Here is a 261,491-nt window from a genome sequence, read left to right as displayed (position 1 = left end):
GTTCTGATCTCCCAATAACTGGAGTTCCTCTGTTTTGCTGCCTTTCTCAGACCTTCCCTCCATGTCAGTTATTATGACCATTTGTGACTGCAAACTATTTTAATAAGATATCTGGATGGATGAATGGAATTGGTTTGTAAGGGCAGCATCTATTCTTCTTTGGTCTACAGGAATATCATCACGGCATCATTCCCCAAATTCATAGACCTTTAACAAGGCCTCTTTTCAAAACCCAGTGAGTTCATTTCTATACTATAGCTGCTAATTGGCACGTCAGCTTCCCTGACCAAGACAGGACAGAAAGAAAAGCAGTTAATTATTTCTGTTCATATCTGATGAATTTTTCTCTTTTTCTTCTCTCTTTCACAGGGAGTCATTAGTCTTACACTGAAGAATGTTCCATTATACCTGAACTTTTTTTAATGATCAAACCCTCCATTTTGGTCCACTTCTTTTATTTCCCTGCCTTTAATTTAACAACTTTATCATATTTTGAATTCAGCTTCATCCTACATGATTGTTGGAAGATAATGAACTCAGTCCACCACCTAACAAATCATTATCAGAAATACATACGTGTTCTAACAAAGCAATCCAATAGTTCACTAGGGGAACTTTTATACCACTCTCAGAGTATTGCAATAAAACCCCTAATGTTTCTATAGGAAAGACAATTTTATCTGCCCATATTAATATTTCCCTTTGTACTTGCACACTTCTAGATTAAAAGGGATTATTCTGCATCTGAATGTTTGTAAGTGTTGATCATATGGCCTTGTATCTTGAAATGAGTGGCAACAGACTATCTCAAGCTATTGCAAAGTAACCACAGTTAATTCTTATATTTACCGGTGCAATTACTATACCAAGAAACACCTATTTATCCTAATCCTCTCTTCCCCACTTCCCTAGTCCTCTTTACATTATTTTGCCACCTATTAGTAATTTATATCACCACTGAATTTGGCTCAGAGACTTTCCTGGCAGTTGCACATGCTTATATACTAGGCTGTATCCAACTGAATTTGGCTTTCTACCTTTCACGGTCACGCAAAGACCATATCTAAGGCAACTGCAGACAAGAGCTGTCAAACAAACATGAAACTAAAGTATAGGTTTGTTCAGGTCAACCAACATGGAGGGGTGTTCATAGGAGGCAGATGCCCCCCGTCCTGACCTGTCAAAGAGGCCCTGAGCTGCAGCTACTGCCACTACCAAAGTAGCAGAGTTGGCTGGAACGCCAGGCCTCTGTGAATTGCTGCAGCAGTGAAGCTCCAGCTGTGCATGACTGGGATGTAGTGGGGGGTAGGCAGCACAGAATCCCCTAGGCACTGCCCCTTCTGCCACTGACCCTGCCCTTTCTGTGGCATGGAGCCAGGCCCCCCTCCCACTTTTCCCTGAGGCACCTCTTGGCAGTGCTGGGTATTTTTTATCCTGTATTTGTATAACACCTAGTACAATAGGGTCCTTGGTTAGGGCTCCTTGGTGCTACCACAATATGGTGATTAATGTGATGCTAATGAGTTAGGCTTTTTAGAAGAGTGTAAAATGACATCTTCACACCATGAAAGCTTAGCACTTTGCAGCACGCTGGCCAAGCTATAATCAACCCAGTAGCACAGCTTCCACAGGTGAGACCAACAACGTCATGCAAAGATAATACAAAGATTTAAAAAAAAAAAAAAAAAGGAACACCAGACTACTTCTGAGCGGCACTGAGGCTAAACTGTGGCATTCTGGGGCATCTGTAAGCTAACTGAATTGTTTAATTTGACACGAGAAAAAAATTCAAAAATACAGAAGAAAATTGCTGTGTCTAGTTCTGTTTCTTCACATATTTTAAGTGGCATAGTCAAAGGAGGAAATTAAATGTTCTACAAAAGAGTCAGAAAGCGAAATGCGCATGCTAGATAAACCTGGCAGAACACTACGTAATGTGTGGGTAGCAGGAAGCAGACGGATTGCATGATGTAAGAAGCGATTTGCATTTCTGAATTCTAGGATTCACTGGCAAATGCTTCTGAATGGGCATTACTGTGCAGACGACATTCCAGCAGAGCTCAATATCCCTGGAGTTTAGGGATTTACTAACCTTTATGACTGAGGAAGCTTGAAAGTATTTGGATGAATATTGTTTATAGTATTTGCATATCTTCTGCAAAGAGAGGTATCATTGGCATGTGTTCCAGTTCAGTCCCACTCCTTGGCTACTATGCGATATTTACTCCTTTGGGGGAAACAATACTTCTAACTGGCACTACCACAAAATAAATAATGTCCTGAATTTCTGGCTGCTGAGCACTGTTGGCTATTTTATTTTAGATAGCGTGTCCTACACTGTACTGCTTACATTGTGTTGGATGAACAATGCAAAACAACAATATGCCTATAAATATTCACTCTTCACTTTTTAATGAGTTCTCTGTGGTGATACTCACTCTCCTTTTTTTCATTCACTGACCACAGACATCTGAGAGACTGAATTTCTTTGGCATGGATACTTGCAGAAAGTGATTTTCATAGCCAAATACAGTACTTTAAATTTGCAAGTCTGAGAAAGTATTTGAATCAAAAATGTTTATGACTTACTCCAGACAGAACACTGAATGCTCACAGTAAGATGCTCTAGATCAATACATAGTCAAACAAAATGCAAAATTTCATGGAATAAACTATAAACAACAAATGTGAGGAAACAGCCATCTGCTCGTGAATATTTCACATGCTAGAAAAGAGGCAAATTCATTGAATAGATTATTCTTTGCAATTTATTCATTCAGGTCCACAATGAAGCATGTTGCAGGTAGACCACCAACCTGATTTTCATACTGAGATGGATAAATTAGACCCTCCCCAAAATTTTGCAACTGGGAGCTCAAATTAGTATTTAGACACCTCAAATAGGTGTTTGAGCTCCTGAGTGACAACCTAAAAGTCCAGATGCAACAATTGGGTACTCATGTTTGAAGACTGGTGCCTTTGCTAGATATCTCTTTAAAGACATAGGTCTTATGAGGCTGATCCAGCAAGATAAGTATTCCAACATTTTGCTAAGTGAGATATTTGGTGGAAGTAATCCATTGGTCACCTCACACACTGAAAAGTACTGATAGGTGAAACAGAGTAGTGATAACAATAACCTCTGAATACTTTGAAAAATATTTAAAACAAGTCCAGGGGCCTTGACTTCCAACAGGACACCTAAGATCCAGTCCAAAGACCCATGAGTTGACTTCAAATCAAAATTCTAGAGTCCAATCCTACCAGATGCAGAGTACCTCCTGCAGGGCATTTTGTGCCCTCAACTCTCTGAAATAAACAAACAAACACAACTTTAAAAAGACAACCAAAGTAAAAGACACGAGCTACAGAAATGGAGCTCAAGAGACTGTGTCATCAAAACACAAATTAAAAAGGCTGAAGTAAATAAGTGGCCGCATCTACACTTCAGCAATCCTTTGAAATAAGTTCTTCTGCAAGATCTCTTCCGAAAAAGCTTTTCAAAAGATGATGGCCAGACAGAAAAGAGCAGATCGAAAGAGCCATCTCCTCTTTTGAAACAGAGCATCCACACCCGCCCTGCTCTTTCAAAAGAACAGGCCAGGGACTGACAAATCCAGTGCCATGAGGACTGCTCTTTCAAAAGAAGGGACCCCGGAGCCTCCACACATGCTTTTTTCCAGAAGAATCTTTTGGAAATGGGCATTCTTCCCCATCTGGGAGAGGAAGAGGGCCTCTGAAAGAAGTGCCACATTCTTTCAAATTCCTTTTGAAATAACTGATTTTGTGTATACATGAGCCATGGGATCTTTCGAACAAGCCCTGGCTAGTCCAAAAGATCTTGCTAGTGTAGCTGCAGCCAGTGTGTGTAAGCAGGTGAAACACCCCTCACCTGTTCACAACACAAGCACAATAAGGTTTTACTGCATTCTCATTTACTTTCAGCCTTGTTGCCTTCTTTACTGCCCCACCTCCTAATTTCTCCTTTCACTTCTTCCTGTTCTCTTTCTTCCTGAGGTTTTAATGTCATGTGAGTGAATCACACAGTCAAGCTCCTCTTGTTCCTTTTCCTCCTCTACCTTAAACCATTTGGACCACAATGAACATGGATGGACATTAGCGCATGGTTGAGTGCTTCGCTGAATCAGGGCCTTCAATCACAGAAAACCCTTGACATTTATTTTTTTCTTTACCTTTCTAAAATTAAACAAAACAGGCCAAAACCCTCATTGCTTTGGTGGCAAAAACATCTACCCAAAAGACTCATCCAAATGGGATCAGTGTACTAAAATCATAAATAGGACAACCAGCAACACACGTTATCATATAGGGTGCTACTGTACAGAAAGTCCACATGCAGTCACAACACAATTGTTCTTTGAGGTTTCTCAGGGTAGGTCTACACAACAAAGTTATTTCGAAATAACTATGCTAGCGTCTACACCATGCAACTGCCATTTTGAAATTATTTCGAAATAGCGGTAGGCTTACTTTGAAATTGGCAACCCTCACTGTATGTGGAACAGCACCTATTTAGAAACAGCTTCAGGGTGAGCCTCTCTCATCTGGCACCCTTGGGACCCGACCAGTACCAGACGAAAGATTTTGCCAGACAATGGGAGATCAAGAATTTCTAGCACATCACCAACACTCCCACTGCTTACTGGGCTCTTAGAAGATGTTTAGGGATAAAATACAGCTAAATAACAGCACAGAACACTGAGGGCCAGGGCTGGTGATTGTAAACAAACTATGGGACCATGGGAAAGTGACAAGCGACAAGTGATCGCCCGACTAACTAAAATCATGCTGGGATTACAAAATTTGCTGGACAGCAGAGTTCCAGATTAGAGACATTCAACCTGCATTTCAAAATAGGGGCTGTTTAGACAGGGAATATAGCCTATTTTGAATTGTCATACTGCAGCCAATGAGTCTATTTCAAAATAGGCTCTATGTTTTATAGGCACAGTATTTTGAAATACATCAGTCCTATTTCAAAATGCATTTTGTGTGTAGCAGCATTATTTCAAAATAAACTATTCTATAATAACTCTTCCAGAACAGCTTATTTCAAAAGAAGGCTGCTGTGTAGACATACCCACAGACTCACAATCTCTTTACTTGGGGAGAGAGTATGAAAGTGATAAGAAATTGTAAAAGAAAAAAAGGTGTCTTACCATTGCAGGGTGGCTGGAGTAGAGTGTGGTTTGGATGCTCTGTTATTTTCTTTTTCCTCATCTATTGAGAAATAAAAAAAATTTTATGTCGTTTCAATGGGAATTGCTTAGGCATTTCACAGCCTTCCAAAACCAGAGACTAAATTCTGGAATACATAAAACAGTCTCCCTAGACTAGTTCCTGTACCTGTTGCTTGAGCTATGTATATTTTCACTTGCAGCAGGCCCTGGCAGTGAGAGAGGAGTTGAGTACAGAGATCCCTGTTACGTCACATGTAACAATCTCCCCTCCCATCACCAGTCATTATAAGAGCCTGAATCTGGGACCTTCAGCACCACAGTTGACAACCACTCTACCAATTGAACTAATGGAACAGCTATTCCTTGAGTGCTGTTACTTCTTAAACAACAAGTCCTGTGGCACCTTATAGACTAACAGATACTTTGGAGCATAAGCTATCGTGGGCAAAGAACCGCTTATTAATACATTTAAAACAATTCCCGAGGAAATGTGACTTGCAAGGCTGCACATACTCAGAAGTATGAACTTGTATCAGAATCCCTCTCAGAAAGGATGTTTCTGGTAATGTGCAGTACAGTGTGGTATTGCCACCCTTACTTCTGTGTGGCTGCCTGCAGAGCTGGGCCCCAGTCAGCAGCTGCCACTGTCTGGCTACACATTTCTGAAGGCAGCGGTGCAGAAGTAAGGGTGGCATAGTGGTATTTCCACACTTCTGTGCTGTGGCTGGTGGGATGCTACCTTCAAAGCTGAGTGTACAGCTAACAGCCACCGATTTCCAGCTCCCCTGCTCTGAAGATAGTGCAGAAATAATGGTGGCAATACAGGAATACCCACTAAAATAACTTTGTGACCTCTCCAACAACTCCTTTTTGGGCCGGGAGTGACAGTTTGGATATACTCTTCTGCACCAGGAACTCTGTAGAGTATAGATTAAAAGCACACAAAATTCCTGATTTCACTGCTGGAAGGTATCCAGATTTGGAAGTCTGTGACTCATTTTTTGTGGTCAAGAATGTGGTAGGACCCTAGTAATAGCACCTGGACCATAAATCAGACAGCACATCTCCTCCATAAAAGCAAGATTGAGTACAGAATATTTACAATTCAACCCAACCTTTCAGTCAGGCCCGAAGGTCCTCACGTGCCGTAACGGTCCATATCGCTGCTGCTGTTTCTGTAACATATTTTGGTTTTGTACAGGGCAGGGTTGCTAGCCCTACGCCTAATCCCCAGCCTGGAGGACCAGAGCGTTTGTTCTGTCAGGACCCTCCCCCACAGACCAATCCAGCCTGATTGAACTTGCCAGGAGCATGAAGATTCTCCCATCAGAGACTCTGGGGATCCTTAAATATTGTCTAGAGATGATCAAAATACAACTCCACCACCAAACTCAAGACTGATCAGAGCTGCCAACTTTCCACGCTATTTTATATTGCAGAATGCTGGGGAGTGACAAAGTACTGCCCACCCGAACTGTCTCCGTTCTGTACAATCTGCCTCAGAAAAATCCTCCGTATCTTTAGCCTAAATAACTCCATACAAAATTTTTTCACACAGTGCAGCCAAAAGGGAAGTGGCACTGGAGATGGACTGGTAAAAGAAGCAGTTAGAAATTAAAAAAAAACATTGTTTAAAATTGGAAGCCATGTGTTTTTGGCCAAACAGGGAGCACCCATTCACACACAGGGCTGTTAGACCTGCTTCCTTTGAAGGGGCCAGCCACTCTGCTACATGTTTGGTATGTAAAGCCCTGGTCCTGAAAACTTTTGTGCACATGCCAGACTAGAGATGTTCAACCCGTACCTTACCCAATCTGATATCAGTCACATTGTATACACTCTGAAGAGTCCAAACGCATTCCTCCATAGCACTTAATTTTATTAACACAAAAATTAATGATAGGTCACAAATTCCATCTAAAACCTCGCCTTAAGGTTTGCCTGCTCCTGGATTTCTCCTTTCAGATTCTGCAGCCACACACCAAATCTTCCTTTATATCACTGTGAGGGTATGTGCTTAATGTTGCTCATTTTTTTCCATCAATAGTTTCTTTTTTAATTGAAAATTGGAGTCTCCAAAAACCCTAAAATTGTCACGAAAGTGCATCCTCAAAAAAAAAAAAAGTCACAAAAATGAAATTTTTCAATTTCTCTGGTTTTGGGCAAATATTTTTCATTGATAAAAAACAACATTTTTAGTTTGTTGGACAAAGGACCAGAATTTCCATCGAGAATAATTTGGTCATCAGCTTTAGCACTACTCATTTCACTTAGTTATTTTCATTTATGTGAAATTATCATGGATGTGGGATGATTAAAATAAAGAACTCCCCAGTTGGATCTCAGATGGTGAAATATGAGACAATTTTTGTTTGTAAATCAAAAGATGATTATTCATAATCATCACAGCGACAAATAAAGTGTTTGTGTATATTTTAAAGAAACCTTATTCCTGATGGGCAGAAAGAATAGCAAATATGACAGGCAAACTACTTGGCTTATCAGAGAATTCTTCAGTGAGCTAAAACACAAAAAGGAAGCTTACAAGAAAGAGAAACTTGGCTGGATGACTAGGGAGGAGTATAAAGACATTGTTCGCACATGCACAGGTGTAATCAGGAGGGCCAAAGCACAACTGGAGCTGCAGCTAGCAAGGGATGTGAAGGATAACAGGAAGTGTTTCTACAGTCATGCTAACAACAAGAAGGTATCAGGGAAAGTGCGAGACTTTTACTGAATGAGCAAGGCAACCTCGTGACACATGACATGGAACAGCTGAAGTACTCAGGGTTTTTGTTTGTTTGTTTGTTTGTTTGCCTGCCTGGGTCTTTCCAGAGATAGTCCATTCCCAGATTGCTGCATTGAGCAGTACACTATGGGGAAGAGCTGAGCACTCTCAGTAGTGAAAGAACAGGATAAGGATTCTTTAGACAAGCTGGACATGCACAAATCCATGGAGCCAGATCTAATGCATCTAAAGGTACTGAGAGTGTTGGCTGAAGAGATTGCAGAGCAACTGACCATTACCTGTGAAAACAATTGGCAATTGCAGGAGGTCCCAGGTGACTGGAAAAAGGCAAACACAATGCCCGTCTTCAAAGAGAGGAAGGAAGAGGATCCAGGCAGTTACAGACCAGACAGCCTCACCTGAGCCCTGGAAAAATCATGGAGCAGGGCCTCACAGAATCCATTTTTAAACACTTGGAGGAGATGAAGGTTATCAGAAACAGTCAACATGGATTCACCAAGGGCAGTTCATGCCTGACCAACCTCATTGCTTTTTGTGGTGATATAACTAGCTCTGTGGATACAGGGAAAGCAGTGGATGTGATATACCTTGAAGTTAGCAAAGCTTTTGATACTGTCTCCCACAGTATTCCTGCCAGCAAGTTAAAGAAGTATGAATGGACTATAAGGTGGATCAAAAGCCGGATAGATCGTCAGGCTCAATGAGCAGCGAACAACAGTGCCATGTCTAATTGGCAGTCAGTATGAAGCAAAATACGCCAGGAGCTGGTCTGAGGGTGGCTTTTGTTTAACAGCTTCATTAATGATCTGGATGATGGGTTGGTTTGCATCCTCAGGAAGTTCGTGGATGACACTAAGCTGGGGGAGAGATAGATATGATAACGCAGGGAGCTAGGGTCCAGAGTGAACTAGACAAATTGGAGAATTGGGACAAAAGAAATCTGATGAGGTTCAGCAAGGACAAATGGAGAGTCCTTCACTTAGGACAGAAGAATCCCAAGCAATGCTACAGGCTGGGGACTGACTGGCTATATAGCGGCTGTGCAGAAAAGGACCTGAGGATTACAGTGAATGAGAACACGGATATGAGTCAGCAGTGTGCCCTAGTTGCCAAGAAAGCTAATGGCATACTGGGGCACATTAGCAGGACCATTGCCAGCAGATCAAGGGAAGTGATTATTCCCCTCTATTTGACACGGGTTAGGCCACATCTGGAGCATTGTGTCCAGTTTTGGTCCCCTCACTACAGATAGCATGTGGACAAATTAGCAAAAGTCCAGTGGAGGGCAATGAAAATGATTGGGGGGCTTGGGCACATGACTTATGAGCAGGGGTTGAGGGAACTGGGCTTATTGAGTCTTCAGAAGGGAAGAGTAAAGAGGGATTTGATAACAGCCATCAAGTCCCTGAATGGGGGTTCCAAAGAGGATGGAGCTAGGCACTTTTCAGCGGTGGAAGATGACAGAACAAGGAGCAATGGTCTCAAGTTGTAGTGGGGGAGTTCTAGGTTGGATATTCAAAAAAGCGATTTCACTAGGAGGGAGGTGTAGCAACGGACTGGTTTGCCTATGCCGGGGATGGAATCTCCATCCATAGAGGTTTTTAAGACTAGGCTTGACAAAGCCCTGTCTGGAATGATTTAGTTGGGGTTGGTCCTGCTTTAAGAAGGGGGCTGGACTAGATGACCTCCTGAGGTCTCTTCTAGCCCTAATCTTCTATGATTCTATGAAGTGATTAACAGAAATGTGTATATTTATCCTTTTCAGAAGAAGAAATACAGCCATTTTTTTCTGTTTTGCAAAATTGATATGAAATTGGAGCTGGAACATTCTGTTTCAATCTTCCTTAGGTGAGGTTCCCCAACTATTCGTATACCTAGGGGATAATAATGGGTGCATCACTGCAGAACATTGCCCTACTAAGACAAATTACTGCTATTTAAATGAATGCTATGAAATCTGTAAAATAAAAATAAAAATGGGAACAAGTTCTGGCTCATGGTACCTCCAAAACAAGAATTCTTAACACCTCTATGGCTGCATTTGCAGGAAACCTCTTGAAGTCCTGCACGCTCTTCCAACCCTCTTTCATGTGTATATAGGCACACACCTACACGCACACACAACAGTTGCATAGCACTTTAAATGCATCTCACCCTGCAGGAGCTGAGCTAGTGAGTCTGCTCTCTCAGTGACAGATATCCAGCAAAAACAGTGCTGCCATATGACATTGGCTGAAGTGTGCCTTCAGGATAACTGAGAAGTGAATATGGCTTCCACGCTGAAACTAAGGCTGTGTATAGATTACATCAATTTGTTGACAGAATTTTTTGTCAGAAGATATCTTCCCACCTTGGGAAGCACTACAAAGCTGAGTTGCGCAGGCTTCAGCCCCAAATGGTGGGGTTCAGGGCCCCAGGCTGTAGTCTTATGTGACAGGACTTTGGCTTTTGTGGGCCCTAGCTAGTCTAATGTCAGCCACGCTCAGCAGAACCCCTGAAACTGGCTTGCACTCTCCCAAGGGGCTCAGACCTTCTGTTAACCACTGAGAGAGATGAAGGTAAGTAACTACCACATCTCTCATTGTTATGTAGCCCTGGGTGAGACTCTGACCCTCCAAGATAGATCTTCTATTCCTTGCACAGAAAATTGGGGTTTCCAAAACACCCACATGACTTAAGAGCACAAATACAATTGACTAGTGATGGTTAGGAAATGGGCTTCTTCCCTCCCCCATGAAACATTTGAATGAATTTTTCTCAAAATGTTCAGGGGACAATTCAGACTTTTCACTGAAAAGCTGAAAGCCAAAACCAGAAAAAAGTTTCAGTTTTTGGTAAATATGTTGATTTTTCTGACGAAACATGCAAAGAAAGCAAATACTTTCAGCAACATTTTTCATTGGGCCTAACACCCAATTTTCTGACAAAAATTTCCTTTTGCAAAGTCTTTTATCAGCCCTACCATCAGCTTACAATAGAAGCTGGACTGATAAGAAAGACAGCAGACCTGCATGCAGGAATTTTAGGTGCATGTGCTTTTCTGGTAATTGTAGACCACAATTTTTTTAAATATAAAGGAGTTCAAAATATTCGTGCAATGAGCGTGCATAAGAGGTTAATGAGAAATTTGAATGGAAACAAAGAATGGTAAAATGATTTTGTTATAACATAATAAAAAATTATAATAGAGTAATAACGACTTTACAGAAATTACCTTCTGGGATCTTGCTGTAGTATTGTAAGTGAAAAACAGTATTCCCTCACTCCCCTTTCTTTCCTGTTGCTAGTGGCCAAGGGCATGCTGGGAAATGTAGTCCCTTCCCTGCTCCAGGGCCAGCTCTCCAGGCAGGGAACTGACCAAGGAACTATAGCTCCCAGCACAACAGAAAGAAAGAGACAGAAACCAGATTTGGGGGAGGAGGGTGTTCACACCCTTTGCACAACCCTGTGTATAGGCCTGGACACAACGCCCCTGCCCTCACTTTTACTTCCGAACATCCCACTCTGTGGCAAAATACTCAGTGAAGCCAATGGGAACATTTTATGTGTCAATGAGAGATATAAATAACAATGAAATCAGAAAACTTTTGTCTGAACTTTAATTACTAATGGCTTTGAAGACACAGGGCTTTCTCCTTTGCTATGTGTGATTTCTCTATAAACTTGGTGTCATGCATTTGGTAAAATGGAATTATTCCTTCAACTATAATTCAGTGCCAGGAGATTGTCTAATTGTAATCTTCCTTACACAGCTAGTATAATAAAACAGCACACACTTAATGACAGATGTGGAAAAACAGTAGAACCCAGCGGAGAGTAACAAACACAATGAAAGGTTTAGAAAACCTGACCTATGAGGAAAGGCTGAAAAAACAGAGCATGTTTAGTATTGAGAAAAGAAGACTGGAGACACAGGGAATACATGATAAAAGTTATCAGTCTAATTTGAGGAAGTGGGTCTTACCCGTGAAAGCTCATGCCCTAATAAATAAATATGTTAGTCTTTAAGGTGCAACCAGACTGCTTGTTGTTTATGAAGCTACAGCCTAACATGGCTACCCCTATTTGGATGTTCTGAAATAGGTTAAGGACTGTCTTAAAGAGATCTGTGATCAGTTGTCCATGTTTATGGAGAGTAGATAAGAAGGAATGGATTTAATTTGCAGCAGGGGAGTTTAGGTTAAACTGGAGGAAAAAGTTTTCTGATGACAGGGTTAACAAAGTACTAGAACAGCTTCTCAGGGAGGCCGTAGAATCCTCATCACACGAGGATTTTAAGTTAGACAATCACCGGCCAGGGATGGTCAAGGTTTGCTTGTTCCTGTCTGAGGGCGCGGGGATGGACTTGATCATGTTTCAAAGTCCCTTCTAGCCCCACATTTCTATGATTCACAGAACATTAAAAGTGAAACCTTCAGGAAACCCTAAATTGTAATAACCCATCCCAAAATCTTGCTGTTCTGCAGAATATGCCAAAGCCCAGGGATCAATAAAAGTTGCTTTATTTCAGCTATTTGATCAGAAATTACACCATTCCCCCTTTAATAGAATTTTTGAACAAGGAAAATGCAGGAGTTAGTAAACCGGACAATGATAAGGCATAAACCAGAACATGCTAGGCCAAATCCTATGCGCCAGCTATGGGGCAAAAAAGGCCCTGCATGCAGGGTAACAAGGTAAAGGAGTAGGGGTGAGAAAGGTGGGGAATCTGTAGCTACACAAGTTATCTAGAGCTAGTTACAGAAGTCCTCCACGAAGAAGCATGCTTTGATTGGCAGGGGAATGGGAAGGGAGGGTGGATGTGGACCTCTCTCTGGGGAAAGGCCCATTTACTCAGACTCTGGTCTGGAACACGGATTTGGTTCTATGAGCACACTCTAACTACAGGAAAGATGAGGGTGAGGGAAAGGAACTCTACAGCTTTTTCCCAAAGCCTCACTAAAAGCAATATCCTGGAAATAATGGCTGGGGAACAACAATGCAAGGCAAACAGGATGCTCACGAGACCATTCTTTCACTTGAGATAGCAAAAGACATGTGCAGTTTCAGACAAAATAAGATACACTTGTGCACACTGTCCTCTCAGCTCTGGAGTATTCTCCAGCATTTGGGTTGGTGTCTTTCTGGATTTGCAAGTCCCCTCTCCAGCATAATGTTCTCTTCTTACTCATAGAGATGCCTGACCCAGACAAACAAAGCCCAGAGATGAAACTTGGAACCCTATAGAGACATTGCCCTACAACCTGAAGAATACTCCAGGATGGTGAGGGAGGCAATAGCATATGGATGTTTTATTGTTTTGGCTGGATCTGTATAATTTTTTTGCTGCCCAAAGTAAAGAGCGGCTGGCTTGGGAACCTTTGCATAGTCTCTGTGTTACATCTGTGTCTTGACCTCAAAGGGGTAAACTATAAGCCAGCATGCCCTCAAAGTTGGTGCTCTGGGAAGGGACTGTTTAAGCTACTGGAGAATCAGGTGAAGCTGTTCTAGTCACAGGGCTTAGGCTTCAGCTTTCCAAAGAGGGAGCTGGATAGAAGCTTTGCAACTCACGAGTGTGCCTAAAAACCAAAAACCAGAGGCAGGGCATTGGCTCTGCTCAGAGACATGGGAAGTTTAAAAACACATCAGCTCAGTTTCTGGTTGCAAAATGGCAGCCTGGTGTATTTCTGGCTGTGACAGCTTTACGAGGGGTTGTGACAAGACAATCAGCTGACAGAACTTGTTGCTACAGTTATTGCTAATGTAAAGAACTTCTCATAATTCAAAAAAGGCAACAAGGCATTTATCTGGACAAAAACCATCACGTCACATTAAATAGGGGAAAAAGGTTTGGAAGGGAATATCTCTCCTGCTTTGGGGCACAACCCAACCTTCCCCTAATTTGAAGTTAAGAAGAAGTTTCTCTCCTGGATGGATTATTTCATAATTGCCCACTTTGTCATTTTTTGTAAACTTCCTCTGAGATTTCCAATATGAGGTATCTGTTGAAGACATGATAGTGGATTAGATGGGAAGAGTGGGTTTAGTTAGCTATGGCAATTCCTTTCTATAGATTTTTTTTCAATTAGAAAAATGTAATAGCTGCTAATTTAGGTGTGTCAAGCCAATGTCCTTTTTTTGGCTGTGGGGTTTGCAGTCATGACTTCCGTGGGGTCTGTAGGCTTGGCACCACCAAAATTCCTATGAGATTCGGAAATCAATACCAAGTGACTGAGTATCCCTAAACTGCTGTGGGTGAGGTGAAATGCCTATAATTAGGTATGGATGCTGAGCCAATTACTTCACATACTTTGACATCAGCCCAACAAGCCCACACCATGGAGTTGTGAAAGACTGAATGATGGTCATATAAACTCCTATTGCATTTAAAGGCATATCAGGAAGCAGAATCAACACAGAGACTCTTGAAATATGGCACTTCTTTCCTTGATCCCATTTCTCAGAAGACACAGTACAATACACTGGTAAACCACACAAACAGAATTTTGTTGGCCCACTGATGAAGTGGACATTTTAGCCGCACAAGGAACATTGTGGAGTTAGAGAAGGTTTAATACTTTCCGTGAGGCAAAAGACCCATACCCAAAGTGACCTCAACACTAGTCAGTCTTTTCATTGCAGGTGGAGCTGTCCAACCAAAAAAGCCCAAATCTGCAGAGTACCAACATACTCTTTACAGACCCAGAACAGAAAACTCTGGAGTAAGAGTTACCCACACTCTAGGATCCTAATCATACATGACTTGATCCGAAGCCCAAAGTCAGAACAAAGACTTCCACGGGCCTGCTCCGTGGGCCTGATCCAAAGCTCACGAGCACCGACTTTGATGGGCTTTGGTCTGGGCGCACAGACATCATGAGGGTTTTAGAAAGTATGACTGCTCAGCATTGAGCTCTTCTGCTCTTATGAGTTAAGCCATGTCAGGCATCGCTTGAAAGATAGCTTTATTCAGCTTTAGAACACAGTCTGAACTTGATGTCATATGAGATTAATGATCTCCAGCTGCACAAAACATGGACAAACAAGTGGCTGCAGTGAATCTGCTAAAATTATTTACAGAGCAAGTCAATTAGAAGAACTTCTTTATTTCTGAAATAAAACCCACCAAATGAGTGGTTTTCAAATACAATCATCAGTTTGCTTCAATGAATTACAGCAAATGTTCTAATTTGGAGGGTACAGACAAGTATCAGGAGATTCCAACCATCCTTCTCTTCCCATATTCCTAAATTAGAGGTTGTCCCACCCAGACCCTTGAGAAGACAGGAGCAGAGTCCCTGAAAGGAACACTGAATTCATGTGTAATCATACCATCAATACCATAGCAACTGGACATCCTCAAAGCAATTCTCCATTAATGCAAAAATTAAAATGGACAGCTAGGAAGACTGTATGCAAAATATGGGTGAAGCCTTGTTGTGCTTTGTTTTTAAAATCATAGTAAAATTGACTTTTTAAAAAAAATTCAATTAATTAAGAATATTTCTGTTTAGAACTAAGCAATCTCCTGCAGGGTACAAAACACAAACACATACTGGAGCATGAGCTAACACAAAATGCAGAGATGGGACACAAATTGTGGGATTTATTTTCAATATCCAAACAGTGTAAACTTATAAGAAAAAGCCCAAATAGGGAAATGTAAATGGTAAATGTAAAAAACAAAACAAAAAAAACCCTTAAATTTTAAAAAGAAAACTTAAAATAATTTCTGCCTGATATTTAAACCTATTAGTAACAAGCAACAACTAAAATTTCTAAAACTGGAGATAGAAAAAATTATTTTTAATTGACTAGATTGCAAAGTGACACTGTCCCTTTAATAATCTCTGTTAGTATTAGCATAGGCAAGAGGATATTTAATATGTGATTGTAATCTGAGAGGGTCACTAATTCTTGAACACATTCTTGATCTTGAACACTAATTCTTGATCTACACTGGGAAGGATTTATTAAGTCACTGTTTATTGTTTTAGTTTGCATTTCAAATGTCTAGCGGTCACCTATTAAAAACACAACAGATGATTTTGTTCCTGATGTAATCTCGACAATTGCATTTCACTGGTCATAACTTCTTAGCCAGAGAGCCCCAGATCCTGCAACCTATTCCATGCAGGCAGAACCACATGCTACCCAGAGCCCTACTGAAGCCCTGACTCCCAACAAACACTGCCCCCTCTTCAACACATATTCAATGGGAAGCTTGCAAACATTCCAATTAAAACAGGTCTACAACTATCAGACATCACAGTAGCCTGGCTCTTTGGACCCCACAACTGAAATGCTCTCTTATTCTATCAACGACTGAATCTAGAAACTTGACTATACAATATTTTACATTGCTTAGCTTGTAAGCTGTTTGGAGCAGCTATCTGTCTGTACAACACCGGCCCGTGACTGGTGGCTGTAGTTGCTACTGCCACGCAGATAATAAACACCCATTTTAAATCCACTTTTGAATGGCATGTAAAGGGTGACAGCCTTTCAATGTTGCACAAGGTTCAAACCATTTATCAAATCATTGCCTTCAAAACAGCACAGTGTAAGTTTACATCTATGCTGCAACTCAAGGTGTGATTGCAGCACTGCTAAAAATAGCAGTGCAGATCTTGTAACTCAGACCAATGTTCCCTCGCATTTTTTCCATCCATGACTGGAATAATTTTGTTATGTGCACCACCAGGAGAAACGCATGCTGCAGGCTTGGGGCAGCTTTGCTAATCAGCTAGGCAGCAGCTGAATCTCTTCTGGGCAGCTGTCCAAATGCTCAGCTTGTAGGGAACATTGGCCCAGACTTTAGCAAGGGCTGTACAAACATGACCAAATTCAGGGTATGTACTTGCATTGCTGGCCCCTTTTAAATGCAGTGACCCCATGTCTGCACTGCTATGTTGAGCTCTGGTTAGCTTGGGCATTTCTACCTCAGCTGCAATCACCCCTTGGATTGTAATGTGAACATAACCTCACTGTGGCTACGTCTACACTAGCACACTACGTTGAAGTAGCCTATTTTGAAGTAAGAACATCGAAATAGGCTACTTCGACGCATATCGTCTACACATCCTCCAGGGCTGGTGCCGTCGACGTTCATCATCGAAGTAACGATGGGGAACGTCGAAAGGAGCCACCCCGGAAGGAAATGCAGAGCATCCACACACAGAAGCACTCTCCGTCGAAATAAGGGGCCAGCAAAGCCTGTGGACGGGATCACAGGTTGGACTAGCCCTTCTGGGGCAAGAGCAAGCTGCTCCCTTAAAGGGCCCCTCCCAGACACACTTGGCCTGCACAGCACGAGGTCCACAGAGCCGACAACCGGTTGCAGACCCCGTGCACGCAGCATGGACCCCCAGCTTCAGCAGCAGCAGCAGCAGCCAGAAGCCCTGGGTTACGGGCTGCTGCACGCGGCAACCATAGAGCCCTGCAGGAGCTGGACAGAGTGTCTCTCAACCCCTCAGCTGATGGCCGCCATGGAAGACCCCGCTATTTCAGTGTAGCGGTACACGGATCGTCTACACATACCCTACTTCGATGTTGAACGTCGAAGTAGGGCGCTATTCCCCTCTTCGGATAGGAATAGCAATTTCAACGTCTCACTGCCAAACGTTGATTTCAACATCGAAATAGTGCACGGCACATGTAGATGCGACACGTGCTATTTCAATGTTGTGCCAGCTACTTCGAAGTAGCCTGCTAGTGTAGATGTGCCCTGTAAGGCATGTAATTGTCTCTTTATGGCTACGTCTACACGTGAAGCCTACATCGAAGTAGCTTATTTCGATGTAGCGACATCAAAATAGGCTATTTCGATGAATAACGTCTACACGTCCTCCAGGGCTGGCAACGTCGACGTTCAACATCAACGTTGCGCAGCACCACATCGAAATAGGCGTTGTGAGGGAACGTCTACACGCCAAAGTAGCACACATCGAAATAAGGGTGCCAGGCACAGCTGCAGACAGGGTTACAGGGTGGACCCAACAGCAAGCCGCTCCCTTAAAGGGCCCCTCCCAGACACACTTGCACTAAACAGCACAAGATCCACAGAGCCGACAACTGGTTGCAGACCCTGTGCATGCAGCATGGATCCCCAGCTGCAGCAGCAGCAGCCAGAAGCCCTGGGCTAAGGGCTGCTGCACACGGAGACCATAGAGCCCCGCAGGGGCTGGAGAGAGAGCGTCTCTCAACCCCTCAGCTGATGGCCGCCATGGCGGACCCCGCTATTTCGATGTTGCGGGACGCGGATCGGCTACATGTGCCCTACTTCGATGTTCAACTTCAAAGTAGGGCACTATTCCCATCCCCTCATGGGGTTAGCGGCTTCGACGTCTCGCCGCCTAACGTCGATGTTAACATCGAAATAGCGCCCAACACGTGTAGCCATGACGGGCGCTATTTCGAAGTTAGTGCCGCTACGTCGAAGTAGCGTGCACGTGTAGACACAGCTTATATGTTCAATACCACAATGAAACAAAGATAGTTTCTGAATACAAACATCAGTGTTATACAGGCTCATTACCTTCTGCACTAGGGCAGTCCCAGATTCTCTTTTAAACTGAATGAAAAACTACTTACTTTCATCATTAGAAACATTCCCCAGAGAGGTGTGACTGGAATACCGTTTGTTTTCACTTTCACTGAGACACCTTTCAATCCAGCTCTCTGCAAAACAACAAAATTGCTTTTATGTCTTTTGTGTAAATACAAATCTTTTGAATGAGCTGAAGTCTACAATGCAATACAGCACCACAATTTTAGGTAGAACCCTTTCTGCCAGATTTCACTCATGACCTGCTTGGTCTATTGTACAAGAAGAATCCTCTTGCTGCCTTCCACTATCAGAGTTCTTTAAAAAGAAACTACCCAGGCAGAGTGAGATGTATCCACTCAGAGTAAGAATCTTTTTCCTGGAGGTCAATAATTTATCTGACAGATAATTTAATGTTACACATCAAGGGTTCTGTTCTGCCTTCAGAATTATGCAGGGAATTGAAACAAGTGCACTTTGCATATATTTCTAGGCCTCAATCTTACAAAGACTTATGTACGATTTCAATGAGACCCTTCATGTGTATTCAGGTGCAAGACTTGGCAGTATTAGAACCCACACACTAAAGTCCAATCCTGCAATCAGATTCACTCAGGTGGACACTTATGCCCTCAGGAATCCCTCCTCTCAACAACTATAAGGGTCTGGGCCTGGAGATGTGATTATAGGACTGATACCTTAGACGAAGGGTGGGAAACCTTTGTCTGAGTGCCACACATGATTCATCACCGTTAGCTGCTGGTGGGCCACGAGACTGTTTCCCCAACAGCTGCCGGTGGTTGCAGTTTGCCATTTCCAGACAATGGGAGCCACGGGAAGCAGTGGCCTGGCTTCCCCACATCCAGGAGTTGGCAACCAAAATAGCAAGAAGAGCTATTTTTTTTCAAATTTGGTAAAAAACAATCAATAATTCAAGAGCCACCATGAATGTGAATACAAGATGGCCTTTAATAAATAATGTCAAACTATACTTTTTTGTAAGCCCTAATTTAAGAACAGCGCGTGCACACACACACAGAGTGATTAGTAATGCAATACATGTTTACTGCAGGATGTTCACAAACTTTTTACATAATCTATTTCCTCACACTTTATATGTGTGTTTGTACTGCTGTCTTCCTGACTTTCACTCCTGAATTCACTTTATTTATGCCAATTTTACTTTAAGTTTAATTTTTCAGTTTTCTTTTTTAAAATGCGTGTTGCTTTTCACAGCAGGAATGCCACAAGCTTCCTTTTTGTTTTCAAAATCAAGACTTCATTAGCAACACGATTAAAACACAAATATAGGCTCATATCCCACAATGCACTACACATAAAGGCAGAGTTATCCATCGTTTCAAGATCACATATCAGGTGCATAGTTCATTTTGGGGCTTTTAGACATTCACCATTTATCAAAAATAATGAGAAGGGATTTTTTTACTTTGCAATTATAGTGCCGGGAGCCACAAAGAAGTCCTTAAAGAGTCACACGCAGATCCAGAGCCGCAGGTTGCAGGCCCCTGCCCATGCCAGCCTCAGGTAGCCAGCTCTTCTGGACAAGGACTGTTTATTTTCATGTGTTTGCTTATACAGCTCTTAGAACAGTGGAGCTTTGAGTCAGGCTGGGACCTTTGGATACTACTGCAAGAAGTGTAATTTTGCATCTGACAAAACTGGTATTAACGGTCAAGTGCACAGGCAGGAAGAGGTAGAGATTGGTGGAACCAACCACGGCCATAGGTGAGATGGGAAGAGCGAAAATCAAAGGCTGCAAAAGTGACCCCATACTTGCAACAGGTAGCAAGCCAGCTGAGAAAAAACAAGGAGTAAGTGAAGTTAGTCAGTCTGGTATACAGCAGATAACCAGGGCCAAGAGCAGCCAAAGGGTCATACCTGAATGACCACACACTCACTTTCTGTCACACAGCCTATATCAGAGACAAGGGCTGTCAAACACAGAAGGAAGACCTAAGGCATTTGCTTCAGGGTGCAGTGATGGGCTGAGGGCCAGGGGACGGGTGTCTGAAAGATTTATCATCCTGGTGGGTAACCACAAGCAATCTGGCATTGTGTGGGCATCTTGCTGTAGTGCTAAAGCGTGTACTGAGTTTTTAGAGTGGCAATGTGATTGCATCTTTTAAAATTATGAAAGCAGGATACATACAATTTTGGTGAAGAACTGAATTTGAATAAACAAAGACAAGAGCAATCACAGCAACATAACACCTGTGAGAATTGTCCCATGCACCCAGGTGCGTGCGTGTGTATGCATGCACATGCACATGCACACACACACCCCACACACACACACACGCACAAAAGAGGTGCCCGTATAGGAGAATTCAAGAAGGGCAACATGAAGAAGCATATCACATGTTGGCCAGGACCCTAACATAAATCTTCAGTTACAGGTGTGCGCATGCTGGTTAGCCACTGAGCCGCAGGTTGCGGCAGCTTCACTTTGCAACCTGTCTACGTGTCTTTCCATGGTGCATTCCTCAAAGCAATATGTTGCGGTGCCTCCTTTATTCTCTTAATTACATCTCTATTTGCATGCACCAACTTCCTTTTCTCAACTGTTTGCTGGCTCTGTGCACAGAGGCAATACATTCGCTGTTAGACAGCAAAGCACCCACAAAGCAGCAGACCAGTATTCTCTCATTTCTAGAATTTATTCCATTTTCAGATGAGGAGCAAAGATTTTTCCTCCCCTATCTGCTAGGCAGCTAAATCAAACAAACAGTGCAGCCACCCATGGTTTCTAGTGTGTTTATACAGAGACCCCTGCAAATCTATGAATGTCCACGAATGTCAATGCAGATATCCGGGGCTCACTTTTGCAGATGTGGATCTAAATTTTGTATCGAGAGCTCTGCAAATTTGTGGATATCTGCTTCATATCCATAGGTATCTACATCTGCACCATGTCAATGAGGATAGCCATGGCTTATATTTGCAGCTACGCTTTTGGATGCGGATACAATTTTGCATCCACATACAACTCTATTTATATACCCTTTCAGGAAAGCTGTTCCTCTGTCTATTATCTCCAGCACAGCCATACATCAGATCTCCCTGAGCCCATTGTCTTAAAACCTTACAGAAGAACCTTGGTGACTAATCCGTACTTCACCCAGGCCCAAGCCACAAGTCTGCACTGATATCCAGTTTCGTCGCTTTCACTGATGAAAAGATCCTGCTGAAGTCTCGCTGCAGGCTAATCAGCATACTGTCTCAGGGCCAAATGGCACATTATCTCTGCCTTGCATCTGGTGTTCCTGCCGCACCTTGAAATTTGGCCCTTCTCTCCTGCTCCTTCAGAGCTGTGGGGCAGATGGACAGCTCACAGCAGTAAAGAGGACCCAAACACTCAGGATTACAGCCGAGTGATGCCTGAGAGTAGGGTTGCCAACTTTGGTTGGACATATTCCTGGAGGTGTCATCCTATGACATAATCTTTAATTAAAAACTAATCCAGTTCCTGGAAACTCCCAGACAATCCTGAAGGGCTGCCAATCCTATCAGAGAGGCCGCTGAGAAAGGCTGCACCACCACTTTGATGGGGGCTTTTCACAATGCACCCTTTGAAGTTTAAATGCACCTGATGGCGCTGAGTCCAGCTGCGGGGCGTAAAAGCAAACATAGCTGCCCCAGCTCCGAGTGGAGAGACGGATTCCCTGAACTTCCCTTGCACTTTGTCCTTCTAAGGAGAACTGTTTCAATCATCTGAGCCACAGGCTGCTGGTGGAAGCCATCTGTATTTCTGTTCAGGGCCTCGAACTGGACATGGGGGCAAAACTCTTTGTTGTTTTATTGGAGGCCTTTACACATACCAAACCCGCTGTCTTTAATTAATACCATGACTTATATTGCCTCCTCTAGAAGACTGGCAAAGTATGTCACAAACTATGGTAGGCACAATCTCCCCAACACTTAATATAGTCAGACACCTATGGGACAAGACAAAGCTGTTAATTAACAATGTACAGCAACACTAAACAGTGTAGTGTTGAATCTCACACAACACTAGCTGCTACACTATGGTGGTCTCACAGTAGAAGTCTGTCCCAAACCTCTTCCAATATAAACACAAATTAGTAGACCTGCTGAACAGCAAAGAACAGAGGAACTAGCCCTGAGTCACGATGTGGAGGATATTTTTGTCAAATTTACCAAATTTCAGAGCATGGCTGAAAAAGGTCTACTGTGTTAACATATTTAACTGGTATGATGAGCTGAGTGACGGAAATCTGGCTATCACAGACAGTGCTAACTGGTGCAGTCCAACATTCAGCCAGGCATTTCCTGTGTATCTGGGTCAAGATTTCCAAAACTGGATCCCTGAAATAAGTCTCCTAGAACCATATTTTAGTGCCTGTAATCAGAAAGCTTTGCAAATGTGGTGAGCATCCTGCAGCTTTCTCTGAAATTGCAACTGTGGTTTGCAGTATTTTTGCTGGAAGTCAGCAAAGCTCTAGCTATGTGGATCTCACTCAGGCATGAGGAGACAGAGTTGCAAATGAGAGCACAATATGGTTTATACTGTTTCATAGAGACCACCTGGCTGGCTAGTTTTCACCTCAGACTGACTGTGGAGGAAACTATTTTTAACTGTTTTTTTTTTAAGTGCCTACAAAACCTAACATCCAACACTAGTAACAATATTTCCATGCATTTCTTAGAAGCACAAACATGTTTTTCCATAAATGTGAATATTGCTATGAGGGACTTGCAGATTCCAAATATGGCAGCATTGCTCTCATGAAAATAAAAAAGAGGGGAAAAAAACTGCTTAGAAACAAAAAGAAAGCTGATTAGACTTGTTTTCCACCTGAGGGGGGGAAAAACACTTAACAAAAATTAAAAAGTGAAAGTCGGATCTTTAAACTCTTTCACAGCTTTGTAACAGAGGACCTGGCCCTACAAAAACAACCCTATGGGCAGATGTCTGTATATGCACAGACTCTCTGCAGACTTCAGCAGAGCCCTAGGCAGGCCCTGGGTCTCACTGTATGGTTGTTTTTGCTGGCTTGAGTCCTAAATATTATTCTGTGAGCTTGAGGTCTACTTATTGGTTGGTAAACATAGTCGGTACAGTCCTTACAGTACCAGTGCAGGCATGAGCTCCGTTAAACAACAAAAGCACATCTCTTTATTACTGGAATATAGCACAAAGGCAGCTCCCTTCTTACTGCTAGGGGAGTTTCACTTTCTACCAGCTACAGCAGGGGTCAGCAACATTTCCAAAGCAGAGTGCCGAAATTTGCCCTTTTGACCTCTATGTATGGTCCAAGTGCTGGTGATACTTTTTAAAGTCACTAATACTCCTACTTACAACAGCGTCAATAATAAATGAAGATGCAGACCTTTACCGTTTAGGTGGTCGTTGGCAGCATTAGCTGGTCTTTTGTTACTCCACAGGCAGCATGGCTTTGAGCAAGTTCAGGGCTGCATGGGGGAGAAGGGGCAGGGCTGAGCTCATAGGCTCGTATGCCACTCTTGTCACGTATGCTGGGGAGGTAGCTGACTCCTAATCTACAGGAAGCACACGCACACACATCCCATACCCCTGAACTTCCTCTAAGAATTACATCCCAAGGCAGAAGTCCTTCCCAAGGGGGAGGATTCAGACCTTTTATGGGCTGTATTTGCCCAGTACCATTTAATGCAGTGACCACATGGGGACTCCGTACAGTGACTCAATAAAGTAACTCTGTTACGCTGTTAGTAAAGAACATAGGTAAGGATTTTTTTTTAAACACAGGTTTTGAGCGGACAGTGTCTCTTTAAATAAATAATATATATGTATTCTTGCTATGTATATGAAGCTGTACATTATAAATACTTCTGTAGGAAAGAAGGCAGTAGCTTCTTGAAACAAAGGTATTTTTTCATTCTTGATTTTCTCACTCACCACCCTGAGAACAGGGCAGTTAATTTCAGAGTGCTTTTACAAAGGCCCTCGGAAGGTGTTTCTTTAAAGCAGGGATGGCCAATAGTAGGTCAAGTGTAACGCCAACAGATGCAGGTTGCCGGCCCCAGTGATAGAACCTGTGAGCATAGGAGCTAAAGCCCTGCACTCTACCACATGAGCTAAAGACCAGCTGGTGCTCAGCCGAGGCTGTAGAGCAGAGACTTCACTCACCCCAGATGAGGTCTCAGTGCCTCTGGGTACTACACAAGGATCACCACACTTGTGATTGTCATCCTGCCATATTTGCCACAGGCCCCCCAACATTTCTAAATAAATGCCCTCCCCCTCCCCCAGAGCCAGACACTCTCCAGAACTTGGGACACCCAGACCCCATCCCCCTGCTCCAACTGAATGGCCTCCACCTGAGCCTGGTGGACCGAGAGACAGGCACCTCCAGCCGCTCCCCCACTGTAGCAGAATGCCCTCCCTCTTCCCTAGAGACAGGTACCCCCAGCCCCCTCCCGGCTCTACATGAATTCTGGTGACTCATCAGAGCCCCCATTGCTGGAGCTAGAGGCCGCTGGAGGGAGCTGCCGGAGTCATTGGAGCCGCTGACGCCACAATGGCTAGAGCTGTGCCAGGGCGCCTAAGCCATGGCCCCTAGAGCCGCACCGGGCTTGGAGCCACAGGGGTTGCCGTGACCTCTAGTGCCGTGGGGGAGCAGCTAGAGCCACAGAGGTCACTGCTCCTACCACCGCCACACGCTTGTCCCAGCAAGCAGTGGGGCGCAGGCATGGAGCAAGCAGAGGGCACTCCACGCATGTGGCTCCGAAGAGGCACATTTAAAGGCTCCAAGAGCCTGGAATCACCACCCCCCAGTGTCCTGTTTGCAACACGTGGGGAGCAGCGAACGCAGTGGACGCCACAGCTTTAAAGTAATACGCACATCCAAAACTGAATGAAATTTGCCAAGGCATTTATAAGTAAAGAAAGAGGCCAAAGACTAACGTGTTTATTAGCTCAAAATATTTGTGTGACTGTGCATGATGTCTCGCTGAACTCGGCGGGACTCATCTCCTCACATGTAGGACTGACCTCTAAATCTGGACTTCCCTTAGCGCCCGGGTTGGAGCTATCACAGCAAAAGCCAGGGGCAGCCCTGTGCTCAGCAGCTCCTCCTCTGCCCTCCCAGGGCTTCTGGGGTGCTGCAAATAGGTCACATTTGTAGCATTCAAGCTCAGGTAGGAAGGGGGAGTGAGGGGTGCACTTGAAGGAAGAGGCAGAGCGGCTACAGAGCTCTGTGACCAGAGGACTGGGAGCACAATGTAAGGCCCACTGGCCAGCGACCAAGAGTACAGCTTCATGGCTGGGGGCCAGGGCTGGGAGCACAGCCTGACAGCACTTGAACTCCATAGCACCCCGCCCTCTTTCCTGGGTGTCCCACTTGGTCAATGCCAGCCCTCTGCTACTGCTGGAGTGGAGTCCCACAACTGACAACAGCAGAGGGGCCAGCATTAATCTCCAATGGTCTGGAAAATGCCTTGGTTCAAGCCCAGTCAGATCCCAAAGGTGCCAGATTAGGGAGGTACAACCTGTATTTAACAGAAGGAGTATTTGTGTGTTTAAAGTTAAATATGTGTAGGGTGTCCCTGAAACTCAGGAAGGCTCTTCTCTTGAGAACAACTAGCACTTTTTCATTTACGCTGTGTTTCTAAACTGAACTGGGAAAGAGGGGCTGGCATTCCCTGAAGGAAACACCAATATATGTAGTCTTGGAAAGGCTGGATTTTTATTGGTAAATGTTGGTAACCACTGTATACACACAACCCAGTGAAAAAATATTTGCATTGATAATAATCAAAATTTACAAATAGGAAAATGCTACCTGAGAACTTTTCATGGTTTCATTTAAGGATATATAGTTTGTATCCTTTGACGTGCTGCTGACTATTTGTGTTTCCATGGTTATAAAGATTTAACTTTTTGAATCTCAACATTTAGTATCATGATGTAATTCTGGACTGACAACCCCATAATTTAAATTTTCACAGTTGCAGGAAATGTATAGTAATTTTTAAAATGTTTAAAACTTATAATTTTGTGCAACTGTGAAAATTTAAACAGATAAAAATTGGAGGGGGGGTTCAAGGAATTCCTAAAGACAAACATTGGTGGCCTTGAAATTCTAAAAATATAAAAATCAAACCCTGACACACCTAAATATATAACAGATTTTCTGAGGAGAAGAGCTTTGATGATCTGTAAGGAAAGAGGGAAGTTACTTAAAAGCATCTTTTTTTTTTAAATTCTCTCTCATGAAAGAGTGACAGAATAATTTTCTTTCCCTGTTTTTTTTTTTTGAATTCTTGGTCATGTAAATGCTGGGGGTTTTTCTGCTTCAACTGAAAGGACTTAGATCCTGAAGTGAAGGGGGATGTTGTAAAGGCCAAAACTATAAGAAGATTCAAAAAGGTATTAGATAAGTACATGGAGGATAAGTCCACCAATGACTGAGATGGTCAGGTCGCAACACCATGCTCCGGGCATCCCTAAATCTGACTGCCAGCTGCTGGCAGTGGATAATAAGGCATGGGTCACTGCATGATTGCCTGTTCTGTTCATTCCCTCTGAAACACTTGGACTGGCCACCTTTTGGAAGACGGAAGACTGAGCAAGGTGGACCACTGGTCTGACACAGTACAGCCCTTCTTGTGTTCTTATATGAACAACTGACAAGAAACGTGAAAAAATTCTCAGTACAAGAGCTAATCAGAACTAAGAGATTATAGTCATTAATGAAACTGAAAATTTGCATATTCGAAGACTAGCTAGTCAGATTGAGATATATAATTAGAGCCCCGTGTTGATACACAATTAGTATATTCATTTGCCAAAATGATCTGAAAGCAGATATCCACAAATTTGTAGGGTTCTAGATACAAAATTTGTACCCACATCCATATCCACAAAAATGAACTGCATATATCTGCACCCACATCCACAGATACTTGTGGCTATACTATGGAGATTTGCAGGGTTCTATATATAGTGTTTATGTAAATTGTTAGATTTTTAATGACTGTTAGCCAGAATAGATTGTAGCTGACATTATATATGTGAATAATTGTATGGAAGAAGAATTCAAGTCATAGATTTTTAAGGCCATGAGAGACCATTCTGAGCATTTGATCTGGCCTTCATTTTGCCTCAGCCAATCACAGTGCAAGCTATGTAATATTCTGCAATCCACCAGCTATGTAATATTCTGCAATCTGAATGCAATTGTGTAACATAACATACAGCATAACCATTGTATGGTTATTTCTCGCTATCCATAATGTCAGTGTACATATCTTTCCACACTATAAACCATCTGGTGTGATTGCCTTCTGTCCTCAGAATTTTCAAGTAGTTTCACAACAATAAATACGACCATTTACTTCAGATTTGCGCAGGGATCAGGATTCATGCTATATGGATTGCTTCAATTTGCTCTTCAGTGAAAGGGAGTCACCTCTGATGTGGGATACGGCTGCTGTTAGAGGTAGAAATTGGCCAAAGTTAAAATATTTGATTCAACCAGCCACAAACTTTGACGGTTTGGCAATCGAACCTGAATGTAATTCACTCCTAATTTTTGTTTATCACCTTAGGTACAACCACCCAACCACACTACAAATCAGATTTAAAAGTGGGTGCTAAGCAATTCAAGTAGAGGGAAAGTTATGACTACAGAAGACGAATGTTGAATGCAGAAACTGGCCTGCACACCATTATACTTGCAGTGAGTGCCATGCTATAGTTAACATCTAGACATACTCATGGAGGCTTCAGTTTACCTTTTTCCTATAAGTTGGCACTTCCTGCAACATGCTGGGATTTTGTCTGCACATGTTCAGAGGGAAGAGTGCCATCTACTGCATGAGTCACCACCACCTGTTCCTGCAGCCAGTCAAAGTACTGGTCCAGCCAGCCATGCTTAAGTATTCTTGTGACATCTCAAGCCAAGAGTGTGTGGCGTGGGACGACAAATATATTGGGTGTAAGGCGGGACTGTGCAGCTCAGGGGATTGCCCCTAGGACAAGGATCGGACGCGTCCAGCCTGTTGACTGCATCTGGTTCATCAGGATTAGCTGCTGGCGTGCCACAAGATGGTTTGTTTACCTGAGAGTCTTCTGGCATGGAGCCCTGCAGCTCCCATTGGCTGGAGATCACCATTCCCAGCCAATGGGAGCTGTGGGAGGCAGTGGCCTGACCTGCACCTCTTCCTGTAGCTCCCATTGGCCAGGAACAGTGAACTGTGGCCTGTGGATGCTCAGATAAACAAATGGTCTCATGGCCCACCAGCCACTAGCTCTAATGAACTGCATGCAGCTAGCATGCTGGAGGTTCCCCATCCCTGCCCTATCTGAATTGACAGGGTGACCAGACACCTGTTCCTGGTGGGCAAGTGTCCACACCAAGAAAAATATGATGCTAATAGGCACCTGTGGTGAAAGTCTCTGGAGAAATGCTACTAACTGTGTGGTTTATGGAAACTGAACTCTCTTCTCATCTCTGGAGGTAGCCTCTCTAGATTGAAGAGCATTAATTTAAAAGGCCCTTGGATTCCCACTGTCTATTGTGCAGATAGAGAACTTGAGTTTCCACAATTATGTATCAGGCCTGTCATATATTCTGTGTTTGTACAGGGATCATCAACCATGGGACCATAATTTTGGTGTGGGTCTTTGCATGCTATTGCAAATCAGTAATAATGATAGTAAAATGCAAAACAATAGTATATCTTATTCTAATAGTTATTTAATGTGAAAAGAAGTCCACACATTACTTTGTCACTACTTGGATCAGCCAACCATACTACCTCAAAGGACAAATCAGGGTTCAAATGCTGAAGCCCTATTCTCCTTAACAGAAGAAAAACACTGTTGGCCATTGATTGCAGTACAGCCTGACAAAGTATGCCAAACAAATCATTAATGGCCTAATCCAGCACCCACTGAAGTCAACATGTGTTTGTTCTTTGACTTCAGTGGATGCAGAAGCAGAGCCTAGAAGCTAAAACCAAAACACAAAAGTTCACATTATAGGATCTAATTGCTGAACATAACATTACTGCAATAGGGACCAAATAAAGCCTATTGAGGCTTCTATGGTCCATAAAGCAAGTACCTACATAACCTGAAAAGAATACTATAAGATGTGCTGTTGGAAGTGTCCTAGTACTGATTACAGCAAAGCACTGAAAGCTGTTGAAAGAGATCCTTTTTTAAAGGGTTAAAAATCATAATTGCTCTGAAACTGTCACCGAAACAAAGATTTATTTCCTAGGCCCAGCCACCTTCTGTGGTCCTGGGTTACAAACGATTACACACACAGTACATGGCAGGGGTCAGCTGCCCACAATTCTAGTGGCTGATGTCACATCTTTTTTTAAAAAAGCAAACAAATACAACTAACGTACTATCAACCAAAACCAACCACCAAAAATGAAACACAGAGAGACTTTCAGGACACCCGTTAGAGTACAAGACATCAACCCTCATGGCAAACAAAAGGATTTCTTCTGCCTCTTCTGAACCGTTAGTCAATAACAGGACTTCTCAAGCTCAGCAGCTTTCTGATCACATAACCACTTGTTCTCAGAATAGCTCTTGTTTGGCTGCTGAGGTGGATCTGCTGCTTGGAGCCTGGGTTTGCTGTTCTTTTCGTAATTTTGGTATTGTTGACTGGATGTGTATTATGCCAGGGGCACTGCTGGTATTCTCTTGGACAGTCTTAAGAAATTAAGGCAAAGTCCCCCTAGGTTTTGAGAAGCTGTCTTCCATTCCTCCTGCAGGACTGATCCTCAGGAATGGCTTATGTCACATAATCTTGGAGCAGTTGTATTATCTGGGCAAGTTGCCAGATACGGCCTCTTTAAAAATCTAACATTCTCTCTCACTGGCAACAGGGGTAAATGTCTAGCATTCTTATTGTAGTCATTTGTTTATGATCTAGTTTCAGGGGCTAATTATCTTTGGTCCAAGAAACATGTTAAAGGTCTTTATCTTTCCACCCATAAATCTCTGAACTGGTGATGCTAATGAAGAGTTGTTAAGCACTGTGTTGTGATATTCCAACAATGACAAGCAGGGAGTCTCCGATTCCAATGGGGCCCTTCTGTTTTGTTTATGCAGTTTTTTGCTCTTTGTATTGACTTTTCTGATAACCCATATGATAGTGCATGGTAAGGGCCTTTCCCATTTCTGCTGGAACCGATACAGCTAAGAGAGTGGTGAATTGTAGTCCAGTATTTGCTATTAACTCAGCCGGAATCCCATGGTGAACAAACTGTGCTGTCACCTTGTTACTCCACATGCTGGGCAACAGCTCAGTTTTAAAAATTTGGAGTCAAGTTCCACCAAGAGCAGAGGTGTGGGAACAGTGTTTGAAGTGGGGGTGCTGAACTGCAACCCCTTTTACTTCTGTCTGCGCTCCTCTCCACCACCTAGAGTTGGGGCAGGCAGCCAGCCTCTTGCATCTTGCAGGGTGGGTGGCTAGGACCCCAGGTCCAGCAGCTCAGTGGGACCAAAGGGCGAGGCCAATAGCTGAGCACCAGGGCCGGCAGTCAAGCCCCTGCACATTGGAACAGCAGCCAAGCAGGACCTGTGGCCAGAAGCAAAGCCCCAGGACATCAGCAGGCCTGGTGAGACCCTGGGCAACAGGGATGCAGGACTTGTGGATGGGAAATGCGTGTACACACACACACACACTCTCTCTCTCTCTCTCTCTTCTGGCCACAAACCTTGGACCAGGGACACTCAGGAATCTTAGGTGGCTGCAATGGTTCGTTGCATTCCGATTCCTGTAGTTCACTAGAGCACTGGTTTTTCATAGCAGACTTCAAGTGTGGCCAGATAGGAACTTCTCAAATTCTGTCCTTACTCTCCTCGGTAACTACACAGTGATATATGTTTGGTGTTTCTGACCTCAAGCTGTGTGTGAATTTGAGACAACATAGCCATTCTCCAAAATCTCATCATCTGCAGCAATTCCATCCCTATCTCTTCAGTCAGAGGTTTTTGCTCTGAGGGTGTTTTCACTTAGGAGCGTGCATTTTAAGGAGATACATTTATGTTTTTCCACTGATTGAGAACACATAACTGGGCAGTAACATGCACTCTTCTTTGCAATGTCAAGTCCATTTCTCACAGCAGCCTTGCTTTGACCTAGCGGTACCAGAAATAAACTGGCATCTAATTGATCCACTTGTTATCTGTTCAAATTCACCTGACTTAGAGTCATATCATAGCTCTGCAAGAAGATGTTAATCATCTCCACCCACACAACTCCTGGTTTCTTTTAAAAATATATATGTCTTTTCTAAGGGGTAATTGAGCATCCTGAAAGTATTCTTTTATTTATTTATTTGTTTTTTTGGATGACTGTCAGTTTGCAGCCAGCTTCATGGTCTCATTATTCTAATGTATTATGTGGCTCTCCATTGACTCTGGGCCTGCCACACAGAGCACAATGGAGGATTTTACCTCTCTAATTTCTCTGCAGCAACATTTCCTTCCAGGAAGATTTGAAAGATCACAATCACCTCCTCTTTTTCTGTGCCAGGTTCATTTCCAGGTTGAAGGAAAACCTCCTCGCCATGCTTTTGCCAAAAATTCCATTTACTTTGGATCCCATTCATTTAATGTGTGGCACACACAAGTGCTCATAAGAGACTGGTCTTTGTTTCTTGGTCCCAGTCACTTAGCAAGGATTAATATCTAGTGGTTGAAGATGGGGGAGCAGACAGGAAACCATCATGACAACCCTGAACTTTCAACCCGTTAGTGTATGTGAGGAGGCATAAAAGCCCCAGACCACTGATTCTGTCCCACAGAGGTACAAAGCTAAAGTAATTTGGCTGAACAGAGTATCTTTAAGGAGAAGAAAGTCTACATCAAGTGCCAATGTAATGCATTCTTCTCTGTATCAGCAGCAGCTCAATCCAACAGGAAGACAACTTGGCCTGGCACAGTGGTCAGTGCTGAAAGTGATCTGAAAAATGTGTAGGGTCTATAATAATTTGGAAGTAGCAATTCTGGTAAAACTGAGCTGAAAGTGTGTCCCCCAGAAACTCATTTCAATTTCTGCCCCCCAGGTCTGCAACCTTTTTTAACCTCTTCCCCTGCACACACATTTAATCTGAGGCAGTGATGCATCAGTAAGTCAGGCAAAGAGAATAAAGCAAGAAGACAAGTGGTGAGGGGGAAGATGCAAGGAAACAATGACAATGGCGAGGAAGGAGAAGACAGACAATTCAGAAGGAAAAAGAGAGGAGGAGGAGGAAATGAGAGAGGGAAAATAAGATGTAAAAGCAGGTAGCCAGGAAGAAAGGAGGATGGAGGGAGAGGAAAAAGAAAGCCAAAGAGAAGACAAAACTAGAGAAGATGCCAAACAAACAAAGAAGAGGGAGATCAGGAGAAAACTATACAAGACAGAGAAATCTGTTCCATCAAAAAGAGTGGCTCTTGATAGACCCATATAGATATCTCAATTCTTGAAAAAGTCCAGCTGGGCCATCCAGATTGGCAGCAGATATAAGTAAGGGCCGAAATCATTTGATTTAAGAAGGATACTAAAAAAATAAATAAATAAACACAGCAAAACAAAGCAATAGACATGAAGCTATAACTGATGGGTAAGAAGAGATGAGAACAGCATTTCTTTTAGCGTTTCAAAATGCACCCAAAGAACACCTCTTTTCCGAAATTAGAAGAGGTAGTAATTAATCAATAGAAGAACTAATAATGTGCTCCAGGCCATCGTATGTCTCAACAAAAACCAATGTCCCACACTGTTGACTGTGTGTATGTACATGAAGACATCTCAGAAGCTGAGAATGGGCAACGGGATGAATCCACGATCACCTTTTCTGCTCATTCCCTTTGAAGCATGGAGCATTGGCCGCTGCTGGAAGACAGGATACTGGTCTAGGTCAACCTTTGGGATGATCCATTGTGGCTGTTCTTAGGTTCTTGTCCCACAGAGCTTACTAGCTAAATACATTTCTGAGAGATTTCTCCACAGCTCTCTACTCAGCCCCCTCTACACACAAATTAGAGTTTCCAAAACCTACAGCAAATCCAGTTCCTTCCACTCCTTGTCCCTTCAGAAAGTAGCACATATTTCTCAAACTGTCAGGCTGACCTCCCTGAGCAGGCTCCACTCTACATGGTGAACAAGCAAGTCCAGGGAGCCTGGAAAGAAACCAAGGAAAGAAAAGGGAGCCTCTCCCTTTTTCGCTTATGGCACAACAAGGCAAGAATCTAGTCCTGAGTCTTCAGAGCTGAACGCTAGCTGCTCTGTAGAGGGGCCCCCGGTGGATCTCCAAGTAGAAATGATCCAGCAAGGAGGAGAAGTGAACAGGCTGCTCAGTCTGTGCCATTAAAATGCTCTCTTACTGCAGTCTCCTAGTCCACGAGCTCCCCCCACCCAGGAAAGCCCTTTGCTGCCCCTACCCAAAACCCATTAAAATGTTTATATTGTGGAGGGCAAGCATTGTCTCTGTCACTCTGTGTTTGGGAGAGGAATGCTGGCACCAAGTTGGGGAGACCCTGAGCTACAGAGTCAGCCAAAACATTGGGCTCTGTTATCATCACCATTGGCGAGAAAGGCAAGGCCAAGGAGCAGGTCTTTGGAAGACCTCAGCATTCGGCAGCCCTCGTTGTTTCAAGAGAAGGCAGCAGAGCCGGGGAGTAAATCTGAGGTGTAAGCATGTGCCTTACTTTGCTATATAGTTTGGAGGTCTCTTTAAGGCCTGGTCTACACTAGACTTTTCAGTCGATTGCAGACATGCAATTCTAGCTACTGCAATTGCGCAACTAGAATCGACTTACCTGCAATTGACTTAACTGGCTGTCTGCACAGAGGGAGGCTGACGGCAGAAACTCTCCCATCAACTTCCCTTCTTCCTCATGATATTGAGGAGTACAGGGGTCAACTGCCAACCGCAGATTGTTCAATTTTGCACGTCTCTACCAGATGCAAAATGGAACTCCAGAGGATTGACCCTGACCAGGTCGATCTTCCAGGTAATGTAGATATACTCCTGGACTCTGCCCTACCCATGCGTGTTGGAGTTCAGGGTCATCAATCTGCAAGGAGCTCTGGTGGGGCAATGAGGGTGGGTGCACAGGAGGGGACCCACTCATGCAGAACCCCTTAGAGGCCTTGGGCTTCCTTCACATGGCATAAAAGTATGTCCAGTGGTAGATTTTAGAAGCCCAGGAGAACAGGCTGCTCCAGAAGCTGGACGTATGTTATGTGGACTTCAGCCTCTCCCCGCAGCATTACCCTGACAACTTGATTCCATCACCAAGGGCACACATGCAACTTGTCTCTGTGCTGCATTTGTACTATTAACTAGTATGCCAAAATAAATACAACCCAAGCACAATGTGTTTTAGCCAGCTGTATCACTCCATGCAGCATATTGCTATTCACCTACACATTTTTTATCTACCACAATGAAAATCATTTCTCACTGTAATTCTCTTAGCCATTTTATTGCAAAGGGAACTTATACCACATTTACAGACATGGATAAACACACACACACACACACACACACACACAGGCTAAGTGTTTGTCTACACTGGATTTTGTTTTTGTTTTTTGCGGAAAACCCCCTTTTCTTCCTGTGGGGGGAAAAAAAACCCAAAACCCTTGCATCCACATTGCAAAGCTTGTTATTCTGGAATAACAGGGCATTTAAGTCAAAATAGTAACTCCACCAAAAGGAACAACTTTCACCAACCCCTTCTCTTTTCAATTTTGAAATTGACTCAGACTATGTCTACACGTGCTGCTTCTTCCAGAAGAAGCAGCATGCTAATGAGCAATGTAGAAGATGCTAATAAGGAGTGGATGCAAATTTTACACACCTCATTAGCATATTGGCATGTGGTTCGGAGTCTGGAAGACGTTTTTAGTTACTTTGTCATTAAGTACAGTATAGTGAAAGTAAATACAAATAAATACAGCAAATACACTATAAATTGACAATGTACAATACTACTGTTGGTAAATAAAGTACTCTGCATCCATTATTGTTTGTTTCTTACTATCTAATCTAGTTTTTCTTTAGTGTTGTGCATTGGTAGGGATACATCTCTATTATCCAGAATGTTTGAATATCCAGCAACCTCCCAGTCCTGAGGCTGCCGATTATGAAGGAATTTCCTGTATTTTGATGTTAGAACATTGAAATAATTTATTTCTGTAAAACCCTGCAGTGTAGATATAGTCTTAGGGTGGAATGCAGTGCCTGTTGGCTTCAGTGGAGAGACTCCCAGGGAATGACACCCTTAGGCTCTGGTTCAGGCCCTGTAAATCTGTGCAGCAACCTAAATTTCACAACATCTGTACATGAATGTATTGCTTACTCAGGACCTAATCCCACAACCTCCTACTCGGGTATTTACTTGTTACTCCTGCAGGCAGCCACATCTAATGTCCTGGGAAGGCTCACATGAGTACAGGTGGGTGGCATCAGGTCCTAACCTTATCCGCATCCCCTGAAAGAAAGCTAGTGAGAGAAGGCCAATTAGCATTATTCTGATCAAAGCAGAACTTTACAAAAACTTTAGAAGTGAGAAGTGATTTGGGGGAAAAAATATAAAAAGCAGCGGAACTTCGCTCCTGATGTGTCTGAGGACATTTCTCCTTAATCCACAGAAATCTCTAATGGTCTGCTCTTCCCAGCCTGACTTCCAGCAAAACTCCTATTTCTTGTAACACAGACTATCAACTTTGCAGTTCAATTAACACCCTCTAAAGAGGAGGGATTACAATGGAGGTGCTGACATAATGTAAAGTACTGCAGAGTTGGCTCTGAGTCACCCAAAAGTCCCATTATCTTTCAATAGCAGTTTTGTCCACCTAATGGCTGCAGGATTGGGCCGGGAACAGAAGAGAAAAAGCCATGAAATCAAAGTGCATATTGGTAGCTGAATGCTTGGGAATGAATATCTCTCTTACTTAATGCTGTGGGGTTTCATTGGGACTGCTTCTCTGAAAGACACCTGCCTATCCCACTATCCTGGTTTTTCTGTAATTGCTCCTCGTCATACTAGAGGAGCTTTGATTTAGGAAACGCAATGTGAATTTGTTAATTGTGAACTCTGCTGTGCGAGCTTTGAGAACTGGCTATTTCACTCACATTACAAAGACCATTTTAAAAAATAATTTCACTTTCCACACGTCCCCTACCCCAAAACACACTTAACTGCACTCAGGGGAAAAGAAACAAGATGTTCCTGATCCCAGCATTTTGTCCTTCCTTGGACTGATTGTGGGCTCTTTAAACTGCCAGGGAGCCTTTTCTCAGATCCTAAAGCCAGTGGGCCCCAGCCTCTTGCCAAAAACATCTAACATGATCAATTATACTTGAGGGGGTGAAACCTTGGCCCCATTTGAAACCAATGCCATTTTGCCATTGAGTCGGCTTCTAACAGGTTATACCTGTTAGGTGATATACTTAAAGAGCAGATCTTCATGCAAATCTCTAAGAGAATAAACAGGAAGAGGGTGAAGCCACAACTGCCCCACTTGCACACGTGACAAGGGCACAAAAAATTACATACTCAAAGCATTATAGAAACTTAGTGTAAAACTGATGCACCCAAGCCCCCTGTATGAGGCGCTCCCTTTGGCTTCAACAGGAGGTTTCTATGGAAGTGATGGGCAGGTGGAAATTGCAGGATTGGGCGCACTAGCAAATAAAAAAAATTACACTATATGCACACATTTGCATATCAGTACAAATGAGACATGCTCAAACACACATACATGTGCATACATGTACACAAATGTTTGACTACATACATATTAACTTTCCACGTGCCTGATTCCTTACTACTGTGATGTGTAGGATCCCTTGGTAGCAAAACCCATTAGACCACCCATCATCCTAGGTAGAATGTCGGCAGTTAGTTTACTCGGCTGCTACGAGTTTCGCGCTCCATATTGATCAAGTCTTAGGATATTTGTTTTTATCACCACTGGAACAAATACAAACTTCAGCACGGATCTATGGCAATAGATATGGGGCGGAGGGAATCTTACTTCAATATTCATGCAGTAGCAAGATAATTATTTTATGGCTGGGTAATGTCAAATACCACTCAAAGTGCAGACGTTACATCTGTGCTAGGTACATGAAAGCTCAGCACTGCTTCAAAGGTGCTATTACAATTGTGATTTACTCACGCCCACCTCTTTGAGTCTTGACCTGAACAGGGATGTGTGCTCAGACACTACCCAAAGTTTAGCAATCCCAGGATTGCACCTTAATGACATGATTTTCTTGGGGCTCTCTCCACACCATGAGCCCCTTGATGTTCACTCCAGTCCCTCTCTTCCATCTTTAAAAACAAAACAGAAAGCCTGGTGTTTTACATTCCGACTTTGCTGCCCCACTCAGTCTGTGCCACACTCCCCCAGACTATCCTTACTTTTACTGAACTCCTCTTCCCCACAGATTGATTATTTGTGGGGGGAGAGGGGCAGAATAATAAGGGTGGGGTCAAATAATGTTTCATTATATTTTCATAATATTGTAATTTAGCACAGAAGCCTCGTATCCCAAAAACAAAAGAGGCATCATCTTATAAACAGATTAAAGATTCCACCTAGAACTTTAACTCAATAGACAAAACAAAGCAAGCAGTCCTGTAGTACCTTAAAGACTAACAGTTTTATTTATTAGGTAATAGTCTGTACCTTCGCAAAACCTGCTTGTGTTGTTTTGCGAAGATACCAACTAACACAGCTACCCCGAGGCTACTCAGTAGACGAGAACAAGTGCAATAAAGCAGTTACTGCACTGTTCCATATATCAGATGAGAGCAAGGGGAGGGGAGCTCACAAAGATCCAGTGTCCACTGTAAGCAACCTTGCACTCATGCACATTGCGCACAGTTCTGAAGTCCTTTCTTTAGTGAGAGTTTTGCCCAAGGAAAATATCCAGGACTGGGTCCTCTGCTGCAAAATTCTCACTCTATGTTTGCAATCAGCTGTCAGACTATTCATATGCACATTTTTGTTTTTAAAATGACCGTTTATAAACAGCAGGGAAATAGTTCACCTTCACTCCTTTTACACACACAGCTGAGAAAACTACCACTTTCCCCTTGATTATTTAGAAATAATTCAATAGCAATTGAAGAAAATGTGAACGGTTATTTTCCCAGACTAGAACTTTGAAAGTCAGTGTCTAATCTTGAGCTAAATTTCTCCAAAAAATTCTCTGAAAAGTATAATTTAATGTAAACACCTAGATATAATGCAAAGGCTTCATCCTAGTACCCTCCCCTGTTCTCATGGAGAGTTGTGCCAGTGTAACACCCAACATAATGCCAGCAGCACCACAGCAATAAACAGGAAAAAAGATTTCGACCTCTTTCACTGGTGCATTTCTACAAAATCATATCACATGACTAACAAGGTTTAGACCATATAGGACTCAATGCAATTTTCTTTGTATATCCATACCTCATCAAGGCACAAGAGGAATGCAGGATCGTCCCCATAAACATAATGCAATATGTGTATAGCAGTATACAGTCTAACAAGCATGTTCCTACCACAGTATAAGCTATCAAAAAATATAACAAACTCTTCAGTTTGTCTCCTAGAATCTATGACCTGGTTAACCAGGCAAATCATTTTGGAAATAGCCTATGAAAAGGTAGGCAGTTTTAAAATAAACCTGTAATTTGAAGTTAAAAAATCTTGAGATATAAGGATAAATACTGTATTACTCTTCAAATGTTTTTATAATCAGTCCCTTTGCCAGCTAGGACACTGACATTTGTTAAAATTAAAAGTGATTTATCTTCATATCAAATTTCATTAACAGAATCGGTGTATGAAAGCATGTATTACTTTTGTGAATGAATGTTTATATTCTAGATTTTTTGAAAAAAAAATTAAATGAACAAACTAAAATGTTACTAAAACATATCAGGTTATTTTAAAAATATGCATCTATAATGCCATCTTCATTCACAGAGAATCATCATAATCCTCATGCAGTGATGAGACTATATCCTCAAACTAGACTAAAGCTAAAAGACTTCCATATTTCATGTGCCAAACATTTTAGGGTTCACACTAAAAGTGTTTTAAGCGCTCTTTGAAACCAACGCAAGCCTTTTTGAGTGATTTTAATGGGCTGAGGATCAAGCCCTACGTATCAGCTTTAGGTCGCACTGCCTCAAAAGGACCTAATTTCTCTGTCACTGAACTGGAACTTTTACCATTGATTTCATTTGGCGCAACACTGGGCCCAGAAATCTATAGCAACAAGTGTCTCTCTACTTTAAACATCTGTCCAGCAGCGAAGTTCTATGCCAAAACTATAATCTTTCCATTAGCCCTAAGCCCTGAAGCCTGTGGTGCAGAGCATTTTCAGAAGGTTTTATGATCCAGAGCAGGGTAGCAACACTAGCAAAGTCTTCGGTCCCATTCCTAGGAAGGACATGCTACCCTTCTGGAACCTAAAAGGATGGGAAGGGTTTGCGCTCTGGAGCATGGCTGAAGGTATGTGGAGGTAAAGATACGTATCAAGCAAAAAGGAGAGCACACACATACATACACACAACTGCCTCACAAATAATAAATGCATCGCCACCATCAAAATAAAGCTCCTGTTCTGAGGAAAGGGGTTAAATTCTGACAGGCCACATGGGGAACAACTGTTCCTTGCAGAACAGTGTTTCTTGTGGCACCTCTGTTAATGTGAGGCCTGTTTTGTGTCTGTATGACTAAGCAGTATGAAGTGTCTATCACACAACATTAACATGGCCAGAGATTTCCTTTGTGCATGGGTATCGCCTTGTCCTGAAACTGTAAAAGCTATATTAGATAAAACTATAGTGCTTATTCAACAGGTAGTAGAGAGTCATTTCAAATCTCAGCTCACCCACTGGCTTTTCTCCTTTGCCTGTGTGTGGCTGGCTCTCTCTGGTACCTCTGTGATGCACCCAGAGGACTAAGTCACCAAAGGTGCCCTGCAAACTCCATCTGCCTTGTGGGAGCAGAGGCCGAGGCGAGTACGTACTCCTCATTGGGCTGGCAGGAAGAGTGCACTTCGAGGTGGCCGAAGAGCTGATGGTGCTAGATGCAGGTCCCTCCCCAGTTTGTTTGGACAGGGCCCTTAATGAGTGATTAAGAATGATTTGTTGGAGCTGTTTGGCAGGGCTTTATTTCACAGCAAGCTGCAGGGGCTCCTGCATTGTATGAGGGGGCACATGCTCCATTGGATCCTTGCTCCTTCCACTCTCTCACTCCCCCTTTGTTGCGGGCTTTCTGCTGCTTTCTCATTCCCAGTTTTAAAGCACCAAACCCCCAGCAAATTTATATTTTGATACCCTCTCACCCCCACCCCACCAGCTCCCTGCAGTCACCATGGTGATGTCCCTGGGAGGAACTGCGCCTATGGAAACCTGTTATTAGAACTTACTCTGCCTTGCAAACTTCTCTCTCTCTCTGTGCAGGAAGGTGCAAGGCTGTCCTGCGGGTTCCCAGGGGTTGGGCTCTGCTCGCACAAGGCTCTGCTCTGCCTGCGCAAGGCTCACTGCAACTAAGCCCCATCCTCCTCACGGTATTGCTCAGCCATCCCCGGATTTCAGTGGGACTTGCCCCCACCACCCCCGGGGAGAGGTGCAGGGTGGGAAAGGCCGCAGAAGCTGCGGGGAAGGGATGGGCTATTTTAGGCAGCAAGAGCCAACTCACCTGGCCCCTTCAATGGGGCTGCCTGGCGGAGGGCGGGCTATGGCAAGGCTGGGGAGCACTTCCCGGCCCCCAAGTGAGAGTGCCCCATAGAAGAGCTCGGAGCATCTGGCTCACCCAGCAGCAGTGGAGCTCCTCAACGGGGTCCCCTGCCCACCTTGTCTCTAGGGGCCCACGGTGCACCGCGTGGTTCCAGGCCTGGCCCTGGGCCATGAAGGGGGGCGTCGGGGGTGGGGCGCTCAGGACTGCAGGGCCCGACCCTTGGACGGCAGGTGCAGCCCTTCCCCGTCTCCGGCTACCTCCTGCCTGGGGCTGCCGGCCTCACTGTGGCACCTAGGCCCTGGCCAAGGGCCCCGGGGAGCGGCTCCCTCTCTGCCCCCTCCCCAAGAAAGAGCCCGGCTCGTGGCACGGGGGGCGGAGAGGGGCGCGGGGGAAATCCGACTTCCCCTTTGGCTGGGGGGCATAGGGGTGTGGGTGCGAGGCTGGTCCTGAGCCTGCCTCCGTCCCGCCAGAGCCACCGGCAGGCTGGGTGCTCGGGGGCGTTGTACTGGCTGAGCCGGGGGGTGGGACCCTCTGGTGCTGGCCCTACCCCAGCCCCTGTGCGCAGCGCTGCCTGCCCCCCGCCCGGCTAAGCCCAAGGGCAGGAGGCGCTGCCAGCGGGCCCGGAGCGCCCCGCGCCTTGCAGCAGACGACAGGCCCGGCCGCAGCCTGCTGCCTTCAGCCACCGCCCCAGCCGGCCCAGCTCCTCCGGGAGTCCGGGCGCGGAAGGGCCCGGGCCGCTTCTCACCCTCCGGCCCCCAGCAGCGGCAATGGCCCTCCAGGGTCCGGCCGCAGCCTCCCGCATCCCCGCGGTCCTTGCCCACCCTAGCGGGGCATCAACCGAGAGGGAAATGGGGAATCTCCGCGGTGGGGCGGGGGGTGGGCTTTGCTTCCAAGCCAGCAAAACCCCGCCGCTGAGCCCGAGCTCCTGACGCACATGGGGGGCGGGGGGGGGCGCGTTGCGGTTGGTTTGTTGTTGAAATGCACTAAAAAGCCGCGAGCCGAGGCTGCAGGCAGAGCGGGGAGGGTTTGCAAGGCTTCCAGCCGGGTTTCAGACAGGGTTAGGGGCCGGAACTTTACCAATGGGTTATAGCACAGCGAGCAGCCTGGGAGATGGAAACAGTCACACGCCTGGCGGGGGGTGGGGGTGGGGTCCTCGCTTTTGAAAGGTCAGATCTGGTAACCCCGTTTAAAAATAGAAGGGAGCAGTGAGGGAGGCGTCAGGCACCCAGGGGCGCCGGCCCAGGGTTGTTGCTGAGGCTGATGTTGGTTTAACAATGACCGATTTCCCAGCCTCCAAAAACTAAGCCGCTCCGTACTGGATAGGGAAGGATGGAAGGAAATAGGGGGAGAGGCGTCAGACACCGACCGGGGCTGAGCCTATGGTTATTGATGATGATGATGATGATGATGATTTCCCACGCACTCTGTCCTCTTCGGGACTGGCGAGCTTGGCGAGATCATGGACCGACGGAGTTTGGAGCATCAGCTTTCCTGGGGAAAGACCCGCTTGGTCAGATACAAAGTGGAAGTGGGTCCTCAGTAGCGGGTCTTTGCCCCTGAAAGCTGATGCTCCAAAAAAATCTCTTAGTCCGTAAGGCGCCCCAGGAGTGCCCGTTGGTTTTGTCGATACAGACTAACAGGGCTATTTACCCTTCTGGTCCTAGCCTGGACTGAAGCAGAGAACATTTTGGTTTAGCTGCCAGTACCTTGCCACTAAAAGTTACCGGGGCCTGGCGGGGGGAGGGGAGGTTAAGTGTTTGTGTTTTAAGTGAAACCGAGGGAGAGACCCGAGACCCCGGCTGGGGTTTCCCGACGAAGCTATATTTCTTCCGAATGCAAAAGGGACTTTACATAACAAGTGAGACTCGGGAGAAAAGCTAATTGGATTAAGACCCCTGAAAGGGAGGGGACGGTGTCTGAATGAGACAACGCAAAGCGCCACTTTTCTTGCCATCTGGTTGGCAAGCCCAAAGCCCTTTCCGATTAATATGATCTTCCTTGGCCCCGCCGCCCTTCAGCATAACCCTGCCGCCTTTCAAGAGCGGCAGCCCGCAGAGGCGGGCGGCCAGCCCCGCACTGCTTCGGCTCTTGGGACTGAGTGTAGCCGGTTACGCCGATCCGTCCCCTCCAGCGGCCGGCAGTAAGTCTGGCTTTGGTCCCTGCGAAGGAGCAGCTTTTAAGGACGCGTCACTGAAAGCTACGCGCGGTCGCCGGGGCTGCCTGAGAGCCAAGTCGCGAGTGCAGCGAGTCATTCATTTCCACACGTTTTTATCACGAGACACCCCCCCGCTTTTACATTGATAAAGGGTCACATCTTCGTCAACGGGCCCCGGCAGAGTCTCCCCCCACAGCCCCCCGAAAGCTGTTGCTCTGACTTCCCTGGGCAAGCCCACAGCGGCAGCGGCAGCTGCAAAAGCCTGCACACGCGCCGTCTTTCCTTCAACAGCAACAACAACAAACCCTTCTAGGAACAATTTGGATATCTGCCCTTTGCGTGGCCGGGGGGGCGCGGGACAGCAGCTCACAGTCAGGCGTGGACGCGTTTTGCTCGTTCAACTTAACACGATCCGTTAGTAGACTTCAGCTTTTCTTCCTATCTACAGCCCCTTCCAAAGCCCGGCCTCGATTCTTGTCCGAAACGGTGATCTCACCCACACAGACACACACGCGCGCACACCCACCCACATACAGAGATACACATACGGCCTTCTGAAATATGACAATACTTTTACACGCGCGCAAGCACAGGGCGTTCTGAAATGTTACCATGTTTACACACACACACACACACACACACACACAAACACACACAGGCACATACACACACAGAGGGCGTTCTGAAATATTACAATTTTTACACGCACACGCACAGGGCGTTCTGAAATGTTACAGTTCACACACACACACACGCGCGTCTGGGCAAGGGGTTCTAATGCCAGGGGAAATTGACCTCCCCTGCCTCCCTTCCGGCAGGACTGGCTGCAGCTACCGAGCTGGGGACGGCAGATTCTTCGCCGCTGCGTGAAACTCACCCCCGGGAACATTCCCAGTGGAAAATGCAGCCCGGCCAGGGAGCCGGAGCCAACCTCGAGGGACGTTGTCGTTCCCTCAGGGTGGATCTTGCAGATCCCCCCGCGGATAAAAACCTCTGCGGCGAGTCACTGGGCGGTTTGGACGCCCGGGGATGCCAGAATCTGGCCCCCCTAATTACCCGCTGCTCAGCAGGACGGGCGCGATCCTGCACCAGGGGACGTCGATGGGTAAACTCTCGCCTTCGCTGGCGGAAGGATCGGGCCCCACGAGTTGCTCAGCGCCGCGACGTATACACGGCCAGTGAGCACGCCTGGCTGGAAACCCGTCCCGCCGGGGCAGCCAAGCCCTGCAGCGGGGCCAGAGCCGCGAGGGGTTTCCTCACGCCAAACATGGAAATGGCTCTTCCACCTTGGGCTTAGCTGGAAAGAGGAGCCGAGGGGGAGCCGGGCTGGGCTGGAGCGTCACAAAGCCGAGCCCTCCAGGAGCACCTTAAAGCCTAAGCCCGGTATTCCTTAGGCAAGGAGCTTGCGTGGGCTTGACCCACGCGAGCTCCTCGCCTAAGGCATAACAACAGGCTTGGGCTTTACGGTGCTCGAGCTCCGCGTGGGGCGGGAGGCAGCTCTTTGGGGAGTGATTTTTCCCCCCTTCCCAGACAACCCCCCCGCTCACGGGTGGATCGGGGGACCCGCTTGGGCGCGGGGGTTGCTCTCCTCGGCGTGACGCGGGGTGAGCCGAGGAGCCGGCGGCCGAACGCAGCCTGCCCCTGCGCGTGTCCCAGCGTTCGCCCTCCAGCTCGGTGCAGAGCAGCACGCCGGGCCGCCTCCCCCTGCCCTCTGCTTTCCCCAGAGCCCGCCTGGCAGCGCCCGCCGCGGCCAAGCAGGCTTCAGGGATGGCCCGTGCTCTGCACCCATCGCCCCTACCGCCCTCTCCCGCCCAGCTCGGTCCCGCCACCTAACTCCGGCCTGAAACAGACCAACTTCCACCCCAGCGCCAGGGACTCGCCCGGGCTCTAGCTTCCCCACCAGGCGCCGCTGGGCTGAGGCCATTCACCAAACTCCCTTCCTGGGCCAGACCCTCAGTTCCTTTTCCAGGAAAGGCCCCGCTCGCCTCTGGTCGGCGCCCAAGCGGGAAAGCGGAGAGGAAATGCGTGTGGTGGGAGCCCGAGGGGGGGAAAAAACCCGCCTGCACCGCATCTGGAAGTGTAAACCCGGCCAAGAAGGGGATTTCAACACAGCTCACCTCCCTGGACACACACACACACACACACACCCATTGGGCAACGGATCACACCCACACGCGCACACCCCCCCCGTGCAATGAAACACACACACACATGCACACCCATTGGGCCACGGATCGGTCACGATCACACACGCGCGCACACACGCACGTCGGAGCACGTCTGTTTGGAAGCCAGGCGACTGCGAGTCTGGTCCCTTTCCTCCGCGCTCGCTGTCAAAGTTGCAGCGGCTCCCCTGGGCCGCCTGTCTCGAGGGTTGGACTAACCTGTGGAATCCATGTCAGGTTCCTCCAGTAACCCACAATGCATGCTCTTCCCATGGACAGTGCGGGAGCCCCAAAGTCCCGGGGGCCGGAGATGCCCTGGCTCGGAGGAGAGGGAGAGCGCGAGCGAGCGAGGGGAGCTGGCGGGGGGAGGGGAGAGGAGAGAGAGAGGGACACTCAGTAATCCAGCAGGGCAAAGCCAGCCCCGTCAAAATGTTTGCGGATGTTTCATGGGAAAAAGCATCATTTTATAGGAGCCCTGATGGGAGAAATGTCATTGATAGGCCAGCCAGCCTGATGAATGGCTGCTAGTCAGATGGGGCTGGGGCAAGGCTCAATGTGAAGCCCATTGTGATGCTGCTTTGAATAAGAAAAGCTTCCCTCCCCAAAGGGGGGCCTTAGAGCTACGCAATCCCCCCAGTCCGGCTTCCCCCCGCGCCTCCAGCGCTGGAAACCTTTGGCTGATTTAAAGTTCCAGCGGCCTTTCCACCCCCGCCCCCTCCAGCCTTTCCCTCCCTGCAGCCGGAGCTGGAATGGGGCTCAGCTCTCCAGCCACGCGGGGGGAGTTGGAGGCGGTGGGTGTCAAGACCCGCACGGCCTCCCCCAGCCCGGGTTTTATGTTGGGCTCGTTCTCAGATGCCCAGGGAGGGGAAGGTGGGGTGCTGCCCCCCCCCACGTCGGCCAAGCCCCCTGGGCAGGGGAGAAAGTGGCCCTGGCTGAGGTTCCAGTGCCAGGTCAGTGGATTCACTAGCAGCCCCTGGCCTGGTGGCTCTGCAGGTGGTGGAGAACAGGGTGGCAGGGCTGTGCAAGGGGCACGCACAGGCTGGGCGAGGAGGGGAAGGGTGTGCTCTGCAGCAGCCCTGGAAAGAATAATCAAGCAAATGTTACCTGCCACTTTTAGGGCAACGGTGCAGGGTCCTTTTTAGGGAGCCGGGCTGCCAACAAAGTTGCTTTTTTTCAGCAGGCGGTTGTGAGTGCTGGAAGTGGAAGTAAAAGTGCAAAGCCGGGGCTCAGCGAAAGTGGCTGGTTTGGGGAAGGGAAAGCTGTGATTAGAATATGAATGGAGCTCCAGGAGAGGAAGAGAAAGGGGGATTACAGCTGAATTACTTTGACCATGGACAGAGCCAACGTTTTCTCCTCTCTCCCTCACACCCAGACTTTTCCCCCTCCCTCCTCGTGGAAAGAAAAAAAAAAAAACAACCCCCCAGCAAAACAAGCAGGGCTGCTGCTAAACAGGAAGGAGGATGGTTCATGGTACCTTCAGATCCATAGGAAAAGGACACAAAAGCCTGGCTGCTAGTCTGCTGCCACTGGAGCCTATTCGGATTCTGAACACTCACACAAGGAGGCTCTGTGCAGAGAAGGGAGATGCTGACTCCCTGGTTGTGTTTTCCTGAAAGACAACAACTAGGGCAAAGATGGGTGGTTTGGGCAAAGGAGGGATGAGCAAAATCTGGAGAACTAAGGGGGGTTTTGCTGGGACTGAATAAGAGGTTGCAAAAGGCTGTGACAAAAAAGCAGCAGGAGTTAGATGGAAAAGTCCTTTAGGGGAGGTACAGAAATTGGCCCCTTCAACTTCCCAAATGTTTCCTCCTGCAAAACCATTCCCAAATGTGAACAAGGAGCAAGGCCCAGAGCAGGCTGCAGCAGCTGCTGCAGAGGAGCCGGGCAAAGGTTGGCTATTTCAGGCTGGGATGAGGCACCCTTTAAACAAACAGCTGACCCCTTGGGTTACTGAGTTCCAGGGAGGAGAGGATAATGAGGAGATGGGAGGCTCATTGCAGCCAGGCTGGGAAAGTCCTAAACAGAAATCCCAACGTTGTAGGCTCAGCCAGTCCTGTCCCGCTGGCATAGTGTAAAACCAGCAGGTGGCCACCATGGTTGTTGGTGTAAATAAGAACTACCAGCCTGGCTGTAGTGGGGACAAAGATGGAATTGCAATCGCAATATTTTGCGAAGAGAAAGCAAACTTCCCTCCTCTGGGAACCCTGGGAATTCTCTCTCTAGCTCGCTCCAGAGTGGCCAATTTCCTGCCCCCGCCCCGCCTTTCTCCCTGAAAGAAGACGTGAACGCACAAGTGTTTGGGGATGTCCAATTTCAAGCCATTGAGAGACAGCTGCTTTTTGTTGCCCTCCTTTGAAAGAATGCCGTTTTCCTTCTCTTCTGGTTGAATTATGATTTAGACACTGACCATTTCTTTTGATCAGGGTGAAGGGGGATGGGGCACAGGGCAGGGCCAGAGTGACCCAAAGGTTTGCAGCAGCCGAATTTGGAAGGACACCTTTTGTCCTTGCCCGAGTGTGCAGAGACTAGGAAACAGAAGATGGGTGAAAGTGGGATCAGGCTGCAATAAACAGCAGAGGCCATTCATTGCATTGGCCCCCTCTCCTGCTGGTGTCTGTTTGGGAATGAGGGTTTGGGGCTCACAGGCCCTAAGCCCAGGACTCCGTCCTACAGACAGCAGTGCCGGGTGTGCATGAGAAACCGGGAGCCAAGATTTCTCCTTTTTAAGATGATCAAAATGTCACATGGGTGGCCTGGCTCTACTGCTGCCTGTAAGTGACTGCGGGGCTTTTGAGGGGTAGCTGCCTGTGTGAAGGCCACAGGGAGCTGGAGCTTGGGCAGGAGTAGAGTTTGCTCTCCTCTCCCCCTCCCTGGGGGCTTGTTGCTCCTCAAACCTCACAGAGCAAGCCCCACCTTAGCCATAGTCTGGACACCCTCCCATGGTTCCCCAGGAGAGCCATCTCCTAATGCAAAGTGCTGTGTGAACCTAGTTCTCCCCTAGGGCCTGCCCTGTCCTCTTGGCATCCAGAGCCTGGCTTACTTTATTGGCAAAGGAAGCCTGCCCCACCTCTGGCTGTTAAGGGCAGCACACGTGGGAGGAAGGGAGGGAGCTGGGGGTGGGCTCTATTCCTCTCATGCAGCCACAGCCTCGTTAATTCAGGCTTAGTTTGCACCACCTGGGTAAGCCAACATCCACAGCTAGATTGACCCAAGGTGGTGAGAGTGACATCCCTAACGTTTGGATCCTGCTGCCATTAGCTCATGGCTACCGCTTCAGTAATTCCACCTCCCTGACTGACACAGTTAACTCTTGCTGTAGTTAAATCAATGTAGCATCAATATCAAAATCATGCCCATTACCTTCACTGTTACTGGCTTTCAGGAGCTATCCCTCACTGTGCCCCATGCTGACAGTACAGCCCATACAAGCACTCCTGGGAGGACACATACCACAGCCTGAAGGAGCCACATGTGCGTGCACACAAGAAACGTAACAAGACTAGCACGGCTTACTCTCTGTTACTAAAAGCATTACCTGTTTGCCAACGTAAGCTCTTGAGGCAGTGGTATAATGTAGAGATGGCCTCAGTTCCGAGCACTGGGCCAGTCATTAAACTCACCACTAAGACAGTTGTTCTAGAGCAGGGTTTAGGCCAGGGCTCTTACTTGGATGTTCCCTGAGCCACTAGCTGCAAGGTGACACCAGGGGTCCATAACTAGCTGCTCCTTTTCTCTCAGCTTCAGAGTTCAGCTTGCCTTGCATAATGACTAGAATACTAGAAATTGTGCATTAGGCTTAACAAAACAAAATAAAGTTCCCTCTCTGAATGCTTGGGCCTGCTGAAGCCCTAGAAGCCCCGTGAGCAATTTTTGGAGCCTGCCTATGCATGATGCTCTGTAAACCTTGTGCCTTGAGTGGGGCTGTGCACGCTGGGCGTATGAATTTGGGGTGGGGTAGCTGGAAGCCTGTGATGCTTCTTATGGGAGGGAGCTTAAGTAAGGCTGAACCTCAAAATAGGAAAGGCTAAATGCAATGAAACTTCCAGAGGTGGGTTTGTATGTGCAGAAGTTACCTGGTAACAGAAACTGCTCACTCAGAAATTACTCAGACGCATGGGCAGAAGGAAGGCTGGGTGTTATATAAAAGCATGTGGCAGTGGGGCTGAATAACATCCTGTGAGCCTGTCCAAGCAGAGGCATGTGTTGTAACAGTAGGGCCTGGCCTTCTACTGATATCACATCACAGGCAGAAGAGCAATAAAATATGTGGGCCTGAGTTGAAGAAGTGCTGAGCCCCCAGCACGCCCTATGAAGTCAGTGGGCTCTGCTTGTACGCAGCACCTCTGAAAACCAGGCCCAAGCTTCCTACATCTTCAGGGAACCATCCCTGTGATGTTCCAGAATTCAATAGTGTGTTGGAGAGCAATAGAGCAATGACCGTAAATGGGGTTGTGAGATGGATACCATTCACAAGTAATTATCTGCAGATTCGAGCAGCCAAAGCACAACCCTACAGAGCCAAAAGCAGATCACGGTGGCCCTCTCTTAATTTAAACCAGAGGTTTGCCTCTGCAGAGATACGCCCACGCATTACTTTCCATCTGAGCACTGTATGCTTCCTCCTACGGGCAGAACTTCCAGCTCAACAATAAAAGGGAGTGCTAAAAGGGAGATAAACAGGTATTTGTTTTGGTTCAATCCAGGTTCACCTTCAGTTACATTCAGTGTGTTTGGGCTCAGTTCCAGGCCACGTCATCAACAACACCCTTCCTCCTCCCCAAAAGCAGTTTGGCTACCAGTGTGAACTGGTTCAAAACAAATTCCAGTCTGAGCAGAAGTAAATTAAAAAAAAATGAAAAAATTAAACTATTTTGACTTTTGGCCATTTATTACTTAACTTTCATGAGTTTTCCTCGAGTTTTAGTGTTATCAAACAATTTTTTTAAATGAACAATTGGTTTGAGTGAACTAAAATAACATCTAGTATTTAGTTTATCATATTGGACCTCTGTAATGAAAGGATACATCTGAGTCTTGAAAATGTTCTTTCAAAAACTCACTTTTGTTGCTGTGGCTACCAATACAGTTGTTGCCAGCTGATACAGCTGAGAGGAACCCAGTAGTTCAATGTGTCTTGTTTCTTAGTAAGATGCAGCTCTGCAAATTAATCAAGAATTGGACCAATTCTTTTTGGGCTTTCCTTCGGCCATATATTGCTTTTGTTTTGGGGATTTCATGAGCTTTAAGAAATTCCAGTTTATTTTCTGGGATTTCAGGTTCAGATATGTCTGATGTTGATTCTATGATGTCATTAATTTAGGCTTCTACCCGAGGCATGCCCATTTTCATCCATGTTTTGGTGAAATGAAGTTTTGCCTGTATTTCTGCCATAAGAAGTCGATATCCAGAATCATGATGCATATATGTGAGACATTGTTTTCAAAACTAGATTTTTTTTTTTTTTTTACTTCCATATAAACCAGCGAGGCTTTTATAAATGAAGAGCATTTTGGTATTTCCAGTTACCATTTTAAGCAAGCACCGTACAAGTCTCCCAGGGTCAATTTTTCATACTAAAGAATCTTTGTCGTCACTTTAGTAGGCTTCACACTATTGGGATGCCTTCAATGGCACACTCTTCTGCTTCTGTCAAATGAAGCTAATGGGTTGAGGTAGCCATATTGTGGCGGAACTCCTTGAATGCCAAGTGTGACTCAAATATGACAGAGTGTCAGCTGTGAGGACAATCTAAGACTGGGCTGTTAAATTTTAATTTTCTAAAGACGGCCAATATTACTTGGTTTCTCTTTTTTTTTTTTAAACAGACATATCAAGTGCTATAAATGATGTCAGAGATTGTACATTTCTTCAATGAGGCTCTCTCTACACAACAGAGATCTTTTGAAAGAAACTCTTCCAGAAGATCTCTTCCAAAAGAGCTTCTTTCAAAAGAGCATGTCCACACACAAAAAAGCAGATCCAAGGAGTGATCTGCTCTTTCAAAAGAGAGCATTGACGAAGCCCCTTCTCTTTCGAAAGAACAGGCCTGAGATTGAAAATAAAGATGGTTCTTTTGAAAGAGGGGCCCTATGGAGCATCTACATGCATTTTCTCTCAAAAGAAGCTTTCGAAAGGGGGCATTCTTCCTGAAACAGGAAAGGAAGAGTGATTTTGAAAGGAGTGCCACATTCTTTGTTTACTTTCAAAAGAACACTTTTTGTGTATAGATGCTCCATGGACTCTTTCAAAAAAGCCCCTTTCTTTTGAAAAATTTTTTGAAAGAACTTGCTAGTGTAGCTGCAGCCTGAGTGGTTAGTGGCAAGCTGCAGTACAGAGGCAGGACAGTGAATTCACTTCAGTGCAACACCCATGGCCTCAGCAGATAGACTAGGTCCAGCTTTTTCAGCCCTGTGTATCAAACCAGTCTGATTTGGGTCCATATTTCTTTCTTGAGCATCTTCCCAGAAAACAAATTTCTCTTTTCCCTTAATTGCAACTTTGTTGTTCTGCTTTGTAAAATTCCTGGTTGCCAATCATTCATTTTACTGCTTTCGCCATGTTTATTCCATAACCCAGCGGTTCTCAAACTTTCTGGCCCACTAACCTTTCTGCAGACCACCTGCCAAACACCCAGGGTAAGCAAATGCATTTTGTCATCTCTAAATACCTTAAATATTCAATTATTCATACTAGTCTACTGGAGCATAAAAATGTAGGTGTAAAATAAGAAGGGCACAGGGCTGGACACCCAAAGTTGGGCTCCCCATGTTGGGGAGAGGGAGATCAAGGCCTGAGCTGGTGGTCCACCTCAGAGATGGTTGAAGACTACTAGTGGCCCACGAACCGTGCTTTGGAGAACCACTGCCATAACCTGGTGTACTTCTACATATACATGCCAAGAATGGTTCCATGCATTCCAATATCTGTAAGAAGAACAAATGTTAAATATTCAGGGGTGTGTCTTTTCTTGCTATCCTTCAATGCTCACGTCCAAAGAGAAATCTGCAACAATACACTGAATGTTAATTCCTAAAAGGAGTTGGGCAAATTGTGAGGCACAAGCTGCTCTCAGTGAAATTAATCTTCCCTTGAATTATGTTTTAAATCCCCTTCTAGTCACTTCTACAGTGGCAACTTTGTCTTGTACATTTTCAGCATTCAAGTTAAGTTTCCCCTCCAGTCGTTCCAAAAATGGGGTCAACAACTGTGCAAAATCCCGAATCCTCCATTAGCTTAAATTGTCTTCCATGTACAGTGACTAATTCTAGGCAAGCCTCCTGTAAGGTAGCTTCACACATTATCTGAGTTCCCATAATGGGGAACGTGTAATCCATTGTAGCTTGTATTGTAGTTGACCTCTTGGATGGGGGTTCATCAGGATAACATATAGATTGTGGTGATTTATTATTTTTATTCTGGAATTTCTCTGCCCCGCAAAATGCAGCACACTCCTCATGGTGAAGTTATTGAATGGTCTGGTGTAGGTTAGTTGCATGATTCTCTGACGTGACACACTTGGTTCCTGCCCCTTGACAAGTAGGGTTTTTTTTTGTGTGTGTTTATTTTTTTAAGCTCTGCCAAATTTGAATAGCTCTTTACTGGATTTTGTTGGAGTCTCACTGTGAAGAATTCAAAAAGTAATAAATATACGAGACATAATATTTATAAATAAACCCAAGGCACTAACACATCCCAGTTGCGTATTTCCAGATTCTAATTGTGTATCATTGTGTTTTAGCAAAATAGAAGCCATTCAGAGGACAGGTGATCTCTTCAGTCATTACTGAGCTGTATGATTTCATTTAATTTACAAACTTTTGCAGAGAGCCTTCTGACTCTAGACTCTTTGCAAAGGCCAACCTGCTTCTCAGACTCCTGGCAAGAGCCACCAATTTGCTAACATACTAGCAGCATTGTAATGCAGAGGAGCCAGCAGCGATTTCTTCTAGACAAGAAGCTGAAGGGCCTAGAGTAGCCAGCCAAGGAAAAAGGAGCTATCATTTTCTAGCCTTAGGTGTGATGTTGAAAAGGGGGAGATGATGATCCCTACTCCCTCTTCAACCTCACCTTCCCAGGCCAAGAGAAAGAGATAGCCCCACCCTACAAAACCTTTGGAGGCAAGAAATGTGGGAACAGCTGTATCCGTACTCCAGAGGTGCAGAAATGATGGTCTACTGTCCAGCTCCAGGTATGAAGTGTTACGGGCCCAGTGCCTGCTCCCCTTTGTTCTGCCTTCACCCTAGTTCCTCTTAGGACAAGTGCCACTCATCATACCACTCCTGGACCTTTCCTCTCCCCTTCAAGGAACTGTGCCCATGCTCCACTCCACCCCAGGCTGATTGAGGAAGTGGATTGGATGGCACTAGCTCCAATGGGAGGAACTGTACCATACTCTCAAACAGTGGTTCCCAACACTTTCTACTCCAGAGACCACCAGTCTGCCAGTTATGTAGTGCCACACATCACCTTCATCATGATCCATCTTGTTCAACCTCTTTCTGCGCATCCCAGCCTTTTCACTCTCTCCGTCACCACCCTTTGCCCCTCGACTCTGTGCTGTTCCGATCCGAGAGTTGCCCTCAATTTCGCTGTATCCTTTTGGAGTCAAGGGAAGAGGACTTGAACACGTCATTTGGTATGATTAGAAAGATGGTAGTCCAGGCCACACAGTGCAACAAGTAATAACTAAATAGAAACCCAGGTTGCTTTATGTCTGAGCAACTATATTTCAGCAAAAATAATAATTACCCTGAGAATAAAGAGTTTACATTTTAAATAGTACCAAGGCAGCTACTTTACCTGCAACATCCAGGGTTGCTACTGGAGTCAGGGTCTGGTGCCAGATGGGAAGAGGCGGTAGGTTGCCTTTCTGATGCCTCTGAGTGCAAGCAGTGGGAAGTGCGAGCCTGCTGCCAGGGAAACCCCTAGGATTTCAGTAGTCACTGCATTGGCCAGTGGGCTGGTGGCCAGGTGCTGGCAGGAGGGCTGGCACTGAAGTCTGATTTGTATGCTGGATACTGGTATGTTTTGGGTGTAGGGGAGTCCTCTTCAGACTCCAGAGTGGATTTTTCCCTTGGAGGAGACAATTATGGTGCAGTACCCACTTCTGCCTGCAGGTAATGGCTGGGGAACTGCTGTCTTGATAGTAAGGAGGGCTTGCCCCACATGGTGCCACAGTGGAACTTGCCATATCTTGCTCCTTTCTTTCCCTGATTGCTGTGGCTGATGAAGGGCCTGCAGGGGTCAAGTGGGATCAGGAGAGACAACAGGTCCTTTGCTGCTTGGAAAGCCTCCAGGGTCAAAGTGGCAAATATGATCCTGACCCATGGCTGCTTCCAGGAGACAGTGGTGGCTCCTGTATCGGACTCAGAACCCTATGAGGAGTTAGCAGTGCCATCAGAAGCCCAGGGAGGATGGAGGCCTCATACAGGTCTTGGTACACTATTTGCTCCACTGTGCCTCCTCTGCGCTGGAGAACGCCCCTCTTTCAGTGTTTTATTTCTTATGCCTCTCCCGTGGTACCAGGGATGCAGAGCAGTGCTGTGGGAGTGCTCTGCAAGGATGCTGTGTTCGTTGCCAATTCAGAGCAGCACCGAGGCTGGTTGGAGGGTCAGCTCCACAAGAATGGTCTTCAGCTGAGTCACTTTTCTTTCTCATGTGAAGTTGCAAGTCCCTGAGGATCCGGCACTTCTCTGTAACATGAGACTCCATCAGAGTCTGAGTCTCTTGCTGACACTGGCTTGCCCCATGAGACATAAAACTTGATTGCCAGGGACTAGAACATGTAGAATTAAATAAGGAGGACATGAGCTGTGCACTTTCCCCTCACTCCCTGAAAATCAGGGGAAAGTGAAGAACAGCAGCATTTGGGTGGTATACTTGGTGCAGCCCCCTCCATCTCCCCTGCCAAAATGGCACCCTTGAAACTCAGCTCCAATTACGGCTCCAAGTCCAGGATTTTACAAACAAATTGCAGTGAAAAACAGCTTTCACTGCCCTCCCTAGTTAATTCTACATTTTAATACCCTGGGGAATCCTTGTATTCTCAAAATAAGTGGGATGATTTAAAATAATGCAGAAGGTAGATATCCCATCTAGCAGCAAAATAGGCCTTTGCTTGAAAGTGGGTTGTGTTCAACATTCCCACAAGGTAATACTAGTGACCTTCATGTTGAATAGTACTGCTGGTAAAAAGCTTCTCCTGGATAGCAAGCCGGAGCAAATAAAGAAGCTGGAATGGAATGAAAAGTTTACAGCACAGTTTCTTAACCGCAGTACCCTTTACGCAAGCCTGAAGATCAAGCATTTGTTTAGAAACATCTCCTCTAGTGATCAGACAAAAAGTCATGACACAGATGTTTTGAGGAAATCCAGTCAGAGCACTGGAGTCATCAGTTGGCATTAGAACTGTGTGTGATAGCGTTTCACTCTACAAAGGAAAGATCGACAAGCAGAACGTGGATAGATTCAGCATTTCAAATTTGGCTTTGAATGCTGCAAGCTAGTTCCACAGAGCTGCAAGGCGGGAGATTCTCAGTTGAAAATAAAGTAGCAACTTGAGGGGCTTATTTCAAAGTGCAGTTTTGTTTTTTTTTCTGAGGGCAGTGGACTGGGATCCTTTACCTCTGCATGTCTACACTGACAGGCATATCCGTGGCATTACTCTATCAACCGTTCTCCCATTGTTTTTTTTATATTTGCTGTGCAGGGCAGATATCATGCAACACCATGTACCAATCAAAAGTGACTTACTAGGTCATTAAAACGTAGGTGATTATTCTTAACACGTGGGCTAGGCCTAGCTCAAAATGAGTTACACGATTTGCATTGTGCAAATTGTATAACTTATTCCGAGGCATCTTATTTCGAACCCAGTGCAGGCTACACTGCACTGGAGTTCAAAGTAAGTGCTTATTTCAAACTTCCCAGTAACCTGAGGGTTACTGGGAACAAAGCGCTGTGCTCAAAATAAACCTGCTATATCAAGCACAGTGTTTGGCCATGAAGTGTTTGTCTACTTAGTGTCTAAGTTCAAATGTATCCTGAAATAGAAACCCTAGCCATGGTGTGAACACAGATAGTAATAGTAAAAGTAGTGAATTATGCTGGATTCTGCAATCTTATTACTCTCTCACTGTATGAGAGGCAGATCTGGATGAAGGAAACCTGGATTTGGCTTTACCTAGGGAAGACAATAGAAGTTGCTTATTGTTGGGGAACTCTTTTACTGGAATTGGTGGAGGCAGTATCCATACAGACTACAGAGAGAGACACCTGTCCATTGCCACAACACTTCTACTGAATACACCAGTGGGAGACATTCCGATAGTTATTGAATAAGAGAAGGCAGTCCACGCCCCACTTTAGGCTCCCTATCTTTCCTCTCTGGCACAGGCCTCACAATTGTTATCCCATGTCTTTGCTATCTCCGAGCTCAGCTTCACCCTTTAGGGCTACCCTTCAAAGTTGCACGGAAGCCAGTTTTTTCAATAGAGCAATCTGTTATGAGCACATTCCTTTGCTCCTTCTTCTATGTCTGCACATCAGCAGGTAGCCAGAATAATTTTAGATGTTGCTCATAATCTTCAGGGCTCAGAAGGGCCTGTCATTCACCCCAGTCCTGTCACAAGAGTAGGCAGCATGAACACCCATTTTCCAGGACCCAGGTCAGAGCTCTCTCGGTGGAAGGCCTTAGCATTTGAAACTCACTCCCTCTGGTGGTCCACCAGGGCCTCAGTATGGCAGTCCCTGGGAACCATATAGGTGCACTTATCTCACCAGGGCTTTTACTTAATTTCCCGCCCTCTCATCACAGCCTGGCAGCCAGAAGGTAATTAGGGTAGAGCAGTGGCTCTTAAGTTACTGTTTTGGGGTGGCGATGTTGGGGGAGGGGAAGATATATAATTCAGTATATGCCTTAACTTTTTGTTAATATCACCTTGTTGTTCAGGTCACACTGTCGGTGACTAAATGACCCTTTCCAGGTCCAACTAGCCTTCTCTGAATTATCTATATTGTTATTACACTGGCAGCAAAAAGAGGAAGAGAGCCACCCCTCATTTCAGAGTCTTATTGCTCAGACTTGGTTCATTAACTTAGACACAACGCTACTCATCTCAATGTTTGGGAAGCAGACAGAAATGGTGAGTCACCTCAGTAACATCTTGTCAGAAAATCTGCATGCCTGGCACTTGCCACTTGGCCTCTCCTTCCAAAGACAGAGACATTTATGCAAGAAAATAAATCAGCCAAATTTATTGAAACTACTTGGCTATTTAGGATGCTGAGGTGTCTCTCCAGATCTCAAGCAAGCAGGCAGTGTTTTACTTTATTGCTTGTGATCAAGACTAACTAGCTAGTTCTCTCCGATGCACCTTCAAACCCTATCCAAGAACGTGCATGCTTAATTTTGGCATCAGTGGAACTATTTTGTGCTTAAAATTAAGATGTACTTGTGCCCTTTGCTAAATCTGGGCCCAGTTGACCTGAGAGTGTTAATTCCACCCACGCTAGGCCCTATATCCCATTAATAGAAGCACGGCTTTTTCTCTAAAAGTTTCTCTAAATCTTCCTAAGTCACTCAGGTCCATCTCTCTGCCAGTGTAAGACTGTTTTATTTTTTATTTAATTTTATTTATTTATTTTTTTTAACAGCACAACTTCTAAAACTCTGAGTTTAATTTTCAAATTCAATATTCCTTTGAAACAAGTACCAGGAGACTCTCTCTTATCATATCCCTTCTTTTCAGGCCTTTACCCTTGGAAGGTAAGATGCTATGTACTCAAATATTGTACTCAATAAAAATCAAAATATTAGCCTGTCTCCACAAACCAAATTCTGTGCTCAGATGTATGCAGGCAGTTTACTCTCAAATGTCACTGGGTTTTGCACATGCTTAATTGAAGGCAGCATTTGACCATATACTTGTATTGTACCTCGTACACTTGCATCTTTATTTGCTAAGGAAAATATGGTCCAGAAAGTGGGGAGGGATAGCTCAGTGGTTTAAGCACTGCCCTTTTAAACCCAGGGTTGTGAGCTCAATCTTTCAGGGGGCCATTTAGGGATCTGGGGCAAACAGATTAAAAAAATAAATCTGTTAGGGATGGTGATAGAGTGCAGTCCCCTTCCCTCACAGCAGGACCTATGACCACTCAAAGTCCCCTCCAGCTCTATGAGATTGATATATCTCCATATTGGAAGGTTTTCAGAAAATGAATTCAGACTCTCCAAACAGTCTAAAAATTACATCTAGGTGGTTCAGTATCAGCAAGGTAATTTAGCAATTTTGACCCTTCAAAGTACCTACCATAGCATCTTTTACAAGATTAACACGGAGTCATGAAAACAAAAGACAGACAATATACATGAAAACAAGTTTATTTAGTCTTTTATACCCTGTCAGGAAAATTAAACTAATATTTAAGCAATATGGATAAGCCACTGAGTTAAATTAAACCCAGGCCCTGAACCCACAAAGCACCTGCATCCTGAGTGCACGACTATCACAGTGCTTTGCTGGATCAGGGCCTCATTACACAATTTCTACACACCTCATCCACTCAGGCTGCTTGAGTCCCCACCATTGCTCTTGATGTCCTCTACAGCACAATTTCCTAATTAACTTAAAATGTCAGGAGGGAAACAAATAAGGAAATCATCAGCATCTTTCCCCTCTCCACTCGGCTTTAACATTCACTCCTTTCCATGGAAATTCCTTCCAGTTCTGCACATTTGTTTCTTCTTAAATCTTGATTTTTGCTTGCTCATTCATTGTACTTAGCCAATTTTAGCCTAGGTATAATGTTCATAGATTGAAGTTCTTGAAATAATAGTTTACAGGCATATGGAATGCGCAGGGATGACACATGGCATGATGACTTGCAGTAATGGCACCTAGAGAAACAAACAAAGTCATTGCTAGTTTATACATGAACCTCTGCTACAATTATCAAATACACTCATCCCTTGCTATATGAGCGCAATTGGTTCCCAAATTTCTGCTCATAGGCAACACTAAATTCCCATTAAAATACATGTAAAAGTCTCCAATTTGTTCCAAGTGCTTGTAACTTGACATAAACCAGTTGAATTTAGGCACTTTTCTGATGTATTTGAATAGTTTGGCACCAGAAATAGGATGTAGCGTATGTATGAACAGCAGGGATTCCCAACCTATGGGTCAGGACCCAAACATGGGTCACCATTAGCTTTGGGCTGCAGTGGGGGCGGGGGGAACAGAGGGGGGAGAATCTAAGGCTGGGAGCAGTTTGGGGCTGCTTGGTGGTGGGGGGAGGTGGTGCAGGTTTCCCTGCTTCCTGGCCAGGGTCCCCATGGCTTGCTTATAGAAGTGGGGGAAGTTCACTAAATGAGTGAATATAGGTAGGTATATGGGTCCCTCATTTTAGCGAGTACTCATAAGTAAAGTACTCTTTAAACAAGGGATAGGTGTAGCTCTTGTATGTCACTGCACTTAAAAAATACATTTTTCTTGGCCATGGTCTTAGAATGTGCCTAGCACTCTGGCCTTTTTCCAATATTTAGGGATGTACATCTCTGAAAGTCCCTGAACAATCTCATTGAAGCCAACAGAATTACTCGTGCTTAAAATTAAGCCTTTACTTTGCTGGATTGGACCTGAGTGATCAGCAATTCGCAGGACTATGTATTATATCCCCATAGCATACCAGGAATACTGGCCCTCAATAGACAGCATTACATAAAGAATGGTCAAGAGGATGAAAAAAATCGAACTACTTAAAAGTCCAGCTTATTGTTCAGTTTCCATTTTACTCATTTTAAAAACTGATAGTGTAGGGAGAAGTTCACCCTTAGTTCTCTCTCTCAGATTTCTCCCTCTACCAAAAAGCGTCCCAAATGCATTCATACAATGTAGGACTATGTTGAATATTTTCTTTCCTTTGGCCTCCACAAACATATAAGCAGCCAAAGCAGTGCAGGGAAATTAGTGAAGCGGCCTTTACATTTTCCCATCACTAATCAGTCAGGGTAACAGATCATTATGATAATTTAGGGAGTTGTTTCCTTTGTTTGCTGTATAATTATTTTTATTTATTAAATTTGTGAAACTAGCACATCAAATAAATTAGAATGAAAATACCTTTTGTTCAATAGCATATCAGCTTATCAAACAGTCTACAGATTATCTTACATGGAGATAGGTACCAGCAATATAAAAATTTAGTATTTACTCCCTCTCTCTCTGACCTTACACAATGTATCAAGAATTGGAAACTCTTCCTCGGTTATTCCATCCTACTTTCCCATTCTTCGATCATTTGTTCTGCATAATACTTTATAAAGTCTGAAAAGCAACCCACTGAGGAAATTCAATGATTCAGGAGTCTGGAATGGGCCATCAATCTCTTCACCCTCTAGATCCAGGTTCAAATCCTGCCTGAGATCCTGAAGGACTAAATTTCCTGTTTGATGGCTGTTTGCTTGTAGACTCATTCCAAAGTCAATGGGAATTTTGCCAGTGTCCATAATGGTAAGAATCAATACTTACTGAGACCTTGATTCTGCTGTCTAAGGGCCTGATCTAAAACCCACTCAAGTCAACAAAATCAGGCCCGGTGAAGTCAACTGAGGTTTCAAAAATCACAGCCTCAATGGGAGATGGATGAAGTCAATGAGTGGTTGGACAAATCCAGGCTACCAGACACTTTGAATGGCCCATGAAATCTTTTTATTTATAAATTATCATAATTAGTCACTTTTATTATAATTTTCTCTAAAGCCTGGACCTTGAGTACACTTTGACCAAAAAATATGGACCTTGACAAAAGTAATTGGCTACCCATAGACTTTAAATTAAATTTAGTGATTTTGTATTAAACTATGATGGATTCCACCACTGCTGTTATAGTTTCAAGTTCAGAGTGAAAAATCTAAAATCCCACATCTTAAATTTAGCACGTTGATTATTTATGAAATGGCATAGGAGTTGAACACAGCACTTCATAATACAATGACAAATGGATGATCAAATGAACTAATTTGGTACAAGACCCTTGATTGTGAGAGCCACACGATAGCCTGCTGTAATTATTCCATCAGCCCATGCCACTGCCTTCCTTCCCTGAGCTACTGACAGAAAATTATCTTGTTCAGAAGCTACAGATTTTTTCAAGAAACTCAGGGTTGCCTGACCCACAAGGGATCCCTTCATTACCAACTGATTTGTCCCCTGAAGACAGAGCAATGTAAATCACAGAACATCATTTCAGGGTGAAGAACGGATTCCATCCAACACCATTTGTGAGCTGAACAAAAACAGGACCAGTACTTTCTAGATTTGTCTGAAGACAATAATAAGTTAAACAGAAAACAAGTTTTTCCCAGAGATGCCTGTTTCAACTGGGCATTACTCCGCCTGAACCAATAGGCACTACTGGATTGTCAAGTCTGCCCCCCGCCCGGCCCCAATAACTCTTAATGAAGAAGACAGTTCTGAAAGAGAAGATTATTTTCTGATGTTGACAATCACAGAAAATAGAGGCAGTCATATGTGCAGCCAGGCTGTAACACTTCAGACCCTTGCCCAGTCTGGGATCAGGGTCAGAGGCAGTACAGTGATTAAACAGGATCCTTCTCTGAACTACATGGATAATGTACCTCATAGTACAGTGGGGGCAGGATAAATTGAGACTGGTAAACAAACATGTTATTGTGGAGAGGAGTATGGGGTATGTCATGACTGGTCACATGTACTTATCTACCCCAGCACTGGCACAGTACAATCCCATGCTGACAGAGGTCTGCCGACAAAGCCCTAGATGGAAAACATGCATGCTTAGAGATATGCAGTGAACGACGCAAGGTATGTGCACTTACAGGACCAAATTCAGCAACTGGGTAAATATACAGCTATTCAGTGCAATGCAAATTACTCTCACACAAAGGCTGAATTTAATCCATTGGCCAACATTTTCTCTGTCCATAAGTTTTCAAATACCCAAAATATTGCACCTGTGCAATCTCCCAAAATATTTATGGTCTCCTATGTGTCATGAACATGCTCAGCATAAGGCTCAAGCCCCGTCTGCTATATTCATCGAAGCCCTCTCTTCAGCTCACTGTGACTGTATGGAAGATGAAGATGGGTGGGACCTAGCACTAAATTGTTGGCCTATAGTGAACTTTTTTTAAAACCATCACTGGGAGACTCAGCTGCAATGGTCTCCCTTGCCCACTGACAGGGGAGCCAACAGCCTCTGCAGGTCTGTGAGCAAGGGGTGTGTGAGGGTGGCTCCATTCTCCCAGAAGGGCAGGCTGAGGGGGAAAGGGACTGCTTTGACAGCGAGTTAAAGGGCCTGGGGATTCCATCACCCCCACTGTTACTATGGCAGCGGCAGCAGCCATGGGCCTCTTTGAATTGCTGGACCCCAGAGCATTTGCCCACAGAAGAACCAATCTGGCATGGAGGCCAATATGCTGTTACTTCCCTTAGGAAAGTAGAATGCCGATAAATCACCTTAGACTGGAAATGTGTGTTGGAGGAACATCTTTATGTAATCATTTTTTCTGGTGACTACTGACCTTACTGTTATCTACAGAACAAGGGGATGCTATGAGCTTTCCCACAACAGTGCCTCACAATGCTGGAATCTCTTTCAAAGGCTAGGTGAGAGGTTCAGAGCTGCCCCGATTACCTAGAGGTTCTATTGTGTTGCACATTACAGGTCACTTCCTGCTGCAGAAGGATATGGCTTATTTAATAACTGAAACCACCCATAAATGATGATTCTGCCCCACCAGGGAGCTCTTCACAGAATTAGATTGCTTTAAAGGGTTGAGTCTCTCTCTGGGAGAAACTTCTTCCACAGTTTACAAACTTTAAAGCCTTACAATAAAATGAAATAAAAAGGGGTTGATTGTTTAACGAATCCCTGGTTTAAAGGGCTGAAAACTTATTTTTTTGGGCCTTGCAAGTAGAATGATCCAGGAGTCACTTTATGGAGCCTTTCTGATTCCCTCCTCCCCAAGCTCCTGCACCTCCTTCAAGGACCCATATTACAGCTGTCATTTCTGTTGACAAGGACTGGCCATATCTCCCTTTGAAACTTTACAGAGAGTGCCTTACACAACTGGAAGAAACTGCCGTTGAAACATAGAAGGCATTCTCCCTGCCTTCGGAAGGGGATTATATTCTTGGCCTATCTTTGCCTGTGGAGCAAGAGCCTGGAACTGACAAAAGAACCATGATTTCACGCTGGAGAAGGCACACACACTCACTAGTCTCACCCAAATCTGTATTTTTGGTATCAAGACGGAAGTTCAAAGAGCACACTTAGAACTCATGGGCAGAGTAGCACCTGGATACACAGCTGCTTAACTGTACATTGTGGGAGACATATAGCTCACAATAAACGGCTTACTCTGCTCTCATAGAGTTCTGTATGACACTAAAATTTAGCAAATAAAAAGTACCAAGCAAACCAAATATTGCCTTCTCCTAAGGCTGGACATCTTCAGTATCTCCTGACTGCATCATATGACAAAAGCACAGCTAGGAATCCAAACAGTTCCATTAGCATTAACAGTAAGGAAACCAACAGATGGTGTTCTGCTGCTAGGTGGCTGTGCCGTTATTTATTTGTGTTGCAGCAGCACTGAGAGGCCTGAACCAGGGATCAAAATTTCTTGTATTTTACACACATGCATTTGGGCATAATTCATTCATATCAAATGATAAAAAGACATTTTCACCCTGAGACCAAAAAGTGTCCCACCTCTTTCATGCAAAAGAGCACAACTTACTTTTATCTACTTTCTTACCCACAACATACTATGAAAAATAGGCAGACAAGCTTCCAGCAACAAAGATGTGTTTCAGGCAACCTACAGTATAGCCTTGTACACAGTATACCAAAATTGTAGCAGAGGATTAAGGCAACTGGGATCCACATCCCCACCATTAGAGGTGCTGCCCTCCAAATAGTTTTGCCCTCAAACTCCACATTTGCAGTCCTTGAGGAAAATGCAGTTAGCCTGCATATGATAAATCTTGTGCTAGGCTGAAATCCAGGAGAACAGTGACATCATACTCTAACCGATAAAGAAAAAAAATTTGTTGTAAGAACAAAGTATTTGGTTAGAGGAAGACCAACTGGTGGTCAAGTTCCAATCACGAAGCTCCATCCCTGCCGGCCTAGTTGTGCTCTGCCCTTCTCCAGCAATCAGTGTGTCTTTCTAATGTCTCCAATGGGCGTACCTGGTCTTGTACTACGATCGTGAAAGTAAGTACCTATTGGAGCCCTTGGTACAGGAAACAGCGGGGCAAGGCACTGCACAAATGGTGGCCATGTGGAAAATTCCATCATCTGGAGGAGATTGCACATCCAGAGAAATACAGAAAAACAGAGGATGCTGGATCATTTCCCCCATATCCCCACCTCTCTCCTCCGCTCTGCAAGTCTGTGCCTAACCTGATCTCAACTATTCAGTAATCTATGGGTGGTATTTGGGGCATGGGGGGAAGGGGAGAGTTCAAGAACATTGATACAGCTGGTTCTCCCTTTTCTAAAATAGCTGTGATAAATCATTCACTTATAATACAGATGTGCAATCAGGTCTCTATTTCTGTTCCTGTAATGAGCTGAAGAGCTTTTTTTTTTTTGTCTGAAGTTTAGGCTTGGAGGATTTTCTAAGAGGGGCTGGAAGTTCTCCAGAGAAGAAAGTAGTTTTCCTGTGCCAAGTATAGGGGAGAGACTAGCTCCCCTTTAAATGATTTCTGTCCAGCAAAGAAGTAATCCATCAGCTTTATAGGCACTACAAAAACCTCAAAGAAAAGCCTTAGCCAGCAGGGCTCAGATAGTCTGAAAACATTTGCATTACGCCCCCCTCCCTGAAACAAACAAAACACACATACAGATCTCTCTGTTGTATTAAGATAAATCTCTTGTTCAGAGCACAGAGGACATGGGGTTTGATTTTTTCAAAGCAGGATACAACTCCATGGCTACACCGACACTAGAATCATCTGTTGATAGAAGTTACTGTCGGCAGAGATATCCCAACAAAACCTGTCAACAGATCACATCTACACACAAAAGCGGCTCAGAAAAGCCATCTGCTCTGTCGACAGAGAGGTCCACACGGTCAGGATGCTCTGTCAATAGATCAAGACCTGGAAGCCTGCAGATGGGGGTTGCATGGCTGGCAAGCCCTTACGGGATTGCCAGCCCCGTGGGTCCTTAAAGGGCCTCTCCCCAACAGCTGTTCCCTACAGTCCAGTGTCAGTGCAGCCCCAGGAGGGACAGCACAAGTAGGACCAGCCTCAGCACGTGGCCTGAGGCAGTCCCCCTCTCTGAGCACACAACCATGGAACTGGACCAGGCTCCAGACATGCCCTGGATCCTGGAGGAGCTGGAGTGATGGACGCTGGCAGCAGCAATTGCCCTAATGTTCAGACACCTTGCGTAGCTTTCCCACCCCCCAACCCCCCTGCCGTCAGGGGCCCCAAGCTCGGTGCATCAGTAGTGCCGCCCTCCCCCCAATCACTGTGTGGGTATGGTGGTACCTGACCAGCGCCAACTGGTGGGACGAGGTCATCAGGGGAGAATGTGACACTAGCGCTAGGTCCAGAACTTCCATATGTGCAAAGCCACATTCCTGCAACTCTGCACCTGGCATGTCCCTCCAAGTGTTCAAGGAGAAAGAGGAACACAGTGAGTCCCTCCTGCCACACGGTCCCCAAGAGCACGCCCTATTGCCCACCATGAGCAGTAGCCCCCAGCGCTGGGACATGTATAGTATGCTCTGCTGCACAGGAACGCACCAACCCTCCCTGGCTCTCCCACACAGTGGGCCTGTGGCCCAGAGCGTGTACAACCCCCGAGGGGTCCCAGTTTAGGTGGTGGGTGAGCAGGCCACATGGTAGCCCTTTCCCCACCAAACATGTGGCCCACGGCACTGTCTAGGGGTGAAGATGGTGCCCCTGTGAGTGACCTGTGCACACCCATGACATGGCCTCTCACCTGCCTGTCCCCCACACCCAGGATCAGTTCCCATGCGGTACTTCCCTAATCCCCCAAACACATCTGGGGATGCCCTAGACGTTGCCTTCTGGAGGGACCAGATTCCAGGGCAATTACCAGTGCCCTTCGATTGAGTCCTCCGAGAGTCCCAGGCAGTGGGCACCTGATGGGACTCTGGGTTTGGCTCCTGCTCCCTCTGGGCTGGTGGGATACACCTCGCGTGTGTCCAGGGTGCCCTCACAGGGGGAGCTGTCATTCTTCCCCCCCACCTGAAGACAGTCAAGCTCCTCATAAAAGGGGCACGTCATTGCGGCTGTCCCTGACTGCCGCCTTGTGGCCCAGATCCTCATATGACCCTGGTGGAGCTCTTTCACCTTTGCCCACACTTGTTCCAAAGTGTGGGCAGGGTGGCCACACTCCGTCAGGGCTTCAGTGACGCAGGCATAGCCTGGTACATTGTGTCACCTCACTGCAGTGTCCAGCAGCAGGGCCTTGTCTCCCCACAGGGCCAGGAAGTCCTTGAGTTCTGCCCTGAGCCATCAGGCACCCTTGTTTTGTTTGGCTTGGGGTGGGTCCTGTGACCCCTCAGTGGGGTTTCTGAAGAGTCCTGGGGCGGAGGGGCGGTGTCTCTGGGTGCCTGGGCCACCGCTCCAACTGCTGCTCTCAGGTGCTGGGCTGTGCCTGAGAACAACATGGAGGCTGGGCAGCTTCCATGCTGTCTACTTCCTGGAAAGGGGCTCCCAGTGCCTTTAAGGACCATCACAGGCACAGACCATAGAGCCCTGTTTCTGGAGCAGAGGGCGCTCTCCTGACCCTGGCTACCTGGTGCCATGGAGGACCTCTCTCTGCTGACGGAGGGACCCGGAGCGTCTATACAGCACTTTTGTCAACATAAGCTTTATTCCTCAATGCGGTGAGGGGTAACACTGTCAGGGACAGTGTTCTGTTTTGTCAAAACTCTGCTGACAAAACACCTTGAGTGTAGATGCTCCCTGATTTTTGTTGAAAAATGTCCAGTTTTGTCGACAAAACTCAGTAGTGTAGACATGGCCCACCTGTTTTAAAAAAAAAGGGTTGCTTTCATCCAAGAGCAAGAGAATAGAGCCCCTTGATTGGTACTACTTATACATTCCTGTGTGCTCTTCACTGTCATTTCCTGTCCACCGCTGGTTCTGGAATGGCCAGAGGGGCAATTATTAATACAGCTGTGCTCCTGGAGTTTACTCTTCTTCCAGAAAAAACTATTGGCCCACAGACACTGGGAGAGTGGTAAACTCTGTTCCCCGGCAAGGGCAGGCACTTGGCAATGGCACACTAATGCTATGATAACAACTCCCACATTTCTATATTGTAGGTTGTACCTTGCGGGGGGGGGGAAAGTAAGCTATTGAAGATTTTTTTTCTCTTTCATAGTAAAATTAAGTATGAAAGGCCACTACACACTTCTAAAAATCTCACTGAAAGAGAATGGCAAAGTCCTACAACAATATTTATGACCACATTAGAAACATAGGGTCCTAAATACATTTTAAAAAAAACCAACCAAACAAAAAAACATATCCATCCCTTAATTGAATTGACTTTTTTTCTTAAATATCATGCAGTGTGCTCTACTGATAACTTTTTGGGCTGATGGAGGACATTAGTTTTCAAAGCTAGTTATAGAATAAGTTCAGTGAGTTATAGTACAAAGTTCCCAACAGGACTCTGCAAAGGAGTTTATCTACAAAGCAAAGCACACTAGAGGGGTGTGATCTGCAGAGAGTAACATGCGGTGCTCTAGCTGCCCCATGTAGACTCAGCTGGTGTAGTTTATAAAGGTTCATACTGATGTGGCCCCATTTCAAACAGGAGGACGGAAATGTGAAATAGGTACCACCAAAACATCCCAGCAGGGTCTACACAGGTTGGCTAGGGTGCAACATGTTAAAGCTATGCAGATCACACCCTTCAGTGAACTTTGACAAGCTGGACACACAAGCTCTCAGATACAATTAACTAAGCCCTGGTCCGCATTCTAATTCACTCCAGTGTAACTAAAGGTGTGATTTTAAATCAGTTTAGATAAAGCCACCCCACTGCGTGTGACGGCAATTAAATCAGTTTTAACTACCTTATGCCAGTGAATCTTAAACTGGTTTGTAAATACCTAAGCCAATGTGATTTAAAAAATAAAACTGTTGAAGAAAGTCTGTCTACACTAGGATTGTTGCAACACCTGAATGAAATCACTTTAAACTGACACAAACTCTACGCAGACAAGCCTGAAGAGAATAAGTGAGAGGACAGCACAGTTTCCATGTTAATGCCAAATTTGTTCTTTCTCTCGGACTGCCAAAGGCTGCAAACAGTGACCAAGAGTTGGGACATAGATATTTATTCCCTCTTTGGACAACAGAGCACATAGGCCAGACTTTGTTTTACGTTAAATCCTTGGAAACCCAAACGTCAGTTAGGACAGAATTTGGCCCCGAGACTACAAACTCATTTCCCAATTTGTGTGACAGCTGCACCATCTGAGTCAGAAGGAATCACTGCCCTCACAATGAGGAGCGCTATATCCTGCCACCCATCCTGAGCCACTCAGACTGCATCCCCTTCCTACATACCCAGTCACTGATGTCAATTAATTAAAACATAGGGAAACGTGAACTAATGTTCGCAAAGCCCTTTGAAGATGAAAAGCACCACACAAGTGTGGTTTTGGAGATGTATTTACTGTGTTAATCAGTTTGCTTCACATAACTGAAGATCTCAATGGCTCTCTTTAAAGTGGATCTATAGAACTTAATACTGCATATGCAAAGTAAGGAGGAGGGAGATCAGGATGCAAACTCCCTAACAGGAAAACAACAACATTAGTCAGCTTACCAGCCAGAATATCCCAGCAAGCCACACTGTCCACAGACATCCACTTCAAAGGCATCACTTGAAATCATCAGTCTCTCTAGCAAAAGCATGCTGGCTCCATAACCTATTAAACAATCTCGTTCCATTTCTCCAAGACGTAAACCACCATCACGTGATCGACCTTCTGTGGGTTGCCTTTGAAATAAGGAATTTAAAAAACACAATAAATATTTCTGGAACATATGTCCTCAAATGTGAGGAATGTATTCTCTGAAGAATTGGACTAACAGGCTTAAGTTAAAGGTCTGTTACTACACAGCAAATTGTGGAAATTTTTATTCACGCACATAGCCCTTACTCACAGGTGAGTAATATGTAGTAGTTACAGGAGTAAGAACTGCAATATCTGGACCAGAATTCTTTATATTTCAGTTTTGGTCAAATAAATGCAACCCCCTCCCTCCCATGCGTTCATTAGCTACAAATAGTTACAACATGCACAGCTGCATGGTTAGTAAACGTCATAGTTAGAGCACTCAAAAACACTGAAGTTTCATTATTCAGCTAGATAAAAACAGGAATCAAAACAGAAAATGAACCCTCAAAATACTGTATTTTCAATTAGACATATGTTCCAGTTAATGGAATTCAGAAAAAAATAGTCAGACCTCCGATTAAAATTTTAATTAATAATTTGACATGTAGAAATGAAATTACTGGAAAAATAAGATGCTATTTTTAATTTGACATTTTAAAAAAACTAAGTGACCTTTTACAGTTTTAAAATTTATTTTCACTTTGAACCACACATTAAAAGGGAGCATGTATACTTTGGGGTCCCCCTGACAGTTTTTAAAAGTCCAATTATACAAACAGATACTCCAGGAATCCCCCTTTGCTCAGTCTTTAATCTGGCTCATGACACAACAGCTAGAAACGTTTCTGATCTCCCTCAAGAGTTCTTGTGGGCTCTCTCAGATATTGCAAAACTCATGTGTTCCACCTATGTCCTGAACAAACAAACATCAATAATCTAGGATTATTTAGGACCCAAGTTCTAAGTAATTAAAGATAGTATTTTTTAAAGTAAAATGCAGTCTCATTTCTGAATACTTTATCTTGACTGGAGAATAGACATTAGCCTGCTAGTGTTCCACTCCGTGAAGAAAACTCTCTCGCATGCAGCTTTAATATTGTCTTGTTTGCCCTGGATAATTTGCTAATCAGAAAGTAGTTGCCAGAATATGCCACATGAAGTATTTAAAAGAAGATAAAAGGATTTTAAAGGTTTAGGGCTGGATACAAAATGATTTCTATGAGCCATGGATCAGGCCCTTGAATAGCAAGGAGAAAGACTGGGTTTACCTGGCTCACAGATCTGGATTCTTTGCATTACTGGAGTAACATACCACAGCCATTGGGTACCGGCAAATCAGGCCTGCAACTTTTGTAATACACCTATTTTGCGTGTACTAATTCAAACTATTTTATTTTTGTAGTAAAGCTGTAATTTTAGAGGGGAAAAAAGGTTCCAAAATATATTGCCTTTACATCTAGTTATCCTGCTCAATAAAAAAAATGTATAGAAGTTAAAAACGAATCTCAGCAAGGTTTACATTTTATTTACTTTTCGAAGAAGTCTTTCCTTTTCCCTCTCATCACTTAGGGAATGTAAAGCTAATCTGCTTGCAATTCAAATTTATCCTTCCATTCACATAACTGGTTTCATCTTCTTCATTGTTGTAACAATGGGAAGAATGTTTACAGTTTAACTTCCTAGTTCTCACCCACATAGATGCCGGCATCTTCATTGCTCAGATGCTGCTTCAATGACTGATCCTGCGGTGTATGGCCAGATCCAGCAAGGCTGTGAGGGCTAAATCTTGAAATATGTTTGAATTGAGAAGCATATAAAGAGCCACGTAGGCACTTAAATACTTTGGAAATCTCATTAGGAACTTAGTGCATCTTTTAGGTGTTGAACTACCTTTGAAAAATCTGTCCGTGTATCCACACCTCCTAATTAACAGGGGAGTCTGGATTTTGAGGGGAGGGGGAGAACCTTTCTGCATTTTCCTTCTCAGTCCTTAGAAAGCGATGGTCTTTAACGATGCAGAGTAAAACTTGTAAGTCCCTCATTTCAAAAGTGGCAGAGATGTCTAAGGTTACGTCTGCACTACACAGCTTTCAGCAACAAGATAGTGTTGACACAGCTCTGTTGCTAAAAATTGATGTGTGTAAATGCTGTTTGCCAGCACTTTCACTGATAAAAGCTCACCTATGCAGGAGACAGAGCTTTCTCAGGGACCACTCAGACTATGGAAAGAACTCCCACCAGAACTAAGGGCCTCTGTCTTCTGCTCCAAATGTACAGCGCACTTCCTTGAGCTTGTCGTCTCTATAGCAAAGAAAGTTCTCTCTATCTCCATTCAGTGAAAAAAAAAATCTAAGATACTCCTCTGTAGTCATTTCTCCCACAAGGAAAGGAGAAGAGGACAAACATGTGACAAAGGTTAGGCACATTGCTTAATGTACTGCTGGAAGACCATCCAGTACTACAGTAATTAGCATGATTAAAACCCTTCTAGAATAGAATAGTAGATTAAACTGAGATTCAAGGTAATGAACATTGGAAGAAATAAACATGACTACCCATCAGTACTGATAGATTCTAACTTAACTAACTACTCTTTGGGGAAAAAAAGGCTTGGTATCAAGGAGAAAAATGAACACATCTGCTCAGTGCATAGCAACAGTAAAAAAGCAAAACCTGATGATTAAAGCAATGAGGCTGGACAGATGTCTGTGAGCTTCACTTAATCTGCAGAATCTTTAGTACCGGTGATGTTTAAGAAAGAAAGAACCCAGCTTTGGCTCTCAGATCCCAGGTGGAGTTTTCAACAGATGTAAAGAGATAGTTTTACAAAGCAAAAGTGAGCACATTTGATTTAGAAATGATTGAGACAACATCCAGCGAACCCAACAATGAAATGTCACTTTTATAGGGTTACTGTTCAAAGCACAGAGCCACATTTGAAGATACAGTTAGTCCATTCTGTCCTCGTAAAAAGCAGTGGATGAAGAAATGGACATGAAAGTCTGGAATTCGTTCTCTTAGCAGAGGTGATGGTAATAAGAAAAGATGAATTAGTGGGAAGGACAATTTCTAAGACTAGTCCTGAGGCAGCTTAAATAGAGCATTAAAAGGCTTAAACAAGCCTTCTCAAAGCCAAGTAAAGAGCTTAACGTAAAGAGTACGACGTTAACGATTGGTAAAGGTGGAAACAGCTTGTACAAAGGAATCAGAAAATGCTAAGAAAAACCACATCATAACACAGGTGTCAGACAATGGTATTACTCTGAGACGTAGCCTAAACCCCAGCTCATAATGTTGTAGTACCTTTAGCAGGCAATGAAAAAATTGGGGGAAGTAATGCAAAACCAGACCGTGAGAGATGGATAAGAAAACGATTCCATTAATAAAGCTGGAGTTTTCCTAGCTATTGGCGTACAAGTTTCCATTATGAATATGGGTACTGAGTATGCATTGCACTGTCCTAAAAAAAGAACAAGGCAGACAGATCACCAGTGACGGCACCATACTGTCACTAACGGCAACACCACACTTGCCTATTGCTCACATTGGCAAGAGATGGGCGATGGTGGTTGTGCTTACTCTCTTCTCTCGCTGCTGCAGGTTAGAAAGAAAAAAAAGGAAGGAGTTGGAAAACTGTCATCATACTTCTTATCGTTTCCCTCCCTCGTTCGAGTAGTGGGACTTTTGACTTCCTTTCAAAAAAAATGAGACACAACTTGCATGCTTTAGCTAAGATAGAAGAAGTCACAGGAAAAATAAATGCACATGAAGGTATGCAGTGAAGAACAGGAAACAGAGAACATACTTGTGCATCAGGTAAACTGGAGATAGCTCCACTTCCCTCACAGAGCCTCTTCTTCACTCAGAACAACTAAACCAAGAGAACTCCTGGAGGCTGGCATTACGGAAAAGTCAGACTTTTCAGCTGTGTTGGAGGAATGAAAGGAATAGATGGAGTAGTCTTACACCCAAGTTTAATAGGCTTGGGAAAGTAAGATGCAAGGAAAGGTTAAGAGTATAGATCATGTTTGTTCCAGAGGAACACCAGACGAAATCCGATGTAACCTATCTTACACACACCTGCATATTAGTCAATAAGGGGGACAGTGATCAATCTCTGTCACTTGTTAACAATACTGAACCAAAAAGTAATGGGGCTAAGATTTAGATGCACACACAGTAATAGCCCAAGAACAAACACCTGCTTCCAATTCTGTTTTTTACAGTACATAAACCCTTAATATAATGAACCCCGTTTTATCAGACAGACATAAGAACGGACATCCACTAGCCTCCCCTCAAAAAGAAAGTAGAGTACAGAACTGTACTGTACAGAGCTGTGAATGGAAACTCACCAGAGATGCTGCTGGTGCCCCCCGACGGCTAAGACCGGCACACCTGCGGGGTCCCTGCCCACGGCTGGGATTGCTGCAGTCACAGAGTCCCTGGCAGCGGCTTGGAGGGGTGCCACTGCTGTGTCCCCTATAACCCCTGCGGCTGAGACTGCTGCAGCTGGTGGGACCCCTGCAGAAGTGGAGTCCCTCACCATGGCTTGGAGAGCCGCTGCTGTGCTCTCCAGCCCTGCAGCTGAGACCGGCGGTGGTGATCCCAGCTGCGGCCAGGGACCCCACGGCGGCAGTGACCTTGCCATGCGGAGCCAGAAACACGGTGATGGCTCAGAGCCAGAGGAGCCACCGCGCTTAGGGCAGAGCATGGGTGGCTCAGAACCAGAGGAGCTGGGAAGGTCAGTGAGCAAACCCTCAGATATAACAGACTTTCAGTTTTAACACACACCCCTCCCTACATGAGCCTGTTAGGTCAAGGGTTTACTGTACTAATACAATAAACAGCTTGAGGGAGATGGGAAAGTGATCAGTGCTGCTGTGCCTGGCTCTGGGCTCCTCACTGCTCATGGTAGCAGACAGCCAGGCACAGCCACAACTGGGGGACACAACGCAGCTGGGCCCCTCCCTCCACCTGGTCCTGACTTTCGCAAAAACATCACTCATTTATTCATAATGTCTGTATTTCCCCAGACACAATGGAACGAGTTAAGAACACAGCCAAAGACTCAACTTGAATTGTATGAAGCATTCTTTGCAAACTAGCTTTCTCCTATCATGGTTTCACAAGAATTTTGCCTTTTCACAATATTAAACAAAAACATAAAATATGTTAAACACCAAGGCTACGTCTACACTAGCCCAAATCTTTGAAATGGCCATGCAAATGGCTATTTCGAAGATTACTAATGAGGGGCTGAAATGCATATTCAGCACCTCATTAGCATGCAGCTGGCTGCAGCTCTTCGAAATTGCCGCGTTTTGTTCCCGCGTGGCTCGTCCAGACGGGGGTCCTTTTCGAAAGGACCCCGCCAACTTCAAAATCCCCTTATTCCTATTCTGCTGATAGGAATAAGGGGATTTTGAAGTTGGCGGGGTCCTTTCAAAAAGGACCCCCCGCCTGAATGAGCCACGTGGGAGCAAAATGCGGCAATTTCGAAGAGCTGCGGCTGGCTGCATGCTAATGAGGTGCTGAATATGCATTTCAGCCCCTCATTAGTAATCTTCGAAATGGCCATTTGCATGGCCATTTTGAAGATTTGGGCTAGTGTAGACATGGCCCAAGAGACAAACCACTTTACTTTTTATCTCGTTAGTGACTTTAGCACATCTCTGATTATACAAAAAGTACTTAACACATATGCTTCAGCAATACCTGGTAAGCACAGCTCTAGGTCCTCGAGCTCTGGCATGCATCTTATCCAAAACCATATGCTTTAGTTTCTGATAATATACAGGACCAAAATAGATATATGCTTCCAATGGTTCTCTAAAGGAATAAAAACAAACTCAATATAATTGGTCAGCTCATTTTTACCCAAAGATATGAAATTATCTAATAGATAGGAACACTGACAAAATCATTTGAAATAACCTAGAAGTCATGAACTATTAAAAAAAATGCATTTGGCCTTCTAGGAGACTCTGCAATGAAGTCATGAATAGGCTTCTGGAGAATACCTTGGTAGTGTTTCCCTAAAGCAATACAGTGTATAGCAGTACATTCATGCGGAGAATAAGACTTCTGGACCTGCAACGGATAGCATGGGGGGCAGACTGCTGCACCGAACCCATTGAACTTCAGTGAAATTTTGGGGGGTGCATTTCATCCACAGCGATCAGTTGCAAGTTAATACAGTATTCACAGTTTGATATGAACAATATCTTAAATCACAGTTCCATATCTCTCCATTTGTCCCATTCATATAGCTTATGTTATCAATAATAAAGGAATGCATACAGAATGTACACTTAATTTAGGGATTAAGGATTAAATAGGTCACTGATATCTATCTTGAACTCATTTATATTCTAATGGCCTGGAGAACTAACTTATTCCATATGTTGATTATCCTTTCCATGGAATAAATATGATTTTTTTTTTGGTGGAGTGGAAGGAGGAATAGTGAAAAAGCAGGAAAGTGGGATTAAGATACCTTTTGAAAAGGACAAGCATGTTGGGCCATATGGCTTTTTCCTATTCCTAAACTATCTCATGTTCTTTGAACTCCATGTCTCTGAAGACTGTATGATCAATACAGCAGGAAGTTACAGATGAGACAACTATGTAAGATTGAATCACTGTATAAGCAGCAATAAAGCAGACACTGAGTTAGCCCAAGAAACAGACACTGCCTCACTCCATATTTTACAGTACTACTGTAGTAAATGTGACATAACAGATATTATTGTAAAAGCAAATAATAATTTCTGCCACTTTTTAAAAGAAAATGACTTACACACGTACAAGAAAAACTTGATTTTTCACACAAGTCACGGTCAGCCTGTGGAACTCTTTGCCAGAGGATGTTGTGAAGGGCAAAAAAAGAGCTAATTTCATGGAGGTTAGAGCCATCAATGGCTGTCAGACAGGATGGTCAGGGATGGTGTCTCTAGCCTGTTTGCCAGAGGCTGGGAATAGTAACAGGGCATGGACCATTTGATGATTACCTGTTCTGTTCACTCCCTCTGGGCTATCTGGTATTGGGCATGGTCAGAAGACAACATACTGGGCTAGACAGACTTTTGGTCTGACCCAAGTGTGGCTGTTTTTATATTCCCTTCACTTTGCAGAGGTGAGGCTTGAGTCTTTTTGTTATGTGTAGCAACAGTAATTCATGCTAAGGTCACAACATGCACACAATCATTTTAGGTTCAAAAGGTAAAACTTAGCAACAATGAAAAATACCACCGTTGAGCCTTCTCACATAGAAGAGGAATACTTCTCAGTCAGAGGTGTTCTGTAACTCAGACAAAAGTTTTCAGCTGTGCCTTAACAGAATACGTCTCTCTCACTCCTATTCTGAAATGCCTAAATTTTGCAGCAGCTTCTTACCCAGTAATGCCAGAGGTTACATAGTCCTTTCCTAAGTAGTTATATCCATGACGAATGAGATCTTCACACACATCCTTAACTTTACTACCTCCAAAAGCTGTTCCATAGTGAAACCTGCCGTCTAGGACACCAGCTTTCCCTGCCAAGAGCTCAATTAATTTTCCCACCTAAACAATGGAAAAAAAGGAGACCTTGTTAATGGAGCAATACTTCCTTGATATAAATTTTAAACCTCTGAAGCAACTTCTCAAGTTTTAGAATTTAGCATCTTAATACAGGACAGACATTTCATCGTAAGATGGAAGGCAAGACATGGAAATTCGCAGTCACCTGGCTAGTCTTCATCATTCACATTTGGCACGTGATCAGGTCCTACAATTTAGTCTTCACAGCTAGAGGACCAAGGAGGTTAGTGTCAGAAGAGAGCAGCAGGAGTTGAGAGGAGAAAAACAGTGGTGAGAGAAAAAGAAAATACATAAAAAGTAAAAACTAACAGGAGAAAGGGTGAATAAATTCAGGGCCAGAGAGCAGTCTATGTCTCAGTTACTTTCATCATTGGCAGTAACGTATATGGGGAATTACGCTCTGTAGACCCTTTAGTTCCTCCACTAAGATAGATAGAGTCTTGGCTCTGGCCCCCTGCATGTTTAGTGGCATAAGCATGCTGGCATATTAGGGAGAATATGCTGTCCCTGGCATGTACTCAAAGGTTACATCCTGCCTGGAACTCCAGGGAGACCGGATGTGAGACTGTGACTTCTGAGAGATTCCCTTCACAAGTCACAATCTCCCCTTCAGCTGCTCCTTATGCTGGGCAGACTAATGTCACAGTCTAGCTGAAAAGGAGCAACATCCTGAAGAAAAAGAGTACATATTACAGAAAGTAACTGAAAGTCAATGAATAAAGTAGAGAAGTACAGATACATAAGCTGGAAGGGATGCATCACAGTACTGAAGGGAGGGTAAACTGAACAGGAAAAGGGAAACAAGAAAAAATCAGATTATATTTTATAGGAAGTTGGCTTCCAATGCAGGATCTATTGTTTCATGGTGATTTTGCAATTTCTTGCCAAAATGAAATTAGAAAGCTGAGGTTTACTTTGTTTTCTTTTTCAAAAGTTGACCAGCAGGCCAACTCCTCCCCCGCCCCCACAAGCAACAGACACAAAATCTGATCTTTAAATGGCTAGTTTAATTTTCTTTTTTTTGTTAATGTAATGAAACCCATTTATTTTACAGAGTTTAGACAAATATTCAATTAGGTCTCAATCCAAATACTTTGGCACCCATTTAAACTTTACTGCATGAACAGTCTGCAGTATGCAAATGTTTAGAGTGGACTACAATAGTCTGAGTGAATCCAAGTTTACCAACTCATCAGTGAGACAGTCTAAACCAATAATGTTAACCTTTTCCAAAGTTCACACTTCTACAGCTAAAAAGTTCATAGTGTGAATTAAATTCATAATGTGAATTAAAATGCCCAGATTTTCACACTAAAAATGAAATGAAGAAAGTTGAGGAATAGCTTAGACAGCATGTGTTAAAGTGGTTTTGCTCTCCTACAAGTCTTCGGGGCTGCACCTACAATAGCAAGATCTTTCAGAAAATCAGGCCCTTCTTCGAAAGAACACATGGCGAGTCTCCATACAAATGCGCTCTTTTGATCTGAAGCTGAAAGACTGCGGCTTCACTCTTGAAATCAGGAAGAGCGCCTCCTTTCGAAAGCTTCTTTCAAAAACCAGTGTGTGTGTAGACGCTCCATGGGCCCTTCTTTTGAAAGGGCAGTCCTCATGGCGATGGATTTTTAGATCTCCAGCCCTTCCTTTGAAAGATCGGGGGCGGTGTGGACACTCTGTTGAAAGAGCAGATCGATCTTTCAATCCGCCTTTGTGTGTGTGGACATGCTCTTTCAAAAGAAGTTTTTTCGGAACAGATATTCCGGAAGAACTTCTTTTGAAAGATCGCTGTAGTTTAGATGTAGCCAGGGACAGCACCTATGCGTGTGATGTGCAGATATTTCATCTTCATTTATTTCATATAGCATATTTAGATGACATATACAATACAGCACAAAGAAGAATCCCAGAGCAGACATCATGTGACATGCCAATGGCTGGAGGAACACCTTAAATGCAATATTACATATTGTTACCCAACATTTAATTCTAGTTTACTGTGATTACACCATTCACTTTCCATTTTTGGGAGGGTGTCCCTTTAATCATAATGGCATCACTAACCGTCATACGCGATGGGAAACCATGTGGATTCATGATGATATCTGGACAGATTCCCGTATCACAAAATGGCATGTCCTCCTGAGGTACTATCAGCCCACATACCCCTAAAGGAGAGAAAATATTTCAATTCACAAAAACCAAGTCAACATAAGAACTCATGCTACTAACCTTTCTTAGTATTCAGCCCCTCCCCTCTATCTTAGAAAACTTTTAAAGAAGAATAAATTCCATTACAACACTGACAGTCCACAGCAATCAAGCCAGTTGTCCTTGCAGCAGGGCCAGCAAAATTAACATACACATCCATAATAACTTCAGCTGTAATAATTTGCTCATTTGTTCTGAGCAGGCATTGGAGAGGAAGACACTGGTTATGTTTTTCATAAGTGATCACAGATTCTGGGTACCTCACTCGTGATACCTTAAAGAAAGGTAATTATCAGAATAGGTGCCACATGCTTTCTGAAATTTAGACTCCTTTAAGATGTCTCATTGGGCACCAAAAACTACTAAGCATGTTTTTGGCCAATTTGCATGAATAAAACTTTTGACTGAAGTCAAGCCTTTGAGGAAACTGACCCAAATTGTGTATTTTCTGTAGATACTTAGTTAAAGAATGCAAGTCTTTGTACTTGGACCTTTCTGAAACCAATGAAGGCATGATGGAGTTACAGATACTTTACAGTTTGTTAGACAAATATGTATCCTTCCAAGTTTCAAAAAAAAAAAAAAAAAAAAAAAAAAATCCAAAATATCAGTCCTGATACCTTAAACGTCACAGGTGGAGTAAGAGGGTTACACATTTCAAAAGCTACTCAGAAGTGTGAAACCCATCCGAAGTGGTTTAAAATACTTCAGAAACCTATCCTCTCCAAACCTGAATTTTGTTTCAATACCTAATTCTATAGATGAAAAGACCAACATCGTACAGTGCAAACAGATGGATGGAAGCAAAATGAGGGCTCAAACTCCTATTGCTTTGAACCAAGCCTAGTGTGTCAGTCACTCTTTTCCAGAAGGCTTCAGAATCTGCACTCTATTTGAGAAAAGCCTGGTGCAATTGCCAGAGCAGACTTTGGTCAGAAAAGTCCTGTGGAGTGGAGGGGGCTGAGTGAAGACTGAGGGTGCTGGTTACATCTCTAAAAAGGAATCCCTCAACCAGCCACTTCACAGAGGGATATTGGCGTCTGCTCAGGAGGGAGCGCCTCATCCAGTATCCAAAACAAGACAGGGTTAGGTGCATGGGACAGTAGTTAATAGAATGAGAATGGTAAGTGTGGGGGAGGAAGAGACGGGAAAGAGAACTGGAACTTTTGTATTTTTATGTTTAGTGTGTAATCTAGTAGAGACTAATGTTCCCTGTCTTTTTGCAACAAATCTTCAACAATTTTTTTCCTCATGAAGATGTGATCATTTGGCAAAAGTAGATTGAAATACAGGCGTTTTTACAAAATCTGCTGCACATGCTGCCTGCACTCACAAATGTGTGTGTGTGTGTGCACGCGCGTGTATATGTTTTTGCCCCATTCCTTTCACTTTCTCTGAAAGCACTAGGTTGGATGTGGACTAAGGGCACCTGTAAGCTGAACATTCAATTTCATGTAACTTAAAATTACTTTAGGCTCTGAGAACCCTTTTATATGCCAAGACGGTTCCCATAGCAGACAGCAACTGTGCTGTTTGTTTTGTGTGAAAGTAAATGATAAAAGATCCATGAAATCGACACAGAAAGGCAGAACAGCAGAAAGAACTGAGGGCTCTCCATCATAGCGGCTTCTACCCTCTGCTGACTTGTATAACAATGGAATCTACACATCCAACTGCAGATCTAACACAGCTGTGCATTTCATTAGATGAAGAGCACTAGTGACACAAGTAAATAATTAACTTATTCTGGTCCGCTGACTGTGCTTATGAGACCAGTCATAGCTGACAGATTTTAATACACGTTAACACAAAGAGAGTATAATGAGCTTAGAAGTTAAAACAAAATATTTAGACAGAATCTGATGATCTCAAACCAAGCAGGCCATTTTTAAAGTCCCTATTTCAAAAAGGGGTAATAAATCTTAATTCTAAATCCAGGTTTTTTTTTTAAAGTTACAGAATTATATATAATATATATCAATACTTCCAGAACACAGCAAAAGATTTTTTCCTATCTCACAAATTACAATAAGATAGTTTTCCCATCTCACGCAACACTTTTCCATCTCTGGGAAATAGTCCCCAAAAACTTTTAATTAATTTTAAAAAAAAAATTTTTGATGGTCTGTGTATTGCACGCATGTAATAATGTTAAATGATGTGTTTAATTTAAAGCCAAATTTTCTCAGCATCTTGCAAAAGCCCAAAATGTCTAGTGGTGTAAAGCAAACACACATTGCAGGGTTAAATTCTTAAGGGAGGGGGAAGACAACCACCACCCACACACAAAACAGACAATTAGTTCTAGCCAGTCCTGCTTTTCGGCAATGAAAAATAAAATGAAATCACTCATCACAATAGCAACATCGCTTTGAAAATGGGTAATAGAGCATTACACCAAAAACACAGTATATAATCAGCCTTGGGATTTAAAGAGCTTTCCCTGTCCAAGTATGAACAGAAATTCCCAACTTTACCTACCCATTTTTCACCATGCCCATCTCTAGAAAAAGAACACACTCAAAACTAGGGTATAAACTTCTTCTGCGGCATTAAAAAGGGAATAAGGTAGTTTTGCCTGAATTCTCCACTCATCATACTCAGGGAGCTAACAGTTTTGCTCATCAACCCAATTTTTTTTCTTCGTTACGTGTATATTTTAACTTATTCCTTAGAGTTTCATGCAATGTTACTCCCTCCTTTAAATACCCGATATTTTGGGAGAGAGAGAGTCTGATTTTCTTAAAAATGCCATTATATTGCCGACCCCATTCTGTCCTCACCTACATATTTTTAGGTCAATGCTGTTCCCAATATGAGAACATCTATAAAAAGTTCAGGAGATAATTCTACAAGTGTTCTTCCAGACAGAGTGAAAAAAATATTTCAAAACCATGTGGACTTAGGTTACACTCATATATGTGAGCTGGAAGATTGTGACATGCTTTCCTGGTCTCTGCCTGTCCTCTCAACTTAAAAAAAACCAAAACAAAACAAAACAAAAAAAAAAACCACCACCACCACCACCCTTTTTAAGTCTAAGAACAAACTTTTGCAAGGAATTTATTTTTGAGATGATGCATGATATAATTAAATTAGTTAACATTCTAGAAAACTGATTTTTAAAAAAGATAAACTGTTTTATTACAAATATTTCAACATTGATTTTATAAACTGAACATACAGCATTTTAAAAAATCCAACTGATGAGTACTCCAGTGCTTTGCAAAACAGCCCCCAAATAAACCACATCTTTTCAGGCAATTCTTCTTCCAGACAGAACATAGCTAAGATACGTGACCATTTCCTGACTACATATGGGTTCCATCCTGCAATGGGATTCATATGGGCCTAAACATCCATCCATAGGGAATCCCATTCTGTCCATGGACAAGGGTCTGACCACATAGGCCTCCTTTCAGGATCAGGGTCTCTTCACTTTTGTTCATTAGTTCTTCATCTGCAGACACTCAAAATGCTAGAGTTTGTATCTCTCATCTTCTGCGATCCTTGCTTGCTAGCATGTGTGAATCTACCACTCTACAACACGCTGCTTAACAAATCAAAAATATTCAGCAGCTGAGCACTCTCACTCACCAGTCACCATACAGATACTTCCCTTAAATAAAACAGTCACAAATTTAAAAAAAAAAGGGAAAAGTCAGAACAACCCAGTAGGGAAAAGCCTAATTACTGCCAACAAGAGACATGCTGGAGAGCAAAGGGGACTAACTTAAGTGAATAGAAGTGGCAGCAGCATCAGTACTAATTTCTGCTGAAGAGGTGAATAGAAGCCCGCTACTGGGTGAATGTGTTTAGTTCTTTCATTACTCCATGCTTCAAAAAATAACCTTAGCCCCTTAATAGATACACAGTGGATTTTTCAGTTCAAGATGTGTCTAATTACAGAGAACATACTGCAAAAGAGTAAACTTCCAATAAACTAGGCTATTTTTCAAATATAATCACTGTTTTAGAGTTAAAGTATTTTGGGGAGAACCTGTTTGTAGACAAGTGTGTAAATCAGTGTTTGGTATGAAGTATGTTTACTGCAAATATCTCCAATTAGGCATCATGTTTATTACACAACTATACACAGAACACCAGAGAAAGTTCTAAATCATACTGGCTTCGTTCAACAGCTGAATCATTTACAGATCTACCATATCACTTGCTATATCCCATTTGACACAGGACAGAAAGAAGAACAGAATTAAAATTAACAGATAAATAATGCATAAGTAAAGTTGATTAGCTCGCTTATTAAAAACATCACTCTAAATGAGAGGAGGTGCTAGAAGACAATACAGTTTGTACACGGCTTTCCCATGAGCTGCTGAATGGCTTGATGCGATAAATTTGCATAGTCTGAAGCACACAAAGAGCTGATTAATTGAAACCCTTACAAAGCTTCTGGAAGCAGCTATTGTAAAACAATAACCATAGGAACTTTACAAAATACACATGGCTGAATGAGTCAAGAGCTTAATAAAATGTGTGTTCAGGATACACTATAACAGAATAAGAGATTTTTATTTTGTGCCATAAAATGCGAAACCAGCCTAATTTCAAAGGTTCAGTTGGGGATTTACTGAGAAGGTCAGAAGGTTACCTGTTTGCTAGTTGAGATTAAAAAAAAATGCTGTAATATAGTTCTTAGTAGAGCAAGTTAGGCAGAGGTTTGGTGAAATAATCAGGAGTTCAAACAGAAGTTCTGAGATTTCATTTTCATTCACTTAATTTTTGGATATAAAAAAAAGGGCAAACAAATCCTCCCATTCCTAATTAAGTGATATCCATCTCAAATCTTGGGAGCCATCATTTACAATTACACAGACATAGATATCAAGCCTATTTTTAAAATATAAATCTGTTTAATACCACTGCAATCATTTAATATGTATTAGAGCAGAAGAACTGTCACTAGATGTAATGCCTAATGTTATGAAAAAAATGAAGTATCAAATTAAGAGGTACACATGGAAAAATGCTATAAATTGCTACTTAAACCTATAATATTTCACTTCTTCTCTTACTGATACAGAACAAGTGTTCTGTAACGGATAAGCAGCATATTTTTGTATTTTGTCCATGTCAAAATATTTTAATAATTATCACTGTACGTATGGACAAAGTGACCACAGCAGCTGCTCTAACCAAATCAGAATTGAAAGAAAGTAAATCCCAAACAAGGCTATGCTAACTGATATGTGGTGTTCCAATAAAGTTTATATAGTTCACAACGCAGTGAATAGATTCAATTTTTGACACCAAAGAACATTGTTCATTTAGGAAAACAAAGATGGTCTTTCATGAATTTAAACTTGCTTCCTTGTCTTTAGAGAATTTTAAGTGTAGACACTTCAGAAAGGTTTAATCCTTTATCTTAGATCTTCAGCTATTAAAAAGCTTCTATTTGCCAGTTCAAACAATCTCTTGCTTAAATACAGTTTTTCCACTCCTCGGGAATACTGTTCAGTATTGCTGCTTAGTTCTCTGATCTACAGGATCTTTGTTGGAGGTGTTAATCCTTTTTTCACATGAGAGACTGAGAAATGTTCTTTCAGAGGAGTGATATATTGCTTTTTCACATCAAAGGAGTCTAACTTTTTTCCTCATTGTGGCTTGCAGGAAAGCAAGGGGAAATCTGGAAATATAATAATTTAGTTTTGTATGGAACTCTGATCAAGATTGTTTAGTCAAGTACTTGTTTGGCCTTCTTTATATCTAGAAATGATTTTGCTTTAAGAAATTAAGGAAAAAACGAGGAAGGTAGGAAATTTTCTTACTCTTCCTGGAACGAAACAAGCCATTATTCAGTTAAACCAAATGTCTTGTATAAATTGGACAGTAACCTCTCCCTGATGGGTATTCACTTACTAGTACTGGGTGCCAAGTACTTATTAGGCAAGAAAGAGAAGGTCACTGTCCCAAAGCCCTCATTGCAAAATTTAGATGAAAGCTGGAAAGTGGGATACAGCTAGAGATTGACTGGTTAGCTTCAGAAAGTTAGTTACATTAGTTTCCCATTTTGTGTCCATTTCTCTTTCCTCCTTGCTTGATATTCTTGACATGCTTGAAGAGAGGACTGGGATTTAGAGGCAGTTCAGAAGCAGCATGCTTACAGGAAGCACAGGCCAGAGTAAACTCAACAGGTGGTGATGTCCCAGATCAAGTAGGAGAAGGACATGAAGAAGGCAGCAAGGCAAAACCTGGCAGCATAAATCTAAATGAAGAGAAACATCCAGATGGGCTACCAGGCAAGCTTAATGGATGGCTCTTCTTGGAGCATACCTTTCACAAGATGATTAGAGAGATTTTACTCCACTTTTTCCTACCTGGTCCAGTTTTCTTAAGCCTTTATTTTCTTGCATTTGCAGTACTGCTTTCATTCTAGAAGAATGTAGAAAATACACGAAAATGTGGCTCTCCTGATCTCAATCTACTTATTTAGATCGTTAAAAACTATCATTACGAGTTGCCTCCATTTATTTTCACCTATACTTCAAGAGGTGAGCAAATAGCACTGCAGAGGTATAAACATGGTCCTTTTTACTGAAGCAAGAAAAATTGTTAATGAAAAGAAACAAAAATTTAAATTCACTTGCTACATGTCAATTAGAAGATAGTCTGTTTTGGAGATATTTATGAGGTAGGTAACTAGCTGTATTCAAAAAGGAAGCAGAGAAAATTACAGTTAATTGTTATAATCTAGCCACAAATTGAGAGATGTCCAGTCATAGGAGTCATACCTAAAAAATTTAGGCTACATCTACAGCAATCTTTCAAAAAAGTTCTTCCAGAAGATATCTTCCAAAAATGTGTCTTTCAAAAGAGCGAGTCCACACACAAAAAAGCAGATCAAAAGAGCAATCTGCTCTTTCGAAAGAGAGCATCCCCACAGCCCCTTCTCTTTTGAAAGAATGAGCCAGGCAGCAAAAACACCAGACATGATGAGGACTGCTCTTTTGAAAAAAAAGGGCCCATGGAGCACTTCTATGTTTTCTTTCAAAAGAAGCTTCAAAAGAGGGCACTTTTCCTGAAATGGGAGTGGAAGAGCACTTTCGAAAGGAGTGCCACGCTCTTTCAATTTAATTTTGAAAGAACACGTTTTGTGTGTAGAAGCTCTGCTGGATATTTCAAAAGAGAGACCTTTTGAAAGATTTTTTCAAAAGAACTGGCTGGTATAGATGTGGCCTTACTGTGAAAATTTACTGGATTTTCTTCCACTCTGACTGTTCCACCTCTATTTTTGATGTCAGGGAATCAGGATGTTGCCAAGTTTTTGAACAGCCGACGTAAAAAGAATTTTGCTCTCCTCAGCATGTCTGTCTCCAGTTACTGCTCAGTCACCATTTACGTCCAAGTATTAAGGCTTATGCCCAGTTATGCCTTTGCCTGCTTCAGGACACCAGCTTGCTCTGAGGTCTTCAATTTTTTTAGCTTTTGGATATCTACAAATACACGTTTTCTTCTGCCCCCACACTTGGTCTTTTTTTTCCCCCCTCCCATCCTTTAAAATTCCCACTCTTTATTAATGATAATTTCTTAAAAGGTAGATCAAGTAAAATTCAAAATTCAAGAACAGTAACAACATGCATCCTAAAAGTCTTCTTCGTTCCTTCAAAACTGTATTAAGACTTCACCTCTACAAAACACTGATAACAGATTTAGGAGATATATAAAATGAGCATATTCTGTAAAAAAAAAAAAATCTGAATACATGTAACATCATTAGAGAGGGAATTCTCCAGGTAAAGAAGCAGCAAATACAGGACTCTTAAGTAAGAGGCTGTCTGGGTGTGTGTTGTGTTTGGGGCTTTCTGGCTGTGGCGTTCTTCTGCTCTGTGTGTGTGTGTGTGTGTGTGTGTGTGTGTGTGTGTGTGTGTGTGTGTGTGTGTGTGTGTGTGTGTGTGTGTGTGTGTGTGTGTGTGTGTGTGTGTGTGTGTGTGTTTTTCTCCTGCCCTTCCCTCTCCCCCCCGCCCCCGGGAGGGTGGACTGGGACCAGAAGCTGGAAACTCTTGGCTTCTAAATAAGCTTGATATCTAGAAGCCTCTGCTGATTGGATGAGCCTCAGTAAGGGGAGGGACTTTGAAGCAGTCCAGGGCTTTATAAAGAAGGGTCCAGGTGAACAGGTGAGCTTGTGAACAGGAGACCGCAAACAGGGAGTTTAGAGAGGGAGTTTGGAAAGGGCCAGGGACCCTTGCCTTTCTTTTAAATCCCTGTTCTAGGATGGCAGGCATGGATAGTGACAGGTCTGCTGTTGTTACCTGCTCGGGATGTGCCATGTTTGTCTTCCTCCCCGAGGAAAGAAGGGATTTCGTCTGCACTAAGTGCAAGCGGGTCTCCATTTTAGAAGAAAAAATTAGAGGACTGGAGACTCAAGCGTCGACCCTATGCTCAAATCAGGGAGGATGAAGATTTCCTTGACAGAAGGGAGCGTTTAATCTTGCAAGCACAGCAGGTGGAAGAATCGGGGAGGGTAGTAAGGGATGAAGCAGAGAACTGGCAGCGTGTAACTTCTAGAAGAAAAAGGCGGCGGTACACAGGTCCGCCATCGATATAGAGATAAGTAATCACTTGCAGGCTCTCTCCACGGGTTCTCGGGTGGTGAATGCTTTGGAAGGAGCTGCACAGGGAAAAAAAATAGAAGGGAACTGCTTCTACTGCAAGACACGGGATGTGTAGTCCTAGTGGTGGAGGTTCAATGACCACCACCCCCATAAGAAAAAGACAGGTGGTGGTGACTCCCTCTTAAGAGGTACTGAACCATCCATCTGCCGACCACATCGGGAATCTCGTGAGGTGTGCTGTTTACCAGGAGCTCGAATTCAGGATGTGACTGAGAGCCTTACAAAAAACCACTCAAGCCTTCAGAATACTACCCCTTCCTACTTCTGCATGTGGGAACTAAACGATACGGCCAAGAATGACCTTGAGTGGGTTACTGCAGATTATGTGGTGCTGGGAAGAAGGGTTAAAGAATTTGGTGCATAAGTGGTGTTCTCGTCCATTCTTCCTGTTGAAGAGAAAGGGCTAGGTAGGGACCATTGAATTGAGGAAGTAAACGCATGGTTATGCAGGTGGTGTCGGAGAGAGGGATTTGGATTCTTTGATCATGGGACGCTGTTCTGGGCACAAGGATTATTGGGAAGAGATGGGGTCCACCTAACCAAGAGAGGAAGGAGCATTTTCACGAGCAGGCTTGCAAACTTAGTGAGGAGAGCTTTAAACTAGGCTTGCTAGGGGACGGTGACCAAAATCCTGTGGGGAGAAAGGAACTTGGAGGCTGGGAAGAAACGCAAAGAGGAATGTACAACAAAAGCGGACCCCTGGTTTGAGTAGTGAGGGCGGGGAGATCGAATGGTTATCTAAGGTGTTTGCACACCAATGCAAGAAGCCCGCGTAACAAGCAGGAAGAATTAGAAGCCCCGGCCCAGTCCAAGAACTATGACTTGATTGGGATAACAGAGACTTGGTGGGATGACTTGCATGACTGGAGCGCTGCCAAGAAAGGGTATAAACTGTTCAGGAAGAACAGGAGGAGGGGTTGCACTGTATGTAAGAGAGCGCTATGATTGCTTGGAACTCCAGTACATAGAGGGAGAAAAGCCTGTTGAGAATCTGTGGGTCAAGCTTAGTGGTGCAGGCAACACTGGATATGTGGTGGTTGGTGTCTGCTACAGGCCACCAAATCAGGATGATGAGGTAGATGAGGCTTTCTTTGGACAACTGAGAGAAGTTTCCGGATCGCAGGCTCTCATTATCATGGGGGACTTTAATTACCCTGACATCTGTTGGGAGACCAATACGGCGGTACACAAGCAGTCCAGGAAGTTTCTGGAGAATGTTGGGGATCACTTCTTGGTACAAGTGCCAAAGGTCCCGACCAGAGGTTGTGCGCGGCTTGACCTGCTGCTTACAAACAGGGTGGAACTAATAGGGAAGGCAGAGGTGGGTGACAACCTGGGATGCAGTGATCATGAGACGGTAGACTTCAGGATCCTGACCAAAGGAAGGAAAGAGAGGAGTAAATTACACACCTTGGGCTTCAGAAAAGCAGACTTTGACTCCTTCAGGAACCTGATGGGCCAAATCCCCTGAGATGCTACCATGAAGGGAAAAGGAGTCCAGGAAAACTGGCAGTATTTTAAGGAAGCCCTATTGAAGGCACAGAAAGAAACCGTCCCAATGAGCAGCAAGAGAAGTAAATACAGTAGGAGATCAGACTGGCTTACCGGGGAAATCCTTGGAAAACTTAGGCACAAAAAGGGAGCTTACAAAAAGTGGAAACTTGGACAGATGTCTAGGGAGGGATAATAAAGGTATAGCTCGAGAATGTAGGGCAGTTATCAGGAAGGTGCAAGCGCAACTGGAATTGCAACTCGCGATGAATGTGAAGGATAACAAAAGTTTCTACAGGCATGTTAGCAAGAAGAAGGTTATCAGAGAGGGCGTGGGGCCCCTACTGGATGAGGGAGGTAACCCAGTGACAGATGACGTAGGGAAAGCTGAAGTACTTAATGCTTTCTTTGCCTCTGTCTTCATGGACAAGGACAGCTCCCGGACTAACGTGAAAAGTGATGCACTGTGGGATGAAGGTGGACAGCCTCTGCTGGGGAACGAACAGGTTAGGAGCTATCTAAAAAAGCTAAATGTACATAAATCCATGGGACCAGACCTAATTCATCCGAGGGTTCTGAGGGAGTTGGCATATGTCGTTGACGAGCCCTTGGCCATTATCTTTGAAAAGTCGTGGAGATTGGGAGAGATCCCGGATGATTGGAAAAAGGCAACGTAGTGCCCATCTTTAAAAAAAGGGAAGAAGGACGATCCAGGGAACTACAGGCCAGTCTTACATCACTCCCTGGAAAAATCATGGAGGGGCTCCTCAAGGAAGTCATTTTGAGGCATTTGGAGGAGTGGAAAGTGATCAGGAATAGTCAGCATGGATTCATGAAGGGCAAGTCATGCCTGCCCAATCTGATTAATTTCTACGATGAGATAACTGGTTCTGTGGATTTGGGGGTGGGGGGTGGCAAATCAATGGATGTGATTTATCTTGACTTTAGCAAAGCTTTTGATACGGTCTCCCACAATATTCTTGTCAGCAAGTTAAAGGAATGTGGATTGGATAAATGGATGGTAAGACGGATAGAAAGCTGGTTAGAGGGTCAGGCCCAAAGGGTAGTGATCAACGGCTCGATGTCGGGATGGTGGTCGGTTTCTAGTGGAGTGCCCCCAGGTTCGGTTCTGGGTCCTGTTCTGTTCAACATATTTATCAATGACCTAAATGAGGGGTTGGATTGCACCCTTAGCAAGTTTGTGGATGACACTAAGATAGGGGGAGAGGTAGATATGCTGGAAGGTAGGGATAGGGTCCAGAGTGACTTAGACAAATTGGAAGACTGGGCTGCAAGAAATCTGATGAGGTTCAATAAGGACAAGTGCAGAGTCCTGCACTTGGGCCAGAAGAATCCCAAGCATTATTACAGGCTGGGGTTCAACTGGGTCAGTAGGAGTTCTTCAGAAAAAGGTTCTGGGAGTTGCAGTGGACAAGAAGCTGGACATGAGTCAACTGTCTGCCGCTGTAGCCAAGAAGGCTAATAGCATATTAGGTGGCATCAAGAGGAGCGTTGCCAGTAGATCTAGAGACGTGATTGTTTCTCTTTATTCGGCTTTGGTGAGGCCGCATCTGGAGTACTGTGTCCAGTTCTGGGCCCCTAATTATACAAAGGATGTGGATACACTGGAGAGGGTCCAGCGGAGGGTGACCAAAATAATTAGGGGGCTGGAGTATATGACCTATGAAAAAAGGTTGAGGGAATTGGGACTGTTTAGTCTGCAGAAGAGAAGACTGAGGGGGGACTTGATAACAGCTTTCAACTTACTGAAGGGAGGTTGCAAAGAGGCTGTTCACAGTGGTTACGGATGGCAGAACACAGAACAATGGTCTCCAGTTGCAGTTGGGAAGGTCCAAGTTGAACATTAGGAAAAACTTTTTCACTAGCAGGGTGGTGCAGCATTGGAACGGTCTACCCAGGGAAGTAGTGGAGTCTCCATCCCTGGAGGTGTAAGTCTTGCCTCAACAAAGCACTGGCTGGGCTGATCTGATGGGTTTGGTCCTGCCTCGGGCAGGGGGCTCGACTTGATGGCTTTTTTAGGTTTTTTCCAGCTCTATTCTATGATTCTATGAACAGACCATGGTTTCCCAAACTGGGGGGCATGAAGAAATTCCAGAGGAGACATGAGGCGACCCAGATCCCCCCCCACCCAGTCATTCCCTCCACTCAAAGAAAAAGCCAGTTTTTGCTTCCAGCTCTCAGCCCCAGCCATTTTACGTAGGCAACCCGGCGCAGTCACTATAAAAAGCAGACAGATGGCAAAGACTCACATGGAGCTAGCTGCCTCTTGCAAAGGGGAGTGAGTATGGGTTGGGGAGGGGTGGGAGAGGAGGAGAAGGATGGGGTTAGATTGGGGCTGGGGGTGCCTGGCTTGTGGGAGGAAGATGGAGTGAATTCGGGACTGGGGTGCCTGGCTTTGAGGGACAGAGATGCAGTGAGTGGGGGACTGGGAGTGCCTGGCTTTGGGGGAGGGGAGGGGCTTGTGGGGCATGGGTGGCTGGCCCTGGCATTGCAGGGCTCGGTCAGCTCAGGCTGGCAGGCAGGTGGCTGGCCTCAGCAGTGTAGGGCTCACTCAGGTGGCTCTAGTAGCACAGGGCTCAGGCGCGTGGGCAGCTGGTGCAGGCAGCTCTGGTGGCTGGCACAGGGCTCACGCAGCTGGCTAGCTGGGGCTTCACTAGGCACCCGCGAGGGGCAAATAAAAACTATTTGTCATTTTTAATTTCAAATCCATTTTTATATCAAGTTTTTGTGTTTATTTTAAATTATGAATTGAATTTTTTGTTAAAAGGGGGTTGTATGATGGTAAATAAGAGGTGGGGATCGTGAGGGGTTCTCAAAAATCAAAAGGGGTGTGTGATGCTGACAAGTTTGGGAATCACTGTAATAGACTAACAGGAATTGTTTTTAACACTTTTAATGTGGGTTGGAAACTTACAGTATGATTTAAACAACCCAGGGAAAAGGCAGTTAGTATAATTAAGTTTTAATCTTACCTTCTGTGTTATTACAGGTCTTAAAATGCAGACGTTTCGTGAATCAGTGATTCCACCTTTCAGCGGACAATTCTGAATGCTGCTTATAAAAATGTAGGAGAACTTCTACTCTACTACGAGGTTTCCAAAGGGTTTTAATTATTTTTAATTGGTGAGATAAATGCATTACAAGTATTAAACACTCTAGAAAACTGCATAGTACAGTACTTAACACACACACCTGCACTGTAAGCATTCCCTAGTGCTTTTCAATAACGAGTGCAAAGTCACTAACTGCACATATGACGCACTAAGAACAGGAGAGCCAGTAAAAGGTCTGCAGTTCTGACCTTAGCAAGTGCGATAAACTAATGCATAACTTACTAAGCATTTAGCTTCATTGCAAAGTAATTTTTTTCTCTGAAATCAGAGAATATAGACTACGTCTACACTAGAAACAGCTGTCTAGAGAAGTAACTGTCAGAAGAGATGTTCCAACAAAACCTCTGTCAACAAATCCTGTCTAAACATAAAAGCGGATCAATCTTTTGATCCGTTCTGTTGACAAAATTGCCCCCTGGAGTGTCTACAGTTTTTTTTGTTGACAGTTTGTCGATAAAATGTATTTTGTGTGCAGATGCTCTCTGAGTTTTGCCCACAAAACCCCAGTTTTGTCCACCAAACTCTCTAGTATAGACATAGCCATAGAGCTTTTAGAAACTCCTGCATGGAGAGGCAGAAGTGGTAAAAGGTATTGTATGGAACCAGAGAGAACCTGTATTTATGATCTGTAGGCTACGTCTACACGTGAAGCCAACATCGAAATAGCCTATTTCGATGAATAACGTCTACACATCCTCCAGGGCTGGCAACGTCGATGTACAACTTCGACGTTGCGCGGCACCACATCGAAATAGGCGCTGCGACGGTACGTCTACACGCCAAAGTAGCACACATGGAAATAAGGGTGCTAGGCACAGCTGCAGACAGGGTCACAGGGCGGACTCAACAGCAAGCCGCTCCCTTAAAGGGCCCCTCCCAGACACAGTTGCACTAAACAACACAAGGGCCACAGAGCCGACAACTGGTTGCAGACCCTGTGCATGCAGCATGGATCCCCAGCTGCCGCAGCAGCAGCCAGAAGCCCTGGGCTAAGGGCTGCTGCCCACGGTGACCATAGAGCCCCGCAGGGGCTGGAGAGAGAGCATCTCTCAACCCCCCAAGCTGATGGCCACCATGGAGGACCCGGCAATTTCGACGTTGCGGGACGCGGATCGTCTACACGGTCCCTACTTCGACGTTGAACGTCAAAGTAGGGTGCTATTCCGATCCCCTCATGAGGTTAGCGACTTCGACGTCTCACCGCTTAACGTCGAAGTTAACTTCGAAATAGCGCCCGACACGTGTAGCCGCGACGGGCACTATTTCAAAGTTAGTGCCGCTACTTTGAAGTAGCGTGCACGTGTAGACACAGCTGTAAAGAGCAATGAAATCAGTTCAGTGTAAATCAGATTCAAGTAAATGTTTCATTTCAGAAGATCACACATCAATTGGTCATGACAAAAAGTGTTACGATTTTGCCAGAAAATAAAATGTCTTCACCTGTTCTAAGCTTTTACATCTACATCTAGAAGCACCATGATAGATAAGCACCTAACGAAGATAGAACTACAATGTGCAAATTATACTTTTTTACACTAACTAGGCCATTTATCACACCAAACATTAAACAATAACATTGTTATTTAATATTTATCTCCAGCATTCAGAGGCCACACTGTGTTGGTCTGGAACAGCTTGCCCAGTGGGATACTTCCCCTGGTGTGTAGCACTGTGCATGGAAACAGTCAGTTCTGGTGAGTGCATGCAGCACTGACGCATGGAGCCAAATATTGCGTGTGCACAAGCAAAGCACTAACTGCAGCAGCTTTAATGCCAGTGTAACTTGTGGTAGCAGAAATTTGTAGTACTGATAGATGTGCTCTAAGTTTAAACGAAACAGAAGGATTCTTATGAGCACTGCTCTAATGGCCTTTTGCTGAGTTGTGATAAGTCTTCCCTGATGGACATAATTTTCAAGATGGCTTTTAATCCCAAAGTAGGAAGTTTCTGAATCTTCTCGATTCCCCTGTTAGCTTTCAATGGCAACTTCATTAGCATAGTTGGAAAACCGGTCACTGGACAGTTCAAGACTGGGAACCATTAGTACTGCTGGGTCCCTGAGCAAGTGGTGGGGAAGGGGCAGGATTGGTGACTAGCTTCCCCTCCCCAGCCCATCAGCATCACCTGGAACAAGTCATCCAGGGCTCCAGCAGTGATTTGAAGGCCCAGCGACTCCAGCTGCCACTGCTGTTGCAGTAGTGGAAGCAGAGGTTGGGCGGCAAAGGAGGTAAGCTTTATATTATTCAGCCTGTAGGCCCCTAAGAAAAGACAGTTACCTCTTCTGTAACTGGTGTTTTCAGAGATCTATTGCTAATACCCATTCCACGTTAAGTGTTTGTGCACTAGTTCTGGAAGTCTGTCCATTAGCTGTGATGGTGATCACTTGCTGCTGAATAAAACCATCTTCCATGGGAGCTGCGGCTCCTCAGGTGGCTTATAAGGCCTGTCCTTAAACAACAAGTTCTATTACAGCGAGGACACATTTCCAGGTTATGGCAGAAGGTTGCTGACCACAACTGGAAGCCAATCTCTCCTTCCTCCTGCACCGCCAGTCCTCCTCAGCTTGCCAGTGGGCAAGTTCAAAATGCAGAGGACCTTCGTGTTGCACTTTTCTCCATTTTGAGTGATCCTGGGTGAGTGTCTCTCAAGTGCCAATGCCATTTCTGCACTTCTTTAAATTATCTTTCAGCAAGCCCCTATAAAGCTTCAATTGTCCTTCTACATTATGCTACCCTGCTTTCAGCTGAGATAATAGGACTTGTTTTGAGAGGCTAAAGTCTGGCATCTGGACAACATGACCAGTCCAGCAGAGCAGAGCTGCTGACAGATGATCTTTGCCTCAATACAGGTTGTCTTTGCCTCTTCTAGAACACTAATGTTGGTGTGCTTGTCTTTCCATTTGCTCTTCAAGATCTTGCAGAGGAAGTGTTGGCAATGCCTGTGGAGGACTTTCAAGGGATTTCAGACCCAGACAATGTTGGGAGAATAACGACTTGATAAACAAGAAGTTTGTATCTGTTCAAATGTCGTGATCTTCAAAAACCTTGTGCCCTAAATGACGAGGATGTAAAGGAAGATTTTTACTCTCAGAAACTAATTTATTGGAGACCTTGAAAGATGAGCTCATGCTTCCGGAGGCCTTCGATACACATGTTGGATGACACTCAGACCTGTGGAAAGGAACAGCTGGGAAGGAAGGAGCTGGCAGAAGCAACTCAAATGGAATTTTGCTCTAGACCAAGTGTGCCGAACATGAACGTACCACAAACACCCTTTTTCCAACAAAAGACAAGTTCAAAGCATCTTGGAAACGGTCAGAGCACTGGCATCTTCTTGACTGTATTGCAGTTCACGTCCAAGATCACAATGACATACTTCTTACAATAGAAAAGCAGTCAAGTAGCACTTTAAAGACTAACAAAATAGTTTATTAGGTGAGCTTTCATGGAACAGACCCACTTCTTCAGACCATATTCATACCAGAACAGACTCAATATTTAAGGCACAGAGAACCAAAAACAGTAGTCAAGGAGGACAAATCAGAAAAAAAATGATCAAGGTGAGCAAATCAGAGAGTAGAGGGGTAGAAGGCAGGGGGAAGGTCAAGAATTAGATTAAGCCAAGTACGCAAATGAGCCCCTACAGTGACTCAGAAAATTCCCATCCCGATTCAAACCACGTGTTAATGTGCTGAATTTGAATACTGAATTTGAATATAAAAGACAGATGAGCTGCCTCCCTTTCAATAGTGCAGCTCATTTGCATACTTGGCTTACTCTAATTCTTGACCTTCCCCCCACCTTCTACCCCTCTACTCTCTGATTTGCTCACCTTGATCTTTTTTTTTCTCTGATTTGTCCTCCTTGACTACTGTTTTTGGTTCTCTGTGCCTTAAATATTGAGTCTGTTCTGGCACAGCTATGGTCTGAGGAAGTGGGTCTGTCCCATGAAAGCTCACCTAATAAATTATTTTGTTAGTCTTTAAAGTGCTACTTGACTGCTTTTTTTGTTTTGATTGTATATGGACTAGCACGGCTCCCTCTCCGTTACTATTCTTACAATAGCAATGACAAGTGCTAATGATTGCTGGACTGCTCATCACCTCGTTCAACCCACAATGAAAATTAAGATCGCTCCCAAATGGAGGCTGCAAAAGAAGCAGGTCAGATGCAAGCTGAAGATTCAAGATCTGAAGGACCCCATCAAGCCTGGCCACTTCCAGGTAGTCTTAGAAGAAAAGCTTCCATCAGAGTTTCCAGAAGAAATTGAGGAACACTGGAGCCAGCTGAAAGCAGTATTCATTAATGCCTGAGAGAAAACCATAGGCTACCAAATCAGAAAACATCAGGACTGGTTTGATGAGAATGATGCTGAAAATTGACCCATTAAGTAATGAAAATAGACGGGCATTTCAAGCTTAGCAGAATGACAAACTGTAATACAAAGAGAAGCCTGTGCCAAAGCAAGGGTAGAACTCCAATGTAAAACAGAGAACTCAAGAACAAATGGTGGACTTAGAAAGTGCAAGAACTCCAACATCTCACGGACATCCACAACACATAGTTTCTTCAGTGCCATTAAGACTGTCTATGGGAAAGCTTGCTATGGCATAAATCCTCTTTGCTCTAAGGATGGAGCCACACTTTTGAAGGACAATGAAGCCATAATTTTCACCGGAAAAGAACATTTTCAAGATCTTCTTAACTGTAACTCCATGGCAGCAGATGAAGTCCTTGAACAAACCCCTCACCAATCTCTTAGGGAAGAGCTTGGAGACCCTACCAATTTGCATAAGGTACACAATGCCAGTAAGCAGATGAAGAATAATAAGGCAGCAAGTCCTGATGAGATCCCCACTGAAATCTTTAAAGATGGTGGTCCAGAGCTAATTCATCAGCTCATTCTTAAAACTTGGACAAAGGAGGATACCCAGTGAAATCAGAACTGCCCTAATTGTCACCTTCTTCAAGAAAGGGGATAAAGCAGACTGTGGAAACGATCATTTTATCTTTCTCCTTTGCTGCTGCAGGCAAAGTTGTAGCACGGGTCCTTGCAACTTGCATTTTACCCTTCTCAGAAGAAATTTTACCAGGGTTCCTTAGGCATATTTATGTGCTGTGATTACCCCTACTATTATAGAGTCTAGAATCTTCCACTTGCCACTATGTCTCTTTTTAAACCCCTTTCTTCCTTCGTTCCAAATCTGTCAAAGAAAAATCCTAGCCTGGATAAGTTGTACATCTGTGCAGGTGGGTGGCTATGTATTTGAGGATGTGGTAGAGACACTACTGAGAGAAAGACAATTCAAAAGGACTGGAGTTCTGCCTTCAGTACTGTTTGGACTGAGTCCTCTGGTCATTCCTCTCTTGTGGGAGGGGATTCCCAAGCCTCTGTCTAAGCTTCTGTGAAAACTTCTTCTCATGTGATTATAAACCACAGTCTAACTGAACACCTCTGTCCAGAGGGGTCACAGGCAGGAAGGAAGAGGTGATGTCTCAGATAACTGCGTCTAATCCCACAAAGGGCTTTGAATAGGGAGAGAGCACTTGTACAAGACTGTCTTCAATAGGGAGCGAGTCCAGAAAGTGGAAGGCCTTCGGAGATGTGATCGTGGTACCCTGCACTTCCAGTAGTCAAACCTGGAGGTCATAAGTGTGTGGATGACTGCAATCCACGCCTGGTAGGAAGTGGGGCAGTGTTCTGAGCACAGAAAAAAAAATGTGCATTTTTTGCTCCCAAGACTGGTCAGGTAATCAAATAACACTGACAAGTATAAAAGATCCCTAGCCTCTAGACTACCTACCTGCTCTGAGGAAAAAAAAAAGTCATGAGTAGTGTGAAATTTACATAGGAGACAAGTTCTTTGAAATATTTTCTTTCTATTAGCATCACTTCAATCATGCCTGGATTTAGCTCTAGCCACTTGTTGATGCAGGCAGACATCAAGAAAGTAAAATAACTGGACGTTGTACACATTCAGCTGGCATGTCACCCCGCACCATCTCACTGGGTCTTCCAAAGGCTTTAAGCAGATGAAGAATAATATAGTCTGGAGAGATAGGGGGCTCATGGTGGTGCAACTGCATCTGTGAACATACTTTCCCTGTCTATGGATAGCGAAAGTTCATCCAGCAGAGCAAGAAGCACCATCTCCCTACCATCTTCTGGACTGAAGCCTGACTAAAAGGAATCTAATATACTGGCAAAGATAGGTCTCAGATTGTGAGACACCAATTCTTAATGCATGCCATAATTGGAACTGATCATGTAACTTTCACTGAAACTTGGACAACAAATATGAAAGTGTCTGATTCAACAGTTTCCTCCATTATTCACCCAGATGTAGTGATCACCACCTTCCTCCCTATTCCATTTTGCTCTAGATTTTAGTAGACACATGCTGAAGGAGTTTAGAGATTATTGCTTTACATCGTTTGAATGCTAGGGTTTCAATTTTTCAGACACCGATTTTTACTTCCAGTGATTCTTGAAACAGCAGCAGCTAAATTCATACAATAAGGGGTGAGAATGAGAACTGATCAGTGATTTTCAGGTCAAATATCTTTATACTCTGAAGCAAACTGGTTTGGTCAATTTGCTTCAGATTTTATAGACAAATACCCCCTGCCCTCCTGTGACAATGTCCATTCTGAACTGCAATTTGGACTTCATTTCCAACATTTTTCTGGGTAAACCATTACAAACTTATTAAACGTTACTAAAATCAAAACTTACAGGAGAACTCTTCCCATCTTCTCTTTCTTGGTCACCAATGGTGACCCCAATGTCCTTAAACTTCATAATGTTGTTATGCTTATTTATATCTATCTCCTTCCTCATTTCCTTCTGCATAGTTACTAAATTAGGCAAATTCAAAAGACTTTTTTTTTTTTTTTTTTTAGTAGTAACCCTTGTAAAACAGGCCTTGCAAATTGATTTAAAGAGAACTGAAAAGAGGAAACATGCAGAAGACTGAAAGCAATTTTTTTTTGACTAAGGGCAGTCTGTGATTAAAATGCTGCAGTGCTACAGCGAAGAAACTACTTCAACAGTTTCTAGGATTTGGATGTTGTCTTGTCCATAGGAAGGAGGTGGTAGTTACATCTATGGGAGACGTCTATACCAAGGATTAGGTCAGTATAATTTTCTGCTAGTTATAGAGATGCAAGTTTGCAGTGTAGAGCTGACCTAAGTCAGTCTCAGTCCATAAAAATTCAAACCATAATTTATTGCATAGAGTCATAGAATTCTAGGGCTGGAAGGGACCTCAGAAGGTCATGTATTCCAGTCCCCTGCCTAAAGCAGGATCAACCCCAACTAAATCATTCCAGCCATGACTATGTCAAGCCAAGACTTAAAAATCTCTAGGGATGGAGATTCCACCACCTCTCTTGGTAATGCATTCCAGTGCTTCACCACCCGCCTGGTGAAATAGTTTTTCCTAATATCCAACCTACACCTCTCCCTCTAACTTCAGACCATCGCTCCTTGTTCTGCCATCTGTCACCATTGAGAACAGTCTCTCTCCATCCTGTTTACAGCCCCCTTTCAGGAAGGTTGAAGACTGCTATCAAATCACCCCTCAGTCTTCTCCTCTGCAAACTAAAATAAGCACTCTCAGCCTCTCCTCATAGGTCATGTGCTCCAGCCCCCGATCATTTTTGTTGCCCTTCATTGAACCCTCTCCAATGTGTCCACTTTCTTCCTATTCTGGGGGGCACACAGCTGGACGCAATACTCCAGATATGGCCTCATCACTGCCAAGTAGAGGATAACAACAACTTCTCTAGTTTTGCCGGAATTGCTTCTCCTAATGCACCCCAGCATGCTGTTAGTCTTCTCAGGCTGCGTCTACACTATGAGATAAAAATCAACTTTATTCAAATTGATTTCTTAACGTTGGGTTTTATCCATTTGATTTGGGGCATCTTCACCTTCCTACACACTCCCCACAAAATTGACTTTCTGCTGCAAGCAGCTTAAAATCGAGTGCTGCTGCAGTGTATTGTGGGAACCTATCCCACAGTTTCCTAAGCCCCATTGCATTCTGGCTCCACAAGTAGATGTGTGTCTATGACACCATCTTCCCACATTTCATTTCCCTCCTTCCCCTGCCATGTTAAGTTTGTTTAAGTAGACCCAGGCACTACACTGGAACAGCTTGCCTAGGCTTTATTTTGGGCTTGGATACTGATTTACGCCCCCCCAGGAAACAGGACTCTTAGTAGACACAGGTGCTACAGTGAAACTAGAATGAATCATCAATAATGGCCCAGGGTGGCTAACAGACAGTACACTTTTGACAGCCACAAAAATTGTGACTGCCCACAGAGGTCCCTTCTGGATCTTGAATCTGGATTTAGGTGTCCTACCAAAAAAGACCCTTATGCTTAAGTAAACAGGGTCGCTACACTGAAACTTGAACGATTCATCAGGCTAAAAGACCCCAGGCTACAGCAGGATTTGCACCTGGAAAAAAAAGACCCCAAGGACAAGAATATTCCCCACTGCAAGCCTTACTTCAACAACTGTGGTAACTGTACAGCTAATACATTGCCTTCATTGAAACATGTATGGCTCAGGGCAGCTAAAAGACCCCAGGGCTGCAGCCAGCCCCTAAAATCGTGACCACCGAGGGAGACATCCCCTGGGCAGCTACAAGACCCCCGGCTACAGCCCGTCCCTGAAAATCATGACCTTCACCGCATGCAAACAACCTGGTGCCTTGCACAGCATGTCTTTTTATTGGTTCAGGGTCAAGCCACTTGAGGTGGTTGGATGTGGGAATGTTCCAGACTATGCGGCGCCTCTGGGGGGAGTGAAGGGAGGGGATGTGGGGGTCAGAACAACATGTAAACAGCTGAAGAGAAGTTTCTCATATACTAACAGACAAGCACAACAGCTACCCACAGCCTAGCTGACACATGGTACAGGGGGGCAGTTGTGGGTGCCAGGCAGCGCAGAAAAAAAGGCAGCTAGCAGGGATCTACACAGACCACAGAGCCCATAGCTGCACTCCTAGCAAAGAAAGAATATTTTTCATCCTCTCATGAGCCTACAGCCCTGGGCTAGCAGGTGATGAATTGTAATGGTTCTGTTGTCTAACTCCTCTGCAATTAAGAGCAGTGGAGATGTAAGAGGCCAGAACGGAGAATGGAGAACTGTGGTGCATTGTGGGGCATATACAGGACATCTGTGGAGGCTAATGAATTTGATTGAAAAACATGCTGCATCCTCACTACCCTTCACTCAGAATTTTAAATTCAAATTGAACACTATCCCCGTCAGGTTACTACAATTTTAGGATTTCGATATGTAGATTTTTGTGGTCCATAAATCTACCTAATGGAATTTACAATGAGCATAGGTACTTAGAAGAATCAGGCTAACTGACTGAAAATCAATTTTATCTCATAATGTAGATGCAGCCTTACTTTGCATACTTATACAATTTGAGGAGACGATATAAAAGCTTCTGTTATAGCCAATAGCCAAATATATTTAATAAAAAGGACTCTTACCTTTTTGTCCATGACGACTGCTAAATTTATCTCCAATTTCTGGACGTCTAGTTTGTCTCAACAACATTTTGATCAAAAAAGCATCCTCTGCATTTGAAGAGATCATTACTTTTTCAATATACGAGTCAGTTGCACCTTTGTATCTAAGAGGCAAAAACATCAGTTAAGTTTATACGCGCACAGAATCAAGTCCAAGTTACGAAGAAAAAATTATACATCAGCAGTTTCTGACTAAATGTGAAATTTCCCAGGGTTATGTATACTATATATAAAAATATATGCAGACATATAAATAGTGGTAGTTTTTTAAAGTGTTTTTACACAAATGCTAGGAGTCTGTCTAATAAGATGGGTGAACTGGAGTACCTCATATCAAAGGAGGAAGTTGACATAATAGGCATCTCAGAAACATGGTGGAATGAGGACAATCAGTGGGACACTATCATACCGGGATATAAATTATATCGGAAAGACAGAACAGGTCATGCGGGTGGCGGAGTGGTACTATATGTGAAGGATAATATAGAATCAAATGAAACAAAAATCCTAAAGGAATCAAAATGTTCAGTAGAATCATTATGGATAACAATTCATTCCTCTAATATGAATATGGCATTAGGAATATATTACCGACCACCTAACCAGGACAGTGATAGTGATGCTGAAATGTTAAGGGAGATTAAAGAGGCTATCACAATAAAAAACACAGTAATAATAGGCGATTTCAATTATCCCCATATTGATTGGGTACATGTCACCTCAGGACGGGATTCAGAGATTAAATTTCTTGATGCCTTAAATGACTGCTTCTGGGAGCAGCTAGTACAGGAACCCACAAGGGGAGAGTCAATTCTCGATCTAGTCCTGACTGGAACGCAGGATCTGGTCCAAGAGGTAACTGTTACTGGACTGCTTGGAAATAGTGACCACAATATAATAACTTTTAATATTCCTGTGTGTTGGGAAGAACACCGCAGTGGTAAAACACTCCGGCATTTAATTTCAAAAAGGGGAATTACACAAAAATGAGGAAGCTAGTTAAACAGAAACTAAAAGGTAGAGTAACTAGACTAAAATCCCTGGAAGCTGCATGGAAACTGTTTAAAGACACCATACTAGAGGCCCAACTTAAATGTATACCCCAAATAAAAAAACACAGTAAGAGACCTAACAAAGAACCACCATGGCTTAACAGCCATGTTAAAAAGGCAGTGAGAGAGAAAAGGGCAGCTTTTAAAAAGTGGAAGTCAAATCCTAGTGAGGAAAATAGGAAGAAACATAAACACTCCCAAATTAAGTGTCATAATGTAGTAAGAAAAGCCAAAAAAGACCTTGAGGAACAGCTAGCCAAAAATTCAAAAAATGAGAGTAAAATGTTTTTTAAATACATTAGAAGCAGGAAGCCCGCTAAAGAAGCAGTGGGGCCCTTGGACGATAAAGATATAAAAGGAGCGATCAAGGAAGACAGTGCCATTGCGGAGCGATTAAATGATTTCTTTGCTTCAGTCTTCTTGGCTGAGGATGTTACAGACGTTCCTAAATCTGAGCCAGCCTTTTTAGGTGACAAATCTGAGGAACTCTCCCAGATTGAAGTGACATTAGAGGAGGTTTTGGAGTTAATTGATAAGCTGAATAGCAACAAGTCTCCAGGACCAGACGGTATTCACCCAAGGGTTCTGAAAGAACTCAAATGTGAAATTGCGGCGTTATTAACAGTGGTATGTAACCTATCCTTTAAATCCGCTTCGGTACCCAATGACTGGAAGACGGCCAATATAACGCCAATTTTTAAAAAAGGCTCTAGAGGAGACCCTGGCAATTACAGACTGATAAGTCTAACATCAGTACCAGGCAAATTAGTAGAAACAATAGTAAAGAATAAAATTGCAAGGCACGTAGAAGAGCACGAATTGTTGGGCAAAAGTCAGCATGGTTTCTGCAGAGGGAAGTCGTGTCTAACTAATCTATTAGAATTATTTGAAGGGGTTAATAAACATGCGGACAAGGGGCACCCAGTGGACATAATATACCTAGATTTCCAGAAAGCCTTTGACACGGTCCCATACCAAAGGCTTTTATGTAAATTAGGCAGTCATGGGATAGGAGGAAAGATCCTTTCATGGATCGGGAATTGGTTAAAAGACAGAAAACAAAGGGTTGGAATAAATGGTAAATTTTCACAATGGAGGGGGGTAACTAGTGGTGTTCCCCAGGGGTCAGTCCTGGAACCGATCCTGTTCAACTTGTTCATCAATGATCTAGAAAATGAGGTAAGCAGTGAGGTGGCAAAGCTTGCAGATGACACCAAGTTGTTCAGGACAGTCAAAACCAAAAGGGATTGTGAAGAACTACAAAAAGATCTCAGCAAACTGAGTGATTGGGCAGCAAAATGGCAAATGAAATTTAATGTGGGTAAGTGTAAGGTAATGCACATTGGAAAAAATAACCCAAATTACATGTACAACATGATGGGGTCAAATTTAGCTATGACAGATCAGGAAGGGGATCTTGGAGTTAGTGGATAGTTCTCTGAAGACATCCACGCAGTGTGCAGCGGCAGTTAGTAAAGCAAATAGGATGTTAGGAATCATTAAAAAAGGGATAGATAATAAGACAAAAGATATCATACTTCCCCTATATAAAACTATGGTACGCCCACATCTTGAGTACTGTGTGCAGATGTGGTCTCCTCACCTCAAAAAAGATATATTGGCATTAGAGAAGGTACAGAAAAGGGCGACTAAGATGATTAGGGGTTTGGAACGGGTCCCATATGGGGAGAGGCTAGAGAGACTGGGACTTTTCAGTCTGGAAAAGAAGCGATTGAGGGGTGATATGATAGAGGTATATAAAATCATGAATGGTGTGGAGAAAGTGAACATAGAAAAATTATTTACCTTTTCCCATAATACAAGAACTAGGGGACACCAAATGAGATTGGTGGGTAGTGGGTTCAAAACTAATAAAAGGAAATTTTTCTTCACACAGCTCACAGTCAACCTGTGGAACTCCTTGCCGGAGGAGGCTGTGAAGGCCAGGACTCTATTAGGGTTTAAAAAAAGAGCTCGATAAATTTTTGCAGGTTAGGTCCATAAATGGCTATTAGCCAGGGGTGAAGTATGGTGCCCTAGCCTTCAGTACAAGGGCAGGAGATGGATGGCAGGAGATAAATCACTTGATCATTGTCTTCTGTTCTCCTTCTCTGGGGCACCTGGCATTGGCCACTGTCGGCAGATGGGATACTGGGCTGGATGGACCTTTGGTCTGACCCAGTATGGCCATTCTTATGTAAATCATATTTGCCAATCAAGCAAAATTATAATACAGAGTTCAAGAGACAGATGTATTTTTGGAGAACAAAGGAGTTAAAAAGAGATAGCAAAGGAAAAAGAAGGTGGAATTAAGGTCAAACCCGAAACAGACTATGCTTGCAGATGGCCTCTCCCTGATAGTAACTTCATATACAGTACATTGCTGGATTTTCCATAATAAATCGACAACTACCAAAATAAAATTTACAGGGTTATAACTGTAATAAAAAATTCAGAGAATAAACAGAGCAGAGAATAAAATTTAAGTCCCCTCCTGAAATGCCAACTATTTCAAATTGGTTTTGAAAATAAACAAATACATTTTTCCAGTGCTATGCCTAAGAAAAGCTGCATCAATTAACAGGTGCCAATCACAACGAAGTGGGTACAAATAAAAATTTGTGTGCACACCCATATACTAACAGAGAAGCCACTCTGGATGTAAGAGGCAGTGGGGAAGAATAACCCAAGGACACAGAGTTTGTTTCTACACATGCTAATAAACAGCCCGAAATATGCTAATGAGGCATGGATGCAAATTCCTGCCACCTCACATGCAAAAGGTCACGTTCTTCCGGACTCCAAAACAACATGTTGAAGCGCAGGCCCCTGGGGGGTCTTCCGGAAGGAAGTCCTCCTTCTGGGTGCCCCTTCTTCCCAAAAATTTTCAGAGGAAAGTGGCATGTGTAGAAACAGCCAGAAAGAGTGGTAGGGAGTGCAGAAAAAGATGAATCAAAGATTCACTTCAGTGAAAGCTTTAGGACGGACTGGGGTGAGAGAGAACAGTGAGAAGCTCCAATAATCATCTCTGAAGATAATTTGTTATTGTGGCAGACGAGATGGTGAAAACATAACACAGCTTTTAGATCCTGGAGGCACATCTTTCCTTCCTAAGACATCCACTTTCCCCACTGGATGACTTCTCTGCTGCCTCTTTTCTTTACAAAGGGCTTGATCCACCTGGCATTGGAATCACCAGGAAACCTCCCATTGACTCCTGACCAGGCCTAAGTGCTGCCCAGTTAATTTTTCCCTTCTGCTCCACCACTAGCCAGATGGGAATTCTTGTGAGCCAATCAAAGAATGACAGGTTTATTACCAGCAAACAAAGATCAAGAGATTCTGCAGCATGTTTAATGCTGCAATCTACTTATTACTACAAACTGGTCTACTAGGAAAGACTTTCAGTCAAGAGGGAGCCCAAGTACCATCTGAATCCTATAAACTAAGGTCAAGGATTGTTCAGCCATCTTGGGTATCAGACTCTTCTCTTATTGTATATGCACATAGCAGATGTGCCTGTTTACCTGAAGGCCGGGGCAACTAGAGACCTTCCTCTATTCACTCACCTCTTGGGGAAAGAGAACTAACCAGAACTGTGATACAGGCTGATAGGCAGCTCATTCTATCACTCTGTGAAGCAGGGAGAGCTCTGCCTCTCCACTCTCGGGTCAACACTAGTTAACACTCAGACCTACCCCCCGCTTTGCTCTCATAACTGGCTGTGAAGCAGATCTTTCCTGCTTGCATTGTATCTACTCTTTTGTGCCCTTTCCCTCCATGTACCTCCCTCCTCCCACCCCGACACCTTCATGTTCCTTTGCCACCCCAATACCCCAGCCTGGGTTTCTGGCTTTTGAGTGGGGGAGGTGGGCAAACTGTGAGGGCCCAGTTTCTCCTCTTATATCAGTGTTGTCTGGGAGTGGCCCTCATAATCTATCCTCCTCCTGTCTGCAGGGAGTTTCTAGCTGCCACCCCAACTCCAGTCTTCAGGGTGCCCAAACCAACATGGTGCAGGTATCTAGGAGCTTTTGAAAATCCTAGTAAATGCTTATCTGTACATATAGGTACCTAAAAATCTCTAAAAATTCTGACCTATAGTACTGAATCTAACTTCAAATGAAAATATATGCCCTTTACTTTTCCAGCATCTGCTACCTGCCTTCCTCTCCCTCCTTGTAGATTTTAAAAGTACGATATTATTGTGTGACCTACGTTACTGGCACATCTTTATACTGTGGCTGTTGATGCACATTACTTCCTTCCAGAGGAGTCTGGGTCACAGTGGGCATGGACTTGTTCACAAGCACTTGTTTGTTTTCTACCTTTTCACCTAACAGGAGAAAAAAAAAAAGGTAATTAAAAAAAAATCAAAGCGCCATGCAAACATTTTTGACCTTCTACATATATTCAGAAATACATTTTGTAACATTTAAAAGGACATGTACACTGGGAAAAAATGACTTGAGGTCTGTTATATTTGTAATGCATTGACTTAAGAGATGTATGCCTTAACAGAAGAATCAAACTACATTCTTAAAAAAAAAAGTGAGAGAGAAAGAAACTCAGGTTGATTTAGGGTAACCACTGAAAATATTAGGGGTAATAGGGACAAAAATACATATTTAAGATGAACTAGACCAGTGCTTCTCAACCAGGAGTACGTGTACCCTTAGGGGTACACTTGGGTCTTCCCGGAGGTACATCCACTCACCTAAATATTTGCCTAGTTTTATTAAACAGGCTACATAAAAAATACTAGTAAAATCAGTACAATCTAAAAGTTCATTCAGTGAGACTCATTTCTACTGCTTCATATGCCTTATGCTGAAATGTAAGTATAATATTTCTATTCCAATTCAGTTATTTGATAATAAGATGGCAGAAAATCAGCAAGTTTTCAGTAGTAGTCTTCTGTGATAGTTTTAAATGTTTTTATAAGTAAGTAGTTTTGAAGTGAGATGTGACTTGGTGGTATGCAAAACAAATCTCACTCCTGAGAATCGTCCAGTAATCTGGAAAAGTTGAATGGCACTTGTTTCAAGACCTCAGATTACCTTAGGACCATGTTTCTCAAAGAGTGGTAGGCAGATAGCTCAGGGGTTTGAGCATTAGCCTGCTAAACCCGCGGTTGTGAGCTCAATCCTTGAGGAGGCCATTTAGGGATTGGGGCAAATAGATGGCAGGGATGGTGCCTGGTCCTGCCAAGAGGGCAGGGGACTGTACTAGATGGCCTCCTGAGGTCCCTTCCAGTTCTAGATGTATATCTCCAATTATATATCTCCTTAGGGACAGAGGAGAAAAATCAGGGGATACTTATTATTTTTGAAAAAGAGGTACTATATATAAAAAAAGGTTGAGAAACACTGATCTAGAGTGAAGCCCTCTGTTAAAATACTGCAACTCTTGTACATCTTTTTTATATTTACAGGAATCAGATATATGTTTTGGTAGCTGTCCTCCAAAACTTGTATACTTGTGTAATTCTCTAATGAAAAATTACATATTGCAGCACGGTTACTTTCTCCCTTCCCACTCTGACTTTACCTGTCTTAAATGAAGTGACAGGGTGCAGGGAATGAGAACGGCCAAACTTCCAGCATGTCCATTGGCAAGCATCAATGTTTAAGCCCTCAACTGCACTGAAGCTCAATGTGTGTGTGTTGACTGTTATAGCTAAATTAGTTTAAACATGGTTTGTCTAGCCATTATAGACCAGGCTTTACATTTTGATCCAGCTACAATTCTCAATATCCCAATACTTTTAAGTTACTGGGGAAAGCAAGAATATTTTGAGAGCTTAAAAATATTCCAATGATCTTCAAGAACATAACTGGTACATATTCAGTACTTTTCCTTCAGGGATTCAGTGTTAAAATTAAATGTAGTGATTTTTACTACTGTTTACCACTGGATGCCCGCTGACTAACTTTTCTAGATCACTTCCTAACTAAAAGGCCCATAATATTGCCAGTACCATTCTTATAAAGGTATACATATTTATATCGTTAATTATAAAACGCTGTATCTTTTTCCCACTCTGTCTTGCCAAAATTATACTTTCAGAGAATTAAAAAGTGTTTCTTTTCACTCCCCAACTATTTTTATAATTGTTTAAAAATGTTGGTAGCTGTGAGATGATACATGCAAGAATCAAAGCGATGTCTTTTAAAGATATAGATCTAATGACAGAAGACAGACAAATTGTAAAAGTTCAATAGTATTACAGATGTGATGAACAGAAAAGTTGAGAAAATAAAACAAATTCTCTCACTAATAACAATATAGTTTCAAAATTTGCTGCAGTGTCAAGAGTAATTTTTATCAAAATTTACAGCTTCATTTTCTCATGCATATTAAAAGTCGTATGTACCAGATTATTTTCTGAACTATAGTTGTTTCTGCTTTCTAATATCCACTAAAAAGATACAATACTCCAAGAAATATAAAACAGCAAAAGGTGTAAGCATTTTAAGACAAATTTACAAGAAACATGAATACTCACTTCATCTGCTAATGACAAGTCAAAAAACTTTATACCAGTAACATTATATATACCTGGAGAGCAGATACCATCAGCATCTAAAATTTCGTGTCGCCAAATTGGTTTACGTGTAGCTGCATCCAACATTGGACCCATCACTTTGTCGAAAGTCTGATTTGTGTAGCGCTTGAGTGTACACTTGGCATTCTTATACACCAGACACCTTCCAAACCCTAAAACAGAACACAGAACCTCTTTCAGATAAATAAAGTTCAGAGGTTATTTTATAATCAAGCAGTTATCAAAAGAAAATTAAAAATGGTTAGTTTATCTAAAGACACAGAAAACAAATACATAACAGCTACTACTCCCAAATGTTTTGCATTATTTTTGGAGCACTTTCAGCAGGCAGAGCATTGTACAAAAGACTTTGGCCTCAAGAAACTGGCAATTTAAAATCAGATCACATACTATATTTTCAGATATATCAGAAGGCATTTGGCAATAACAGCCCAATTTTAAAGTCGTGCCGACTTCCTACCCAGCTCTTATCAATTCTTTTATCTGTAGAAGATCATCACTGAAAGTAGATGCATTTGAACACGGTTAAAAAGCAGAAGTTTGTCGCAACTTTTCCTTTTAGTGGTTCTCTGATAACTGAAGGTTTTACTGAAAACATTTGGAGGCAGTTGCTTGCTCAACGGAAAAATGTCTATTTAGTGTTGTTTCACACACTCCCATTTTCCTTCCTTTTTGTTTTACTCAAAAAGAAGTTTTAATTATACACGTCACCACAAAAATGATTTTCTAGATGAAAAACTGTGGGCTCTTTCAAAAAACCTCTTTCTAGGAGTAATTGCTGGTTCGCATATTTTGCCAGAGTCATTCCCATATTCAGAAATCCAGTCAGCTAGGAGCAAGAGCTTCAAGTAAACTTATATTTTGTCTGAAGGATAGCTATAGCCATTTACAGTACATCTATATCATTACATTACGTCAAGTAACTACTGACAAACCTCACATAGTCTTTAGATTTCCCTGTAAATGTTACCAGTCTTCCAGAAAGGAAAACATTCAGTTTTAAATCATGCCTGTTGTTGTTTCAGAAAGAAAAGGCATAAATTAAGTGTGGCAGACATTAATGCCAAAGATACATGTCTAGGAATACTATTATTGCTGCCTAGCAACAAGCAGGAGGCGTGTGAAGGAAGAGGTAGAAGGGAGACAGAATGAACTAATGGAAGAGTTTGGTTTTGCCCACCAGATACTAAAACTAACTCAATCATAAAGTGAAAATTATTCTTGATTCTAAACAGTGCTCAACAGTATGTGCAGTGTGAGTGACCGGTATTTAAAACAACAATTTTTTCACTTTACAATGTAGCAACTTCAGTCTATTTTAACAGAAAGTACATGTTTTTCCTCTACTTTGTTTGCTAGCATATAATTATTTTCCTCTCAGCATCAAGTCCATAATGACAGAAAACTACACATGCTCTCCATCTTCTTCTGAAAAACATTTGAAAGTCTAATATCATCTATCATTTTCAATACTGGGGAGATTAGACCTTCCCCCACCCTACATTAGGCTCAAACAAAGGCCCAGGTCACCATCTAAAAAGCAAGCCTCATGCTAACAGATTATCTAACACAAACTTTATGCAAGACAAATATTTTGAAAAAGGATGGTTTATCTTCTTGTTCAAGGTAAAAAGTCAAAACCATTTGCTTTCATAATATCTATATTTGCAGTCAACCATACACCCCTATAATGTTTATAGAAAACAAGCATTTTCCTAAATTGATTTCCTAGTTTTAATAAGTTTTAATCTTCATAATTTAGGCAAAAATTAATTAAACAAGAACACAGTGCTATAAAAACACAGGCTATTGTGTTTGCTTTGGACAAGTGTCAAAGAATAGGCTCATGTCTTACCTCTGTCCAAGGAGGCCTTGTTTAAGACAAGAGCATCTTCAATATCATAACCACTGTAGCTCATCACAGCAACTGTAGCATTCTGTCCAGCTGGCAGTTTTTCAAACTCTATCAGTTCAATGGTTTTTGTTTTGACCATTGGCTTTTGTGGATATGCTAACAGATACATAAGAGTATCAATTCTGTTCCGCTGATTGTATCCAATGGTACCTGTATTTAAAACAAAAGTAATACAGTGGAAACTTCTATTTTACTACTTGAAATATTTCAGATGTAAAATTACCAACATGTAAAATAACCAATGCGACATTCTACTAATGTAGATGACTTATCTGGTAATGCAAGGTCTTTAGAAGAAACAGGAAAAAACAAAAACAAGAAGTTTTGCAATTTGGATTGGAAATTGATCTGAAATATCCTCAAAGTAAAAAAAAAAAAAAAATTAACACAGCTTTATAAAATTTAAGCTTCCAATGAAAAGAACATCACAGGAAAATCCTGATTACGAAAAAAGCAAAGCAAAAACAAAGAAAGAAAGAAACACTCAAAACCAACCCCCCAAGGTATGTGCTAGCATTACTCTGAACTAGAACATTTTGGTAAATGTCCAACCCTGAATAAGTCAACAAAAATCAAAGTTCATTTTCATGCTTTTCTGTTAATTCTAAATAACTGCAGTGATTGAGAGCGGCTGTGGGCTTGATCCAGAGCCCATTTGGATCGGCCGCTGTGCTCTCTGCATCATATTTATTTCCTTTCCTGGGTGATAATTAGTTCAACGGTCTGTGTTAGAACGTCAAAAGGCCTGAATAAAGCATGCACTTAGCAGCAGCCAAGACAGATTTACTTTCTGAAATCATTAGAGGAGTCACTGCCGGTAGGACTACAGTAGTAGTTCACTCTCCACCTATTTGTCTTTCTACATGAAATTACTTTTAAATTTACAGTTCAGAATTCCACACTTTGTATGGACCTCCCAGCTTGATACTGAGATTCTGGCCATTTCCCACCAGACTGCCAAAGTGTCTTCTAAAATATGTGAAGAAAAAATCATTAATACCCAGCAGGGGAACGTAAACTGTTGTGTAGCAGAACAATAGTGAAATACTACTGTTAGCTGTGCAAGGCCCTATGCTATGTCTCTAAGTAATTTATAAATTGTGATGTTAAAGAAGTAAATACAAGTAGGTTTACAAACATTGAGCATTTAGGACCCCCTAAGCTAGTTTTTCAAAATGTTTTCATTGGATGAAGTTATTTCAAGGGGACTGGCTGCCACAGGAAGAAGAAATGCAACACAAAGATTTTGGGCTGCCGAACAACACAAAAACCACAATAATTCTATTATTAGTACAAATACACTTTTTCTACACAAAGCTTGCACTGGATTTCCAAGTGTATCTGAGAAAATACTAAAAAGAAACAAAACAAAACAAAAACAAAAAACAACCCAACCCACTCATAAAACCAATACCTAAAACGGCAACCATCATAGCCAACTCCCCAGATTTGGCCTCCCCTCAGTGCTATATTGGCGATCAGAAAACACTTTCAACATAATCCCTTTCCAAGGACAGATGGGCAGAGAAATCGTATAGCAGGAGATGGCATCCTTCTTTGCTGCGTCCCACAAACTCTTCTGATTTTTTGCACTTTCCTAGAGTGTGCAAAATGGCAATGTAGCTCTGGGATGCCAATACTGAAGAGAGTCCCAGAATGTAGGTGGGGCCTTGGCACTGGCGATAAATAGCTTCACTGGCATCTAATTGGTGACCAATTTATTTTCTTCTTGGGGGAAAGGAGTGATTCACTATTTGTTGGGGGAGATTGGAAGAGGCTGTTCCTCCCTCAATCAGCTTGCAATGGGATGGGAAGAACACAATCAAGGACACCGCTGATGCAGCAAAAAAAAATCGATCTGCAGAAGGTCAACAGCAACACATTGGACCCCCCCATAAGTATAGACATTAGATAACAAAAGGCTTGGCCTTCTAACGATTCAAGGATCCTTAGTTGATCGTGAAAACATTGCCCAGTATTCCACTTAAAATAAAGGAAAAAAAAGTGAGAATCCTGAGTGATGTGCTCCAAAGGTCTGAATGGACCACTGCTTTTTAACTTACTCATAAATGATCTTGAAAAAAAAGGGTGAAGAGTGAGGTGGCAAGATTGGCTGGTGATAAAAAAAATGACTCAAAATACGTATGTCCAAAACTAAGGCAAAAGAGTTAGAAAAGGATCTGACAAAACTGGTTGACTGGGCAACACAAGGGCAGACTGAATTCAGCATTGATAAAAGCCAAGTAATGCATTTGGAAAAAATATAATCCCAACTATAAAAACAAAAATGATGGGATCTAACATGGCTCCCACCACTCTAGAAACACATCTTGGAGTCATTGTGGACAGTTCCCTGAAAACACCTTCTCAATGTACAGCAGCAATCTAAAAATCTAGGAGAATACAGGTTGCATCTTCCAAAACTGGGATTCTCTGTTACTGGACCAGAGAACCCCAGGCCAGGAGGCTATTAGGACGAGGACTGGGGGCTAGGAGCCCAGCAACAGGGAGGCTGGCAGCCTTGTGCAGGGGAGCCCAGTGGTGATTGTTTCCCTGGGCCACAGTCTCAGCTCAGCCCAGACTGAAGCCAGCACCGCTGGGGCAAGAGTTGGGTCTGGCCACGCCTGAAGCCAGTGACCCTGAGTTTGTGGCTGAGTCTGGACATGTCTGGCAGCCTGGCCACATCTGGGAGTTGCTGGAGGCCAGGGAGGAGGAAGTGGAGCTGGTGGCAGGGAGGGGCAATAGGTTGGGGCGGGGGGCGGAGGCAGGGGACCGCCCTTTGTCCTACAAATTCCCTCATTTGGGACCGATTAGGTCCTGAGGGTGCTGGACAAAGGATGTGCAAATTGTAATGGGACTCATTAGGAAAAAATAGATAATCAAAACAGCAAATATCACTCAGATTGCCTAAGATCACGGCCTTCCTACATCCTCAATACTGCATGCATATCTGGTCACCCCATCTTTAAAAAAAAACAGATAGATTGGATTTGGAAAAGATACAGGAGGGGCAAGAGAAACGATAAGGGGTAATGAACAGCTTCCATATGAGGACAGATTAAAAGGATTGGGACTTTTCACCTCAGGGTGGGGGGAAAGACTCACACAATGAAATTTCTAGGCAGCAGATTTAAAACAAACAAAAGAAATCATTTCTTCACAGTCAACCTGTAGAATTCTTTCCTAGGGATGTTGGGAAGGCCAGACTACAACAGTGGTGCACTAGGAAGATATATCTGTCATTTACTACTAGCCAAAATGGGAAGGGGTGGTATTCCTAGCTTCTGTTTCCCAGAAGCTGGGAATGGACAACAGAGGATGGATCATTTGATTATTACCAGTTCCATTTATACCTTCTGAAGAACTTGGCATTAGTCACTGTTGGCAGACAGGATACCAGGTAGAAGGACCTTTGGTCTGTACAGTCTGATGTCCATATACAGAGCCCAGATGTATTTTCCACCTGCTGCAACCAACTAGATCCCATTACCCTTCCAAAGCTGAGACAGAGCCCAGGAGTCCTGACAGTCTCTCTCTCTCTGCAGAGAGTTAGTAAAAAGTAAGAATATATATTGAAGTTTTAATGCTAACCAGTGGCCCTTAAAGCTACGTCTACATGTGAAGCCTACATCAAAGTAGCTTATTTCGATGTAGCGACATCGAAATAGGCTATTTCAATGAGTAACGTCTACACGTCCTCCAGGGCTGGCAAGGTCGACGTTCAACATCGACGTTGCGCAGCACCACATCGAAATAGGCGCTGCGAGGGAACGTCTACACGCCAAAGTAGCACACATTGAAATAAGGGTGCCAGGCACAGCTGCAGACAGGGTCACAGGGCGGACTCAACAGCAAGCCGCTCCCTTAAAGGGCCCCTCCCAGACACAGTTGCACTAAACAACACAAGAGCCACAGAGCCGACAACTGGTTGCAGACCCTGTGCATGCAGCATGGATCCCCAGATGCCGCAGCAGCAGCCAGAAGCCCTGGGCTAAGGGCTGCTGCCCACGGTGACCATAGAGTCCCGCAGGGGCTGGAGAGAGCGTCTCTCAACCCCTCAGCTGATGGCCACCATGGCGGACCCCGCTATTTCGATGTTGCGGGACACGGATCGTCTACACGTGCCTTACTTCGACGTTCAACTTCGAAGTAGGGAGCTATTCCCATCCCCTCATGGGGTTAGCGGCTTTGACGTCTCGCTGCCTAACGTCGATGTTAACATCAAAATAGCGCCCAACACGTGTAGCCGTGACGGGAGCTATTTCGAAGTTAATGCCGCTACTTCGAAGTAGCGTGCACGTGTAGACACGGCTTAAGTGACCTGCCACAATATGTTCGAATGTTAACATTAGAACCGAAAGGGTCTAATATTTAATTTTCTTACTTTTTACAGAAATTAGATACTGTGCTCCTGTCAGTTCCCAGCTCTAGCTGAGTAAGTCTTTTTATCCTCCTCAAAGTGGGCTAAATCTGTGGTACTTATTACTCAAAGATTGCTTTTAGGATCACCTGAAAACTATTCCCAATTCTTCAGAAGAAGTTCCTCCTGCACGAGAAATGTACTTTTATCATGGCTGTGAAACAGATACAGATGGTTTTTCACCTCTACTTCCTACGGGAGTTATGCTCTCTTTTCATGTTATAGTATGTTGAAATGGTCAGCCAGGGAGGGCAAGAAAGAGGCCAAGAATTATGGTGTGCAACCACTCCCCGAACATCTTTCCTTTAAACCTTAGTACGTATCCATATTTACTAAAGTGGGGAAATTCTAATGGAAATTGACTGGATATGAATATTATGGTTTTCTTTTCATATGGATATCCCTTATCGTTAATGCTCATATTGTATCATACCATTAGGGTAATTCTAATTTCTGCTTTTTTTTTCTGCTTACTTTCTTTTGAATGGGCACGGATGTGCACCAGTACATACTGTTAGCTTTCCCAACCATTCATGTAATAATAAAACAAAAACAATCAGGGGGGAAAAAGCCACCTAGGGGTGAGGTATCCAAGTAGGAATTTAACGGATTAAAGGAAAACTCATTCAAGCATAAAGTGAAATGTAAGTGTGCAATGTATCAGCTGTAGCCACCCTTCAACCTAGTGTGAGTATATACACTGCAGTGTTTCTCAAGCCGGGGTACATGTACCCTTAGGGGAACACTGAGGTCTTCCAGGGAGTACATCAACTCATCTAGTTTTATAACAGGCTACATTAAAACACTAGTAAGGTAAGTACATCCTAAAAGCTCATTCGGACAATGACTTGTTTCTACTGCTTCATATGCCTTACACGGAAATGTAAGTACAATATTTCTATTCCAATTCATTTATTTGATAAGGTGATAGGAAGTCAGGAAATTTTCAGTAGTAGTCTTCTGTGATATTTTTGCATGTTTTTGTAAGTAGTTTTTAAGTGAAGTGTAATGTGGTAGTATAAAAAACAAATCTGACTCCTGAAAAGGGTCCAGTAATCTGAAAAGGCTGAATAGCACTTGTTTCAAGACCTCAGATTACCATAGGACCAGGTTTCTCAACTGGTGGTATGCATACCTTTTGGGGTACACGAGAGAAGTCTGGGGGTACTTTTTTTTTTTTTGTAAAAGGGGTACTTTATTAAATAAAAAGATTGAGAAACACTGGCATATTGCATTGTAGCTGCCGCAGCACAGGAACAACATCATAGCTTAGCTGAACTGCCTACAAACACACCTGAGCCCTGACTATGCTGTTGCTGCTACCAGGACTATGTTACTACTTATTCTTCTGCTCTCTCTCTCACTGAGCTAGCACAGTTATGTGTACACAAGTCATGACACATGCCCCTAGCTCACAGTGCAGACACTCGCAGAACGCCTTCCCTCCCCAGCCTGCCAAACCAGCAGCCGACTCCTGTGCAGTTATACCCCACCCAGAACTTAGAGGCGATGTCTAAATTCAAGGGTTTCGTTTTGTTAACAAAACCTGCCGACTGTCCAGGTTGCCAAGCACGTTCTGTTGACAGAACCCCGTGCTTCTGTTGACGGCCATACCCTGCTTGTCATGAGAAAGAACGCTGCTGTCGACTGAGATCTGTTGATAAATCACTGGTCTGGATTTTCTGGGAGGCCTTGGGTCAACAGACAAAGCCTCCAGAATGGCGCACAGATCAGTCCCCCGGCAGGCACCCTGTCCACAGCAAGCAGTGCTCTATGGTTCCTGCCTCTGGGCATTCTGAAAGCTGCAGGGAGCCAGGGAACCGTGTGGCAGGAAGCAGAGTGAGGGAGCAGCAGAACCACACACAGGTTGCTGTCCCCCACGCCCTCACAACCACACCGTGCCTGAGAACCGGACATGGCAGAGCAGCAGGGAGCCCAAGACCTCCCTTGGCCTGCCAAGGGACCCACCTGAGGGGTTCCAGGAGCCACCCCAGGAAGCAAGAGGTGGGCCCTCTCCTGGACCAGGGTGGAGGTCCAGGCCCTTCTGGACTTGTGGGGGGGAGGAGGAGGAGACCCTCCAGGACCCCAAAGTGAAGCAGCAGAACGCCCTGATTTATACCAGGATGGCCACCACCCTGGCTGAACGAGGCTATCCCCCTGCACCGTGCAGCAGGTCCAGGCAAGAGTCAAGAAGCTGAGGCAGGGCTATGGCCAGGCCTGGGATGCTCCAGAACAGGACCTGTCACTATTTCTACAGGGAGCTCAGTGCCGTCGGGGTGGGGGGTGGGGGGAAGGAGGCAACATATCCTCCCCACAACTGAGCACTGACATGGCACTTGAGGCCCTCCCACCACAGCAGCATCCCCTGCTGGCTGAGCAGGAGATATCTCAGCCCCTACCCCCACCAAAGCCGGAGTTGGATTCTGAAGACAGCAGCCTCATCATGGTGCTCGACCTGGTCCCTGGCAGCCCAGTCACATCCGAGGCATCCTCAAAGCTGGGCGAGGGTCTCTCCGGTGAGTACCCTGCATGTTACACACCAGGGGTGTGGGAGGTGGACGCACATGGGGCGTGCTGCAAGCATCGCTCAGCTGGCTTAGGCAGGACCTCACACTGCGGTCCCAGCACACGGAACCATGTGCAGCAGGAGTGTGCCCCACCCAGATCCAGCAGACAGCCCCTGGGTACGGGTGGCATCCTGCTGCCATCTTCACAGGGGGCTGGATGAGCCCCAGGCCCAGGGGTGGAGAGGCCCTCCCAGTACCCGTCACAGCTGGAAGCAGGCTAGCCACAGGGGCACCGGCCTGATCCCAGACACACTGAGTGTGGCACCCAGCAGGCGGGTATGCCTGAAGGCAAGAGGCGCACCCACCCCTGCAGGCAGCGCTGCAAGCCACAGGTGTGCAAATGGGCCCCAGGGAGGGTGAGGCTGCTCCCAGCTCACTCGCCCTCCATGAGGGGATCCCTCCATGGCTGGACAACCCCTTGCCTGCTAGTCCACCAAGCAGGCGGGGAGAGGGGAAGGGAGACCTGCTGCTGTCAGCATGGATATGCACCAACTGAGCCACTCCACCACGCCTCCAGGCTGAGCCTGAAGCCAGAGGGACCGGTGGAGGGTCTACATGGACCTGCAATGGGACCACAATGCTGCTTTGTGGGCTATGATGGGCATAATGGAGTGGCAGTTGAGGGCTGACATGGAGTAGTGGTCGCAGCCCTGGTTACCAACTCACGTCCCCCTTTGATGCTGTCAGTGGCGCCTGGCAAGACATGATGGTCCAGCCGCCCGTGGCCACCAGCCCTCCCCCAGGGCATCCTAGACCTGCTGCAATGGGCAATGGCCATGGCTGCCCCCACAACACTCCAGACCTTCCTACCCACCCTGACTCCATCATGGCCCCTGTTCCTCCCGCCCACCCTGATCCCGCTGTGGCCCCTATATGCAAGGAGCAGGGGGAAACATGGGAATCATTCCAGCTCTGACAGGGGACCCAAATTTGCAGGGGGTGGGAAGATCCCGAGGATCCTGCCACTCGCAGTCCCGCTCCCCCTCTAGTTTGCAGCCCGCCCCCGGTCTGAGGCTCCCAAGCCCCCACCCCTGTTCCAACCCTCCCCTCTGTAAATAGTTGCCTGCACTGTGCTGTTTGTAAATAGTTTGTTACTGCACCATTCCTTTTCGGCACATTTTTCCTTGTATCAGTAAAATAGTTATTTTTCACCATACCTGCTTCCCTCTTTATTGAGCAGGGGTGAAGGAGGGTTGAGGGGGGTGAAGGGAGGGGTCATGGTGGGGATGGGGTCGGGCTGTATGTCTGAGGCCGCCCATGGGGTTGCCCTGGGGAGGGGAACTGAGGGCTGTCAGAGATGCTCTCCCTCAGGGTCTCGCAGATCTGCACCCCATCCTGATGAGCCTGGAGGATGACAGCTGTGCTCAGCTGCTCATATGCCCAGCCCTCACAGCTGGTGTCTGTCCCACACTCTGGGACGAAAGTCTCCACCTTCTCCTCCACAATGTTGGGGGCACAACATACCACCACAACTTGATGGACATTGTATTCCCCAACATCCAGGCAGGTGAGCAAGCACCTCAAGTGTCCCCTGAGGTGGTCGAAGGCGCACTTGGCCTGCATCCTGGCCCAGCTGAAGTGGGCAGTCAACAGTTCCTGGCTGGGGTCCAACTGGCTGACATAGGATTTCATGAGCCAGGGCACAAGGAGTAGGCAGGGCTCCCTACAATACACAGTGGCATCTGAACATCCCCAACCACCAGCTCACGGAGGGGGCCGAACGTGCCCATCTCCAGCCTCCAGAACAGGCTGGAGTTGTGGAACACAAGGGGGTGGTGCACCCAGCCTGATCACCTGATATAAACATCTGAACTATCCATGGAGGTCCACCAGGGCCTGCAGCACCACCAAAAAGTAGCCCTTGCAGTTTATGTACTCGGCTGTGCTGTGCTCTGAGGCACATATCGGGATGAGGGTCCCATCGATGGCCTTGACTCAGTTTGGGAAGCCCAGCGAATCCAGCCAGGACTTCATCAACATCTCCCATATGGATGACCCTCTACAGCAGGCTTGTGTTTATGGCTGTTACAACCTACAGAGGCAGGGGACCAAACACACGTCAGAGATGGAGGGAGAGAGTCCCTGGAAGTTGGGGGCGGGGGGGGGGGGGGCTGTCTGCCTGAACTCTCCAAGAGCCCACCCATGAGACTGGCCCCCCAGCATCAGGGCTGTGCAAGGGTGGGGTGGTATGGTCCCTGGGGACAGAGCTTCTCCCCCATCCCAGTCCCACCCCTTGCACCCCTGACCCCACTTCACTACGGTCCCCCTTGGGCAGCACCCCCCTCCCCCCGATGTAGGGAGGGCAGCCTGAGAGTGCCTTACCTTCATAAAGAGGGCCCCAATGGCAGCCTTCTCCAAGCTGAACTGGTTGCCGTCTGAGTGGTAGGTGTTGGGGTGGCAACCTTCCAGAGTGACTGCGACCTGCTTCACCATGGAATGGTGGGCCACAGCCAGGTGTCCTGTCTGCAGGGCTAGCCAGGCGCAGAGCCCCAGGAAGATGGCCTTCTGCATTTGGAAGTTCTGGAGCCACTGCTGGTCATCCTGCTGCCCCATGACCGGCTAGTCCTACCATTCAGAACTGTTTTGGTGCCTCCACATCCACCCGTGCACCGAAGGTGGGTGGGGTGCAGGTGTGATTGTCCTGCAGCCATGGCAAGGTCATCGCAGGTGGTCTCAGAAGACTCTCCCTCCACGAGGAAGAGGAAGACATCCATCAGGAGGTTCAGAAGCTGCTGCAGCATCTCTGTGTGGGGCCAGCGCAAGCCTGGGGGCAGCTCCAGCAGCATGGGTCCCTGGAAATCAGCTGTGTCACCCACAAAACTGGAAGCTGTGCTGTCCCTCAAGGAGGTAGACACACCCACAGCAGAGGCAGGAAATGCATGTGGGTGGGGGGGGGGTGTCGCTTTAAAGGCTCATCTTGCCTGGGCTCCTGGAGGGAAATGGTGACCTGCAACCCTGTCTGGTGTGATTCCAGGTGGCTGTTTTGCAGGTAGGGCAGCTGGGCAGTCTGGCTGCTCTCTGTTGACCGAGCAGATTGCTCTTTCAAGCCACCTTGTGGTCTGGACGCAACCTGTTAACAGAAGTTTTGTCGCAAGATATCTTCTGACACAAGCTTCTGCTGGCAAATCCCTGTAGTCTAGACATAGTCAGAGAGAGCATTTTTTCCCCTCTTATCTCAGGTATTCTGTGTTTCAACAAGGCTTCCATGTAGGTGTTGTAAAGAAGGGAGCCACTCACATTTATTTCTACTTTCTTTCTAAAGGAACAGAGATTTCATTTACTTCCCTCAAAAAAGCCAAGTAAAACAAAATGAGATTCTACAAATGTACAAAAAATAAACGGATGTTTAACTATGAGCCAAAGGGACAATTTGTGTCGGTTAAGAAAAAGGAGATTGCTGGTATTTCAGTATTTCCATTTATTGGACATCCCACTCCTTCACTTCTGTACACACGTGGAACTAATACAACTCCTCCCCCCCCCCGCCCACACACCTCCAGAGGCTGCACTGACTGACTCCTCAGTGGCAGGGTGTTGCGGAGAGAGATGACTGAGGGAATTTTACAGGATAGGTGTTCCCTGGACAGGTTAACTACTATCTGAGAGAGTTCTTCAGGGGCAGGGAGGAAACAAATGTGTTCACTTATGGGTCATTTGGGACAGCACACAAAAGCCTGCCTCAGTTTAGGTACTTCTGTGCCTCCATTGGTAAATCAAAGAGTCAGTGAAAGAGAGCTGAGTATAAACAACATCTTTCAATGGCTGATGGCAGAACCCAAGAATAGGTTGCATAGACCAATAATGATCCCTATTGGTTTTGCTTTTGTTTATGTTTGTTTGCATTCTTCCCTCTCTCTAGCCTGCCAATAAACTGTCTGTATACAATTTTGAGATACTTTACTTCTCAATACATTGAGAAATACATCACAGATGTTATCGAAGAAATAAAGCTCTGTTCCCGGAGCTGTAATCTCCTTCCTCAGCCTATTTGTGAGAACTGGCACTGAATTTGCCTGTAACATACCAGTTACCAGGGACCTCCACAGTTCTCCAGGAGTGACTGACAATATATAGAGGGTATCTATTGACAGGTTTTTATTATGGCATTTGCAAGGCAGAAGGCAATAACTAAGGCTGTAAAATTGTTTCCTTTACAACTACCTACATTCTGACATTTGGACCAATACAACATGGAGTATCTTCAACGTAACAGCAGAATTATTAATATATACATCTTGCTTTCTATATCTGTAGACACACATAAAGGCATATAATGCAATTGAACTAGTAGCAAGCCCCCTTGCCCCCCCCCACAAAAAACACATAAGTTTTCCATTTCCTAAGTTCTGTGTTTGTACAGCACCAAGCACAACAGGGTCCTGGTCTATGACTAGGACTCCTAGCTGCTACTAAAAAATAAATACCAATAAGATTGATCTATCTCTATTTTTACAATAGTTTTGATCCTTTATAGTATCATTCTAGAAATATATGGAATTTCAATAATGGAGAATATCGAATTATAAACCTTAAACAGCCCTCCATTGCCTTAAATTTGAAATTATTTCCGTACTGAAACATGCACAAGCAATCAGAAGACCTTGCAACCTAAGCACAGCCAATACCCCACATCCTTGCATTGTGCTAAATGCATCGCTGTACTTTCTCTGTACTTTGCATGTTTCCTTCACTTGACTGAAGTCCGGACTGTTGCCTTCTACTGATTGTTCTAGCACATTAGCAAGAATATTCATTCTGTCCACGAAATATGTTTTTCAGTACTGTACATTTAATAAGCGTAACCCTGTAGAAATGCTGACAGAGATTTTAATAATCTACACAATGCTGGTTGTATCGCAGTACTTTCATCTCTAAACTGAATGATCCTGTCAATTTATCCATTTCACATCACTTCTCACGCATATCACCACTATGGGCTTGTCTCCACCATGCTGGGAATAGATGCTGCAGCTACTGATCCGCTGGCTATTGATTTATTGTGTCTGCTTAGAGGCCGGGGAGGGAGTGGTACCTCCACTCTGACTCACAGCAGCAGGCCAGCTCTCTTGACTGTGATGGTGGGCAGGGGGAGTCACACGCCTCAGCTCAAGAAGTTCGAGAGCAGCTCAGGGAGGTGGTAATTCAGGATGTAGAAAGAGGAGTAACCAGGGCCTACGTGTGGGCAGGGGGGAGCTCAGGGAGCAGGGGTGGGGAAGCATCTAAATGCTGTGTGCCAGGAGGGCTCCCCTGCAGCCCCTGTTCCCTGAGGATTCTGCCAGACGTGGAGGTCCTCTACATCTGTGGCTGTTACTGGCAGTGTGAGGAAAGGGGGCTGGGAGTTGAGAAGTAACTTCAACCCACTGCAGCAGCAGAAGAGGAGGGAACATGGGGCTGCCTGCACCACGACACCAGCCAGAGGAGCAGCTGCCCCTGGCTTCCCACCTCTGATTTGGTCCATGGATCTATCCCTGGAATTGCCCTGAACTTACACTGAAGTTTGGGGGGAAGGCAATATCCCCGGTGCACCCAGCTCTGCCCAAGGGCTCAGGGGGCTTCTGATGCCCAGGAAGGACCAATGGTCCAGGCCTGCTGCTCCCAGTGTTGGAGAGGAGGAAGGTGGAACTGAGACTTCAGTTCCTTAGTTCCTGCCTTCAGCCCCCTGAGGGCATCAGGGATTGGGCATTCCACCTGTAGCTCACAGCTTCAGGTTATGGGAGGGAGAACACCAGGGATCAGGGCTTCAAACCAGTGGTGGGAAGCGTCACAGATGATTTAGGCTTCAGCCCTGGGTGAGATGTCAGGGAGGGCACACCAGAAATCAAAGGTCAGCCCCATGGGGGACACTGGGATTCAGGCTCAAAAGGCTCGCAGAACCCTACTGAGAACCCATTTTAAGTGACATACGACCATAACGCCCCCCCCTCCCCGCCCCCCACACACGATGGGATGCCTTTCCACCCAGCCTGAGGCCAACAAGTCCTCTCCCTGACCGGACACTGCCTGTTGTCATTCACCCACTGGCCACAACAAGATGTGGCTGGAGCTGCTCTCACTGCTGATTGACCAGTGGGGAAGAAGAAAATATGGGACAATATGCACCCCCCATTTAAAAAAAAAGAAAAAAAAAAAAAGGACACAACAGCAAGAGGACTTGACTGTTAAAAGTGGGATGGATAGTCACCCTGCCTACAAGTTTCATTTTATCAGGCTAAATCTATAAGCATGTGTAATCTTTTCCACAGCTAGATACTACTTCCACAAAAAATAAAAACAAACCAAAAACAAAACACAAACCCAACAACAAGTATACACAATTTTTTTCAAAAAAGACTCAGGGTGGTTGCAGATATTTCAGCATACAAAGTAAAATACACCCAGGTCATGTGCCAACTTCTAAAATGTACTTTTATCTCACTGCTTATTCTTTGGAGTCAGGTGTTTTGTAATAACAAACAAAAACAAAGGCTTTTTTATTGCTAAAGATATTCAATGGCTTTTGTGTTCCTAGCGTCAGCAGTAACGTCAGAGGATTGTATCCAAGGAGCTAAATGTGCAAGACCTGGGGTCAAAGCAGCTGAATACACCAACCTCAGAAAACACAGACAATGAATTGCAAATGACACTCAAAACAAAACGAGAAAAAAAACCTTCACACAGAAAACTACAAAAGAACTCCACAGATACTGAATTGGCTTTCTGTACACACTGATCCTGCTTAACTGTGTGTGGTAACTAACCAAACGTTCTGAGACTAATAGTCATAAAATAGAGACTTGAGGGGGAGGGAGGGGGAGGGAACCTATAAAGGAAAAAAAAAAAAAAAGGCACAACTTTTTCCTTCCTTTTTTAAGGTGGTAATGCATCTCTTGCTATTTTAATTTTTGACGCATTAAAGTCGACCATTAGGTACAAGGCAGCCATTCTTCCATTAATTCTCCTAGAAGATTTTAACAGAAGATGTGCTGTTTAAGTTTAGGAGTCACATCACAAAACAAGTCATTTTATAAACCTAAGTGATAATTTTTTCATGATACCTGGCGTTCTTTTACCGTAATCTCAACTTGTCACAAACATGAGATGTAAAACTGATATTTACAGCTGAAGTCTGAACAAGCTATACTAATGCGCTGCCATTCAGGTTATCATTGGGACTGGCTGTAGCTTGACAAAAAGGTATATTAGTTAGGTGTGCAAGTTAAACAGGGAGATGTTAATGATGGTTTATCAAATGTCAATATTAGATCTCATTGAAACTATCTAACAGGGCAAATGCCTAAATATGGCTGTTAAAAGACTGCATACCAACTATTGCAAATTTTAAATTACACTTTCACCCATGATTAAAAGATAATTCCATTTCTTGTTTCACTAAAATTACATCTTCACTGACCACCAGTTCTTCCTTTCCCAGAATAAAGCCAAATTAAAAATATCATGATGTGAAGTTCCCTGAGGAAGTGATCTTTCTTACCAGAAAAGGCAGAAAATTCTTAGTGCCATGGAATTGAGTGCTAATGAATATATATAAAAATTACAGTTCTCTATTCTGAGCAAACACACTTCCCCATGCTTCCACTCTTCTCTTGCCCCCCCCCCCCCCCGCCCCCACCCAACCCCTTTTTTTCGGTTTGGAAACCCACAGCAAACTGCAGTATAAAAAGAAAGAAAAAAAATCCAGTCAATGCCAATCTTCCAGCTATGCTGAAAACTTGAAAGTAATGACTGCTACAAAAATAGGAACAATAGCATTATGGTTTCTTCAATTTTCTTCTCAGGTATGAAGACCCTCAGAACAGTGGACTTTATTTTACTGAACTATTTCTTAAACGACCAAATGAAAATTGAAACAAAGTCAATTTCTCCTGGCATCCAAGGCAATGCTCCTAAGAAATGTTCTCAATTCCTCTGAAACATGTTAAAATTATCTACTGAGCAAGAACATTTTTAGTATTTTAGGCTATGCAGGTTTTTTAAAAATCACAATATTCAAACCTGGAGGCAGAAAATCCTTACCCATGGCTTGTTTCCCCATAGCACACTGGTATGTGTTTCTTGGGGACTGGTTATGATGAGGATATGGAATAAGCCCAGCACAGACGCCAAGAAGTGTGAAAGGTTCAATCTCCAAATGTGTTGTATCTCTTTAAAAATAATAATAATCTGGTTATAATATACCTGCACACACTCACATGACACAATATTATTGAATTCATTTTAGTCAAGTCCAATATCTTCCAATTTAATTTGTTATCATTCAAAATAATTAAGTGAGTAAAACCTAAAAGCCTCAGTGACAAATTCAAATGTAATCTATGTTTTAATTTGGATTTACACTGAATCCAAATGCAGAGAGAGAGAGAAAGAACAGGGAGGGTACAAATTTACATAGACAAATAGAAGAAAACAAGTAGGAGTAAACACACTGACTACAGTATCCAACAAGATAGCAATAGATATTAATTTTATATTAAGCACTACTGGTATATAAGCTGCAAATTAAAAAAGTGGTCACATAAGAATGTCTGGAAAGAGAATGTTTAATTCCAGAGACTCGTCCTTGTAGTCCAGAATAGTGTCTTCTGACAGACACCAATGCTGGATACTTCAGAGGGAATTAACAGCAGGCAATTATTGAGTGATCCATCTCCTACTGTCCAGTCCCAGCTTTTGCAGTGAATGGTTTAGACTACAGAGTTGCGTCCTTGAGCATCTGGGATAATAGCCACTTATGGACGTATCCTTTATGAATTTATCTAACTTACCTTTCGTCACGGAATTTTTTGATATGGCGTTCCACAGGTGACAATGCATTGTGTAACTAAATACTTCCTTATGTTTGTTTTACACCTGCTACCTATTAATATATCCTGGTTCCTATGTCACATTAATGGCAAAAACAACACTGTCATTCACTTTCTCCACCTCATTCATGATTTTGCACACTTCTGTCATATCTCCCTTTACTCAACCTTTTTTAAGGCAAACAGCTCCAGTCTTTTTAATCTCTTTTCATATGAAAACCTATTCCATACCATTAATCACTTTTGTTGCCTTTCAGTACATATTTTTTGAGGTGGGACAACCAAAACAGCATGCAGTATTCAAGGTGTGGGCATACCATGGATTTATAGAGCAGCATTCTGATATTTTCTGTTTTATTATTTATCCATTTCCCACTGGTTCCTAACATTTTTAGCTTTTTGAATTGCTGCTGCACATTGAAGAGATGTCAGAACTATCCACAAGGATTCCAAGATCTCTTTCTTGAGTGATAACACTTAATTTTGTGTTTATAGTTGGGATTATTTTTAACAATGTGCATTACTTTGCACTTATCAACTTTTAATTACAACTACCATTTTGTTGCCCAGTCATTTGGTTTTACAAAATCCCTTTGTAAATCTTCACAATCTGCTTTAAATTACATGAAAATATGGAGATACACGTCTCATGGAACTGGAAGGGACCTTGAGAGGTCATTGAGTCCAGTCCCCTGACCTCCTGGCAGTGCCAAGCACCATCCTTGACGGGTTTTTTTTTTTTGTTTGTTAATTTAATCTATTTGCCCCAGACACTTAAATGGCCCCCCTCAAGGAATGATCTCACAACCCTGGATTTAGCAGGCCAATGCTCAAAACACTGAGCGCTCCCTCCCCACTGCTTTGGAGTTAATTACCCTGAGGCTATGTCTACACCAGACATAGCAGTTGACCAGTGATACACAATTTTAGTTACACCAATTGTGTAGCTGAGATTGACTTATCAGCAGTTGACTTCAATGTTTGTCCTTACGGAAGGTTGACGGGAGCGTTTCTCCCGTTGACTTCCCTTAATCCTCATCACTCACGAGGAGTTCCAGGGTCTACATTGACCCTGGAAAGCACCATTTCACACATGCGCAAAACAAAATCCCCAGAAGATTAACCTAGAGTGGGTCAATCTTCCAAAGCAGTATAGCTGTAAGCTCAGTTATTTTTTAATCATCTGAAAAATTTGCCACGCCATTCTTTACCCCTTTTTCCAGATCATTTATGAATACACTAAACCCTCAATTTTACAGACCCTAATATAGCGGACTTCAGGAACAACCAATCCTGTTGCTCCCAAAGTCTGCTTAACCAGGTCCCTAGAATACCTACCCACCTCCCCTGCATCCCACCCCACTGGACTTACTGCTGCAGAGCCAGAGCTGCTGCCTCTTCCCCCAGAGCCACCACGAGCTCCTCCCACCAGGGGTGGTATGTGTACGTGGGAAGATGGCACTTGTGTACGTGCGCCACTGCTGGTGGGAAGAGCACATGGCGGCAGCTCTTTCAGGTAATGGTGGCAGCAGCTCTTGCTACCGCGTGCAGCGGGGCCCCCAGCAGCAGCGGAGTCCCCAACCATGGTGGGAGGCTTGCTGCTGCGCACAGCAGGGCCCCCAGCTGTGGCAGCAGACTCCAGCGGGTCATCCTGTGGCGGTGAGTAGTGGGCATTAGGGGAGGGGGCTGGTGGAGCCTGATGGGGGTGGGTCATAGTAAACCCTCTGATTTAATGGACATCTGGGTTTAACAGACACCCCTCCCCCCAATTAATCTGTTAAATTGAGGTTTACTGTATATTGAACAGCACAGTTTCTCCTACAGATGCGTAAGAGACCCTGCTATTTCTCCGTCCCTTGCGAAAAGCTGACCATTTATTCTCACCCCACTCACTCCCCCCCTGCAGCTTTTAAACTAGGTACTGACCCAGAAGAGGGCCTTTCCTTTTATCCCAGGACTTGCTTAAGCACTCTTCACGTGAGACCACATCAAAGCTTTTTGAGTGTGCAAGTATCCTACAGCCACTAAATCAACCTTCCCCATTATATCATGCTCATCTGTGCGTCTGATAATTCTGTTCTTTACTATCATTTAAATGAATTTGCCCGGCACTGAAATTAGGCTTACGAGCCTGGAAATGCCTGGATTACCTCTGGAATCTTTTTGAAATATTACTTATCCTCCTGCGACCTGGTTAAGTGGCTGATTTAAGTAATAGGTTACATAGCAATCTGCCTTGTGAGGCTGTGGAAGCTTCTTCACTGAAGGTTTTCAAAAAGGCGGCTGGATAGTCATTTGTCTAGGATGGTTTAAACATAACAAATCCTGCATCTTGGCAGGGAGTTAGACTAGATGACTCTTGTAGTACCTTCTAAACCAAGTAGGTCCCAGGGGCAGGCAAGCCAGGCCGTCGCTCAGGAGCGCCAATTTCAAGGGGCAGCCAAAATGGACCAGCCCCTGTGGAGTTGGTGCCCGTGGATGATTGCTGCACAGGAACAGACAAGGGGCAGGGCTGCAGCTGAGCAGCCTGGTGGCCAGGGCACATTGCAGGTGGCCGGAGCGCAGCAGCTGGAAGGGTGCACCTGCCACCCCACCCCTGCCTGGCATCCCCATTTGCCCAGGGCTGCCAATTACTTAGGACCGTCCGTGCTTCTAACACCTACAATTCTAGCATAGTTTGTGATTCTCCAGTTCCATATCTGAGTTCTTTCAGAACTTTTGGGAGAATACCTCCTGGTCCTGGTATTTATCACTGTTTAATTTATCAATTTGTATCAAAACCAACTTTAAATGACAGTTCAATCTGGAACAATGCCTCAGATCTGTTACCTTTAAAAAATAGGTTAAGTATGGGAATCTCCCTTAGATCAACTGTAAAAAAGAATGATGAAGAGAACTTATTTAGCTTCTCAGCAACAGCCTTGCCTTCCCTGAGTGCTCCTTCAGCAACTTGACCAACCTGTGGCCTCACGGATTGTTTGGCAGGCTTCCTGCTTCTGTTGTACTTATTCTTCTTTTCTTAATTTTGCGTTTCTTTTGCTAGTTGCTCTTCAAATTCCTTGCTGACTTATCAAACCGATTTCCCAGAATTTATGCTTCTTTTGTTTTTAAGGACCCTTTTTTACCTCTAATCACTCCTTTCATACCACTGTTCAGCCACGATGGCATTGTTTTGGTCCTGATCATTATTTTGATTTTTTAAAAAAATTATTTGGTGTTTGCATTTCGTTTGAACCACTATTATGGTGTGAAAATTTCCATGCAGCTTGCAGGAATTTCACTAGTGTAACTATTCCTTTTAATTTCTATTTAAACTACCTTTCTCCCTTTATAAGTTAAATGCTACTGCGGTGGGTTTCTTTGGTATTTTCCTCCCTACATGTAATGGTTGCTATTACTGAGCCGTTCAGCTGTGTTCCCCTTTTGGGCCAGATTCCGTGTGCCACTTAGGACTAAATCAAGAAGTGCCTCTCCTCTAGTGTGTGCCAGGACTAGCTGCCCCAAGAAGCAGTCACTAACGGAGTCAGACATTTTATCTCTGCACCCCCTCCTAAGGTGACATGTATGCAAATCAATAAGGCAATAGTTAGAATCCTCCCTCATTTTGGGGTTTTCAGGTTTTGTAGTCTCCCGCATCCCTCAGAGCATTTTACAGTCACCATCCTGGTCTTGAAGTCAGTGGTATATGCCTTCTCCCATACTCTTATTAATAAAGCACTGAAATTCTGTCTAGAGATACAATGCTCTATGCTATAGTTTGATTTCAGATTTCTTATTTCACAGTTTCTTTCCCACATATAGTGCCACTCCCCCCCCAGCATGACTACACAGTCATTCCTATATATTGTGTACCCTAATATTAATTTGTCTCACTGATTACCTCTTTTCCACCAAGTTTTTGTAATGCCCATTTTAATCAATATCCTATCTTTTATATACTTGAAAACTGTTATTTCCCCCATCAGTCTTCTCTTCTCCAGACTAAACAAAGCCATTTTTTAAATCTTTCCTCACAGATCATGTATTCAAGACATTTGCATTCTCTCATCAGTTTGTACTAACAATAAAAATTCTTCTTATATTAAACTTGAGTAGCTTGGAAATCACACATTGATGAGTGAACATATACTACCTCTCTGCAGCTGACAAAAAAACAAAATAAAAAACCAACACCTATAGCTAGATCTATACTAGGGTAGAAAGTCCATTAGTTTAGTTAGAAATGACATATTGAGAATCAACTTTCTTACCTAGTGTAGTCCAAGACTATTCAGGCTCATGCCAACATCCCTTGCTCTACCCATTACTATGGAGTACAGGGCTGACGGCTGAGCCAAGAGAGGTTGATCTAACACATGGGGCAAAATCAAACTCCAGAAGATCGATCTTCCCATGGTTGATCGTCCAGCAAGTATAGATTAGCTCTATGTCTTAGGAAATAAGACTACAGGTTGAACCTTTCTCATCCAGCACCCTTGCGATCAGATCAGTGCCCAACGAGAGAATTTGCTAGATCACGGGAGGTCAATATCATCTAGCAGCATTACTAATACTTGCACTGCTTACTGGGCTCTTAGAAGATATTCAAGGGTGAACAATAGTATGGAACACCAAGAGCCAGCACTGCTGGCTGTAAACAAATTTTATGGGACCCCAGGAAAACCTGGCAACACCCATGATAAGTGGTTGTACATCTAACTAAAATCATGCCAGGTTATGGATGTTGCTGGACAAGAGAGTCCCAGATCAGACAGGTTTAACCTGCATGAAAATAATCAACTGCTGATGAGTAAATCCAGAAAAACAGATGCCTGGTCATTAAAACTATTAATAAATTTGAAGTATGGACATAGACCATCACAGCAAACATAGAACTGAAGCACTAAATTCCATGCACAACAGTGAGATTTAGTCAGACTTGATGTGGTAGATCGCTACTTCCTGATTTCACATGCATCAGTTTGCTCTCAAAAAATGTGAAAGCTTACAAAGAGCTCAAAACACATGTAAACATAGGCATGACTAAACAGAACATCAGGAGATTAGAATGCTTACCTCAAGATACTCCTGCCTCCCTTAATTTTTTCTAATTTATGGTTGCAATTCAGCAGAACGCTGTGCTATCAAGTGTGCGCAAGACACTCGTTTAAGAACAGCACTGAGTCCATTGGTGCTACCTGGATTAAATTTGCTGAGGACCTGGTTCACAATGTTTCTATCAGCAAGTCAAAACCTCATTGCCAAAACTGGACCCGGCAATGTGCACACACACACACGCCAGTTTATGAGGGGATTATAAAGCAATGGGACACCTTAAACAGGCACTCGAAACTCAAAAAAAACAAATCCCCAACTGGGAAGCAAAATATAAACAACATAGGCCACTACAGCTAAAAAGAGGAGACTGTGTGACGTCAGACAGGAGGAATGGCAACGCAATACCTCAGGGCTCTTGATCCGGTACTCTGATGATTTAGCAAGCATTAACTACATTGGTTGTACCAATATAAAGGACATTCTTAGTGATGTAAAGAAACTTAGGGATAATTGTAAACAAACTGCAATTACATCTTTCCTTCATCATTTATCTTTAGAAACAACTATTATAGAGCCTGGGTGTTACAAATACTTAACCCAAGTTAAGATGCTTTATGGATAATGTAATAATCTTCCATAGAATCATAGATCACTAGGACCGGAAGGGGCCTCGAGAGGCCATCGAGTCCAGTCCCCTGCCCCGACGGCAGGACCGACCACTATCTACACCATCCCTGATAGACATCTATCTAATCTGTTCTTAAATATCTCCAGCGAGGGAGATTCCACAACCTCCCTTGGCAACTTATTCCAGTACTTGACCACCCTGACAGTTAGGAACTTTTTCCTAATGTCCAACTTAAACTTTCCTTGCTGCAGTTTAAGTCCATTGCCTCTTGTTCTCTCTTCAGAGGCCAAGAAGAACAAGTTTTCTCCCTCCTCCTTATGACACCCTTTAAGATATCTCAAAACCGCTATCATGTCCCCCCTCAATCTTCTTTTTTCCAAGCTAAACAAGCCCAATTCTTTCAGCCTTTCTTCATAAGTCATGTTCTCCAGACCTTTTATCATTCTAGTTGCTCTTCTCTGGACCTTCTCTAATTTCTCCACCTCTTTCTTGAATTAGGGTGCTCAGAACTGGACACAATATTCCAGCTGAGGTCTAACCAGCGCAGAGTAGAGCGGTAGAATGATTTCTCGTGTCTTGTTCACAACACACCTGCTAATGCATCCCAGAATCATGTTTGCTTTTTTTGCAACAGCATCACACTGTTGACTCATATTTAACTTGTGATCTACTAGAACCCCTAGGTCCCTTTCTGCTGTACTCCTTCCGAGACAGTCTTTTCCCATTCTGTATGTGTGAAACAGATTATTCCTTCCTAAGTGCAGCACCTTACATTTATCTTTATTAAACTTCATCCTGTTTACTTCAGACCATTTCTCTAATTTATCTAGATCATTCTGAATTATGACCCTATCCTCCAAGGTAGTTGCAACCCTTCCCAGCTTGGTATCATCTGCAAACTTAATAAGCGTACTTTCTATGCCAATATCCAAATCATTAATGAAGATATTGAACAGAACTGGTCCCAAAACAGACCGCTGCGGAACCTCACTTGTTATGCTTTTCCAGCTGGATTGAGCACCATTAACAACTACTCTCTGGGTGCGATTAGCCAGCCAGTTATGCACCCACCTTATTGCAGTACGATTTAAGTTGGACTTGCCTAGTTTGTTGATAAGAATATTATGCGAGACAGTATCAAATGCTTTACTAACGTCTAGGTATACCACATCCACTGCTTCTCCCTTATCTACGAGTCTCGTTATTGTGTCAAAAAAAGCTATCAGGTTGGTTTGACATGATTTGTTTTTTACAAAACCATGCTGGCTGTTCCCTATCACTTTACTACCTTCCAAGTGCTTGCAGATGACTTCCTTAACTACCTGCTCCATTATCTTTCCTGGCACAGAAGTTAAGCTTACCGGCCTGTAATTTCCTGGGTTGTTCTTATTCCCCTTTTTGTAGATGGGCACTATATTTGCCCTCTTCCAGTCTTCTGGAATCTCTCCTGTCTCCCATGACTTTCCAAAAACAAGAGCTAACGGTTCAGCTACCTCTTCTATCAGCTCCTTGAGGATTCTAGGATGCATTTCATCAGGCCCTGGTGACTTGCAGACATCTAATTTTTCCAAATGGTTTTTAACTTGTTCTTTTTTTATTTCAAAAACTAACTCTACCCCTTTTCCACCAGCATTCACTATGTCAGGCATTCCTTCAGATTTCTCTGTGAAGACCGAAACAAAGAAGTCATTAAGCATCTCTGCCATTTCCAAGTTCCCCATTACTGTTTCTCCCTCCTCACTGAGCAATGGCCCTACCCTGTCCTTGGTCTTCCTCTTGTTTCTAATATATTTGTAAAAGGCCTTCTTGTTACCCTTTATGCCTATAGCTAGTTGGAGCTCATTTTGTGCCTTAGACCTTCTAATTTTACTCCTGCATTCCTGTGTTATTTGCCTGTGTTCATTCTTTGTAATTTGTCCCAGTTTCCATTTTTTATAGGATTCCTTTTTTAGTTTGAGATCATGCAGGATCTCCTTGTTAAGCCAAGGCGGTCTTTGCCCATATTTACTATCTTTCCTACATAGGGGAATAGCTTGTTTTTGGGCCCTTAATAATGTCTCTCCATACTTGTAACAGATAGTAGAACTAGAGATCCAAGATACATACTGACCCACTGACTTTTCCTTTGGGATTAGTAGAACTTCACATTGAGTTTTCAATAGCCTTTTTACAATGTGAGACCAGACTGTCCGAATGGGAGCCAAGGGCTGGAATGCCTAGCCGGGACTGTGTTTGGCTTCTGGTTAACCAGTGTGGTACTGTAGAAGCTCTTTTGTTACTAGCTTGGTGAATCTAATTAAAGAATAAAGCACCAGTTTTGGCGTCCTCTCTGCCCTGAGTATGGCATTCTTAGTGTAATCCATTCCAGACCTCCCTTGTCATGGGGGACACTAGGAACTCTGGAATATGGTTACTTGGTCTCATGTCTGAATTTGTTGTCTGGAAAGAAGCTTTGTTTTAAATTTTAGTTCTCTTTGGTCACAGAAAGTCACAGTTTAGAAACTCTGAAGTACGAAAACAAGGTACCTGGCTTTCAATGTGGCTGGATTAAAAAAAAAAGAAGAAGAAGAATAAAATAATAATACCGCAAACCAAAACCTTCTTAGAAAGCTCCCTAAAAGCATTCCTAAAGTAGACTACAACGACAGGATACAGAATGGCATGGTATAAAAATATTATCAGGAACTGCTTGGATGATCTGCATAACTCTCTGATGGTTTGGCCAACTATGAATAGAAGATAATATGAAAAACTCGCGCAGGTCTACACTAGACCTTAAAGCTGACCATAGATACATCAATTCCAGCTAATTGTTGTAGCCAGAATTTTTATCTATGATCAACTCAGCTGGCAGACCTCCCTTATGCCTCATGAGAATGAGGAGTACAGTGGTTCACTGTCAACCCTGATAGTCCAATTTTGCGCATCCCAAATAGGAGCACAAAATCAAACTCTGGAAGACTGACCCTATCACTGATAAGTACAACCATTGCACTATTACATATTCCATATTTTTGTGGGTTAGTCTATAACTTCAATTCCCCATCAAAATCTTAAAAAAAAAACAAAACCGAACTTATTTGTGACTATCTTACAAATTATTTGGGATGGGTGTAATCATAGATTGCACTCTAAGTTTCTATTATCTTCTACTTGTACATTCTTATGCATATTCATAGCCTTCTTTCTTTCTGTTCTCTGAAATGTAAGTTGACTATATTGTAATGTTGTTGTTTCCACAGCAAACCCTTGCTTATATTTCAGTCTACCAGCATTTAGCCAATGTACACTTACTTAGTAATCATATGTTCATACAGAGCAATGTTGCAGTCATTTTCCTCATTGACATCCAAATACTCAACTAGGCCTTCATGCAAAAAATCTTCAAAATTCCTGTAATTGCCAAAAAAAGATGTGCATTGATAGGGCCAAATCATTATTTGTGCGCAAAAATAAAGTTTACTGAATAAAGTTATTAGCACGAACTTACTTTTGTAAGGAAAGCAAACTCTACAAGTAGCTCTTATCTACATTTAGCACCATGCATCTTAGAGAATTCTCTCTAACTATGTAAAGCAGAAAAAACCAAAATCTTACTGACCCATTTGCCTTAGGAGATTTTTAAATAGCCTTAATATGTTAATCATATCATAACAGGCAGTACATTTTCTGGATGGACTAATACATTTCCACAATCATTTTCCAAGACAGATTACAAACTGACCTGGTGTACTAATACATGTAAATGTTACACACTTGCTCTCACCCATATGGACACACATTCTTTTAAGGGTGGCTAGTGATTCTTAATGCCCCATTTTTGAGAGCCCAAGATGACATTCCTGAAAAAGTACTTGATTTTTCAGCAGACAGATATTCAGCATTTACTGAAAAATTCTATAAGTTGGCTCAAAACAGGCACCAGAAGTCAGCAGTTGCTTTCAAAAATTAGATGATACAATTTTTCTATGTAACCATATATCGCAATCTCAGATCAATAGCAGCATAAGAGTTAGGCCTTTTTTGCATTTTTTTTTTTTTTTTTAAAACAGAACATACTTGCTATGCTAATTCTTCAGTTACTTGTAAGAGCAGACTTCGCCCATAAACATCTAACCAGCATTGTAATACAGGTTGAACCGCTCTGTTCTGGCATTCTTTCGTCTGGCAACATCTGTGGTCCAGCATGATTTCGGTTAGCCAGATGTCCACTTATCATGGGTGTGGCCAACTTTTCCATGATTCCAACAAGTTTGCTTACAGACACCAGTCCTGAGCTGTTATTTAGCTGTAATTTGCCCCAAGTGTCTTTTAAAGAGCCCAGTATGCAGTGTAACTGTTGGTAATGTTGCTAGGCAATACTGACCTCTCATGGTCCGACAAATTCCCTTGTTCAGCATTAGTCAGGTCCCAAGAGTGCTGGACTAAAGAGGTTCAACCTATATTACAACAGAACTCTTAATTCTGTTATAACATTTACAGAGGGAGAGGAGCTGGGGATAAACACAATCCGTCAAATAATTTACCTGTATCCCTGAGCAAGTTCCTCCATGTGTTTGTTTGTAACTGCAGGTTTTTGCTTCTTTACAATTATGTAGGGTCTAAATCAGAAAAAGGAACGTTGTAGTGGATACACGTAGTATTAACATACACTAAAGTAAGGTAACACTAATGCATACGAGAGCTGGTTTGTAAATCCACTTTTGAAACTAAGTGCAGATGTAGAAGTATTTGTCTTCTCAAACAAGGTACTCATCTCAAATAAGTAGAAGCCTTACTTGATTTATCAAGTTTATCTATTAGATTTAATTGATGCAGCTATAATTAGCCTAGCTAGCAGTATGGATTATTTTAAATCTGAGTTTTCTATTACCTGTTCAGGAAATGTACGCATTACCTCCAAAGTATAAACAAAGGCTACTTCAAAAAGATACAAGACATTCAGAATGAAGTTTTAAACTTCAAGTGGATACCTTTAACTTAAAAAAATTTTAAATAGGTTGCTTTGTAGTATCTAAATTTTCTCAGTAGTACCAGGATAAAAATACTCAAACTCCTTAAGATGGGGTCTGTTTACGTACCAGTATTTTGTTCAGTGCTGAGCACAATGTCAACACTCAAGAAATATATATTTAAGTTTCAATAGGGCACATTTTGGTACTAGCGGTTATCTAAAATAATATAAAATACACAGAGCATTCACTACATGCTGCAAGAATTAACCTATAATTTTTAGCAGCACATGAATCTCTGAAAGCTTCACCACCACAAGGAAACACTAACACAAAGAATGGTATGCAAGATCAAAACGTCAAGGGCTGTTGCTATTTGGATAAGTTGCTCTTGCAGAGTGTGGCAAACAAGTACAAGATACTTGTGTAGTCTGCCCTGAAGTCCAAATAACGGTTTGAGGGCTAATGAGCACTTTGTATGATTAAGAGGAGGATCCGAACAATTGGAAAAGAAAAAAAAAATCTGGCAGAAAAGTGAACTGGGTAAGTTTTCTTGGAAATCCACATTATTTCACTCCATGCTGCCTTTTATTAATTGGAACACAGCTCAAATATTTTGCTGAACCACCAACTCTGGAGTTTGGTCTGTACTAGCAGCGTTAGAGTTGGAGAGTTGATTTCTCTGCCTTTGAGTTCATTCCTTTCTGCGGTATTGCTCAACCAGCCCTGCCAGTTATGAGTTATCCCTGGCTCTCAAATATACTGATAATGGAATGATTTTTAAGCCTTTGGAAAGCCTCAAATTGCATCAAACCTCATTTTGATTCAAAAATAGAAAGAAAGTTAAACACTATTAGATAAGGTGATTGTTACTTATAGGTTTGAATACTGCTGCCAATTGACTTACCTGTGAACTGTGCACAACGGTTAGCCTATGCTAAACCATGCTTGTATTTAGAGGGGTAGTCATGTTAGTCAATAGCTTCACAAAAACAAGAACAGCAAAGCACCTTAAAGGTTAACATATGTTTAGTAGGTAATGAGCTTTTGTGGGTAAGACCCATGTCCTCAGATTTGGAGTACACAATTAGAATCCAGGGTTTATTATTATTACCCCAACCTCTCTCTGCCCTTCCTTCTTCTTTCTTCACTCCTCTACTGTGCCTTGTCTTTTAGACAGTAAACTCTTTTGGGATAGGAACAACTTTAATTATGTATGGAAGTGTCTAGCATAAAGGGGTGCTGATGTGACAGGAGACTTTAGGCCCCAGTGCTACATGAATAACAGCAGTCATTTTAGTTATACAAAACTATTCTCAAAACTAACAGTCTCAAAACATTGTTGCTCTCTCTTCCTGTCCCAGCTTGTTTTGGCAACCTATTTCTTTTCCCTCCTTAGCATATTGTAATGACTTATTCAAATGCTCTCTCTCAAATATAAATTGTCAGCCTCTTGGGGCAGGAACTTTTTTTTTTTTTTTAAAGTGTTTGTCAAATGTCACACCCTTCCATGGAAACTACAGAAATGTCAAAATTGTGCGATGCTTTCTTCTAAATGACAGCACACAGCTACAGCACCTCAACCTAGCCTCAGAGAAGACTGAGGCGATGTCTACGCTAGGCTAAGAAAGTCAACCATGGATATGCAATTCTAGCTACGGCAATTGTGTAGCTAAAAACTGATGTATCCGTGCTTGGTTAACTTGGCTGTCGATATACAGGAAGGTTGACAGGAGTGTTTCTCCCATTGACCTCCCTTACTCGTCGCAGCTCATGGTGAGTACAGGAGTTGTCAGCAACCCCTGGGAGGTTGGTTGCACACATTTCTACTAGATGCATGAAATCAAATCCCGGAAGATTGACCCTGAGCTGGTCCATCTTCTGGGGTAGTGGAGATTTACCCTGACTTATTTCAAAAGAACGAGTTACAATTAGGCAGTGTCTGCACTTGTATTCCTCTTTCAAAAGAGGAATGCAAATGAGGGAAATCGCAAACACAAATGAGACACTGATTTACATATCTTGTGCTTCATCTGCATAATCTCTTTTCAGAAGAGCTTCTTTTGAAAGAAAAAGAGCAGTATAAATGGGGCCCTTTCGAAAATAAACCCCATGTTTGAAAGAACGTAAGAATGGCCATACTGGGTCAGACCAAAGGTCCATCCAGCCCAGTATCCCGTCTGCCGACAGTGGCCAATGCCAGGTGCCCCAGAGAAGGAGAACAGAAGACAATGATCAAGTGATTTATCTCCTGCCATCCATCTCCTGCTCTTGTACTGAAGGCCAGGGCACCATACTTTACTCCTGGCTAATAGCCATTTATGGACGTAACCTGCAAAAATTTATCGAGCTCTTTTTTAAGCCCTAATAGAGTCCTGGCCTTCACAGCCTCCTCCGGCAAGGAGTTCCACAGATTGACTGTGCGCTGTGTGAAGAAAAATTTCCTTTTATTAGTTTTGAACCTACTACCCATCAATTTCATTTGGTGTCCCCTAGTTCTTGTATTATGGGAAAAGGTAAATAATTTTTCTATATTCACTTTCTCCACACCATTCATGATTTTATATACCTCTATCATACCGCCCCTCAATCGCCTCTTTTCCAGACTGAAAAATCCCAGTCTCTCTAGCCTCTCCCCATATGGGACCCATTCCAAACCCCTAATCAACTTAGTCGCCCTTTTCTGAACCTTTTGTAATGCCAATATATCTTTTTTGAGGTGAGGAGACCACATCTGCACGCAGTACTCAAGATGTAGGCGTACCATAGTTTTATATAGGGGAAGTATGATATCTTTTGTCTTGTTATCTATCCCTTTTTTAATAATTCCTAACATCCTATTTGCTTTACTAACTGCCGCTGCACACTGCATGGATGTCTTCAGAGAACTATCCACTAACTCCAAGATCCCCTTCCTGATCTGTCATAGCTAAATTTGACCCCATCATGCTGTACGTGTAATTTGGGTTATTTTTTCCAATGTGCATTACCTTACACTTACCCACATTAAATTTCATTTGCCATTTTGCTGCCCAATCACTCAGTTTGCTGAGATCTTTCTGTAGTTCTTCACAATCCCTTTTGGTTTTGACTGTCCTGAACAACTTGGTGTCATCTGCAAACTTTGCCACCTCACTGCTTACCTCATTTTCTAGATCATTGATGAACAAGTTGAACAGGATCAGTCCCAGGATTGACCCCTGGGGAACACCACTAGTTACCCCCCGTCCATTGTGAAAATTTACCATTTATTCCAACCCTTTGTTTTCTGTCTTTTAACCAATTCCCGACCCATGAAAGGATCTTTCCTCCTATCACATGACCGCCTAATTTACATAAAAGCCTTTGGTGTGGGACCGTGTCAAAGGCTTTCTGGAAATCTAGGTATATTATGTCCACTGGGTGCCCCTTGTCCGCATGTTTATTAACCCCTTCAAAGAATTCTAATAGATTAGTTAGACACGACTTCCCTCTGCAGAAACCATGCTGACTTTTGCCCAACAATTTGTGGTCTTCTACGTGCCTTGCAATTTTATTCTTTACTATCGTTTCTACTAATTTGCCTGGTACTGATGTTAGACTTATCGGTCTATAATTGCCAGGGTCTCCTCTAGAACCTTTTTTAAATATTGGCCGTCTTCCAGTCATTGGGTACCGAAGCGGATTTAAAGGATAGGTTACAAACCACTGTTAATAACTCCGCAATTTCACATTTGAGTTCTTTCAGAACCCTTGGATGAATACCATCTGGTCCTGGAGACTTGTTACTATTCAGCTTATCAATTAACTCCAAAACCTCCTCTAATGTCACTTCAATCTGGGAGAGTTCCTCAGATTTGTCACCTAAAAAGGCTGGCTCAGATTTAGGAACGTCTGTAACATCCTCAGCCAAGAAGACTGAAGCAAAGAAATCATTTAATCGCTCCGCAATGGCACTGTCTTCCTTGATCGCTCCTTTTATATCTTTATTGTCCAAGGGCCCCACTGCTTCTTTAGCAGGCTTCCTGCTTCTAATGTATTTAAAAAACATTTTACTATCATTTTTTGAATTTTTGGCTAGCTGTTCCTCAAGGTCTTTTTTGGCTTTTCTTACTACATTATGACACTTAATTTGGGAGTGTTTATGTTCCTTCCTATTTTCCTCACTAGGATTTGACTTCCACTTTTTAAAAGCTGCCCTTTTCTCTCTCACTGCCTTTTTAACATGGTTGTTAAGCCATGGTGGTTCTTTGTTAGGTCTCTTACTGTGTTTTTTTATTTGGGGTATACATTTAAGTTGGGCCTCTAGTATGGTGTCTTTAAACAGTTTCCATGCAGCTTCCAGGGATTTTAGTTTAGTTACTCTACCTTTTAGTTTCTGTTTAACTAGCTTCCTCATTTTTGTGTAATTCCCCTTTTTGAAATTAAATGCCGGAGTGTTTGACCGCTGCGGTGTTCTTCCCAACACACAGGAATATTAAAAGTTATTATATTGTGGTCACTATTTCCAAGCGGTCCAGCAACAGTTACCCCTTGGACCAGATCCTGCGTTCAGTCAGGACTAGATCGAGAATTGACTCTCCCCTTGTGGGTTCCTGTACTAGCTGCTCCCAGAAGCAGTCATTTAAGGCATCAAGAAATTTAATCTCTGAATTTAATCTCCTATTTTGTTTCAGGAAGAAGGGTTCTTTCGAAGATGGGGTTTATTTTTGGAAGAACCCCATCTACACTGCCTTTTTTTTTTTTTCTTTCAAAAGAATCTCTTCCAAAGAGACTATGCAAATGCAGCACAAGACATGTAAATCAGTGTCTCATTTGCATTTTTGATTTCCCTCATTTGCACTCCTCTTGCGAAAGAGGAATGCAAGTGTAGACAAGGCCTTAGAGTTCAGCCCTGATCCCACAATGTGTTGCTGAAGTCAATAGGCTGCCTTGTGGGTACTTGTGCATATTTTGCTTCAGGACTGTAACGTGTGTTTCTTATGACAATGCAAAATAAAAGAAAAAAAAAGAAAAAAGTGACAGCGTTTCAAACACGTGTACCAAGTTGCTAAGATTTTTAGTTCTTTGAGAGGTAGGAAGGGCATTTTTACTTTGTTTTCACTTCTGTTGAGAGTCATCTATTCAAACAGCAACTTGTTTCTTCACACTTCATTTACTAAGTTGCACACTTACCCTACATTAAGGCTGAGACTTTCAAAAGGAGCCAAGAGCTCCTTAAAGCTCTCTGAAATGGAATGGGGGTTGGGTACCTAAACCCCACAGGCAGCTTTGAAAACCTCATGCTAAAGGACACACAAATCTGCAATGGATAATTTCTTTAGAAGGATTTTTGAGATGATGTGACAGTCAGGATCCAGAGATCCCTAGGGGTGCACAGAAGGTTTAACCCCCAAAAATCCCCACAAGGAAGGGTGGGGGTGCTATTACTGAGGCAGTCCTCCAAATCAGGCAGAGGTGAGTAACCTCTGTTAAAGATCCGCACACAGGCAATTCCCAAGAGAGTATCGGGGAAGCAATTCAAAGCAACACCCCCTACAGACAACTATATGACTACTTTTACTCGTGTCATAGGGGGAGGATTTTTCCAAAAGCAGGTCTGATATACAGGGAAGACCCCGCAGGATGCAACAGTGAACCCCACAAACAGCTCGTGGGGCCTAGAAAGCACAGGGCAGTGTTAACATGTTTAGCCCATTATGATGCTCACTGGACATGTAAGAACAGAGGGGACATCCAAAAGGCTTCAGAAAAATTACCATTGGTCCATCATAAACCCATAAGTAAGTGAATATTGCAGGTTCTGTGACTTCTACCAAATGCAGAAAAAGCACATGGGTCTCTGCAATGCCTCATTGCAACCACTTCCCATCATTGCACAAGCATTCCAGAAGGTTGCCATGGAAGTTATTGATCCATTCCCTAAGCCATCCGAAAAGGGGAAACAATATCTATATCTTGGTGGCAGGTGATTTTGCCACCAGAGTGGTGGTCTAACGCAGATGCAGAAACAGTAGCAACAGCACTTCTTTCTATATCTAACAAGGCTGGGTTTTCCAAAAGAAATACTATCAGACCACAGGTCAAATTTCACATCCTACACATTTGCTGAATTGCAGAAGAAGTGTGGGGGAAGAAACAAGTAAAGCCTGCACCATGTCACCCAGAAACACACTAGTTAGTTGAAAGAGTCAATGGGACACTTAAAAAGGTATACTACTAATGTATGTAGACAAGAGAACAAGGGACTGGGATGTGCTACAGCCTTATCCATTATCTGCTTACAGGGAAGTAGCCTCAAGTATCTACAGCACGTGTGCCCCATTCAAAACTTTCTATACGGAAGAAAGGTCAAAAGTTCCTGGGATGCAGACAGAAATTTGTGGCAAGGTAACTGACTCAGAAGAGGAATTAGTGACTGAATTTGTCTCTACGTTCAAGGTAGAGCTAAAATCCAGAGATAAAATACAGAACTTACTAGATGGTACCTTTGAGGTGATAGAGGATATAGTAAAATATGATATGCTGTGCCGGTGAGGACCATAAAAGTATCATTTTCGTTAGTCTCAGTGTCTGAGAGTAAGGGCAAGATGCCTTTAGAGAGCATTAAATTAAGCAATAGCCCCAGCAGAAAAGAGATGTTGCAGCTGCGATACAAATTCAAAAAAGGCTTTTCCAACAAACACGGTCTCAATCCCCTGAGACCACCACACTGACACCAATGAGGCACACCCATGAATATTAGTTCTTACAGGACATCAGAGATAGTGGGGACACAAAAAAAAAGGCAGATGGAAAGCATGCTAGATACAGGAAACATAGAAGCCTTAGGTCTGGTTTATGCTCAAAACTTAGCTCTGACCTATGTGACACACTTATAGAACTATAAATGTTGCTCAGGGTTGTAAAGAGAATAGGAAAAAAACCCACCACATTAGAAAAGAGATTTTTCTAATATGGAAGAGTAGAGCCTGGCATTGCATCTTTATATTTCTGTTACTTGTACGTGTTTGCTCTCCCTTACTATTTGATCTTTGAATCCGCAGTTTTCCCATGAAAATGGTTTGTTGATTTTTACCCTAATCAGATTTCTGATGTGCAAATGGTATGGAGTGTGTACGCCAAAGTACGTTGGAATTGGGTAGGCAAGCGGGGTGGTTTCAAACCTTTGTGTGACAAATATGAGAGGAAAAGTTCAAATATCTTGCAATTAAGAACTCAGAGGACGAATATGGGAAACAGAACAGAACAGCTGGTATCACCCCTCAAGGAGTAAGTAAGCTGGAAAAAGCCAGGGTACAACCACATTGTGCTGTAGGGAGGGTACTTGTTAGGGGCCTGAGCCATAGCTACACAGCACAGACACACCCCAGGGTAGAGGGCAGGCAGTGACAGAATCCCTTACCAGTCTGTCTGGTCCCACAATCATCTTAGAAGTTTACCTGCACAATCTTCCCCCATCAGAGGAAATGTAGACACATCTGTCTGCAAGATTTGTGGAGATTGAAACAAATTCATTGATATAACCTGCTCGCCGCATAAGCCGAAACGTGTGGACTAGTTTCGGATGGTCTCGAATGACACCAAGGATGTTACCTGTTCAAGGAAATGGAGCATACAAACAGATTATAAAATGGTCAACATTTTCTTCTGTTCAGAGCTCCTTCCCTTGTTAAATGGGACAGGAAATACCTGTCAGATGAATTTACACTGGAACTGGGAATGAGTCTCCTAGGATGGGTAAAGGCAGACTGCATTTAATCTTGCTTGAGCTAGCTCACTAAAGACAGCAATATGGGCAGTGCAGCAAAGGAAGTAGATCAGGTTAGACACCTAAGCCTGGATCTAAGAGGAGGGCGGCCTTGGACTAAGGTAGCTAGCCTGAGGCACCCCCAGGGCACAAAGTCCAAACTGCTACCTTTAGCACGCTAGCTTGTGTAGAACAAGTGTGCATCTACCAGCATTTGGAGCATACACCCCACTGCACTATAGATATACCAGAAATTTTTCTGCTGTTTATCAAGTACCCAAAAAAATTTTAAGTCAAAACCGCAAAAATATTTTAGTTCCAGCTGAAAGTTTTAGTTTTTTCCTCCAATAATAAATACAAATCAGCTCCCCACCCGCCGGCCGACCCAAAGAACACAAACACCATCTACGAACATTTGCTTGTTCAAAAACAAAACAGAACAAAACACATTTTTCCATTGAACAAGCTACTGACAGAAGCCAAGTCCTGCTGCCTGGCCCAGGGGTGGTGGGAGGAGCCAGTAGTGCAATTCAGAGCTTGGCTCTGAGTGGCATCTTCCCTCCCTGTCATGGTCTCATAGTGGCTACTGCTCCCGGCTTCCCCCCTCACTCACGGCCAGAGTGGGCTCAGCTCAACTCTGCCTCCCTCAGCACCCCACCAGTGCCGCCCCCCACAACCTCCACCAAAACTTCCCAGGTGGCAGACAAATGCATTTGCGTGATGATGTCATGCTGTCACCCAGGAGGAAAAATTGCCAGGACTGGCCACATGGCTCCCTGACACCCCCTATCCCCCAAGAAGGGTGGGGCTGGATGCACAGCTCCCTCACCCCCAGCAGGAAGGGAGGGGAGTTGGCAAGCATAGTGAACAGGGAGTGCAGCCTCCTAATATGTTTTTAAAAATGCATGTTCATCCAATAACCAAAAATAGAAAGATGCTGCCCTTTTCTCCCATGTCAAATTTTGTAACTCTAGATAATGATGAAGGGAGTGGTGAAGGTGGTGGACTAGATGACCTCTTGAGGAACCTTCCAGCCCTTCATTTCTGATTCTAGGGGGGTAGTTCTCCCTCATGAAGATACAAGTATTTTTCAAGAGGATAGTAATGCTGACTTTATAACAAAAGAAGAAATAGGAAATCAAACCCTGAATAGTATTACATTCCAGAAAATGTTGCAATCTTTGTGGAATTTAAAGTGTATGCATGTATGGACTTTAGCAAAATGTGTACACATGCACTTTTCATACAATGCTATTGGGTACCTTTTAAGAACCATTATTTAACACAGCAGCCAATTCTGTGCCAGAATTTTTGCAAAAACAATTTTCTGTGCTCATAATTTTGCGTATAATCAACAATGTCAGATAAATAAATGCCATCATTTGGATTATAAACTCTATCTGTAGGAACAGTCAAGTAGATGTTAAAACATTTGCACCTGAAATTGGTGTATGAAAAACTGCATATGCACTTGACCATTTTCAAAAAGATACTGAACAGTTTTCAAATTTTGGGCCCCTTTAACTAGTGTCAAGATGGAGCAAGATAGGTTAAAAAAAGTGGCATACCATTAAGGAAGACAAGGAATACATTTGGATATGAAAGTTCTTCTCCACATAGTAAGTTTACATCTTCTACTCCAAGATTACTGGCTAATTTAATAATTGGGCCATCTTCCATATCAGTAGTAATGTGAGTCATCAGAGCTAGGTTTTTAACTAAACCACAAGCCTAAAAAACAAATATGAATGAGTTATTCTAAAGAAGATGTACTGATGTTACAAACTGCACTGTTTTTAATATAATTCTCTAAGTATGTGCAACGACTGTTAAAGATAAGCGATAGTTATGTGGGTGGATATAAAATAACTCCCTCTAGGAAAAAAGTGGCTTATAAAAGAATCTAAGAAGATAAAGCTATGAAGTATGTTCTTATCATCACACTGAAATTCCATATTCTATGATTCAAAATTGAAGGCTTTAAATTTAGAAAGTTTGACTGTGGAGCTCCAACTACTTTTCAAACTATTACAGGGTACTGATATTAAAATATGTATAATACAAGATATATGCAACTATTTTAATTCCTAACGAGATCAAATTTTATTTTTAAAAAAGGTGCTAAACCTATTTCTCTCTCCATGTAAAAGTTACTCAGAAACAGAATATTGCATAATTAAAAAAATTTTACTAGGAAAATGATACGACACCATTAAAGAATTTTTTAAAAAGAATCTGTTTCTTTAGTATGGTATTCTCAAAGCTGAAAATGCATCCATTGTGTTATCTAGATGTAAGGCTGTTTTTATGATTTAAGATTAGGATTTCACTGGTAAAATTAAAATTAAACAGATGTGACAATAATTTGTAAGGTCGCCAAATGTATGTTTATGTTATTCATAGTAAGAAATAAAACAAGCAAGGTGCTAAAATTGCAGCTTTTTAAGGGAGCCATAACAAAAGCTATTTTGTCCTCATGAAGGTATCAGACACCCCACATTCTATTATGTAAGCTTTAAGAAATACCTCAAATTATATAACACTAGAACATTTCAGCAAATTACTTCAACTAGAAATGTAAATAGTTCACCCTGCTTATCTACTGGTGTGGAGAAGTCCTCTGCTCCAATCGAGAATTGTATCAGAACAATCCAATCCCAGTATCATTTGGTGAGATAGTTATATGGTTTTGTTCCATTAAGAATTTGAAGAATTTCTTCTTAAAAATCAACCACAGCAGTTTCTATAATAGTTCCAAATCATTTACAGTAACGACTTCTCTGAAAGTCTATGGCTCAGTCTGACGTGGCAGTCACAATAGTGAGACACATTCATTTACAGCACAAAAGCGTAAGAGTTTAAGACTCTGCACCCTTCAGCTCTCCCTGACGGAGGGAGCAAGCTGCACGTCCACAAAGAAGGCAGTGCCTGGTGTCATTCTGTTGCAAATCCACATGACTAGCTCTATGAAGAGTCCCATCCAGCTCACTGCTGCCAAAAAGATGTCTGCAATAACAAGGAGTGTGGAATGCAAATAGAGAGGGCCAGTTTGGGAATCTGATGGCGCATTCTCCTGCCCCTGGTTACATCTACACTACCGCAATCTGTTGACCGACGTTGCTGTAGGAAGACCAACAAAACTTCTGTTGACAAATTGTAGCCATTCTTGAAAGCGGATTGCTCTGTCGATCCACTCTGACAGAGAGCGGGCAGACTGCCCGGCCGCGCTCTCAACAGAATGGCCAACCAGAAACAGCAGACAGGCCTGCTCGGTGCCCCAGAAACCCTGTCCGTCGACAGAGGGCCCCTGGAGCGTCCACAAGGCTTTTTTGTTGACAGATTCTGTGGAGAAAGATGTTCTGCCTTATAGCAGAGAGGGAAAAGGCTGTCAACAAAAGTGATTAGTATGTCGACAGAACGCGTTTTTAGTGTGGACGTGCCCAGAGTTTTGGTTGGCCAAACTTGAAGTGGAGGGACAATGCGGACTCTGAACATGCCTCCCCCTCAACATTTTTTTAATTTTTGTTTTAATTATGACAGTGGCACTTAGAGACAGCAGCCAAGATATTATTTGTGAATGCACCTAGAAAGAAACAGTCCCTTCTTCACAGAGATTAACACGTAAATACAAAAAGTGAAAATTATTCCCATTTTACAGGGTGGGAACCAACAGAGAAAGATTAAATCATTTGCTTCAGGTTTCACATGAAGGCCATGACAGAGGTGGGACTGATGCTTACTTGAGGTTCCAACTTGGTAATCTGATGGAGGAAAAGCTACCAGTCTCCGAGTGACAGCCTGCCAAATCTAGGCTGTTAAATAAGCAGGAAGCTGGAGGTTTGCCAAGCTGGGTACTCCTCCCCTAGTTCTATCTAGCTGAAGTAGCAGGAGCTAGAAAAGGGGCCCAGCTCACCATGAAAAGCACTAAGAAAGGGAGAAAACAGCTATCTGTCCCCCACTCCAGGAACAAATGCACTAGCCATTCCTCCACTATGGGTAAGAAAGAGGATAGACCTTGGGGAAAAGAAAGAAGAATAGAGATGATTTTGTGGAGCCAGAAAAAGTAGAGCAGTACAGCAAGAAACAGAACTTTGAGCATCAACCAGAGACTGCAGCAGATCCTAGACTGGATCAGGTAGATAAGACAGTGAACTAAGTGCTGATCTCGCAGACGGGTTAAGAGAACCTCCGATGCTACTGGGAGCTCCACGTGAGTTGTGATGTCAGCCCTGGGGAGTAATGAAGGGCAATCTCTCTTCTCTCTGACATTGTCAGCAAACCTGACCCTCTGATAAAAGGCTGTCCAGTTCAAAAGAAATCATGCCTGCCTCCCTAAGTGGTGGGGGTGGGAAAGCGAGGGAAAGAAAGTGCAAATTTCTTACCTCACCTTCAGGAGTGTCTGACGGGCAAAGCATACCCCACTGAGATGGCTGAAGAGATCGGGGACCACTCACTTTTCTTGTCTTTTCAAACTGAGAAGAGATTCTCGTCATCATTCCCAGAGCGGATATGTAAGACAAGCGGGACAATACTTGCGTCACACCTTGGCGGTCCATTTTGAATCTTTTCAGTGACCAGTTTCCCTATACAGCAAAGGAAACATATAGTCTTTCACAATGCTATCATCGTTTACTCCTTATCCTGATGAATCATATCTCCTTTAGAGCATTGACTCTCAGACCTCAGTGGGTCAGGATGCATATTAGCTATCAGTGTAACCCAAAACAGCCATACGAGTGTGAATCCATTGTATTTACTATTTGGATGTATATGTATTATTCTCACAGCAAACTGACAGACCAAGTATTATTACTTTATAATTGGCGATCTAAAGAGTAAAAAACCTTGATTAAATCACTCAGGCTACGTCTACACCTGCAGCCAACATCGAAATAGCTTATTTCGATGTTGCGACATCGAAATAGTCTATTTCGATGAATAACGTCTACATGTCCTCCAGGGCCGGCAACGTCGATGTTCAACTTCGACGTTGCTCAGCCCAACATCGAAATAGGCGCAGCGAGGGAACGTCTACACGCCCAAGTAGCACACATCGAAATAGGGATGCCAGGCACAGCTGCAGACAGGGTCACAGGGCGGACTCAACAGCAAGCCACTCCCTTAAAGGGCCCCTCCCAGACACAGTTGCACTAAACAACACAAGATACACAGAGCTGACAACTGGTTGCAGACCCTGTGCCTGCAGCATAGATCCCCAGCTGCCGCAGAAGCAGCCAGAAGCCCTGGGCTAAGGGCTGCTGCCCACGGTGACCATAGAGCCCCGCAGGGGCTGGAGAGAGAGCATCTCTCAACCCCCCAGCTGATGGCCGCCATGGAGGACCCGGCAATTTCGACGTTGCGGGACGCGGATCGTCTACACGGTCCCTACTTCGACGTTCAGCGTCGAAGTAGGGCGCTATTCCTATCTCCTCATGAGGTTAGCGACTTCGACGTCTCACTGCCTAACGTCGAAGTTAACTTCGAAATAGCGCCCGACGCGTGTAGACGCGACGGGCGCTATTTCGAAGTTGGTGCCGCTACTTCGAAGTAGCATGCACGTGTAGACGCAGCTTCAGTGTTTCAACATCCTGTGCTACAAAGAGCCAAAAAGAGACATATTAAAGAGATACTGAAAAGCTCTTGAACCTCAGTCTCCGTCTCATTGTTTTAGAGTATTTCAGACAAAACAATTGAGGATTGTGCATTTTACACATTTTCTTATTTGCATCTACAAATATTTCACAGGTTAGGGTTTAAAATGCATAACATTTTCAAACAAAACAGTTTAATACTGCTCTTTCAGACAGACTATATCCAAGTCACATGAGCAATCCACCTAAGAGGTAATGAAGTATTCCTACATGTCTAGAAAATGAGAATTATCTTTCTTTTCCATAAATTTCTTTCCTTCAGGATAGCATGTCCAACAGTCTCATACGCGTGCATCCTTCTCCTGAAATTTAGGGAGTCAGTTCAGAGTGGTCTACAGCAGCAGATTTCCTTGTCCCTCATGGAAACTTGAAAAATACTCTATCATTAAACAATGACTAACACAAGCATATTCCCGACTGTAGTGAAACAGAGCTAGTTTTAACATGATGACCCTAGAGTACCAGGACTCATCAAATGTCCCTGGTTTTTGTTTTCTAATATTTTGTTTTCAAATTGCATAGTAGCAATACAAAACATGTTGCTGTGTATGATGAAGTAGAAATTTTCAGAAACATTTCTTATGAATCTTCAGTTTCCCTACATCTTGCATGGTTACACATGGAGGATGATGGAGAAACAAAGGACTGTGTGCTCTCAGGGCAGGTTAAACATCAATACTGATGTTGTGTGACTCCAAATGGGTCACTAAAAGAAGACTGACTAAAGCCAGCCTCATATCAATGGAAAAGCTGAAAAGCAGACCAGCAAATCCAATTATCAGGACACTGACAATTAGCAACCAACAACCCAGAGAGAGGCAAATTTTTCTACTTCTCAAAAGGGAAAATCGGGAAAGATCCCTCAGCTTGAGAGCAGAAGACTGGAAAGGTATGATCTGGGGAATAAGAAATGGCTGGTAAGAAGGATTCTGGGATCTCTTTGGTCCATTTCCAGCTGAGATTAGACAGGGAGACAAATCTTGAAAAATGGGGTTCACTACAGCTTAGCAGGTCTCTGGACTAACTAGAATGGACTTGGCCTGGCCTTCAGCCTTCCTCTTTCTAGGACACTCTTAAAGGTTTCCTATGCTGTGGTCCAGTTGGCTAATAAATCTTATTGTTTTGCCAATGCTGTTTGAGTGTCACTGCAGATGCTGGTGAGATACATTAACCCCAGAACAGTGGCTATGTCTATCAGCTGGAAAGAGTTTATTCTATGAAGCAGGAGTGCCAAAGCCAAGAGATTCCATCATGGGGGTGGTGAGGTAGCATGACTTCATGTAGAGGAAGACTGGGACCCCCTGGAGATCTGTCACACTGAGGGGTTCCTCATAGAAACCATTCTGAAACTGGGGAGAACAGCACTAATCCTGAGGATATGTGATATTGTATGAAACAGAATTTGTTTCCTGTTTACCAGAAATGTTCCAGAAGAATGACTGTTCAGTGTGATTAAGTGCTTGAAATGAAGAGGAAAGTAAAGTGAGAGTAGACACCAAAGCTGTTCCTTCGCTCAACCAAATATAAACACCACTTGTTCCACAGTGTATGATAAACTCATTCAGAGCACTAAGATATGGGGAGTGTAGGCACAGAAGAAGAAAGAAATCCTCCACCTTGGCAAATAGGCCTGTGTTGCTCTTGGGATGGAAGATGACAAGACCACCACCAGGAAATTTTTTTAAGTGTACTTTTTCCCCTCTATAGGATTCTTGCAAACCCTTAAAAAGTAATAGTAATAGAAGAAAAAAAAAGTAATGTCCATTTTTAATTCTGAATATACAGCAAAGGTTACCATAACCATGTAGGAAAAATGTTACCACTAATTCAACTATATACAAGTTACTATTTCCTAAAGGAGACCAACGATCTAAAATTTGTAAACTCGGAGTTGCACCTCCCAGTTGCTGGGTAGTCATACCCTCACAGTTTGAGTGGGAAGGGACCCAGAGATCCAGCATGATTATGTGCAGTGGTGTCAAGTAGGACTTGGAAAGATCTATGTGGACAAGTGAACCACACTCCACAGTACGAGCAGCTTGTGTACAATGGATTCCCTTGTCCTCAGAGAAGGCAGAAGTGTCTTGTAGTGAGATTTTCTGTTGTAACAGAACCACAGGACTCTTAAGTATGATTTTCATATATGCTTTGTCAAGTCAACCAACACCAGGATTTCCTTAGCATTACCGAAGCTGTGAAGTAATGTCTTTGTGTAACTTCATACTTAATATTTTTCTGAGAAACGTCAAGCCCAATATTTTTCTGATTTCCTGGGGACAAGACAGATTACCAAGAGCCTACTCTGCTCTGTGGTTAGACAGACTCCAATCTATTCTTGACATTAGATAGTCTGTAGCACACAACACAGACTACAGCATTTGTGCAAATGCCTGGATTTTGAAGACCATGGCTACATCCAGACTAGCCTCCGCCTTTCAAAAGGGAAATGCTAATGAGACACTTTGGCAGATGCTAATGAGGCACTACCATAAATATGCAAAGCCTTATTAGAATAATGGCAGCTGCAGCTATTTGAAAGTGCTGCTTTCGAATCGTGTGCCACCCATGTAGACGCAGGCCTTTCCAAAGGGCCCCCATGTCTTCGAAAGCCCCTTAGTCCTATTTGGTTTTAGGAATAAAGGGCTTTCAAAGACTTGGGGGGGGGACTCCTTTCAAAAGGCCCTTGCCTACACAGGCAGCGCGTGATTTGAAAACGGCACTTTCGAATCACTGCAGCTGCCATTATGCTAACGAGGTGCTGCATATTCTTGGCAGTGCCTCATTAGCATCTGCCAAAGTATCTCATTAGCATCCCCTTTCCAAAGGTGGGGGCTAGTGTAGACATAGCCTACATGAACCCATTATTAAATTCAAAACACAAATTCCAGGGTATAGTCTCTGTGGGCAGTTTCCAGCATCCATCTGTTGAATATGGCATATTCCTATTCCATTTTGAAAAGGAATATTCCACCACTTATTAAGTAAGTCTGTTTGCCCTGGCTGTCAGTCTGCCTGGGATAAGACTAGCTGATCGGCTGCTGTTCATCCCTTCTGGGGCACTGACCTCTGTCAGAGGACAGGATGCTGCACAGGATGGACCTTTGGTCTGACCCAGTGTGGCTATTCTTATGTTCTTGTTTCCTTAGCTTTTGGCCATTTAGAATGTACGTATTACGTCCTCACTATGACAAAAAGGAAGACAAGTCCCATTGACAACTTCCGATTCTGCTCACTCTGACTACTCCAGCCACTACTGATTCTTCTCCAGGATCTCATTTGCATAGCCCAGTCTGTGTATTCTTGTGCTCTACCCTCACCTGAGCTGGAGGAGAAAAAATTTCTTGGCAGGCACTTAAGATGAAGGAGAATCAGCATTGTTTGAGACGTTGCATTGACCATTAGAAATAGCGCAAGCATAATACCATCCAGAAAAATGAGTGAATGAGTGGCTGGTGACAGTACGTAAATGTAGATAAAACAGTTCAGCATTAACATTCCAATAACAAATAGGAAAAGCGTGGTCTTTCAGAGTAAACAGACTTGTGGTTGAGATAGATCTTTTTTATTCATGGGACTCTGGAGACTAAGAGCTTGCAAGCATACAGACTTTGAAATGTTTCAAGTCCATACAATTACTGCCTGGTCCATTTACTCCCCCACCCCCACTTGCTTTTGGAAAACAAAATATGAGGTTTGTATTATCACTGAACACCATTTAGATGGCTAAGTCACAAATGCTATGGATTCTTCGACATGACTTTGGTATATTTATGAATTTGCTGAGGGAGTCCACGTTCTCTGGTACTTTTTTTTTTTTTTTAAAGAAACAAAAAACAAAAAAACTCTCTTTTGAGATTTGTTCTACTATAAACAGACTTAGAAACAGAACTTTAATTTTCTGAAGAGAATCCAGCATGATTGTTGGGAAATTATTTTCAATAGTTAAGAACAGATCACTTTTAATTGCTTGTGTATCTGTTTAAAAAAAAAAAAGTCTTAAGACAGTGGAATGAGGAAGAATTTATAGTGTACACTGAATAGATGGCAGATTTATCTCTGTCAGTCCAAATGGAAAAGCTGGCATCTGCTGGAAGAAGTCAGTAGGATTTAGAGGACAGAACTGTCAGTCTTTTTTAGTTATTTGCATTGTAAGATTTAAAATTAAACAAGATGAGCTTTATAAATGGGACCTGGTAGTTACAGATGAAGATGTATTTGCATGTGCTTCACAGTGCCAATTAGCTAAAAAACAAAACAAAAAACCTCAACCTGATGCTAAGCAGGGGAAAAAAAAAACCTCCAGTAATTCCAAAGCTTGTGCAATACACACTGGAAGATATTTTAATTGTTAACTGTTAGGTTAACTCAAAATAGTCTATTTTAAAAAACAGAACTAGTTAATCTCTGGGATCTCAAAATGCTTTTCTATCATTTGCTAAACTTGAGTTCTTAGAAGCCACCTCATTTTACAGCTGGGTAAACTGATATTCAGATCCTCATTTTACAGCTGGGTAAACTGAGGCTCAGCTCCAGTTTTGCATCATTGTGCTTTGACAAATAAAAAGCACGCCCTTGGATTTTGTTGAGATGAAAAACAAAACATGCTAAGAAACTTAAAGGATTGATCTTGTTAACAGCTTTCACCCAGTTACACTAAGCAACTCTGAGTTTCTCAGATTTACAACTTAGAAATTCTGAACAAAGTTTGCCTCTGCCCCAGGTCCTTGTAGCCAACAGGAAACAGATACACAATGAAAATTAATTAGTTCTCCAGTTCTTGGATTAATAGTATTACAAAAAGCACCTCCCACCCTGCCAAGTATTACATGGTAAGTCGACATCAGACAGAAATAGAACAAGAACTCATAGTCCCCTGGTACAACCAGTAAACTGCATCATTCCTCTGAATGCCAGTCACCAATGAACAAAAAGCAGCACGATCCCTTTAACAGGTCCAGTGCTTTGTTTTACTCAATTGATAAATTAGAGCTGGTTGAACATTAGTGTTTTTGAAATGGAGAGCGGAGGTGAGGGAGAAAAAAAATTATTCATTTTTTCTGCATTTTTCAAACCAGTTCTATCACAAATATTGTAGTTTGACATCAGCAAAATCTAGATGGCAAGTGCTCACATAAATCACTGAAATATAAAACCTGTTGACAATTTAAAATGTCTTAGTTCTCTCTCCTAGTTTCAGTGGGACTTCACTAATATACATGGATATCAATGCATTATGTTAAACATGACCTCCTTCTTCATGAGTTCTTAAGAGCTTTATTCATCGGAAAGTTTTATCACTTGACTCTACAAAAGAGTATTAATGGGGTTTTTTCCACCCCTACATGACCAACAAGGCTGGAAGCACCAGGACAAAAATAACTAACCCACTCATTCCAGCCACCTCCCTCCTGCCCCCTCAGGCTGATGAGAAACCCTACTAAGTAGCAATAAGACGTGGTACTTACAGTAGAGATGGCATTTACCATGCCATTGGTGATCTGATCTTGACGCATATGCTTCACTACATCAAACTGGGCTGCTCTCTGCTTTGGAATTACCTGATCAGCAATCTTTTTCATTTCAGAGTTAAATTTTTTGAACAAATCCTCAAAGAGAAGGGAAAGAAGCTGAAAACACAAAACAAGCGGATTTAGAGTAAATAATGAGCAACTCTTCTTTTCTTTTGACAGACCAGAAGTGATATTTTAGATTATTAATGCTTACTAATATCAGCTTACTTCCCTTCAGTGGCTAATAAAATGGAAGACCAGATTAGAAGTAATTTCAAATGAACAAATGACCTAGAATACCTACTCTTTTTGGATTTGTGCGGCTTGCTCCTTCACCGTGCTTCTCTTTTCGAAACTGGGAGTCTGCACTAGCAATTTACTGATCATTATTGATATCCATGCGCCCTTTTTAACCCAGTTACATTGCATCTCATTTGATCAACCACAACTACTTTTCAAGATTTAAAACAATGACTATACAAACATTGGACTGCCTTCACATCCAGCCCCAGGACTTCACTGCATGAGCAGGCATCCTCAGAGGAGGAGGAAACAGAAAGGCCCTTTAGTTATGCTTGCACAGACAAAAACCCCCATCTCTTCCCTCACCCCCCCAATGATGCCTGGGGAGCACTGCGGGAAGATGGTCTGAGTGACTGCTGTTGTGTGGAGCACTCTTTGAAAGAGCCCTAACAATATGGATTTGAGGACTTGCAAGATCAGACTGCAAGCCTTGCAAGGCCAGACTGAGGCAGGGATGGGTAGCAGTCAGTTACTACTGTACATCTCTACTCTGCAGAAGTGGACAGGTACCCTTTCTGCAACTCCTAGCCAGATGCCTGGAACTGCCCGCTTCCCCTCTACCTGCAGTTGGAAGTTCCTTTCCCTCATTTCTGACAAGCCTAGGGTTACCTTATAAAGAGGACACCCCTGCGAAGGAGCGTATTTGTATCTACCAACTCACATTGTATTAATGTGTTATAGTATACAACATGAGCTGGTAGAGACTGATACACTCCCTCTAAGGGGTGTCCCCTTTTCTGAAAGGTCAGATTGGTAACCCTACTGACAGCATCAATCTGAGACGATCTAGATTTGGTACACTCTCCTGCAAATGGAGCCTACTCTTATTCTAACAGTTACCTAGCCTTGCAACCCCAATTTATGCAAATCTCCATCTAATTCCATATTTATTGTCTACATTCAAGTAGCTCCTGCAATATGTTAAATGCAGTCCACCCAAAGGAGGATACAACACACTAAGATGAAGAGCCAACAGGCACGTACATAAGATACATACTAAGAGGACTGAGATAAAAACACCATGGCCATATCTACACTACCGCAATCTTTCAAAAGATGATCTTCTGGAAGATCTCTTCTGAAAGATCTTCTTTCAAGAGTGCATCCACATACAAAAAAGTGGATTGAAAGATCGATCTGCTCTTTTGATAGAAAGCATTCACAAAGCTGCCCTGCTCTTTCAAAAGAACAGGCCAGGGATCAAAAATCTGAGGCCGTGAGGACTGTTCTTTCAGAAGAGGGGCCTGTGGAGAATCTACACATTTTTTTTCCCCTTAAGAAGCTTTCGAAAGGAGGCACTTTTCCTGATCTGTGAGCAGAAGAGGGCTTCCAGAAGAAGAACTGCATTCTTTCAATTTCAGATAGAAAGAGCTCATTTTGTGTGTGGATGCACCGTGTGTTTTCAAAAGAGGGCCGAATTTTCTGAAAGACTTTGCTAGTATAGATGTGGCCCATGGTATAAAAATAGCTAGTCAATGCTGCTCCTATTTACTAGTCCTCAAACCTCTCTTCTTCATATATGCTTTCTACATATTTTCATATTATACAGTGATTTCTTCTACCTTTTGTCCACTAGGGAGATATCCTCCAAGATCTGAAATCTTTTCCTGCTCTGCTATTTACTTGTTTTCACAGCTTTCCCAACCTCCCCAGTAAACACTAGTGGTGTCACAAAACATCTAAATTTGCGTTGAGACACATTGTCAATGTCCACCATGATTAAGTTTTTCAGACACGCAGTATTAATTCTAGAAACTGGCAACCCTACCCAACTCAAATGTCAGACTAAAAATGCACTCAGTACTCAATGCCAAAAGTGGCAGTTCTCAGCAGAGAAAGCTTTGTAGTCTTTAACGAACTGGGTATTCAGCAAGCATACCTATGGCATTCTGGAGTCTACTGCATAATATAATTTCTGTACGTGGAGAATGGAAATGAATTATAATGGTCACCTTCGAACTGCACATAAAGCCACTGCCTCTTCTTCTTGCAAGCAAAGGCTTCTCACTTCTCTCCCAACCAGAAGGGCCACTCATTCTCAACTGCCATCTTTCCTACCTACATACCCTGGCTAGGCTTTCCAAAGCCTATGACCTATGCACAGTCAAAAGCCACTGGAAACTACTAACACCTGAAATTATCATCATCATTAAGGATGTAAATATTTTAAAAAGTGCCCATTTCAACTAATATAATTATATCATTTAACTGTTTAAACATTAACATGTTTAGTATCTACCCCGATCAGGGGTTAAAACCCTCCTGTCTCTCCTCAGAGGTGGAGTACAGTGAGCTGGTGGGCATGACTGGGTGTTGTGTGCCTTGCTCTGATCCTACCCTTTGTTCTTCCAGTTACTAGCCATTGCCATGTGTGGGTAGGACAGATGCAAGTTTTCCTGCAGATACCATGGTTCCTGGGCAGACCCACTGCTGCAGCCTGCTGCCGGAAAAAGAGAGCTAGGGGAAATGAGAGGTTACCAGGCTGCCCCCAGTGGCGCCTCTCCACTAGGCACAAGCTAATCCAGCAATACTCCAAGCTGCAAGCTTCAATGCCACCCAGGCATGGCCGCAGTGTTTTAATGTGCACATTGATAAAATAATTTCATCACATTATAATACCTAATCTGTTTTAAACATTAACTGAAATATATTAATAGTAAGACTAATACGTATCGGTTAACCGTTTAACTATTTAATATTTTACATCCCTAACTGTCAGGCTCTGCTTTGCTGACATCTCAGATGAATAACAAGTGAACAAACAAAAAAACCCAGCCCAAAGCATGAAAAGTTCAAAAAGTCATTTTAATTCATAACAGTGACATGGCCGAATTTATTGCCTCTTTATCAGTTCAACAAGGAGCACAAAGTAGCTTTCACAACAGCAGCCTGAGTGACTTGGCCAGGGATGTGCTTCAGGAGTACCAAGACATCTGTTTTGCTTAATAAATCTCTCAATCTGAGATCAATCTGAAGGTTTTTTGTTTGCTTGTTTCCAAATAAAAAAAATATTTTTCTGAAGCAGCTGGGTTCTCCCAGAGCACAACTCAAGCAGCTGAGGACAAGGTTTGTTACAAGCTTTAAGGTTCTTATGCCTTGCCCCATGGAAACATAGGGCAAGACTCACAGGGCTTTGAAGAGAGAAGGATTGGGTACCTGAGACTAAACTCACAGCACGGAGAACATTTTCTCATATCTATGAAACACTATACAAACCATGCATGTGAGGAAGTGGGTCTTTGCCCACAAAAGCTTATGCTCCAAAATATCTGTTAGTTTATAAGGTGCCACAGGACTTCTTGTTGTTTTTGAGGATACAGACTAACTCGGCTACCTCTCTGATACTATAAAAGCCAATGGTTCTAAATTAGTAACATTGTATGTTAAATGCAAAATCACAAATTCTTAACCTCAGAGCTGAGTTAGATCTAAATAACCTGAAGTAGTAAATAAAGTAAAGGTTTCTACACTACCCCATGATTACATCTCTCAGTAGGAAATGGGAGTGACAGCCAAGTTTCAAAATACACATGACATTTATTTAAAACTTCCTTTTGAATATTAAATTTCACTGTTTGATTTTGTGTTTCAGGGAAGCAACTTTCCTCCCATTTTCTTCAACGTATATTAAAAAAGTCTCAGATGGTATTATCTATACTATAATAAATGATCTGCATCATGGTCACAGCTGACTTGGCTTGTGGGGCTTAGTCACCTGGACTGGACTATACTGTAACTACAGTGTAGATGAGTAGCCCCATGTTCTGACATCCTACCTGGGGAGGAGTCTTAAGATCCAAGGCTCCAGCATGAGTAACAATACTGCAGTCATACAGCGACCATTCTATTTCATTTTAAAAGTTATGCAACATCATACTCTTAGGCCATGTCTACACTTACCCCCTCCTTTCGGAAGGGCGTGTTAACTAGGCAGTTCAGATGATGCTAATGAGGTGCTGACACGAATATGCAGCACCTCATTAGCATAATGGTGGCCTCACACAATTCAAAAGTGCCACTTTCGGAATGTGCGCTGCCCATGTAGACGGGGGCCTTTTGAAAGGACCCCTGACTTTGAAAAACCCTTGTTCCTCAAACTAAATAGGAAGAAGGGTCTTTTTAAGGCAGGGGGGTCCCTTTGAAAGGCCCCCATCTACACAGGAGATGTGCATTCCAAAAGCAACACTTTAGAATCGAGCACAGCTGCCATTATGCCAATGAGGTGCTGCATATTCATGTCACCGCCTCATTAGCATCTTCCAAACTGCCTCATTAATACATCCCTTCTGAAAGGAGGGGCAAATGTAGACACAGCCCTAGGGAGCTGGAGTCTTCACAGTTAAACCGCTTTAAGGAGAATGAAGCGGGAGTGGGAAGGAACAGTTTTGCAATTTGTCCCTTTGACAATATTGATGATCAAGGGGCTTGAGGCAACATCCATTGAAGTCAAGAGGAGTATTGCCACTGAGGTAAATTGACTTTTGATCACACCTTCAAATGAAGGGCTAGTAGAAGCAAATGTTTTAATTAGCCAACTAGAAAACTTTTTTGCATTGAACCTGCTGATTGTAAAATAACTACTACAATTCCACTAAAATCTTCCAGGGCCAGATACTATGGTGAATATAGACACAGATCAAATCTCCTTTTCTTTGCGCTAATAAGTTACATCTTAAGCACACAGACTTTAAATTTACCAGCCTAAAAACCTTACATGCTTTGCTAATTTTTCTTCTTTCACAGCCTCTCCATAAGAGCAGTGAGTATCTGCAAAATAAAGTCTCACAATAACCACATTATTTAGGTCAAGAGTAAGTGATTAAAAGAAAAGGGATGGCATGCAAGCGATAATATTCAATACATTTTAGAGTTAGTCCAAGGCCTTTCAGCCAGCTTAAGACAGGAGCACTAAAGAGCAAATTTTATTTAAAAAAAAATACTGACAGCTCATCAATTGATTGAAAATCCTAAGAAAAAATTAATAAAGAAGTTAAGCTGCTGAAATACAGTTTCACCAATTAGCTTAATGTCAGAGAATTCTAATTAGGCGCCTTGAGATTGCTATTTAGTGTTTAAGCCTTTAGAGTGCCAAATTCTCCTTTTCACACAAACTGGTTGCAAAATTAAAGACATTAGGCAGCCTTAATTATATTATCAGAACAGCTGGGATTAGGCAATCTCTGAAGTCAAGGCGGTATTCTTTTGTCACAGGGTAGAAATCCCTTGCTTTCCAGGGTGCCGGATTTTGGTGCTGTTCCATATCTCACCCATACAAAGCTAGCTGCATTAGAAACAAAAAAAATTTGAGGACAAAGAACAGAGTAATGCTCAGCAAATAATGAACACATTAAGGAAAGAGAAAAGGTAGGTGAAAAGATTAAGCCTGAAATCAGTAGGTTTTGCTAACACCTCTGCTGGCACCTGGCCTACCAAGCCTCTAGTGGCAGAGAAAGCACTGTAAACCAGCTTGGCTAGTGGTACAGCTCTGTTATCTAAAGCTAAAGCACATTTCATACTCCCTTGTCCCATGGGGTGTGAAATTAGCAGCTATTGTTTTCACACATTTTTATAAACACAATGCCTTTTTTGTCTGTACATTGTTCAGACCGCTATGTTTTTCTCTGCACCCAGGAATGCTCTTTTTTCATTTAAATCTTTAAGCAACAGGATTTTTATTCCAGAAACACAACTAGCATTTTAAAAATACCAACCTGTTTAGTTACACAAACTGCAGCTAATCATAAATATTTTAAAATGTCCAAAGGAAAAAGTGAAATCTCACCCTGTGCTTTAATTTACTGTTTTAGTCCTGTGCACAGGTAAATCAAGTTTACACGAATAATGTGCCATTGTGTGTGGGGGAGGGGCAAGGGCAGAAAGGGGAGTGAAATGCTCAGATTCCAAGATCATTTAGGAAATCCCAAAGAAACTGAAGCAACTAAATCAAATGGTACAAATATATGCAACCACTGCACAACTATCCAAGCTGAAAAGCCATCCAGGCATTGCCTTTGTTATATTTCATAATTTAAAAAAAATTCCTTCCCACTTAATTTAACCAACTTTGAAAAAGGTAAGATGGGAGAGGTAATTAACCTTTTCTTGGACCAACTCGTGCTTGTCGTCTCTCTAGTATCCTGGGACCATCATGGCTACAACACTTTCAAAAGACTATGGAATCTTTAACATTTGCAAACAATGTTTTTGTTTCAGCATTCCAGAAAAGTTGTATTCATGTTTTCTGCGATTTGTTTACACCAAGGCAAACCAATCAACCTTCAATCTATTTAATTAAAGATTTCTTTTACTTGTTACAAATTACTACAGAACTACATCAGTAATCTTACATGTTAAGGCTGCTGTAGCGCTTTTATTACAACATTAAAACAACATTACGGGAGGAAAGCTGGCTTTAGGCTGAAGTTGATCAATGCTTCTATAAAAATCTTAATATTTTAGGAAGGAAAGCTTGATAAATTGTTGTTTAGCAGTTTTTAAAAAGTACATTTTTTATATTAGTTGAAACTTTTGTTGTTCTAGTTGAGTTCTGGTAAGATAAATGGTGCCAAAATGGTTATATTAACTTTTCATTTCCTGATCATCTTACATTTGTTTGTGCTTTCATGCTAAACATCATGTAAGGGGTGAGGGAAGGAGGGATAACAGTAACTTTGAATTTTTCAGATGCAATTGTCATGTTCTGTATAGGCATAAGGAGTACAGAGCACTGCTTATGTGATTACAACTACAAATCCACAAGAAAATGCCTTTTTATTTTATGCTGCAGTTTCTCCAGTTTGCCTCATTACTTAAATTCGTGAATCATCTAAGAAGAAACACAGGCGGTGATACAACGTAACACCACATGTAATCCTCAAGTGCAATTTTATAACTAAATACAAAGTTTTAATTTGTACTGAGTCACCCAATGTAGTCCAGTCTCAATCTAACCTACTTCCTCATCATTATAACAAAACATAAAATAATGCAAGTTATATCAGGGTATTGATAACTAAAGTGGTCACTGCCCTTAAAGAGGCATGTTGATAACCAGCCCCTTTTATTAGAAATATGCAAAGAGACGCAGCAGAGAACTCATAGCTCAGCAGGAGGGAAGCTATGGTTGCTTTCAGCCATCTTCGGACCTTACCAATCTGGGCTGCTCCTGTGCCTGGAGAAACTCCTGACATAACTCCGTTCACCCACAGGCCTATCTGAATTACAGCAGCCTGTTAGAGCAGATCTGTGGGCTGCAGCACTGCCTCAAATCTCTGTAGGGCTGCAGTACTACTCTGACATGCCCTCCTAGCTTCAGGCCCAACCCCTACACTAAGGCTTGCAAGGAGATCCGCAAAAGACAGTTACTCTTCTGCAGTATGTATTTATACCACAAGAGTTTTCCTATAGCTAGCCTCTGGGTTGGTAGAGCCCCTTTATACTGCTCTGGCCCTATTCCCAGGTGTAATGGGGCAAAATGAGAGGGAGAATCTTACTTCAAGAGTTTTATACTGTTGGAAGACCAAGTCAGGGAAAGCATCTATGTGCACATAGAATCATAGAACAGTAGAACTGGAAGGGACCTCAAGAAGTCATTAAGTTCAGTCCCCCATCCTCACAGCAGGACCAAGCACGGTCTAGACAAGGGATGCATAAGGGGGCATGGAATTTTGTAAAGGGGCAGAGCACAATTGCTTAACCAATCACGGAGGCAGAAGATATCTGCCTGGAGGCCTTCTTCCCTCTGATTAGAGCAAGGGTGTGCAAAGTGAGGGGTGTGTGTACACCCTAACCCTATGAAATTTCATAAAAGGTGGGGGCGCTGTGATTGCCTGCACCCATGGCCTCTGCTTGCTTCCCCCCCCAGTCCCTGAAGCCTCCAAGTGAGATGGGGCTGGGGGGGTCCTGCCAACTGTAGTTGTGAAAAAGTGGGCCCAATGTAAAAAGTTTGCTCACCCCAGTCTAGACCATGCCTGATAGGTGTCTGTCTAACCTGTTCTTAAAATATCTCCAGTGATGGAGATTCCACAACCTTCTTGGGCAATTTATTCCAGTGTTTAACCACCATAACAGTTAGGAAGTTTTTCCTAATATTCAGCCTAAACCTATCTTGCTGCAGTTTAAGCCCATTGCTCCTTCTATCCTCCGAGGCCAATAAGAACAATTTTTCTCCCTCATCCTTATAACCTTCTTTTAGATACTTAAAAACCTCTATAAATGTCCCTTCTAAGTCTTGTCTTTTCTAAACTAAACAAGCCCATTTCTTTCAGTCTTCCCTCACAGCTCATGTTCTCTAGACCTCAAATTATTCTTGTTGTTCTTCTCTGGATCTTCTCCAGTTTCTCCGCATCTTTCTTGAAATGCGGTGCCGAGAACTGGACACAGGACTCCAACTGAAACCTAATCAGCACAGAGTGGAGCGGAAGAATTTCTTCTTCTGTCTTGCTCACAAACACTCCTGTTAATGCACCTAAGTTGGTTGGTTGATTGGTTGGTTTTTTGCAACAGCATCACACTGTTGACTCATACTTAGCTTGTGCCCCCTTGTGACTCATACATCCCTTTTTGCAGTACTCCTTTCTAGATAGTCACTTCACATTCTGTATGTATCAACCTGATTGTTCCTTCTTAAGTGGAGCACTTTTTATTTGCCCTTATTAAAATTCATCCTATTTACCTCAGATCATTTCTCCAGTTTGTCCAGAACATTTGAATTATGAGCCTATCCTTCAAAGCTGTTGCAACCCCTCCCAGCTTGTTATCATCTGCAAACTTAATAAACATATTCTCTATGCCAATATCTAAATTGATGAAGATACTAAACAGAACTAGTCCCAAAACAGACCCCCGCAGAACCCCACTTGTTATGCCCTTCCAGCATGACTGTGAACCATTAATAATTATTCTCTGGGAATGGTCATCCAGACAGTTATGCACCCACCTTACAGTAACCCCATCTAACTTGTATTTGCCTAGTTTATTAATTCATTGATAAGATCATACGAGCCCATATCAAATGCCTTACTAAAGTCTAGGTCAGGGGTCTGCAACCAAAATAGCGAGACAAGCCATTTTTAAAAATTCAGTTACAAAATCAATACTTCAAGAGCTGCAATGCATGTGAATAGAAGACAGTCCTTAATAAATAACATCAAGCCATACTTTTGTCACCCCTATTTTAAGAACAGCACACACAATGATTTGTATCAGAAAGTTAAGTTACCCCCACCTCCAGGCTTTAGCCACCTCAGCCTCCAAATCTGCTCCCTGTCCCCAAGCTTTAACCTCCACCCAGCAAACCCATCCCCAAGGCTTAGCCCCTTCTCAGCTCCAATATGACGCCCCTCCCATCCTCAGGTTTAACCCCTCTCAGCCCCAAACCCACCACATGACCCCCAGAATTAACCTGCCTGCTGACAGGCTCTGCACACTGCTGTTGATCCACCACAGCTTACCCTCCCACCACCACCCTGCTACTCCCCACCCCAGCCTTCTTCTTAGCACTGCTGTGTCACTGGCAGCGGCAGGTTCGGCCACCCGTCCCCACCAGCTCTCCTGCAGGCTTAGACTTCATGCACATGCAGTGCGGGTGGCACCTTGTCCTGCAGGCTCTCTCTTCCAAGGCTCCCTGCCATAGCTGACTGCTCACCAACTCTGGAGGTTACCGTTAAACAAAAAACACAAATTCAGTTGGTGTAACGGCAGGCAATCGAATTTAGGTTTTTTGTTTAAGTGCTGGCATCCTCCAGAGCCACAAGAGGAGTCAGCGGCAGCAGTGCTCAGAGCTGCAAATGGCTCCTTAAAGAGCCACAGGTTGCTGACCCCTGGTATAGGTATACCACATCCACAAGACTTGTTATCTTCTTATCAAAGAAAGCTATCAGATTGGTTTGATATGATTTGTTCATTACAAATTCATACTGGCTGTTGCCTCTCATCTTATTTTCTTCCAGATGTTTGCAGATCAATTCCTTAATTACTTGTTCCCTTATCTTTTCTGGCACAGAAGGTAACCTGACTGGTCTGTAGTTTCCTGGGTGATTCTTATTTCCTTTTTTATAGATAGGCACTATATGTGCCATTTTCCAGTCTTCCGGAATCTCCAGACTTCCAGGACTTTTCAAAGATGATAGCTAAGGGCCCAGGTAACCTCTCTGTAAGCTCCTTGAATATTCTAGGATGCATTTCATCAGGCCCTGGTGACTTGTAGACATCTAATTTTTTTAAGTAACTTTTAACTTGCTCTTTTTGTATTTTATCCTCTAAACCTATCCCCTTCCCACCAGCATGCACTATGTTAGGCATTTCTTCATCAGACTTCTTGGTGAAGACCATAACAAAAAAGTCATTAAACAGCTCTGCCATTTCCAAGTTTCCTGATATTGTTTCTCCCTCCTCACTGAGCAGTGGGCCTATGCTGTCCCTGGTCTTCCTCTTGCTTCTAATAAGTCGAGTACCCTTTATGTCTCTAGCTAGTCTGAGCTGGTTTTGTGCCTTTACCTTTCTAATTTTGCCACTGCAAAATGTTATATGTATACATAAATACATAAATGTATATACGTATTGTTTGTTTATATTCATCCTTTGTAATATGACCTAATTTCCACTTTTTATAGGCCTCCTTTTTAATTTTGAGAACATGCGAGAACTCCTGGTTAAGCTAAAGCAGTCTTTTCGCACACTTTCTATCTTTCCTATGCAGCAGCACAGCTTGCTTTTGGGCCCTTAATAATGTCACTTTGAAAAACTGCCAACTCTCTTCAGTTGTTTTAACTCAGTCTTGCTTCCCATGGGTCCTTACCTACCACATCTGAGTTTAGCAAAGCTTTGCCTTCCTGAAACACATTCTCTTTTTTGCTGTTTCCCCTTTCACCATTCCTTAGCACAGGGGTGAGCGCACTTTTTAAGCCAGGTCCCCTTTTTCATCCCTGCAATTAGCAGCTCCCCACCCAATCTCACTTGGAGGCCGCAGGGACGAGGTGGAACCAGCGAAGGTCGGGGTGGTGGGCAACTGCATAGACACCCCCTTATGAAATTTCATGCGCCACAAAGGGCCTGACCCTCCACTTTGCACATCCCTGTTCTAGGCAGAGAGAAGGCCAGCAGCCTCCCCCCCAGCCCCATCAGTCTGCCAGGGCCTCCTCTTCAAGCCCCAGTGCCAAATCACTGGAGGGTCAGCGCCCTTTTTGCTAACAAAAGTCGGTTTCACTCTTGCAGGTTGTAGAGAAAAGCCTGAGAAAGTGACCATGGGATGATGAGGCCACCCACTGTTTTTGTTACAGCACCTACTGGGGAGTGCTGGCCATGCTGCTTGGGGCACAAGGGGCCCATACCCAACAGACCCAGCCAAGCCCGCAGTTCAGGGGTTCCAGGTAGTTGGTGGCAGGTCAGAAGCCCAGTGGCAATGTACCAGCCCCTCCTACAGCCCAGTCAGTGCCCAGCCCAGCATGGGAGAGCCAGGCTGCTCTTGCAGCAAGCGGGACCCTGGCACTGAGTGAGGGGGAGGTGGAGCCTGGAGCAGACAGGCAGGCCTGGGAGTGGAGTTCCCCTGGGCACAGGCTGTACAGCTGAGGACACGAGTCTTTCCGAGGCAGGGGCTGGGCAGGAGAGGGTGGATGAAGTTTCCCTGTCACTCAGCAGCAACTGTTGAAAGCCGGGGGGAAGTGGGGAGGAGGAGGGAACAGTGCTGATACACCCCCAGCTTAACAGCAGGGGAGACGTTAGAGAGGCTGCTGGTGCTGCTGCCAGTAATGCCTCCACCTACCCCGTAAAACAACCAAGCAGGTGACACATGCAAGATCTCTTCTGCCTCCATGATTAAACGATTACACTGCACCCCCTTACAAAATTTCATGCCCCCACCAACTCTCACTTTGTGTATCCCTGCCTTAGAACCATGAGCTCTATGATGTCATGGTCACTTTCTCCCAAACTCTCTTCCACTTCCAAATTCTCAACCAGTTCCTCCTTATTTGTTAAAAAACAGATTTATAACTGCTTCCCCCCAGTAGCTTTTTCTACCTTCTGAAATAAAAAATGGTCTTCAATGCAGGTCAAGAACTTTCTAGATAGTCTGTGCCTTGCTGTGTTAAGTTTCCCAGCACATCTGGATAGTTGAAGTCCCCCATCACCACCAAATTCTGTACTTTGGATGATTTTGTTAGTTGTTTAGAAAAAGAAAGACTCCCCCACTTCTTCTACCTGGGTAGTAGTCTGTAGTAGATGACCTAATGTGACATCACCCTTGTTTTTTTACCCCTTTTAACCTGACCCAGAAATTCTCAAGGTGTCTGTCTCCTGCATCCATCTCTACCTCAGTCCAAGTGTGCACATTTTTTAAATACATAAGCAACACCTCCTCCCTGTTTGCCCTGCTTATCTTTCCTGAGCAAACTGTACCCATCTATACCAATATTCCAATCACATGTATTATCCTACCAAGTCTCTGTGATATCAATTATGTCATAGTTGTATTTATTTATTAGGACTTCAGGTTCTCCACTTATTATCCATATTTCTTGAATTTGTATGTAGGCATCAAATATATTGATTTGCTTTTGCCTCACGATTCTGCCAAGTCCCTCTTTTTTCCTCTGATATTATAGCCCATGATCCCCCACCATTTCCAACCCAACTGCCTTGTCTCCAGGCTTTTTACTTACCTGTGGGCTTTGGACACCTGTACCCATCGAACCTAGTTTAACAGTTTGATGTTTCCACTTGAAAAAAGTGGCTTTTCTATACTTTAGAAAAAACAAGGGGCAGAAAATCAAAATGACAAGTTCTTCCACACCTACATCTTTGTTAAAGCAAAAAACAATCAACCAAATTATACAGTCCCGAAGTGGGGACCCACCTGCCCAGCCAATTCCAATCGCTTGTTTCCATAATAGTCTCTGTCATCTACTTTGTTTTCTCCTTGGGCCAGAATTACCCTGCGGACCATCACTGCTGTGTAGATACACTTGGCACGGAAATTAAATTCTTTTACCTATAAATAAAAAGGTTTGAGAAAAATGTTGATATCACAGAACTAATCATGCAGTTCTATTCAAAGATGCCCACTTAAATCAAAAGAGGACTGAGCCTCTGTGAGGGGTGGGGGACTTGTTTTAAAGTATAAGGGCTACACAGAGAAACCTTAAATATATTAGGAGCATTTAAAGAGAATTATAAATTAAATTGGAATATGTAAGTTTGTCAAATATGTTCTTATGGGACTCCTCTGAACTGATATCTGGAAAAAAAAGTTTGTAGGAAATTGAATAATGCAATATTGTAGCATTTTGTGACCACAGTGAATTAACACAATCATTTTCCTTCTGTTTGAAGGTTATTTGCTTATTTCAAACATACTGGAAAATAACACATATTCTCTCTCTCTCTCTCTCTCTCACACACACCCACACCCACCCACCCCACTTGGCCTAGGCAAGTTTCTGTCCCGCCAGTAAACTCAATCCTGAGTGAAGAACCGTGAATTTTCCTCTTTGCTTCAGATCTATTTTCCATCATATCAGCGAATAACCTCCAAGGCTTCATGTTTCACTTTATATTGAGCTTCAAAGTTACAGTTTGGGAGGAAAGACCAAATCTTCATTACACCATTAGAAGAGGTGGTGAGACCTCATCTTATTTCTCACTCACTTATTCCAACCCCCATGACTTAGATCTTTCCCTTGAAATTCCTGCATAACACTATCTCCTGTATGGAAGTCTGGATGGAGCTCCATTCACAGTTTGAGAATGTTATTACTTGATTCCCCATTTGTGAAGCTTGAGGTTTTCCAAACTGCATCTTTCTTAATCCAACAGCCACAGAATCCTCATTTTGTTTTAATCTAAAGTGAAGCCATATGCAAATGAATATACTGCTAGAGAATTGTATCTCCTTCTGTACAATTACTCCACCTTTTTGCAAGTGAGAAGAAAGAGAAAGCTACTGAAACATTGTTCTACATTTTACTTAATGGAAAGGGATTTCTTCAAACACACGTTTCACTAGTGTAGGGAAAAAAAAACCTCAATGTATTGCTCTTAAAAGTGAGTTTCTGTATTCAAAGAGTGCCAGATGAATTATGGTTTTCTCCCACAAAGGGGCTATGTACAGCACACGCAGATGGCTCAAACCTCCCCTTTTGTATGTTACTTCTAAGGGTAAGAGGCCAGTGTCCTCTTCATTCTTGGCTTCACTCATGACTGCATTTAGTGCTAATTATGGTGACAGAAAGTCTTCCCCTATGAAGCTCTCCGTTATGAGGAGGCTACACAGCCACTTTTCTGTCAAGAAACCTGGAGTGTGGGAACATGGTGACTAAGGTCTTGAAATACAGACCTCTTTCCATCTGCGCATCTGGGTAATTATACCACTGTAATGGAAGTGGCACTTGAAATGGCATCTAGGGCTGCAGCTTAGTGCAGCAGGATCTCCACGTGGAAAAAAAGACAATGGTACGGAGATCATAGAAAAAGTCATTAAAACAAACCAACCCATCAGTTCAACAGTGGGCTTTTCTAGCAGTTCTGTTCAAACAGACCTCTATAGATTTATTTGGGTTTATTTTTGCAATATCTTTATTATGTCTCATATGAAACAGGAAAGTCCAGTCCCAACACTCTCTGGTCTATTCCATTCAAAGTGGCTCTCCAGAGACAATGTGGAGGACATCATCATAATATATCCAAGCACCCCTTCTCCAAAACCTACTTCTGCCATGACACCTACTAGGTATTCACCAGTATGTAATGGGCAATTAGGACAAGTTGATATTTACCTAATTACAAAACTAATTTAAAAACATAACATTGTGTATAAAAATTGTCATTTTATAGTCTTGCTCCTCCTACTCCTATGTTGCTCATCTACTTAGATTGTAAAATCTCTGGAGACAAGAACTGTCTCAACCTCTGTTTGCCCAGCTGCTAACACAGAGTCTTAATCCTAACTGGGACTTTGCAGAGCTTGTCTAATAGAATTATGCATATTTTTAGAAAAACTTGAAAATTGCATTCTTGGTGAAAACTTCTCCCAATCTCCAGACACAATTTCCCATCTTCACTTTTCATCATGCCACCTGTGTACTGGTTTGCAAACAGTAAAAATAAATATTTTTCTAAAAAGAATCATTGTTTAAATAGCGTGATATTAGATCTGTCATACAAGCAGGGTCCGTGGCCATTCATGTTAGAGTCATGCATAGAAGTCTTTCTCCTACAGTGTTTTGCAAGTTTCAGAGGGGATGCCATTAGGTGATTATGTGGTAAACAGAAGAGTTCTACTTAGTGAGCTCCGAAGCGTTTTAGTCCCCTGGGTACTTCATTGTTACTTTAAGGTTTTACTAGTCCACTACAAGATTCATTTAGAACTCAGCCAAGTCCTACAATAATTTCAGCAGGCTCTCTCCTAAATGGGGAAGTGCAACATGTCACTTATACACTTCCATTGTATTAGAAGTCTCAGTCTCTAACAGGATTCCTATTAGTGAAGAACTTGCTTCACCCCCAAAAGTAACACTTATTCAAGTTAAGACAGACACTACATACAGGAACATGGGTCAGGATAGTTGACGCTAGCAGCTCTCGTGCTTCATCCATCTTCGTTTTCTTAGGGCCTCCCCACATCCTCTGTCTTCGTACCTTATTTCCTATATACTTCAATGCCTGTGAAGCGAGTACCACATGTATGTTTAGTATCGAGAATGTCATCAAGACATGCACACATCACAATCATTGCAGTTTAGTTTTGTCAACGCCATAGCTACAAAGTCAAGCCACTGACATGAAAAACACCAGACATTTTTAAATAATGCCCATGAGTCGTGAGCATCACCCAAGATCAACTTAATGTGCATAACAGACAAATAAATAACATACTCTATATTTCAATATTATACATAGGTAACATCCGTGGATGAACAGGGAATGGTGAAAGGGTATAAATGATATAATGTATGGAAAATAAACCATGACTGGCATATGGAGCCCTGTTCCTCATGTCCCAAAGACATTCATTCCTTTGAATCACTTTTCATCTCCAACTCCTTCGTCAGTTTCATTCAGATTAACATGCAATTACTAAGTAGCCAAAGAAAACTACAAAGAAGATTTATTTCCTTTCCTGTAGTAAGCACATGTATTTATGTACACGACACTTAATATGGTAGCAGAAAAGAACCTCCTAATCCATTCATGGATTTTATTCTCATGGTACCTCTATTCGAAGGGATCTATCACCCCCATTTTTACAGAACTCGGGCACAGGGTAGATTTACTCAAGATTATATAAAGAAACTGAACCTACATCTCAAACCCCAGAACAGTTCCCGGTCCAGCCACCTTCTTCCCCAGACATAATTGCTTCTTTATTTGATTTACCTTCACTCCATTTGACATTCTTGCATGGAATGTTTTCTTCATAGGCTACGTCTACACTAGTAGTAGTAGTAGTAGTAGTATGTCTACACTAGACGGTTTTGTTGACAAAGCTGGCGTTCTCTTGACAAAACCCAGGGAGCCTCCACACTAAAAATATGTTCTGTCTATAGAACTCGGGACTTCTGTCAACAACCTTCTGCCTATCCCCCACAAGGCAGAACATCTTTCTCAACAGAATCTGTTGACAAAAAAGTCATGTGAATGCCCCGGAGAGCCCTCTGTCGACAGATAGAGATTCCGGATCACCAGGCAGCCCTGCCTGCTTCGCTTTGCTTCTGGTTGGCCGTTCTGTTGAGAGCATAGCTGGGCAGTCCAGCTGCTGTCAGCAGAGGGGATTGACAGAATGATTAGCTTTCACATGTGGCCGCAATTGATCAACAGAAGTTTTGTTGGCAGATTGCTGTAGTATAGGCATAGCCATCGAGTATTGTTTGCTCAGGTCTCCATGTTTCCTGTTGCTCCTGCAGCTTCCCTTGTATAGTTTTATTATTACACAGCCCTACTTAAAAGCACTTCTATGTCAGTCCCAACTGTGACAAATGCAAAAAGATGGAAAATAGAAAACAAGAGCTGCAATCTAAAAAAACCTCATGATAAATTATGGAAAGGTTTTATCATTCTTATAACGCAATAGCAGACATGAAACAAAGCTGCAAAAACTTAAGTAAACAAAAACAATGACATGAAACTACTGTGTCAACAACCCCCCTAGCAATAGCAAAACAAATATCCATCATCTTTAGATTTTGCAGCCCATGGCCAGATGAAAAGACACACCTGCATCTGTGTAAAAATCTGAGCTTTTTGGCATTCTTCCAAACTGGGAGCAAATGCAGCCATCACGTGCTCTTCTGTACCAATCATCTGCACAATCTCTTGGTCACTTTCAACACCCATAGCCTAGGAAAAGAAGAAGGAAAAAAAAAAAAAAAAGACAGAAATGGTGCTGGCTTTATGTTAACTCACTGACATTTGCTTATGCTAATTTGGTATTGTTTGTCAGTATTACTTCTAAGCAAAAGCTACTTCTCTCAGAAACTGTGCCATCTGGCACTGGCAGCCAATACTCAAGCTATGGAAGAACCTGAAATGGAAATCTTGATAAGCAGGATGAAAACAAATGCTCTAGAATATCTTTCATTTGTGTGTGAGCTATTCCCTATTTTCAGCAGTATACATTTAATATAAATTTCACAATAAAAATAAAAACTGGCTAACGATAACCTTACAAATGATCAAAGGAAGCCTATTCAAGAGCTACAGTAAATAAGAGAAAGGTGAAGTTAAAACGGTCATGCATAGTCTCCCTACTCCAAACAGTTCTGCAAGCTTAATGTTACTGCACATTCTATTTGAGTAACTTTTCCAATGTACCATCGTTGCAACTATTTGTATTTAGAAGATGACTTTACTGCAGAATGCCACTTGAAAGCAATTCTGTTTTGTCACTGTTCTTCAGATACCTTGTTATACTTTATTAGGCTTTTTCAACAGTATAAACTAAGAAAGTGCTTAACAGGTTTAGCAAAAAGTCTCATTTACAAATAAGTGTTTCAAGGTGGCGGCCAGCAGTGCAGGCCTTTGTGAATTCCAGATGGTGCTAAAGCTTTTCTCGTCACACATTTGTCTGGAATTCTGCCATTCAAGGAACAGGGAGTAATCTCACTCAAGCGCTGTTGGCAGAGCACTAGTATGCTTTTCAGAAGTTGGGAGCAAAGTTAGATTTTGCATTCATATTCTTCCCTAAGTTGTGCACAACAAAGACCAATGTAAGCAAGAAACTAGATACTCCTCATCTATTATAACAATCTACAAGTACAGCTATCCAGGACTTTGTAGATTAAGATCTTATTTTATCTTTTTTTTTTTAAAAAACATTTCATCATACTTCTGTACATCATCAATAAAAGCTTCCATATAAAGATATGAGAATGTGTCCTTGACTATTTATGTATTTTGCAATTTAAATGGTTGCAGGTTGCTTGAGAGAGAGATTTAAAATGCGATTAAAATTGTTCAAACACTTGCAAAGCAAGGTGGACAGAATGACTTAATGAAAAAAGCGAACTGTGAATTTCCTGCTAACTGGGCACACAAAATGGAGATTGACTGACGCTAGAAGAGTTTCATTAAATCAGTATCAAAATGTCATGACTTGTTACTTCAAATCACACATGGTGTTGCACAGTATAGTGGCTTATATGTACAGCTAAATCCAATATCTATGAAATACTAATAGAACATGCAAATTAAATGTGTGTGTGTGTGTTTTTATCTGGTGTGTTTAACAGCTTGATTATTCAAGTCTGCATTTATGCTCTCTTTTCAGTGATTTAGGCCCTGATGCTGCATCTGCCCAGACACAATGCACACAGAATCAGGGTGTTTAGCTTATAACACAGCTGGGATCCAGAACCCCCAAGACATCATATCACTATTATTCATATTATAATAAACACTCAGAACATGCTGGGTATTGTGGAGACATTAGAAAGCCTACAGGAAAGAAACAGAAAAGCAAAGTGTTCAGGGAATAGATTTGCATATGTCTTGTCAGGTTTTTTTGGTGAAGTGCCGCAGAAGGTTATATTATGGGACAGAGGTCGAGGAAAGGATAGTTTAACACGGATGGAGAAGTAAGGAGGAGGAAGGAAAGGAAGGCAGGTTGTTGAGGAGAGCGCCAGCCACGGACAGTGAAGTTGGAGCCAATAAGACATGGAGGTTAGTAGAAATCTGGATTGATGCAAACACCCAGAGGGTGAAGACCGTCCAGAGTCCACGACGTAGAATGCAGTCTGTCAACCCAACCAACGTCCAGGACTGTGGAAGTTGTTACTGCCTAGAGAAGCACGTGGGTAAAAGTGTGCTGCTGCTGCTTCTGGAGGCTGTATCCAGGCCTAGAAAGCCCAGCACTTCCTGCCCCTGCCCAAATTTTAATGACAATGACTATCACTTGCCATGGCAGGTCCCTAGAATGCAGTTCAGTAATCGGTTATGTTAAATCAGAGAATGCAGACTGGCAGGTGACTGGATTAAAAGACATTAGACAAAGTTAGAGGTTGACCTCATCACAGATTGAATAAGTTTGTGGCTTTTCACAGTTCAGAAATGACTGCTGAGATGTGGGAATCCGTAAATCCAGCAGGCCCACAGTGAGGGAAATATCATTATCGTTTTCTTTAACATTTCATACTACTAGCTTCCAATTATTGCAAAATTAAACCACTTCCTAATGACAACTGGAAACACTGCTCAATTCTTTCTTTGCAGATTCCAGAGTGTGCTCTTCATAGGCTTCAATACAGGCAGCACTTAGAAAGATTTCAGTGCAAAAGATGCTTTACTAAATAATCTGGGTCCTAAAAATCTGCCTTTCAAATTCCTTTAAACTCCCCACACTAAGGGCGCATCTACACTAGAGAGTTTTGTAGAAAAAGAACAGGGCTTTGTAGACAAAACTTGCAGAGCATCTACACACAAAATGCACTTTGTCGACAGAAACTGTTGACCAAAAAGCTATGTAGACACACCAAGAGTGCTTTTGTTGACAGAGCGGATTAAAAGATTGATCCGCTTTTATGTGTCAACAGATCCTGTCGACAAAAGTTTTGTCAGAACATCTCTTGCAACAGTAACTTCTGTTAGACAGACGCTTCTAGGGCAGATGTATTTTAATAGTTTTGGTATAGTGAATGATCTTCCATTATGTCCACTCCCAAATAATTCACCCAGATCTACATCTGACAACAGAACAAGAAAATAATAGGGTTTAGAGAGGCACTATATACATACAGACACACACCCTTCTTGCCACCAATAAGTAACCAGCATAGCACTGAAATTTACGAGCTAAAAATAAGTTTTTGGGTTGAAATCTGAACCAAGGAAATTTCTTATAAAGGTGGTTTTTATTCATATAGAGCTTAGTTTTAGATTGTTCAGGTGGAGCTGGGAATGAGGTCTGTAAGTTAAGGCTGCCCAACTGTTTCCATTAGAAAGCACTCAAGTTACTTATAAATGAAAACATTTACTGTTCAGACTAACTCTTTCCACACCAGGGTTGCATCTACACTAGCCCCTTCACGTAATGAACGAGTTAGGAAGATGTTAATAAGATGCTACCATGAATATGCAGCACCTCATTAGCATAATGGCAGCCACACACAATTTGAAAGCGCCGCTTCCGAATTGTGCGCCACCCACGTAGCTGGGGGCCTTGCAAAAGGACAAGCCCCCCTCCAGACTTTGAAAGCCCCTTCTTCCTAAAACCAAAAAAGAGGGCTTTCGAAGTGCAACGGGTCCTTTTGCAAGGCCTCGCATCTGCATGGGTGGCGCATGATTTGAAAGTGCTGCTTTTAAATCATGAGTGGCCATTATGCTAATGAGGTTCTGCATATTCACGGCAGCACCTCATTAGCATCTTCACAACTTGCTCCTTCCCATACTAATGTAGACATAGCCTCAGGCGGAAATTGTATGGATTATCTTTATGACAGTGTCAGCAAAAATACCACAGCCATTTCCAGAATGAGTTAGTCAAGAGTACCTATTTTCATTCATGTTAAAATAGGTTTTCAACTTTTTTTTTTTTTTTAAGTGATCTACTGCCTCCATGACTCAACATTTGGTGATATGAAAGGAGAAATGGGGAAGAAAATAATATCTTGCTGTTGCTGTCAAAATCCAATCAACTAAACTTTGATCAAATTATCCACCTAGGAAAATTAACATCTATACACGCTGAGTACAGCTTGCTGCTAAAAATCTACAAATTGTCCTGATTCCTAGGAAGCTGACCAAATGGCTCCATATGGTATGCTGGCAATGCAGCAGGAACAAAAAAAAACACACAACACATTTTGGCCTAAAAATCTGGATGTTACCAGCCTCAGTTCTGCTGAGTTCTAGTCTCAGCAGGAACATGCATGTTAGCTCCATGTCTCTTATTTCAAATAGATTTATAATAATTTATTTCTATAAACATTAAACTGCTGTGAAGCATTAACATTATGGTTTTCCAAATGGGGAAACTGAACTGAGGCAAAGTAGTTCAATGACTTGTCCAAATTGCACCAGGAGCAGAGCATAAAATACAGGATGCCTGACTACAAGTCAAACATTTTAACCACAAAATACTACTCTGTTTTGAGGAAAGACAGCGTAAGTAAATGTGTATTACATAGCATCTATAACAACATACCCCTATACAAACAATGACACTTTCATGGCACACTAAACTTCTTGCTGAAAAGGATCTTGCTGAAAAGTAATTGCAAGACTGTAGGGCATACTTTCAGGGCGTTAAATCAAATAATCCAACTATGGAAACAAACAAAAAAGTTAACAGGCATTTTCTAGTAGGCTATTTTACTCTAGTTGCTCAAGAGTTTTTCTAAGATTATAACCCGAGAAACTGGCACTTTGAAAACGAGGAAATCTTTGCAGACTTAAAACTATTAATGTTACTCTTCTCCACAAGTAGTACATGTTTTGTATAATTTGGTAGATGAACTTTACGGACTAGAAAATTGATTTAGTCACTTGAGCCAACAACAACAATGTATATCTTGGTTAGCCAGGAACAGCTGCAAAGAAAAATAGCTTTTTGTATTTCAAATCAAACTAAGTATTTTATTTTCTTAACTCCCATCTATACACTTAAAACACATATAAACCAGAATATGGCTCGCATCATTTTACAAAGTAACATATAAAATACTGTTAAGAAAACAGCACAGCCATTATGCACTCAACAGATCTCACACATTTTGGGTCATCATAAACTGTTTTCAGCAAGTGAAAGGAAAAGAGCTGATACCCGAGCTAAGACTCCTTCTTAATAAAGACTCTAATGGGATCCCTAATTTCAACCTGTATCACCACCAAATGTGGAGAGGAGGACCATAATTTAATATTTCACAGAAAAGATATTGCAAAGGTATGGAAAGCTACCACTCAGTAGGAAAAATGAAGTGGCAATATTGAAGATTAAATATACACAGATATTTGTTTATTTAGAGACATAGTAGAATGCTATGCCAGCTTATATAATATATTGCCAAATGCACTGCAGTGATTAGTTGTGATCACCTGTCCTACTGCAACACACTGGTGTAACAAACGTTCACTTAAGATTTACAAGAAGAATAGGCCGGTAAGGAAATCAATGATACTTTATGAGAATGTTGCCACAATATAACGAATGTATAACCACACTGTAGAAAGTTTCTATACCTAGCAGCACAGTGTAGTTGAAAGCCTCTGTGTAGATGGATATCTAGATATACAGATGAGTGACAAGGAACTGTGACCATTAAACTCTGTAAAAAATGAAATTCTTACTCCTTGAGCAGTCAAATCAAGACCTGCATAGCCACAGTAACATTAATCTGATTTTCTGGAACAAAAGGAATTGCGAGTCCATTGCTTCTTGCACTTCTACAGTACACATCTACCCACAAATCATTTCTGAATCCCCTTTAATTAAACACTTGCTGCTAAAACAGACAATATCCTCAAGCTATTTGAAGAGATCTGCAGAATCAAAAACAAGAGAAACAAGTCTTAAGTATCCCAAAATTTGATCTAAATATTATTCATCCCTTTGCCATTTGCAGAAGCAAAACCCACTCTCCCCCACTTACATATTACCAAAAATTCCAAAGTTGCCAACTGTCCCATAGCCACCTTTGAGGGGACGGTTCTGATGTTATGAGCAGGTGCTGCCCTCTTCTGGTAATTTATTTTTGATTTATGTAGTAAGTGAGTATCATAAATGTACCATTTATATTTTCACTGATTAGCAGCAGTGTCCAATAGAAACTCAAAGATAGCAACTTGTGTGGTTGTCATCTTTCCATATTTGCCACATTTGCCCCGACCCTCACTCAAAATAAATGCCTTGTCCCTCTCCCAGAGCCAGGCACCTACAGCCCAGGGGTCTGCAACCTTTCTGAGACAGAGCGCTGAAATTTGACCTTTTCACCTCTAGGTACGGTCCGAGTGCTGCTGATACTTTAAAAAGTCACTAATAGTCCTATTTGTAACAGCTTCATTAATAAATGAAGCTGGGCAAAGCACTCCCCAGCGAACCCCAGGCCTTGGGCAGCTGGGCAACATGGTCCCCCTCATGGCCTACATCCCCATTCCTTGACTTCTGCACTCTTCAAACCCCTGCCTTGGCCTCCCCATCCCTCTGCCCTGTATCCCTCATTACCAGCAGGGGCCCCGCAGCAGGGGCTTGGGCTCCAGCCCCAGCCCCACGCTCTGGGGGGCTCTGAAGCTGGGGCTTGGGATCCAGCCCTGGCCCCAAGCTCCAGGGGAGGCCTGTGGCAGGGGCACAGGCTCAGGCTCAAGCCCCAACATTGTGCTCCAGGAGCCTCATTTGCCACAATGCAGCCTCCTATTTGCCACATGTGGGGAGTGGAGATCGTATTGGACACCACAGGATTAGAGTAAGAATTTCACGGGCATGTCTGTGGACTTTACAGTTTCCTGTTCAGGGTGGGGCTCTTCAGTTCAATCCTGTTCATAATTTTGAAGTAATCACGTAAATTAAGATGTTGGTGAGCTTTGGAAGTCTCTGAAAAGTCAGTTAGACTCTGGGCAAGCAAAACAAAACATTAATACAGAACTGATTTACAGAGAAAGAAGAACATAGGAATAAAACGCCAGAAAAAAAAACTCTTAAAAACGTTAACCCTAAACATTAGCGGCCTTAATCTACCAAGGTACAGAAGACCTCCTGAAAAATCTCAATTGCTTTCAGCTCCTTTTGCTAGCTGCGGGAGTGGAAGAGACCCAGCATTTTGCACCTTCAGGACACTACAGCCTGATCTGAAAAGGTGCTGAGCACCCACAGTTACCCTGATTTCAATTGGAGTTTGGATGCTCAGCACTTCTGAAAAGTCAAGGCCTTATTGCTTTATTAGGGTAAAGATTCCAAAAGGGCCCAGACTGAAAGGAACTGGAAAGCCTACAACCTTCTCAAGTCTCAGGAAAGGAGGACAACACCAGAGGCACAAAGAACTCAAAGAAAAATAGGAAGGCAGCATTAAAGGGTTTTTAATTCAACAGAAATGCTGAGATTGGACTGGGAGGGAGGGAAGATGAGTAGAAAAACAAACACGTGTGGCTTTGGGGGAAAATGATGTTGCAGGGTTTTTCAGTCTGCTACTAGACTGCCTTGGGGCAAGAAGGTGTTGGGGAGATTTTTACAAGCCCTGGAGCAGTGGTGAAGTTGCTGTGAAGGCTTTAACTCTGACACAGGCCTCTACTTCAAGAGAGTCAGGAAATTATCAGTGCAAAAAGTGTTCTCACTATTCCCAATGACCTCTTTCCAGAACTAGCTTATTTGCTTCTGCTACTCCCACCACTCCTCAGGCTGTCCCAGTCAAAGGGGTGGGGCCTTTCAGCTAATCCTCTGTTTGGGCTCCTTGCTCCTCTTTCTCCTCCTCACCTCAAGGCTGAACTAACTCTTTTGGGTATCCAGAACTATGAGATTTTATGGGGCCCCCTAGGCCCTGGGATGGAGCAAAAAACAAGGGGTTCAGTGTGCAGGAGGGGGCTGCAGTTGAGGCAGGAGGTTGGGCGTGGGTGGGGGATGAAGGCTCTGGAGACCATGTGGGATTCAGGATGGGGCTCCAGGATGGAGCCAAGAGGTTCTGGAGTGCAGGAGCAGGCTCAGGGCAAGAGACTGAGGTGGAGGTGCACGGTCTGGGTCTGAGTGGGAGTTAGGGTGCAGAAAGGGATGCAGGGTCTGGCAAGAGCTAAGGCAGAGGGTTGGGATGAAGGGCATTTAACCTGCAGCAGCTCCCATTTGGAGGCGAGGAACAGGCATAGCACTGCACCCCCCACCTACACACCCCCCCCATCCCCACAGCAAATCCCACCGGCCATGATTTCCAGTCAATGGGAGATGTGGGGGCAGGGCCACCAGGATAGGGCTGTGCAGGGACAGAGCTTCCTGGTGCCCCCCATGACGTGGCTTCAGCTGCAGGGGCAGGAATAGCAGTGCATGAAGCTGCCTTCTCCCCATGGCCAGTAAGGTTGGCCCAGAACATGTTTTAGCAGTTGCAGTCCAGGACCCTGAGCCAAGGCTGCAGTTCCTAAAACCTCTTTCTTAATTCAGCCTTGCTCCAACCCATACACTGAAAAGATTGCCAGTTCTTCAGCCATTCCTTCACCCCTGGCTTTCCCCCTTCACTCCTGTGAAAAACATAGTGGTTCCAACCTCTTAGATCCCAATTCCCTTTCTCAAAAAGAACTAGCAGCATGGATGATGCTCTGCCCTGTCATCTGCTGTTACAAAAGGTTTTGGTCTTTGCAGGAAGAATTAAAAGGTTGAACATTTTTTCCTTGTAATCTCCATAATTTACTACCCTTTCACAAATAATATGCCGCAAACCCAGTTTTTGTTAAAGTATTAGTGCACAGAGTTCTTTTACAGAACACATTAAATCATGACTGCTATTACAGATCTTTGCTCTTGAACCAACATTTTTTTTTAAAGACAGGTAAAAGTACCTTAAATATAATAGCGATGGGAATATCTTCTGATAGAGTGTTATGCTTCAGGTAAAATCTTCCCTGTTTCACAACCATATTTGTTCTACTTTTCTTCTCATGAGTGGAACTGAAGTTAAAAATCAGAAATGAAAGATTATTACATTTAATACCTATCTTGCATTGATAATTCCTGTGCCTAACCATTTTAAAGTGCTTTATAAAGAAGATGTCACCTCACTCAGATCAATATATTCCACTGCCCTTTAAACAACAGCAGCAACAGATGCATAGACCAGAAATAACTGAAGGTTACTCTTGATGGGGAACATCAGTATGTAAATTTAGCAGGGCAAGGATTAATTGAATATTGGAATACATATGTGGGTAATAAACAGATACACTTGAATCAATTAGCTCTTTCTACACCTCCTGTTGTAGTCTTTTTGGTATCATATGTGTTGCTTGTGTAAGGGTACACTAGTAGGAATACATAATTGTCAGGAGCATCTACTAATAAGGCAAATAAGTGGGGAGGCTCATAGCACAGCAAGACGGGTTTTAAGATATTTTAACTAAAAAAGCGTAACACAAAAAGATTAAACAAAACAAAGCTGGTTGACTAAGAGTGAGAGGTTCAACCCATGAAACTATGTCTGCAGTTTTCAACTGTGCAGTACAAAAAACCACACCAAAAATATGCCCCCCACACTCAAAAAGAAAAATCAAAAACAAAAACCACAGCTATGGATTTTGGGTCCATACTGAGCTGACGTACCCAAAGATTAAGCTCCTCGCCCCTCCTGCTGCCCACTCAACAGATTAACTTCTTCCCTGAATTGAATTTGTGTAAACAAATCTAATTTGCATGACATCCATTTTCCCTCCCCCACTATGGAGATGCAGCCATTGGGTAGCCCTAGATCCACAGTCTTGTATAGGGCAGACTGCTTCATTATTAGTTAGGTGGTTCAAATCTGCTTCAATTTGCGTAACTGAATACTGCTACAGTCTGATGACCATTGAGCGGTCCAAGTGAAACGACCAGCATCAAAAAGGCAGGGAGCCACAACAAAAAACATTGCAGTAGACCCCTGACTTACATGGGGGTTGCGTTCTCACAAACCCCACACTTTAAATTTCCCATGCAACTCAGGGAGCCAGGAAACGGACAAGAACACCAGCTCTGGAGGGGAGCGGGGAGAATGCAAAGCTGGGAAACTGACCTGGGCAGTTGCCCTTGTCAGTTTGCCCACTCCTGTCAGTGGTGGCAGCTGACAGCCCAACTCTCAGCTGCTGCCACTGACAGGAGCAGCTGCTGCCACTGACAGGAGTGGGCAAACCTTTCCTGTCAGTAGTGGCAGTCCAGCCAGCTGTTGCCCTGACAGAAGCTGGGAAACTAAGCAGAGCAGCAGCACTGATCAGTTTCCCTGCCACTCAGTCATGTTAACCAGAGATACATGCAATTTGAATGCGTCTATATTGGGGGTCTACTGTATTACCCCAGCTGGTTGCTGGCAACATCAGCAGGGAGGTCTGAGCAGATATGGGAACATAGCTACCCTCCAAGTCTTAGAAGTGGTAAGCGGTCATGTGGAAGCGTACTGGAGAGGTGAAGGGCTGAAAACGTCACTATGCCTGCTGTACTTGACATAAGACTGAACATAGGATTCAGGCTTCATGTTGATGCAGATTCTGATAACTCTCATGAGCACCAAAATTATACTTCCAGAGCTCGAATAAGCCTCCTACACAGCCACATATAGATGACAGGTCAGTGTGTTTATATCTCAAGGTCTTAAGCAGAAGGCTTCCAGTGTTTATTAGAAACCAAAGATAGATCTTCCACTAAAGTCACCCGGAATTTGTTACTGATAAATGCACAAGACTGGATCAAATACCGTCACCTACAGGTGGCACATTTTCTGCATTTTTGCAGGAAAAAATTGCTCTATAAAACAAAAACTGGAAGTCTCTTCACTAATTTAGGGACAAATCTGGAGTCTTTAAGCAAGACACTCATTGACTTTGGTGAGAACTTTGGGCAAGTGGACTTCAGGACTGGGCTTTAAGCTGTTGGAAATAGGTTAGCAAGAGAGTGGTGCTAAGTAAGTTTTCAATATTATTTTGCACTAAACTAAAATAAATGAAAATTAATGCTAAAACAATGACATAAAACAATATACTTAAATTACTACCGTGCATTTGCTGTACCTGGTAACAGAAGCTCCAACTGTCCCTTTTCTATCAGCTTCCACAATGATCCTATTTTTCGATAACTGCTCCTGAATAAGGATGACTTTCTCTACACCTTTAACAATGAAGTAACCACCTTCCAAACAGAGAAGAAAAATGGGTTTGAACCTCATCGTCCACGGCTGCTATTCTCCTCTTACAAGATACCATCAAAATAGTTACAACGTATAAGCACAGAAGTAAACTAAACATTAAATTACATGAATAGGGGTAAAGAGAGAATAAAACACCAGCTCCACAAAATACTGATAGATATTTCTAATCCAATGGGAACCTCCTATAACTACGGAGAGGGGAAGAGAGAGATTAGAACATGTAGGAATCTTATTATGCTGATCTGTTTGGCATCATAAGATCTTGTTGGGAAGTACTTATCTGCAAACACACGTGTGCTAAAGAGAACCCTAGGGCAGAGAGAAGATGATATTTATCAAAAGGGTATTGTTGAACTTTGGCAAGCAATTTTTGGTTTAACTTGCAGTACCAGGACAGAATCTGATTAAGATATCATGATTAAAAGGACTATGAGACGTGCTCAGCAATTTATAGCATAGGGCCCCAAATTAAGGAGCTCTGCTTTCCACAGTGACTTTCTCCAGCAAAACATGAATTTTATATCAACTTTCTTTTTTTTTTTTTAAACTTATTTCAATTCTATTGTACTACTGAAGCAATGAAGAATCTGTATTTCTTGTTATTGTATTCTCATCAGGAATCTGATTCAGGACAGTCTTCAACCTGTGTAGCATTTCACACCATGGTATTTTGTAGTCATAATAAAAGTATGTAGGTAGTCTGTTGTGTCAGACAATGATGTCTTGAGCTTGCACAGGCTCATCAGTTGTGGACTCGCGTGCGGCTGAGGACTCCAAGCTTTGAGCGGCATGGGCGTTCACAGTGCGGGCAAGGGAATAGTCCTGGCTCTGTTGGTGCAGCTGCTGCTGTTGCTTTTTCCCTCTCACGAGCATCAATGAGGTGTACACGTCACTGCTCTTCAAAGTTGTCATACGCGTGCCGTACGAGAGCACGCCAGCCTGTTCAGTCTTTTGCATGCTGCTCTAGCTGATCTGGTTTTAAACCAGCATGAGCAGTTTTGGCCCTCACGCAGACTTTATATCTCTTGTGAGGCCTCCCTTGATTCCTTTTGCCCTGGCAGAGTTCACTGTAAAGGAGTTGCCTAGGGATTCTTGACTCCTCCATTTGTATGACGTGCCCTGTCCAGTGAAGCTGGGCTTTCAGAATCATGGCTTTGATGCTCATGGGTCCTGCTCTGTCCAGGACATCCAGGTTCATAACTCTGTCCTGCCATCAAATGCGCAGTATTGACCCCAGGCTGCATGTGTGGAATCACTCCAGCAGTTGTATATGTTTTCTGTACAAGGTCCAGGTTTCACAGCCATACAGGAGACTGGTCAGGACTACAGGCTTGTACATTTTCAGTTTAGTGGACTGTCGGATATTGCGCTGATTCAACACTCGTACTCTCAGATGTCCTAGCGCCCAGCTGGCCTGGCAGATTCTCGCATTGATTTCTTTGTCAAGGGAGGCATCATTGGCTATCACACTGCCAAGGTACTTGAACTCCTCTTCTGTTTTTAACTCTGTTCCTTCAGTAAAGATTGAAGCAGGGAGAACAGCAGATCCTGGAGAATGCTGAAACAGTACCTCGGTCTTTCCTAGGATGATGGTCAAACCAAAAAGGCGAGTGGCATCAGCAAACTTGTTGACCATGAGCTGGAGATCAGATTCCTTGTGTGCCATAAGTGCACAGTCATCAGCAAAAAGGGAATCTGATTCAGGACAGTCCTCAACTTGTATAGCATTTCACACCAAGGTATCTTGTAGTCATAACAAAAGACCACAGTGATAAAATGGAACAGGGGAAGGGCTTTATGAAAGCAGTTTGATAAATGATAGAAAAGCAAGGGGGAGGGGAGAAAGGAAGTAGTCAACACATTGATGAAAAACTAAAACCAAAAGAAATTAACAATAAGTTATGAAAATCTTGACAGCTATAACAAGCAGATATATGAATGCTAGGTAGGGATAATACCTTGTATGTTCCCAGCACTCTGGATTATACATACACCTATCTGTTGTTTCCTTATGGACCATTAATTTTTCTTAACTTGTACAAAAAACAGCTTATTGACCTCAGTAACTTTAATTTAAAATCCCTACTTATTTAAGAGTAACACAAGAGAGATGCTGTACTGTAGCATGCTCCCTTAAGCTAAAGTACACCTGACCAGTAGTGCAACATTTTATAGGTGGAGGAAAATCTCCCCCTCACTCTGAGAAGCCATCTGAGAAGCTAATTTTAAGTATTAGATTTGTCTCTAGCCTATGTACACTTATTTCCAAATGTTATTCACATATGCACATAGTTTAAGAAGTTTATTTTAATGGAGTGGGCCATTCTGTTAATGACTTAAGAGTTTGCATCTTATCGAAGAAGAATTTTCACACTGCTTTAGAAAGAGAAGCTGCTGAACTCTCTTTCATATTCAAATTCGCCACATTAACACGTAGTTTGAACCAGGATGCAAATTTTCTGGGACATTTTAGGGGCTCTTTGGCATACTTCGCTAAATCTAATTCTTGATTCCTGCCCCCCGCCCCTATGCTCTCAAGCATTTTTTTCCTGATTTGTCAACTTTGATTACTGTTTTTGGTTCTCTATGCCTTAAATATTGAGTCTGTTCTGGTATGGCTATGGTCTGAAGAAGTGGGTCTGTCCCACTAAAGCTCACCTAATAAATTATTTTGTTAGTCTTTAAAGTGCTATTTGACAGTTTAAGAAACTACTCAGCTATTTTGTATATCTTCCCTGAGCTGTGAATTCCACAGGCTAACCATACAATGCGAACAAGTATCTCCTGGCCTTTGAAAATTGCTTCTGTACATCCAACTCATGGGATAAATGTGCCCACACCAACACAGAACATATCTGAGGAAGCCATATATTAGGAGATACAGCTAGCCCTCTGGGAATACCAGTATTAGTCTGTAGTTTCACAAACAACAAAACAGTCCTTAAGCACCTTAAAGATTAAGTAATCCTTACCTTTTGTTAGCTGCAAAATTTCAAAAAACACTTTCAGTTTTAAATACTTTCATCTTTGGTCTTGCTCTACAGAATTAGGTGCTTGTACTGCTTCAGAACATATTGTACATTTTTAAATATGTACTTTTATCCTCTCAATTTATTGATCTTGGGAATGCTGAATCTTGACTCTCCCCTCACAAAATCAGCACTCATCTTAATCCTCTGAAAATGTTGAGATTTTAATTGCAGAAGATCTGTCTGAGCATACTATTTTCCATATTCTCATTACTTTGTCTCATCTATTATATGTATCAGTAAAATTACCATAATGGACAGTTACCGAAAATATGCAAATATTTAGAGAAGCAAATACGCCTTATATAAAAAATTGTCCATTATGATAATTAGCATTTCACTGATTTTAGGAAAATAACTAAATATATTCAAACATCACATGTGTTGGAAGAGAGATAATTTTTCTAAAAATCTTTTAGAGTAAAAAACAGTACCTGGATCTAAAGGGCACTCATTAAGTTTGGCAAACTCTGCTGGAGTTTTTCCAGTAAGAACACAATTGGAGCTGCGCAACATTATAGGCATTCTGTAAGAAAACCACAGTTATCCTTGTACTATATGTTTAAGAATAATGACAACATGAGAAGTCATGTACCTTACAACAGTTCATGATGACAAAACTGGAGAAAATGTCCTGATCATTTAAGACCCAGAAGACTTGGAATAATAGAGATCAGAATCAACATAACAAAAGAAAGGAAACAGAGTTAAAGTTCCTTTCCTTTAACTCAACCCCATTTTGTGTCATCAAATATTCTGACAAAATGTATTAACACCCTAAATGCTGTAATATGTAATCAAAGCAAAATATCAGAGATCCCAGGGAACTGTCCTTGAACTGTTTCATTTTTGCCCACATATATCTTGAATTTTTGATGGTGGTTAATAAGCTATGCTAGAGTTCTCATAGTAAGCATATTTCTCACTGTGCTTCTGTGGTAACTGAGGCCTGGTCTACACAAGGGAACAAACTCAATCCCAGATACATAATTCCAACTATGCTATTAGCGTAGCTAGAATCAACATATCAGGATCAACTTTGTTCTCTAGTATAGAAAAGACAAGTCCCCTTGGTTCCCTAGTGAAGATTGGGGATCTTTGGCTCTTCACAGACAACAAAAATCAAACTGCAGAGGATCAATCATGGCCCATCGAAAAACGGGTAAGCCTAGACTTACCCTAAGTCTGCAAGTGATGTCAATGTGTACACCTTTTTCTTTTTGTAAAATGCTTTCTCAGATTCTCAAGATGCTTTACCAAACCTTACATTTTTCATTGAAAAGGGTCTATAAGAAGTGAGGGTACTTTATTTCAAAAGAAAGGGAAACTGCATTTTGGACGTGGTAAAAAGTAATTTAGTCACATATTGTATTTGCTTAAACAGTCATGTGCCATCTCCCTACAGATGAGTAATTCATCATTATAGTGAATTTCACTCCTTTGTAGGCCCATGATCCATATAAGTCCTCCAAAAAAAAAAACAAAAAAACTTCTAGGGGACTAAAGCAATGCTTAGGTTTCATCCTGGTCCTCTGTAGTGAGACGGATTTCTTTCTAATGGGTTTAAGAGCTCTATGAGGCAGCAATGCAATAAATACCCATTTCATCAAACAGGACTCCTGAAAAATAAAGTTTTTCAGCTTTGTGGACTTCTTAGCCCAATTGTCCTAGTTGTGTGTAAATTTCTGTGTTTAATAAAGAAGAATCACTATACAGCTATCTTAACTGCTTCAGTTTTGTCTTCTTGGGACAGTGTGTAAGTTCACTCACTCGAACAAATAACTTCATATGCTCGTCATTATCCTAGATCACAACCATGAGCCTAATCACTTGGTTACTAATCTCAGGAATCATAACCACTTGTGAACTTATATGTGGGTGTGCAAATATTATGCAAACAAGGGCTGTGTCTACACTTGTGTTCCTCTTTCCTGTTTGAGGCTTTAGTAGTCATCTCTTTTACATATTTGCCTCTCTAAACAGGCAAAAAAAACCCAAACAAATTCTGAGGAAGAGATGAAAATTAAAAGCTTCCAAAAGCTCTGGGGAAAAAAAAATAAAAAAACAAACAGAAAAAATTTGCAAAGCAACCAACAGAAGCATATCTTCTAAGGCTATTCACCAAGCTCCACCTGTAAGCTTATTTTTAACTTTAAGGTAGAAAATGAACTTTCCCTTGTTTTTTTTTTACATAGTGATTAAGTTTCACACCAATGGAAATTATGGCATTTACAAAGACTGATACTGCTAACTTGATAATTGTATCTTACCTGCCAATGGGTAAAGCATTGCGAATAATCCTCTGGCTACCTCTAGTGTATTCAATATCCACTGTAATTGGAGCAGAGTAGGTCATGTCTCTCAAGCGACACTTAAAGAAAGGTAAAAATTTTTCACCTTACTTCAGAGTGGAGTTTCTCAAGATCTGCTGAGGACCCACTTTTGCCTGCCCTCCCACCAAGAGCTATGAAAGACAAAAGCCAAAAACCAAAAGCTAGGTGGAGTCTTTTCCCTGTCTTGAATTCCTTGGATTTTTTTTTTTTTGGGGGTGGGGGGGGGTGGAGGAAGAGAGGAGGGAAAAAAATGTTCCAAGGCTTCAATAGTAGCCAAGGTAAGTGCCTCTTCAGATGAAAACACTGGGGCTACATAAAGCAGTTTAAATTTTAAAGCAATGAAACCTTCCTCAAAACACAGATAGCACCATCTGCAAAAACTGAGATCAAGATTTCAAGACTCCTCACTTCCACCATTGTTCAGATCTGGTGTTTCGCCTCATATCTCCCACACAACAACAAAAAAAAGTCTCCTAAAGCAGCCATGTGTAAGATTAAAAGAGGACATTTAGATAGCTTTTTAATAGAATAATGGATGATCACATAGTGTTCCCTTACGAAAGAGGAAATTATAAAAGGTTGACATCTTAAATTGTCACTCTCTCTCTCTCTCAATGCCCTAAGGCCACGTCTACCCTTGGCCAATATTTTGAAAGGGCCATGCTAATGGCCGAATCAGAGAATACTAATAAGGCACTGAAATGACTATTCAGTGCCTCATTAGCATGCTGCCGGCCACGGCACTTCGAAAGCGCTGCATTTTGAGTGCATGCGGCTCATCTACAGAGATCCTTTTAGAAAGGACCCTGCAAACATCAAAATCCCCTTATTCCTATCAGCTGATACGAATAAGGGGATTTTGATGTTTGCAGGGTCCTTTCAAAAAGGATCCCCATGTAGACAAACCACGCATGAGCAAAACGCAGCACTTTTGAAGTGCCGCGGCTGGCAGCATGCTAATGAGGCGCTGAATATTTATTTCAGCACCTCATTAGTATTCTCTGATTTGGTCATTTGCGTGGCTATTTCGAAGTTTTCCCCTAGTGTAGACATAGCCTAAATTCCAACATCCAAGTTCCTCAGATGTCAGTAGCAGCATCACAAAAAGTGCCAGGGAATAAAACAGTCCAAGGCTTGGTCATTCTGCACACTCTCAATCTCACCAGTCTTCTCCCCACAATCTCATGCCAGCACTCTAATGTCAGAATAGTCATGCATAAAAAAAAAATTTATATATACACACATTTGCGACATTAATACAAGATTCATTTGTATTAACAAAAGACTTCAAGACTACATAGCGTATGTTATTTGTGATCTCACCCCTCAAGCATGTTATCTTAAGCATGTCAGTCTCAGGATTTTGACGCACTCATGGAAAATTTTGTACAGCTATGAACATACAATTGACAGTGTTCAAGTTAAATGTGCGTTTATTATGTCAGATAGTTTGCCCTATGGGTTGAGGACATGTCTATATGCAAGATGACCCCAAAAAGTTCCTGCATATTGGATATGTCTTTCTTCCCTGCTCAGGGTAAATAGCTTCTCCAGTCACAAACATGCATTTATATCCAGAGCCATTAAGCTTGCTGGAAACCTGGTGGCAGCTCCCCAACTATTTTCCACCTGCTAAACTGCATTAAGAACATCATATTAAACAATTCCCTAATACTACTTCTGGGTGTGAGCAATTGGAGGAATTACACAGGGGCCAAAAACCCCATGCAAATGGCCATTTCGAAGTTTACTAATGAAGCGCTGAAATACATATTCAGCGCCTCATTAGCATGCAGGCAGCCACGGCACTTCGAAATTGACGCGGCTCGTCCAGACGGGGCTCCTTTTCGAAAGGACCCTGGCTACTTCGAAGTGCCACGGCTGCCCGCATGCTAATGAAGCGCTGAATATGTATTTCAGCACTTCATTAGTAAACTTTGAAATGGCTATTTGCATGGCCATTTCAAAGTTTTTGGCTAGTGTAGACGTAGCCAGGAACAGTATGTGGTCATGAACTGAGAGGGAGGTTGTGATCCAAGAGATAGGGCATGTCTACACTTGTACAAAACTTCAAAATGGCTATGCAAATGGCCAAATCAAAGATTACTAATGAGGTGCTGAAATGCACATTCAGCGCCTCATTAGCATGCCGCTGGCCACGGCTCTTCGAAATTGCCACGTTTTGCTCCCGCGTGGCTCATCCAGATGCGGGTCTTTTTCAAAAGGACCCCGCCAACTTCGAAATCCCCTTATTCCTATGAACTGATAGGAATAAGGGAATTTCAAAGTTGGCGGGGTCCTTTTCAAAAGGACCCCCACTTGGATGAGCCGCATGGGAGCAAAACGCAGCAATTTCAAAGAGCCATGGCTGGCGGTATGCTAATGAGGCGCCAAATATGCATTTCAGTGCCTCAGTAGTAATCTTCGATTTGGCCATCTGCATAGCCATTTTGAAGTTTTGTACAAGTGTAGACACAGCCATAATGGCTTAAAAAGTCATTTGGATCATGAAAGAGCTTAAGAACACTTAACTATATTTTATCCCTTTTAGAAAATAAAATGATCACAAACCCCTATGAAGAGCAGAGAAGTGGAACAGAAGCCAGACTGGTACCTAAAATCTAAAGTCTCCATGTAGGCTCTTAAATAAGTAGTCTGATTTTCAAAAATGCTGAGGACGTAGCAACTCTCCAAGACATGCTCAAAATCTAGGAAATCACATGTGTGATTGGTCTTTTGGGGTTAAAGCACCGGATTGGAACCTAGAAACACTAGGTTATGGGTTCTAGTCTAGGCTTTGTCTGACACATCCAACATAACACAGGGAAAAACTACCATAGTGCATAGTGCACAAGAGACAGAATTAATATCACACAGACAACTTTAATTCTGGCACTACTCGACTGATGAATGGTTGATTTTGCTACCTTAATGTTATGTAAAAGGTATTTTTCTATAAAATATGAATATATATTAGCACATTCTATATTCATTTGGGTTTATCAGGAGGGCCTGCTGCTTGGAACCAGAAGAGGAGATTTTAAGAGTTTGGACAATTAGTTACTTATTTCACAAGCATTGGGGTGATGGTCTTACCATTCAAATCTTAACTAATGCTGCCTGCTTTCCCCAAACTAGATATATATACCTAGCCATTATGAGAATCTTTCCTCACAGCAAAGAGACACTGGGTAGGAAAAGCTACACACAACATCTACCCACCCACTCCCACAAGTAAACAAGAAATAAAATGCACACTTGGCTTCACTATTACCTCATGAGGAGACACAGGTCTGGTGACATTAAAGCTTTCCTCAACATCCGGAATTCCCACATAGATATTGAGGTATCTGTAATACAAACATTACCACTCTCAACCACTAAGACATTTGTGTGGTGGAATTGAAAGAAGCAGAGTCCATTTTTTCAAATTCAATTCATTTTGATAATCTAAAAATAATAAATAGAAACTGTCTTCCTAGCGCATGCTACAGCACTTAAGTTATGTGGGATCTGAAATTTTGAAATAAGTCTTGGAATCCAGGTACGAAAATAAAAAGCAAAAGCTATATTGGTCCCTCAGGTATGCAAATTCACTAAACTACTGAAAAACCATTACTATAAAATATTTCTGTTGCAAGGTTTACAATTTTGGTTCATGTGGTCACTCAAAGCTCTACAGTGATCTCTTATTTTGAGTAAGGTGAGGGAAACCACATACAGCAATTTCACACTAACTACACATACATTTTATAATCAATTAGAAACAGTTACGCAAGATGCTACTCATACTACCACCACCAATACAGAAATCAACCTTATGCTTACTTCAAATACCACATTGGGTCAGCATCACTTGTGACTTTTTCATTGGCTTTCATTATTTTCTTTATCTGCAAAAAAGAAAGTATAAACAATTGAGTCACATGAATTTTGTAAATTTAGGCCTATTCTCTTTCCACAAAGGAAGCATACCTCCACATTGATGAAATAGTTGAATGAATCTATATGCTGCTTCACAAGTCCTTTCACCTAAAGCAAAACATATATCGCAGAATTAGCCTCAGTAAAATTAGTCACAAAAGCAATGCAGAAATTAATATGTAGTTTTTTAGTTTTACTTACAAATGGCTTCTGGATCAACTAAGTTTCTTTTGCTGAAAAGGTTCTGAAAACCTACAGGATGAGCAGACTGATTCTACACTAGATGTCTCCAGGTTTAGACCAGCATAATTCCACCAACTTCAACAGAGCCTCAACTGAAATGTACTCATTTTGTAGCACAAACTGCACATATTAGCTGTGTCTACACGTGCACGCTACTTCGAAGTAGCGGCACTAACTTCGAAATAGCGCCCATCACGGCTACACGCGTCGGGCGCTATTTCGAAGTTAACTTCGACGTTAGGCGGCGAGACGTCGAAGTCGCTAACCCCATGAGGAGATAGGAATAGCGCCCTACTTCGACGTTCAACGTCGAAGTAGGGACAGTGTAGACGATCCGCGTCCCACAATGTCAAAATTGCCAGGTCCTCCATGGCGGCCATCAGCTGGGGGGGTTGAGAGACGCTCTCTCCAGCCCCTCAGCTCACTGGTGGCCACGTGGAGCGGCCCCTTAAAGGTCCCCTCCCCCTCCCTGCCTCTGCAGGAAGCTGAGGCAACGTGCAGGCTGCAGCCTGCACACGCGGCTAGCCTGCACAACCCTCAGCCACCCACCCAGCGGCGATGGCTAGCCAGGAGCCCCCCCAGCGGACCCCCCCCAAGGGGAGCCAGGGCAGCCAGCCCAGCCAGAGGGCCAGCCAGTCTGGGAAGCGGCAGCGGGGCCCCTCCTGGACGGAGGCCGAGATGCGGGACCTGCTGGGGCTCTGGAGCGAGGAGGAGGTGCTCCAGGTAATGGGGAGCAAGAGGCGGAACGCGGATGCGTTCGCTCGGCTGGCCGATGGCCTGGCTGCCCGGGGTCACCCTGCCCGCACTCCGGACCATGTCCGGAGTAAGGTCAAGGAGCTGCGGCAGGGTTATGCCCGGGCCCGGGATGCGGCCAGCCGATCTGGGGCCGCCCCCTGTCACTTACCCCTTTTACAGGGAGCTCAGGGACATCCTGGGCTCCCGGCACACCTCCTCCCCTCCGGCCACCCTTGACACCTCAGCTAACGAGCCCCAGCAGGCCCTGCAGCCGGAGTCTGCCCCGGAGGCAAGCCCTGCACCCCGGGGGCCCCCCCCCGGAGGCCATCCCCGGGACATCGCGGCAGGAGTAGGAGGAGGAGGACGAGGGGGGCTCCTCCTCCGCAGAATCCAGCCTGCAGATCCTCCTCCTGCCATCCCGGAGCAGCAGCAGGGCCTCCGACCCCCGGGGATCTCCGGACCGTGGGAGCGGACCGACAGGTAGGTACCCCTCTCTGGTGGACACCCCTGGGCTTGAGGGGCGGGGGTAACAGAGATGTGTCCAGGGCCCTCCACATGCTCACATGGCCATGGCCCCAAGGACACCAGGGCCATGGCCCTCACAGCACTGCAGCCATCAGCCCCTGCCCCCCGCCACCCTGCATGACAGTGCCATGCCCCATCCCCGGGCCAGGGGGGAACGGAACCTCGAGGGGCCCCCGGGCGGAGGGGGTGGGACACCCCGCAGCAGCAGCATGTGATGGAGTGGGGGGGAGTGCCAAAGGGAGACTCAGGCTACATATGAGCCACAAGAGCCGAAGAGCTCCCAGGGCCAAAGGAGGATCCTGGCGCTACAGCTGGCAGGTGACACCTCTGCCCTGAACAAACAGGAGGGAGGAGCTGAGCTGGCTTGGAATTGGGGGGCGAGGGCGGGGGCCACAGGTAGAGGCTAGGGGAAGGGAGAGCTGGTAGGCAGCCAGCCTGAGGAGGGGGAAAGCTGCATCCCAGAGGGGCCCCACTTGGGGTCTTCTCCCCACGACGGGTTGGAAGGACTGTCTCTTCCGACAGCTGGTGCTGTCACTCCTGCCAGAAACTGGCCATCTGTGGCCTAAGAAACCTCTCCTGCTCTCAGACCCTGCGGGGTGAAGTGAGAGTCGCTCCCACCAGGGGACGGGGTGCAGGGCAGGGGGACCCCTGAACCCCATCCATCACAGCAGCATCTCCCGGGGACAGGGATGCAGAACCTGCAGCACAGGGCGGGGGGGACAAAGGCCACGGCTCGGGGCCCACACTAACGCCTGTCTCCATTCTTCTTTCCCCCCTCCTCTCCTGTGTCCTGCACCTGCACCTGCACCATCAGAAGGACCGGAAGAGAGCGCCAGTGAGGCCTCAGCTGTCCCGGAGAGCCCTCCGGGACCATCGCTCCAGGGCAGCCCCTTGGCCAAGGAACGACCGACCCTGCAGAGGGCAAGACGGCGGACCCCACGCCTACTACCGCCGACGGTGACGGACCCCCAGCTGCTGGCCATCCTCCGCCGGCAGCTGGAGGTCTCGGAGCAGCACCTCCAGCTGCAGGAGCGGGCGCTGGCCTGGCGCCAGGAGGCATGGGGGGCCTATATGCAGACTTAACCGGCTCGTGGACTACCTGGCCCCCCATGCCGCGCCGGCCGACCCATCGCCCGCCCTGCCCACTCCTGCAGCCCCACCACCAGCTGCTCCGCCCGTCGCCGGCCCGTCCGCCGTCGCCCCACCACCCACCCGTGAGGGCCAGAGCGCCGAGGGACCCCTGGAGCCACCTGAGACTCGCCGGCCCCAATACCTTCCGGTCCAGCCCGCTCCCACCCAGCCGCGGACCAGACTGCAGGCGCGGCGGGGCTCCCGGCCGGGCACGCCCAGTGCCGGGCTATAGGGGCGAGGGGCCCGGGATGTGGCCCCCCCCTTGTATATAGTTGGACCCTGTTGTTTTGGTGCCCCCGTTTGCCCCGTCCCCCCCATGTAAATAGTTCTCCCCTTTCTCCTCCCTGGTTTTCTTTTTATTATGTATGCCACACAGTTGTTTCTTTGGATTGTTTTATTTTCGTACATATTGCTTTGGTTGAACGTTTGTACTTAGTTTTCTGTTTGTGGTTGACATATTTATTTACAACCCAAAAAAAAGGTTCGGCCAGAAAAAAAAAAATTACACTCAGCCACAAGTTCGTGCTGTCATTTGTCCAGGACAAGTGGGGGGGGGGGGCGGTGGGGTGCTCCATGGTGTGGGCGTTGGGGCAGGAGTGTGGTGGAGGAAGGGGCGGGCAGTAGGGGGCGTGGGCAGAGTTCACCCTGCGGCCTGTTGGTCGAAGTGGGCCCGCAGGGCCTCCCGGACCCGGGTCCCCTCGGGGTCCACCTGCCGACTGGGGGCAGCAGGTGGCTGGACGTGTGCCCTGCCGGCCTCCACGGCCCAGCCCTGAAGAAAGGTCTCCCCCTTGCTCTCCACGAGGTTGTGCAGGGCGCAGCAGGCACCCACAATCTGGGGGATGTTGTTGGGGCCCGCATCCAGGCGGGTCAGGAGACATCTCCAGCGTCCCTTGAGGCGGCCAAATGAGCGCTCCACCACCTGGCACGCACGGTTCAGGCGCTCGTTGAAGCACTCCTGGCTAGCGGAGAGATGGCCCATGTAGGGGTGCATGAGCCACGGCCGGAGGGGGTATGCCGCATCTGCGATGACGCAGAAGGGCATGGTGGTGTCCCCCAGAGGGATCTCCCGCTGGGGGATGTAGGTCCCCGCCTCCAGCCAGCGGCACAGGCCCGATTTCCGAAAAACCCGGGTGTCGTGGGTGCTGCCAGGCCAGCCCACGTAAATGTCCTGGAAACGTCCCCGGCTGTCCACCAAGGCCTGCAGGACGACAGAATGGTAGCCCTTCCGATTGAGGTATTGTCCTCCACTGTGATGCGGGGCGCGGATGGGGATGTGAGTCCCATCCAGAGCCCCGAAGCAGTTGGGGAAGCCCAGGGTGGCAAAGGCGGCGACGGTGGCATCTGGGTCCCCCAGCCTCACGAGCCTGTGCAGGAGCATGGCGTTGATGGCACGCACGACCTGCAGAGAAAGCACATGGGACAGCCCCAATGAGGGGTGAGCAGGGTGTGCGTGGCCCTGCCCTGCTCTGGCCCCCCTGCTCTGCTCTGGCCCCCCTGCCCTGGCCTGGCCCCCCTGCCCTGGGCCTGGCCTGCCCTGGCCCCCCTGCCCGGACCTGCCCTGGCCCCCCTGCCCGGACCTGGCCTCCCCCTGTGGGTTCTCTTACCTCCATGAAGACAGCCCCGACGGTGGCCTTTCCGACACCAAACTGCTGCCCCACGGATCGGTAGCTGTCCAGAGTGGCCAGCTTCCAGACAGCGATGCCGACCTGTTTCTCCACAGGGAGGGCACGCCGCATGGCAGTGTCCCGGTGCCTGAGTGCGGGGGTGAGCCACTGGCACAGCTCCAGGAATGTCTGCCGGCTCATCCTGAAGTTCCTGAGCCAGTGGTCGTCGTCCCACTCCCCAAGCACCAGCCGCTCCCACCAGTCGGTGCTGGTGGGGTAGCTCCACAGCCGCCGGCGTGTGAGGCGGGGGGTGGAGCGGGGTGCTGCAGGGGTAGGGGTTGAGCCCTGCTGCCCTGGGGGCATCTCCTCCCCTGGGGCAAGGAGGTACTCAGCTGCCTCCCACATGGCATGGGCCAGGGCAAGCCCTGCTCCTGCCGGGAGGGCTGGGTGGACCTCTAGCTGCTGCTGCTGCTGCTGGGGGTCCATGACTGCGGCGCCCGGGGTCTGTGTGCCTATGGCTCCTCAGACCGCGTGCTGTGCAGGCTGAGTGGATGTGGGAGGGGCCTTTAAGGGAGCTGTTGCCCCGGAAGCGCTAGTTCGCCCGTTGACCCTGTCTGCAGCTGTGCCTGGCATCCCTATTTCGATGTGTGCTACTTTGACGTGTAGACGTTCCCTCGCTGCGCCTATTTCGATGTTGGGCTGAGCAACATCGAAGTTGAACATCGACGTTGCTGGCCCTGGAGGACGTGTAGACGCTATTCATCGAAATAGGCAATTTCGATGTCGCAACATCGAAATAAGCTACTTCGATGTAGGCTTCACGTGTAGACGTAGCCATAAACTGCTACCAACCTTCTGCTCTGGGGGAACCCAAGCTGCTGCCTGGCAGCAGCACCAGCCACCACTGCTGTTCCTAAGGAAAGGGGTGACTGTACTACTCCAGCCCCAGGAGTGCTCACCCAAACCACACTGCTGCTTCTGGCCTAGGGCCACCTCTCTGGTGGCCCTGGGGCTGACAGCTGCTGCAGAGTTGCCCCAGAAGCAGTCACGGGGATCCTGGAAAGTTACAGATTCCATGCCATAATCATAGCCTTAGCAATATGCAAGCGCCAGGAGTCACAGTTTGCCACAGACATGAAACAAGTAGCGTCCAGGTGTGTCTCAGTGGAGCATCTTTAACAAATCCAGACAGAGCCTCTCATCTGCTTGCCAAGCAGGAAGCATCATCCTATGAGCACTGAAACCACCCATAGCTTTTTGATAGTTTAGAAGTAGGACCCACCACAGATCAAGATGTAGAAAACCAATGGTCAGCATTAAGTTTAACCAAAGCAGGCACTAGAACAGTCTTACTGTAATAAAAACATGGAAGGTAAATATAATACAGTACGCTGAATTTTTTTCAATATGATCATTAAAGGAAACAGGCTCTGAAATACCCATTGCAAAGAAAAGGAGGCTTCTACAGGGGAGGGTTAATCCAGTCGTTAGGTCCCTAAGCAGAGATCTCCAGAGTTCTTGGCTGGTGCTCTAACAAATTCATAGCCAAGACAAACATGTCATGGAGGGTGAAATCTGGTTCCTTTCCCCATCAAATCTGATCAGATCTCATGGGACAGACCAGTGTTTCTCAAAACTGGGAGTCATAAGACCATAAGAACAGCCATACTGGGTCAGACCAAAGGTCCATCCAGCCCAGTAGCCTGTCTGCTGACAGCGGCCACTGCCAGGTGACCCAGAGGGGGTGGACCAAAGACCCGATCAAGCAATTTGCCTCCTGCCATCCACCCCCAGCCGCTGACAATCAGAGGCCAGGGACACCATTGCTACCCTTGGCTAATAGCATTTTATGGACCTAACCTCCATGAATTTATCTAGCTCTTTCTTAAATTCTTTTACAGTCCTAGCCTTCACAGTCTCCTCTGGCAAGGAGTTCCACAGGTTAACCATGCACTGAGTGAAAAAGAACTTTTTTTTTTTTATTAGTTTCAATCCTGCTACTCATTAATTTCATTGGGTGTCCTCTAGTTCTTGTATTATGGGCACAAGTAAATAAACTTCTCCTTATTCATCCTCTCCACACCTGTCATAATTTTATATACCTCTATCATGTCCCCCCTCAGCCTCCTCTTTTCTAAATGAAAAGTCCCAATCTTTTTAGCTTCTCCTCACACAGGACCTGTTCCAAGCCCCTAATCATTCTAATTGCCCTTTTCTGAACCTTTTCCAGTGCCAAGATATCTTTTTTTGGGTGAGGAGACCACATCTGTACACACTATTCAAGATATGGGCATATACCACAGATTTATATAGGGGCAGTAAGATAATCCCTTGTCTTATTTTCTATCCCTTTTTTAAATAATACCTAACATCCTATTTGCCTTTGTGACTGCCTCTGCACACTGCGTGGATGTTTTCAAGGAACTATCCACAATAACTCCAAGATCTCTTTCCTGATTAGTTATAGCTAAATTAGCCCCTATCATATTCTAAGTATAGTTGGGGTTATTTTGTCCAATGTGCATTACCTTACTCTTATCCACATCAAATTTCATTTGTCATTTTGTTGCCCAATCACCCAGTTTGATGAGACCTTTCTGAAGTTCTTCACAGTCTGCCTTTGTCTTGACTCTCTTGAACAGTTTAGTGTCATCTGCAAACTTTGCCACCTCACTGCTCACCCCTTCTCCAGATCATTTATGAATAAATTGAACAGGACTGGTCCTAGGACTGGCCCTTGGGGGACACCACTAGTTACCCCTCTCCATTTGGAAAATTTACCATTTATGCCTAACCTCTATTTCCTGTCCCTTAACCAGTGCTCAGTCCATGAAAGGACCTTCCCTCTTATCGCATGACAACTTACTTTACATAAGAGCCTTTGATGAGGTACCTTGTCAAAGGCCTTCTGGAAATCTAAGTATACTATATCCACTGGATCTCCCCTGTCTGCATATTTGTTAACCCTTTCAAAGAACTCTAACAGAGTAGTAAGACATGATTTCCCTCTGCAGAAACCACGTTGACTTTTGCCCACCAAATTCTATTCTTTACTATTGTTTCAACTCGTTTGCCCGGAACCGACATAAAACTTGCTGGTCTGTAATTGCCAGGGTCACTTCTAGAGCCCTTTTTAAATATTGGTGTCACATTAGCTATCTTCCAGACATTAGGTGCGGAAGCTGATCCAAAGGATGGGTTACAAACTAGCGTTCATAGCTCTGCAATTTCCCATTTGAGTTCTTTCAGAACCCTTGGATGAATGCCATCTGGTCCCAGTGATTTGTTAACATTATCTATTTGTTCCAAAACCTCCTCTAATGACACTTCAATCTGGGACAGTTCCTCAGTTTCATTTCCTACAAAAGGCAGTGCAGGTTTGGGAATCTCCCCAACATCTCAGCCATGATGACTGAAGCAAAGACATCGTTTAGTCTTTGCACAATGGCTTTATCATCCTTGATTGCTCCTTTTGTATTTGTATCGTCTAAGCGACCCACTGGTTTCTTAGCAGGCTTCCTGCTTCTAATGTATTTAAAAAACATTTTGTTATTACTTTTTGAGCTTTTGACTAGCTGTTCCTCAAAATCTTTTTTTGGCTTTCCTTATTACACTTTTACACTTAATTTGGTAGTGTTTATGTTCCTTTCTATTTACCTCATTAGGATTTGCCTTCCACCTTTTGAAAGATGCCTTTTGATCCCTCATTGCTTGTTTTACATGGGTGTTAACCCATGGCAGCTCTTTTTTCAGTCTCTTAGTGGCCATGTCTACACTAGCCAAAAACTTCGAAAAGGCCATGCAAATGGCCATTTCAAAGTTTAATAATGAAGCACTGAAATACATATTCAGCGCCTCATTAGCATACGGGCAGCCGTGGCACTTCGAAATTGACGCGGCTCACCGCCACGCAGCTCGTCCAGATAGCACTCCTTTTTGAAAGGACCCCGGCTACTTTGAAGTCCCCTTATTCCTATGACCAGATGGGAATAAGGGGACTTCGAAGTAGCCGGGGGCCTTTCGGAAAGGAGCCCCGTCTGGACAAGCTGCACGGCTGCAAGCTGCATCAATTCTGAAGTGCCGCGGCTGCCCGCATGCTAATGAGGCGCTGAATATGTATTTCAGCGCTTCATTAGTAAACTTTGAAATGGCCATTTCGAAGTTTTGGGCTAGTGTAGACACAGCCCAAATATATGGGGGTATATGAGCCAGCCTGAGAAGTCCCACACCAAACTCAACATTAAAAAAATAATCTGATCACATCTTACTAAATATTTTCCTCTACTTACATATCTGTATGCCCAGATTTTGTTCAGCCCTGGATGTTTACTGAATATCTTAAGCCTGCTCAGGCTTAAACCATCTCTGTCTCTCTCTCCTCCAGGCACTCAGAAAAAAAACCCTCCTCCACAGATAACTGCTTGAATTAAAAAAAATCCCCTGCTCTCTTCCCATTGGCTCACTTGGCTGCTTGCCAACAAAGAACCCACTCTTTCTAGATTTAACCCTTTACAGGCATTTTATTCATGACACCTCCTATTTTGCGTGATTTACATTTTCATTCATTGTTCATATGCTGAATTGTTTTGTAAAATTGTATGTATTGATATAATACTAGTTAATGGTTTTCAGTTTAAGAGCTAGAATATTCATGTACAAGTGAAAAAAACAAAGCAACACTGACCTTTAGAAAAGCTGGAAGAAGCCTCCATTTCTCCTAAAAAATAAAAAATACAATTTGAAATAGATGCAAGAGTACACTTCATTAAAAAAAAAAATATCAAAAAAGCCTAAGCACTATTCTTCCACCTAGAAGGCAGCGTGTACAATTTTCAATGGGAAAGTCTGGTTGAAAAGGGGATCTGATAGCGTCCAGTTGGACCTACTGACTAGACACTCAAAGGCCACTCATTTCAGGCAAGCGAGGTGGGAAGGTGCTGAGTTAGCATCCATGCCAGCCCCTGCTCCACCAGGGCCATCTTTGACCTGCCTCTGGAGGGTGCAGCTTCCAGCCACAAATCTGCAGGTGAGTTCCTCCCAACCTGCGCACATGTGCGTGTGTGAAGGGCGGGAACGATAAGCAGTGAGAGATGGAGGGAGGGTGAAAGAGGAGCAAATGGGGGTGAGAGGACAGTTGAGGGGGGGAGCCTCAAGGGAGGTTCCACACTCCTGAGAGTGTGTCCAGTTTTTATATATGTTACAAAGTTGGAAACTTACTTCTACCATTATTTAATGTCAAGTCAATGTAGAGGAGAGGGACCATAACAAGTGAAACAAAATTAGTAATATAAACAAGCAAATGACTATTTAAGTAATACAATAATTCATGCGTGCACCCACAAACACTAATACACATAGCCAAACACAATACTTTCAAATGTACAAAAAAGACTTTTCCTTTTAGTTCCTTTCAGCAGCACAGGAATTTCAAGTGTTGCTGCAGTTAAGGAGTAGGTTCAAAACCAGTGATGGGCAACAAGTGGCCCACTGGGGCTTCACCTGTGGCCGGCAGACTCCCCGTCTGCCCCCTTTCCATACATGCCTCTCATGCATGGGACCCCACAATTCCTTTTCCTTCCCTCCTCCCCCAGCATTTTTGGAGCACTTCAAATCTCATGATCTCCACTCTGTCCCTGTTTCTCCATCCAAGCGCTGGAACACCACAAATTAGCTGTTCACAGAAATTCAGGCTCTGGGAAGGAGGGGGCAGAGTGGGAATGGAGCACGAAGATGGCGATTCGTGGTGCTCCAAAAGCATGGCGAGGGACAGGAGGAGTAGGAAGTGCAGGGCCCCAGTGCATGAGAGACCAGTAGAGGAGGCAGCCAGACAGGGAAGCTGCTGGGCTATAGGTAGAACCCCGGAGGGCCATGGGCTGCTGCAGCCCACTGAGATAAACGATGGCCACTCATGTGGCCTACTCACTATTCTTGGTTGTCCATTGCTGTTCAAAACAGTCACACAAATGTGACTTGCACATTGGCAGTATGTCTAAATGTATAGGTACTGAAAAATTCACCGACAGCTCAGATTCCAAACATTTAATCATCTATTTAACCGGTCTGTGTAATTCTAAATTGAACTTGTTACTGATATGTCCTATACTGGAGTCCCAGCTATGTTGTTTGTATCATTTGGTTTCAAAGACACGAAATTTCATTCATTTCTATTCAATTTTAGCCTAATATTTGTTTTTCTTATTTCAATAGGAAGAAAGTAAAAACAACAAACAAAATCACCATAAAATAAAGGGAGTGTTTTAATGTTTAAATTTCAAACCTAGTGAGGAAGAAATGACTGCAAATCAAGTTCAATTTTTCCTTCACTGTTTCAAAGTAAATCTTCCCACACCACAACGAAGTATTATGCAAACTAGTATATACCATAAACATGAACATGGAGGAAGGTGGGTTCAATAAAGTGATTACAACTTGGTATGGTTTTCCCTGTAGGATGAACTCTTGTATATTACAAGTAACAGAGGGAAAGCCGTGCTAGTCTATATACTGTTCTCTGTGCCTTAAATATTGAGTCTGTTCTGGTCTGGCTATGGTCTGAAGAAGTGGGTCTGTCCCACGAAAGCTCCCCTAATAAATTATTTTGTTAGTCTTTAAAGTGCTACTTTACTGCTTTTTTGTTTTTACAAGTAACACTGACACACTAGTTTCAGGGCAGCTACAGGACCATGCAGATAAAATCATGATGGGCCTAATGTGCAAGTGGCAGCCTCAAACCTCTTGCATCTACTGCATGCAGGCTTGGTTCCATGAAGCACCAAGAACCCCCAATTCTCTGAGCTCAGTAGAAACTAAGAATAGCAGGCTCCAGATTCTAACCTGGCCAGGCACAGAGCCTCTGGGGGAAGAGGAGGAGGAGCAAGGAGAGGCCAAAGAAGGGTGCAGCTCTTTCATATATCCTCTTTCTGCACTTAGAAAATCCCACTTTCAGGATGAGGCTCAAAGGCAGCACATAAACCTTGCAGTGGTATACACTACTGGGCTCTTTGCATTATGCTAGTAGAAGCTCCTGATGCAGATACTATCAGCACAGCAATATGTATCAGAAGATGATTCATCCACTTAAAGGCTACATCTAGTGATGACTCATCCATTTAAAGGCTACATTTCTGACCTTCCTCTTCTATCCACTAAATCCTGTCCAAAGAAAAAAGGGATGGGGGATTAAAATCAACAAATGTTAAACCCATGCAGTGCTTTTATGCCGAAAAAGAAGAAGAGCCACACACAACAAAGTCCAGGAGGAGCACTGCTATCGCTGTCAATTTTACATGGCAGGGGCTCAAGTACTAGACTGACAGTGAGCTGTGAAAACCGGTTGACCAGATGTCCCCATCTTTAAGGGCAGTTTGAAAATTTCAGGCTTTAGACAGGCATATATTACCCTCAACCCCATACCAAGTTTTCACACTTACTGTCTGGTCACTCTAACTATAAAGATAGCTACAGAGCTGGATAAATAGATTTCCCTAGGGCTAGAGAAGAACCAGGCTCTTTGTCTGTCACCCTCTAAGACAGATTCTTAAACTATGTTCTGTGGAACCCTGGCATTCTACGAACAACTTGTAGGTGTGTTAGGAGCATCAGACTTCTTTGATATCATATATGGGGGGGTCCCCGTTATACGTCATGGTTAGGGACCATGAAGTCGCGATGTAAAGTGAAACAACACATAAAGAGGAATTTTCCCCCACAAGAATACCTGTGAATACAGGGGGATAGGGACATCACATGCTGTAACAGCGCCATTGCCGCAGTATCACTCTCTGAACCCACTGGCCTGACCCATGTTCTCAGTGAGCTGCCACTCTGCCGCATGCCCCTGGGGCTGCGCCCAAGCTCACTGGGTGACTTGTTGACCTTGCCAGATACCAGCAGAAGCGGGGACACCAGCGGCTTCCAGTCCAGTAAGGTGCTGAGCAGGAGTTGGAAGCCCTGCAGAGCTGAGAAGGAAGTGGCTGCTGCCCACCCTCCCTGAGCCCTGGGCCTCAGCAGCCTCCAGCACTCCCGGAAGCCCCAGGGAAGCAGCAGGAACAGGGCACTCACGGCGCTTCCCCCCTAGTGCTCCCTGAGCCACAGCAGACCCCAGCACTCCCGGGAGCCCCGAGGAAACAGCAGAGATGGGGCAGCCACAGCACTTCCCTGCCCCCTCCCCGACCCCAAGAGCCACAGCAGGCCCCAGTGATCCTGGGAGACCCAAAGAAGCAGCAGGGACATGAGAGCCATGGCACTTTCCCCTCCCTCCCTGCCCTCCTCAAGCCCCACGCTGCAGCAGCCCCCAGTGCTCCTGGGAACCCCGAGGAAGTAGCAGGGAGGGGACAGACACAGAACTTCTCCCCCACCTTCCCTGAGCCTCAGTGGCAGGGACAGGACAGCCACAATGCTTCCCACCCCCACCGTCCCCAAGACCCAAGGAAGCAGCAGGGATGTGGCAGCTGCTCATGCTCCCCCACGCTTCCCAAGCCCTGGGGAACCTGGCGGCTCCTGGTTCTCCAGCCAGCAGCTGCGGAAGCCGTACAGCTTGAGCTGCCAGATGAAGCTGCTAAATTGGAGGTCTTGAAGAGCTTGACCAAAGCAGCCGCAGTGCTCAGCAGCTCAGCCTCAAAGAGCACAGTGGGCACAAGACGCACACATGACGACGTACAAGCAGGGAACTTTTACGCCTTTGCCCTCAATATGTCCAAGACGTAGAGTGTGAACCAATGTACATCGGGGTGACGTATAAAGGGGATCCCCCATACTAATAGTTTATACTTGCAGTTATTAAACCAGATACAATGTTACTTCTCCATTGCTGTAATACCTGATTGAATTGCTTTATTTTGTTTTTGCTGTTGCTGTTCAGTTTTGGGTTTCCTCCCCTGCCCATCACTTTTTGGTCTGACAATTTTTTTAAGAAAATTTTCATAGATGTTCTGCATAAAGTAGTATTACTGTTTGGTGTTCCATGAGCTCAAAAAGTTTAAGAAACACTAATCTAAGATACTTTAGGGACTAACAGATTTATTCGGGCATAAGCTTTTGGGGGTAAAGCTCACTTCATCAGATGCACTGGAGTTGAAATACAGAGGCAAAGAAGGGAGATACAGGTACCTCCCTTCTTTTGCTATACTAGCACTGCATCTTTGTGTTTCTCCCTACCAGTTTTCCATTCCAATGCAACTGATGAAGTGGGATTCAGCCATACAAGCTCGTGCCTAAGAAATCTATTCATCTGTAGGGGGTCACAGAACTCCCGGCTGTTTTTTGGGGCTACAAACGAACAGGGCTGCCCCCTCTGAGACCCTCCTAAGATGTCACGGACACGGAACGCCCGCTGTAGACAAGGCTGGCCGGTGTCACTACTGGGGCTGGCCAACACTGCGCCCACCTGCCCTGGCCCAGGCTGAGCGAGTCCCTCCAGCCGAGGCCCCGGAAGGTGAAAGCCCTCCCCCGTTTCAGTGGTTGTGACGTCACTGGCACAGGGGCACCCGGGCAGAACAGCCAGCCCGGAGCTCAGGGAACAGGCGCAATGTGCAACACCGGCGGCGCCCCGCGCATGCGCCACAACCGACTCGGGACGTCGCCACTGGGAGTCAAGAAAGCCAACTGGCGAAGGGAATTAGGGGCGACGCGCGTGCGCAGCGATGGGTGTTACGGAAAGTGACAGGGCTCACGCACCTCTCTGCACGCGCAATAGGGGGGCTCGGCGGACAGCTGGGGAGGGGAAATAGGGCTCCGCCGCTTGTTGCGCTACTCCTCTTAGGGCACCTTTATTCCCGTCCCATCGCTCACCTCCACCGTGTTCACAGGAGCCGCTGCCTGCTCCGGAGTCAGAGTCCCCAGCTCCGCCGCTAACGCGTCCATAGCGAGTGCTGCAGAGACGCGAGCCGGGAGGCACTCGCCAGTCGGCGGACGTTCCGCGCGAGGGACCGGCTGTGTGTCAACGAAACCTGCCCCCGGTGTAAGAGGAGCGCTGTGGAAACGTTCCGCTTCTTTTAACGGCCCAGCGTGGGGCGGCTGCCGTTTTAGAAGCTGCGTGAGAGAGAATGTCCCATGGGAACACCATGTGCGCGGAGGAGGGCCAGCAGCCCCCCCCCGCCCCAACACCCAAGAGTTCCACCCCCCGCAGGCACCCCGAGCCAGCCTAGTGGGGATTTCAGTGTGACCTGGAAGTGAAGTTGTCTTCTGCTGGTGAATATTTAGAGGTAGCTGTGTTAGTCTGTGTCTTCACAAAACAAAAAGCAACTCTGTAGCACTTTAAAGACTAACAAAATGATTTATTAGGTGATGAGCTTCATAGGACAGACCCACATCTTCAGCTCTGGAAATTCAGTGTCACACATACAGAATGGGGAGAGACTGTCTAGGAACGACTACAGCAGAAAGGGATCTAGGGACAATAGTGGACCACAAGCTAAATATGAGTCAACAGTGTAATGCTGTTGCAAAAAAAGCAAACATGATTCTGGGATGCATTAACAGGTGTGTTGTGAACAAGACACGAGAAGTCATTCTTCCGCTCTACTCTGTGCTGGTTAGGCCTCAGCTGGAGTATTGTGTCCAGTTCTGGGCACCGCAGTTCAAAAAAGATGTGGAGAAACTAGAGAAGGTCCAGAGAAGAGTGACAAGAATGATTAAAGGTCTAGAGAATGTGACCAATGAAAAAAGGTTGAAAGAATTGGGCTTGTTTAGTTTGGAAAAAAGAAGACAGAGGGGAGACATGATAGCGGTTTTCAGGTATCTAAAAGGGGCCGTGTCTACACTAGCCCCAAACTTCAAAATGGCCACACAAATGGCCATTTCGAAGTTTACTAATGAAGCGCTGAAATGCATATTCAGTGCATTAGCACGCGGGCGGCCACGGCACTTCAAAATTGACACGCCTCGCCGCCGTGCGGCTCATCCCAACGGGGCTCCTTTTCGAAAGGACCCCACCTACTTCGAAGTCCCCTTATTCCCATCAGCTCATGGGAATAAGGGGACTTCGAAGTAGGCGGGGTCCTTTCGAAAAGGAGCCCCGTCGGGACGAGCCGCGTCAATTTTGAAGTGCCGCGGCCACCCGCATACTAATGAAGCGCTGAATATGCATTTCAGCGCTTCATTAGTAAACTTCAAAATGGCCATTTGCATGGCCATTTCGAAGTCTGGGGCTAGCGTAGACATAGCCAGGGAGTCATGAGGAGGAAGGAGAAAGCTTGTTCTTCTTGGCCTCTGAGGACAGAACAAGAAGCAATGGACTTAAATGGCAGCAAGGGAGGTTTAGGTTTGATATTAGGAAAAAGTTCCTAACTGTCAGGGCGGTCAAACAGTGGAATAAATTGCCAGGGGAGGTTGTGGAATCTCCATCGCTGGAGATATTTAAGAACAGGTTAGATAGATGTCTATCAGGGATGGTATAGATAGTACCTGGTCCTGCCATTGGGGCAGGGGGCTGGACTCGATGGCCTCTCGAGGTCCCTTCCAGTCCTAGTGTTCTATGATTCTGTGATAGGCAGCACCTCATCAGCATGTCAGCCAGTCGCTTTTCAAAAGTGCTACTTTTGAAATGCAGACCTGCTGTATAAATGCAGGCTACAGGTAGCTGTGTTATTTTGAAATAAACTATTTCAGAATAGCGATGCCAGAATTGATTATTCTGAAATAACACTGTTGTGTTAGATGTAGCCCTAATGACCAGCTGGAAGGCTATGCATATACTTACATTCCTTTGCTGAAAGAGGCATGCAAATAAGATGCATATTTATATATCTGCTGCATCATTTGCATATTTTCAAAAGAAGAAAAGCAGTGTAGACACAGCTGTTTAGAAAGTAAACCCCATCTTCAAAAGAACCCTTCTTCCTTTTTTGCCAGACTGCACTGCCCTCTGGTGACAGAAACCAGAATGGCAGCTGTGCAAACGGGACTGCCTGGCAACCGGAAGCCGATAGATGGGTCTACACTGTACTTCTAGGTTATGTCTACACTAGAAGCATCTGTTGACAGATTGCTGCTTCACACAGCTTGCTGTGTTGACACAGAACTGCCAGACTGCACTGGTCTCTGGTGACAGCGGAATGGCAGCTATGCAAACAGAGCTGCCCGGCAACTGGAAGCCCTGACTGTTGACAGCAACGTCTACACTGTATTTCTGTCAACATTTATTCTATCGACTCTATTGAGCCAAAAGCAGAATTCTGTTGAGATGCTGCTGACAAAATGCTTTATGAGTTTAGATGATCCCTGAGTTCTGTTGCCAGAACTCTCCAGTGTAGGTACAGCTGTCGACAGAGCGCTATTCCTCAAATTTGAGGGAATAACACTGTCGAGGCAAATGCAGAGCTCGGTTGAGACTCTGGCTGCATCCACACTACAAGAAAATCAATTTTAAGTCAGTTAGCCTGATTCTTCCAAGTGCCTGTCCTCACTGTAAATTCCATTAGCTCAATTTATGGAGCACTAGAAGCAACATAATGGCTATGTCTACACTTTGGAAAACCTTCAAATGGCTATGTTAAACGGCCAAATAGAAGAATACCAAAGAGACGCTGGAATGAATATTCAGCATTTCATTAGCATGCCACCAGGTACAGAACTTTTTCAAAGGATCCTGCAAACATTGAAATCCCCTTATTCCTATCAGCTGAGGAAGAGGGCAATCAGCTGATAGGAATAAGGGGATTTCCGTGTTTGTAGGTCCTTTCAAAAAAGCCCCCCCCCCAATAGATGAGCTGCATGCAAGCAAAATATGGCACTTTTGAAGTGCTAGGGTCAGGGGCATGCTAATGAGGCTCTGAATATTCATTTCTGTGCCTCATTAGTATTCTTCAATTTGGCCATTAGCGTGGCCATTTCCAAGTTTCTCCTAAGTGTAGACATGGCCAATATCAAAATCCTAAAATTGCAGTAGTCTGACAGGTGTAGTGTTTAGTTCAAATTTAAAATTCCAAATGAAGGGTAGTGAGGATGTGCCATGTCTTTAAATCAAATTCATTAGCCTCCACAGATGTCCCATATGTGCCCCACAGTTCTCGACTCTGGCCTCTTCTATCCCTACTGCTCTCAGGTGCAGAGGAATTAGGCAACAGGAAGACGGCTATAATTTGGCACCTGGAAGCCCATAGCCGTAGAATCATGAGAGGCTGAAAAAAATCTTTTTTTTCTTTGCTACTAGCACAGCTGTGAGGTCTGTGGTTCTGTCTATACCCCTGCTAGCTGCCTTTTTTAGGGTGCTGGCTGGCATGAGCCATTGCCCCCCCATCCATGTGTCAGATAGGCTGTGGGTAGGGGTCATGCTTGGCTGGTAGGATGAGAAACTTCTCTTCAGCTGTTTACATATTGTCCTGACCCCCCCATCCCCTCCTCTCCCTCCCCTAGAGGCACCACACAGTCTGGAACATTCCACACCCAGCCACATCACCTGGCTTGACCCCAAACCAATAAAAGACATGCTGCACAAGGTGCCAGGCAGCTTGTGCGGACTCAGGGTCATGATTTTCAGTGACTTGGTGGAGTTGGGGGTCTTTTAGCCACCCTGCACCATACATGTCTCAACAAAGGCAATGTAGTAGCTATACAATTACCACAGTTCTCAAAGTAAGGCTTACACCAGGGACTATTCTTGTCTTAAGGGTCTTCTTTTCCAGGTCCAAACCTGGCTGTAGGCTGTGGTCTTTTAGGCACACTGAGCTGTAACTGTGAATGATTCATTTGAGTTTCAGTGTAGCACCTGTGTCTACTTAAACATACTTAATAGGGCAGGGGAAGGAGGGGAATGAGATGTGGGAAGATATCATATACCCCGCCCTCTAGATGGGAGGGAAGAATGCAACAGGGCTAAGGGAACTGTGGAATAAGTTCCCCCAAAACACTGCTGCAACATTCAATTTAAGCTACTTGTTTGTGGCAGCAGTAAGTCATTTTGTACGGAGCATAGGGGAAGGTAAAGATGCTCAAAATCAAATAAATAAAACCCACTGTTAAGATATCAATTTTAATAAAAATCGCTTTTCTCATAGTTTAGACACAGCCTCTATCGACAGAACACTTTAGCTGTGTCTACATGAGCCCCCTCCTTTCGGAAGGGGCATGTTAATGAGGGAGTTTGAAAGATGCTAATGAGGTGCTTCTATGAATATGCAGCACCTCATTAGCTAACAGTGGCTGCGGCGATTGGAAAGTGCCACTTCTGAATCGCGTGCCATCGGTGTAGCCGGAGGCCTTTCAAAACAACCCCCCAGTCTTTGAAATCCTCTTCTTCCCAAAACAGATGGGAAGAAGGGGCTTTCAAAGTCCTGGGGGTCAATTCAAAAGGCCCCCGGCTACACAGATGGCACGCAATTCGAAAGTGGCACTTTTGAATAGCCATGGCTGCCATTATGCTAAAGAGGCACTGTATATTCATGGTAGTGCCTCATTAGCATCTTTCAAACTCCCTCATTAACTTGCCGCTTCCAAAAGGAGGGGGCTTGTGTAGACACAGCCTTTGTGTGTAGACAGTCGGTGTTATGGCTGCAGAAGGCCCCTTCTGTTGATAAAGCTCTCTAGTGTACACACAGCCAATTGGAAAACAGCATTTAGTCAGAAGGTACTATTTTAAACTACTTCTACAACTGCTCTCAAAACCCATCTTCTGTTTAACTTAATTATACATTGAAAAGTTACAGAAGTGTCATTTTGCAATAGCTTATTAAATAATCAGCTGACTGCATGACAGTTAAAACAGAGAAGCAGTTTGCATGAAAGACTTCTCACGAAAGTTTTACTACAAACTTTTAATGCATACAAAAACAAAACAAATACACACCACAAAAATTCATTTGTTACTTCAACTCAAAGCTACAGCTACATAATTTTCTCTTTTCAGGAAATAAAATATAGACTGGAGGTAAATACTTGAACCACGGAACATGCAACAGACAAACATCTACATCCAAAGCACTATTAAAATGTATGCTGATTGTAATGTTTAAGTGATCTTCAACATATACTGTGCTATAAAATGCCCTTTAAAAGTCACAAACGCAAACAGAGTATTGTATACTCATTTTCTAATGGTAATTTATAGTGACAATTTCCCAGATTAGAAACCACTGGCCTAACACATGCTCCAGCTGGTCTCACCACAGCAAATTTTCTGTTTAGAAAATTTTCCTACGAACTTTAGAAAGATAAAAATCACTATAAGAAAATTAATGCAATTTTTGTACATGTTAAAAATAAAATCTTTTCTTTAGGCCCAAAGCACAAAAAGTTTAGAGTAGTTAGACTTCCCATGGTTAGGGAATTACTATTAAAACTCCCTCTTTCAGCTTTTGGGATATATTCTTTAGATACATGTGCGTAAGTCCCATATTCATGAAGACAAGAATGTACCAATTCAGTGGCACACTTGTTACATTATAAGTGCTCCTTTCAATTTTGAGTTTCTCAGACTGGAGGGGAAAAAAAACCCACCACACTATACTTATTTGGTGCAACACTTTTAACAAGTCAGAAAAAGGAAATGGAGTGAGAAGCCATTGAGAAGTGTTACAATGAGACCTTTCAGGCCTTCTCCACCCCCACATCTATATGGATAGAACTTCAGTAGTAGCTTTGGCATGAGTCCAGAAGAGTGTGCACTTAATGTGGGTCTGCCATTGCTTAGTCCCACATGGAAACTAGCCAAAAAAAGTTAAAAATCCAGTTTTGTTTTTCCTGAAAGGTGAGCCTCAGTTTGAGAAACTCTTGTCTAAAAAGTATATTTCCCCTGCTAAACAAAAACAAAAAGCCAAACAAACAAAACCAAACCCACAAGCCACAAAAATCTAAATTCTCTAAAAGGAGAGTGGATTGTAACCCACAGTGATACTAATGCCCAGCCATTTTAGATCTTTGTGAGATTCACTAGTATTTATAGATTGTATGTGGCATGTTAATCCCATATGGGCAAAGTTTATCTGTAAATAAAAATATACTGTATATATAAAAAGATTAGGAAGATACTTGGAAACCTGTGCCAGCCAAAGTTTATATTTTCTGACATTTAAAAATAGGACTACTTCACAATTTAATAAAATTACAAGTACTATAGTTATATATTTGATTAATTCTGATAGAGATGGGAACACTTTACTATTGAATATTTCAGCACTCAGATCCAATGAGATATGCAAAATAATTTGTCTATTGTGTAAACTTTTAAAAGTTTATTCCATTTCAAAAGGTCCAATCCAACAGTTTCCACAAAACCACAGTGATTTTATAGGGCCTGCTTCAAAGCCCATTCACGACAGTGTGAGTAAGGTCTAAAATGGCTTTAGTTCAGGCAACCTCCAGGCTGCAGTATTGACCTAACACACACAGAGTAAATAGCTTTTTGCTTAAAATTTTCAAAAATGATTAGTGATTTTGGATGCTGAACTTAAGACCCAAAACAACCCCCTAGAGTCAGGGAATAAAACCACTACTCACTTTCAAAATTTAAGCTGCACTCCAGTAACATTAAAATATGTGCTTATCTTTAAGCACAATTTGTTCCATTGTGGTCTGTAAGGCTACTCTCATGCTTCGACACTTAAGTCTTTTGATCTTGAAAATCCTAATTCAGAGATGCCACAGCATCTCTGAAAATCAAATGTGCCACTGTTGTATGTATTTAAAAAAAATTAAATCTCCAGATGTTTCATTAAAAGACAATATGATCTCTCAGAGGTAACCTTTAGAACCATTTGCTTGTGTATGGAAATTGAAGTCAGCACCCAAGGTAGTTTTCCCATGAATAAAAGAATTTAGACTTTCATCTTTAATTGCTATATTACATTAATTTTGAAAGGTTTCTATTTTGCAAGAGATGTTCATTCTATCACTGGTACATTTAACACCATTATAGTGATGCTGGCATGCGCTAGTAAAATATCGGCCAAAATTCTGATCCCAATAAAACTATCACCAGGATTTGACCTAAATTTGATTCTTCACTTTGTTACAAGTTCAAATACACTATATTTTTCTCTTTTAAGTCTTTCAAGAAGCAATCCATAATCAGTTATGTAGTGTGTCATGAATAAAACACTGGAAGTAAAGTGTATCTGAACCAAAATTATCATGTCATTGCACCAGTATACGTAATGTATTTTTTTAATACGAGTTTCATTGATTTTAAACTGCAATAGTGGCAAAACCAGGTGGTGCTTCTCCAAATCTAAGCTAAGTCAAAAATACTTGCTTAGGAAGAAGAAGACACTTACAGTGATAAGTGATCAAGTACAAGGAGTATTAAAATCCATTAAACAGATTTAGTCCATGAAAATATATTAGTTGCCTTCCAATGAATTTTGGAAGCTTTACCTGTACACACCTTATAGGATTTATTCTCCTTTGGATACACCTCTGTCTGTCCTGTCTCAGTAACAATCATTGGAGTAAACTATGCACACTGAAGGAACAGAGTTCACAATATTTTTATAATAAATACTGTGACAGGGAAAGGGCTGGATGCATAACCTGATCGTTTTTTCTCCTCAATTAGTAGGAGCATCCATTTCTCCTTTCCCTGTTGCTGCCTCATTAAAAAGCAGTTTTCGAAGAATATTTGCATAGAATGGTCCATACACTTGTTTATTAAAATTCACAATGCCGGCATACTGAGATCCAATGGCCTCGATTTCTGCCTGAATCACAGCAAGGCCCCCTGGAATCACAGGCATGCATTTCTGAATGCCTGGAAGAGTAAGCAGGCTTTTTAAATATTGCTGAATCCGTTTATCTGAAACAGAGAAGATAACTCAGTTCATGATAGACTAGATCACAAATGTAAATCCAAAAAGCATCATGCTACAGTTAGCTTAGAAATACTTCACACACAGCTCAAATGCTACCTTTCCCTATCTTCCTCCCTTCAGCTCCAAGTCATTTTTTCCCATTGTAGAAAGAACCTTCAGACTGAGCAGTAGGACTTCTGTTGTGAAACAGATGCCCAGGTATAATAAAGACTGAGCTAAAAACAGGAGTTCTGGACGGCTAGATCCTATACTTCTGCACACAACTCAAAACTAAAAAAGTTAAATTCCCCTTGGAAATCCTGGCACTTCTAGGTTCACAGAGGACATGCCAGAATCACAGAGCACTTGGTTCATATTTCTGGACTTTTTCTAGCTTTGTTGTCCCCACCAATTCAATCTTTCAGAAGACTATTTTAATATAAGCCATAGAAACAGCATAAACCTGTATGCTTTTTTCTGACTCATTATTCACTTTAAGTTACTTTTGTTTTAACCTTTTCACAGTAAAAAGGAAATGTTTAACTTTAGTGAATTAATTTAATTTGTGAAGTATGGATAACCAATTAGCCTTCATTTACTTAAAGTTATGCATACAACCAGAGAACCACATAAATTATACTAACCTATCAGGGAGCGGATGGGATTATCTTCTTCAACAATGCTACAGATCTGACCCACGAGGCTGTTTTGAATTTCCATACTGAGCATGGGAAATTCTCTCTCAGCCAAGGACTTGTTCATTTCACTGCAAACCTGAACACCAATAGCAGTCAGAGCCTCCTTCAAATCAAATGTTCTGAAAAGAAAAAAAGTTAGTTAAATGCTCAAGCAGTCCTTGTAATATCTGATAGCTACTCACACCCTGTCCCATTTTCATTATTTTTAAAAATTAATATCACCAATAAAATAAGAGGTAGATTTCTGCAAACTTTGTCTGCTTTTCCAGATATGAAACATCTTCAGGATAAGAGTAGACTCCATTGGCAGGAACGTGAGGGAGGAAGAAGAGGAAAAAAAAAAAAAAGGACTGCTCATATAATTACATTATAGTGGCATCCATGAGAACACACATGCTAAAAGTTCAACATGCACTTAAGGTATTTTCTTGGACTGGGACCACAGCATTTACGTATACTTATCTGAACTTGGACGGGGACACACACACATACACACACACTATTAATTAGTGGCAGTCACAGACAAAATAATGTGAAAGACTGAAGTTTAAGTTTACACTGCCACTGTCTGTGCTGACCAGCATAGTGCAGAAGTGAAGGCATTCAACATTATGCACTGAATTTGGTGAAAGATTTTCCAAACAAATTGTAAAAAAGGATTAAATTATATGCATGGATTAGGCAACTATTTTCACTAGTAACCGTGTGAATCTAAGAGGGACACATAATAAATAGATTATCATCAATTATACAGGTTACACCTCCCAAAACCAGGACTTTCTTGTAGACCACAGATGTTGCTAGACCAGACAGCCCCAGGCTTGGAAGCCCAGTGGCAGAAAGGCTAGCAGCTTGGACTCCTGTGGCAGGGGGTAGGCAGCCCTGCCGGGACCACCAGCAGCCATGGAGCTGGTGGTGTCTATAGGCCTAGGGCCAGCAGCAAGACCATCAGCCAACAGTAGTGGCAGGTCAGCCAGGGCCCGCTGTCCAGCTGGACCAAAGGCTGGAAGGGGAGGCATTGGCAGGGAGGGGTGACAAGATGAAGGGCCAGTGGGCAAGGGACCACCCCTGGTCCAGCAATTTCCTTCATTTGGGACTGGTTAAGTCCTGAGGGTGCTGGACCAGGGGAGACCCAACCTGCAATAATATCAGTAACAAGGTGCACAGGCTACAAAACAAAAACATTATTTATTTCTTCTTTAAAAATAAAGTTTGTAAGTGCCACATGGTGGTCTTCTTTAAAGGAGAGAAAAAAGAAGTGAGGAGGAACTTACTCTTTGTTCATCCCTTCCAGCAGGGCAGCTGAAACCCTTTTTAAATTGTCAGCAAAATCAGATAATCCAGCAATAGCTGTGCCCACCATATTGCTAGTTATCAGAGAAACACAGGCTATAATCTGTATTTCATTCAGCTTCTCTTTTAATTTCTGAAGACGAACTTCATCTGTGACCAATGTCTAGAATTAGAACAACATTGTTTACTAGAAATGATTCCAAGTCAAGACTTGAACTAATGTTGAACAAATAATTTGAGGGGAACAGAAGGGAAGCTATTTTTGTGCCACGTTAAATTTTCAGCTGAATTTGAAAGTCATAAAATTCACAGTAATCACAGCCAACCCTCTACATACGGGCTACGTCTACACTAGCAGGTTCTTTCAAAATATTTTTCAAAAAAATCCAGCAAAGTGTCTACACAAAGTGTTCTTTCAAAATTAAAATCAAAAGAATGCAGTGCTCCTTTTGAAAGTGCTCTTGCACTCCCATTTCAGGAAGAGCACCTTCTTTCAAAAGCTTCATTTAAAAGAAAATGGGTGTAGACACTCTGCAGGCCCTACCAGCCCCCTTCCCCCCAAAGAGTTGTCCTCATGGTGCCAGATTTTTTGATTCGTGGCCCATTCTTTTGAAAAGAGTGGGGGCTGTGTGGATGCTCTTTTGATCTGCCTTTTTTTTTTTTTTTTTGGCATGAGGATGCACTCTTTTGAAAGAGTTTTTTTTCAGACAATATCTTCCAGAAGGACTTCTTTTGAAAGATTGCGGTAGTGTAGACAGCCATGTTGTATTAGTTTCTCTGAAAATACAAGCCTTAATCTATTTAAAAAGTTTAAAAAGAAAAACCACAAGAAAAAAAATTATGGATGAGTCCTACCATCTACTCTTGCCACTTTATAGGAAGTAAGGGAGGGCCAGAGTGGCATAAGATGTCCTAGAACTCCTGACCACAGTCCAGGCAGGATTCCTTCAGTTCAGAAAATGCAGAAGATTGACCTAAGCGTGCCTTCATAAGCCTTCTTTGTGAGGGCAAGTGAGTGGTGGGGATGGGGCTGTAGGTTACAAGGTGCAAGACAGTCCTTAAGCCCCTGGAAAAGGATAATACTAATTGTTTCCTAAGTGAATTCACCCACACTGAGTAGAATGGCACATCAAACAGAGAGAGAGAACTAGGTTTCAAAAAGTAAGTCTTAAGAGTTTCAGTGGGGTTGGGTCATCAAAAATTCAACATATTTTGACCAGCTTCAAGTAGTACTAACTAGCCACAAAACATCTGCTGAAGATGGACAATTTAATGTTAGTAACAGGACACTTCGGCAGATTTTAAGATGCATCTACTCTTTTGGCATTTTGCAATGGAAAAATAACCCCTAGAACAGTGGTTCTCAAACTATTGTATTGGTGACCCTTTCACATATCAAGTCTAAGTGCAACTCCCCACTCCTTATAAATTAACATCATCTTTTAAAATACATAACACTACTATAAATGCAGGGGGTGAAGCAGGGCTTGGGGATAGAGGTTGACAGCTCACAACTCCCTCCACATAATAATGCCACAACTAGTGCGGAGCACTTGGGCAGCTGCTCAGAGAAAAGACTCAAATGTCACCCCACTGATTAGCTGTGGGCCCTCTGCTAGATTTTGTTACTACTGGTGGTGCACATCTGCAGATGCCTCAAGGTACATAGAGAAATTTATTCTGCATATGAATAGAAACAAATTGCACATGGATGGGAAAGATTAGATGGAACATTGGTCATGACTCCCCAGGAAGAATCATAACATCCAGTTTGATGACCACTGCCTTATGATATATTACAATACAAATCTTCATCGAGGTGCTTACATGGAGCTTTAATCACTGTAGCATCAAAGTGCCTCTCCACTAATTAAAACCCCCAATCCTGAAGATACCTAGGCACAGATATCCTTAGATATGTTTGTACTCCCATTTACCTCACTGAGGCTGCACACATTATTTAAATACTTTGCTGGATGGGGGCCTACATGTTCAGACATATTTCTCTTCACTCCAGTAAAGAAATGCTGGATTCCTCCTGGACTCTTATCCCTCACCTTAAAGATAGTCATCCCATAATAATGCACTATAACTACATCAAACTAGCAGGTTGGTCATTTTCTATGACAGTTCTGAGGTCCTTAGTCAGCAGCATTCTGAACTCTTGCACAGAATTCCAGGTTAGCAGCCCACATCATCTCTGAACTGTGTTATCTGGTTTAAAAAGGTTTCACCATTCAGGATAACAGTACCATTGTTGCAGTCGAACGTAGCTGTCAAATGAGACTGTGATCAAAACAGGCTGATGTGGTTATATAGGGAAATTAGGCCAATGCCTTACCTGAAGGTGGAAACTAAAGCCTTGCTTGTGACCCACTGTGGAACAGAGAGCCAGTCACAGAGCAGAACAGAGTTCACATTCTTAAGTGCAGGATACTAGAAAGCACAACTGGATGCAGTGTTCCAACCTAAACTTTTACTTTCCAAAACCTAGTCTACAATTTTCATTCACAGGAAGAGAATTAAGACAAAAATCAAGCCTAGCTCTCCTACCTATGTGGAACTTGACAAGTAAAGAAAAAAATCTGACCAGAAGAGGAGAGTCTTCTTGATGGCCTTAGATGGAAGAGTTTTACGCAGCTTGAAAGCCTGCCTGTCTCACCAACAACAGTTGGTCCACTAAAATGTATGTCCTCCTCCACCTTGTCTTTAGCTGGAAGAGCACATCTTTTACTGCTCTGCGCATAAGGGTAGTCAAATTGTAAACTGTTCGTGGATGCTGCAAACGCTTTAGAAATCTAACAGCAAATGTTCTTCAAAGTGAGGTTACTGAGTTTGCAAGTGCTTATTTCTCCACTCCAGTACCACTTCAGTGGTTTTGGGTTTAATGAATACCAACTGGTCCTCAATCATTGTTGTTCGCAGTTAAGTAGGTAGATAGCCAGCAGACAGGTTAAAAACACCACCAGTAACTGTAAAATTAACTGACCGAGGCATCATTTGTTTATTGCTGGCATTGGTCCTGCTGCTTTACCATTTTTCTGTTGCACGTTCATACAGCCGAACTGGATCAATCCCTGGGCACTCTCCAGATGGCACAGCAGGTGCCAATTGTGATTCTATATCTGGCCTAAGGGGAATCCTTATAAAGCAGGAACTTGATAATACTTGCTATTTCTGGCAACACAGCAGGATTCCATAGTCAAAGGTCTTAAATGCTACAGAGAAAACCAATGTTCTCTGAACATATTCGCTGATTTTGTCCATGGCAAGGAGATTATGTGTAATGTGAACTGATGAGCTGCTGTCCTTTTAATTCAACCTTGGAGAAAATTCTGTAATCATAAAATATTAGTTTGCTCTTATCACAGAGAAGATAATGGCTGTTATAGAGGCTAGAGCACGTACACAAGTGCATACTCACACATGGTATCAGCAGAAGTAGAATACTGTAATCCAGAGAACAAAACAGACAACTGATACTTATCAGGAATGTACTCCTTGATTACGGAGCATGCTACTATGAAACCAGGAGATTTGTGGAATTATTTAGCAAGTAGTCGTCCTACAGGAGAGTTCCATGACATCTAGTGTCATTACTAGCAAAACTGTTGAGCCAGCATTTTCATGCAGTTAGAATTAAGGGTAAATTTTAAGGCACTGGGATGATTTAAGAAGAGTCATGAGAATTCACTTCTTACCTCTGGCACGGCTTTTTTCTGATAATCCCATTGCAACAGTTTCAAGTAGCCATTGTTTAGTACCAGAGTAGGACTGAGATTTGGTTTTGAGCTACCATTAGCACCAGGGGATGAAGTGGGTTCATAAGAAACAGACAATTCATCTTTTATGGATTCCTTTATCCACTCTGTTGTTAGATCCAGAGCACCTAAATGATAGAGTTCCACAAAGGTTTATTGTACAACTTCTATGTCAGTTTATAAGTATATTGGCAAAGAAAGGAAGTAAAACAACTCCATTTCTGATCTGTAAATAGACTGTTACATCTGCTCCATCAGCGCCCCCCTCATCCTTCCCCTCTCCTCCCCCCAACTTTTTTCACTTTGCCAACAATTGTGACCAGCTGAAGCTTGTGGGCAGGTTATAAAAACCCTACGGCAGACTTACTGCACTGGACACACAAACAAGGTTTAAATACCTTTACGTGAACGTTTAGCAAGTCTAACACATTAGCCATCAGTATCACCAGTTTCCCTCCCTCTTCCAAAATTCTTAACAAAAGTTTAACTGCATTAGCTTTACTGTCACAAGACTCATTTGTACCTTCACAACCTCTCCACTGAAAATAAGTGTTTAGAATATTTGATATATTACGCTTCAGCAAAGAGGCACCATGGCTTAGCTGGCTAAAGCACCTGCCTTGTAAACAGGAGATCCTGGGTTCACCTCCCAGTGGTGCCTTGGTGTAAGTCTACCTTCACATCTTCCTATGTCTGTCTGGGAAACAGAGGAGACCTCCCTTGGCAATCACAGTACTTGCTGGGGAAGGAAAAGGCTGATGGGAGAGTAGGATTTGACAGATTCTGGTCACGGCCTGGAGCTCAAAAAGAGGCAGCTGTGACCAGGGTTGGGAAGGTGGCTGCTCTGGCTGCAACAAGAGAGTTTGTGCCTCGCAGCCCTGTGGGTATCTGGGCAGAGAGAAGGTGACAGTGCAATCTCTGCAGGTGAGGCAGGGCAGCAACAGGAGAATTAGTCCCCTCTCACATCCCTTTGTAGTGGGGAGGGATAGCTGAGTAGTTTGAGCATTGGCCTGCTAAAACCAGGGTTGTGAGCTCAATCCTTGAGGAGGCCATTCAGGGATTGGGGCAAATAGATGTCAGGGATGGTGCTTGGTCCTGCCAAGAGGGATGGGGACTGCACTAGATGACCTCCCAAGGTCCCTTCCAGTTCTAGGAGATGTGTATCTCCAATTATATCTAAAAAAAAGAGACAATCCTACCTCTGCCTACCATCAAATTACACACCATGCAATAGCATGTATTCTGGAAAAGCTAGTTACTGTGCCTGTGCATAAAACAGTAGTGAATTTTCAGAAACACAAGCTAGTTGCTCCATACATTGCCAGAAAAAGAACTGAGCCCTACCTATACAGAACTGTTTTAATCAGATATCAAATGCTTTTATTACAGGAACAAGTGCCTCACAAACTATCATTTTGGTATTGTCTTATGTATTTACAACAGCAGCAATCAATAAAGTCAGTACTTCACAGCTGTTTGTGACCACATCATACCTTTGTATGACAGCATTTGACCCCCAGGTGCCCTGCTCAACTGATGTCTATGGAAACCATTAAAGCCAAGGTTTGGTTCTGTTACAAATCTATCATAATACATACTTGGTGTTTCTTCAAGAATTTCCTGGAATTTTGTTCTTTCGTAGTCCACCAAGTTTCGCTGAAGTTGTGGTCTAAGGTTTTGAATTGTATAATTAACCATATCCATCTTCATGAGATCCAGAACATGGAATATTTGTCTGAAAGCAAGGACAATATTACATACAGTGCAACATCACAGATTAAATTAAAGCTGAAGTTTCAAGATGAACTTGTATGCTCTTGAACAGCAGTCCGATGTACCACTCACATACTTGACTTGTTTTGTTGTCCTTTCACCTTAGAGAACAGGCTCCAAGTACATGTTGAACCTCTCTCATGCGGCACCCTTGGGAACTGACCGGTGCTGGATGAGAGAATTTGTCAGACCATAGGAGGTCAACATTGTCTGGCACATCACCAACACTTCCGATGCTTACCTGGCTCATAGTAGACATTCAGGGGTAAATTACATCTAAATAACACCACAAAACACTGACAGCCAGGACTGGTGGCTGGAAACAAACTTTCTGAGACCACAGAAAACTTGGCAACACCCACGATAACTGGTCATTCAGCTAACTAAAATCACGGCAGATTACAGACGAGAGAGTTCCAGGTGACCAGTTCAACCTGTAACTAAACAGAAAGTGGTAGGCCTGCATGCCAGTGATGGAGGTGGCTGGGAGGGGAAGGGGCAGTTGCCCCAGAGCCCAGCAATTCAATGGGCCTGGGGCTTCCAACTGCTATGGAAGAAGTGACCAGAGCCCCATGTGTGCAATCCAGGTAGCACTGAGGGCTCTCTGGGGTAGACATAGCACACTCCAGGCAGCACAGGGGCCGGGTGGGGGAAGCTAGTCCTAGATGTACCCCTCCTTCCATGGGCAGCAACCAGTCCGCAGAGACCTGGCAAGTCTGTCAGCACTAAAATGACTTGCATGGTAGTTTACACCACAAAGCATTTTGGAGAACTAAGTATACTGAAATATTTGGTGTAAGTTATAGAAAGTAGGACAAAGATATTCTATGATCAAGAAATTAGTGTCACAGGCCAATAACAGAAAAAATTTAAGGAATACTGAAGTCAAACAGAGCCAAAATAGTTGCTGAAAGTTAAAATTTTCTAGCAAGCCTGACTATGCAGAAATCCATCCCTGCGCTACTCAACCACTTTGTTCCTTGTAAATATGCCTTAGTGAGAGCAAAAAACGTAATAAAAATTCTCTCTTTAATTTTACATAACTAATACATCTGAGATTAAAGCAGATTTGTTAGTGAAACTTTAATAGGGAAGTCTTTATTAAAAGGAATGTTACAACTGGAAAGAATGGAGCTTCACTTTCATATTCCAAATAGAGTGTACATGCCTCCATCCTCCCCACGACCACCAGTTCTAAACTGGAACAGTCACATTTTAAACTTTTAATAATAAGTAAGTTTGATATGGAAGCATATATTAGACACATGAACACTATGAGATTTGTTTTTCTTTTTAACAGTTAAAATGTTCCCATATACTGAAAAACATATTTGTAAAAAACACCAAACAACTATTAGAGCTCTTAGATTAAGTACTCTGTTACCCAGCTCTACTACTGAGTTAAACCAACACCTCTTTCAAATGAAAATATTTATGCAGTTTCTCATCTTAGCCTAATATTCCAATTTAATGGTAATTTTGAGTTACCCCCCTTCTCCACCCAAACACCTCAGCTACATCTACACTACAGCGATCTTTTGAAAGAAGTTCTTCCAGAAGATCTCTTCAGAAAAAACCTTCCAAAAGAAGCGCTTCCACAAAAAAGCTGATCAAAAGACCTATTCACTCTTTCAACAGAGAGCATCCACACAGCCCCCACTCTTTCGGAAGAACAGCTAGGGATCAAAAAAAAAATCCAGTGCCATGAGGACTGCTCTTTTGAAAGAGGGCCCACAGATCATATGCACACACTTTTTATTAAAAAAGAAAATTTTGAAAGAAGTCACTCTTCATGATACGGGAGCAGAAGAGGGCTTACAGAAGAAGAGTTCTTTTGATTTCAGATTGAAAGAGCGCATTGTGTGTAGATGCTCTGCACGTTCTTCTGAACAAGGGCCCAATTTTCTGAAACAACTTGCTAGTGTGAATGCAGCCCTTGTCTTTCAAAAATTAAATATTTTCTAAACAAAAAAAATCTGAAAAGTAGCCAGACACCAACCTCAATAGCTCTACAATATTGCCAGTTGCTTTTAATTGTTTTATATCATCATCTCTTATTGGAGCACATAATTTCCCCATAGTGTTGATGACATAGTTAGCTAGCCCAAGAACATCAACAGCATCATGCTCGACCTGCTGTCTTAAAAGATCTGCATCCAGAACTTCACAGATTTGGTTTCGAATCCTGTTTGCTCCAGGAGTCAAAAAGGACAGAAGAGTCTGAATTAAAAAAACAAAACAAAATACAACAACAAATCAATGTGTGCCACAACACAATACCAGAAAGCACTTTATAAGAGTGATGAAGCTTTTTGAAGAAATGAAGGATATATAGTAGAGTCACTGCATATCAATAATTTATGTTCTATCAATAATGACTGTTCTACTCACCAGGAGGGGAGAAAGGAACAGCAGGAAGATCCATGAAGCTGGTAAAGAGGAGTTTACTAGCTCAACTGCTAAGACCTTTGAAACCTTCAAAAAGCCACACACCACACCATATATAAGTGGAATACATGTAAGTCTTTTCTGAAAGGTTAATGCATTGGTATCAGGATGTCCTATAATAAGGGAACATCTTGAGCCTATTTTGAAAGTCGATTTCTAAGTTTTTATTATAGGTATACTACAGTACTGTATCACAGCCTCATCCTGTGATTGACGTGCACAAGCATCTCACCAACCGCAAGGGGGACCCACACATGGAATCATCTGCAGGACTGGGGTGTAAGAGGTCAACACAGGACTGGTAATATGAAGACCAACTTGCCTCCTTAATTTCTTCAAAGAGCTTGATAGCATGATCATATTCTGGAGGATCCTCATTCAGTTCACACTCCAAAAGATCCCAGAATGCTTTATGTACAATTTGTTTCACTCTGCCCTCCAAACTGCAGGAAAAAGTGAGTGTGCACAAAAATTTAAAAAAGGAAACAGAGATGGTGAACATCCCCAGCCCCCCACTCCACTCATGCATACAAAATCTTAACAGTCTATGAACAGGGTAGAGAATCATCGTCTTTTCTGAGAATTGGAAGATCTGTACCTGCAACTATATCACATTTGGCCCAGAAGTAATCCCCATCCATAAACTAAGCAGAATTAAGAAGTAAAATGAGAGGTTGCGAGAAAACCTGATTTTGCAGAAGGTGATATTGGCAATTCAGTATTTTTAAAGACCTCTCCTCCCATCTCAATTCTACTAGCCTAATGCTAATGAATGATGTACTTGTGGAGTAGCATTTTTGTTCTACATATATATATATATATATATATATATATATATATATATATATATATATATATATACACACACACACACACACACACACACACAAAACAAAGACCCTAACCTGTTATCAATAATGATTCTACTATATTTTTGTAAACATTGGTTCAGTAGCCTAGCCGGATTCTGTTTTACTCTCTCAACATTCTCACAATAATACAAAAGGAATATGAAAAGTATTTCCTCCGTTCTCTAACTTCTCAGAAGTTTTTAGCAAGCAGAGCATCAGGGAGTACTGTGTTCATTACTCTGAGAAGCAGTTTATACACCACATTGGAGCCACAGAATAAGCAGTAATCATAAAAACCATACATACCATGCACTGCAGTAATACAATGTTACCCCCACTACACCCCTCCCAGAGATCTTCTACTGGCAAGAAATATTAAAAAGTGGACTCCAAAAGTGGAGTGCAAATCACTTTGCTTACATATTCCCACTTACAGATAAGTCATATCATCATAATTTCCAGGAAAAGTGTGTTAACCCAACTAAAATGAAGCACCTATGTCACAATGTTGAAGACTTGACAGTTCCCTGTAAATTGTGGAACACCTTGGCACATTGTGTTCCATCAGAACTGATTCCCAGTTACACACACCCCTTATCAGTCAGTGAAAATACATCCAGACTCTCACTTACCTGTTCTGTGGGAGGTCTACATGTTCCATGTGAAAATTTTCATTGACCGCAATTTCATGAGCTAGTGTCAAATCTGACAAGTTTCTTGCAGCAGCCATGAGTTCATCAAATGTGACAGTTTTTGGAGGGCTTGCTGCTATAATTAAAGAAAGGAAAGGAGAATCATAAGGCAATGGTAGGTAAGTGAATTTTAAAAGAGGGACTGGAGTGCAGACAGCAGACATGCAAATAGTTAGGCATGGTACTTGATTTTTTTTGTTAACTGGGCACTGATTTATGAGAAGTTAACTAGACTGGGAATTATTTAGATCTCTTTAAAACAATTTGGTAAGTGAATGTCTGACCAGCTCATCCTTGAAAGGTAGAAGACTTTCATGGCATGTTCTGAAGATCAGCAATCTACTTTGGATAGCTTGGCTAATTTATCCCTTTGACTTTAATAGTAAATTCGACACATTAACATGTGGTTTGAACCTGCATACAAATTTTCTGGGACATTATAGGGCTCTTTGGCATACTTGGCTTAATCTAATTCTTGACTCCCCCCCGCCCCTCTGCTCTCTGATTTGCTCACCTTGATAATTTTTTTCTGGTTTGTCAACTTTGATTACCATTTTTGGTCCTCTATGCCTTAAATATTGAGTCTGTTCTGGTATAGCTATGGTCTGAAGAAGTGGGTCTGTCCCATGAAAGCTCAAATTATTTTGCTAATAAGTTATTTTGTTAGTCTTTAAAGTGCTACTTGACTGCTTTTTTGCTTTGACTTTAAACCCAGGATCCAATACAAAAAGATTACCCAGAGTTTTTGGGCTAGGAGGTTTCACATAAATCAAAATAAATAAGCATAAACAAACAACATGCAGCTTGTATGCATTACTGAATAAACTGATGATTATGGAGAGAAATGCATTGTAACCACATTGCATTACCTTGAGATAGATTGCTTCTGTTCCATAGCATGTGTCACAGCGTGTTTGCCCCACTAATTATATATCTTATTGAAGAGCTTTGTTGTGGATGACAGTACAAGACAATTATATACACGCTTATTTGAAAGAAGGCCTCCTCACTCAAAGTATACAAAGTTTCTAAAGTAAATTTCTGTAGTTTACTTTTCATAGTTGGGGAGTGGGCTTTTGAGAAGCAGGATATAGGGCAGACAGTAGTATTTAAAACAGTAATATTTAATCACATATACCATTGAAAACAACTTGCTTCTTCACATGTCTATCTTGCATTCTGACTTCTTACTGGTCAGTGATATAAATGTCACAGAACTATTTATTTAATTGAATAATTCTGGAGCGTAAAGATTACATGGAGGCAATCCTGTCCTTTGTGCATGAAGCAATTTTTGGTGGAAGGACAGATTGGTACTATTGTGACCTATAAACCAAAGCCAGAATAATCCCAGACAAGGCGGCTATGCCAAGTAAACTTTGGTTTTCTTTTAGAAGAAAGTTCTAACAATTGTTGTGTGTACCCTGAGGATCTGCTTGTGCTTCACAACGTAAAAATCAACTCCCTTGGATCTGTGCTGCTTTAAATATGCTGTGCCTTTTCCCAACACACTGACATACCAATCACAAATCACACACCATGCATGAAACAGACAAGAAAATACACTAATATAGCTTATACATTGTCCAGGTTAAATCTTCTTACAAGCTGGGGAGCTGGGTTTACTTGAAGAGTCACTAGTAAAACTCTGCCTTGAATATTCAGAGTCACTGGAAGAAGCTGTGCTTTCAGATATCCTTGAAGAATCAAAATCACTGTTCTGGTCATCGAGGGGCATTCTGAGTCACTTCAATTGGTACAGTACACAGAACCTGGAAAGAGAATTTCACATGATCAATATTGTCTAGCACTTATTTTCAAACGAATTAATTACATGTTACCTACTTTAAAGTGATGTTATCAAGTTTAGTGGCTTTTTGAAATGTTACGGTATATAGGAGTGAACAAGTCTTAAGAATTAAACTTGAATTGTGCGAGAAAATATAGGGGGTCCTTGCTATAAGGTCAGGGATAGGGACCATAAAGTTGCAATTTAGGGCAAAACAACATATGAGGAATGTTCTCCCCATAAGAAATAGGAAGGGATAGGGACTGCAAAAGTGTAAATGTGACTATTTAAAACCTAAAGGAACCACACATCTAAAGCGACATTTAAAGAAATGATCCTAATCTAAAATACATTTCAAACCACCCCAGAGTGCTTTAAACAAATTTTTTCTCCCCACCCGCCCTATGTCTTTGGCATTCTTCACGCTCATACGCACACTTGATATTGGACATCACAAGGGGCTTCCTCCAACAGCAGGCCGTTCACCATTTTTGCTATATCTTATCACTTCAAGTTTAATATCTAGAGTAATGCTCCTGTTCACCGCCTGCAGTACCACTGGAACTTTTTTTGAACTCACTGTTGCACAGATGCAGAAGATATAGAACTCATATAAAATGATAAAGGCATTGATGTACACACAAAGCACCAGCTATGTGCCATGCCAGGTCAATGAATGAGACAGAGGAGTGTCACAGAGGATGCTGGGAGGGTACACTAATTTTCTGTTTTCTAAGGCTACGTCTACACGTGCCCCAAACTTCGAAATGGCCATGCAAATGGCCATTTCGAAGTTTACTAATGAAGCGCTGAAATGCATATTCAGCGCTTCATTAGCATGCGGGCGGCAGCGGCGCTTCGAAATTGACGAGCCTTGCTGCCGCGTGGCGCATCCAGACGGGGCTCCTTTTCGAAAGGACGCCACCTTCTTCGAAGTCCCCTTATTCCCATGAGCTCATGGGAATAAGGGGACTTCGAAGTAGGCGGGGCCCTTTCGAAAAGGAGCCCCGTCTGGACGCGCCGCGCGGCGGCAAGGCTCGTCAATTTCGAAGCGCCGCTGCCGCCCGCATGCTAATGAAGCGTTGAATATGCATTTCAGCGCTTCATTAGTAAACTTCGAAATGGCCATTTGCATGGCCATTTCGAAGTTTGGGGCACGTGTAGACACAGCCTAAATGATGTAAGTGCAAGGAATTTTTACAGTGGGTTCCTCAAAGTTTCAGTTGTGTAAGTGCAAAACAAATATTGGAGTGACATTAAGGACTGACTGTACGAGGTTTTGGTTTGGTACAACAGCAAAAACACCTTCTGAGAAATACACTATAAAGAAGCTAAATATCAGCAGCACCAGTTTCTAATTTCTTTCACACAAAGTGAATTGTGCTGCTAAGAGCATCAGAAGCAAAGCTCTGAAACTCTTCACAGTACTACCCCATTGATGAATTTAGATGTGGAACCACACTTAAGGCACTTTTGTTTCTGCACTTGGTTGGAACAGGATACCACATAACCCCTTTCTCCCATAAGCAGGCCACTGACAGGGGGTAGAGGCACAAAAGGTATAGTTGCCCCACAGTACAAAGTGGCAGTGGCTGGAGCCCAGGGCCCTTCGAATCCCCAATAACTGAACGCTGCGTGGTGCTGAAATGCTGACTGTAAGAGGCTAACACACAGCCCTACCCAGCTCTCCCCGCACCCCAACTCGACCAGGGCCCAGTTAAGTCGGTCAGCCACCCTGCCCACAAAGTGACTGCTATTACAGTAACAAAATAAAGCAGCAGCAATGTAGCACTTTAACAAAGTGATTTGTTCAGCGATGAGCTTTTGTGGGACAGATTCACAGGAAGTTTGAGGAGAACAGGTAAGAGGACAGAACAGCCAACGTGAGAGTAGGCAAGAAGGGGAAGAACCACTCCATGTGTCAGAAGACAAACAATGCACTGCTACAGAAAGATATTAGGCTTCCCCAAAGGGTTGACCCCAATCCAATAAACATGGTGAGGAAATTGAAGCATACCTGTATAACCACCTAGTAAACTCAAACCTGGGACCTCTACAGCTTCAGCAACAAATTTGAAGGTCCACATTTATGGAATGAGCACTGAATCCATTTTCTACACTCATTCAATCCTTGGAGTCTGCTGATATTGACTGCCAAGGGTCTTGAATATATTTAGTGATGTACACACCTGTGTACCACAAAGTAATTCAAGACTAACCCTGGTTTCTTCAGACAAAGCACATATATGCATGCCACTAAGAAGACTATTTTCCTTATGTAATTGTTCACAAGTTTTTAATTATGAACTCTAGCTGCCCAACATAAGAGGGCACAGAAAGAGAGTACCATGACCTTTGCCAGCACAGGTTTATTCCTTGGAGAAGTTCTCGGGCAGCAGGGGAGAGGGGTGGGTGAATGAATTCTTTACAGGTCTTAATATAGTGGGTCCAGACATTAGTGGTACATTGTCACTATAGGAGATGCACCAGACAATAACTTTATCCCTACCCCCCACCCAAACGCATATTTTCCATGGCACAATAAGCAAGTATTGGAAATATGACATCCAGTACTTTTTAAAATAGTTTACACAACAGAAACTGTGTGAAGAGGTAATGAAGACCCCTTAAGTAAGTACAAATTGCTCAAGTGATGGCTTTGCATTTTAAAAACAAGTCTGATGTATTTACACCCTGCATCCACTAGCATTAGTGGATACTCTTGATGCAGAGGTCAGACACTGTTCAGCATGAATGTTTATCAGTAATATTGTATCCTTTCTTCTAAGTGGTGCAGTTTTCCTCACTGATTATTATTGCTGATAAATCCAGGAAAGCTCATTTGCCCTCATATTATGGAGATGGGGGGGGGGGGGGGAACCACACACACAGCACACCACTCTCTTTCTAAAGTTTCCCTTCTTGAGTTTGAGAGTGTTTTGTAACCACTTCTACCCCAGAACGTGGCCACCAATTGTGTTGCTGGCAAGAATCAAACTTAGCTTTGTACAGTCGGCATAGCAAGATAGTCTGTCCACGTGATAGTTCTGTCCAGTGATCTTCAGTAATCTGGCTTATTTGTATTCAGCTGCTTTTATGTGTTGGCCCATTACAGAGTGGGTTTTGTTTTTTTTTTAAATAAGAAGGTACAGATCAGCTTACTTGTCCAGATGTTGTTGTTGAGCATAATGAATCACAATATATGGGTGCGGATGTTTTTAAATAACTCCCCAAAGCTGGAAATGGAAAAGATTTGTTGTGTTGTCTGACATTATACTTGAAGTAGGAAAGCCACAGCTCTGTTCTGCAGTCATCGTTATGGGTGCAGAGTGGGAGGGAAATGTACATGTATAGCATTAGTAGTTTGCAGACTTTTTGCAGTCGGTCCTCAAAGTATAGTTAACTGCTAAAAATTTGGCTCCAGACTGTACTACTGCTTAACAAAGCAGATCTGATCTGAAGGGGGTCTCTCCTGCAAAAGCTCATCACCTAATAAATCATTTTATTAGTCTTTAAAGTACTGCATGACTGCTGTTTTGTTACAGTACAGACTAACAGGGCTACCTCTGTTATTCTACTTAATAGACTGTGTTGAATTATAGCGTTATTTTGGAAATAGTTTTCCTAGAGGGCTGAATTAGTCCAGTAGTTTGTGTAAATTGGGAGAGAGGAGTTTTTGGGGCAGTGCTTTTATAGGCAGTATAAACTCCGTGAAACTTAAAGGGTCAAGTACATATGCCATTCACAACAAGGTCAGTTTTCATTTCTCTGTAACAGCAATTTATTTTCATTTCAAAAGCCTAAAAACAGTTCTCCAGTTTCACTTAATGGGCCATACAGGCTGCAATCTAGTCAAGACAATAGTACAACTGCACAGATGGGATTCCCACTGTGTAACTGGGAGCAAAAACTGAAGACCGGTCTACACAATTGCTGACAGTGATCTAACTTGCATCACTCAGGGAGGGCACTCTCCTGTTTGCTCAGAGGAAGGGTTCCCAACCTATGTGTCGGGACCCAAACAGGGGTTGCAATTAGATTTTTTTTTTAAAGTTCACTAGCAGCTTGGAGCTGCATGTGGCTCTTAAAGAAGCCATTTGCAACTCCACAATGCTGCCACATTCAGCAGCTCTGTCAACAGAGAAGCAATTACAAAGACAGCTTCTCCAGCTTTGATATTCGTAACCATCTCTGGCAAATCACCTAATAGACTCTTGCAGTAAGTATTTTTTGCTCCACCCTTCCCTGCTCTTGCCCCCCTTCTGTTCCATGTAGCTGATTTGTTAGTTTTCATTTTTTAATTTGTATCTAATTTGCCCCTGAGTCTGACTCACACAACCTGTGTGACTCCCCCAGCCCCTTAGAATGATCCCCCCAGCCCCTGAGTGTGGGTTTTAAGCTGGGGGAGCGGTTTGGGGATCAGGGTCCTTCCCCCACCACAACTCAGGTCAACTACAATAAAACTACAGTAAAGTGTTCTTGTTTTATTATTAATAATATTTTTCCCTTTTCTATGAAATAAAAACTATGAATATATGAACATGAAGGGACAATTTTATATTCTTGCCTCAGATGTAAAGTTAGATAGTTATGGCACTGCTTCCCCCACCCCCATTGTTGAATTTGCCTTGGGTCACCAAATCTTCCTGAATTGTCAAAATGGGTCCCCATCCGGAAAGGTAGGGAACTGCTGATAGTCTCTTCATGAGAGACATGCAGCAGTGGCACCAATATAGTGCATCAAGTATTTGACTATTTATCAGTCTTACTGGAACAGTCACTAACATATTAAAAGGTTCAACCTGAGGAGTATAACAGGGTGTAACCTCCCCCCGCCCTCCATGGCGGACTTTGGCGACATGCTCATTTTATCCTGTACTATGTGCATTACACATGAATGCTACTTAGGGTATGTGATTTTCTACCAGTTCTATTCTGCAGAAATTTAAAGTTTATTCCTGGACACTAGACTGAGTCAACAACTATTTATAGATCTACAAAGCCTGTAAAAAGCCAAGGAGAATATTTGCATGTTTCCTCTGAGAACACAGGATACCCAGAAGATAGCTAAAAGCCCTTGGACAGAGAATGATCAACAACTTAATTCCTTTGGCACACTGAAACATGAAGCAACAAAAGTAAAGTTTATCTTAGTGAAAGACAACACTCTCTGGGAGTGGTCTCAAACCACAGAATAAACTCCATCAGCAAGTAAGCACTCAGCAGCACTTTTTGCTCCAAGTGCAAAACACATTGCTTTGACCTTGATTTCTCAAATATACACACACACACAGAAACAAGACTTTATATCTACAAAAATCAACAAGTAGTCCTGTGGCACCTTATAGACCAACAGATATTTTGGAGCAAATCAGCTTTTGATGAAGTGGGTCTTTACCCATGAAAGCTTATGCTCTAAAATATCTGTTAGTCTACAAAGATTCCACAAGATCTCTTGTTGTTTTTGAGGATACAGACTAACATGGCTACCTCTTTGATATATATCTACAAAACAATCCACATATTTCTCCTGCTGGGGAAGAAATGAGAGAACAAACAAGTGACAGAAGCATGGTCACATTGCTTTACATATTATAGGAAGGGGTGCAAATATGACTGTTTCACTAGTTTGAAATCCTATAGAATATATGACAAAAAAAAAGATAGGGTCATTGTTTCTCACAAGAATGCAATTTTGACCATCACACATTTATACCTTTAGTCAGATTTTGTGTTCTGTAAAAGGAAGACACCCCCTAATATGCTGCCGCTGACACAGATATCACTATAGTTGTTTGAGCTGCAGGAATAGGACCATATATTAGTACACTATTGGGTAAAACAATTTTTGAATGGCTGCCTGGGTAGATCAGGTACCTTGTCTGGTATTATCTGGGCCGTGTACCTTCCTCCTAGTTTAAGTTTCTTGAAGGATTTCCTTTAGATCTTGTAATATACAAGGGCTCTGGAAGGAAGATTGTTTTCTTTAATAAGAGTCAAGTTCATTTTATTAAATGATGCTGCTTTGTTCAAGAAAGATTTCCATGTTGACCCCTTCCTATAGGGCCTTGAAAGGGTTCAAAGCAAGTTTTACTAGCCTGGATTGATGAGTCTTGTTTCTTTTCATGCGCTTTGAGTGCCTTCAGCGGTGTCCATTACTTCTTCAGTTTGGTTAATTTTTCCCTTCAGCGGCTCAGATTCATGCTGTAGTATTATGTACTTTTAAAACTTAACTTCCCTCACACACTCCAAAAGTCAAATTAAATTCCCCTCACTTTCCTTCTTAGTTTACAGCAGTTTGTAACAAGTTTTTACTTTTTTTTTGGCTCAATAGTAATTATTTTGCTGAAGGACTTACTCAAGACTGTGCAGAAACGTACAGTTTTCTTGAGCAAGGTTTCAGGGCTTCCTCAGTTTCCTTTCAAACCTTTAGTCTTTCTTCAGGTCTGTCCTGTGTTTATTATTAGTATGTGAACTTACATGAAGGACCAATTAGCTATAGTCTGAAGTGTGATGATGATTCACATACAAGCACATTTATGTCTCTCAAGTCTACTCCTAGTACAGGAGTCTGTTGTACTTCCTAAGTACTGTATGAAGGAAACGCTGCCTCGAGCCCCCTCTTGCTTTTCTAGGGAGAATATACAGCCAGGGTTTGTTTGTTTGTTTTTTTAAAGCAAGACACGTGCTCGGTGCCTACAAAATCATTAGCAGGAGCAGTAAGAAATGTGTGAATTTCAACAGAGCTTGGCTAATCATTGATTTTCTTCATCCCTCCCCCTCACCATTTGCAGCACCCTAGAAAAATCTTCCAGTGGAGATGCCTTTGGAAAGTTTAGACAACCCTCTCCCAGGGCCACAAGCTGAAAACCAATCTGCTAAGGTACCTCACCGTCGGATGTGCTCTGTCTGCCCATCCGAAGGCTTCTCTGCCAGGTGAGCACGGACAAAGCTTCCTACTGCGGAACAGCCGCTAGTTTCGGAAGTCATCCTGCTCAGGCAGGGGGCAAGCTAGGCGGTCAGGAAGCCGCCACCAGAGGGCACAGGGTGCGGGGCGGTGCGCTGCAGGGATGCGCTCGCCCGTGGGCACGCTGACTTTCCCGAGCGGGGAGGCTGTCACCCCCTAGTCACGGACTCAGGCGGGCACCGGGAAAGAGCCGCTTGACCCCACGCCACAGCAATGGGCCGGCAGCGCTGCTGCCCGCCTCACCCCACCAACCCCGAGACCCGCGGCTCCTCCCGCCAGGGCCAGACGCCTCCCCTCCGCGTTTGGCAGCTCCTCGGGCAGGAGCTTTGGCAGCCGCCCAGCAAAACAAACAGCGCTACCAAGGGAACCCCCCGGCATCCCCTCCCCCAGCGCCACAGCTCTGCCAGCGCCCCCAGGCCCCCCCACGGGGACCAACGACCCCCTACCGCCTCCATGGGGCAGCGCCTGCCCAGACCCGCTCCCCTACTGGGGGGGGGGGGGGGCAAAGCCGGGGTCCTCTCCCCCAGGGCCCAGACATCCCGCCACGCGCGCCCCCCCCGACAGTCCCGGGCTGTGGAGTGAGGGGCTCACCCTGCGGCCCGAGCTGCCCGACGCTGCTGCTCAGCTGTCCGCGGCCGGAGCTTTAAACCCCCTCCCCGCTCTGCACCGACCCGAGCAGCTGAGGAGCTCCTCGAGCGCTTCCATCCCTCCACTAGCGGAGGGGGGGGGTGAGTTTTAACTCTTTGTAGACCGCTCAGCCCTCCCCCTACCACCCTCATGAAGGCTGGCGGGTGGTCAGGCTCAGTCTGAAGGACCAATGAGCAGAGAGAGGGAGGATCCCTGCCTTGCCGTGTCGCCAGCCCGCGGGTTCTCTGCCGTAAGGGGTTGTCCCCCACCCCCCTGCGCGGAATGGAACCGTCCAGCGGGAGGGGGAGGGGCTGGATGGTGTTTACGGAAGGGCGGTGGCCTCGGTGCGCCCTCCCCGGATCGGGCCCACTCGGGCGCCGGGGCAGGAGGCGGGCGGGCCCAAGGGGCAGATCACTCTGCTACTCTCTTGCTGACCTCCCCATCCTCAGCCCGGCGCTGGATTCCCCCATCCCCTCCACGGGAAATCCCAAGCGTCCCCCTCACCTCATGCCCTCCCTTCCAACCCCCCGCAGGGAGCCCCCCCAGCCAACTGCTTCCCCCCAACAGGGAACTCCCCACCCTTCCGCTTCGCCTCATGCCCTACCTTGCCCCCCCGCTCCACAGGGAATCCCCCAACCATCCGCTTCCCACCCTCCGCGAACCCCATCCATCCTCCTCCCACCCCATCCGACCTCCGCTCACAATCTGCCACCCTGATAGTCTTCTTCATCCATCCCCCATATCCACTGTCCCGATTTCCCCACCTGTGATCCCCTCACCCATCTTCACCCTGGCATGGAATCGTCCCAGCCATCCTCCGCCCTTCTATTCACTCCCTTGCCCTGATATCCTCCCCCCAGCCCCATACTGAATCCCCCCATTCATCCTCCCATCTGCCTCCACCGCACAGCACCCCTATCCTTTCTGCTCCCACATCATCACAGATACCCTTCCCCATCAGGTCTCCTCTTGCAATCTCGCCATCCCTCCCTTCCATCCATGGGTGTGGGAGCGAAGCATGTTGGGGCACTGCTGAACCCCCGGCTTGAAATGATTTCTGTTATAGTCAAGGCATCCAGTTTGGTTCAATGGCTCTCAACACCCCAACTCCACCCACTGCGTCCCCACCGCCGCTGTCCTGCCTCATCCTTTCCACAATCTCCCCTTGCCTCCCCTCATCCACTGCCCTGTTGTCCCTCATAATATCCTCCCCCATCATCCCCACTCATGAATCCTCTCACCCTTCCTTCCCCTCCATCTACTCTCCTCAACCCCAATACTCTCCCCACTCCTGGAGTATACATATATATTTCCATCATATACAGAATTTAGTTCTGTTGACTGGTTTTCAGCACCCCCATTTCCTCCCTTCCATTATAAAAATTATTATAATATCACTATCCCTTTTGTCCCCACAGGCACTGAATCCCCCATCCCTTCTCCCCAACATCCACTGCCCTGATTCACCAAAAAAAAAGAAATCACACCAAGGAAAATAGGAACATTTTTACATTTGCAAGTTTTGTTTTGAGTGCTGCTGTAGGCTCTGCTACTCCTGCCATTCATCTCATACTTTACATTGTTACAACCTGGCTAATGTGCACATTGAGACATTTGCACCTCTGCCATTTTTTTTTTGTTTATGGTCCTAGCCCAGGCACTCTCAGCCTCTCTGCCTCAGTTTACTCATGGGCCTGCTGTGGTGTTGAAGGGGGTGGTCAGTCCTTTGAGCTCTGCTAATGGACTGTGCAAAGGAAATGCAGACTGTCATTACAGCAGCTATTCCTACAGCTGTACTAACTTTAGTCAATGAATCACAATCACTGCAAGGTTCAATTATTGATTAGTAACAGTGTATGTCATGGTCATCATGCTGCTTGCTTAAAATTCCTGAGCCACATGCAGTGTGATCTCCACACGCCAGGAAGCAATAATGCTAGTGGTTATGTTACTGCACTGAGTAGCTCTTGGTGATAAATCATACCTTGCTTGTCTTTATATGCAGCTCTTCTTCCCCATTTATGAAATAATTCCCATTAGCATTAGCACACCTGACAAGTAGGGATGTAACAGTATATCCAAGACTACACGACTAACCAATAAGCATCTGCTTATCCATTAGTGCTACTAGTTAATCGCAGTCCCTGTCCCCAGGTAAATAGGGAGTGGCTGGCACAGCCTCAATCCCTGCTTGTGCCAGGCTCAGGCAGATTCCCTCATTACTATTCTGCATTTAAAGGGCTGTGTGTTGGCTCAGCTTCTGTCACCACCTCCCCACCTCTGCCATTCTGCATTTAAAAGGCCGAGCCACACACAGGCAGACTCAGCTTCTGTCCCCACCATGAGGATTTGACTCTTCCTCCCTTCCCTGCTGCTCTGCACTTAACATTTAAATGCAACTTTTTAAATGCAGAGCAGCAAGGGTGGAGAAAGGGAGATAGAGCCTGATCCCAATGATGGGGACAGAAGCTGAGCCAACTTGTGGGCCATCTCAGCCTTTTAAATGCAGAGCAACAAGGTGTGTGTGTTGGGAAATGGGACGTTAACTGAGTAACCAACAGAAATTTTGGCAGTTACTTGGTTACCGGATTACTCACTCTTTTACATCCCTTGTGACAAGTAGTACATGTGATGAAGTTTGTATTATCGTCTATTAAATGACAAGCTCTTTCCAGGCAGGGCTGTCTTTTTATTCTGTGTTTGTGCAGCTATCAAAACACAAATGCATGCTGTGGCTCCCAGGCATTACCATAATGCAAACAACAAATAAAAACAACAGTCCTCATGCTGAAAAGTACCATTAACACAAGCTCTGCTAAAGAAAACTGACGAGTAAGAGCTGAGTATGTGAGAAGGAGGTCATGCATGCAGTGACTGCTAGCCCCCAGTTGAAAAAATGCTAATTTTTCCAAGAGCTGCATCCCACCAGTCAATATTGCCTTTGGGGTCCGTCACATAAAAACATTACATGGGATTACATTCATAGCCTACTTTGATGGCTTCCACAAGGAAGAGTACATTTCTAGTGCATGCTTGTTTATTTAGCTTGTCCTAGTTTTGCATCTAATTGGGATACAACAACATCAAGAACACTCTCTGCTTGTGAAAGAAGCCGGAGAGAAGCCCATTTGTAATGCTAGCCTTTTGAGAACTCACAGTTTTCACCTTCCAGGGATTTCATTTACTTCTATTAAATTAGCTTTAGTTAAAATTATGCTGGCCACTGTATTCCTATATAATGAGATAGAATGTTTTCCCTAAAAACCCTCTCATTTAAATCTGGACCATGGATTCTGTTGCAGAAAAGAAGGAGGAATTAGGGCCAGGGATAACTCAGTTATTACATATATTGAATTTTGGTTTACATTTCAGAATTTGACACGTGAATAATCTTTACTCATGCTAAATTATTCAGCTGCAAGGGAGAACGGAGGGTCCTGGAAATCTGACAAAAGGGTGGGAATGAAGATACTTAGGAACCTGATCCTCCTACCTAGGTACCTAGGTCTCTGTTTTAGGCTCTAGTGTGATTTATTCCTGGAGGTGGGGGCTCCCTCAATCTCTTCTGTTAAAGCTGTGCCACTGTGGATAAATATTGAAAGAGTGATTGCAGAGTGGGGACTGGACCCTGGGTCTCACACATGGATGTCCCTTCCACTGGATTACAGTTGCTCTCTCTTAGCCAATGAGTGTTGTGGCTAAATACTTAAACAACCAATGGATCACACTGAGCCAGACACGTTGTCCTTAAGTTGAACAGATGGATGTTAAGGCACCAAGAGTTTTGATAACAGACTCAGCAAGCAGTGGCACAAATTCCACAAAGCTGGTGTAGGGATGTGGAAGATACACACCTCCTGCATCCACTACATTTCTTGCAACCTGTGAGGAATTCAGACAGAACCCAACCCCTCATCCTCAGCCTAGAGCATGCATACCTGCATCCCAACCCTCCGTCCCAGCTCTGAGCCACTTGCATACCACGAACCCTTCATCCTATGCCCCACCCAAGTCAGAGTCCTTATTCCACCACACTCTTAAAAGGCAGATGTGGGGGACGGGATTTGTACCCTCTCTGAGCACCACCAAACATTATATGAATCTGCTGCCTCTGCAGATGGTTGCAGACGTTTCTGCCTCTTCCTTTTGTTGGGTGACTTCCTGCCCCATTGTGCAGCTTTAAGTCCCGCCAAGGCTCCCTACTAGGATGGCTGCATGTGAGATCCTCTGAAGGAAAATTGTGCATCAGTGAACTTCCTGAGCATCCCCCCTGTGCAGTTCAGCCGTCCCAGCCCCTTCTTTGCTTATCCTGCTTGCAAACCAGCAATGATGTTGCAGCATATTTGTGCCACAGCACCTCATCTCCCAGTCAGCACTGGCACCGTGTTTCTCTGTCAGCATTCCGACCAGTACAAAATGAGAGTGCAATTTGGCACAGCCTGTCACGAGGCAAGGTGAAGCTATCAAAATGATCCCCTGTAACTCCTGAAAAAATAGTCTGGGCGCATGGGAGCTGGGTGACCCCACAGCCTGGGAAGGCAATCCTCCCAGTCCCCACCCTTCCACTGCAGACCTTGCCCCCTCTCACTGCAGCCAAGGGCCTCTGCCCAACTGTGATGGGGTTCTGGGGTCCCCCAAGTTCTGCACCCCGGCCGTAGGCAGAAGAGTCTCTCACTTAGCAGGAGAACAGCGGGTTTATTAGCCGACAGGACACAGCATCGTACAGAGGAGTCAGTGCAGCAGGCAGAGACAGCCAGTCCAATCCATGTTGGGGAGAGGAGGCCCCGAGGGGCCCCCAGAGCTGGGGCCTTGCCCCCTCCTTTGTCTTTCTCTCCCTCAGCCCAGACTAACTGCTTCCAACTCCCAGTTCCAATTCAAACCCCTCAGGCTCCACCTCCTCCTTTGTCTGCAGTACAAAGGTGTTACCTGGTCGTCAAGGTTACCCTCAGCAGGAGCCCCACACCCTCTGTGAGCCACTCACACACACACATGTATCCCCCACTTCATCACATCTCTCCCCCCTTCCAGACCGAACTGAGCGGGGTCACTCAACTGGTGACCTGGGGAAGTTCGGGGCTCTCCCCTTGTGACAGGGCATTGGCTGTACCCTCTGTTCTCCCCTCGATGTGCACCACCTCCACATCATAGTCCTGCTGGGGGAGGCTCCAAGTCAGGAGCTTGGTCTTGGCCCTTTTCATGTGATGCAGCCGGGCAAGTTCCTTTAGTTCCCTTGGGTTGGTTGGTCTCGCTGCAGCACCAACAGATCAAACAGGTCTTTTGTGGTCTGGGTCCTGCCCCATCTGACCACCAGTCCATACAGCTGCTCCAGCCAATGTCTGGAATTCAGTTACAGTCCAGTAACGGAAGGTACAAATGCTTCCATCCTTGGCATTTAGCCAGACCACCACAATGGCTGTGTGCCTCAGTTTCCCCTTCCATGCCACACAATAGGTTTGGAATGTTCCTTCTCATGTCAGAGGTTGCAAGACTAGTTACAGGGAACAATGGTGACATTTCAGAGTTACAGACTCCTTTAGCATACAATTTATGCTTCTACATCAATGTCATCATGTCACATGGCTCTTTTTAAACATTCAGTGCATGGTACAATTCTACAGCTTTTGGTAGCAGCACCCCTTGGTTACAGCAGTCAGCGTGAGTAACAGAACAAACCCATTGCAACTGTACATTTACGTTGCTCTTTGGTAGACCACAACTTTTGTGTAACCTCCTTGAGAATCTGGTATTTTGGGGATAAATGGCTGAGGCCTATCTTAGCACCATCAAGTTCTAATCTTCTCTCTTGCCCCCTGGGGTGGAAATTTGATCTCTCTGGCTGTGCCCTCTCTTCTAACAAGAGCTGGGCCATTGATGATCTCAGGGAGATGGCCCCCCCCACCAGTCTGGAAATTTGCAAACCAAACTGCTTTCTGAGAGTTGTTTTGTGAGTCCCAGACGCAGAATCCACATGAAGGAATCCCTGTTTATCCCTTACTGGCCCACCAGGCCCAAAGCTCCTTTGTCCTTCCACCTCCAACTACTGCCTCCCCATGGAATCAGAAGTGGAGTCCAGTATAAGAATATAAGTGTTTCCACCATCTGGAGATGGGGAATTGCTGGTGCTCTCCTGCATCCTACAGAGACTGACTGTGCAGCTGTTTTATTTGGTTCTCGCAGGGCTGCTCACATTCCCTGATAGTTTTCACTTTACTTGCACCAACTTCCAATTCCTGAGAAACTTTTACACTGCCTGCTTTGGACCCTTCCAGAGCACAGCCAGTGGTTTCATACTCAGGCAGGTCCTGGCCATCAGGAGCTGAAACAAACTTCTCCCCAGGCAAAGGGTTGCTCTGGTGCTTACAGACAAGCACCTTTCCTGTTCACTCTCCTCCACCTCACTCCCATTTTCTGCAGTCCCCACAGACGGGTCAGGAAAAGTTTCAGGGAAATTCTCTTCCTTAAGAGCTCCCCCAAACAATAACTTACCCCTGTCTGGCTCCACAGGGGCACTGCTCCCTTGAGCCACAACCAGCTCCTGGGTTTCACCTAAACCCAGGATCACTTCTGGCCCATCAGGCAGATTCCCACGTAATCCCCCTTCAGGCAGACAGCCAGTACCACCGGACAGACGGTTAGGGTCCCTTTCCTCCCTTCTGCTACCAGCTCCTTTATCTTCATCAGTTAGCGTAACTCCATTGCCTGTCTGTTCTTGTGTCCTGGCGAGAGGATGACTCTGGTAGGACAGAGTCCTCTCACCCCCTCCCAGTAACACCTCAGCATCAGGCAAAGAACAAGTACCAGAATCGTCTGGTCTCTGGGATTCCCTGATGATACTAACTGGATTAGACCACGTTAAAGCATCATCCCCCCTGAGAGACACAGAGGCAGGCCCACTTCCCATCTGGGCTTCAGCTGCCCTCAGATCCAGCTCTGGGATCTTGGCTCCATCTCGAGCCCCCACAGGCTCAGGCAAAGGATTCACTTCCCCAGAAGCAAAAGCACTTTTCTTGCACCAAGGACCAGTGTCCTTATCAGGGACACCACTGCCCATCCCAGAGCCATTCCCTCTGCTCCAGCCCCCATGGCTGGATTCAGAGACACACCTGGAATGCTCTTTTCTGGTGGTTCCTTCTCCAGCCACCCCAGGCTGGGGAATCTTCCTCAGACAATGGGCTAGTTTCCTCATTGGCATCTTTTCCAAATGCAGGCTCTGCTCTCTCCCCAGGCTGCTGCTGCTGTTCAACACAGACAGACAATGGGAGACACTCTCTTCTTTGTCCCAGCCCCCCGGCTGGTCTCCACACACACACAGAAGGTGAAGCAGCTTCTCTCACAGACAACTTGCCATTCCCAGTGGATCAGCTGCTTTCCTGCACAGACACACAGGCACCTTCCTCGGCCCAGGCCTGGAAAACTCTTCGCAGGTCTGTCTTGGCCACTAGTAGATAATGGGTTGGAATCGCTCCTTCCCTCCTTGAGCTGTGGCAGGCCACTCGGTTCAGAGCTCCAGGCAGTCCAGGGTTCCCTGCCCCAATCCGGGCTCACCTCTGCAGGATTCTCCCCAGCCCTCAGCTCCGCCACTGCACATCCACGCTGCCTTGTCCAGCTTCTTTAATCTCGATTCGGTTTTCAGGTGCTGCCACTTCACAGCGGAGTTGCTGAGCGTGGCTGCAGGCTCTCAGGCTGATGCCCTCTGCACCCCACGATTCCTGGAAGAATCCCTTCAGTGTGCCAGGCTTCTTGCAGGTCACAAGCTGCCCGGGGTTAGGCTGTAGGCCCCTCCGCCCTCTGGGACCGACTCCAACAGACTCCCAGCGGAACCCCTTCTTCAGTGCGACACCCGCTCTCAGGGACCATGAGCACACTGTCTTGGGAAGAACTCATTCAGCGTCAGCCTCCTCAGGGGTCACTTGTTCCTGGGGGTTGGGCTCTCGGCCCCTCCACCTTCTGGGACCGACTCCAACAGATTCCCAGGAGTAACCCCTCCTCGGGTGTGACACCCCCTCTCGAGGACCACGACCGCAGTTGCTTGGGTTCGGCCGCAGGCCCCTCCGCCTTGGGGAACTGCACCTCACTGCCCTTCAGCACACCTGGGTCTCGCAGGCCCCACTTCTTCCGGGGCCCCGGTCACTTACTGCTGGATGCTCCATCCTCGGGGTGCAGAACATCCCACTCCTGACACCAGTGTGATGGGGTTCTGGGGTCCCCCAAGCTCTGCACCCCGGCCGTAGGCAGGAGAGTCTCTCACTTAGCAGGAGAACAGCGGGTTTATTAGCCGACAGGACACAGCATCGTACAGAGGAGTCAGTGCAGCAGGCAGAGACAGCCAGTCCAATCCATGTTGGGGAGAGGAGGCCCCGAGGGGCCCCCAGAGCTGGGGCCTTGCCCCCTCCTTTGTCTTTCTCTCCCTCAGCCCAGACTAACTGCTTCCAACTCCCAGTTCCAATTCAAACCCCTCAGGCTCCACCTCCTCCTTTGTCTGCAGTACAAAGGTGTTACCTGGTCGTCAAGGTTACCCTCAGCAGGAGCCCCACACCCTCTGTGAGCCACTCACACACACACATGTATCCCCCACTTCATCACACCAACCGCCACCCCTAAATATACACAATGGTGGCCCCAGAGCTCCAGGCAGCTGGTGGATGAGAGCAGGCTGGGGGAGGGAGCCTAGGGGCCTCTGGCAGAGTATGGACAGAGTCAGCTCAGGCAGTTTGGGAAGGCATTGTCTTCCCCCACCTACACCACCTGCTGCCCATGTCTGCAAGTCTGCAACAGACCATAGGAAGAGCCTCAATGAGAGATCACACAGAATGATTTCAGGGAAGTCAGCATGCCACCACCAGAAAACAAACCTTTGTTGGTTGATATTTGCTTTGTGCGGTTTATTAAAAGCAACAGAGTACAAGCTCTCTCTTTAAATCCTGGCCTTGCTTGCAGGTTAGGAGGGGCTCTATAGAGCATCAAGCTATCTAGATTTAGCAGAGTAGGTTTGCAGACAGATAGTAATGCTCACAGTACCTTTCCCAGCCTGAAAGAGAAGCCTGTACGACTTGAAAGCTTTTCTCTCGTCCAACAAAAAAGATGAAAGTAAGCTGACAAGAGAGTGGCTGGCTGGGGGCACAGCTTTGGATGCTGCTGGCCACCACACATGGGTAAAGTTCCTGTGCCAGTGCTGGTCATGTTTGGCCCATCCCTTCTCTTCTGCCTCCCTAAATGTCCTCTCCGCCACAAGCCCCAAACACCCCCCCAAAACCACCCGCTTCTGTGCCATACTTAAATTTCTGTTACTTTTGTATCACAGCCCCTCAACCCGTCCTAAGCCCTGGGCAGAGGGCTCCAATACAACAGTACCTGTAAGAAATGTAAGTTTCTTTCACCTCTGTTTTACCTCACCCACCTTCTCAGCCCATGGTAAGGTGAGGTGAGGTGAGATCTGCCTCACTGCCTTAGGGAGCATCCTGTTTTCTCTCTCTCTGTTTCTTGTGTGTTCTGATTTCTAAGAAATAAAGTAGTGTTACAGTGGAACCCTCCTGCAAGAGAATTTATGTTTCTATCAAATTTCTCTCTGGGCACATGGTGAAACGTAACAGTTTCCTGCCCCCTTCAGAAGCATTTCTTGCAGGAAAGTGATTCTTCCATCCCTGCAAACAAAGCCACCCCATCCATAGGATGAATCAGGGTGGTCACCTCAGGCCCTTCACCTTTGGGGGCCCCACAGCAGCCACTCCATCATCATATGGATGGGAGGGACCTGGGGGATTATGGAGACTGGCAGTGGGGTGACAGCTGGGGTCACTCTCAACGCTCACATGTGCAGAGGGAGCTGGAGTGGCCTGGCAGCCTGCTCTGCCCCACATGCACCATCCTTTCCCAGCCTGGTATGCCCTGCTTCTCAGCGGTGGCAGAAAGCAGAGCACTCTGGCCCCCGGCACTCTGCTTCCCACTAGGCTGGGAGATGGCAGGAAACGGTGGAGCAGACTGCAGGGCCACTCCATCTTCTGCCGCCCACATGGTTAGTGGGGTTGTATGACCCCTACTGTTGCCCTAGGCTGTGTTGCTTGGGGGAGGGAACAAGGGGGCAGAGCAGGGACAGGGCTTGTGGAAGGGGAGGAGTGGGAGGGTTGCCCCAGGCCCCCACCTTCCTTGAGATGGCTCTGCCTGCAAAAACATTTTCCCTGTCATGTCCCTAATAAAGAAGGAAATAAGTAGAATCTCTATTATCTCCTTCATACAAGAAACAGATTCACACCCCCAGAGGCTTAACAGTGAAAATTCCCTTGATTATTTTGACTTAAGCATCATTTCCTGTGATGCTAACATGTCTGAGGTTGTGTTATTAATTTTTTTGAAGAAAGTCTCATAACAAATTAGAATCATAGAACTTTAGAAGGGCTTTATATAGGTCATCAAGTCCAGTCTCCTGTACCCATGGTAGGATCAAGCACCGTCTAGACCATTCTTGACAAGTATTTGTCTAATCTGCTCTTAAAAATCTCCAGTGATGGAGATTCCACAAACTCCCTAGGCAATTTACTCCAGTGTTTAACCAAACTGACAATAAGTTTTTCCTAAAGTCCAACCTCAACCTCCCTTGCTGCAATTTAAGGCCATTGCTTCTTGTCCTACCATCAAGAATTAAGGAGAACTATTTTTCTCCCTTCCCTGGTAGCAACCTTTGAGATACTTGAACACTGTTACCTTGTCTGCCCTCAGTCTGATGTCATATTTTCTAGAGCTTTAATCATTCTTGTTGCTCTTCTCTGGACCTTCTCCAATGTGTCTACATCTTCCCCAAAACGTGATACCCAGAACTGGACACAATACTCCAGTTGTGACCTAATCAGTGTGGAGTACATTGGAAAAATTACTTCTCATTTCTTGCTTATGACACACCTGCTAATGCATCCCAAAATTATGCTTGCTTTTTTTTTTGTTAAACTGTCACACTGTTGGCTCATATTTAACTTGTGTTCCACTACGACTTCTAGATCTTATTCCATGGTACTCCTTCCTAGGCAGTCATTTCCCCTTTTTTATGCGTGTAATGGAGTGTTTTATCTTAAGTGGAGTATTTTGCATTTGTCCTTATTGAATTTCATCCTCCTTACCTCAGACCTTTTCTCCAGTTTGCCCAGACCATTTTGAATTATGACCTTATTCTCCAAAGCACTTGCTACCCCACCCAGCTTGATATCATCCACAAACTTTATAAGTGTACGCTGTATACCATTATCGAAATTGTTGACGAAGATATTGAACAAAACCAGACCCAGAACAGATCCTTGAGGAACCCCGCTCATTGTGCCTTTCCAGCATGACTGGTTTTAGCATGCTGGAACAAATTCGTTTGTTGCTTTTTCTAGGGCCTCCCCAAGTCCTCTGCCAGCCCACAGCATAAGAAAGATAATTTAGACAAAGATGGGAAGTCAACATGCCACTTGCTCATCTATTTTATTTATAAAATTGCACAGATTCCTCCATTTCCCCTCTCACCATTATCCTTCTGTCTTCTATTGCAATGATGTTCTGGCTGCAGAGGACTGGCCCGAGGCAAGTAAAAATAATTCTATTTCTATTAATTTGAAGAAATGTGATTGTATCATTCCCCTAACGCTTAAGGAAGTATACGAAAATACTGGAGAATTATTACATTAGCCAAAACTTCTAAAACAAGCTGTCATTCTTACAAGCTTACAACTGTGAGGGTCCTCCTGTTAGAAAACAGGGCAGACACCTCAAAACAATAGTATATTCTATAATTAGATTTCACTAAGCCACTAAAAAATATGAACTCTTGTATCATGATACCAACTCTACCATGGAATCAAAGGCACTGCCTCAGATTCTCCAGTCTATCCAGCCACCTAGGCAACCTAACTTTGTGATAAAAGGCTCTTTAACCCAAAAATCACTCCACATCAGGTAGCTCCTAGTCCTAAGAGACCCATCACTTATTCCAGATCAGTTGGTATTCTAGGTCAGGGCCAGCAACTTTTCCCAGGCAGAGTGCCAGAATTTTACTTTTTTACCTCTAGTATGGGCCAAGTTCCAGTGACACTTTTTAAAGTCACTAATAGTCCTACTTACAACAGCTGTGCTAAGATGGAAGGTCTAACACCATACAGCACAGGCCTGGTGTGAGGCCTAACACCTAGCAATGGAAAGGGAGTGGTCTGAAAGCAGGAACAGTTATGCTCCGCAGTAACCACTGGGGACAGTGAGTGCCAGGGGTCCAGTTATACTTCTGAGTGACCACAGGGGGGTTGTTACACCAGGAAGAGAGTGGCCAGCTAGAGCCAGGGCTCTCCATATTTCTGGCCATGGGTATGTGTCCCCCCAGCCCCAAAAGCCTCCTCCTCCCCCTAGGCTGCAGCACTGGGTTGGGGGGAAGCCAACCTGCCAGTGGCCCCAGTGTCATGCCTCTCCTAGGTGTCCCTGCCCCCTCCTCCAGGCAGTAGCAGGCTGGGGGCAGTCCTGGGCAGCACAGCCTTGGCCTCCACAGGAAGAACTGCTGGTCAGGGCTGGATAGCTCAACTCCAGTACCATCCCCAGAGGAGCAGCACATCCCCAGCCACCCCGTCAAGAAGAGCAGCTTGGCCCTGGGTGTCCCAGGGAGCCACCATTGCTAGCACCATCCTTGCCACTGTGGGTTGCCCCAGTGAACCTCCCCCCACACCTCTCAGGCTGTATCCCTGACTCCTGCACCCCCAACCCTCTTCCCTGAGTCCCCAGAAGGACTTAAGCAATGCAGGCTAAATCCTCTAGTACCCTGGTAACTGAATAACCCACCAAAGAAATCTTGTGAAATGCAAATGAAGGACTTAAGAACCTTAAGGGAAAACGCTAATTTCACAGCATGTGGTAATTATGAAAGATGGTCAGAGATCAGAAGATTAAATACATTTCCTTTCATCGTCGTCATCAATCATCATCATCATCATCATCATCACCAAAGGAAACGCCCACATGGGTACAGATACTGTCACCTTGTCTTCTGTTAGAAGAATACGTACAAATGAATTCAAAGTCAGATCTTTCATCTCTGAGCTGTTTAGACTTACAGGAAAGTATATAAGACATAAAGAAAAGATCCCCAAAGACAAGCAGGATACACTAAAAGGCATTTATGAAACTGGCAGTTTATCACATTATTGCTACCATTTGAAATTACTATCAAAACAAAAAAGCAGTCATGTAGCACTTCAAAGACTAACACAAGAATTCATTAGGTGATGAGCTTTCGTGGGACAGACCCACTTCTTCAGATCGTAGCCATACCAGAACAGACTCAACATATGAAGCACAGACATCCAAAAATTGTTATCAAGGTTGGCAAATCAGATAGAAGAGCAGAAAGAGGAGGGCGTGGAGTGGGAGACTTACATGTTAGATCACACATCAAAGTATGTGAAAGAGTCCTTATAATGGGTCAGGTAATTGCTGTTCCTGTTCAAACCATGTGTTAGTGTGTTGAATTTGAATATGAATGTTAGTTCCGAACATTCTCTCTGCAGACAGTTGTTAAAGTCTCTTTTCTGCAGAACACAAACTCTCAGGGCTTTAACAGAATGGCCCACTCCACTAAAGTGCTGCCTGACAGGTTCGCGTATTTGGACATATTTGATGTCTGCTCTATGTCCATTCATTCTTTGTCAAAGAGTGTTTGCAGTCTGCCCTATATACAAAGTGTGTGGGCGTTGCTGGCACATGATGGCATATATGGCATTAGTTGAGGAACAGGAGAACGTGCCCCTGATTCTGTAATTAACTTGGTTAGGTCGAGTGATGGTACCTCCAGAATAGATATGTGGACAAAGTTGGCAATGGGGCTTGTTGCAAGCAAATGTTCCAGTATTAGTATTATTGTGGTATAGCCTGTGGTTGCTAATATGAATCCTCATAAGGTTAGGAGGTTTTCCATATGAGAGAACAGGCCTGTCACCTAGGCCTTCTGGAGTGTGGCATCATGATTTAGGATAGGTTCAGAAGGTGGTAAGTGGTAACCTGATACATCAGCAGTGAGATGTGCTCTGTTTGCACCTGTATATAATGTGAAGTCTTTGGTGGACATTGCAGCACGTGTTAGGTATGGAAAACAATTGAATTCCAGGCACTTCCCATTTTCCTGGCACAACCAGCCTCTGACTTTGCTTTAAGTTAGGAGAAACAGAAGCTACATACCAAATTTGGAGGTCCTAGCTCTTATTGTTTTGGAGAAGTTCTTGAACAAATGTGACCTCACAGACAGACACACAAGCTCTCTAATACACACACACACACACATAACTACACAATGTAAATGTTTGCCGTTACATTTTAACAGGAACGGACAAGCACGAACAATACAAAAAACATGGCACCAGTTTTCATGAAGTTCAAACACCTTAATGCACTCTTACATTTGCACTTATTTGATCTATTCTAACAAACAGGGAAATTGGCCTATGGCATGGATCCGATGTGGTCTGCAAGTATCACATAAGCCAAGAAAGATTAACACAAAAATCACATCCTTACAGGGAAGCCGAAAAGAATTGATAAACAGGCAAAGGAAAAAGTAAGATTCAGCTGGAAAAGTGTAATACAATGTAGTTCTTCTAAAACATCCAAAGTAAAGGATAATACATAATCATTGTCTCTTTAGGATTGTATTTTTGCATGCATACCTATGAAATGAACCTTGGTTCATGGCATGCCTCTCCATAATGAAACATAGCTAAAACACGTATTGAGAAAAACTACATACTAGTTAAGATGTAAAGGAAAATCTTCACCAAACAATAAGTGGACACAGAGCAGACATCAAGAAACTCAATACACATAAGCCAGTGAGTGAACACTCCAGTGGAGTGGGCCATTCTGTTAAAGACCTGATAATTTGTGTCCTAGATCAAAAAGAATTTAAAAACAGATTATAATAAGAAATTTGTGACACGTTAACGCATGGTATGAATAGAGACATCATTTACCTCATGCACTACAAGGACTGCTTCCTTTCCTTTGATGCTTGTAATTATCTCAGGCAGGACAATTAACATCCCCTGCCCCTCATTCCGCTCCTTCAGTCCTATGTATTTGATTTGTCAGCTTTTATTCCATTTTTTTTTGGTTCTCTGTACTTAATAAATGTCAGTCTGTATTGGAAATCAGATTGATCTGATGAAGTGGGTCTATCCCACAAAAGTTCATCATTGAATAAATCATTTTGTTAGTCTTTAAAGTGTTACATGTCTGCTGTTCTGTTAAGATGTAAAGGAGTACCTTAAATTTTCTTTAAAAATACAATAGCTTCAGACTATTTAAAGTGCAGCTGCATAAAGCATCCTACTATAAGTCCAGCCTGGTGCAGCTGGCTGCTTCCAGAATAAACTGACAAAGGCTGATTAATTGGTAAGCATACTGGTAAGTCGCATGCTTACCGCTTAACCAATAACATCCCTACATAGACTGAATTAATTTTCTATGTGAGCAATTTAGCAGGTGGGTTCAAACAGTTAAAAATATTGAGTGGCAGGATAATCATAATGAGGATGTAACATCATCACTTTTTTCTATTTTCCAAGAAACTTGAAAACATGATGGCTGTCATTTGTTGTTTAGAAACCAACTTGCTGTTAATGGCTGATTCATTGTGGTGTTTGACACTGTTCATTTATTCACTCCAGAGCAGGACATAAAATGAATGTAAAAAGCTACTCAGTAAAATTAGAAGAATTTTACTTTCACTCTGCACAGGAGGCAATGATAGCACACGATACAGGGCAATGGGGAATCAGGCCAAATTATGCATTATTTTGTATTGAAGTTAGAAACAGCCTTGAAAATGCTTAGAAGACTTCACCTTACATCATTGGGTACCCACATGTAAATTGGTGAAGGAGGTGGTGAGAAATTATATTTTAGACAGAAGCTAGGCACCACTCATGCTGAATACTGGCACCAAACTATTCATAGAAGCAGTGCCTTCTTTGTGCTGGTGCATGCTGTTATCGACTACCTGAAACTTTTTCACAGTACACCAGCCAGGGATCCTGCGTCTGGGGCTTCCAGTGGGACTTCGCGCCCCAGTTGGCTCCCAGCTGCGGGGCTGCAGGGTCCCTTGCACCAGCCGGGGGGTGAGTACTGGCAACTCTTTCTTTTCTTCTTTTTTTTTTTTTAAACAAAAAAAGCACTGTGTAGAAGTTTCTGCAAAATCCAGCAGACTCCACCATTTCTCTCTCCATTATCCTTGGGCCTTCTGTCACAACTAAAAATTGGTGGATCCAGGTTCAGCTGCAGCCTGTTGACACTGCTCAGAGCAGCAGTCACTTGCTTAAGGCAACATGAATTCAATTTAGATTTTGCCAGTTGAATTCCCTGTGGGGTTGGACAAGACACACAACTTCTTCATCTCTTATTTAACCCTTCTGCTAGAAGGAGTCGGCAGCAACCAGGGCCAGGTTCAATATCTAGGGGTTCCTTTTCATCCATCTCACACAGAACTGTCTCAAGCCCCCACCCAGTAGCCTGGGAAATTCACACACCCTGGGCGCCTCGGAGAGGCCATGCTTCCCCACTCGCAAGCACAGAGTCTGAGTGTACAAAAGGAACATTTAATGAAAAAGGCATAAGCTTGGGAAAATATCACACCCAGAGTTCAAAACCAATCCTCAAGTACCTGTCCCAGCTCAAATGGATTGAGCAGTGTCCTTTGCCTCTCAGGCTCACCAGTCCAATACTGTAACCAGCCAATTCACACACCAAAACTTTCTTCATACCCCACTTTTGAATGCCCCACTTATAACTCAGTCCAGTCTGTGCAGACCCTGACACATCAACCTGATGCATTCCCTCGGTGAACCTGAGGCAATGTCACCTTTACGCTGGTCTGGCGTTCCACTTGCTCCCTGCCAGCTGCCCCACTGGCCATCTGCCGGTCGTGCCTGCCAGCTGCTCGTTGCTCCTCCTACCGGCCATCCGCCAGTCGTGCCTGCCAGCCGTCCGCTGCTCCTCCTACCGGCCATCTGCCAGTCGTGCCTGCCAGCCATCCGCTGCTCCTCCTACCGGCCATCCGCCAGTCGTGCCTGCCAGCCATCCGCCAGTCATGCCTGCCAGCCGTCTGCTGCTCCTCCTACTGGCCATCCACCCACTGCTGTCTTGTGGGTTTTGCTGTAGGCAAAACCCTGTGACTCCAGCTCTCAGTGATTTCAGTTCATAGTGGCATTAAGCTCTGGGCCTAGCCACAGCATCCCAGTATCCAAAGTGGATTCTCACAGAATAACTATACACTCATCTTTAGGTCTACCTGTGAACAGTGGGGGAAGAACTAGTTAAACCAGTCTTACAGCTGTATGGCCAAAATGCTTCCAGTCAGCTGGTTCAACCACTTTGCCTCCCCTCTTCCCCCCTCATAATGCTTTGTGGGGGGGAAGCCCTCAGCAATCCATATCTTACACAGTAACGATGACTGTCCTGTACCCCCACAAAACTTCAAGCATTGTTGAGACACCACAATTTTTACATTGGGTGACAGCATAAATTACTTCATTGCTTTGCCTGCTCCCATCAGGCTTTGTGTACAAGGCATTACATATGCAAACCTTTATATTTTCATGAAAATGGTCTCTGCAGAACACATTCCCCAACTCCTTCAGCAGTATTGAGCTCCTGCTGGCACATTCCTTACATCTTCCCCCCTGCTGAGTATTTGTTGTCCTGGCAAATCACACTTCTGATTACACCATCCATGTAAATTCCCTTCTAAGGATCTGACAAAACCCACTATGGCTTCCACAAGTCTGTGCACCAGGTGTATTACATCCTCCACAACCATGCCAGGTGCCTCATAAGTTAGTCTATTTATGGGCTTTATAACTCTATCTCGCCTACTGAGCGTGGGTATAACAGGGGATGTGGGAGCCTCTTCTGAGGACAGGAGTAAGGGGGGGCCCTCCCAAGGATTCCCTTTGTATTGGCATAGGCCCTTGTATCTCTTGCTCACAGACAGGGATGTCTTGGGCATCAGTGACACCTTCAACTTGCATATCATCTCCATCTGCTAATTGAGGTGTATCTACCCATGCTGGGTTCTACTCCAGACTATCGGTAAATGGGACAAATTCTTAACTCGAGTCCAGTCTTGTTGTGGGAGGAGGGTTTCCAGCCACAGGCCTAAACACTTCTGCCCTGGAATTTAGCACTGAAGATGTTGAACTTTCCCCATGTTCACTTGATAGGATCCAGCGGGATCTGGTTCCCATTCTAAGATGTTCCATGGGAGCCTCATCCTCTTCAGATTCACTCTCAAAAGTGCTGGGTATGGGTAGATTAGCCCCACAGCACCCACTGCCTGTGTTGGATAGTGGATGTGGCCTTGCACTTTCTTCTATCCCGGGTCCCAAGTCATAGTCCCCCTCAGAAGGGGCACCAACCAATTCTCCCACGGGCAGTAGGAGATTTCTCTGTGCTGTCTTCATTGGCCCTGATCTACTCTCAGGTTTAACCCTGCAGACAGGCAGGTCCCTAAGTCTTTCCACCACCAGGTAGGGTGTTGCCTTCGATCTATCAGCAATCTTGTGTTTGCCAGCAACACCTACATTTCGCAGCAGAACTCTATCTCCAGGCTGGAGCTCCTGCAGGTGCACTCTTGCATCATACCGGAGTTTGTTACGATCTGTGTTCTTAGTCGGGAAATATACTGCAGATTCATCTCATAGCTTTCCCCATCCTCTGACACCCCAAAGCATAGGTCTATGGGTAGTCTGGGCTCTTGTCCAAACATCAGCAAACACGAGGTGGATCTGGTAGCATCAGTCTTGGTGGCATTGTAGGCATGCACCAAAAATGCAAGATGTTGACTCCAGGATGCCTTCTGCTCAGGGCACAATGTCTCCAGCATATCCAATAGAGTTTAGTTAAGTTGTTCTGGCTGAGGGTCACCTTGTGGGTGGTAAGGAGTTGTCCTGGACTTTTTTATTCCTGCCACCTTTAGCACCTCCTTCAGGAGATGGCTCTCAAAGTCTTGCCCCTGGTCAGAGTGTATCCGAGTTGGGAGTCCAAACACTGACAAATACTTTTCCCACAATACTCGTGCTACAGTGGTGGCTTTCTGGTCATGTGTGCGGTAGGCCTGAGTGTACCAGGTAAGTGGTCGGTCACTGCTAAGATGTTTCCAATATTCTTCCTATCCAGTTCTAGAGACAAAAAATCAATGCATACCAGCTCCAAGGGTTTGCTGGTCGTGATGTTCTGCAGATAGGCTGCTCTAGTGGGCAGAGTTTTCTGTCAAACACATTGAGCAGAAATCTCACATTTCCTGTGTACATCCTCGGCCAATAGAACCTACTGCGGATAAGTTCAGGGTTCTTTCCACACCCAAATGCCCAAAGTCATTGTACAGAGCCCTCATGACCAGGGCTCTGCACTCTGTTGGTAGTACCAATTGTGTTCGTCGGTTTTGCAATGGAGCTATTAAGACCCGGTGGAGCACGCCTTGTATCAATCTCAGTTTGTTCCACTCCCTCAATAGTAGCTCACTACCAGGAGTGGAGGGAACAATGGTCATAGCGTTTTGCCCCTCTCTTATTTGCAAGTACGGTATCATGGATGTCAGCATCTTGCAATTGGGCTTTTTGCCAGTCCACAGCTTTGAGCCTGGGCAATGGAGATTGGTCCAGCACAATACAGTACACAGAGGCCAATTGCACATTTTCGGGTGGTAAACCCAGTTTCAGCAATACAACTCTCAGGAGCCTCAAACTTGTGATAACTTCCATTGCAAATGGCTCTCATTCCATCTAAAGGAATCTCAGCAATTTCTGATGGCTGTGGGCACCATGACAATGCATCTGCATCGATGTTGCTTCTCACAGATCGGTACTGTATGCTGAACTCATAGTTGGCCAAGCAGCGAGCCATCTCTGCCCAGTAACATCCAGCTTAGCACCTGCCAATACATACTTCAATGGATTGTTGTCTGTCCATACTTAGAACTTAGCACCACACAGGTAGACACAAAACTTCTCAGTGATGGCCCACTTCAAGGCCAAGAACTCCAGCTTGTGGATGGGGTAACGAGTCTCACTGTCAGACAATCCTCGGCTGGCAAAGGCCACAGGTCTATGTTTGGCAGCTACTTCTTGGTATAAAACCGCCCCTAAACCTTCCCAACTGGCATCAATATGTAAAATAAAGGGTTTGTTTGGGTCAGCAAACACTAGGACTGGAGCATGACTTAGGCAGTTAATGATCTCTCAAAAAGCCTTTTAACAGCTCTCATCCCATTGTGATTCAAAAGGCTCTAGAGGACCACAGCGCTTCTGCTCTGGAAGCCTTGAGGGCCTCCACTTACCCCGGTCTTAGTCTTGCTCTTGCTGAGTGGGTATCCACAGGTAGGATCATTCAAAGGCTTGACAATGGTAGCATAATTCTTCACAAATCGATGGTAGTATCCACTAAACCCTAGAAAGGTTTAAGCTCGCTGTAATTGTTGGGATGTGGCCATATGACAAGTGCCTCTATTTTATCTGGGTCAATACTCACACCTTCCTGGGACACAATAGCCGTGTCTACACTAGCCCCAAACTTTGAAATGGCCACGCAAATGGCCATTTCGAAGTTTACTAATGAAGCACTGAAATGCATATTCAGCGCTTCATTAGCATGCGGGCGGCCACAGCACTTCGAAATTGATGTGCCTCGCCGCCGCGTGGCTCGTCCCGACGGGGCTCCTTTTCAAAAGGACCCTGCCTACTTCGAAGTCCCGTTATTCCCATGAGCTGATGGGAATAAGGGGACTTCAAAGTAGGCAGGGTCCTTTCGAAAAGGAGCCCAGTCGGGACGAGCCGCACGGCAGCGAGGCGCGTCAATTTCGAAGTGCCGCGGCCGCCCGCATGCTAATGAAGCGCTGAATATGCATTTCAGCGCTTCATTAGTAAACTTCGAAATGGCCACTTGCGTGGCCATTTCAAAGTTTGGGGCTAGTGTAGATGTAGCCAATGTGACATACTTCACCAATGTTCTACAGAACTGGCACTTGTTGATAGAAAGCTTCAACCCATAGGCCTCCAACCAGGCGAGGACCTTAAGAAGTCTTTCTTCATGCTCCTCCAATGTTCTTTCAAATACGATCAGGCCATCCAAATAAACCAAGACTTGCAGTATGTTCATGTCTCCCACATCTTTCTCCATGAGACTCTGGAATGTGGCTGGTGCACCAGAAATCCCTTGAGGCATGCATTCAAACTGGCAGAACCCTAAGGGGCCAATGAAAGCTGTCTTCTTCTCCTTATCTTCTGCTCCCAGACGAATCTGATAATATCCACTTCGAAGGTCTAAAACTGAAAACCACTGGCTTCTCAGCAGGCAATCTACGGCATCTTGATTCCGAGGCATAGTGTACTGGTTGACCACGGTATGGCTGTTTAGGGTGCAATAGTCAATACACATCTGAATTTTCCCATTCTTTCTACAGACCACTGCAATGGGTGAAGCATATGGGCTGTGGGATTCTGTAATGATGCCATTATCAGCCAGCTCTTGAAGATCCTGTCACACATCTTCCATCTTGGATAGCGTGATCTTTCTAGATCTCTCTCGGGAAGGTTAAGAATTATGCAGTCTGATGTTATGCTCAACCTCTTTTGCACATCCCACATCCCACTCATGCAGGGAGAATACCTTTGATCTCTCAGAAAGCTTCTTCCTTAGCCATGTCTTCGTTTCCTTGGACAGTGGTGAATCTCCAAAGTCAAATCTTGCTGGATCTATCACTGCAGCATGAGTGCCAGCCACACTGAGTCCTTACCACCAATTCAGCCTCAAAAAAGGTCTGCTATCTTCCTCCCTTGCTTCACAACATCATCATGACTTGTTTCATTAGCAATCAGTATAGTCACCTTTTCCTGGGCTTCACCAGGTAAGACTGACTCTACTGGGAACCAACATTCCTTCAGGGAGTCCTCCTTCAACTGGCTGCTCTACCATAGCTAGAGTTCCTTCACTGCTCTTTAGCCAGGAACTCCTGGCAAGCACTTCTCTCTCCATCCTTGTGGGCACTCCTAAGGGAGTTGTGCCCACATATCACAGAGCACCCATTGGTAGTTCAGATGACTCCTGTTTAGCATCCTCAGTTTTCTTGTAGGCATCAGCACAAAGTGAATGAATCATCAGGGTGGTCAGGTATTGGTCCCTGGCCTGTTGTCTGCAGCAGTCTACCAGTACATTGAAGAGATTAGAGTCGGTCCCTATTAGTACAGACACATCAGAGATCCCCCTGGGGTCAGGGCATATTAAGGCATCTGTGTCTACCTCCTCTCTTACCTCTGCCATTTCTTCTGGGAACTCTAGGTGCAGTATGATATATCCCATGCAGGGGTATTCATTCATGCTGAGTCCACACAGACCAAGATCCATCAGTGGCTGAATAGGCAGGTGCCCAAGCATTCGTTGGTAGAATGACTAGAATAGAATAGTCACTTGAGATCTGGTATCAAGCACGTGTCTACATTCCATCCCTTCTATCTTCACAGTGACCTCTGCTCATGGCCCTATCAGTCCTTGTGGGATTGCAATGGGTCTGTCTCTTCTACGGGAGCCTTCAGTTCCTGAGAGCTTAGGCGGCTCCTTTCCCAAACTCTGTGGCCGTTTCCCAACTAATCCTCAGCTTCCCATAAACTAAACCGGGATTTTCCTCATTTCGGCAATTGGCAGCACTGTGTCCATCTTGACCACACTGGTAGAAGAACTGTCCTCTCCTCCTCTGCCAAAACTCACAAGCAGCCTTCCTCACTTTCTCCTCTCCGACCTCTTTAGTCAGCTGGGAGTAGCTTGGTGGGTGTTCCTGTCATTCTCTTAACTGGAGATGAAGTAGAATCAGGCTATAATACTTAGCTCCTCTTACAATTTGAGCCAGTCTGGCCTGGTCCATCTGCTCCACAGTAACTGCTCCCTTAATGACAGCTCTCTTTAGCAATCTCTCCAGCCTGTGTATATAGCCTGAAACCTTCTCTCCCTGGTGCTGCTTAGCATTAAGGAAGTTACAGTAAACGTCTTCAGGGCTCTCTACACTCCCAAAGGCATGATTGAGGGCCTCTAGGCACCCCTTTACACTGCTCTCAGGCTTAGTGAGCTTCAAGGTGTGAATCACATCTAATGCTGGGTCCCTGAGATTCTCTATTAAACATTTTCTCTTCTCTCTGTCTGGTATAGCCCACGGCTCTAGCATTTCAGTGGTGTGTTCTAGCCAGAGTTCAAACTCCTCTTCCCCAGGAAATAATCTTAGCTTACAATACAAGCTTGCCATAGCATGCAGTAGCAGACACTTTTCCAGTGCCCCACTTACAACTCGGTCCAGTCTGTACAGGCCCTGACATCCCACCCTTATGCATTCTTTCACTGAACCTGAGTCAATGCCACCTTTATGCTGGTCCTGCATTCTGATTGCTCCCTGCCAGCTGCCCCACCATCTGTCCACCAGTCGCACCTGCCCACTGCCTACTGCTCCTCCTACCAGCCGGCTGCCAGTCACGCCTGCCATCTGTCTGCTGCTTCTCCTACCGGCCATCTGCGCCTGCTGGCCATGCACTGCTCCTCCTACTTGCTGTCCCCCCGCTGCTGTCTTGTGGGTTTTGCTGTAGGTAAAACCCCGTGATTCCAGGTCATAGTAACATTTGGCTCTGGGCCTAGCCACAGCATCTCAGTATCCACTAAAGTAGATTCTCACAGAATAACTGTAGACTCATCTTTAGGTCTACCTGTGAACAGTGTGGAGGAGAACTAGTTAAACCAGTCCTACAGCTGTATAGCCAAAAGGCTTCCAGCCAGCCGGTTCAACCACTATGCCTCCCCTCTTCCCACCTCACAA

General features: G+C 43.9%; 2 protein-coding genes and 1 non-coding gene across 7 annotated transcripts; 1 reads left to right on the top strand and 2 right to left on the bottom strand.

The window, feature by feature from the left end:
• Positions 1-58,909: 58,909 nt before the first annotated feature.
• POLR3B (RNA polymerase III subunit B) lies at positions 58,910-208,947 on the bottom strand. Of its 2 annotated transcripts, XM_075008026.1 has the most exons (28): positions 208,820-208,947; positions 203,715-203,747; positions 194,844-194,900; positions 194,697-194,761; positions 194,143-194,218; positions 190,806-190,906; positions 188,970-189,061; positions 185,370-185,487; positions 183,177-183,285; positions 174,429-174,551; positions 172,761-172,877; positions 170,074-170,208; positions 156,873-157,034; positions 150,139-150,339; positions 147,325-147,487; positions 145,449-145,602; positions 137,602-137,676; positions 136,370-136,468; positions 126,623-126,750; positions 111,563-111,772; positions 109,701-109,859; positions 107,358-107,475; positions 102,052-102,194; positions 79,126-79,229; positions 76,883-77,049; positions 75,203-75,316; positions 69,409-69,582; positions 58,910-59,431 (listed from the first exon to the last, which is right to left on the bottom strand). In XM_075008026.1, the coding sequence occupies exons 1-28, from the start codon at positions 208,889-208,891 to the stop codon at positions 59,302-59,304; spliced, it is 3,399 nt and encodes a 1,132-aa protein (XP_074864127.1). In that variant the 5' UTR covers positions 208,892-208,947; the 3' UTR covers positions 58,910-59,301. The 2 variants fall into 2 exon arrangements, with proteins under 2 accessions (XP_074864127.1, XP_074864136.1); XM_075008035.1 differs by lacking the exon at positions 75,203-75,316.
• A 4,809-nt stretch (positions 208,948-213,756) lies between these two features.
• TCP11L2 (t-complex 11 like 2) lies at positions 213,757-237,722 on the bottom strand. Of its 4 annotated transcripts, XM_075007944.1 has the most exons (10): positions 237,614-237,722; positions 229,872-230,038; positions 228,207-228,342; positions 227,046-227,166; positions 226,275-226,495; positions 224,101-224,237; positions 222,443-222,630; positions 218,723-218,904; positions 217,395-217,567; positions 213,757-216,755 (listed from the first exon to the last, which is right to left on the bottom strand). In XM_075007944.1, exons 2-10 carry the CDS (start codon positions 230,002-230,004, stop codon positions 216,511-216,513), a joined length of 1,536 nt encoding a protein of 511 aa, XP_074864045.1. In that variant the 5' UTR covers positions 230,005-230,038; positions 237,614-237,722; the 3' UTR covers positions 213,757-216,510. The 4 variants fall into 4 exon arrangements, with proteins under 4 accessions (XP_074864045.1, XP_074864054.1, XP_074864062.1 ...); XM_075007953.1 differs by lacking the exon at positions 237,614-237,722 and having other exon boundaries at positions 229,848-229,982; XM_075007961.1 differs by lacking the exon at positions 237,614-237,722 and having other exon boundaries at positions 228,207-228,339; positions 229,848-229,979.
• TRNAT-UGU (transfer RNA threonine (anticodon UGU)) lies at positions 223,090-223,163 on the top strand. The gene has a single exon. It is a non-coding gene; the product is annotated as a tRNA-Thr (tRNA).
• Positions 237,723-261,491: the final 23,769 nt, after the last annotated feature.

Source organism: Carettochelys insculpta, chromosome 1 (genome assembly GCF_033958435.1).
Source record: "Carettochelys insculpta isolate YL-2023 chromosome 1, ASM3395843v1, whole genome shotgun sequence".
NCBI classification, from domain to species: Eukaryota; Metazoa; Chordata; order Testudines; family Carettochelyidae; genus Carettochelys; species Carettochelys insculpta.
Note: the sequence above shows the minus strand (reverse complement) of the source record. Positions and strands in the feature narration are given on the sequence as shown.

Coding starts and splice junctions, on each gene's coding strand:
- POLR3B (XM_075008026.1), bottom strand. CDS start 208,891: ATGGACGCGTTAGCGGCGGAGCTGGGGACTCTGACTCCGGAGCAGGCA. Junction 194,901..203,714: donor TTCTTCCAGCTTTTCTAAAG/GTCAGTGTTGCT, acceptor GTTTTGCTTTAG/GTGAAAGGACTTGTGAAGCA. Junction 79,230..102,051: donor CAGTCGTCATGGACAAAAAG/GTAAGAGTCCTT, acceptor TCTCTCCTTTAG/GGGTATGTGGGCTGATAGTA.
- TCP11L2 (XM_075007944.1), bottom strand. CDS start 230,004: ATGCCCCTCGATGACCAGAACAGTGATTTTGATTCTTCAAGGATATCT. Junction 226,496..227,045: donor TCTTTGAAGAAATTAAGGAG/GCAAGTTGGTCT, acceptor TTTTTAATTCAG/ACTCTTCTGTCCTTTTTGAC. Junction 224,238..226,274: donor AATATTGTAGAGCTATTGAG/GTTGGTGTCTGG, acceptor CCTTGCTTTCAG/ACAAATATTCCATGTTCTGG.